This window comes from Leptosomus discolor, chromosome Z (genome assembly GCF_034619465.1).
Source record: "Leptosomus discolor isolate bLepDis1 chromosome Z, bLepDis1.hap2, whole genome shotgun sequence".
Taxonomy (NCBI): domain Eukaryota; kingdom Metazoa; phylum Chordata; class Aves; order Leptosomiformes; family Leptosomidae; genus Leptosomus; species Leptosomus discolor.
Window position 1 is genome coordinate 31,366,476 of NC_141419.1, and position 288,358 is coordinate 31,654,833.

At 40.5% G+C, this 288,358-nt stretch overlaps 2 protein-coding genes across 2 annotated transcripts; both read right to left on the minus strand.

The window, feature by feature from the left end:
- Positions 1 to 4,233: 4,233 nt before the first annotated feature.
- Positions 4,234 to 181,430, minus strand: CAMK4 (calcium/calmodulin dependent protein kinase IV). The gene is made up of 11 exons (XM_086479497.1): positions 181,261 to 181,430; positions 104,334 to 104,412; positions 83,396 to 83,458; positions 82,678 to 82,760; positions 61,743 to 61,815; positions 24,181 to 24,271; positions 22,183 to 22,257; positions 16,833 to 16,908; positions 12,274 to 12,400; positions 7,226 to 7,378; positions 4,234 to 4,398 (listed from the first exon to the last, which is right to left on the minus strand). Exons 1-11 carry the CDS (start codon positions 181,428 to 181,430, stop codon positions 4,234 to 4,236), a joined length of 1,155 nt encoding a protein of 384 aa, XP_086335623.1.
- A 32,067-nt stretch (positions 181,431 to 213,497) lies between these two features.
- WDR36 (WD repeat domain 36) lies at positions 213,498 to 247,883 on the minus strand. Its single transcript, XM_086479124.1, has 23 exons — positions 247,737 to 247,883; positions 246,519 to 246,546; positions 243,728 to 243,828; positions 243,108 to 243,225; positions 242,096 to 242,228; positions 240,374 to 240,428; positions 239,417 to 239,549; positions 237,614 to 237,789; positions 236,900 to 237,020; positions 234,301 to 234,366; positions 233,227 to 233,310; positions 231,581 to 231,735; positions 230,334 to 230,448; positions 228,901 to 229,066; positions 228,512 to 228,620; positions 227,680 to 227,759; positions 223,764 to 223,871; positions 222,507 to 222,604; positions 220,876 to 221,018; positions 219,095 to 219,211; positions 218,762 to 218,843; positions 216,257 to 216,444; positions 213,498 to 214,494 (listed from the first exon to the last, which is right to left on the minus strand). The coding sequence occupies exons 1-23, from the start codon at positions 247,881 to 247,883 to the stop codon at positions 214,345 to 214,347; spliced, it is 2,673 nt and encodes an 890-aa protein (XP_086335250.1). The 3' UTR covers positions 213,498 to 214,344.
- Positions 247,884 to 288,358: the final 40,475 nt, after the last annotated feature.

Genomic DNA, 288,358 nt, shown 5'->3' on the forward strand with positions numbered 1-288,358 from the left:
GTATTTTTCTCCTCTTCATTCCTTATCATTGTATTTTCTTCTTATTTTGCAATGCAGCTGATGGTTTTTGTTCAATGCAACATGGTATTGCGTAGGGGCTTACGAGGGAAGCAAAATTTTTTTATACAACAGCAGAACTAATTCTCACTAGTGTGGTTGTATGTTCTGACTGAAGTTATTCTGAAAGGGAGGAAAGGACATTTTTTGAGTTACTATTGTTTTATATCTGAGCTATCTCCTTGTTTACCTTTGGTATTTTCAGGACTTGCTTGTATCCCTGCCATTGTGCTGCAGGTCTAACTGCGCATCTTGCTTGCTTAGCCTCATTCCTACTTTTCTCCTGTGTAAGAAGATGTTGCCATTCCTAGCTAAGCTATACACTCATAACCCAAGCAGCAACAAGGTAGACTCAGCTGCATAAAACTGAGTTCTTCACAAGACGAAATACACAGCCTCTTCACAAGCTGTCACAAGCCAGGGGTCAAGTAAGCACACAATATGCAGGACACTGTGCAAGGATCTGCTAGGAGTCCTCCACCTTACAATTTCGTATGCCACTCTTAAAAAAAAAACCCTAAAGAGCTGCACTGCAGGGCTCTACATAACAGCATGTGGGAGCTGAGGGACAGTTGCCAATTGTTGTTTGGAAATGGGTGTTTATTCTCCAGGGTCCTCCTGCATTTGCTTCTTAGCAGATACTGCTATCCATCTGCTAAGTTGGACATTGACAACTCCTAGCATCTTCTTCTTCCCTGCTGCTGGGCTACAGAAAATACAGTGTCCTCACTTCCCCCAGAGCTGCCAGCTGCATCTGTGTTTCACTTACAGTGCAAGTTGTAGGAGAAGGATCTTTATTTGGTAAGAGCCAAAGCCCAGCCATCAGTGAGCCACAGTCTTGTCCAGCCTGGGACTTCATGCTGATCTAAGTCCCTTTCAAAAACTATTTGATTGCCACTTTTATCCTGGGCTAGTACCACATGGCTTTTCAGAGTACTCTGCTTTATTTGACAAGGCATGGGGTTCTTGCAAAAGGGATGCTGGGCAGTTTTTGTCACTCCTCTCCATGTGCCCAACAGCCTGCTCTCTTGCAGGGTTAGAGTCCTTAGTATCATTCTTCTGAAGCACACGCTGTATCACAAATTTTTGCCTTGATGCTTCTGCATTCAAAAGTTTGATTATGATGTGTCTGCATCTTTTCGGCATGCTTGCACAACACAAAGTACAAACTTCAGCTAACAAAGCAGCACCAGGCTCATGAAGTGCAATCTACTGTATCATCCACAAAAATGCAAGCAAAAGTGCTTGAAATGACAGGAAATCTGTTCTATTTTGGAGTGAATCTTTCTGATCTTGTAAAAACCCCTGTTGTTGTGCAAAGGCAGGACATCGTTAGCCATTTAACAGCCATCAGATCCTCAGCCTAGTTCTCAAATATTGGACTTTAACTAGCTAATACTACAGTCTGCCTCTAAAGGAAAAGTTTTGCTAAGTTCAAATACTTCAAAAAGATGACAATGTTCCCGCTTTTGTACTTGAAGGACTTTGCTAATACATTGAACATTTTTAAAACTTAAAGCTTAGGATTTCAAAACAAAAGAGCATCAGTAATTTTCTACTTAGTTTATAACCCCAGATGTGAAACTGGTCCACATCCAGTAGTTTTTGAGCGTGTTCATATTTTTCAGCCACAGTAAGTCACTGGTGTCGCACTCCCAAGTCTAAATTATGGCAGATGCCACTAGGATGTGATTTTTCAGACAAAAACAATGCACATAACACTCCTTTCTTTAGTTACATGCATACACCCTAGCGCTGCTGTTCCTTCTATATAGCACTGTGATACATAAGCCAGGCAATGCTTACTTTACTGAGTCACATATTGGTGATTCATTCAGCACAGACATTCTGATTGTTTCATATTGATCATAATAAAAAGAAAACTAAGCAAAACCAACCAAAGCCCCAGAGCCTTTATGCACAAGACTGAGCTTCCCTTGAGATCATGGTGTCACAGAGAGGTCTCCAGTTGCACGGCATCAGTTCATATTTATGATATACTATAGTATAATTTAGGAAAGAATAACTTTAAGAATCAGCTGGGACTAGTTCTCAGCTCAACAAACCATGCCTCAGATGAAGATATTTCTACCTAAGCACTCATAGGCATGCAATGAGTATGCAGCCAGCTCCACTTCTGCAGATTGGAAGCAAATATCCCAAATGAAGGAGGAAATGTTACAGTAATCCAACCTGTCCCATCAAGTCTCCCCACTGACTGAACTCAGATGGCTTCACTACTGTAACTGGGAGAGGAGACCTGTGGCTGAGAAATGCATTTGTCCTGCAGTCACCTTGCAGGAGGTAAGAAAGATAGTAAAAAGTGAGACAGGTGGATGGACATATCACCTTCTCCAAAGTGATTAGTCTTGCTGTACTTGTTTTCAAGGGAAAATCTGCAAAAGCGTCTTGGTCTGTTCACAGCTGCCATGCTCCCACCAGCTGTTTCAGCTAACCTCAAAATCTGTTGCCTGGGAAAAGGATGGATGCATGTACTTTGAATTTCAACTGCACTTGATTAGCAAACCTTTTTGCACAAGTTCAAAGAGTTATAGGAAATGGATCAAAAAAATCTCAAGTACCATACATTCATTAGCATGCATTCTGACCCAGTAATGACAGCATCTTTAATCTTCCTCTTTATATTAATCTAGATTACATTTTATTTCTCAAACCTACCACATGAATGACATTGTATTACCCTTTAATTTGATCAGAAAATGTAGCTACTGAATGTTTTATTAATTACTTGGTTTTTTTCAGTAGCTGAAATATTTTTTCAAGGCAAGCTGTGCAAGGCCTATCTTAACAGGAAACAATTAAAGAGGAATGTTGAGTGTATTAGGATGTTAGGTAACTATCAGTATTAAAAAGTTCAGTAACATGAATTACATCATTGTAAATCAGGTTCTTCTGCCATTTCTGTAATATACCAATAACATTATGAAATTCGTGTGCTATCAAAGTGATAATAAACAAATGCAAACTGTCATACATACTGATGATAGTTTTTCAACTCCTATCAATTATGTTCAACAAAAAAATCAAGATAGCTGAAAAGCCTAACCCTAATTTTGCAAGCTGATCCATGCGCACAGCTTTACAGCTTTTAACTTTTTAACAGACACAGGAGCTCTGGGTGGATGCAAGATCTGTGCTGGTGGATCACTTTACAGGAGGAGTCCTTTGTTAGGAAAATCTGGACTAATTATGCTTACAAGCTGAAACCAGTTACTCATAAGGTTACACTGTCTGGAAAGCAACCAGATTATACTGCTTCCTCACAGACCTTGTTTAAGTGTTTCCCCAGAGCAAAATCATTAAGCTGTGGAATATCTTCCTTCAAGCATTTACAACTTGTATAATTGCCGATTATTCCCTTAGATCCTATAAAAACATCTTCTAGCTGCACAGTTTAGAAATTAATGAGTAAATATAATGGTATTTTAAAAATTTTCATCTACTCTAATCCTCTTTTAGTCTATAATTTTGCTTTGCTAGCACTTTACTAGAGAATGAAATGGCAGAAATCTGAGTAGTTTTGGTTGTCATTAAAATACTGTATATAAACAGGAAAAGTCAGAATAAGGCATTCTCAACACAAGCTTGAGGAACGTACATTTTCATGCCCAGTGGAATTAATATTTCAATTTCTTCCCAGAAGTAGTGGAATGTTTTTGCATATATATCCCCAAATACTTTTAGAATTTTACAGATAAAAAGCATTATTTCATACATGAGTTTTAAAAGCATTGGCTTAGTATTTCCTTCCATTTTGTCTGCTGCAGGACTATGAATCTGGAAGGAAGCAATTCAAAGAAACTCACGACATATAGAAGACATCTACTTCCATAAAAACAAATTAAATAGTATTTTGTTTCAAATGACATCTAGAAACACTGGATAGATGTATGCATTATGGTAGGTAGTTATTCATCCCCATGTTTTCACCTGTTTGTATTACTGCAAGTAAGACTGTTTCCATGACATGCCTTATGGAACAGTTTACTATTTTCATAAGCAGTCACATGCATTGAAGGTAGGATCACCAGCCAGTGCATTTGGCACCCCAAAGCAGAACCAGAGAGGCCAAGCTTACGAATCTCTCTTGCTGAATGACAAGTTAGCTGGTGTATGAAATGACAGATCTCAGCTGAAACAAGGAAGCACATTGACCTAAGACATTTCTTGTGGAGCCGCTTCTGCTTCCTGAGTGGGTTTCTCTTCGGGTTTGCTGTCATGGATGGGAGATGGGTTACGGCTGGGCTTGTTGCTGTCATGTGTGCTGTGACTGCTGGCGCTGCCAAGGCGAGTTGATGCCACCACAGCTTTTACTGCAGCCTGAGAAAGAGAGCATCAAGCAAACATTCCTTAAAGGACGTGGTCTGTCAGCACTGCAGCCTTAGCATTGTCCCATTAGGGAATGTAACCACATTTAGTCTTCATGGTAATGTCACATTCGGATACCTCCCTAGGCCCAGACAGACTTAGAAGGCCACCTGAAACACTGGATTGAGGCTTAAAATTGCTGCTTTGACAAGGTTACAAGTTGGCTAGTATGAACTGAATTTTTTTTTCAGCTGCACATGATGCATTTTTTTTTAGAAACTACTTCAGATCTCCCATTTTAAGTTAGATGACAAAAAGAAAATTATCTTTTGTCGTAATAGTAACAGTGATAATACTGATTATTCCACAAAATGTTCACAAAGGGAAACAATATTTATCACTATTCCACTATTGCATATGCCAAGCACAATGGTACAGAGCATATGGGCAACTTCCTATGTGTGTGTATATATATATATATATAAAAAAATACACATTGCGGGCAGGCTCTCATATCCATAAATTATCACAAAATGAAGACATGCATTAAGAAGACAGAGGTGAGGAAAAAAAAATACTAATCTCTGGCTATGACTACTCTAGCTACTTTCGACTTGGCTAGCTTTTTGCTTAGGCATCACAGAAGAAGCAGGTCTGCATAAAGGGATGAGGAGTATAGTAAGTTTGGATGGTTTGAAGAGGTAACCATGCGGAAAAAAAAAAAAAAAAGAAAAATTAGATCTTAATGAAAAACCAGACTGTATAGACATTGGCAAGAAAGAAGAATCAGCTAATATAGAATATGAAGTCAAAGTACAGGACTTGAGCCAATAAAACTGGCAATAATTTTGAAAGCAAGAGTCTAGACCTCTTAACAGAAAAATCAGACATCCACATTAGTGGTGAGAGGACTACAGACAAGAGATTACGAACAGAACAGGCCATGCAATGATATTATAATGTATAAAGACACTTTTAATGTAATTTACACTCACTAGCCATGGGGATGTTTGTGAAACAAATTCAACACAATCTATGAAAAACCAAATCATGACTGAGAGCTTTAAAGATATTCTATGAAAATAGGCCTTTAGTAAAGAAAGTCTGCTGTTGGACTTTTATGTTGGGAAAGTGACGGAAATTTTATATTATTCTTACTAACAAAACAGCAACTGTAGTAGGTACTCATTAGCTGGTTTTCTGCTTTGTTCTTATTTTTTGGACAGGAATTAATTCAAAATCTATGGTTCATTTTATGCATATATATGTATAAAACTATTAACTCTACAATAACTGCTAACTCCAGTTAATTTTCTTAATAATCAAAGATTTGGTCATTTAATCTTTAATTAAAAAAGCAATGAAGAAAAAAACTTATAAAAAACAACAGCTTTTAAGCACAGAAGTATAAATTTACTATGGTTGACTATAGGGATCTAAATAACTAGGCTTCAAAAAAATCTCGTTGGTGATCAAAGGTGTCAAAACACAGAAAGAATCAAAATCAAAACATGCAAAAAGGGCATACATTTCTTTGTGACCTCCTGGGCACAGAATGTAACAGCTCACTTAGAAATAACGAAATTTATGACTCTGTTCATGCTCTGAAATAACTTTGATATAACAATCATGCATGGCCTCTTCAGTGAATACACAGCAATCCTGCTATAAGGCTGAAGAAATCTTTCTGAAGAGAAAAATGTTAATAGACACATTTAGTCAGTTCTGCATGGGTGTCATTGTGAATTATATCTACAATGTCTGAGACCTCTGTAAATGACAAAACTTTTTTCCTTGCCCTGTAGACATTCTCTGTCACAGTTCCCTAATACTAATGAAAAAAAATGAGCAAAAGCAAAGCTAAGGGTCATTGTGAATTTGGTTCTGCATGGGGGTTGTAAAGCTCTCAGACAAGATACTTTTTACTCATTCCCCAGGGCTACAAGCTCAGCTTCACTGTAGCTGTTGGTAATAATTTCTGGGCTGAAGTATCACTGGGAGTCTGTCTTAAGCAGACACAAATCCTTAACAACTGAAGAAGAGATTAGGGGAGAAGAAAGTTTCCCAATATTATGTCAGCTAGATGCCTAGCTGCCTGACATTTGCATCTAAAAATGTTTCCCTGCTTCTTCCAATGATAGATTTGTAGACTAGAACGTAAAGGATCACACTGGCGACTCAAAACCTAATGCTACTTTCAGCACAGATCCCACCTACATTCCTGCCTTGAAGTGCTTAATTTCCAGATAAAGAAAGCTATTGCACTTTGCTCTCAGAGGTCCTTGGAAATGCACATTTTGGGCCTGTTAATCTTGACCCACACATTTTACAGACCTACACATCTGAAATGCTAACTCTAGATCATACAGAAGTATGGCTTAAGCTCCTGCTTGTGTTGATAGGTGTAGAAACTGATGGTGGCTTACAGATCAAAATATGCTATAGTAGGTTAAATATCTTCCAGATTTATGGATGCTCATTTCTGGTCAGAATTCTAAGGATGCACAAGCAGAACATGACAGACAGATGGACAGAAGCAAGGAAGAAAGAAGGGAAGAAAGGAAGAATTAAGGTAAGGAATTTGCCAAAGCTGTGTACACCCTCAGCAGTTCTGTCTGTGTAGATAGAGATTTCAATCAACCTCGCACATTTTTATTTGTTTGGCTGCAAACATTGACTAAATCAGCTTCAACTTTTTCATCTTCATCAGTCACCTTAAATAAAAAGCTTCCATACCACTATGGAATGTTGTCCTGAAAAGCATGTAAGGTTTCTGTAAGGCGACTAATTTAATTGCACGCTTTCATAGCCAAAATGGAGATTATGTCCAGAGACTTGCCTTAAGTTTACGCCGGGCATTGAATTCTTGAAGTTTCTTTTGTGCATTGTCCATATGTGCAAAGTTAGCTGCCTTCCCTGTGACCCACGGGTGCTGCAAAGCCTGTAGAGTGGTGAGGCGTTTCTTGGGGTCTAAAACAATCAACTTTTTAACCTGCATCACAAGTAAGAAATACAGAAGACTGTTAACCTTATTCTTCATTTACATTTACTGAGCTTTGCATTTTGGGGCTTTTGTCTTGGTTTGGGAAGCATCTTAGTGAAACACATTCTAAGAAACAAACAAGAATTTGCATTCATCTGGCTTTTCTTGATCCCTCATAAATAACATCTGAAGAAGGGACCCACTAAGGGGGAAGAGAGGAGAAAAAGAATCAACCAGTTACCAAGATTTGTAAGAGTATGTACCAACACAGCTGGTCTGTATCTGCCACAGAATCATAGAATCATAGAATAGTTTGGGTTGGAAGGGACCTTTAAAGGCCATCTAGTCCAACCTTCCAATACAACACAGAGAATATAGCTGGAAAAAGCAAGAGTCTTATTATGGGTGACTGAATAGCATCCTCACAGAACAGCAGGAATGAGCTGCATGGCCTGCAGCAGCCAAACAGCTGGAAAATCACCTTTCACAAACACCAGGCAGTAAGTCTAGAGCATGCCAGCAGACAAAGCACTGAATTATTCCATGCCACTTCACCTGAAGAACTTCAGAAAGACTACCTGCTTGTAACCATTATTAATAGAATCATAGCATCATTAGATTGGAATAGACCTCTGAGATCATCAAGTCCATCCGTCTACCCAATACCGCCATGCCCACTAAACCATGTCTACAAGTGTCACATCTACATGTTTTTTGAACTCCTCCAGGGATGGTGACTTCTCCACTTCCCTGGGCAGCCTGTTCCAAGGTTTGACCACGCTTTCAGTAAAGAAACTTTTCCTTACGTCCAATCTAAATCTCCCCTGGTGCAATTTGAGGCCATTTCCTCTTGTCCTAACACTTGTAACCTGGGAGAAGAGACCAACCCCCACCCCACTACAACCTCCTCTCAGGTAGTTGTAGAGAGCAGTAAGGTCTCCCCTCAGCCCCCTCTTCTCCAGAGTAAACAACCTCAGTTCCCTTAGCTGCTCCTCGTTGTCCAGGCCCTTCACCAGCTTCGTTGTCCTTCTCTGGACATGCTCCAGCATTTCACTGTCTGCCTTGTAGTGAGGGGCCCACAAGTGCACAGAGCATTCAGGATGCGGCCTCACCAATGCCCAGTACAGGGGCACAATCACTTCCCTACTCCTTCTGGCCACACTCTTTCTGATACAGGCCAGGATGCTGTTGGCCTTCTTGGCCACCTGGGCAGACCGCTGGCTCATGTTCAGCTGGCTGTCAACCAGCCCCCCCAGGTCCTTTTCTGCCAGGCAGCTTTCCAGCCACTCACCCCCAAGCCTGTAGCGCTGCATGGGGTTGTTGTGACCCAAGTGCAGGACCCGGCACTTGGCCTCGTTAACCCTCATAAATTGGCCTCAGCCCATCAATCCAGCCTGTCCAGACCCCTCTTCAGAGCCTTCCTACCCTTGACCAGATCAATACTCCCACCCAATTTAGCGTCATCTGCAAACTTACTGAGGGAGCACTCAATCCCCTCATCCAGATCATCAATAAAGACGTTAAACAAGACCAGTCCCAATACTGAGCCCTGGGGGACACCACTTGTGACCAGACACCAACTGGATTTAACTCCATTTACCACAACTCTCTGTGCTCAGCCTTCCAGCCAGTTTTTAACCCAGCTTAGAGTGCTCCTGTCTAGGCCATGAGCCACCAGCTTTCTTAGGAGAATGCTGTGGGAGTCAGTGTCAAAGGCTTTACTAAAGTCCAGGTAGATGACATCCACAGCCTTCCCTTCATCAACTAGGCAGGTCACCTGGTCATAAAAGGAGATCAGGTGGTTAAGCAGGACCTGCCTTTCATGAACTCATGTTGGCTGGGCCTGAGTCCCTGGTTGTCCTGCACATGCCATGGGAGTGCTCTCAAGATGAACCGCTCCATAATCTTTCCTGGTGCCAAGGTCAGGCTGCCTGGCATGTAGTTCCCCAGATCCTCCTTCCGGCCCTTCTTGTAGATGGGCGTCACATTGCAAGCCTCCAGTCATCTGGGACCTTCCCTGTTGACCGAGACTTCTGATAAATGATGGAGAGTGTTTTGGCCAGCTCCTCCACCACCTCCCTCAGTACTCTCGGGTGGACTCCATACAGCCCCATAGACTTGTGAATGTCTAGGTGGCAAAGCAGGTCATTAACTGCTTCCTTCTGAATTATGGGGGGTTTATTCTGCTCTCCATCCCTATCTTCCAGCTCAAGGGGCTGATTACCTTGAGGATAGCTTGTCTGCCTATTAAAGACTGAAGCAAAGAAGGCATTAAGTACCTCAGCTTTTTTCTCATCCTTGGTGACGATGCTCCCCTCCACATCTAATAGAGGATGGAGATTGTCCTTGGCTGTTTTTTTGATGTTAATGTATTTGTAAAAACATTTTTTGTTGTCTCTCACAACAGTGGGCAGCCTGAGTTCTAGTTGGGCTTTTGCCTCCCTAATTTTCCCTCTGCATGACCTAACAAGATCCCTGTACTCTTCTTGAGCTGCCTGTCCTTTCTTCCAAGAGTGGTAAACCCTCCTTTTTCCCTGAGTTCTAGCAAAAGCTCCCTGTTCAGCCAGGTCGGTTGCCTTCCCAGTAAGTTCATCTTCTGGCACACAGGTGCTTGATCCTGCACCTTTAAGACTTCCTTCTTGAAGAATGTCCAACCTTCCTTGACCCCCTTGCCCTTCAGGACTGCCTCCCAAGGGACTCTCTCGACCAGTGTCCTGAACAGCCCAAAGTCAGCCTTCCAGAAGTGCATGGTTGTGGTTTGGCTGACTCTCCTCCTAACTTCACTAAGAATAGAGAATTCTATCATTTCATGGTTGCTAAGCCCAAGATGGCCTCTGACCACCACATTTCCCACCAGTACTTCTCTGTTTGTAGACAGTAGGTCAAGCGAGGCACCTCCCCTGGTAGGCTCCCTTACCAGCTGTGTCAGAAAGTTATCTTCCACACACTCCAGGAACCTCCTAAACTGTTTTCTCTGCTGTGTTGTATTTCCAGCAGACATCTGGTAAGCTGAAGTCCCCCACGAGGACAAGCGCTAACAATTGCGAGACTTCTGCCAGCTGCTTGTAGAATACTCCATCTGCCTCTTCCTCCTGGCTGGGCGGTCTATAACAGACTCCCAGCAGGATATCTGCCTCGTTGGCCTTCCCCCTCATCCTCACCTGTTAGCACTCGGCCTTGTTCTCACAATCGTTAAGCTCTACACAATCAAAACGCTCCCTAACATACAAAGCCACCCCACTGCCTCTCCTTCCTTGCCTATCCCTTCTGAAGAGCTTATAGTCATCCATTGCAGCACTCTGGTCATGAGAGTCATCCCACCATGTTTCTGTGATGGCAACCCAGTCATAGCTATTCTGCTGCGCAATGGCTTCCAGCTGCGCCTGTTTGTTGCCCATGCTGCGTGCATTGGTGTAGATTCACTTGAGCTGTTGTATGTCTGAATTGTCAAATTAACTCTAAGAGATTCCTAAAATACCCCCAGCCAGGCGGTTCTCTTAGCAGTATAACAACTTTTGGATTTGGACAAGGTTTACACTGGATTAGAAAATTTACATTCCAGTGCATGCAACTTATGCAGACTTGTAGCATGCAGTCACTGTCAAGTACATCACAAATGAAATGTTTCTTTCAGTCACCATAAAACCTCATGTACACATGAACGAAAAAGTACTGTACAAGTATTTCTCTCTTAGCCCACTCTGAAACTAATGCAGTTTACGCCATTCTTTCTGATATTGAAACCAGGGAAGCTTCACCTCTCCAAACCCAACAGTAGGACATTTTTAAGAACAAGGCACTGCAGACACACCCCTGGAAGTGGAGGTGGTACAAACTGCTGGGTAGAAAGAACTGCCCACAGCACGGGTTTTAAGAGCCATGGGCTTTATTCTTATCTACAATGTACTATACAGTGTTCAAACCTGAAACTCTGAGCTTTACTGTAGCAAAATGGTAGGGACCAGATTGGACAAAAGTGCTCTGTATACAATAAAAGAGCAGCTTTGCTGCAGACTGCTGTTTATTTGGGTTTTGATGGCATAAGGCAGCAAATGATACTTTTTTTGACCTTAAAGAAACTTCACATCTAATACAACAAAAAAAGTACTTTGAACTTCTACAGTCCTTCCATTTGACTCATTCTGAAGTACTTTATAAACACAAATTATGTAGTATTTTATGGCACAGTTTGCACAAGTAATGTGGAGCTGAGCATTTGTGTCTTCAGTGCTCATGAAATAACAGAATTGTGCAAGTTATTGTTGACTAAAAATCAAAATCAAGCATACCTATCTTTGCAGATCAGTATGTCATGGGTCCTATTTACGTTATCCAGTAATAAAAGAATACAGTGCAGACAGCAGGCCAGCCCCTGCATTTTGCTGATGGACCATATTTAGCAGTAATAAGTCTTTCCTCATCTACTGAAAAAAAAGCTTAAATGGACACAAAAAGACTGTCAGCAAAAGCAGGAGTGTGGGGTGGGCTTCATTCCTTTTTATATTCTTTCTCCAAAGTTCAGACTTGAAAACTGCACAAAATATAGGGCTTGTTTCTATGTTCCCCTGAACGTGGTTGCCCTGCAAAGAGGAATGATGAAACACCTCAGAGCTAGCATGAAAGGCAGGCATACATGAACACTGTGACAGCTGACAACAATCTGTGGCTTAGTTCACAGAAGGACCTGAACATTCCTGGTTTTGAGTGCAAAACTGCAGCACTGGACTAACAGATTATTTACAGCACCACAATATACCAGAGAGAAGAAGAAAAGCAAGGAGTCATATGAACAATTAATTAACCAGTTATTCTGCCCCACCCCAAAATGGACTTTCTTTCTCAAAGTGATACTAGCCAAATATGTATCAGCAAAGATACTCCAGTCTCATTTTTGCTTTACTTACTAAATCCTTGGCATTCAGAGACACATCATCCCACCAGGGGGACACAAAGTCATATTCACAGTTCAGGATTCTCTTAAACATGTACTGATCTCCCCTTTCATCATAAAATGGTTCAAAGCCACAAAGTCTGCAAGGACAAAAAAGAAAGAAATTTATCAAAGATTCATTAGTCTTGGGTTGTTAGTTCCTGGTATTACCTTTCCCTACGTCTTCTCCGGTAGACCACTTTGGGAAACCAGACCTGGATGTAATTATGAACTCCTGATTCTACAGAGTAAAGCAAAATGCGGTCATAAGTATTCATAATCCATGGGAAAGGCTGATCAAACTATAAATGTTCCATTTTCATACATCTGTAATTGGAACTATTAATACAGTGACTTACCGTAAGAGTAGCCACGCAACAGTTGGTATCTGTTTACCTTCTACACACCAATAATATTTTCTAGCAGCTCTTTGCTCTGCTGGTCTCAGGCTGATGTCCCTTGGACTATTTAGTCATTCCTCTATCTGAAACCTTTGGTCATCCCTGCTCTATTCTGTGAACTTCTCCAGTTGTACCCTCCTCTTTGAGGTGGGTACAAACACCATTCAGCATGGGCACACTACAGAGTTGCAAATTAGCTATTTTAATTTCCATTTCTTTGCTAGCAATTCCTGACCTTGGATCTGCTTTTTTGGATTGTTTACAAGCACAGAGTGAACATGTTCATAAAGCAATGAATAAAAAGAATCCCTCTAACTCTTTCTGGAGGGACAGGAATTAGCTCAGGAACCACAGATTACCTGTGAAGTTAGAAGTTTTTATATGTCCAGTTAGGACTGTTGTTTGAATATGTTCATCACTGTACATTCCTTCATCCTATCATCCACAAAAAGTAAAAACCTTCTGCAGGTTTTGATAATCAGGCTTCATCTTTACTTAGGTAACCTACATATTATCAAGAAATTTTGTAATATCTCACTGATTAATGCATTTATGAATATATTCAATAATACAGATGCCAACACAGATCTACGCTGCTGGCCCTGGGGAAAGCAAATTCATAGAAGTGGTTTCCATTTATATAATGTCCTTTTTTGTCTCTTTGTTGCACTTTAATCATGCCTGTACACACAATCAGATGTTTTAAAGTAAATTTCCTATTCAACCAGTAAGTGTTCTGAGCTAAAGAGAAAGCCTATCTGCTGCTTTGCCTCCAGAAAATGCAGTAAGCAACAAGATGATGACAGGAAAACAACAGCAGACCATAAAGAACAAGACAGCAACAAATCTAGAAAATTTAACCTTACATTTTAACTTGGTTTTGTGTTTTTAAACCCAATCAGTGTGCTTACTGTCCTGCAAAAGGAGACAGACGTTCAAGGAAGAAATGTGGTTTTGGGAGTGGTGTGTAGCTGTGGGTGGAACAGCTGCATCACTTTGCATAGGTTTTCTCCTCCACTGTAAGCACGTTCTGGGTGTGTTATTAATTTCCAAGTCTGGCAGAGATGGATCAAAACATAAGGATCCATCCTCCGAACACCGTGTGCTTCAGTAGGTGGGAGCCAGTCACAGTCCCTCTGCTGCTCCCCTCCCATTTTCCTGACTCTCCCACCACCATTTCTGAGCTTGCTTCAGGTTGGCTCCTATCACCATCATAAAGTAATTTCGCTGAGCAGGGCTGTTGGGCCACTAAGTGGTTCAGCCAAAACTGGCTTCTGGATACCAGGTAGCTGACAACATACAGTGAGATCATGCTTAAGGCTTGCTGCACCTGTGTTGGAAGTCTTCTAAGTGATTCTTTATTTACTCCTGAAAATATTTTCAGCATAGCTCACTACTATCACCTACTGTTGTCTCATTAACAATTTCTACGGATATGCTTCTACCTAAACTTTTTTTTCCATTTCAGCAGACAGATTTTTCGCTACATGCCAAATGAGATGAATAAAACTAGAGGTATGATTTCAAATTAGATAAATTAAACCAGGGTAAGACCCCGCGTGGCTGCTCTTGATTTCATCTTATTATGAAATTTCATTTTATTATTGTGGTTCATTTTAAATCAATTATGTACCAAATAAAGAAAAATCAATATAAGCAGTTTCAAAATCAAACAGAAATGAACAGACAGTGTTTTGTGCCCTTTTAAGTAAGTTAGCAAAAAAATACCTTTAATTAAATCCATGCAATTTTGACTCCAGGCAAAGCCTCTGTATTTGTTGACCAGTATTTGCATCTCAAACGTGCACTAGCATTTCTAAGCTGCTGTAGGAATACAAAAGGTCAGGTCCTCTTTCCTGTTAAAACTATAAGTGTGGCTTCCCTGGAATGATGACAGTTAGCATCAACAGGTCTTAACATAATTGCCTCAGGAATAATTGTTCTGTCAAAATATGTGTCAAAGATTTTCTTACTGACATAGTAAGTGCACTTTGTATTGGTGAGAAGATACAGTTTTATGCGTGTCTTCCATAGCATTGTTGCTAACTCTTACATCCACTCTATTTTGGAGGCACATACAGCAATATATCTTTTTGACTGTACATCCGCTAAACTATGAGACTGAGACATGCAACATTGTCCTTTAGGCTGCAAGATCAATGAATTAGTTACTGTACATGTACCTTTCTGGTCTTAGCTGCTAATCCATCAGAAATGTTGATCTACAAGGCTTTACACTCAATAGAAGAGTTTTAAATGTGGAATATTGTTAAAGCTAAACTGAAGAGATGGCCAAGTGGATTTGACTAGCACCCTTTTTGCCTGGCTTGTTCCTGCAGGTCAAATTGGATTTTGAGAGGGGAGAAGGAGAGGAACACAAGGAGGAAGTAGTGGAGTATCTGTAGGTGGTGTCCCTCTCAGAGCAGGAGCTCACACACTTGTTTTTACACCAGTGTAGAGGTTTAATGTGGCTTGGGAACATCTCCTGAATAGCTGGAAGGTTTTGAAAGGCCACAATAGCAAGTGCTGCTCCATATATTCAAACAGGAATTTGCCGTACATTCTCACTTGGAGCTTGCCTTCACTTGAAAGCAAGTTCTGCTTAAGGAAGGCTCTCAGTTTCAAGCACAATGGCTACTTCTTAATTGTTGAATAACTAGGCAAACCCAAGGCTTAACCTAGATATCTTTTCAAAAGGACAACAAAAGGCACCTCTTCGATCTCAGAGACAGCCCTGCTGGAAAATTTCACATCTCTCTGCCGTGCATGGGCCACTAAAACTGATCAGAAATCATCACCTGGCAGCCAATATCTGAGATATGATCTTCTACAGACTCGAAACAGGCCTTGAGGCAGAGATTCACATTTTAAAAGGAGCAGACAACAAAATCACAAATAGGAATATTGTAGCCTATTATTTACAGGCGCCCAAAAGGAGACCTATGACTTAACTGAAGCTTATACACAAAACAAAAGATGTTTTCTGATATTTCCTTGACAGTGTTTATATGTCCTTACAAGTACTGTCAAATAAACCCTAGAAAACATAATCCTTTCTTTGCAAAAGACATAAAGAAAATAATCGTATTATTACACATTGTACTTGCTGGACACAGTTAACGACTCTTAGAAGGGGAAAGAAAATGACCTGGATGTATAAAATCCTCCGTATCTTTAATGTATATGTGTAAAATCCCATTTCCTTCCCATAAAAGGCATCCTGCAGAAATCATATACAACTACACAAACCAGTTTAGGATTAGTGTTGCCAAGGGAATAAATGAAGTTAGATATTCTCCCATAAAGAGAAGTGTCGATACATCAGATACAACTTTCCCTTCTCAATAATCTTCCTTTGAAAGATTCCATTGATAAAATAAAATAATTACAATGCTTACCAATTGAATTAGGACTAACCATACTAAGATGCAGACACAAGTGCCTACCTTTAGACACAAGTGTCTGAAAATTTTGGTCTGTATTTGCAACTTCAACTGTTTAAAACATGTATGGCCAGCATCACTCACAGCCCTCTGTCAACAGTGTCTCTAATTATCTGGAAGACTTCAACATTAATTGTTTAACCTATCATCGGGCTGATTTACAGAGAGAGAATCCAGGGCTGTTCCCTGCCTCCCGGCTGAGATGCTGTGAGACAGCAACACTGATGCTGCAGCTTCACAGCTGACACAGACAGGGCAGCTGCATTTGGGAATATTCACAGGCTCTGTGAAACTACTGCAACGACCTTAACTTCTCTTTGCCCCACCTGCAGTTGAGAAGCTACTTAGGATCATAGTATATCTCACAGCTTGTGTGAATGAGGAAAAAAAAATGCTTTCTGACACTTGTAGGCATGTATTTTTCATTTCAGCAGCTTTGCTGCTATTCATTCACATTAATAGCACGATTCTGTGCTGACCTTGTTGCTGTTTAAGAACTATTATATTTATCAAATGTATAACCTAAGTGTTTTGCCATGCTCCTCTACGATTTGACTTACTTAAATAAGATTAGGAATATCACAATTAAAGTTCAGGATCTCATGTTTTCCAATGGCACAGCTCATAATATCATTAAAAACCTGCAGGTGCTCACAAATGAACCACTCCGTGTCGCTGTCTGCACTTACAGGATGTAGGTGATAATCCCCAGAGACCACATGTCCACCTCAGGGCCATAGGCACATCCCCGTAGTATCTCTGGTGCTGCAGATGATAAAAGACTTGTCAATAAGATGAAAGTTGAATGCAGAAATAACACTCACAAAGTCAATTTAAACTCTCTGCACACTCGTGTCTTTTAAAAAGTTAGGGTCTGCTCCTTTAAGCCCTTAATTAGGCAAATGATTCCCTTCACTGTGTACAAAGCAACAGAAGTCATGCCTAAGCACAGCCAGAATAAAATGCAAAGCAGACTTTGGTTTCAAATTGCTTTTTAGGTTTGTGAAAAGAACCACAGAAAGCTACAGTAGTACTGGAGCTGCAGTGTGACAATGGATATGGTACTTTCACTTCAGTATTTTACTTATTTACTTGGTACTTTATTTGGGCTTTATTTTTGGTATTCTATTTTAACAAGACCATTTCAGGCAATTGCTTTGCTGCGGTGCAGAGTGGGTAGAAAGGTCAGGCAGTCTCGGGGGACTCCGGCTCTGCAACAGTAAAGAGGACCCAATCTCTGCCCAAGCAGCTTGATGGACACACCTTGAGGAAAGCTGAGCAGACTGTTGTATCCCTCAGACAGTATCTGCTCCTGTGTATGACTAAAACTGCGCATGGTTGCACACTCAGACTGTGACGTGCCTACCTCAAGCGTCCCTGTGCCCTGTGCCCGCAGGGCTTGTAGCTCCACGCACAGTTGAGGTTTGCCTCCCGCTTGGCAAATCTCCCTGGGCAAAGCTCCTGAGGTGGCAGGATGAAAACGCCACATCTCCAGAGGAGGAAATGGAATTGCTTGATACTGGGGGAGGCAAGGCCCTCCCTTCCCTCACCTTTTGGCCACAGACAAAAATACCTAACTAATTTGGAAAAAAAAACAATTAAAAAACACTGCTGAGCCACACTTCCACCTATCAGTAGCAACCATTGCATCTGTACTTACAACTTTCAGATGTATGGAATGGCAGTACAGACCCTGAGCCCACAGGCTCTATGATACACATGGGATGGCTGCTGCATTTCTGGGGCACAGTGGACTGGCTACATCCATGCATATCAGTGCTGCAGCATGCACACAACACTTCACCTTCTGCATTACACTTTCACAGCCATGAGCAGCAGAGCCAAGAGGGGCTGGGACTTCCCAAAATGTATGACAGCTCCCTGCTCAGCCTGAAGCTTTGGTTGTCCTTCTTGACTGTCCCAGGCTTCTGGCATGGTCCTGCTTTGCTCCCAGCCTGTGGGAGGTCTACGTTGGGGCACCTAGCTCTCTGGAGGAACGTGCTGCAATACCCCAGGGGAGCAAAACTTCCCCAAGCATGATTTTAATTGGAGTATACACAACTCACTAACAGCCTCCAGGCAGCTGGCTCAGACTTCTTCAACTTACCTGAAGGATTTACCATGCAGGGAACACATCAAGCATTTTTACAAACCATTAATATAGAAGGTAAAGAACACTAATTACTGAGTTTGCTACACTCATACAGCTGGCAGCTGGGCAAATGCTTGCTGGTCTAAGCACAGACTTTCCCAGACTCCTTATTCATTTGCTAGGTAAACTGATGAACAGAGAGGGCCTGATTTTGAGAAGAGACACTAGATCCCAACCGATTTTAACTTAGGTCAACCTGTAGCTAATAGGAGAGCTTACAGGCAAAGCAGACAATGACCTCCGAGAAAGAGATGGAGACAGACCAAGAAGAGATGTTAACCACCATTCTCCCTGACATGTTTATTAACGTCACATGGGAGATTCTGAAGTAAATAGGACAGTTTTCCTGTTTAATGGCCACTATGCTTCCTCTTCTGGAGTATGCAATGTTTCTTGGGAAGTGATCTTGCTTAGGATAAGTAGAAGTCACTACCTGCCCTTCTTTCACTTTTCTCCTCCTTCCACCTCAGTATTGTAAAATGGCCACAAAAGACACCAAAGACTCGCACATACAGGTCTGCCTTGCTATCTGGACTGTGATTACACAGTTATACATCTTGCAAATTTGATCTTCTAATATTTCCAGAAGTTTGCTTTTGGTGAATGGATCTGACAGACACATCGCTGTTAGTTTAGATGTTGGCTGTAACAGAATGATCATGAATCACTGCTCTGCACTGGCTTATTTTTAGATGCTACTCTCAGAAATCACTTATGCCCTTCTTGTTAAGTTCACCAAAAGCACAATGGCTCAGTAAGTTAAGTTCTTTGTGACCATCTTCTTGCTTTCAGTCCTCTACATCACTTTGCACATCCCAGGTACTGTAGATTGGTAAGCCTTGATGCCGAAGTATCCAGACTCCAGTGTGTGTTTTTTGTTGCTGTGTCCTTTCTGGAGAAGCTGGTGATAGCTGGGTGGGCAGAATGTGGGAGTTGGCAGCCTGTGACTGTCAATTATTTATAGCTTAATTTGGCATTTCAACGGTATTCCTCACGGGTTTCCTCCACTTCTGGAAAGTAATGCTTGAATATTTTCCAGGTACCAGGAATTCTGCATGGTCAGTTAACTCAGGTCGTAAATCAAGGACTGCAGGTCCATATCTGTAGGCATTGCAGGTCTGTACCTTAGGCACAAAGCTCCTTTCTTCTCAGCACAGACATTCAGCCTCAAACTTCCCCATCAAGCTGTCCCTACTCTGAGGGGTCTTCTATGTGAACAAGCCTTATCATGTTTTTATAGTATACAAAGACAGGCATAAAAAGAGCTAAATACTAATTACAGTTTTATGGCATTTGTAGTATAACTGTCATGAGAGAAGAAAACCAGAACATTAATAGTTAATACGTGAAGTACAGTTTTACAAAACTAAGCAGACTGGATTCAGTGCTACTCTAAAGCATACTTGGCACCTGTGTGTGCTTGGCAGAGAATGTCATGCCAGGTAATAGACATCCCACCTGTATGGCACTGTCACCTGTGCTATGAGGTATCAGAGTAATCTTATGGTCTTCTCCAGTGCCCTCTTTCCTTTGCTTCTACAGTTATAAAAGCAAATGCCAAGTCTCTGGTTTCCACATGGCTTGGCTCAGATCTGTCCAAAACTACCTGAGATTCTTACTACCCAGCAGCACACTGCTAGCAACTCGCAGCCTCTTGTAGGACCCCATTCAGGATCCAGAGTTCAGCAAGAATGGCAGCAATAGGTTTCTCCACAAGATTACATGAGTTGCTGGAGGTAAGCATCCATCATGGGAAGCCCAGCAGTCTTGCCCTGGTGTAAACAAGATCACCACCCTCTCTGGCCATTAGCTGGTGTGCTGACATGGAAGTGCCCTGCAATGAAGGGCGAGCAGACTGAAGAGGCAGTTGCAACCCTCTTTTGCTGGAGGGACTCCTGCATTTGCACATTCTGGCACTGGAGGATCCATTTGTGACTTATTATCTGGTTCTGGGAGTCCAGACAAGCTTCTGCACATGTTCAGGAGCTAGCTGTCCCTGCTGGGACAGCAAAGCTGTGCACAAGGGTGCTGTACTGGGAGCCCAACAGCATGCACACCATGCCTTGCTGAAAGCTGCCAGGCAGCCTGTGAGGCTCCAACCAGCTGCTGGCTGCTCAGCCTTGCATGGCTCTGCACCACCACAGGGAACTGAACCCACCAGGGGTATGCCCTGCTCTGCAGACCACCCGCCCGCAGACAGGCCGGAGGGTGTCCACAGGTACGGAGCATCCTACAGGCCCGTGCACTTCCCCCCGACCCGAAGATGCTGCTGCTGCTGCTGAAGAAACGTCTGCTGAGGGCAGGGGTGGCCAGGCTGCATACATCCCTGTCTGGAGCAAGACGAGCTCCCACTGCTGCTCCACAGGCAGGGTGAAACGCTCTGGTCCCATAAAGGAAGGGCCGCTAGGGCTCCAAATCACCTTTTAAATTATTTTTTTCAAGATCAGTTGTATACCTGCTTTCTCCCTACTGCGGCAGGTTATAGGCTTGAACTCTGGTTTTAGATTTTAGATTTTTTGGGGGTTGCTTTTAGTGATATCCTCTTTAGATTACTGATACTTGACATATAGCACAGCTATGGCAATTGTAGCATTCACTCTCTGTCCCACTTATTTTCTCCCCAGAGCAACGGATAAAACCCCCACCTTCCTAATTTTTCACAGACTGTTACCAGTGCTATGTTTTTTCACTTGCTAAGGCTGTGAGGGAACATACTTTTACCTAAATGTGATTCTATGGAAATTTGTTTTAATTTGAAGTATCGGTGGTGGTTTTCTTGCATGCAAATTAGATGCTTTACATTATTAAAACTACAAGACCAAGAAGCATGAACTAGCTGTGACTTTGGAAAACCAAGAAACATGTAAGAAAAGGACAACTGAGAAAAAACAGTTTCTAAACTTCGTGCACATCTTTCACAGTTAAACAAGTAGAAATTGTCCTTAAAGGCCACCAACCGAAAAATATAAACCCAACATCATTAAGTATATAAGTTCCTAATTTCTAAACTACTAAAGGAATCAAAATTACCATCCTTGTGTAATATGGTGCTAAGATTATGAGTTAGATGTTTGCTCTGAAGTTATCCATAAACTTGTGCTTGTTGAAGTATTGTGAATGCACAGACAAATTAGTCATTTTGGTAAGCAGTGGTTCATGCTGACTCTCACTGTCCTAGTAAAACTGAAGCAAACCTATGATTTTGTTCTTACTTTGGTTAGGAGAAAAAAGGGTTAAAAGTGCCAAAGCCTCTTTACTGCTGAAAGAGATGACTAGATCTACGCCAGTTGACAAGATCTGTCACAAGATGCTCCTCGATATTGCACTCATAATTCTGTTACACAGGTCCGACTCCAGCATTGACCAGAATGGTCTGAGTCCAGCCTGCATTTTAAAACCATGTATTTACTGAAATGTTTTGGGTTTAGGGGATCAATTTACGACACTGTTCTAAGGAATAATCTGATTTCCTCTATGTTAAAAAAAAATTTAAGATAAATTCACTGTAAGCAATATTCAAGCATTCATAATTGTTATGAACTATAAATTTTTAGTGTCTTCCATTATACCTTTCATAGTCCAAATTTCTGCTGATGCCTCTCCAGTATTATTTTAGTAATTTCAGCATTTTTACAACAGTCAAACTTACTTCCATGCAAGTAATGAATTTGTGTCATAATATATGCTTTGACTATTAAGCTTCAGTGCTAAAGAATATGAGTTTAGAAAAATTTAACTCAGTGCTGGTTCTGAATTTTAGCTTTTTATTTCTGCTTTTTAGGGGCTTTTTGAATTCTGACCTTAGGAAGAAGCATTTCACCTTGGAAAGAGAAAATGTAACATCCTCACATTAAGTGTAGCAGACTGTAAATAATAGAATAACATACCACAGTACCCTGGAGTTCCACAAACTGTCTTCATGGTCACCTGATCTTCCACAATCTTGGAAAGTCCAAAGTCAGCTGTGAAGATTGTTTAGGAATATTAATGTTCTTACTTCCTTGTAAAATCTCTTTTTTTAACATTGTATTGTAAATAAACATTTATGCATTAAATGAACAGTACTGTCATTTCCAGAGATGAGGATCAATTTAAAGGAGCTACCCAGAATGCAATCCAGAAGCAAAATTTGTATGAGTATTCCTCACTCTTGCTTGACAGAAATGTAGCTTATATTTTATCCTGAAGACTGCACAAAGCCAAAACAATGGGGTACCTAAGGGTGTACAAGCAGTGATCCAGAAAAGCATTTTAGGTATATATTCAGCTTCTGCTCTGTGAGTAATACAATAAAATTAACAGAACAATTTTGGGTTAAAATATTGTGCGTCAGTGATTTCTTGGATAAGGGTCAGAGTATGCAGCCCCTGCAAGACAAAATCCCAGCAGGATTTTCATAGAAGGGCATGCTTCTAGGGGCGTGGAGGTTGTGCCAGGAGAAGTACTGATCACCCTTTTTGCAGTGTTTCCACCCTGAATTACTATTCAGACCACAAGAGCCTTCATGATATTACACATCGTACTTGCATGACTCATTTTATAAAAGACATAGAATCTGAAGTCTTTACAGCTCTTTTAATTTTCACTGAGAATAAACTGAGCCTCTTCAAATTTCAATTTAGATGATGACAATCCAGCCTTAAAATAGGAAAAATAAAAGTACTTTTGTTTTGTTACAGTGAATATAAATGAGAATGTTTTGACTCAAAATCAGGATAAAAATAGTTCATATTTTATTCTAGAAATGCAGAGCTAGGGTTCACTTGTCCCTAAATGGTTATCATTTGTGCATTATTATTTATCTAAATCGAAATATACTTTACTTTTATAAACACTGCCACGCATTATAAATCAGATCTCAATTTAAACAAGACAATAATCTTAACCAGATGGAGAATCACAGCATTTAGGAAAATGCTTCAGAAGCCCCTACGCCACTCTGGCCATCAAACCAAGGCCAGTGGGTGTTGCATTAAACTACCACATTACAGCTGTTTAGAGTCTTTCCAGGAAAGATAAGAACTAGGATAAAATGTAAATTAAGATACCATCATCCTGAGATGCAAGACTTTCCTAGAAATTTATATTAAATTGCTTAAGGCTGGTTTGTGGAAATCTGGCTCCTGAAACCCACAATGAACACTGGTCTGATGAATGTGTCAACATTCACCCCTTGCATACTCCCGTGCTTGCCAGTAAGGGAGCACAAGGTGACATTTCCAAACTGGTTACATACAGCTCAGGAGCGTTGCACAGAGCAAGCTCAAGTAAAAACTGAGTACACCCAGCATGGAGATCATGCCCTTTGCAAGCAGCCACCACCCCCAACAGAACTAGCATAATCATCCCCATTCAGGACAGCCTTGTCTCACTTTGTCCCTCTTCATCCCTACTGTGGTGCTGACCGCGCTTAGATAGGTTCCCTACGCTCACTGCAAAGATCACTTCTTATCACTCAAATCTGCCTTCAAAACAGAAGGCAGCCTTGCTCAGTTTGCTTTCTACCTCTTATCTGCACATTTGTACTTTCATGCCAACGAATCTTTCCTCTTAAAATAACAGTTTAACAAAAAAAAAAGGGTCTCAGAAGTGGTTCACACAGCTGTACGCTGATCTCATGATCTTTCTTCTTCCTTCTGAGCACTTTATTCTTTGCCACATTCTGCACAATTTTGTCTGTAAATTCTCTAGGCAAGCATCTAGTTTTGTACTGCTTTTAAAAACACTATGCACAGCTGTGCTGCTGAAGAAGTAACACACTGTTCATTTGAGCATAAGCACTAGCTTTGAATAAAGTGGTGGTGAAATGTATATACTGGAAACATGAGTTAGCACATATTACTGGTACAAAGGAATTAGGGAAGCATACATTTAATGCTTCTTACCAATTTTTAGTGGTGCATCTGGTGCTGGTGTTGCATAGAGCAGATTTTCTGGCTTCAGGTCACGATGCACAATCCCATTTGCATGTAGGTACTAGAAAAAGAGAAAGTCAAAACATATAAGTGAGAATAAGATGATATGGTCAAGTTGATATCTTCCTAACAATCTATAGCAGCAGACTAATAATCTGCTATGTGTGTGACACACAGTGACCTAACTAATCTTCAGCAGCTTGTTTTCTGCACATCTGTTCAGCATAGGATCCTTGGATGCATATTGTAATCTAAACAGGAAACAATTTTGGGAAGGCAAAGATAGCATCATGTCCATTTGAAAAGAAAAACATCTCAGAAAGTAGTATTGACTTCTTAAATACACTGGTAGCTTCTAGGAAGTAATCTAATAGACGTCGAGATACGAAAGTCTGGCTCAGAAGAAGGTAAGTTCTGCACATTATAACACTCTGAGACAGAAGAAAATAGTCATACAACTATTAAACTATTAAATAGACAACTTTGAGCAGAAAGGATGAAGGATGTGTCCTGGGCCAACTATAAAATCCTTGAGGTCCCTGCAGCAGACTTCTCAAGGGTTTTCAAACCACCCAGCTGCAGAGTTTCAAAAATCCATCTGTCTTCCTCAAGCACATCCAGTACCTGTGAATCCACTCACTACTGAATTCCTTTAAAGATGCTGTTGCTGCCTTGCACTAACGGAAAAAAAGACTTTCTGGAGTATGTGACTGCCTCTTACACTGCTATAGACAGACAGAAAAATATACAATATACTGACAGATAAAAAAGGATAAACTAGTGAAACAATTTCTGTATTTCTTGTTGATAAAACATTCAGCAGAAACCTCTGAAGCCTTGAAAGTAAGATGCTTAAGGGTAGAATCACACTGTCTTATCTGAAAGTCTCCCAGTCTATATTTTAGTAACATCTCTCTCAGCTGTGTTTTCACTATTAAAAAACCCTGTGCGTGTGCAGTGTTTTGCAGCAAATGACAAATGTTTGAATATTTCAATATTCATTTAGAAAGCACAGCTACAGAGTGCACTTGAGTTAGAACCTGAGATGAATTCTTGACTGTCTATCTCATTAGAATTTCTGTTTGTGTAAGGCACCAGTGACTAAATACCAGTAAGTAAGAATAGATTGTTCTTTCATTCGGCATTGTTTTAGTGATGCTGAGTGTGTTTTAAGTGTGTGTTTCTTAAAGTGCAGTAAATTTTTTTTGTTGACTTTCTCTAAAATCCTAAAGTTGCAATATTTGTCATGATGTGGCTTGTGGAGATCAGCCAAAGACTCTCATCTACTTTACTTCAGAGTGAAATCTAAGTGCTTGTCCCAGCTCTATTTCCTACAGTGAGATAGCTAATCAATTATCCAAGGTAAAAACAGGGAACAATATATGGAAACTGATGGATTACACACCGCTACATCATTTAATGTGGTCATATCTACATGGCTGCACACAATCATGACCATCTTGGATAAAATATATCTTTATTTGCCAAAAAGACGTAACTACAGCAAAGATGCTCCCACAACATAGCACTGATGTGTTTGACACGCAGAGTTAATAGCAGCACACAGGGAGTGTACCAAAAGAAATCAAGTTGGAGTGGACAGAAACAGATGTCTGAACTGATCTGCGTTCATGTGCTGCAAATTGGTTTAGCTGTATCTGTAGGAGTGAGAAGGATCAGAAATTTCACGATCACTTGGTGGAAAGCAGACACTTCCGATTCATTCACACAAAAAAATCTTTGACCAAATTTGTGCAGAGAAATGCTCCAGCCAAGTCTCCAGTCTTTAGCACGTCCTTTTTTACACATGCCTGTAATCTTAAAAACATTTTATGCTGTGAGGCTGAACACACTGAAATTTTCTTCTCTGCTCAGAATAGCATTTTTGCAGGAGGGAAATTTGGGGAAAAACTTTGGGAGAAGCTGTTCAACTTTTCCTCCCTTTTAAGTCATAAAATGAGACTGGCTTGCAGGGCTCCTTCTCAGACAGCAAGAACCGACAACATGTGCTAACCATGCTTGCACCTCATGACTAACTGGCTTTTTAACAGATTTGTATTGAATTTGCAGTGTGAACTCTTTTTTAATTACAAACTCATAAGACTCCATTTTTGGAAAACTTCCCTCCTCTACCCAGCCTGCCAATTGTGGAAAGCTCACAGGATGGGGATGCCCAAACATGAATTGCCTCAATAACCTAGCCCATATATTTCAAAGACTGCCACTGCATTAGTCTGAGCTCTGTCTTGTGTCCCCTCCTCACAACGCTTGCAGCTACTTCTACCCTCTCCACCACACCTCCCCTTATCTCCCCAGAATGCTAGCCCAGAATTCCTGCCCACCCGTTGTATGTCCTTTGACCCCTCCCTGCGGTCCACATAGACCTCGTCATGGTTGTTACAATCCCTAATCTCAGTCCCTGCTGCTCTGTCCTCTCTCTTCCACTGTTTCTCATTTGACTTCATATTTGGTCACAAGATGATACCTGCAGTGCTCGGACCAGCCATGCATGTGGCTGGGGCTGCCTCAAGCTGACAGGTCATGAGTTTAGCAGACCTACTGTTGGCATCTCATACCTCTTGAGACTCCTGTCATAGTTTGTTGAGGTTGGCCAATAGGGTCAATAGTTTAGTTGTGAACTAACAGACAAAAGGGGAAGATGGACACCCACCCCCCACTCCCGGTGTTTTCACTGATGCAGAAATCCCATTCTGCAAGCACACAAAAGTACCAGCTAGTCTCATGGATCCCCAGCCCTGTGACCAGAGACACCACTGGCTGTATTTCTGTAAAAGATACCTGCCTCCAAATAGCCTTGTTACTAAAGGTCTCCAGCACACGCAGCGACATCGTCTACTCCAGCCTGAGCCACCTGCCATTCACTGAGTGCATCTCCTGCTCTGCAAACTGCTATGAACAGGACCTTCCAAGACTGTGTCCATTTTCAGCATTGCTCCCTTACTTGGTAAATATCCTGGAACTTGTTTGCAAATTTTCACCAGCCCCAACAGCTCTGCCCCCCATGTAGCATAACAGCTCCTGGTACTGAAGACCACTTGGTAACTACATTGCCTTACATATACATGAACAGTATTCTCAGCTAAACTATCTTGACCTAAATACAGATTTAGTTAAATTAGCATAATCTACTTTGTATAACATTTATTTCAACTTATATACACTCTATTTTGCTTGCTTTTCACTTTATTTCTCACATACTGTTTTTAATAAGCATCATGTTCCTTTGCAGGCAGTGCCTCTGCAGCATAAATTCAAAGAAACTCCCAGTTTGGAGTACAGCTTTGAGCATTGTGTACTCTCATTGTAAAACAAATAGCATTGTAAAATAGATGTAAAACAAATGCTCTACTATTTATATCCTATGTGACTAAATAATGTGATTAAATGAGAAGATCAGGGCCCAGGTATCAAGCCAGAGCAGCATACTGACTCACTTTACAATCCAGGCATTGCTGAATTACATCATTTTCCCCACCTATGAGATACCGAAGAGACTTTTAAAACATTTGAATTCTATGGATGGATGAAGAGTTTTTAAATGCATAGTGCTGTACAACAGTTTAACAGAGCATGCACATAAAATGTGATCGTGATGTGATACTCATAGTAGCTAAAATGTCCTGTTTTCACTTTCTTCTAATTTTCAGTAGACAATGCCAACCATTAAAAGAAAATAAAGGTATGGCAGTTCTCTGCCCCTTTGCTAATTTGTGTTAGCAAAATAAGGTGGATACAGAAAAATTATATTTACATTAAAATTCTGTATTTCCATGGCAACATTACATGGACATATTTAGCTCCAGTTATGTTCTGTACACCTATGTGCTAAAATGTAAGATCTACTTGCAGAATAAGAGCACTTTGTCTGGCCTGATGAGATGTAGACAGAAGAGAAGACTCCAGAGGGTCTCACAGCAAGGCCTACAGAAGACGACCTCGTGGAAAAAGTCTCCTCTATGCAAGGCAGTTTCATCTGAGCAGCTGGCCAATGGCACAGGGAAGAGAAATTATGCTTTCTCACGTACCTTCTTCTCTGATATTTTTTTTTAACATCAAGGCAGGTGCTATAAATAGGGATGTTACTGATTTTAAGGAACATATGGCTATACAATTTAGTGAAAGAGAATGAACAAGAAAGAGTAAAATGGCAACACTGGAGACCCTGAGCAGTCTGTATTAAAGTAGTGAATTTAAATGTAAAGGAAATAAAATACATAGTGAAAAATGTATTTGCGCATCCTATGATCACACACTGCTTTTTCAATTACTTTGGCCAATGAGATATAAGTAGGCCAGGCAGGTGAATCGGCTGTGCTTCAGGCACACAGTAGGGTACTGCGTTATTAGTGTAGAGCATCTCAGATAATCTGGGAGTAACATATTCTAGCAAAATTGAGTATGATAGCCTTATTACTCTTTAATAAATGTTGATGACAGACTCAGCGTGACACTAGATGGGAATAATATACAGGCCCTTTTCGGAAAGACTTACTCGTTAAAATAAAGGCAGTCTTCATCTTGGGCCTTTATTCCTGTAGTACACAACAGCAACGCATGACTGAACAATTGCCATGACTCTAATTGTGACTGCAGCAGAAAGATTTTTTTTCTTCTTTTTTTTTTTTAAGCTTCTTTCTAATTGCTGCATGAGAGTTCCTTTTGCTCTTTGTTTCATCCTTTAATAATCCAGGTTCCTATCTAACAGGAATAGGATTATTTTATGACAAAAAGACAAAGGAAGACTGCTTAAAACTCTGGCCTTTTCCCTTCATTTTATTTATGGTACCTATTACACAGAACTGAAGAAAAGTAAGCCTGAAATAAACCTGAATCATCTACTCCTCTCTATGCTCCCTGGCAGCATCAATTACATCTACAACAGTTGTTTGTTTAATTTATGCTTAAAGACCTCTGATACTACAGAATCCACAGTTTCGCCAAGCAATTTATTACAGTGCTGTACTATCTTGACTGTTAGAAAGTACTTCCCTGTGACTTATCCGGATCTTGACAGGGGTAAATGAAGCCCATTACTTTGTTTCTTATACACCGTAGGCAGAAAGCAGATTAATCCCCCTTTTGCAACAGCCTTTTGAGTACTTGTTACCATGTACACAATCATTCTTCTCTCTAAGACTAAAGGACTTTTGTTTGCTCAGTCTTTTCTTACAGACCGTCTTTTCTAGACCTGTGATCATTCTTGTTGCTCTCCTCCAGGCTGTATTGACTTGCACCAACGTGTTGAAAATGCAAAAATGTATTCTAGTTGCAGTCTGATGAATTTTACAGGTTGTATTCACAAATCCATTTGCCTTTTTTGCAACATATCCCACTCTGTTTGCCTTTTGATCTAGTGCAACCTTCAGGTCCTTTCTGTTTTTTTCCCACTCCCATGTTTTTACTGTTGAATAATGACGTTCATGTACAATTTTGTTCCTTACATTACAGAAAGGACACTGAATTTTACCAAAGTTATTCTATTTCTAATCCTACTTTCCAACACACTTGCAGTTTTTCCAAATATTATGTTGTCCAAAATATTCATAAGTATACCCTCTATTCCATCATCCGAGACTGTCAACAAAAATGCTAAAAAAGCAGACCAGAGAAGATTTTGGTCTTTAGACTCTTGTCTTTAGATACACCGACAGACATTCTGTCAGTACAACCAGTCTCCATCCAGGTTAAAATCACATCAGTATGATGATATTTCCCTAATTTATTGTGAGACTGTCAGGTGAGACAAGTGTCAAAAACCTTACCCATGTCAAGTATGTATGATACCTTCTGTTCTTCCCCTACCAACAATGTCTCTGTGCTAGTTTTGGCTGGGATAGAGTTAATTTTGTTCATAGTAGCTAGTCTGGAGCTATATTTTGGATTTGTGCTTGAAACAGTGTTGATAATACAGGGGTGTTTTCCATTATTAAATGAATTATTAAATCACTTCACTATTTGAATTTCTATCCAGGATGCCTATAATATGACTGCCACATTCATGAATACTAGATTCACTCATGTTTTCAAAAGGAAAATTTCTACCAGTTTTATTACTCTGCAGAATATATTTAGGACTTGCATGTTTAATTTATTACAGAATCAAGCCTGTAGGGTCCTGAAGGGAGAACCAAAGCCATACATACCAATTCAGTAATGGACACCTTCAGCTATAAATGCAGTCACTACATCCTTAAGAAAATGAAAAGAGTGTGGTTTTTTCTCCCTTTTCAGGAATGTCTAGACTTGTAATTAAGCTCTTTCTGTAGCCCTTACAAAAGTGTGTCATTACATAACGAAAGCTACTGCACAGTAATTTAGTTTGATTACAGCTGTATATTGTTTGATAGAGATGTGGTTAACTGATAAAGCTTCTGAAGGAGTGAAGAGAAAGTTTAAATAAACTACAGGACAAAGAAAAAAACCACACCTTCCTGTTTTCTATTCCTAGGAAGGTGAGTGAGCTTACCTTATAGGTGCAGAATGGCAAAGCCAGTCACCATATAATTTATGTCTAAAATAATTATTCAGTATAGATCTACAGAGTACAGAGAAAAAAACATGCATCATTCAAAATGTACATTTAGCCATACACTCCACATTGGTGTAGACTTCGGAAAACAAGACACATGCGGCTTGGTGGAACAGTCTTTTCTTTAAAGCTCTTTAAGCAAGAATTCTCAGATACATTTCTACAACACTTGTCAAAACAATCACAAGAGAAATGTAACATTTCATACCGAGCACCTATGCCCTGTTATAATCATAGAATAGTTTGGGTTGGAAGGGACCTTTAACGGTCACCTAGTCCAACCCCTCTGTGATAACCAGGGACATCTTTAGCTGGATCAGGTTGCTCAGAGCCGCACCCAGCCTGACCTTGAATGTTTCCAGGTATGGGGCTCCTACCACCTCTCTGGGCAATCTGTTCCAGTGTTTCATCACATGTCCAATAATTGCACAAAAATTACAGAGTGATACAAGGATATAACATGTGACCTGGAGCTACTGTAGTCTTATGCTAGAGCAAATGATGCAGTTCCTCTGCACCTCAGGTTCTCATCTTTAAAAATGTTGTGACATGTAAGCTGCATTTTAGAAGTTGGAGTGACAAGTGCAAAAGGGGAATGGGGATGCATAAGAATCTTGCTGAAACTGTGCTGTCCCCACTCAAGTCCATGTAAAATTCCACTACTTCAGTTGATTCAGGCTTTATTTAAAAGCACAGTAATGTGGATACTACAAGTGGCCTATTTCTGTGCTTCCATTTATCTCTCAGGCAGCACATAACTTGGAATGCAGAACAGGGCCTGAAATCCTGCATGCTTCAGCTTTGGGAGTTGGATAGTTTGATTTCTGCTCATTATGGAAAAATGCATTTATCTGAGTTGGCTGCTTACAGTATAAACAATTTATTTAGGGCTAAAATTATTTTTCTTTACACAATTGAAAACAATAATTAAAACTATTTTGGAAATGCAGTGATTGTTTTGACAAGTGTTGTAGAAATGTATCTGAGAATTCTTGCTTAAAGAGCTTTAAAGAAAAGACACTGTCAATGATAGTGTCAGAACCCAGCTTCACAGGAATCAACTAAGTTCCAGTTGTAAGTGTGAAATCAAGTCACATACACAGTATAATCTTCCCTCTGCCACCATTCCCTTACTACAGTCACACTAGCTTTGGGACCGAATGAACAGAAGACAATTTTATCATTGCAGAAGGCAAAACCAACATGGATTTCTTTTCTGGATATATTTCAGCAAGTTTTGTATTTCTGTATCTGGATAACAACAACATGGAGTCTTAGAAAGGCACCAAATAATGAAAGCTTCTCCAAATATCTTGCAGAAAGCTTATTCTTTGTACTTGTCTTGCTTTTATTGGTTGCTCTGGGAAATTGGAGTATGTCGTTATGCCTGCTACTTGACATACTTACTTCCAAACATTTTCATAAAACTTCAATTAGTTTAGTTAAACTCATTTTGTTTTAGTGGAACAAAGAATATCTGCCTTTGGACTTTGCATTAACACAACTAATTTGATTCATTATTTCAGATAATAAATCTGTGTATTATAAAAATGTATGAAAAAATGGTTCAGTATAGGTGCATAAATCCAAATCTCTTTATTTTCTTTGCTGGTCTACTATATTCAAAGTTATGAGATAGCTCAGAAGGGAAGTTCTAAATTAAGCAGTTAGGTTATAGAAAGTTTTAACTGCAGTCTCCACAACTACTTCCTTTTACCTTTGGAAACAGCTTTATCTTTTGAATGTTCCTCCTTTTAGAATAGTGAAGTAGCCTTAAGGATGATGACACTACACCAGGTGTGATCACAGCAAATCATGTACAGTCATTTCTGTACAATCTGACATACGTAGGAGAGTACATCGCACACACCTTCCCACACAAATCCCAAACGAGCAGGCTTTGTGCAGAGAGCTAGCTGTTTGCAGTGGCATGAAATTCTCCGCTTAAACTGTAAGTAGGCCACAGCATCAAAGTAGGTAGAAGAGCTCTGCTATAGTGGCTTCTTCTTAAATCCATCCATAAGAGCCGCCCACTTGCAGACTATCTGAATTCAGCGAAGAATTAACATACATTAACAATGTTCCTCACACAGACACTCTGCTTAAACTTTCGTTTTCTGCATGTCTGGGCTGCAGAAGACAAAGGTGTTGTTTCTCTTCTTGCAATTGTCCAGACCCCTTATGCAGGGCAATCTTCCCGTTGCAGTCTCTATACCTACTGTGTGCCAGCCCTCTGTCCAGTGGCTCAACCAAAAAGTGAAGTGTAAACATTCTTTTGGGAAAGCTCAGTCATTTGTGACAAAATTAAAAAGAACCATGACATTACATTCTCGGTAATTGCAGCAGGCAGAACTTACTTAACAGTTGTGACTTGATATGTCAGAGTTGCCAAGGTGCAGTCCAATTTTTTTGCCCTCCTCAAGGAGGAGTTAAAAAAAAAATAACAGCAGGCCTAAAAAACTCCACAAACAGCCCCCTCCCTAAAATAAAAGCCAAAACCTACCAGTGCTGCCCTTGGTACTAGCACCAATTTCCTCTGCAGCTCTGCACAACTCACAGTACCTCTCTGCTCGACTTAGTTCACTCAGAGTAGCTCTTATAATCCTCCCAAGTGTGCTCAGGTTTTATTGTTTGTACAGTGGTCTGAAGACAAAAAACACTACAGGCACTTACATTGCTACTACTTTGTTGAACTCGCTCCCTGTCTTCCACATTTTTTACCTTATTGACTGAAGATAGAAAAAAATTCCCTAATAAGAGTTTTTAATTAACTTCAAAATATGAAAAATATTTTACAAGTACTAGAGATGCAATTATTTTAAGACGAAGCTAAAAAAAATTTCAAAAGCTTCATCAATCCACTGTATGTGCCTTTGTAAATTAATGCCACTATAGCAAATTTAAAACGAAGCAGGGAGGAATTCTGCAAAATCAAGCTTCTTCCATTAAACCAACAGCATAAATCTGCAGAAGGTACTTTATCAATCTGCCATCCCTGCATAGAACACAAACTTCAGCAACATCAGTGTAACTCTGGCAAATCTAAAAACCATGGATTCTGTATTCTGAACCTGTGGAAGGATATTGACGAAATAAGGGACATGTGAACAATCCAGCCTTTCCAGAGAACCTGAGCTGGGATGTACCGGAACTGCTGAAAGCATAAACAACTTCCGGTGCAGGGGGCATGAACATCTTACAGATGTAGGAGAAGAGACAGCCGCCATTAATGACACAGTTTGATTTTCTTGAAGAAGATGGGTGTGAACACTTGTGAACATGACTTGAACATGACTCGCAATGTGGCCAATCATGTTGGACTATGGGCTGTTATTTGCGATGAAGCCAATCAGTATTTATTGGGTGTGGTCGAGGGTTATAAATTGCACTGGAAACACGGAAATAAAGGTTCACTTGTTAGATCATATTGATCGTGTCAGTGTCCTCACGCAGCTCCCGCATGAACCAGTTATTGAAAAGCAAGTAATGTTTTTGCAAGCCAGTAACGTCTTTGGTTTTGCCATTACAAAATTAAAAAGATGCAAATGAAAAACACAATCTAGAATAGATCTAAAGCTGCTGCGGATGATATCTGATGCTAACTCAGGCTCAAATAACCTCTAGCATCAGAAAGCCATTTAGCTGATGGAAAACTATTCCTGGCAATGTCAGGTTTCACTAACCACTGAGATTTGCTAACCATAGCTCTAGTATACCTGTAACAGGGCCATAATATAATGCCCTAATTAGCCACAGATTCACATCTGTTCATCCTACACCAACATATTTTAGTTTTCTTGCAATAATTTAATTTTTTGTATTCTAGTCAAAGCACTGCATTTCATGGCTTTTGATTAATTTCTCTCCCTTTTCAAGAGGGATATTTCATAAAATAATGTAACAGTTAAATAGGTAGGTTAAAGTCTCTACTACTTGCTTTTGACGAATAAGGTGATTTTGTTCTGCCTGTACAGTACAGTTACACTAGTAAATGAACCCATGCCAAGGAGTGCTCCTGGGTGCTAAAACTCAATTGTCTGCACTGTTCAAATATTTAGAACTGTCCTGGGTAAATTAGCAACTCCCTGTTAGTCAAGCCAAAGATTATTCCCACCGGGCAATTTGAAACTGGACACTTTCTTTTGAAGACTGTCACAATTCAATGGTATTGGCTGTTGCAAGCCAGTTGGCACGGCTGACAGAGTGTGACACCAGCTAATTTACTGGCAACCACAGAGATCTCATAATGAAAGTAGTGAGGTGCTAGTAGAGACCAGACTGCTAGAATTTTGCATTAAGGATGCATGTGACCCTATCAGGGCACAGAAAGCCTCACATGTGCGTTTTGGTAGGGTCAGGCTTACAATTATTTCAGAAGTGAGGTTTCAGGGTAATAAACCAATGAAGAAGGATGACACTTCACTTGCCCATCTGTGAAACTCTCTTCCTGAACTATGCAGACAAAAAGTCTATGATTTTTAACACATCATTATCTAAGGAATACTTATATTTCTGCATTTGGATTCTTATTTATGTATAAGTAACACACAAATGTTGTTTTGGATTAATTATACTGCTTTCCTTAAATCGTGAGGCATAAGACTAGTATTAATCTCACATTTAAGCAACGACTGCCTAGACCATATATTAAAAAAAAAAAAAAGAAAAAAAAAAGGATTTATTTTTTTACTTTTGTTACAGACTTTTTACAAAACATAGGTCTAAACAGCATGGCCCTCAAGGTCTGCATGCACAGAAGTGTTTCAATTCACTTATCTGCTAGAGGTGAGCCCTAACCCCGTGTGATACAAAGGCCTACCTCAATCTTCCAGATGCATGTACACTAAACCATAGCAGTGGTGTAGCAAACTTGGACTGATCCCAGCCTCGCAGCACTGTGACACATGCACTCTCCTATTCTGAAGTGAGGAAATACATTGCTTCTGGCAGCAATACCATACTTCAGGAACCTCCTTGCTCAATGTACATCTTGCAGGCTAGATCTGCCAACTATCCTGCCCTTTCATGCTTTTGCAACACAAAATTCACACTCAAAACTAGAAGTCTACTGTAGCTCTACCATGGTCACTCAGTGCCCTATTCATCTGAAAAGTAAAATGAAATCAAAATCTTCATGGACAGTTATTTAGGATCCCCAAAATAGCTAGAATTGGTAAGATCCATTTCCACTTTAGGTTTCCAAGCCTGGATTTGTCTCCAGGTGATGATATTAAGAACAAACACTTGTTGTACATGACAAGGTACCACCAATATTTGTGAAGAAATCATATATGTAAAAATATCAAAACCATAAAAATGAGCTATGTGTGCAAGAACGTAACTGGAAGGAGTTAAAAAATTCTCATCTACTAGAAATAGGAGGACGTCAGAACAATTAGGCTGTGGATATCTCTATTATGTAGGTGACTGCTTCCTTTGAAAAGCTATCTCAGATTGCATACTAATATAATTATGAGTTTTCTGGAAAGGAATATTACATCGTTTGTGCAGGCTCTTGAATGCAAAAGAAGAATTCACATTCTGCTGGGAAAAGTGAGAATCTTATCACGGCACCCAGTGTTCATTTTTTAATGACTGGAATTCTGAAATACCACATGCTGCCTGGAGAAATGCCAAATCCTAAATCTGAATTTGTTATCAGCTTCCCTGTTTTCAGAAGGATCAGCAACAGATCAAAATAAGATGTTTAATTTCTGTCTAACAAATCTCCTTGTGGATTTGGTGCTCTCGTCCAGAACTTTAAGCAACACTGCTGATTTTTAAAACTTGCCATATTTATTGATGTCTAACATACAGAAGGCTACAAATATTCTCCTTTATGAGATCTACTAATACTGGAAGACACAGTCAGAGATTCCTAAAATTCTATTTTTATCAGTGAAAAATTTTCAGAATCCTGTTTCGACACATATTTTTCCTAGTTTCTACATGGAACTATCTTAACTTAATTCCACATTTTACTATTATAATGGACATCTCCACAGACACCTACAAAACCTAAATTTCTGTTTCTCAGTTACTGTGCCACAGCCTTCTTAGGGTTCAGAAAAACCCTGTGAAAATATTTGACCAGAACAAAACTATTTTGCTAGGTAATACACGCTACCAAAACTCACAACTATGGAACTGAGAAGAAAACCTTAGTATTTTGACTTTACTTTGTGGACAGATTGTATTCTCAATCCAAATAATCCAACCCTTTCCCAACTGCAACCCTCAGGACTATTTCTGTAGGACAGCAGCAATAATTTGCCACCAACTCATATAATATGAACACTTTCCACAGTGAACAGTAATAAAATACAGCTACGAACATGCTGCCACCTCCGGTGTCTGTCTCAGGTTCTGTAGTCAGAAAAGCTACTGACAGCAGAGGTGCCTGGGGTGCAAAACCAGCTCAGATGTATGTTTTACGGGCCACTGGTAAACAGTAATTTGCAATTAGGATTTACAGATAGAAAAATCATCAGCCACACATGACAAACTGCAATGAATCCTATGAAATCAGTGGAAATGTTTCTGTTATCTTCAAAGAAAACGAAGTGTGCATGCTAGTTTTGGTTTTTGTACCACACTACCATCATAATTCAAGTATCTCTGTAGCCCTGATCAGCCTACAGTCAATGCCATTCTGTTTTAAAGTTGTGGAATTAAATGCAACAACCATCACTCAGTCACATGTTATCACTGAGCTCTGAGGGATGGAGATAGGGTGGCAATATAATTTTCTTTTTGCATTTTAATTTAGAATTGTGCTTTTTATATCATGTACAAGAGACTTAAAGATTAAGGACAGGGTTAAATTTATTCCCATATAAAAGATAGCCACACGATAACTAAGAATCTGTTTGGCCCACAGTTTGATCTTTATTGATTAGTCTGGCAATCATTATGAGATATAAAATGTATTCACTGTTACAGTGTAACTTCCAAAGTGAGGGGATGATATATTAAAATTTAGTTTATAAAAGTTCTTTTACTCAAAATCTCAGTAAATAAAATTAAAGCATGTAATGAGAAACAAGAATGTCAACTAGGATGAAAAGCTTTATCTCACATTTCCGAATTTAAAATTAAATCAGTGTTAACAGGAACAAGCTACCTTGGCCTCGTTCAAGTAAACAGCTAAATTCCTGTTGATCAGAATGAGAAAATAATCTGGCTGAAGAACTATGAAGAGTCTGATCAAAATTATGTCCTGTCTTAATACCCTAGTTTTTACCACCTCACTTTTTATAATGTCAACATTTATGGGTATTTCTAATCATAGAGGCTTCTGGCTTCCTATGACCTGAGTTACGAATGTGAAATATGATGATGAAACATACAATTAAAAATTCAAAGCCTTTCACTGTTTTGTATGGTATCATGAAGCAAAAGAATTCCAAGTCCCCTTTAGTCTTTGCAGATTATGACTGAACAGCTGTGCTAGACTAAAAAGTGCTAATGGAATATAAATTAATGTTAATTTCAACATATTTCAGAACCTGGGGTGCTGATCCTACCTCAGATGAACCTCTTATCATCAAACCACAACTGCACTGTGCTCAACAGTAGAGGTCAACATAAACACTGGTGCTGAAGGAGAAAGCAACATGCTGCCTAAGGATATTTACAGAGCAAAAAATCCTCCTCGTCAAACGTTTTGATCACCTCAACTTCACACAACAATCACACACATGAATATGTCTAGATTTCAGTAAGGTATCTGATATTACTCCAGCTCAGTTACTGGTTTAGCTGATCATTGCACTGAAGGAAACAGAGATTTGTAGAAATGCAAAATGGGCAGGAAATGAAACCCAAGGGCAAAGCAGGTAAAGTACTTTCAGGAGGTAGAGGAAAGCACTTGGTGCAGGGAAGCCTCTTCTAGAGAACCAAGGATCAACGGAGGAGTGGAGAGGCTGCTGTGTGTTGAGACGATGCCAGACTTGCGTTTTTCAGCAATGCAAAATAAAGGTTTGAAGGAGGATTTTACAGCTGTCCATAACTACCATGTCATGGTAGACACCAGGCAGCGTGGAAGGCAGGGGTTTAAGCTAAGGGATTCTTGTCACAAAAAACCTCAAACAGAAACTAGCTATGAATATCTTTAGGCTATAAATGAAAGAAAGGCTCCTCACTGTGAAAGCTGCAAGTGTTCAGGGCAACCTTCCAAGAAGTGCAGGGAGGTCAAATCAGGAACTGTGTCTAAGGTGATGCTTAGTTCAGTTACAAAGAAGACTACACAGTAAGGCTTCTGTGAGGGCAGCAACTGCAGCAGAGAGCTAAGGGGATACATACTGTCTGGGTTTGTGACACTGCAGAGAGAAAATCCTTCATCTTCTTTCAGGGGAGTTTGTGTGAATTGTCAAACCCAGCCAGATCCTCTCTCTCAAAGCGGTCACCAGGGAAAGCCACCCAACTTTCCCATTCAGTCTCAGGGGGTCAGTGCTGGGCAGGTGCCTTCGCTCCCTGCCAGCACTGGAGTGACATAGACAGCCAGGTGGGCATACCCCTTCTTGAGGGGCTCAGGTGGCGTGACCTGCTTGAGCCCAGCTGCTTAACCTCCTTCTCTTCCTCCTCCCTGTGGTGCCTCTGGTCCCCTGCCCACCACAGCCTGGCCATCTGCCTGCTTTGTACCCCATTGCTCCCACTGCCCTGGGCACCACTTGGGCACCTAGGCTGCAAATGGACAAGACGGGGAAGGGATGGGGGCACCAGGGAGTGGGAAACAGTACATAAAGACAGGAAGCAGAGTATTGTGCTCTGGACATTGAGATGTTGCTGCAGCTCTGTTACCTACAATGTGAAATTTGCTTTCAAGGTAGAGGTTAGTTTGCAGAAGTTTTTCTCTGAAAATCATTATTTTCCATTTTTCCACTTCAAAGACTTCTTTTAGAGTGTGTTGGGTATTTTTCTTGCTCCCCCTTTTATACTATACCTTTTGAAATGTTTTTAGTTGCAGTTCTAGCGATTTCTGTGGGTTGTGTTGCTTAGTAGAAATAGGATTTGATGCACGGGGAATTTCATCCCATGCATCAAGTCCTGTTTCTCAGCTAAGAGCAGCCTGCAAGCACTTGTGTGTTGGGACTGGAGGAAGGCCCTCAGGCTGGAAGGCCAGAAGAGAAACGGTAAGCTAGGAGGACTTTGTTCCACTGATGAACTGGAAATGACAACTGCATCCTTATTTAAGTATTGATCTCAATTCACTGCTTGCCAGGGTGAACATCCTACTGAGAGACGATGTCTGCTCAGCCAAGGCAGCAGTACACAAAATGTACACAAAAAGTGGAAATGACTCTCCTGTCAAAATTTCATCTGAGGAATGTCTTTTGTCAGGCAAGAACAGCTTGGGCTGCAATGCTGTTAACAACATGTCAAAGGGGAATGATTTTAGGGGCTGCTAGCTCCAGTTCAAGGAGGAATGTGGAGCAGAGATATCTCGAAGCTCTGAGGAAGTGATAAAAGGAAAGTTACTGCTGAAAATGACATCTTTCAATCTGTGAGGCAAAGAGAAACCTGGCAAACATATGTTTCACTCAGACTTCTGGCAAACACCAAAGATAACACTGGAGACCTTGAGGCTGAGCTTCTGCATGTTCTCATTTATGACAAGGTCTTAAGTTTACGTACATTCTTTTGCTTATGTTTTTAGGTTTGGATAATTAATATTCTTCAATTTAGCCCTCATAATTCTGCTAATAGATTGCCTATAATCCATTTTTGCTTTTATTGCTGCTTTTTTAAAAAAAAACCTGTTTTCCAAAGACCTTTTTTCCTTCTCTCTCCTGTTCTTTATCCCAAGGGCTAAATAGTCAAGCCATTTGTATTTTCTTGCTCATTTAGAGGCCTGCCCCTCTTCTCTACTACCACACCCTTTGTTTTAGCCTGTCCACCTCTTTCTTCTCAGGTCTCTCACACCCCCTTGCACTGCTTCTGTTATCCAGATACTCTCACCAAATCTATATTAAGCACCAGCTCCCATCCACCTTCACGTATCTTTCAGCATCCTGACAGCACATCCTGTAATACACACAGCTCTGCTATTCTATTCACACAGCAAAGATAAACAGTTTCATCTGACTGCTAGAGAGGAACACATTCAGTATCGGCAGGTCAGCTGAGGTCTGTAAAATACCAACTTCTCTCAAGGGTAGTAATCAATCCTGTTATGGACACCTGTATAATGTTGCCAAGTACACAGATGGGGAGTTCTCAGCTGGAAATGCAAGAGGAGGAGAGAGACTGAGTTGTATTTATACACCACAAGATGTACTACTAGTACATCCTAAATGTACAAGATGATCTCCTAGTGTGATGCCATTTTTCCAACAGACAAATGCAGTCCTTGGATATATCAGGGGAGGTACTCTCACAGAGAGAGGCGCTGCTACACAAGGCTCTTGTTAGACCAGATGCCAAAACAGGCTGATGGCTGTGCTGCCATATGCTGTAACACTGAACTTAATACATTGAGACTTTTCTGGACTGAAGAACAAGCAGGGATTTTTGAATAACGCGAAAATTCTCACTTTGTCAAAGAAAAAAACAAGTGGGCTATGAGATATATTGATTGGGGATATCAAAATAAGTTGATAAGGGGATACATATAAGGTTCAGCTGAGTGATTAGGAGAATTGTTCCATTTTGAATTCTTTTACCTTGAACATGGGTGCCTGCAATAGTATCTGGGATTGGAGTTCTCCCAGAGTAGCTGAAATCAGGTTCAGCTGTCCCAGTAAGAAATCTATTAACCCTGAAGAACCCATGTACTTACAAGAAGATTTAGCAGGAATAGCTCAAAAATATAACACTGATGAAAATGCTGATATTTTCCACCATTAAAATGGCATTTACTGCAGTTAACTCTTTGCTGAACTCAGTTATCTTAACGGCCACTGTCTTTAAGCTATCTTATCCCAGGTTTTGGAAGCTTTTATCACAGAATATATCACAGTGTGCATATAGACTGTGGGCAAAAGCTGATTATTTTCCACACAAAAAATACTGTAGAGCCTACTGAAGCAGTCAATGTAAAGTTACAATCACATTATATGGATGACTGTATGCATATAAACTTACACCAGCACACAGTACGCAAACTGAGTTAAACCAGATACATTTTTCTTAGAAGAAAGCACATGGATTTAACCTGTCATATACTACTGTAAAATTAAGAATAATTAAGAATAATTAAGAATATGCATCACACTGACATAATTTCCATGTGCAGCTGTGTATTTGTACCTGTGCATCAGACTCTACTACAGCTGAGAGACAAGATCCTCCACCAGCATTTTAAGACCCTGTTTGGTAAGCTGTGACCATCTTGGAAAGGGACACTAGCTGGCTGCCTACCACATAGCTAGTCTATGCAGAGTTACAAAAGCAAAGGGAAAGGTCATACAATGTTGGATACTGTGGCCACCAGGAAAGTACTAAGTTTCAGCTGCTCTTCACTGGCATGACTGTTTTAAAAAAATCTGAAAAAGGATGTACAAAGATATTTCAGCTAAGGTTTTATTTGCTTTCAGTGTCTGGTGAGAGGTCATACAGGTTTGTATTTCCCTGTTCAGAGCCATCTTCCTTCCGTTTGCATAACCCTTCATGAAATTGAGAGGGATTGATTCTGGAGGTACAGTTACCCTTTGTAAACCAAGTATGTCACAACGAGTTAATGAAATACCTAGGAAAAGGTGTAGTTTTAGGAAAATGCTTGCTAAAACCAAAGTATTCTAAAATTCAGGACAGGACCTGAAATCTGTAGTCTAGAGGGCTTCAGTCTTTGAGACAGCTCTACTTGCTTCAGCCAGAGCCTATCAGCATACAACACTTGAGGCTATAAATATTACATCTTGAAGACTGAATATACTTCTTTGTGTACTGCACATTAGAATATGTAAATCTGCGATGTCTCAGTCCTTTCCTCAAGACAAGCTACTGCTTTTCAGGAGAAATGCCAAAAGCAAAACACTAAAAAACCAAATACTAAAAAGAGGCTTTAATTTTAGCAGCCAAGAACTACTCTTTTAGTACACGGCTGCAGGCCTTTTGTATGTTTTTTTTTTTCCAGCCATATCTGAAGGCACCATTTTCTCTGCTTTAAGAACATCGTCCTCTCAAGGCAAATCCTGGGTAAAAAATTGCCATTGCATGGTCGAGGGCAGAAATACATAAGAAGAACTCAAACTAACATTCACTCTTACTCTGCTGCTCTCTGTTGCATCACCTTTGAAAATATTCCATCTTCTGAACTTCACTACATGTAGAGGAGACAGAAGCTCACACAGCCTCTATCAGTCCAAGTTAAAACAAGAGTTATATCCACTAACAACATGGAGAGCATTGAAGAGGTTTTTTTACATATATTTTAAATCCAGGAAAATGAAAATTTGAAGATTTCTTTTCATCTTTTCTACCAACCGTCAGGGCACAACACAACACTCTGGTCGCTGTACCTTGGTAAATCACTATTTAGTGAAACAACACAATGAAAATCAGCCAGTCATTCTGACTATAAAGTTCCATTTGTCTGTGTCATTACAGAAACAGCAGTCACTGAAACTAATTATCATTAAATATTAAGTACAATTGCCTGTATTGCCAAACATCACAGAAAGAAGAATAACTTAACAGCTTCTCAAAAGCACAAATCTTGCTTGAATATTTCACTCTTGTATACTTCTTTGTTACTTTCAAATAAGTTTTACACATTTAGTTACAAAATTAAGAGGAAATCAAAATGGTTAGCAGCTGAAGAAAACTACAGTATGTAAGGTGCTACAGATTATTCTCAAATCCCATGCAGCTACTTCCACTGCAAATCTATAGCTTTAAGGGCCTACACCTGCAGTGGAAGGGAAGGACAACAAACATAAAGCTAGATTCAATTTCCTTTCAGTAGAAAACATTGCATCCAGAGAGGGGTTCAGAGCTGGGTCTTTGCTCTCCCAACATTTTAGGTGCATGCTTCTTTGCAGTTCTCTTCTGGCATGCTGGACTGTGTGAAGAAGGGTCCAGACTTTTAGAAACTGGAGAGCATTTATGGCCTCCCAATCTGCATTTTTTTGCATTCATTGATCAACTCTAAAGCATGAATGCAGCTGTCTCCACCTCAGGATTACAGGAGGAATGGTAAAGAAGGTCCCCACGGCCTCTGAAACCACGAAGTACACCAGTGAAGGATTATATCACCCTGTCCCAGAAAATAACCTCCTTCCCCATGTACAATTGAGAGCTCAGAATATTGATAAAATGCAAACTGCGTCTAATCAGAAAAAACTGTGCAGTCCCCTTGAGTGCTGCAACGTTAACAGAACAGCATTAAGTTACAGCAGGAGAACATGAAACAAAGTCAAGAAGACCAATGACAAACATGTCTGCGGTCCCTGCTGGCAAGGGACACTTTTGTGTACATAGTGCTTTTCACACCACTTTTCATGAGTAGGCTTTTGTGGGCACTGGAGGGTCTTAAGGGTCTCATGTCTGAAGGGCTGCCAGGCTCTTTTCATCACCTCTGGCTGCAGACGAGACTTTGGAAGGGTCTGTGTTAGGGATGATTTTAGCTGATCTTTGGGGAAGGGCTATGAAGAAGGCTTTTGTTCTTATGATTGCTGATGGGACGGCCAGCTGGAAAGCATGAAAAGCTACATTATTTGGCTGGAGTAACTAATATTTCTATTTCCAAAGCTGCTTAAAAGGATTTCAGCCAAAGACCCTTGCCAAGCATGCAACATACTGGACACAGCTCTGAAACAAACCCCAACTCTCTGAGGAAGATTGTTAGTATTTGACAACAGACTAGTGAATTACTTCTCTTTTGCTCAGCTATGCCCTACTATATTAAAGAATTCAATTTTCCTTGCCTAGATCAAACACATCAACTCTATGACTTTAAACCTATCAATCAAACTGAAAACTGACACAGAAAGCTATGAACCAGTCCATGATTTATCACTATTTAGATACATTAGTCTGTATTTCATGTGGAAAAAACAATTCTAAGAAACAATAAAAAGAAAAGGTCACAATAGAAAAAAAAGTCCAGAAAGAACAGTAAGTAAAAGGCAACATAGTTAGAGACGAATAATTTACTTTTAAAAAGCCACATGCCCATTCTGTGTAACAGTTTAACTACATCATATTGAGTACATCAAACCTAAAGGGTGGTAGCATTTCATGAATCTTTGCTTTCATAGATTAAAGGCTTTCTAGGAAAGACAGAGTTATCTGAGTTACAGATCTAAACCTATTTAAATCCAGCGGGCTCTGGCATTTGTTTTGTGGTGAAGCTGGCAGCAAGCTGGATCGTGGGGAGCCGCATAGCCCAGGGGGTATGTCTTGCATATGTGTGTGGTGGTGGGGACACTAAGAGCAGAGGCCAGCCTGCTAAAGCCATGCTGCTGCCCACAACCTCCAAAGCCTGATGTGTGATACGAGCCACAGAGCATGCTTAGAGCACTGCCCTGCATGACAGGGGCACCAGAAAACAGCCCCAACATCTGGTCCTTAACTTAGATTACTTGGTTACCTGCATCAGATCTCAAAAAAAAAAACAAAACAAAACAACAAAAGAGACATGCTTTGCTGCTATTTCAATAGCTATTTCTTAACAAATGCTCTCAATATATCACTCTTCTGCTTACCTCACCTGTTAGTTTGGAAAGTGCCTTTATTATGTTGTTTAAACATTTCTTCATGTCACTAAAACACAATTGTAAGTATCTTCCATGTGTTCCTGAAACAGACATTCAAGGATCTGCTCAGATACATACCTGCTTCTGTCTGCTGCTTCCTCCAGAGCACTGGCAGAGATGGAGAAAAGGCAGTAAGTCAGAAAAGGAAGAAGGTCTGTATCCTGGCTAAACAGAGAATCCTTTGCAGACCTCTACTTTGAAATTTAGCTTAGGAAAATGGCAGCTTGAACACCTCCACTGATAACACTTGTGATGCCCCAGTACAGGACAGCAGCAGTCTCACATGGAAAAAAGTGCAAAAACATGTATGGCTGGAAATTATGATGTTATACTCAAAAGTGGCATACCGGAGCTGATCCTTGCTGCATGTTTCAGTGACCACACAGGCATTTAAAGGCAAAATATATAACATTTTGTCTTTGAGTTGGCTTCTCTGTACATTACCAGATTTTTCTTCACACTAATTGATTTAGAGAATTTAGAGCTTGCTAGAGACTAGACCTTTTAATTTTATTTGCATATTTACTAATTTCTTTTGATTGGTTGGTACTTCTAGACAGCCCCCCCCCCCCAATTATTGCAGGGAGTCATGCTTGCACAGAAAATCAGATAAATCCTTCAAAATATTGAAATCACCTCTTACTTGTTAACAGTATTTTGTCTAAAACTATGCTGTTCTTATCAACAAAACTTGGCTTATGTTCACTCGTTCGATTTACCAACAGATAACTGAAAATAGAATCCATAATTTACAAAATAAATATCACCAAGACTTCAGTTTCTGAATGGACACTGAATCACTGCCCACCCTTTCAAATGTATTTCAACCCTCCTGGAGAAGACAGACCTCTCTCTTATATTTCTCCCTCATCAGTTTTGCCGCTGAATCCTAATATTCAAGCAAGGGAGCAAGCAACAGTAAATCAATCCCTTGCGACCGACATGTCCTGACGCAGATGGATTAAAAGCAGCATGAAGAGTTACGCTGTGTTCTTAGACAGAACTGCAGCCCTTTTTCTTTCTCTTATGTGAATGAAGCTGCCATGGTTTGCTGCATTTGAACAGCACACCTGTGCCATTCATTACAGATGCACGGAAAGCAGTCTGCTGTGCTGCAAGACCCAAGACGGTTCATCGTGACAGAGATCATTTTAACTGCCGGAGTATGAGCTAACACTCACATGAGCTACAGCAGCCTGTCCTGCCTGTTCCTCTGCTCTCTGGAAAAACCCCAAACTGGCTATAGAGTACGTGACATCACTGTGCTGCGTCATTTGGAGAACAGGATTTGGGGAAAGCATCTGATGTGGAGGGGAAACCACTCTTCCAGGAATCCCTGCAGAGAAGGCAAAGATGCTGGTAGACCCCAGCTGTGCACATCTGCACTAGCATCCACATTGGCAGGGAAAGGACAGGAACCTCCTGCTGCTGCTGCACGGTGGTGGCAGGACCCCTGCAAACCTGTAGCAGAAACAGTGGCTGAGTGGTGGAAGAACCTCTCTGAGGTGATGTCAATGGCTTGCCACCAAGCGACTGCCACTCTGTATCAGGCAGGGAGCTGTGGTATTTTGTCTGCCTGCAGCAGTGAACCAGCATTTGTCTGCTTCTTGATGCTCCCAACATTAGATTTCCAATGAGAAATAAAGTCAGTGTGAAGATCTCAGAAGCAAAACAAAGGATTTAAATAAAGACAGCAGGGGAGGGAAACCCCATTTCCACAGATATGCTCTTCAGGACACGAGCAGCATCATATTTGTGTCTTCTAGCCTTTCTTTTTTGAGGAAGGAGACATAAGGAGTCTGTCTGCTCCCTCCCACTAATAATTGTTCAGCCTATTGACTAATTTCAACCTCATTTTACAGGAAACTAACACCTTTGAGACTTTACCAATCATCAGTCTCACTAGGTTGAAAAAATTAAGCATCCAGGAAGAGAAAGATCTTTTTAGTCCTGTCACCAAGGGAAAGACTACAAAACAAGATGCAGTTTCAGTATACGTTTGAATGCTCATGTGGTGCTCAAACTAAAGACACTTCAAAGAAGTACAGCTGCAGGAAGAAAGAACTCTTATTTATGAAAGAGGTGGAGCTGCTAAGTTTCTAGTTTGTGTGTTCATTCAATTATTCACCCTACCAGACAGTCACATGTGCAAACTCACTTCAGGGTGTTGTAACTGCACAGAAAACCATGTTGAATTTTTGTTAGCAATAATGTTCCATAATACATCTTATCACATCATAATGAGGTTTCAGATTAAACCTTGATTTTTAAATGAAGGACATAATTTTAAGGCTTTAAAACTGCGAGATTTTTTTATTGCATCCCTTTCAAAGTTCTTTATAGCAACATAAACACGTGCATCATAAGCCACATAGAATGATAGAAGAACATCAGTGAAGCAGACATGGTCAAATGTAAAAAAAAAAAAAGGACCAACTTGCAGCCCTGATAGTTTATGGTACCTAGCTCCACAGCTGCTAAATTTTGCACACTAAAATAAAATCCAGAATTACCACATTTTATGACTATCAAGTATGACAATAATTACCTAGTATGATAATACTTTATAGATGAGAAACCACAATGGTACAACAAAGTAATTTTAAAACACAAGCAATAAAAGACATGTGTGTTTACTTCCTAACTGACAGCATACTGATTTTCTGCTACTGCTGCTTATCAGATGGACTCAGCTGGGCAGGGTTTTTGGAAAAGCACATTCCAATAACGGAACACACTGTTTGTTTACACTCCAGCTGCTGCCCACCATTGCTACTGTACAAGAATTTGTGTCAGAAAATCCACCAAAACCCCCACATCCAGCACTGTTCAACAAACAATCAAATTTCTCAATGTCCAGAAATCGAACTACCATTGGCAGTGCTCTACATTCAGAAACCATGTAATAAACCTGGAAGGCCTATACTCCTGAAAAATCCCCTGATCACCCCATTACCTGAACTAAGAAGACACCCTGACTCTTACATATATCCTCTCCATTATTTCTAGCTCATGAAGTAACATGTGCCATCATGCGCTCAAATCTACTGGAGTGATAAACATGAAGTGGCATTGACTCCTGAAAACTTCAGCTTTATTATTCACCTTTGCTACAGTTTGGATCTTCAGACGCAGAAGTCTATGAAAAAGTCAACTGAAAAGATTGTGGGTGTGTAATTTAAAGCCAAGGCCTGGTTTTCTTGATAGTTATTGAGAAATATTAAAACCGGAGGTAAAATAGTTCAGAAAGCAACCTGCACATACCAGCAAACTAGTATGAGAACATCATGTAAATCTGGTCACACTGAGACATGAAAAGTATTGGGAAAGAGTAAATGAAAAAGTATAAAACCAGATTCATTACAAGTTCAAAAATATCCACAGCTGCTGGCATTTCAGGGGATCAGTAAAGAATCTCAAGGGAATAAGTGAGGAATCTTGTTTCACTCATGCTGTCAGGGCCACAGAAATGGAGCCACTTATCTGAAACAACGACTGATAAATTATTATGCAGCCTGTGTAAGAGTGACCAATGTCAACCAATCTTAGCTCATGCCACCCCCTTGGCACGTCACGAATCTCCCCTGAAGACGGCAGAAATTTGCTTAACATTTCTTCAGACCACAGGCACAGAAATTTGGGTAAGTTTCCATATTACCTAATCAAAAAATGTAATTTTGCAAATAGCCATTTTGCTGAGAGCCTGCTATCTAGTCAATCCAGCAGTATGAAACTGGAGACTAAAATTGTGCAAGGCTATAATAGTATTATTGAGCAAATTTTTGCACGTCTTTATTTCACAGGTTCACTTGCAATTTACTTCTGAACAACCAATGCATTTTTATCCTTACCATGATTACTGAGGCAGGAACAGCAAGACACAGGGACACAAGCCTGTCCTTGCTTAGGTCTGCAGGCATGGCAGGCTTGGGAGACAGAAAAACACAGCCCTGTGGGTGGGAAGAGCTGAAGAAAGGGGCCTTGTTAGGCTTCAGAAAATCTTTTTGGGGATAAAGCAGTGACTTCTGCAAAGGTGCTGCTACTTCCTGCCAGTTCCTGGGGGAAGCAATTTTCTGCCTGGTAGCATACTGTAGGGATCAGGGCTGCTCCTGTCCTCTGGCTGGTGTCTGCGCCGGGGACAGAGAAGAGGCTTCTGGTACACAGATGTATTCAAGCCCTTCTCACTACACTGACAAGGGCCTGAAAGTCATTAAACCTCTGCATGTTTCCTCAAACCTTAGAAAAGTTTTAGAGAATTTAATGTAATATTTAACTAGATGCCTTTAGGCCTTAGAGAAATAATGTCCACACAGCTATCACGTTATCAAGGTTGCATGGTTTGCATGAAGAGCAGTAGTTACTGGCAGCACTCCTGCAGTGCCAGTTAGTGCTACTCCTCTATCTATTCATGCACAGCCGGGTGGTGTTCTACTTTGATATTTCCCCTAGGGCAATTTCTGATGCAAGACCTCCTCAGTCTCAACTGGGATCTGCCATAAATCCTTCTTGACCCTTTCTTAGCATCCAATCGCTAGTTTTTTACTGTTTCTACACAGTATTTGAGGCTCTTGGGATGCTTTAGGAGCTTAACCAGCTCAGAAGCCTTCAGAGCCCTGGCAGGCTTTCATAGTGACATGTACCTATTGTAGGTACAAACTGTATGCTATTTACATCCCATAGGGACAGGTATTTGGATGCCATGTTCCTGCATAACAGTTTGCACTACACATGCAATAAAAACTATAATAAAAAAGGAGTATTAGCAGGCTGAAGTCTGAGATAAGGGCAGTCTTTTTCCTTTACTTGTGCTTTATTAATTACTAACAGCGTGTTCCATAACATACAGAAGAGAAATGGGTGGCTGTCTAAAGCTAAGAGTCAGACTCAGGCCCAGCGTCGCACAGAGCTTATTTCCTGTCTCAGGCAGTTCGTTGCCCCTCTAAAGAGGATGGCCAGGCTGTCACCAAACAAAGCCTCAAAGATCAGTTAATGAGGCAGATAGACCTAACCTTTTGGACGGGGCCAGCACTCTCCTCACACTAGATTTTCAACAACCCGTCTCTTCAATGAAAGTACATGCAAGTTGCCCATCTGCCTGTCTGAGATGAATTGGGAAGAAGTTTAATCCCTGAGTCCTTAGAGAACAACTTCCCTGTAAATGTCAGTCTCTTGCAATAAGAATCAACTGCAGGCACTGGCTCAAAACCAGCAGCATTTGGCACTGTATTTGTGGTGTCTTGTGAGTTAAAACAAGAGCTAATCACTATTTCCAAATTTTTTTGAAATTAATACTGTAATAACTTGTTTCCAAAATGAGAGGACAACTTACTTAGATGAAAGCATAATATAAGATGGTTACAACCTAGCAAATATGACTCTGACTTCTTGCTGCACTCACTGGACATTAACTGTAATACAGTAGATTCGCAGCATGATCATTAGTGCTTTTTCCACTTCCTCTATTAGCAATAATAGCAAATACAATACCCTCATTTCCTTATTGCTGATGGCATTATCGCCAGACGCTTTTGACTGTAAATCTTCTCTCTGTGTGCTGCAAAAAGAGCTTTGCACTCTGCTTAAAACAGGTCTCCAAAAATGTTTTTGACAAAATAATAGTGAATCAAGGTACTGATAAATCAGGCTGGTGTGATAATAAAACCCACTCTATTTCCCTTCCAACAATTTAAATACATCATTAATAAGAAGAAACAGGTTTAAATCTGTTTACAACAAACAAGAAAAGCAAATGAAAGTAAGCTAGCAAAATGATGAAGCTAGTCATTCAAAATGCCCTCACCCTCTAAACAGATTAGCCTACGTATGAAACCATTACTTAACATTGCTTCAGAAAGAGCACATTTAGGACACAAATGCATTCCTCTCCCAGGCAGTGGCAGCACTTCAATAGGTTTATTACATAACTTGACAGTTTACCTACTTGCTTATTTGTTCTTGACAGGAATGTGCTAGAAAGGTCTCCCCAGGACACTCACGAAGCCCTTGTTAAAACGTTGTCACCAAATGGAAGAAAAGGCCGAGACGATTTCCCGGCTTCCATGGAGTCATCTCTGTACGTGATGTGTTAAATCACCCCTCTCCGAGAGGATTCACCTTCAAGCCTCACAAAAAAATTTTGAAGAAATAAACACTTTGTGCCTGGAATACATCAAATGGCAGTTAATTTTTTAATTAAAAAAACCCAACAACAATGCCTTAGGATGGATACTGTTACTTCTCCCTACAAGTCATTAAGTTGTACGCCATGTCCATGGCAATACTCACAGGTCAGATTCAAGGGAAGAATATATATAATTGCCCTGCAAAACACACCTTGGTATCAGTCCAACTGTTGGTCCCGCCTGTCTTCACTGACTGATTTTAAGAAGGTATATGCAAGCAATCGAAAAGACTCTCCCCTTATTTCATTCCTCCTCTCTGTCTGACACTCTGCCTTGATATATAGGGTTTATTACGCATATGAGGCATGTTTTTTTATGGAAGTCCTTTTTATAACTATTGTTAGAACCTCTTTATTCTGCAGTCTACTACAATCACTATTAAAATGGATGTTTATGCTATTTCAAGAGGCTACAAGCAAGATGACACCAGACAATAAATGCTTCTCATTATGGAGACTAATCTCCATATTTTTTCTCATGCTGTACTTAGCGACACACATATAATTATAATTTTATAAGTATAAATGGTTATAAATAGTAAAATTACAATTCTCATTATTATAATTATACATTCTCTTCCCTTACTGGGACTTCAAGCGCCCTGTAAAACACTCTGCAGTAAGCTATCCCTGCAATAGGACCCCATTTAGTCACTCTCTTGTACCATCCTTCAGGACAAGACTTCACAAGGAATTCAGAACTTTGTTAAATCAGTTAGTACAACCAGTATATCTGCTGTGACATTCCTTGTATTAATTTGCATAACAAAGAAATGTTGCTTTGAGACTTTCTGAAAGGTACTTCACTTACATATGCTTCTTCAGGCCAGGTATTTCTTTATAACTCATGAAGTACAATTGTTGAACACATAGTAATCATTACGACTACTGTCATGTTGAGTATAATATAATAAGTATATATAATTTTGTCACATCCACAAAATTAGCTTAATAGAAGTAGATAAAACTGCCATTATAGAGGCTTGCATATTAGAATGTATTCTTCAGGACATCTGTTCAATTTACAGTCAATCATACACAAGTTAAAAGTCACTTGTATACTAGGTAAGCTGCTTTGAAGCTATAAAAGATACAATACAAAAGAAAGTAATTCTGTTGTGTTGCTTTTTTAACTGAGTGAGACAGTTGGAAACACGTCATATGTTGATATGTGTGGTTGTAGGGGAAAGTGGAAATTTTGCATGTCGCATATGACAGAGAAATAGGCAGGCAGCCCATTGGAGAAACCAGTTCTGGGCATAGCTTGATGGGAATCACAAACAGATGTATGGGCTGCAAGACTGGACCACAGGGCTGATGTGGAACCTGTCTACTCTCCTTCCCCTCTGCCTCCAACAGTCTTTAGAATAATAAGTACTTCACAAAATAACATATATGACATCAATTTTCATGTACTTTGCCTAGAGAATATAACTATGCAACAATATAGATACGTCTTTGAGTATAAGGAAACCACTTGGACGAAGTGAAGGTCATTGTAATTTCTTAGATCAGAGAGATGTATGAAGTTTTAAGCTCTATATTAATTTTTATTTTCAGAAAACAAACTTTCAATTAAGCAAAAGAATATATCAAAGAATAGTAATAATTTCAATGCTTTAACAGATGACAGAGCCCAATTCGTAACTAGTGCTTTACATCTACTTTAGTAAAAAAAGCAGATATTCTCAGTATAGTTTTCAAATTGCTCTTAAATTTATGTATGGCATACTTGCATATCATGTACATATGCAAATCTCTTATACATGTAAATGTAATTCCAGCTAAGCATTTAACTGGAAATGGATAGAAGGATATATCTGATTTCTGCACAACTCTGCAGAGCTTCATATGCACCGTTTGTGCAAGGCCTACTGTCACAAGCCATGTTGATGTCTTTAACATAAAATTTTTGACATTAGCAATTAGTTAGCAAAGACAATATTTTACAAAACCCCAGTTCTTTAAGTATGCTGCTAACAGTGATCACAGCTGAAGATACTAGATACAGAAAGTAATGAAACGTAAAGAAGGAGTGTACAAACATTGCTGCGGTTAATGTTCAGGTGGTAGAACTTCAACTCTTGATCTAAACAGTTTCAAAATATTTGGAATCTAACCTAATTATTATGATTAAAAATTCAGTACTCTCCTGTGTCAGTGATTGAATATTAAGAAAGGGACTCTTTTTTTTTTTTTTTTTTTTTTCCCTGTAAATAAAGTGTGAGGTACCAGTAAAAGATGTCAATAACAGGAGGGGACTTGGAAAATTTTGTATGCCTTGTTACTTCAGGCCACATTTATGAAATGACCAGAACTTTAAAATTGCTAAATTTATTTATAGCGATGGTTCCACTATCCTCAGTTCCTATTGGCCAGTTTGGTACTGCAGGAATATTCCAGAATTTGTTTTTGTAATTCTCTGGTCAATGTCACTTTCACTCTTGAGTAAAACAATTTACATCTACCTAACAGCAACTAACTCTGCGAATGTCCAGTCATGTCAACGTCTCATCATTCATTACTGTTTTCTAAAAATGGAACTGTCTCAACATTAATAAAAAGTTAGCTTTTTAAAAAAAGTTTCTGAGAAACACAGTAGAACTTGAATACAAAGTATTTTGAATTTTATGCTAGTTTGCTACAGTTATCTTTAATATAAACTCATTTGCCCCTAAAAACCTGAAATAGAACAAATGCCGGAAGACTCCATGCATGTATGGGAATTTTTAAATTTAGGGTTCCATTAAACCCACTGACCCACTGGGTCATGTGCAGTTGCTCACAAGAAGGACCAAATACTAATAAAAATACAGAAAGTTACACAGAAAGCTCTTCACATGTCCCTGTGCAGATATCCAAAACAAGAGCATAGAAGGCCAATGGATTACTCCTCAGAAGACACTTCTGAAAAAACATGACAGGGCCTATTATGGATTGCTGGAGCCATTTGCTCCTTTTTCTTCACAAGTTACATCCCTGCCACAAAATGGAAAATATCTCATGTCCAAATGCACATGATTGTTCACACAGCACTTGTGAATTCACAAGATTAAGAGCCATCATGTTCTTCGCTACATCACTACTGGACACTGTAAAGCAAGCACAAGTTCTGTTCTTTGAATGCTATTTTAAAAAGCCTTTCCCCTGGTGTTTATTCTGTTTACAGGACAGAACAGGAGCCAACAGTGTTATGAAATTACTATTGCTTCTTGAATGAAGAGCACTCGGCAATGTCAACACTACAGCTACCACAAGCCATCCCTGCAAGCCAGACTGAATACATGGTTGGTCACACAGAAAGGTCAGACTTGATGACCTTGAAGGTCTCTTCCAACTGAAACTGTTCTCTGATTCTATGATTGTTTCTCTTTATCCTTCTCAACAAGCCAAGAGAAAATACTGCCCACCTGCAAAGGGTAGAAAGGGTGTTTTATCTTCATTTGGTTTTGTCTTACTCTTCCAGGTGACAGCACACTAAAGGAGGGCAGCTCCACTTGGAACGGGTTCTTCATCTTTTCATGTGGTCCAGGGAAGTTAAAAGAATTTTGTCTCCCAGTTCTCTTCCCGAGAACAGGAGGATTATCTGAAACACCAACAGCTAACACTAACAGCTGCTATGAAAAAGCCCAGAAACATGTAGAGTTTTGTACCTATTCTGGTCCTCCTTCATGGACCACAGTTTTAGGAGACTAGACAGAGAACTAGGAAGCATACTGAACAAGGTTTGGTGACAGAAGGACATTGGAGAGGAAAGACTTCTGCTGAGTACAGTTACATTAGTAGGAGTTTTCCAGTCACAGTTGCTGTGAGCAACTAGAATTGAGAGCAAACTACTTGGCAAAGATGAAGACCATGTCACAAAAAACTGGTCAGGAGACAGGGTGTCCATTACAGCACCAGTCAAGATGTCACATGACAATAAGGTACTCCATAATCACATCTTGTGTGTCCTCCACATGCAGCCCATTTGATGTTACTGAAGTTCAGAACTGCCCAGCACATTACACAAAGTGTAAAACAAACAGAAACCAACAAAAAATATATAGGGAGAATTCTGGCAAGTAAAATAGTATATTCACACAGTCAGTTTTCCAAGATATTATAAATGATAATCTTATAAGGAAAAGTTATACTAAGGACTTTGTGTTGGGTTTCATCCTCTAAAAAAGGGCATCAAACACCTCAAGGTCTGCTTCGCTACAAAAATCAAAATGAACAGGACAGCTCTTGAATGTTTGGGCCACCTGCACTAACTGCTTTGAACTACTTCCACGGGTATTGACATCACATCTCCCTGAAGGCTCAGATTCAGTTTCTGTGAGCAATCCTTACCTCCCAGGCAAGCTTAAGGCCAGCAGTGCTCCATGCCACCACAGTGACAGGAGATAGCTGAAGAATTAGCATAAAGAAAGAAAACTGATTCAGCGTCTAGGTTTCTATGTTGTGTTTTTCCCTGCATGAATCAACATAAAAGTAATTCAGAATTTCTCCTGCAAATTGACCACCTTTTTTCTTCTAAAAAAGAGAACAAATAGAAGCATCCTAATCATACATTTCCCTAATCACATTGCAAATGGTGCTTTTAACTGCAGAGAGCTGCTGTGCCTCTTTTGAACTCAGCATTCATCTGCCTCTTCTTCCAAAATATTGCCATGCAAATTTCCCAAAAACGAAAAGTGTGCCAGAGTGCAAGTGTTAAATCTGAAAATCAACAATCTCTGCTTTTCTTCCTGTTCCTGTTGGCAGGTTAGAAGAACGGCAAAAGCAGACCATGCTGTCAGGGAAAACAATATGACATCATAATCCTTAGCACAGAACTGCTTATAGTATAGCAAATTCCTTCTTGTCTTACCTTATCAAGCATTGGCCCTTTTACTAACAACCACATACTCAACAAACAGCCCGAATCTGGCCTAAACCTGCAAGTTACTGAAACATCACTTTTGAGGAAACATTCTGAAAATTTGTCAAAATTTTACCTTTCTCCTTCCTCCCCCACTGGAAAAGCAGAGATTGCTGGGTTTTGATAGCTTTAGATCAGAACAACTGCTGTTTCCTAACTGTACCCTGAACAACACTTATGCCAGGAACGGACTCAGAAAACTACTCCCTACTGTCAGAGAAAGAATGGAGAACACTCAGGATTCATCAGGGAATGAGGAGAGATCTGAAAGTGCAAATGCCTCCTCTATTAAAATGGAAATCTTGCAAAATCTTCTAAAGAAACGAAATCATTGTTCTTCAATATCTATAATCATGTATAAGACTTCTCCTCTTACATACAGTATTCCTAAATTTTGTAACTATTTTACACAGGTCTTTATCCCATGTTGTAATACCTAGTATCCCTGCCATTCATGAATTTCACTTCATTTGCTACAGAATTGAGCCCCAGGTTTTCTTCCCTATTTGTCTCAATACACTTACCCTTCTTAACAGTGTGCCTTTTTAGGCCTGGCTAAGCATATACTGATAAATCAACACATTTGCCTTGTTCAAAACTTCCAAATTCTGTGACATTTATACCTTGTCTAAGTCCACCTGGTAGCTGGTAGCTAAGACTAAAATCCATCGGTCACCTCTATCTCCAGCAAGCGCTAACTCAATGATTGTGTGGAAAAAGTGAAACCTTCTCTTAATTTTTATCTAATTTCCACTTTTCTTTGAATGCCAAAACACCCAAATATTTTAATCAATTCTCTTGGGTCTGTCTTCAGAAGTCCAATTACCTCATTTGGTCTAAGCTCTAACTGTTAGACACACCAGTGCCTCAGAGTCTGTAAAATACACTTGCAAGCTGCACATTCGCAGTAGGTTCTTACCTACTATCATACAGCTCATTATTGGACAGATCAAAATTCACTGAAATGAATAGAAATCTTTAATCTAGCTTTTCCCTCTTAAACTTGCAAGTGGCTAAATGACCTCAGTCTTTGCGATCACAGCTTAGAATTCAGCATGCTCCCTATGGATTAAAGCTGACAAGGAAATGTATAGAAGTGCAGGCATACAATGAAGATTGAAATGGTAGAAAAATGAATAAAAAGTAGAAATGAAAACTGAGGGGGACCCACATACAGCTTCAGGAAAATGTTCCTATCTAGACAAGACAATGGCCAGTCATAAGAAAACAACCTATTATAAAATGTGATGGGAAATTAGAGACTGCTGGATGAGTTCAAAAGTACATACAGAAGGTATGCTAGTAACTACCCTAATTACAAAAAGTAAACTGTTAAAAATAATTTCAAATTTAAATATACTGAAAAGAGAAATCTAACCCTCAAGCAGAAACCTATCACTTTGACACTAATGCAGAGTAAGCAAGAAGGAACATGGTTTATTTTTAGTGATGAATAAAAGATTTTGAAAGTACACATCAAAAAAAAATTAGTGTCATTTTCTTAGGTTTGACCAGCTAAAAGTAGATGTCTCTTACAGAAAAAGTGTGTGTCTTTTTCTGACCAACATTTCAAGGATTATTTGAATTCTGTAACATCATTCAGCAAGTCAGGCAGTGAAGATCTGACCTCAGGACATCTCTGTGTAGAAATTCATTAATTACACAAAATAGAAAAACTGCTACCAGAATAAGCATGCAAGAAAACCACACTATATACAACTGATTGTCTGAGAAGAAGAGAAAGGACAATGATGTGCCCAGAGAGACTGCCCTCAAATGCATCCCCTCAGGAATGAAATTCACCCTGTTCTGAGATGCCAGGTAGCAACAAAACGTTCCCTACTGTTCTGAACAGTGCAGAAAGAGCTAAAAAGATGAACGCTGGTTTGCCCTAGTTTTGTACAAGCCATTTATCTTATGAATGAAGCTATCTCCCAGCTTGAAGAACAATGGAAGAATAGTGGAAAAGATGAAGGTGCGCAAGAAAGAAAAAAAGGTAATTTCTTCCCACTAAGGGCAAACACAGTCATTGACTGGGAACACTGGATCAGATGTAAGCAGCAGGAAGAAAAGTCATGGAAAAGGGCAAAATGGTTGTGGTGGTCCTCAAAACAATACTTGTTTTGTTATTTTCTCTGTTCTTGGGAGGACAGATGTCTGATATATTTATGCTGGTTTGTGACCTGGAAGATTAAGATTAATTTTCTGTGTACTACTCTGACCTCTTGCTTAATTCTTCGTAAGCTAGTCAGAGCTAGGCTTACTGGTACTCACATATTACAGGAAAGAGAGAGACCTAGAAGTTTTACGGGATTCTTTTTGTTTGTTGGTTTGTTTGTTTTTTGTTAAGAGTATTTAGTTTAACAATTTCAAAAGTTATTGAACAAAAATGCTTGGGTGCTTTTGAAATCCTACTTTACACTTTTCATTAAATCCTTTAGAAGCGTCTCAAAAAAACCTTTGCTAAATGAAGGCATACCTCCTCATGTCAATGATCCACTGTGAGGATGTCACTATAGTGACAGCGCTTAAAAGGGATTCATAAACCAAGTAGACAGACTAGCTCAAGAGAGTTTGGCAAAGGGAAGGCTGAATGCTTCTCTGGCGAAGAGCAACTTTTAAATATTGCAAAGCTCAAAATGCCCACCTGGTGCCAGAAGGGTATTTGTTGGCCTGGTCTATTGAGGGGATTGTACAGCTATTTGGTTTTAAGAATGATCTACGGATATACTTCCTTTTATTCTAGAAAGATTACTCTGCTGCAGCAGTATTTTCCAGTTTCTAACAATAACTCCTGTTCTGTTCACAAATGCTATTCTGTTCAAGTTTACAGCCCCTATCTACCACAGTATTTCAGTCAGGCTGCAAAGATCCCAAGTTGGGAACTGCCACTTCCACAGTTTTCCCAGCTTTGGTTTAGATGTTCAGTGTCAGCTGTATGAGTAACAGTCAATACAGTCCATCCTAGCTAGGGATCTAGTACAAGGACCTATAAAAACTTGAATTATTCCATGCTCATATAAAGGTTAGCTTTTAGCTTTCGTACAACACTGCTCCACCGATTTCAACCAAGCTATTACAATTCATAGAGGCTGAAGATCTTAATCTGGTTCCTGGCTTTTAATATAATGAGCTGAAACACCTTCTGAAACTTCTTTCAGCAAAACTTAATCATCATTTTTGCAAAAGAATGATAAATAATATAGAACCATCTTAACCGGGGCAATTTGAGTGGAAGAAAAAATTGGTCATAAAATAATAATTGACCCAATTTTAGGAAGTTTATATAAATGCATTATGCTGTGCACTAAAATTAAATACATAATTTAGATTACTTTGGATGAAAGTGACTCAGTAAGCATCAGATCATTTGGAAAGTAGCACGAAATGAACATGATGGTCTTGCAGTACGTCTGGTTACTGCAGAAAACACCAGTTCTCACACCTTATTTAGTGCGAACAGGCTTACAAATAACACTAAACCATGATTTATAGGAGGTTTTCACAATGGGGTATTTCATTACCATCCCAGGTGAATTTGCCCAAGTTGTCTTGTTCCTTCTCAATAACTGCATTATTGCTGTAACCACATTAACTTTTCTTCAGCTCTAGATACCTTCCACATAGATCAATCATCACCACCAGTCCTTTTCTGAGGATAGCTCTTTTGACACTGCATCTCTGTGCATGATCTGTACAGGTTCTGCCTCACCACTACCATCCTTCAAGAGAGCTGTCGTCTCTTTTTCCCACGTGATCAACAGTTGTTTTTTGTTTGAAAAGTCTGACAGTATGGAAATATACCCAAAGTCAGTCACGCCCCATCTGCACTATTTGTACACCTCTGAGCTACTCTGAGATCTTCGCAGTTTTTCTGCTACCTGACTGCTTTACCCCAAACATCTGCTGCAGACAACCACACAGTGCCACTGGATAAAATCCGAAATATCTCCTGCTTACTCTGAAGTCAGAACTGCCAGGTGCGGCAAAAGGCAAAATCTTTAGCATCTATCTCTCCTTAGGTCTTACTAACATCTTACTTTCACAAAGTAAAATCACCTCTATATCACTATAGCATCTGAAACTCTCCATGTGTCCCAACTGGACTGTTTTTTCTTATCCACTCTGTTCTGCACTGGAAATGATCAGTGCTAGCATATAGACTAGACAGTTGACAAATTAATTTCTTGAGTACTTTCCCAGAATCTGATTGCTGGTTTGGTGAATAGCTGGTGTGAAATCAGGTGAAAGAGCTACAAGTGCCTGAGAAGTGCAGATAACGTACAGAAACACTGTATATAGCCACTGTAAACCTTCATCTTCTTGTCTCAAAAATCTTTATAACTTTCTCTAAATGACAGAACATGAAACAGTTGTACAACAATTCAAATATTTGAAAACCACACAAAATACAGAGGAAGAAGATAGATTAGGAACTGCAGAAACTACTGGCACAAAACTTTATTCTGATCTCTCTTAATACTACTGTAATTCTGTGTATGTACATGCAATTTCAACAGCAGTGAGAACTGATTTTTGGTTAGATACATTGTAACCTACAGTATCTACCTTCCCAATAGTCCACACTTCCTTGCAGTGAGCCTTGTTCGTTTAAATGCTCCTGCATAGTGGCAAAAACCGCGACTGGTCATCCTCAGGGAATAACTGCAAAAGTAGTGTAACTATTTTCAGCAATATTCTGCAGAAGTCTCTGACACAAATTTTTGTAACTTTTTACACCAGCTAACGTGTTCAGCCAATGTATTATTCTTTAAAATTGAGAGGAAAAGTAATGCACTTTATTTTGTTTAAGGTTTTGTTTAATTACTGTGACATACTCTGCAAAAAGTGAACAAGAGACTACACAAGTGCCAGTGATTTCAAATTGCTTTTGGGGCTAAAAGGATCAGTGCTGAACTCCACAGGTTTCTGAGATTGGACAGAGCACACACTCCAGTGTAACAGATGACTTAGAGCACTAAATGTTTTGCTGACTGCTATCCTAAGTCACTTCTTCCCCTTCAAAGTGCCACTACCCTAAAAAAAAAAACCAAAACAAACCAAAAAACTAATTATAGGAGGGAACTTGTGTGGACTGTCTCCAGTGAACTCTCTTTCTTTCACACATTAAGTATTTATTGAGCCATTATAGGTGAAAAATTAGGTGCGGAGCATATGATGCTAGGTAATACTCACAGCAACCGCCTCCAGGATTTGTTTAACAGCATCAGCAGCATCTCGTTCACTGTAGTAGCCCTTTTCCACAATCCTACAGAAAAAGGAACATAAGAAATTTTGTTCAGGATTATGCATTAAGGGAAATAAACCACGCAGACAAAAGCTTCTTCTAAAAAATGAGCTACAAATTTAAATACGACCAGGACTCTGGATTGCCCCCTAGAATAGAAAACAACCCTTTTGCAATTTAGGTTACCTTTGATTCCCAGTTAAACGAAAAACTGGAGATAAAATATCAACTAGGTAAGAAGCTCATAATATATACACTATTTTCTAAAATTCAGGGAACCGGAATTACTCTCAGATAAACCTAGATATCCTTCAGGAACTGCTTTTTTGCTTTTATATCTAAGTTAAGCCCCCCCCCCCCCCCCCTTATCTAGTCAGTTGGTTATTAAACAAAAGCTTTGTGCTATGCAAACACAGATCTGAATTATTCAAGAGAAAGGAGTGGTGTACAAATTTACTAGCTTCAACCTATCCCTCAGGTATACGGGGCTGAAGAATGGTCCTTTTTCCCCTATCAGTAGAAAACTGTGAGCTCTGTTGTCAAAGAAACGTGGCTTCATTAAAACTAAAACTACCTTTTTTTTTTTCCTTCTTAACCACTATGCTATGTTTATTCGTACAGATGACACATAATAGCTTGATTTTTTAAATATGCTGACCATGTGCAGCTTATGGTGAGTTCAGCAATATTTATGAGTTCTGAAGAGTCTGCAAATCCAGTTTTCTTTCTCGCTTTGCTTTTACATTAGTTCAATCTTGTAAAAATAAACAAAACCTCAACTTTCTTCTTTAATAATGTAATTTCCCTGGAACCTTACCATGATAAAAACATTAAGGAAGAAAATACTTTTCTGTATTAAGGTAATGTTCTGAAGTGGTATATTTCAACGTGTTGTACGCTAAGCTGCACAGAAAGGGCAGCAAGGGTTAATGCAGATTTCTGGGTTGGCCTCCCAAAGCCCTGCTGTTCTACTGCAACTCTTTTAGGGGAACACCAGCAGTGGCACAGGGTCTGCAGGCTGACTCAGGATTTGCATTGCATGTTCCCCAAGAACTGCCATTACAGAATGAAACATTACATAAATGCACAGTTCATTGCATTTATGTACAGATTTGCACAATGACAAGTTAATAAAAGGATCTATCATTAACATGTAGTTATGCTCCATTTAAGACACCCAGCAGTCTTTTTACTATGCTATTTAACTACACATGGTATTTGTGAACTACAATAATTCTCCTTCAGAGAGTTACGTTAAAGGTCAGATCTTTGACCTGAAGTTTTGACTTTTTACCATATCCGTATTTCAAAGCCCACAAAAAGAAAGAGATGTTATCTAGAAACAGAACCTGTGGTGTCTATGAGACATTTTATTAAATGATCTCCTACAAGCACACAAGCTAGTTTTACAAAACAATGCCCTAAAACACCCATGCAGTAGGAGATCAAGAAGGCTATAACATCTTAAGTCAAAAGTCGCTGGAAAAGTCTGCCTCAGGGTCCAGAAACAGACTCTGCTGGTGGCAAAAAGGGTATACTTCTTTCTCCCTGCTTCCCCTGTTTTGCAATATCTTTTTATCACTTCTCTTCTCTGAAACAGCAGACGCATATTAAGCTACCTTCAATGCAACTCCTTACAGCTTTACAAAAGCTGACAGGAAAGGTGTTGACTAATGTACATAGGAAAACCATTACTACACACTCATGAGATTAAGTGCAATAAGAAACAATGTAAAGATAATAATCCACCAGAAACAGATTTAACTGGCACTGCAAAAATAGTCTATACAGGGATATTCCTAACCAGCTGCAATTACTTTACCATAACACTCGTGTTCAGAGATAACTAAGTCTATTCATGTAGCATTGGTAACAGCAAGCAATCCCTCTCAAGCAGAAGTCATAATTCACCATGACTTCGTGGCTGCATAATTATTTGGCCTTACTACTAGAAGGCTGTTTTTTTTCTGGCAGCCTTTCCACCACCATCCCATAGGCACTGCTTTACCTCCTTTGCATTTTTCGTACCTCCGTCCCTTCTCCTGCTTTAGTCATCTGTTTAAAACATCAGGGAGAGCTTTACTACAACTTACCACCATGGGGGTAAAACAAAGCAAAGCTTACTCAATAAGACATTATGTTAGGCTTTTAGCCTCAAGTTTAAGAAAGAGGTTATGAAAAAACATAAATTACACAATAAAATGCTACATTATGCTTGTAAGCAAGATGGATTCCTCCTTAGCCATTTCAGGCTGAACTATTCCCCTCTGGTAGATTACACAGTGAGACTTGAGCCCCAGTGACCCTCTTGCTTAGGTGTCTGTTCCCCCAAATATACTGGTTTGGCTTCCTCCTCCTTTTTAATTCAAATAAAATATTTAGTGTCAGCCGGCAGGTTTCTGTCTGTAGCATCCATAAGCAATTCTGAGAATACAGACCTCACCCTCATACAGACCTCACCCTCATCCCACCTTCCCCCTTCCCTGCTGGTATTTTGGGCGCTAACTTGCTCCTCTCACCATGGCACAAGAAGAATGTTAAAACACTGTCCTTGTTTTAGTGGATTCCAGGTATTACAGATATTCACATAATCATTCTGCTAAGCTTACCATCTTCAGTAGGCCCCAGAAGATCATAACAAAATTACAAATTTTGTCACAAGGTAGTAAAACCAAAAAGTCTGCTAGTTTGACCTTCTGCTTTCAAACTGCCATAGATTTTGAAATATATTCCACAATGCACCACAGGAAAAAGACACATATCGTGGGGCTGCTGCTGGGGAAGTGCTGCATGTAGGCTGAGCTGCCAGGAGCACACCGGGTTTAATTCCACCATCGTGCAGGCATACAGTCCCTGGGAATGGGCCACCCTGCCCATGCCTTGAGTCCAACAGCTGCAGAATGTCCTCAGAAACACGTGAGGAAGAAGGTTTTTAAGGTTTCAACAGGATTTGAAGTTCTCTGATTTTCCAACATATGTGACTAAGATCAGAGAAATAGGCAGCAATACAGTTACAATTCAATTTACACTTCCCCTTCATCCAACAAATTTCTAATTTTACAGTATGGTAAGCCAGTGTTTGTTCTAGCCTTTCTTTTTCAAAGAGGTAAACCTGGGGAAAAAAGAAAGACACCTCTTAAATGCAGCCAACTACTTTGTATTTTTGTCCACTCGATAAAATCAAACAAAAGATGAGGTTCTTAGATTCCTGACAATGCCCAGCCAATGCAGGAAAGAAAAGCACCAATTACCTGACTTCAGAAACAAGAGGGATGAAAGAGATGCTCAAGACTGTCCTCTTGATCACAGCATGTAGAAGACCAGCCCACCCTGACTTAGACAACTATGTGTTGGTAAGGATAAGATACCACTCTCATTATTTACATTAAATACGTTACAGAAGAGGTGCACAGAGACTGAAGATGAAGCCGTTGTGAATTTACACATATTTCAGGAAAACAATAAAAAACAATGGTAGAATTATCATGCAATGCACATGACTCATCCACTGATTGTACATGTGAATAACATGCACTGGCAAGCCAATTACAGCTTATGTCACATGCTGTTAACTTTCTAGTTTTTCAGAGAAGTCTACAGTCCAGACTTATTGAGAATACAAACCTAATTCTTAATTAATAATAATCTAGAAAGTAGAAAACCTAATCTTCTGTAACAGCAATAAATGAAAAAATACATACTTCTTGCTGAAGATGAAAATTTATTTCTAAGGGTGCTCTGCTTTAAAACTAATACCTGTCTATTAGGCAGTAGGGAAGAGTACTGAAAGATCATTCTGTAGTTTAGGTCCTCTAATAATGCTGGGGGATTATTTGCATATCTATTTTTTGCATCCTCCCTGTGGTAGTTTACATAAGACAAATGGTAGGTGTGCCAGTTTGCTTTATTAGAACACTCCTACTTGAGACCAATGAAGCTTCTATACAAAGATTTTTCACTTTCAGCCTGCAGATTAACAATGACTCATTGCCCTTTTTTCCATAATGGGAAGGAAACCTGCAGGAATGTTTTATTTTGTTATTATGGAAGCAAAACTAATTATTTATACCTAGTTTCTTTAAGAAAAGCATGGATGAAGAAAGACTAAACCGTCCTTGAGAGGACAGAAAGACAGGAAGAACAATAAGGAACTAATTAAATACTCTCTTTGATATGCAAATGAAAGAGCCAGGTAAGCCAAAAGAGTGCTGGAGAGAAAAACCTTGAGGAAGACAGCAGGGAATTCAGAAGAAGGGATACAGAAATGCCTAAAGTCAAAGAAGAAAAAAGCTTGGAAAAACACTGAATTTGATGTCACAAGCATCCAGGAAATTCAAGACAGTGCCTCAAATCAAAGATGACATTCTAGAGCAAGCAAAAAATGCAATGTTGATGAAATAAACAATTCATATTCTGGTCACATTTGTGTAGAATCACTTTTTTGTGCTTTTGTGTACACATTTATTAAAATATGCTGATTAAGTTGTTTACACTTGTACAGGGCAAGACACTCATCTAACACAATATGTACTGATGGACACCAAGCTACAGGTCTCCTAAAACACCACCTGATTCAATTTGTCTTTCCAAGGACATGTGAACATATTTGAGACAAATTCACCTCTTTCTGTAAAGAGCAGCAGAGAAGTATTTCCCAAAGGCCCCTCCTCACTCCTCCTTCCCACTACCACGAGAGATGGAGATGGCCCCTGGTAACAGCCCTGATCCCAGGAGATGGAGATACCCCTTGGAAACATCTCCACTCCCTGTGGTGCCGAGATGCACCCCTGACTGCCTGCGGGGTCCAGGGACCCAGCAGAGCCCACCCCACTGTGCGTCCCCGACCCAGAGCCCACAGCCGCCCCACCAAAGCAATGATAATGCCCTCTCAGCTGCTGCTGAAGCTCAGAGATGGAAAATCCTTGGGCTGTCAGGTAACAGAGCCATAAAAAATTTAGTACCAAGCAAAACCACCCTTAGCGCCACACCACTCAGCAAACCTGTGGAAAAGGTATCATGTATTTCTTGCATGCTCTCTCATACATAGCAGGTAGCTGAAATTTGGCAGCTTCCATGTGATCATCAAACACAGGTACATACTGAAGTGTTTAATAACTTGTAGTAATGCCTGCCAATTTCCATTCAGCCTTTCTAGCACTTCTGTTCCCTTTGAGTACTGCAAGTTTTCTGTCAATACAAATCCTTTAGTTTTGCAGATGGTTTTCAGCGTAGCCTCTCTCTACCACAGAAGTGCAATGCTTGCTGTGTTGCTTACAATGTTTCCATTGTGCACACCTTCGTCAGAGTCTACCCCAGCAGATGCATAAATTCTTACCAGCGTTCACCATACTTCTGCAGCCTGCACTATAGTTTGGGAAGACCATGCACTGGATTTTACTCTTTTGGGACATTCTTCTTAGGACTTGATACTATGCTTTAATTCTCCACATCTGTAGGAAGCCAGTGAAAGCAGCAGAATATCACAGTAAAGAGAGGCAGGTAGTGGCCACACTTGCTCTGCAGAAACTTTACTACCGGTAGTAAAAAAATAAAAAGAAAAGTGCAGTCCTGCTAAACTAAACACATTTGATCTGAAAATCAATGAGAGAAGAGATGGGGAATCCCAATGTGTCATTTTAGAATCAATTTTCAGAGCAGTTTTAAAATTATATTGATATACAATTTTACAGTTGACTGGAATACATGTATCTGAGGATAAATGAAAAGCATGTTAGGCAACAGACAGAAACAATCTCCTACAAAAACAAACAAGTGAACATTTCATCACAGAAGGAAAAGAGTAGAATTTGTGTTTGATTTTTCAATAAGTAACAAAACAGAGAGCTAGATCTTTCCAAATCCAGTAAAAGCAACAGTGCTTGCACAGTTGTAGTGGTAAAAAGAGAATTAAAAACATCCAGCAACTTGTTTTGAACAAGCTGACTACTCAACTAATGTCAGAGGATACTAGACTTGGATAGTCACTGATGGCACACACTTCTTCAGGCAAGACTGCCAATACCTTAAATTTTCTGTCAGCAGTGGCTGCTGCCACAACAGTGAGCCCTCTCAGCTAAGACTCAGGAAGGGCTGTACATCTGTGGTGGTTTGGTGTCTGGCTGGGTTTTGGTGCGGTTTTGATAGCATGGGAGGGGGCTACAGAGGTGGCTCCTGTAAGGGGCTTCGAGAAGCTCCCCCGGCTCCAATTTCGGACCCGCCTCTGGCCAAGGCCAGGCCAATGGCGCCTCTGCGAATGACTATTTCAGAGTGAAAGAAGCCGTTGATCGGGTCTCTTTGTTCCGTTCGTGTTGGTGAGCGAAGGGGGATGGGAGAGAGAGAGCCCTGCGGACCCCCGGTCAGTGAGGCAGGAGAGGGGCAGCTGTGCCGGAGCAGAGGTTCCCCTGCGGCCCGCGGTGGGGTGGCGGCTGAGCCCCTGCAGCCCCTGGAGCCCAGCGGTGGCCCAGAGGTCGCCCTGCAGCCCGCGGAGGGCCCCGGGCCGGAGGAGCAGGGACCGGGCCCGGAGCAGAGCGCGGCTGCGGCCGCGCTGGAGCCGCCCGTCGGTGGGAGGGCGGCAGCCCCGGGAGGGCCCCGCGCTGGGGGGTTCTGGGGAGCTGCGGCCCCGCGGGAAGGACTCGCGTTGGGGCAGTTCCTGGAGGGCTGTCTGCCGGGAGAGGGACCCCGCGGTGGGGCAGGGGAGGGCTGCGAGGGCCCCTCTCCCTGAGGGGGAAGGAGCAGCGGGGAAACCTTGTGCCGGCCGGACTGTGACCGCCATTCCCTGCCCCCTGCGCTGCTGGGGGGGAAGAGGGAGCAGAGCTGAGCCCGGGGAGACTGGAGGGGTTGAGCGGGGAAGGTGTGTTGTATTTGAGATATGGTTGTATCTCCCATTGTCCTTGATGGTGGTGGTTGTTTGTATGAAATGTGTGTTGTTATCCCCAAGTTGAGTCTGTCTGTTGCCTGTGACCATAACTGGTGAGTGAGCCCTCCCTGCCCTTTGTCTCGACCCTCAAGCCTTTTTGGTTGTGTTTTCTCCTTCCCATCCATCAGGTAACAGGTAGGGGTAAGCGAGCAGCTACGTGGGGCTTTGCTGTCGGCTGGGTGGGCTTAAACCATGACAGCTACACCTACTATGCCCTATTCTCTGAAATAAGAAGACTACACACAAATTAGCTTTTTGGTTGTATTTTCTCCTTCCCATCCCTCAAGGGATGGGGTAGGGGTGAGCAAGCTGCTGCATGGTCCTTTTGTTGCCGGCTGGGTAGGCTCAAACCATGACAATGTCCTTCCCCAGGCAGCGCAGTCCACAAAGCCACTCCATGCCTTTCACTGTAATAACTCGCAAAATCACAGAATCACAGAATGGTAGGGGTTGGAAGAGACCTCTGGAGATCATCTGGTCCAACTCCCCTGCCAGAGCAGGTTCACTTAGAGCAGGTCACACAGGAACACATCCAGGCAGGTTTTGAATATCTCCAGAGAAGGAGACTCCACAACCTCTCTGGGCAGCCTGTTCCAGTGCTCTGTCACCCTGAGTAAAGAAGTTTTTCCTCATGTTCAGGCGGAACTTCGTCTGCTCCAGTTTGTGCCTGTTGCCTTTTGTCCCGTTGCTGGGCACCACTGAAAAGAACCTGGCCCCATCCTTTTGACACCCACCCTTGAGATATTTATAAGCGATGATAATATTCCTTCTCACTCTTCTCATCTCCAGGCTAAAGAGCCCCAGGTCTCTCAGCCTTTCCTCATAAGAGTGATGTTCCGGTCCCCTAATCATCTTCATAGCCCTCTGCTCAACTCTGTCCAATAGTTCCCTGTCTCTCTTGATCTGGGGGGCCCAGAACTGGACACCGTACTCCAGATGTGGCCTCATCAGGGTAGAGTAGATGAGGAGAACCTCCCTTGACCTGCTGGCCACAGTTGTAGAATCATAGAATCATTCAGGTTGGAAAAGACCTTTGAGATCATCAAGTCCAACCATCAGACCTACTCTACCAAGTATACCCCTAAACCATTATTTCTAAGCACCACATTCAAACACATTAAGGGATGGTGACTCAACCATTTCTCTGGGCAGCCTATTCCAAAGTTTGAAAACCCTTTCAGTAAAAAATTTTTCCTAATGTCAAGCCTAAACCTACCCTGGTGCAGCTTGAGTCCATTGTCCGTTCCCTCTTTTTCTATCATTAATTAACTGTGAGAAGAGACCAGCACCTACCTCTCTACAATGTCCTCTCAGGTAGTTGTAGAGAGCAATCAGGTCTCCCCTCAGCCTCCTTTTCTTAAGACTAAATAGCCCCAGTTCCCTCAGCCGGTCTTCGTAAGACTTGTTCTCTAGGCCTTTCACCATCTTTGTTGCCCTTCTGTGCACTCTCTCCAGCACCTCAGTTTCTTTCTTGTATTGAGGTGCCCAAAACTGAACACAGTACTCAAGGTGTGGCCTCATCAATGCTGAGTACAGGGGGATCACCCCTACTCCTGCTGGCCAGACTATTCTTAATACAGGCCAGGATGCTACTGGCTTTCTTGGCCACCTGGGCACACTGCTGACTCATATTCAGCTGCTTGTCAATCAGTACCTCCAGGTCCTTTTCTGCCAGGCAGCTTTCCAGCCACTCTTCCCCAAGCCTGTAGCATTGCATGGGGTTGTTGTGGTCCAGTTGCAGGACCCAGCACTTCGTCTTGTTGAAGCTCATACAGTTGGCCTCCGCCCATTGATCCAGCCTGTCCAAGTTTCTCTGTAGAGCCTCCCTACCCTCAAGCAGACCAACACTCCCACCTAACTTGGTGGTGTCTGCAAACTTACTAAGGGTGCATTCTATCCCTTCGTTTAGATCTTTGATAAATACGTTAAACAGAAGTGGCCCCAGTACTGACCCCTGGGGAACACCACTTGTGACCGGCCGCCAGCTGGATTTAACTCCATTGATCACCACTCTCTGGGCCCGTCGGTCCAGCCAGTGTTTTACCCAGCAGAGCGTGTGTTCATCCAAGCCATGAGCAGCCAGTTTCTTCACCAGAATTCCCTGGGAAACAGTGTCAAAGGCTTTACAGAGGCTGAGGTAAACAATATCCACAGCCTTTCCCTCACCCATCAGGTGGGTCATCTTGTCATAGAAGGAGATCAGGTTCATTAAGCAGGACCTGCCTTTCATAAACCTGTGCTGACTGGGCCTGATCACCTGGTTGTTCTGTAAATGACTCATGATGGCACTCAAGATGATCTGCTCCATGACCTTCCCTGGCACTGAGGTCAGACCAACAGGTCTGTTGTTTCCTGGATGCTCCTTTTGGCCTTTCTTGTAGATGGATGTCATATTTGCTATTCTCCAGTCCCCTAGGACCTCCCCAGTTAGCCAGGACTTCTGGTAGATGATGGAAAGAGGCTTGGTGAGCACATCCACCAACTCTTTCAGTACTTTTGGATGTAGCCCATCCAGCCCCATAGTCTCATGTGTACCTAAGTGGTGTAGCAGGTCACTGACCACTTCCTCTTTAATTGTGAAGGTCACATTCTGACCGCCCTCGCTGTCTTCCAGCTCAAGGGGCTGGGTGTCTGGCGAACAACTACTACTACTAAAGACCGAGGCAAAGAAGGCACCTCAGCCTTTCCCTCATCCTTTGTCACTGTGTATCCCCCTCTATCTAGCAAAGAAGGAAGATTCTCCCTAGCCCTCCTTTTACTGTTCATGTATTTATAGAAACATTTTTTATTGTCCTTAACAGTTGTAGCTAGTTTAAGTTCTAATTGGGCTTTCACTCTCCTAATTTCCTCCCTGCATAGCCTTACTACTTCTTTATAGTCCTCATGAGAGACCTGCCCTCTCTCCCAAAGGACATAAATTCTCCTTTTTTTCCTAAGGTCCTGCCAAAGGTCCCTATTCAGCCAGGCCAGTCTTCATCCCCGCCAACACATTTTTTGGCACACGGGGAAAATGATCTTCTTAATGCACCCCAGGATACCATTTGCCTTCTTGGCCACAAGGCCACGTGGCTGGCTCATGGGTAACGTTGTCCACCAGGACTCCCAGGTCCTTCTCCCCAGAGCTGCTTTCCAGCAAGTCAACCCTTAACCTGTACTGGGTGCATGGGGTTATTTCTCCCCAAGTGCAAGACCTTACATTTGCCCTTATTGAAACTCATCAGGTTCCTCTCCACCCAACTCTCCAGCCTGTCCAGGTCTGGCTGAATGGCAGCACAGCCTTCTGGTGTGTCAGCCACTCCTCCCAGTTTTGTGTCATCAGCAAACTTGCTGAGGGTGCACTCTGTCCTTCCATCTAGGTCACTGATGAGTATGTTGAATAGGACCTGACCCAGTACTGACCCCTGGGGAACACTGCTAGCTACAGGCCTCCAACTAGACTCAGCACCACTTGATCACAGCCCTCTGAGCCCTATCCTTCAGCCAGTTCTCAACCCACCTCACTGTCCACTCATCTATCCCATATTTCCTAAGCTTACCTATGAGAATGTGATGGGAGACAGTGTCAAAAGCTTTGCTAAACTCAAGGCAGACAACATCCACTGCTTTCCCTTCATCCACACAGCCAGTCATGCCATCATAGAAAGCTATCATGTTGGTCAGGCATGATTTCCCCTTGGTAAATCTATGCTGACTACTCCTGATAACCTTCTTTTCCTCCACCTGTTTAGAGATAACAGACAGAATGAGCTCTTCCATCACCTTTCCATGAATGGAGGTGAGGCTGATTGGTCTGTAGTTTCCCAGATCCTCCTTCTTGCCCTTTTTGAAGACTGGAGGTACACTGGCTTTCCTCCAGTCCTCAGGCACCTCTCCAGTCCTTCATGACCAGTCAAAGATGATGGAGAGCAGCTTAGCAATAACATCTGGCAGCTCCCTCAACAGTCTCGGGTGCATCCCATCGGGACCCATGGATTTGTGAGTGTCCGATATGCCTAAGATACCCCTAACCCAATCCTCCTCAACCAAGGGGCAGTCTTCCTTCCTCCAGAGTTCTTCTCCTACTTCCAGGGTCTGGGATTCCTGAGGACCAGCCTTAGCCATAAAGACTGAGGCGAAGACGGCATTCAGTAACTCTGCCTTCTCCCTCTGCCATCTCCTCTGTCATCAGGGCACCTGCCTCATTCAGCAGGGGGCCCACATTTTCCCTGGTCTTTCTTTTGCTGCTGATGTATTTGAAGAAGCCCTTATTGTCTTTGATGTTCCTAGCCAGACTTAATTCCAAGCAGACCTTAGCCTTCTTCATTGCATCTCTGCGTACTCTGACAATATTCCTATATTCCTCCCAAGTGGTCAGTCCCTTTTTCCACATGTTGTAAACTTCTTCCTTTCCTTTGAGTGTTTCCAGAAGCTCCTTGCTCATCCAAGCAGGCCTTCTGCCTCTTTTGCGTGATTTCTTCCTCGTAGGGATGCATCGGTTTTGGGCTTGGAGGAAGTGGTGCTTGAATAGCAACCAGGTCTCTTGGGCCCCCCTACCTTCTACAACCCTACCCCACGGGATTCCTCCAAGTAGGTCTTTGAAGTCACTAAAGTTAGGTCTCTTGAAGTCCAGGGTTGCAGTCCTACTGATTGCCCTGCTTCTTCCACGCAGGATCTTGAACTCCACCCTCTCGTGGTCACTACAGCCAAGGCTGCCCCCAGCCTTCATATCACTGACCAGTGCTTCTTTGTTTGTTAGTACAAACTCGTGAAACTTGTAATCAAGTGTGCCAGAGGGTGGAAGAAGCAACGTGGAAGAGGAACCAAATAGTACAAGAAATGGTTACTTGACCAGCTTCCTGACCCTGAAACTGAAGTCTCTTTCTCCTTTGTTTTTCTTGGATATGGGAATCCAGTGCAATGACTATTGCTGCAATTTTAAACACAAGCTGTTTTTGCGACTCCTTGTGATCAAGGAAATTTGAAATCTTACCCACTTTAACAAACTTACTTTTTCCTCCCCCACAGTATGAACTAATTCTCCTATTCTTAGCTTTACTTCCCTGCTTCCCTCCTATCCTTTTGCTAGGATAGGGTTAATTTTCACCAGAAGCTGGGAGAGGGCACAGCCGAGACAGCCAAACCAAAGTAGGCAAGGGGTATTAGATACCATGCTCGGTATGCAAGTGGGAGCGCTGGAAGGCACATGCTCAAAGGTGCAGTGGCTGGTCTGAGCAATGAGCCATTGGGTTGCTGTATCTGTTATTTCATTAGTGGTGGTATTGTTACCATTGTTTCTTCTCTCTTCCATTAAACTGTTCTTATCTCAACCTGAGAGGCCTGACCCTTTTCTCTAGATTCTCCTCCCCACCCTGCCATGGAGGGTGGGGTGAGCAAGTGGCCACGTGGTGCACTGCTCCTGGCTGGGCCTAAACCACAACACCCTCCCACATGGGCCACCCTACCCATCCTCCAGCCTTGCCTGAAATCTGAGCAGGTAAAGTCTGTTTCTTGCTTCCCTCACATCAGATTGGTAAGTGCAGTTAGTTTTATGCTAATCAATCTAAACAGTTATTCTAAAATTTGCAATATTTAGCCATAATTTAATATTGCTACTATAAAGACTACTTCTCCACACTGTGGAGCTGGTTCCATTTCAGTATTACGTGAATCTAGAAATCTATCATGTAGGCAGAAGGCCTGCCAAATCCATTTAGCCATACAAAAAAGTAAAAATTTTTATTACTTTATCAGCTCCCAACATTGTTCTCTTTCTTTCTTCACACCGCCTGTATTTGCTTTTTAGATTTTTCTTTACAAATATTGCAATATCAAAAAAAGCCATCACTGGTTTTAGGGTCATTTCATTCTGCCTCTAGCTGGCTTTTCTCCATAACTCTTGTATCATATCTTACCTGTGGGTTGCATCCTGTTACATCCTGTGCAGGCAAGACACTGGCCTACATAAATACAAGATCTGTTCCAATGCCAGTATGTGCTAACAATTTAAAAAAATGTTTGGTTCTACATAGTAAATGCTAATTTATCTAAAATTCACTGGTTGTCATGGAGATTTTTTCTGTACACCTTGCCCTGGAGCTCACTCTGGCACATTGCTAACTTCCCAATAAGAGTGAAACAAACAGCCATCAAATTCTGAAACTGGGCACTGCTTGCATAACATACATTATGCTTATATCCCTCTAAGTCACAATTCACAAGCGTATTCTCATTACCATTATTCAGTTCAGGATTATTTCAGGTTCACCTTGGCACCTCTTACAGTGCATGGATGTGTGATATATTCCTTACTCTAGAAGTTAAATTTCAACATTGAACTGAGAAGTACACTATCTGAAAAGGATGTGCTTTTCAGGCTTTCATAAAAAATCAACTTCATTATCATTTAGGACAAGCATTTTGGTGCTCTGAATATTTAGGATAACTGTACTCCTTCCTAAAACATTTTGGCTTCCCTTTATACTCTTGTCGTAATGCACATAGAAAAAGCAACGAGAAACAAAATGCACAAAGCACTCACATCCTAAGTGATTTTATAATTTCAGGAAAGGTGTTGAATCAAGGTATAGAAGACACATCATTAGCTCTTGGGTCAGTCAGAGACTTCCTGTATACATCTATGTAGGCTACAGCTATATAGGCTGTAGGTACATATGCCTCAACATGTCATCTGCACAGAGCTGTTAAAAAACCTCTGCATCTCTAACAAATATGAAAGCTAAATTTGATAATAATTGAGGAAATCACCTAAGGCTTGATCAGATTCGTCTTTAATTTAACAGGTGTATCTCTTCTAGTTTTTCTGGCATCCAGACCATGTATGTCTATATTACAACAGTAAGGCTGTGGCAGAAAATCTAGAATATGTATGTCAGAGATGCTCTAATCACAAGAAGTCTTGGTATTAACAATACCTAACAAACTAGAGAGTTTCACAGGCACTGATGTGTCCTACCTCTAAAAGGCTTGCCCAGTTGCCAGAGTGGGCTAGCAACACACAGGCTTGTCTCAACTAGGACATATCCACACTAACAATTCCTGCAAAGTTATCTTGAGCAGTAACAACAAAAGGCAAGAGGGCATTTTAAATGAAATTTTTTTAAATGAGAAGCCTTCCACAGTGAAGTTAAGAACAAGGAAAGCTTTAATGTAAAATCATAGAATCATAGGATCATTCAGGTTGGAAAAGACCTTTGAGATCATAAAGTCCAACCATCAATGCTACTCGACCAAGTACACCCCTAAACTATATCTTCAAGCACCACACCTAAACAACGTTTATCAGTTCACATTTAGAGAGTGGCAGGAAGCCAGACAGTATTATAATTGCACCATCATAATTGCTTGAGTTGCTTAGTCATTTATAAAGTTCCAAGTGTGTTCCCTCTAGCATTCTACTAATTCTAAATGCATACATTGACCACAGTGTAAGTAGTATCCTATGCACAAACATTTACAAAAAATCTTTTGCACCTCTCATCTTGAAGAGAATATTGTAGTCGGTAGATATGGACTTACTTGTAATTCTGTTCGGTTATAGAAAACAAGGCACTGACTACAAAAAAAAGTGTAGAGGCATTATTACAACTCAGTACAAGAAGGAAATACAAAATTACATTGGAAAGGCTGCAATGCTACAAATGAGCATTAACGCACACTTCTTTATTCTTAAATTACCAGGTTTTATCATTACTGCAGCTGAAATCAGGAGACACTAAATGAGCTATTATGACATCAAGGAGCACTTTTACCAGAGCTAATTTGTGTGTAGTCTTCTTATTTCAGAGAATAGGGCATAGTAGGTGTAGCTGTCATGGTTTAAGCCCACCCAGCCGACAGCAAAGCCCCACGTAGCTGCTCGCTTACCCCTACCTGTTACCTGATGGATGGGAAGGAGAAAACACAACCAAAAAGGCTTGAGGGTCGAGACAAAGGGCAGGGAGGGCTCACTCACCAGTTATGGTCACAGGCAAAAGACAGACTCAACTTGGGGATAACAACACACATTTCATACAAACAACCACCACCATCAAGGACAATGGGAGATACAACCAGGTCTTCAATACAACACACTTCCCCCCCCCTCCCCCCCGCGACCCCTCCAGTCTCCCCGGGCTCAGCTCTGCTCCCTCTTCCCCCCCAGCAGCGCAGGGGGCAGGAAATGGTGGTCACAGTCCGGCTGGCACAAGGTTTCCCCGCTGCTCCTTCCCCCTCAGGGAGAGGGGCCCTCGCAGCCCTCCCCTGCCCCACCGCGGGGTCCCTCTCCCAGCAGACAGCCCTCCAGGAACTGCCCCAACGCGAGTCCTTCCCGCGGGGCCGCAGCTCCCCAGAACCCCCCAGCGCGGGGCCCTCCCGGGGCTGCCGCCCTCCCACCGACGGGCGGCTCCAGCGCGGCCGCAGCCGCGCTCTGCTCCGGGCCCGGTCCCTGCTCCTCCGGCCCGGGGCCCTCCGCGGGCTGCAGGGCGACCTCTGGGCCACCGCTGGGCTCCAGGGGCTGCAGGGGCTCAGCCGCCACCCCACCGCGGGCCGCAGGGGAACCTCTGCTCCGGCACAGCTGCCCCTCTCCTGCCTCACTGACCGGGGGTCCGCAGGGCTCTCTCTCTCCCATCCCCCTCCTCTCCTCCACTCACCAACAAGCAACATGCCCAATAGGTTTTTCCTCTCTCAAATACAGATAGTCACAAAGGCGCCATTGGTCTGGCCTTGGCCAGAGGAGAGTCTGAATTGGAGCCAAGGGAGCTTCTCGAAGCCTCTTACAGGAGCCACCTCTGTATCCCCCTCCCCTGCTACCAAAACTCTGCCAGACACCAAACTCAACACAGTAGTCAAGTCCGATCTCTGTTTTTGTTTTAGGTTGGTTTTTTTTTTGCCAGTCCTAAATGAGGGGACTGTTAGTTGCTCATGTGGCATAGAGTCCAAAGGGCTGCTCTGACCCCTGTTCAGAAAACAGACTGCCACCACGCAACAAGATCAGAGCTCTGAAACAAATAAAAGATGCTACTCCACCACTAGTATACAAAAGACCCCCTCATTAGTGACTGATTAGTTCCTTGACCCTTTTTGATGTTCCTCAGCAATTCTAATATCCATAAGCAGAAACAAGGTGTGCCTGAAGCCTGGGAAGGCTTAATGAAATTTTGTCCATAAGAGGTAATCATTCCCACACCCCTTAAAAAAGTAAGTTCTTTAGAACAAGTAATTAATATTTTTGTTAATGTATGCTCTATAAAAGAAGATAGTATTAGCTTGAATCTGTATTTCAGAGAAAACTACGCAAAATGGAAGCAAGTCAAGCGATTGACTGTCAGCCGTAAACAGTATTTTTAGGCATCAATAATAAGATGAAAGAAGAAACAGAAGAGTTTGTGGTCAAGATGCCAAAGTACAGACAAGGAGAATGTATGGATTGACACTATCATTTGAAGCTGAAAAAAGAAAGTCTAACAAAAACTGGTTTTATCAATCTGTAGAGTTGATTGTTTTGCTGAAATAAATATTTGGAAAAGTGATATATTGGTGATTCATCTTAAACAGATATGAATAAAATTTGAATAAAAAAGACTAACTTCAAAAAGTGACCACATAAAAGACAGGTATCAAGACTTCACTGGGCTGCAAGACCTATAACTGCCTGTAACAATAAAGAGGTTAATTGTTAGAAGCAAAGCCAGATCAACAAAGTGGCCAAGACTCTGATGAAATGCACCATGCGATAGAAAAGGAAGTCACAGTGAGCAGTACCAAGAAATTACATTTAAGCAAAGAACGATGAACAGACAGAGAGCAAAAGGAAGAGGCAAGAGGAAAATATAACTGAAACAAGCTTAAGAAGAATCATCAGTATTCTAAAAGGGAAGAAACATAAAGAAATGGAAGAGGTAAAAATCAAAGGGGTTAACACAAAAAAGTGAGGCCACTGGCTACTTATCTGATCAAATCTTTGAACAGTCTAAGGTTTACTGATTATTAATAAAAATGTGCTACAAAAGCAATTAGTTTGACAAATAATTTGCCTATATAAATGAGATAAGTCTATTGTTTTTCCAGGAAAACCACATCAAATTTGGTAGTGTCAATTCATTCTACATTTCCTTATGGTCACTGCATTTAAACTCTTTTTTTTTTCTACTGTGATCTTCAATTCATATTAAAATGTTTGGTTCCATTTATCTGAGCTCAAATTCAGTCCTATCTATCTGAAATAATGTAGAGAGTTAATTCTATCAACTCTGCCTCTAGCTTTCTTCTGTTCAATGGAGGAAAGCTGAAATGGAAAGCTTTCTGATTATAAATCTGCCTTTTAAAAGTATCCACATAAGGTTTATTTATTCTGTATGCACAATAAGATGTCATTCAAAAACCTAATAAAACCAAATTTCATTATGCCTTTCCATCACTCAAAGTTCTCCTGCAAAAGATGTGCCTACAGTCTGAACCATGGCTCTGCAACGCTCTTCATAAGAAAACAAGGTGAGAAGGAAGATGCGAGAGAGGGATGAAAACAGACCTTTGCCTGCCGCTTTGCTCCCAGTCCTGAAATTTCCTATGCACAAGCGTAGTGGAAACATCGTCCTTTAAAGACTGTGTAAAGGTTAGAGTGATTATTCTGCTGCACATTTGAACAGCTGTTCTGATTTTGGGTTTTTGTTTTTCAGCTAGCTCCTGCCCCAGTAAGGACCAGTGTGACAACAGCCTGCCCTCAGTATCATGGCAGCATGAGAAACACGGCCACGTACTGTTGGGCATGCTGCTGCTGGGACACTCAGAACCATACCAGAGGCTCGTCCCTTGGGAATCTATCAAAACACTGCTGGTTTAAATGCACTTAAGCCACGCATGTCAGTTTTAAACATGCAGGAATGAAACAGCAGGGCCAAGCAAATGTCAAAGTCTTATGTTCCAGCACTGGGCTAGAGACACAGCATCTGGAAAGAACTAGCATATCAGTTAATTTAGACCTACCAGTTTTCTCTCTGTTATGGTCAGCTTGTCTATTGGTCTAACTTCAAAAGCTCTTCGTTACTGCTCACTTACTGGGTTGGCAAAAGCCATCATGAAAACTGGCAATAAATATTCTAACTTACACAAACTTCTCCAATTTAGTGTAGAGTCCTATTTGTTATGTTCGGGATGATGGAATATTATATGTCAGGGTATGATTTCTTTTCAGAAATACAACCAAACCTAACCTGATTTCAGCTGTATTAACTCAGATGCATAACTGTATGAATTAATCTCCTTTTAGGTAACACAACTGAACAATTGTCATAATGAAAGCTCATTTTAGCAATAACATGGATGATTTGCCAGAAATATTAAATAGGGTGGAGGAAGTGAATAATTTTACTACCCAGAACTTTTATGTTAAAGTGGCATGAAACCAGCAGCACATCAACAATGCTAATAGGATTCTAGAAAACTAATTGGATCTTGGGTATTTATAAAATCATCTTCATGATAAAGGGAATGTGTACGTGAAAGAACTTAACTCATCTGCAACTCAAATTCTATTCAAAAGAAAAATGAACATCTGGGATGGCAGAAAACTAGAGCAATAAAACAGTTGATATAAAAAGTACCGGCATATTACCAGAATTAGCAGTAACAGTAACAGCAACGAAGATGTTTGCAGTAAGGACAGCAGATGTTTGTGTATCAGATCCAGTCATATCATTTGCTGACAGCTAATTTGAAAGAGTGATTCCTCCAGAGTACAAAAGTTGCTTTGCTGCTTGTCTATGGACAGTGGTTTACAAAGTCACGTAGCTATGCACCAAGCATATAAGGTCCTCCAAACCCTTGAGAAGGTCCCTAGCCACGTTGGGGTCCTGCTTGCCCACATGCTCCCTGTACAGGGTCCTGTCTCTAGGAGAACCATGGGATGAATCTCGAGACAGGGTCACAGCTCTCCCTCTGCATCTGACACAGCCCCACTGCCCAGCGGGAGATTTTCCAGGGTTGTTTTGCTTTCTCCTGGGACAGGAGTCATGCAAGCACAGAGGAAAGAATGCACAAGGCCTCTCTGTAAGTCAGGACATTTGCTTCATGCATGATAAAAAAGATGTATGGATTGAAAAGATTAAGCATGAGAGAGGAAGTCTGCCCTAAGGCAGAAAGCTAAATTTACCCTCCCTAAAACTCAGAGAGCAGCCATTGTATAGCACAATGCAAGCGTTAATCCTTCAGCCCAGCTAAGAGAGTAAAGGAACACCTAATGCTTAATTGGAGTGACTACTGCAAAACACCTTGGCTGCATATTTCTAATACATTATTTTTGGTTTAAGGTTGAAAAGTGAAGTAATACTCCTATTGCTAGCTTAGCAGCTGAAAATAGCTTTTTATGGGTTTTGTTTCATTGATTGTCTTTTTTCCAAATCACAGATCAGAGCAGACTGTGTTGGCAAAGTTTCCAGTTCTGTTGTATATGGAGAAAAGGAGGATGCTGAATTCAGACCTCCATAGTATTAATGCTCACTTGTAGCATCACAAGGGGGCACCGCAATTCTAGTAAGCAACTAAACGTCTTTGCTTCTCTTCAGGCAAAGCCAGGCAGCTCATCCTAGCCAAACTACTGAATGAAGCACACCGTTTTGGGGAAAGATCAATCTGAGAGCTCAAATCCAATAATCACTGCTGGGTATAGATTACAGAGCATTGACAATGTTGTAATATTAAATCCTACTTCCATCAGGTAATGCAATTCCGCATTCTGGATCCCATGGAGTCTCTTCAGTTCTTCTACTACACAGATGGTTGCTGCTCAGGAACCAACCATTTCAGTGGCATATTTGTGTTTTCCCTTTGCAAACTCTTCTCATCAAAGACTCCTGTAGAGTCTCCAGCCTTCCTGAAAACCACTCGGTCTGAAACTACATGGATACATAAAGGGCTATGTGAAAGGTAAGGAATCTTGTGCAGAGTCCTCTCTCACTCAGGACTGGGTGCTCCCTGGTTGTTTAAATCGCAGCACGTTTCTCCTGATTGCTTTGGCTGAGTATTGAGAGAGTATGCACCTTTCTTCTGCCAAACAAACACGTGACAGAAGGAGGTGCTTTTGTTGTTATTGTTCAGAAGTAGTTCATCTCAAGGTAGCTATGACCATGGTACAAAAAAAAAAAAAAAAAAAGAGTATCCTTTTGTTTTCTCAAGTCAAAGGTCCTTTCACACTGAGTCTTTGATGTGTATTTGTATGACAGTCCTCTGAAACAGTAAACTTTAATTGCAGAAGAAGGAAGATCAAATAACTTGTCCTTACACGAACTGGAAAGCACAAATGCCCATGATTTAATTGATTTAATTGATTTACTCAAGCCAGTATCAAATGCTTCTCATACCCTCTCTTCCTTTAAAAAACCAAATCCCTACCAGTAAAACATCACCCCAATACTTTTGAAGAATCATTTCACTTTATGCATATGCACCTACACCACAAATGTGCAGCTTTATCAGCAATACCTTCAGAACTCAATAGCTGTCTTGCAGAACCATTGCAACAAAACCAGAGGTTTTATAAATACAATGAATACTAAAGAAAATTTCCTTCTTGTTACTCTGCTTACCAAATTTTTATCTGACATAACACTATCGTCCTGGCAGGCTGATTGCCACCTGCCATATTTTATGACAAACTGTCAATGCAATTTTGCCAGTTTTTCCTGCCTGTTGTCTGCTCTAGCACACTCTGACACTATGCACCTGCTGAATACCATCTTTCAGTAGTGTGTGCTCTTAAAAATTTACTGACAATTTCCTCCATTTTCAACTCTTGTATCCTTTCCAAAACCACCTGATAATCACATTTCTAGACACATTTTTAAGCCAGTTCCTGCAGATATTTACTCATGTGAACAAACCATATGCTGACAAAATAATTCCAGTAATTATTAACACAGGGATTATGTGCAGAGAAGAAATCTGGACTGTAACATCCTTGGGGAAGGTACCGAGCGAGGTGCATACAGGTAACTTACCTGTCAAATAGCTCTCCACCTGTGACCAACTCCAAAACAAGACTGATTTCTGTGGGCGTCTCAAATATCTCCTTCAGTTTTATCTGGTAAAAGATAACAAAAAGGATCCATTGTGCTTATTTGCCTTCTTGCTGAGCGTATCACAGGGCCAACAGCAGGAAACAGACCATAGTCAACAAAGCAGAGGATGGTACCAATTAAAGTTGGTGCATCATTCACGTTGCAGTTGAACAGGTTATTGTGTATGTTCTCTCCCCGCTCCTTTTTTTTTTTTTTTTGCTAGATCTATCCCCTTTGTATTTCCTTTTTGTTTATTCTTTTCATACTCTTCGTGTCTCAGCAACTTCTGTGTAAAATAGGAGTTTAAGAAGCTGCTTTCATTAGTGCTTCTCAACACCTGCCTGCCAATCTTTAAGAGTAACTGAAACTAAGATGTTCCCCACCCTCCAAGGACTGACAAGACCAACCTTCTCTTTCATTTACAGAATCTCTTTTGCACAGTTTATCACTCAACTCTGTCAGAACATTGAAAATTTATTTTAAAGTGTAAGTTTAATTCAACAGTTTTCCATAACGAGCTGCTAATGCGCTCATGAGGAGAACCCAAAGCTTTAATCTAGGACTCTCCCATGTCTGTATAGGTGAACCACAACAGTCATCTCTCAGGAACAGAAAGAATTTAAAAAAACATGGAGTGAAAGAACCAGGATAAACTTACAATGTTAGGATGTGAAAGGCGAAGAAGAACTCCAATTTCTGTGCGGACAATTTTCTTGTCTACCTGGTTAAAAGTGGGGAGGGAAAAAGTGAAAAATTTACTTCTACGATCACCATAGAAACTTCTAGCTGTATCAGAGGAAATATGAACGGCATATCTAGATCTCTTAGGAGAGTAAGTTGATGCGAGACACACAAGTCAAATATAGCGTAAGGAGTAATTTTGCTTTAACGTGATACAGATACTATAACAGCAAAAACATCTTCATCTAGCAAAATGATTACAAATGTACATATAAGTCACGCAAGAAATAGAATATGGGGAAGACATCTGAAAAAGATGCTAAAATTCCTGTTTTTACTCAAGTTATGCCCTTGTCTATAGCTACTTGTGTTGGTTCAGTCTATGCCAGCATAGCTTCCCTTTGAAACACTGTTAAGCAGCTGTACTGGAAAAAGGTTTCTGCATGTAGGATGTGCACATCAAAGCAGTGTAACATACTGATTAGAGTAAAAGAGTGATGCAAAATTGAAACACTCCCAGCCACAGACAGGGTAAAATGTTTAACTTCAACTTGCTTCAGATCTATCTAATAGAATGGTCTATTAATGCAAAAGACTACCTGTTGGGTTACACCTCTGAGAGGATTATCCCTTCCCTTTCCTTCTCTTCTCAGATTGCAGTCTTTAATAATCCAGGCACAACCTCTGTCCTGTTGGGGGACATTGGTTATTTCTCACAAGAAAGCTAGACCTAGGGAGCATTTTACTCAGGAAGGACAACCGCAGCTCTCCTGGAACTTGAATGCTTATGCAAGCAAGAAAGTAAAATACTCATAAGCAAATTATGCATGCTTTTATGTTACTAAGGTAATTAATAAATTTATGAAGAAACTATCTGGTTTGCAAATATACTCACAAATCCTAGAGAAATCCTACACTGATGACGATTATAAACATTTTTCTTCTACAGCACTCTTCATCTCAGGGGGTACGAAATGAAAGACAAGTCAGCAAGTTAAGTCACTACCTGTTTCCAAAGTGATGACACAGATAAAGTCAAGCAGAACATTTTGAGGGGAGCTGTGTGGGGTTTTTTTAAGTGGAGTCTTTTCAGCAAACACACGTTTTGGATTTGGTTTTGGTTTTTCACATAATACAGGAAATGGACAGTCATAATACATAAGCCTTTAAAAGGGACATAAAACTACCTTCAAATTCTTAGTGAGGAACACATATGCTTAAAAAATGACTGCTTTTTTTAATCACCTGAAAGAAGAGATGTACTTCTCATTATTTCATTTTTTCCAGCAATAAAAAAATCCAACTATCAGTCACACTCAGAACTACAGGATAGGCAGAATTTGATTCTCCTGTTGTGTCAGTCAGGAATGATTCCAGGTTAGTAATGCCACAGTGCTGTGATGTAAATGAGTGAAGAACTAGAGCCCTTAGGGATTTCTTGAAACTCATTGACATTTAACCTCTTTTAGTTGTTCTGCTAGAAAGCAAAATGAAACCAAGAAAAACCAGCTTTGGACAGATTCAGTGAATGTGAGCAGCAGCAGCAAGCAAAAATCAAAGAGGAATGAAAAATTCCGTTATTCCATTACCTGAACACCTAACTGGAAGCAAGAACATGGTCAATAACTAAATCTTCACAGGTAAACGCCTGCTCTGGGATCAAACACGAGAAGCTTTAAGCTCTGCGACCATCACAGGCTTTATAAACTTTATTGCTTTTTACTCTGAATGCAAGCGTTTCTTTGCTTTTGCCTGCTACATAAATAATGAGAAGCAGGTTTGAAGAATGGTCTCCTGTGCAGGTTTGAAGAATGCTGTGAGCACCAGCCTGTGGACTTTCTGGGTTTCAACATACCCTTGGCATCACTGCCATTATTCAACTCTGGGTTACTTTTGTGAGTGGAAACACACAGCCAGGTGTTCCAAAGCTCACTGCTAGGTAGCAAGGGGCTCTTGATGATTCAGAGAGTAATACATGCCTGGACTGTTTTCATACACTTTGCACCTCAGACAGGATCAGAAAAAAATAATTTTGTACGTACAAACAATATTGTACAGACAGTCACTTCCCCAGGAGAGCATCACTACAAACTGAACAACCTACAGTTTGTTTTCTGCAGTTTTGAAAACATTTGCGCATCAAACATGCCTGGCAACAAGCATGGGAGAGGCTGTCCAAATTATAAAGATACTTCCTTTTGGCACTAAGTATTTACAACTGAGAAACGATAGAGGCCTCCTCCCATCTTGCAGGTGATTATTGTGAAATTAATTGAAAAAGTGAACTAAGGCTCAGTTTCAGGTCCTTGCTTTCCTGGGCTTTTACTCTACAAATGTAGGTGAGTCCCTCTGTGATCCAGTTCCTGACCTGACACAAAAGAGTAGACGTTCGTAATACTTCTTCAGGTGGTGGTATGAGGAAAAGGTACATAAACATTCAAAACGCTAAGATGCAATGGCAAACAGGCCACAGAGAAACCCTTAGGAGGGTTATATATTTATAAGCATCCTGGAAAATGGCTACTGGGATAGATTTTACAACAGAAGAATACATGTAAAAGTGATATGAATCGTTCTAGAGTAAAAACTGCAGCATATGTAGTCACCAAACTTTATTACAGACACACTGTTTTATCACTTCTATTTTCTTACTTTCTCCTACACTAGTATAGAGCTATAACAACACTTACCATGTTTTGGGGCCACACTTGGCCTATTTTTAGTTTGGGCAGACATATCAACAATTCAACTACTTACATTCCTGTCAGAAATTATTTGACAGGATGACAGTCAGGCATTTCACTCTATAGTGTATGTTGCTAGAGTAATAAATTTTAAAACTTGGATAATTTAACCAAAATATCCTATTACCACAAACGTTTGGGCAAATTAAGTATGTTTGGCTAGATCAAATACAACGGTCTGATTTGTGTAGATGTAATAACTGAACAAAATAAGGCTGCAAACCCTGCTTATTTTTGTCTCCTCTCTGGATGCAATTTAAATACGCAGTACCATATGTAACAATTTACCTGAGCTTTCCTTAAATTAATACTACACAGGCACATCAGTGAGACCTTTGTGAGTACATCACAGTCAAGAATAATAAGGTCAGCAGAACTGGTCTGTTAACAATCAAGTGTTAACTTGCAGATGTTTCCTGGTTCCACTAGTTCAGCAATTATCCTTCTACAAGCTTCCTTTATTCTCTGCTTTTAATCTATGCTAAATGGACTAGAGTATGCTTTTGGTCAAACATTTCATTAGCATACTTCGATTTCTACTTAAAAGATTATTTTTCTCTGTGTGAAAAACTTATGCTAATTCTGTACCAGGTTGTGTGAATGTCTAGTTAGGTGATTTTAACATTGGCGAGATTTTACTGAGTTGTATTTTCTGTCTGCAAACTTTAAATTGCAAGCAATCAAGAGGCATTTGCTGTGATAGGCCTACAAAGCAGCATTCTGCTGTGGTACATCCGTGCCAATTTGAGAAGTCATTTGCCAAGTAATCATCAAATTATTTATCAGTTCTTCACCACTGACCCTAGGCATGAAGATTTCACTTCCCATAGACCAAAAAAATCAGAGTTGCTAGACGGCCTGTAATTATTAAATCCCACATGTATATGCCTCCATGGCCTACCTGTTGAGACATCCACGTAAAGCATTAAAATGCAGCAAATCTGCAGGAACTGCTTGTAGGTGTGATACAGTCCTGCCTTGTGCTGTGGCTTGCAGTGCTCCACAGTGCACTTCAGCAAGCAAACCAGGAGCTGTGACTGTAGCACAGGTAAGCGTCTGCATGCTGCCTTTAATTTAACTAGATAAAGTACCTGCAGCAGCAAAGATGCAGTAACCTCAACTAGTGCAAGAGGCAGACCAAGAACCCAAGAACTGAAACGCCTATCTGTATGGCAGCTGGACACATGGCTTTGTGGTGTTATCTGAGATCACTTGATAAATGGTACCATGCTGTGTGCACTCAAAACTGCAATCCTATGTCCTGTTTACAGTCAGACAGACATAGGAATAACGGCATTAATTGAGTATTTCACACACCGAAGGCCCAGGAAACTAGGACAGCATTTGCAAGTGTGGGTGAACAAAATTATCTGCCCCCTTAATTTATATCAAAGCATTTACATAAAAAAGACAATTATTCTTGGATTATTCCTTGTATTTTGTCTCTCCAGTTATTTCACGTCTCTAGAATTAGGCATTTATCCATCTTATAGATATGTGTCTACAAACACTGTGTCTTTGAAATTTGATAGCGGTCATGTATGAAGCAGTGCTAGGTCTATAATCAGTCTATTTCTGATTTATAAATTTCAGACTATTTTGACAAGAGAAAGGGCTGGAAAAATCCTTAATGAAAGCTGAGATTCTTCCATGGTTCTATATGCTGAGATGGTGAGGTGGAGTGATGCAACAAACCTCTGAGATGTAAAAGTGTTGCTTCTATCTGAACTAAATGAAACAAGATAAATGAACTGTCACTGTAAACAGATTAATTGAGTTGCTGCCTTGCAATATGGTATGCCATCCTGTTCAGGTGGCCAACAGATTTACAGATCCCTCAAATTTAGTAGAGAGCAAGAAGCAGAGCACATTCCTCATCCTGCAAGTCCAGGCTCTGTTGCCCTCCTTCCCCAGGGCACCATGGACATGGAGGGGCATATCTACCCAAGTGTGAACACCACGCAGGCTGGCTGACAACACTGTGCCCAGGCAAGTGATGTGGAGAGACAGTGCAAATGGCTCTCAAGGAGCTTCACAGCACTGCTCACCTCAGGGAGACTGTTCACCCCAGCTCTGCACAGCTCCTTATTTAATATCCCACTTACTGACTCACGTGAACACCTCTAATTTGGACAATGAATGCTTTATCAAACCAGCAGGTCAGCCTCTGAGCATGTATTTCTCTGAACTTACAGGGAGCATGCCGCAAATCATTATTGGCTTGCCACCACACTCTATTAAAAGTGCTTCCAAGAAACAATTTTTTATGTTCATCTCAGCTAAAGTAACTGCTCTGCAGCCTAAATCTTTCTCTATTTTATGGAGTCAATTGCTAATTACCATTTGTAATTTTGCCATTATTTCGTCTTCTCACAGTTAAGCTGAAATATTAAAACCTATACATGCATAGACTACCCACGAGCAGAGCTGCCGATTCCCTGGTAGTCTAAAAGGTCTGTTCCCAATTGTCACAACTATACACAGGGCTGCTGAGTTATCCAGGTTCTCTTGAAAGGTTTCAAGGAAAAAATAAATGAGCTTGAATTTAAATAAATCTTCACAAGAAGATTCAAAGTACGTATTTTCTATACAGTTTTAGGTTTCGCTTTTTAATTTCAGAATATCCTGGATAAACAGGAATTCCAGTTTATGCTCAGCTCATACACAGAGTATCTTCTCAGAAAGTCTTCCGGTCAAGACTTCAAGATTAAAATACTCTAAAGAAGGCTTCTGAATGTGCTTTTTTATCTGTCTAAAGCTGGGTAGTACCACTGAAATCATGCATCTGAGATGGTTTATGTATCAACGCAAGATACGGATGTCAGTCTTCACCATAAATGATAAAGAATCTTGGGGGATACAAAAAGTGGTATGACAGAAAAATCCCAGAACAAATTAAAATAGATGCTTTATATGTGACCCAGTCTATCTCCCTGAGTTACCCTGGTGTAATTCAGTAATCAGCATGGCAGTGGACAGTGGGCAAAAGCAGAATTTAAAAAAACTGACACTTCTGAACGAAAGCCTACTTCTTTGTTCCAACTAGGGCATTCATTTAACACCTGCTTCACGGGATTTGATTCTTTTCATAACCTTTTTTCTTGAATGAAAATAGGAGTTTCTCAAGTAAAGAATTCCTCCTGTGTTTCAGGGGCTGTTCTTGCTGGGACGTTGCTTGACCTTCTCAGCAAGGTTCAGCTCTCTCTTTGTATGGGAGCAACCTTTGTACTCCTAATGGACTAATATTATCTTTAAAAAAACATAAGGAGTTTCAAAATAATCTTTTTCATATTTTAAGCTTGGCAGACTATTCTGGCTCTATCTCCATTCAAGCTGAACATGAGGTCCCTGAAGAACACATCAAACAGTACAATAAAGCACAGCAGTAATTGCACAGCCCTGCAGTATCTTCCATAAACTCAGCAGGGAGTTTTCACTCTATAGGTTACTAAGAATTTTTATTTTGAGCCTCCATAAGTAAACTTGTATTATTAATGCAAAGAAAATAGACTATTCATTATTAGACCAGCTATTTTCTGTGCACATGTCCACATGTCCAGTTTGCAGCTATAATCCTTCAACTGATGCATATTCTTCACACTGAACACACTTGCATGGAACTACTGCAGGTTACATCAATATGTTTGCAATTGTCCTATTAGGTGCCTAAAAGTCTTCTTGCACATGCAAACCTCCTGGCTACAAATACAGGTTAGCTGGGCCTGTACAAGCATATGCTTTTAAAAATTACAGGGAAATGCACTATCTGCATATGATAGTTAATCTGTTAAATGTAAATCGGTCCATCAAACAAGCCACACTTCTGTTTCTCAAAAAACACGATACATTTGCAGGGAAATCATCAGATGGATAGAGATGATTTGTGGGATTGTATAGATTGTAAATCACATGCTGACACAGCTGATTAACAGGCCCTGCATATGATTTCAGTGGTAAAGCTGACCAGATGCAGGTAATATTCCCCAAAGATACACAAGCCTTTGTGAATGTGTTTAACTTGGTGGCATCACCAAAAGGGTGAAGGATGGGCCCAGAGGCACTTAAGCTTGCACAACACTGGTCATTTGCAATAATACAATTTATATCTGAGTTCAAAACAAGTTATACATTCATTAGAATAGGCCTTATTATATGGTGTGGTCTAACTGTGACTAATTTGGTTGTTATTTCTGTTCCTGACTCATTTACACACAGAATTCTGCAAATATGTTTGATAACTGTTGAACGGTTTATGCAAACATATTTCAGGCTATTGGGTATTCATGAACTGCTCATTTCAGCTACTCAAGTCTTTATAGTGTGTTACTGCCATTGCTACTGTTCCCAAAGCTGGGTGGAGGAGGACACTTTTAAGCCACAAGAACAACATGTAAATCAAAAGGTAAGTACTTTTTTTTTTTTTTAGTTCAAAATAGTTGCTTTTTTAAGACTATTTAGAAAATTGTATTTGCAATTTTCTTGCCCATTCCTGGTTTTCACCTTACAGTTACAAATCAAAAATCTCCTCTCTTCTTAGTGAAAAGTTATTATTTTATTCTAACTGAAGTAACCAGTTTTAGACATCTGGTATTCTGTAAAAGGCTTCACATTCACACCATCCCTCTGAGTAAATAAATTGCCATGTAACAGTAGTCTCTTAGAAACTGAGAGCTATTAGGTGACAGGACATTTCTTGTCATCCTGTACAACATTTTATTTTATAGCTATTCAATTTCTTGGGAGTCCTCAGCTGCATGATAAAGATCTGGAATATGTCACATCTGCTTGTATTAACAGCCAAGTGCAATGCTTGCTGCGACTTAAGAAATAGCACATAAATAGTAAGCTAATGTACTCAATCTTCTCTGAATAAACTCACTTACAGATCCGTGTGAATCTTCACTGCTACCCAATGAAGGTTTGAGGCATCAGGGCCACCATTAATATTGTAATCTCCATCACAGATACTAAATTATTCCATGTGATCACTGTACCAGTTTTGGCTGGGATAAAGTTAACTTTCTTCATGGGAACTTGTATGGGCTTATGTTTTGAATTTCTGATGAAAACGTTGATAACACAGGGATGTTTTAGCTATATGGCTAGGCAGTGCTTATGCAGCATCAGGGCCTTTTCTGCTTCTCACTCTGTCCCAGGCTGGGGTGCACAAGAAGTTGGGAGGGGACACAGCTGGGACAGATGACCCCAACTGACCACAGCAATATCCCATACCATAGTGCTCAATAATAAAAGCTGGAGGGAGAAGAAGGCAGGGGGATGCTCGGAGTTATGGTGTTTTGTCTTCCCAAGTAGCGCGCGATGGAGCCCTGCTTTCCTGGAGATGGCTGAACACCTGCCTGCCGATGGGAAGGAGTGAATGCGTTCCTTGTTTTGCTTCACTTTCACATTTACCTATTAACCTGTCTTTATCTCACTCCACGAGTTTTCTCACTGTTATTACCCTTCCAATTCTCTCCACACATCACACTGGGGGCAGTGTGGGAGTGAGCTGCTGGCCCGGGTTAAACCACAACAATCAACTATATGCTGTACCACTCCATTTTGCAAGCAATGACATAGATGATGAAGGGGGAAGGACTAGTTGTGAGTCTGATGATGAAATGAGACTACTTTGTTCAAAATATTTCAGATGGAATGAAATCATGACAACATCAAGTGCATATTAGTCTTGCATGTTTTCTCTGTAAACCACCCTGAATCTCTGGATCTGCTATTTAAATTATACCTGCACTAGGAGACTTGTAATCTCCTGATGCTACACAATTCTTCTGGTAGGTCAACCCCAAACAGATAATGAGGGGTCCTGAAGTCACTTCAGTGTTGCTTGATAGTATATAGAACCTGTAACTCTACGCTTACAGGAACTATATAAATGACCCTGTGCCGCAAGACTGCTTAAAATTTACAGGTTATATACTTTATAATCTGAATAACACAGAAAACCAGTAGAACCTCAAAGGAAAGCAGGGAAGGAATCCCTTGCAGAAACTTTTGAGAGACTGAAAAGTAACTGAGATAGTTGGAAGAGGATACAGAGAAGCATGTAGAGATATTGAGATGGTTAAAAGAGGTAGGCAAGCATGTGAAAGCAAGGCCTTATAACTAATTTAGAGAGCTCACTTCATAGATTAGAAACTCGTGAGCTGTTTCTTGTTATCACTATGTGTCAACAAATAACATTAGAATTTACAGGACTGGTTTTATCCCTACATCTCTCCAGTCCCTATAGAGGATGTCTCAACTACATTAATGACAGCACATTAACTTGCCTTCTTTGCCAGGATCTATGAGCTGTCCTGGAAAAAAGGACAAGTGACTGAGTAGGCTGAGAGCAGCAGGAACATACAGTGACTTCCCTCTCCAACAGATCACCCCAACCTGTAACTTCTGTGCACAAGAGCCACAGGGTGCCTTCCATGTTTGATCCTGTGTTCCCTGATGCTTCATACAATTTAGGAGTAATCGAGAAGACGCTGAAAGGAGGCAATTGTAAACTATGTGAACTTGAACCAGAATAGGTGAACTTTGACTTTCAAAAGACTCACCTATCTCTCCTTTTATGGCCACAGAACACACATGCAGATTCAGGAAATCACACAGAATCAGACCTAAAAACCACCTCTGATGCACAAAGTTTGATTTGGAGTGCAATTTTTGCACTTAAAAAAAAGGTAGTCCCTGAAGACCCCGTAGGTTCTTATATTACTGCAGGTAAAATCTGTGGCTACTTCAGCTTTTGGTGAGGTCTAGCTACTCAATGACAAGAAACTATCTGGGACCTCAAACTTAAGTTTTTGAGGTCCTTAATATAACTGCAATACTGACTATACTCTCACAAACTTTGGGACGAACAAGCTCTGTATGAAGCTCAGTGGTAATAAAGCAGTCTCCCTTTTAATACATTTCACATATCCATTACATGGGAGGAAGAAGACCTGGCTTATAACATACAAGTTAAAAGGTGACATTATAGTGTGCGTCTGCTATAAGCCACCTGACCAGGAAGAAAAAGTGGATGAGGCCCTCTACATACAGATGGGAGCAGCCTCACATTTGCAGACCCTGGTCTTCATGCGGAATCTCAACACTGATATCTGCTGGAAGGACAACACAGCAGGTCACAAGCAATCCAGGAGGTACCTAGAGTGCATTAATAACTTCCTCCTTCAAGTGACAGAGAAGCCAGTAAGGAGAGATGTTCTGCTGGACCTCACACTCAACAACAAGGAGGATTCATTGCGGATGTGAAGATCAAAGGCAGCCTTGGCTGCAGTGACCATGAGATGGTGGAGTTCAGGATCCTGAGGGCATGAAGGAGAGTGAAAAGCAAGATCACAACCCTGGACTTCAGGAGAGCAGACGTCAGCCTCTTCAAATATCTCCTCAGAAAAATCCCATGGGCTAAGGTCCTAGAAAGAAGGGGCGGGTAGGGGGTTGGTGGTGGTGGTCCAAGAAAGTTGGTTTAATATTCAAGGATTATGTCCTCTAATCTCAAAAGCAGACCATCCCAGTGAGTAGGAAGTCAGGCATAAATGCCAGGATGCCTGTGTGGATAAATAAGGAGCTCCTGGACAAATTCAAATACAAAAAGAAAGCACACAGAAGGTAGAATCAAGGACAGGTAATGTGGAAGGAGGACAGAAACACTGTCCAAGCATCCAGGGATGAAGTTAGGAAAGCTGAAGCCCAAACGGAATTTAATCTGGCAAGGAATGTCAAAATCAAAAAGAAGGGCTTCTGTAAGTACACAGGTGGCAAAAGGAAGAATAGGGCCCACTGCTGAGTGAGGCAGGAGACCTGTTGACACAGGACACGGAACAGGCTGAGGTACTGAATGTCTCCTTCATCTCAGTCTTCAATAGCAAGAACTGCCTTCAGGAATGCCAGGCCGCAGAGACCAGTGGGAAAGGCTGGAGCAAGGAAGACATAACCTTGGTGGAAAAGGATCAGGTCAGGCCAGACTTAAGCAAATTGAATATACATAAGTCCATAAGCCCTGATGGGATGCACCCACGAGGGAGCTGGCAGATGTCATTGTGTAGCCACTGTCAATAGTCTTCGATAAATCACAATGATTGAGAGAAGTGTCTGAAGACTGAAGGAAGGCAAATGTCACTCGTGTTCAAGAAGGGCAAGAAGGAGCACCCAAGGAACTAAAGGCCTGTCATACTCACCTCAATCCCTGGGAAGGTGATGGACCAGCTAGTCCTAGAAACCATCTCCAGGCACACGAAGGCCAAGTCAATTATCAGGAGTATTCACCAAGGGCAAGTCATGCTTGACCAACTAGAGAAACTTCTATGATGAAATGACTGGCCTGGTAGATGAGGGAAGAGTAGTGGACATTGTCAAGCTGGACTTCAATAAGGCCTTTGACACTGTCTCCTGTAAGATCCATCTAAGCTGTTGAAGCATGATCTGGATAAGGAGACAGTTAAGGTGACTGAATGGCCAGGCCCAGAGGGTTGTGATCAGTGACCTGAATTCTAGTTGGAGGTCAGTAACCAGTGGTGTACAACAGGGGTCAATACTGGGTCCAATCTTGTTTAACATCTTCATTAATGATCTGGATGATGGGACAGAGTGCACCCTCAGCAAGCTTGCTGATGACATCAAACTGGGAGGAGGGACTGATACTTCAGAGGGGCATGCTGCCATCCAGAGGGTCCTGGACAGGCTGGAGAAACAGGCCAACAAGAACCGCACACAGCTCAACAAGGGGAAGTGCAAAGTCCTGCAGCTGGGGAGGAACAACCCCCAGCCCCAGCACGTGCTGGGGGCTGCCCAGCTGGCAAGCAGCTGTGCAGAAAAGGACCTGGGCATCCTGGTGGACACCAAGTTGAACATGAGCCGGCAATGTGACCTTGTGGCTAAGAAGGTCAATAGTATTCCAGGTTGCATTAGGAGAAGTGTTGTCAGCAGGTCAGGGAAGTTGATCCTGCCCCTCTGCTCAGCACTGGTGAGGCCACACCTGGTCTACTGCATGCAGTTCTGGGCCCCGCATTTCAAGAGAGACAAGGACATACTGGAGAGAGTCTAATGCAGGGCGATTAATATCATAAAGGGACTGGAGTGTCCCTCCTATAATGAAAGATTGAGAGACCTGGGTCTGTTCAGCCTGGAGAAGGCAGATTTTACCTGTGAAGTAAAGCATGTAGGAGGTAGTTATTGATGCATTATGAACTGTGGTACTAACTGCTTGCATTCAAATACTTTACAGATCTAGCTCCTAGCCTCAGTACCTTATGCGCTCCCCATCCATAAAACATGGAAATGCTAATGTGTTTTCTCACTGTGCTGTTGCAGTTGTAACACAGTAATGGCCCAAAAAGAATAACTTAAATTAGTTATAACGGTGAAATGAAAATTTTTCCTGGAGTTCTCATTAACAGTTTTTTGGCTTCTCATTTGTAGAAATTAGGGCTCTTATCTGCAGGAATTTGGACTTTTCCCACAAATTCTTGAATGCCATGTCACAGAGTCCTTTCAACTTAAATGTTTTCTCATATTTTTACATTCAAATCCTATACTTACCATGCTTGCCACTCAATCTAGAAACTTACAACTATTATGATGCTAGTCTTCTTTTATCAGTATATAAAGAACTAAAATCTATATGAGAGTTATGTGTTTTGCAGACAAAATCTAAATTTCTGCAGGCTCATATTCCTGACAGTACTGCTTAGAGGTGCTCAGAAGTTAGTATATCACCTAATCTTTGTAATTCTAAAACAAATTTGAAATTAGAATTCTCTGAAATAAACTCTAAATGAAAGTGACTTGAATACCATAGGACTGAAATATAAACCAAATCATCTTATTTATGCTATTTCTTATCACTTATGGAAATGCTTCCAGCTGGTTTCAACTGCACCTACTGAAAACATGGCCAGTTGGAGTTTCAAATGTCTGCTCATTCAATACTCAATATTCAGAGTATAATGGAACAGCTTGTTGGCAACAAACAGTAGTATTTGAAGGCTGCTTAAAATGAAGGGAGGGAATAACAAAGAAAGTGGGACACATTTTTTTACGTTTGTATGAAAACATGTTATTAGTTTTTTTTTTAATTTATTTATTCATGAGTGTTTTCCGTTTTTTTTTTTTGTTTGTTTGTTTTTTTCCTTAAGGAAGCCCTTCTTAAGTGATTTGAGCAGAGAGCAAGTTTAGTTTGGTGAAAATCTGGGATGATCCCCACCCATACACACTAGTCCTGCAGCCATCAACCATCACAATATGCAGCTTAGAAAGCTATACTGAACCTTAGTTCCAGTCTTAAGAGAAGCTCTGACCAGGTGACGTATCTCATGCAGATCAGACAGTGATGTTGGCTTCAAGATTTCTCAAAGAAGCTTCTGTAATTAGAACCCACAGGTTGTGCCGTTTACACAGTTGCTGTGTGAATTTCCACCTTCGCTTTTCAATTCCTCCTTACATGTGGTTGGTCTTTCTCTTAAAGGACATCAGACAATAGGAGATCACCTCAGCCAAAGGGGATATATTTTATCTTGAAATACAGCAGTGTAAACAGTTTGTCAAGTGAGTACATGCTGATTATGGAGTTCTTGGTCTCTTATAGACCTCAGTTAGATTTGTGTCTCTGAGGGGCTATAGCAAACTCAGCTTCAGGCCAGAGGAATAAATTCAGGATGCTACATTTTAAGGCGTACGCTGTTCGTGTGTTATTCCAACAGCTGAACTGCCAGCATTGGAGAAAACACTGCGGGTTTTTATATTTTGGCCTCTTAATCTTTTTGTGCATGCAGTCAGTTTTCCCTTAATTCTTTGCTTGCCAGCATAGAATAAGCTCAATTTCTCTTCCCTAAAATGAGTAACTGCCACAACTGTGGTGATAGGACCACAGCATACACTTCTTGAAAACAACAACTTCCTAAACTGCACAGGGAGAAGACTTTCAGAGATGCCCAGTACAAGCCTCACAGATCATCCATCTATGCAGAAGCCCTGCTTTCCCCGCAGTAAATCTTCATCAAATGCACATCTCCAGATTCCTTTAACAGACTGTAAATAATGAAGGGTTTCTAAAAAGGAGGATTATGATCTCAGGATAGCCCAACATTTACCTCTGCACCTCCGCTCAGCCCTTTTGCAGGGTTGCGTCTTTGCTCCAGGCATTAAATATATCCTCACACAGCAATACATTTCATTCCTGTTCCCTGTTCTGTCTCTCTACATTTATGTGCACCGTAGATACACAAAGCTCCTCTAGGCTTCCTTAAAGCCATGGAGAAGACATATCACTGCAGACAGGAAGGGAGCAAAATGTGCATGGACAGGCTGGTGGAAAAAAGCGTGCAGCTCAGATAATTTCACAAAAGTTCCTGTTAAGTTATTCAAAGCTAAATTTATTGTGTGTCATTTCTTTCTTTTTACTGCATTAATCATCTAAGGGATATTATTTAGTTTCTCAGAACTACTTGTTCAACAACGCAAATGTATACAGTAGGTCGAGCTTCTTTGAACTGCATAATAATGAGCTGAGCTTTATATTTTCCTCTTTTTTTTTAACCAATCTTTGTGAAAAATAAGCTGTAAACACCAGAAATAGGTGTTAGCTAATTACCTACAAATTAAATGGAGTAAGGAAAAAAGAGATATAATACATACTCTCTGTTCTTAAAATGTTAACACAAGGTATGACTTAGGAAGAACAGAGTAATTCAATCTAAAAGGCGACATGTAAAAAATGTTGTTCTATGTCGAGTGATTTTTACACATCACCTGCACTACAATGGGATATCATACAATACATTGTAATGCAGATTACATGTTAAATAACTTTATGTATGCAGGACAGGCTTTTTTCAATTACAGAATGGGATTTTTTCCTTTTCTGAAGGATGTCCTGTCAATACAGACAAAAAACACTTTTTTGCTTTTCAAGGACTAAACCAGCATATTACAAAGCTATTTTTCAGTAAAGTTTCCACTTTGACTAACTAGTGCCTGGTTTCATAGATCCTAATACGAAAATCTATTGGTATCTCAGTGCAGAAAAAAAATGTATTTCAGTCGTCTCTTCCTTTGTAGGGCATTTATGTAAAAAGAACTTTCTTCTTCTTCTTCTTTAGACACTATGCATTTGATGGACTTAACTTTTAAATAAAAGCCATTTCTTTTGCAAAGTAGTGAGTCAGACTGTGAAAGCCCGTTCCCCCTTGTATATGAGAGAAAACTGGATATAAGCAGTGGAAAACTCAAAGCTTTACTGCCTTATTTCTTTATTGAAAATAAAATTGACCAAAATATTTTTTTTCATCTTTCAGAGGAAACATAACAGTGTGAACTGCACATGAATGAGATGATAACATGGATGACAAAAAATGAGGTAACCAGGAAAAATAATCTATACATATAATAGCTAGTACTGCCAATGGAGTGATAAAGAAGTCATCATTTCCCAATAATTACTAAGCAATGGCATGTGTAGTATGTGTGTGTATAAATGAATAACAGAAGAGAATGTGTGAGCTAGCTGACGTAAGTACATCTTTTTAATGGCGAGTATTGATGTGCAGTTGACTGTTTTCATGTAGAATTATATATGACACTATTCTTTTTCCTTTTTGAAAAATCTGAAAAAATTTGGAACATTACATCTTAATACAACGTGTTAATATAAGCTTTTTGAATCAAAAATTGACCTTAAATATACATACATATGTAAATATATTCCAAACATTTATAATCTGGAGAAAAAAGAATATTGTCATAGCATTTCAAATTGGAGCACTATGTCAGGCTCTCGCTTTCTCTGTGGAACAGGTATGTCTGCTAAACTTCATCACTCTCAGTCCAATAGAGTACTGACAATTACTGCAACACAGTATATATGTGTGTGTATATATATATATACACACAGTCTCATTATAAAGTCTATAGAGAAACAGGCATATGGAGGCAGGCAGAACTCAAATTGTAAAACCCGTAAGGCCACAAGGCAGCAAATGGAAATTTTCATTTTATAGCTACAAACATGCATATTTTTCTCCAAAAGTCAACAAAAGACTGATTTACTAATTCTGACTATCTCCAAGTGTGATATACAGTCCCCACCCGTCCTGTGGCACTGGCCCTCTCAATCGGGAAAGCTCAGCCAAAAGCAGCACTCCTTCAAGAAAACAGACCAAACATTTGCATGAGCCTTTTGATTAACACTTAATACCACCATCTCACTGCAACACAAAATGAAAAGCTCAGTCACTTGTATTCCCTGTATAGTTGGGAAAATATATAGTTTATAATATATAGATGTATATGTTATAGGGGTTGTGTATATATATTTGTATATATGTGTATACAATGTATGTGTGTGTATATATACACATACATATACATACATATATATATATATATATGCGCAAACATGAACTCAGCTGAGACTCTTTTAGATGCCTTTGTAGACCATTATAGTCTCCTTCAGACCCTAGCTCTAGGTATTCAACCCGACTTATCCAGGAGGGAAGCCTGTTACTTGTACATTTGCCCCACTCCTTTCTGCTCCACCAACATAAACTATTTGTTGTTCTCAAATTGTCTAACTGATTAGTACAATTAGCACAACTAATTCCAGCATATGTGTTGCTTGAAAACTGTTGCTGCATTTCCGATCCGAGAAAAAGTTCATGTGCCTGAACTTCTGTCTTATTTTGATCATCAACCAGTCTGCAAGAAAAATGCTGCTTCATAAACACTGATCTTAATTAAAGTACTGAGGAAGTATTAGTTAAGCATCACAAATCCTGTGAAGGAAGACGCCCACATACAAAAAAAAAGGAAACAGAAATGAGAATTCTCCAAAATAGTCTCTGTACATGATTCTCAAGTACAGCATGCCTCATTGACTGAGACACAGAGGGCCTAGTATTTCATAATACTTAATCGCCCTTAGGGGACAGTAACTATCAATTAAAGCCTATGAATATTAACCAGACGATCCTTCACAACATCACTGAGAAGCAAATCCAGCAAGTATTACCTCAGTTTTTATGGATGAGAAAGTTGAAACCAAAAGAAATACCTCAGCCAAAGGCACAGGCTGAATTGGGAATACACCAGGACCCAGGCTCCAGACAACCCAGCTCAGCATCCCATTCTCCTTTCTGCAGATCATGTTGCTTTATTGCAATGGCAGCTCCCAAATACTTCAGTTACAGTTGTTAGCACTTGGTAGACCTGTAACACAGGCAGGCACCTGGTGTCTTAATTTAGAAACCATGGAACAGAGGCCATCTGTTCTCTTCAATATTTTTAAAGCAAGTTGTCCAGACTTAGGCAGGAAATTCAAGGTAGAGGTGGATCTAGTTTCTTGGAAGGCATTCACCTGCCCAGACTATGAGACAATCTCCAGGCTCGTCTTGGTTCATATGCTGCCTAGCTTTCTCAAAACACAGCAAAAGGAGGCAGAGGTCTGCAGATGAGAGGTTTCATTTCATAAATAGCACATAAATATGTTTGCTCCATTGAAGAATCCCGTGTTCTTCCAAGATGATGCACATGCTACATAATGTTTGCAACACAATTGTTCCAGAATGACTGTAAATCTCACATAATTTTTAAGTCTTCACTTAAGCGTAGTAACAGTGTAACCTAAAGATACGTTGTTTTTCTTAAGCACTGAGTTATCAAGCACAGGTAAATTGCACAGTGAAAAGCAAACCAACCTCATATTTGCAATTGCAAGTGTAAAAGTTTATCACTGTACTTTGCTCCTTTGATGAATTTTTCTGAAGTGCTCTATGATATGCTTTTGCTTTTCTCTTGCTTCACAAAATGGATTTCCCCACAAAGAAATTACATGATTCAAACCTTTATATATATTACCTGCATGGAATTTAAGAGATCTGCTAAACACAGCAAAAATCAAATAATGAGTATATAATACAATCCTACATTTCAATTATGCTCAGGAACTGAGCATGAAGGTTGGAAGAGCAAATTAAAGGTAATAATTCAGCATAACATAATCCCCTATGCTGTCCCAGAAATGTTGTTTTATAAACATATTTCTTTTTGTATGCTAAGAACAATTCCAAATTTAATTTCTTATACATTATCTGAGAGGTTTTTTTCCTACTAATGCATACATCAGTTTTTCTTTAGACCTCTTTAGCCCTTCAAACAGTCATCTTTTGGCTCTGGAAGTTACGGTCCTAATTTGCCTGTCAGTTTCATAACTTTGACAATCAGACACTTCAGAAGTAAGACACAGAAGTGTTCTTTCAATTAACTTTTATTCACCAAAAGTGTAACTTAAAGGATTCAAAACAACTCCTAAACTTGGGTTGAATCTGACAAAACCAAAACAGAACAAGGAACTGAAGCATTCTGTTTCGGTAGTTTTGAACCAGCAAAAAAGCATTTTTCTTCTCCTTTTGTAACTGTATAAAATATTAATTAATGGATAAGAACAATTAAACCTGTAAATTAAAATAAAATATTCTCAGAATATTATTTTATTTTATTGAAGGTTTGTATAAACGTGTTTTCTCCCATTTCTCTTTGTTGGCTTTACTAGCAATCAGAAACAAATAGAACTGAGCAAATAATCTAATACTACTTTTTTAAGCCAGATGGTGAAGAAATATTTATTACAGAATCCCCTAAGAACTCACATCTCCCCATAGGTATGTATTCTCAGAATTAGCTGATATGTCTTGCCCAAAATTTTACTTGCTCTTAAATGAGAATGCATCAGCCAGGCAAAATGAAAAATTAACCTTTTTTATTTAACGAAAAGCACACTGACAGACATTTTATGTTTCTTGCAGTCTGTTCTAGCACACTACTTCAATCCAAAAGGATCATCTGTTTCTTATCTGACCTGTTCCCATAGGACAAAAGTAATAATTTCTAATGCTTTACTTCAAATTACAGTACTGTAGCGATCAGCATTCAAAAATCTGGAGGTACTAGTCAGCCACCAGACTTCTTAATCACACATCACTTGTTACCACTTCCAGAAAAAGCCAGACCACCCTCTCCCTGACCCTCACCCTGTTTTTACAGACACTTTTTCTCAGCAAGTTAGTCTTGCTCGATGCAGTGTTTAAAGGCCGTCAGTTTGAATGTAAAAACCTGAGCATTTGCTCGTTTGCCATCTTCCTTTGTCTTCTTCTAATTTCCTGTGCTCTTCAGAGCTCCCTTATGTGCATTTAAGAAAGGGAATTGAAGAAATGGGACTCTGCATCAAAAGCAAACACAGGCTCTTCCTCTTCTTCTCCCATCACTTCTCCTCCACTATTGAACTGCCATCTGTTTTTTTTAACTGTTTAAAAAAAGCCAACAGGAAACTTAAGACGATCAGCATTTTGGTATATGATTTGACCCACACTTGGTTATTTTTACACTGAGCTACTCTGAGCAAAGCTCAGGCCTCCTGCTGTGGGAGCATTGTAACACATAGTTCTGTCTCTGTGATAGTAATTATGTCTCCAAATTGGAACAGAGCAACAGTAGCTCATGGCACAGACACAAGCAGTGGCATATCCTCACAGTATCGCCTCCCATGTTCTCAATTATACAAATAAGCTCAGTTGTGTAATAAAATCACTGGTCCTCATAACAAAATATCCCAAAACGTATCAATTACACTGGGAACAACTCAGTTGCACGAACTGCTTAACCGCACTGCTAATATAAGGAAGGCTGCATTAAGCCAAGCTCTTGCTACTGTGCAAACAACTTGCATAACCATATTCTTATATTCTTCTTGCTTGCTATTTTTCCTACACTTTAAAAGAAGGCTGTGCTACAATAAGTCTGCCAAAAGTCTAAATTCAATAGTTTCAGACACAAATAGATGGATCTTTTATTAATGTCAACATGAATTAATCTCCACAAAGGTCAAAAAAAAAAAAAAGGTAAAGAAATATTTTTAAGTAGTATCATTCTTCTTAGTGCATTTCAGAATGACAATTATAAGACAGCATACTTCTAAAACATTATGGGATATATAATAAATATCATTTATTTATTATATAAATAATAAATAATAATAAATAATATTTATTTAGCATAATAAAGCATATATAAGCATATAAAGCATAATAAAGTTCTCCGCATTTCCATAGGAAAGACAGAGCATAGGCTGCAGCAATGCAAGCTCCTTACATGCTCTGCTTCCCCCAATGCACCAGATGCAAATTCAAAAGCAGTACACACAACTGAATTTCTGTGCCAGTTTAAACTTTGGCTTACTTTCAAAGATGACAAATTAATGCCAACATTTTACTCATGTGGAACCCACTCATTATGTCTTGCATAGAGACCACCAGTTAATTCAGCATTTAGACGTGTTTACGCCTACCCACCCATTATGTTGCTACATGTGAACAATCCTGAACTTTATGGAATAATGGATGATTTAACACTAGAATAAACTGAATCAAAACCACTCATGAATAAAAATCATGCCCATGCCTCACAGCTTGCCTGCTTCTTCTCATATTTCTCTTCCCCTCTTAGGAACATGAACTGTTCTACCCTATGCTCTCTTCCTGCTTGAAGTCTCTCAGTCCAGTACTTGCCTTTCCTCTGTAGTCTCTCCTCATGCTTTCCACCATCTATTTTGTAGCACCCTCAAAAATAGCTGTGGTATAAGCGTATAGAGTCTAAAAATAAGTGATGTCTCAACTGATTCTCTTACAATTTTTCTAGAGGGGAAAAACCCTCCACGAAATATTTAATTTTATTTAAATTTGAATTGGTGTTTCAATCAGTTTCTGATAAAGATAAATCACGTAATACTATTTTTTGAGCAACACAATATATTAAAGCAAAATGAAATTACAGAACGTTTAATTGACTCAGAACCTGTTTCTTTTTCATAGTAAAAGAAAAAGACATTTTTGTCTAAAAAGTTTTGCCCAAATCTAAGTCTATACAGACAACACCAGACGAAAGTACAAGCAAGATTTATGGAGATAAGGCATTCCCAACAGAGCACTATTACCTCTAAAAGCTGTTTTAAAGATGAAGAGCAGAAGAAGCTCTGTCACATAAAATATAATCTGAGTGGGGTCCTTCATCTAGCCTGCTTACCACACACAAAGAAACTGCACCGAAAAAAACCCACAGAAAATCCCAAACATATCCCAAACCAAAGTAAAACAAAACAAAACAACTTACTGTCTTCTTCAACATTTTGATGGCGTAAGGTTTCTGGGTCCCTTTCTGCCTGCATCTGTAGACAATGGATGTAGCCCCACTAAATTTAAAAAAAAAAAAAAAAAAAAAAAAAAATAGTTGTACATAGGCCTCTTCGAATACGTCAATAAACAGAGTTGCCCAGCTCAAACTACATTTTCTACTCCTCCCAGCTTGGGCAAAAATACCTCATTTTTCCACACAGATGTAACCAAAAAACAGTGTAAAAACTGCTCTCCAATGAACCAGTGAACTTCAGCCGTTATTCAGCCAACAGAACTTGCAAGAGTTTAAGATGCCTCTTGGTCACGCCTTTTCTGGTTCCTGACACATCCTGGAGGTTTTCTCAGGGTAGCAAGGAACATAATCTGGCCCCAAAGGTGTGATATGTGTCTTGTCTTTGTTACAGCAACCCGTTCAGAACATTCAGTTGCAATAGATTTTTTTACTAACTGTTGATGGCAACAATGGGAAGTGAGACAGAAGAGAAGAGACAATTATTGTGCTGCTCCCTGCCCAGTTGCCCAGACAAATTTGGCACCAGATGAAGCAAGCAGCATTTTTGATTAATTCAGTGGAAACCAGTGGGGCTTGTTCATAGCAAAACTGAACTGGACTTATATCTTCTAGTTGCATTCAAGGTGTACTCAAATGTGCTAAATCTGAGTACTCAGAACATAAAACTATGGTTCTGCTGGCTGGAAGGCACTTCCCTGAGTGGGAGGCTGGGCTAGACAGTCTCCAGAGGCAGGGTCAGCTGCCAAGGTTAGTTGCTGTGCTCTATTTGTTACTGTCAAGGAAGGGACCTGTAGTCTACGAATCAGCTAAAGAGAGGAAAACCTCTGGCAAAACCATAATGGTTACCAATTCAGATACATTTATATTTTACCATATTTACTTTTCAATGCTGCTGAGCAAGCCAGTGTCAGTCACCACCAAAATGGATGCACTGAACTGCTGTGTCAGCACTGACTTTAAGGCATTTTTGGAAGCCTCCTGTCCTCAGAAGATTTGTCACCCACTCTAAGACTCAGCACTTCTGAATAGCTGCAGATTTTTAAGCTAGAGTGTACTGCTGTTATCATACACAACTTCCCGAATAACATACACTGCAGAACTGCACACAGCCACTCTACAGTGAAAGGATTTCATATATACAACACAACAAATTGCACTGCAGATCTTTCTGAACCAGAAGAAAACTATCTCAGTATGTCTATAGGAGATGACCATGAGCTGCTGAATGATACAAGCAGCTTTCTTTTAAACAGTGGATTGGCATAGCCCTGTTTGACTATACAAATAAAGCTGTGATACAAGGTTTACTATTCTGGGTTCACTGCTGTATAAAACCGCCATGCATGCTCTGCACTTCTCCCTCATCAGCAAGGACACAGGTGCAAGATAATGCTCTGAGTAGGTACGTCCACGTTTTTATGAGTACACGAGTGAGCACAAGAACTGGCATTTGATTGAGAAGATTTATTTCAGAAAGACCTCTTCATAAGGAAAGGTCACCTACAGCAAGGGTTACGCACTCAATCATCTGAGGGGTTTTGTGTGCATGAAGCACACATAAAGTAATCCTCACTTAATCTCAAATGCTAAAATTATTTGTCTCTCAACAGTGTGTTGATAAATGTATGGGAGCCTCAATGACTCCCAGAATCATTACATGAATTTAATTAGAGATCCCCTCCTTGGCCAAGTCTCAAAAGCCTCTATTTAGCAAGAATAAGAAAAAAAAAAACCAAACAACCCACATTAAAAAACCCTCATATCTTTTAAGTACAAGAAAAAATGTTAAAAGATAAGATTCTAAGGATGTGCTGTGATAAGGTTTGCATCTCCAGTATTTCACTACAGCACTGTAATGGGGAAGTCATTGCATAAACTGTAAACCAATTCTTGTACCCAACTTTACATATTCAGAACGTAATATAAACATTAAACTTATTTGTCTACATATGCTCTTACTAAGTAGGCAGCAAAGCTTCTAGAAATTACTTTATTTGGTTGAGGGCACAATTAGATAAGCTGTGCAGCTGATGATCCAGATAAATAGATCACCAATCCTGTGCACATCTCCAGGTGTTTGCTGCTGCTGCGGCTGTGGAGGGCAGTCCTCCTCGGTAATGCTATTGTCAGTGTTTGCTTTACCAGTTTGTAACCCGGCTCTGCAAAGTCTTCCATGTGAATAAAAATATAGCCATCAGAACACCTCTGATGACTTAACAGAACTGGTTTAGTGATGACATGGACAGCTACACCAGCAGGGTTAGCATGGCACCACCTTTAACAATTTATTTGACTGTACCCACACCTGGAAAAGAGGTAGTATAATCCTCAAAAGAGGCATATGACAGCCTGGAGAGACAGGAATTTATGAAGGCATGTCCAGACGAGCAGTTTGCCATCAGGCCCATTAGTCACCATTCAAAACACACAGAGGGGCTGGTTTAGAAATTATTCCCTACTGTAAGGACTTGTGAGAGCACACCCCTGGCATCCTAATTTGGGAAAAAAAAATCATGACAAGATGTCACAAGTCTGGGGAATGCCTTCCGGGAGTTCTCTTTTGGTTTATGTGCCTATACCCAGCTCTGACATATGTGTTCCCACCAGCTGGGAAAGAGATCACCGAGCTAACAGCTACCACTGCCTTCCTCTTCCATGCTAGAAACCAGCACCAGGACTCAGGAACAAGATGGCAACCCGCTTACACCGGGACAAGATGGCAACCTGCTTACACCATGCCTCATGCAAAGCTTAGCAGACAACCATTACCAGTGCAACCTGACTCCTTGTCTTTTTAGTGATAACAGCATGTCTTTGCTTCCTCCCATTTAAAAAAAAAAAAAAAACAACAAATGGGGTGAGGGGGAAGCAGCCTATGGCCTTAAGGTAAATGTGCAAACAGAACTGTCTTGGCAAATAAGGGCCTTTTGCTGTGCTTATTTTGGCTTCCCGATGGAGCTCAGTGAGCTTTCTGCTGAATCAGCATGTACAGCTTCCCTGGGGCTGTATGACTTGAAAGGTCATCAATATAATTGGAGCGATCCAAACTTTCATGACGAAAGAGCAGTGGGAAGCTCCAGCTGGTAAAATCTCATGTGCAACTGAAACGCTCAGAGAGCTACTTCCAATCTCTTGCCCTTGTCTTAACTTTTTCAACATCAAATCTTGACTGCCATCAACTGGGCTCTCAAAACCTAGTCCGGAATTTGTATCAACCAAACATTTCATTGATACATTTGGTCAGAACACACAAATAAGCAGTAACCAAAAATTCTTGTGACAACATGCCACTTTCTACAGGCATGAAAGTTACGGCCAGATACGACAATCCACGAGTCTCTCAATGTCCCACTCTCTGCAGATAGTGCTCCAGTTCATCTGAATGATAAATACTAACAATGCTATGGAAAGAGATCACCTATACTCAACAGTCAAGGCACTTGCTTGATAAGCAGTAGGTACCAACGCTAGGGTGTATTTAATTCTACAGCATGAACAGTTTCAACAGAAGAAACTGAAGACCCTAAGCCCAAGCAGAAGAATTATCACTTGCAGTGTATGATTGTACAGGCAAGTGTATGTATTGACAGGCAACCCATTCCCAATTCAGACTAGGAAAACCAGAGATTAAGTCTCCCATATTCCAGATGAGTCCAACCACAAGATTACTCACTATACTGTGTTAGTATATTTAGACTTGATCCTGCCAGCTCTTCCCTCTTTGTAGTTGGTGAATCCAGACATACATAAATATCTAGCTATCTTCACATATATTCATACACTTATATGAAATATTTTATTATATATATTTATGTATGTAAGTGTGCACTTACTTCTGAAGAAAATTAGGCTTAAAGGAGCATCCAGTTGTTGCTTTTTGCATCTCTGCCTAGAACATGCTGCCTGAACTCAAAACATATTGTTTGAATTCGCCTGGAACAATACAAAAAAATGGCATATTCTTGGAATATATATTTCTCCAAGTTAGAGAATAGTAAAAATCAGAATTCCTACACTGTTGAAAACATTGTCATTTTATTTTACTGAGATACATGTTTATGTCTGGAAAGCTGCTTAGTGATTCTGTTAAAGATTTACTTTTAAAAGCCCACATATAACTGTGAACATGCTAAAGAACAAAAAAAATCCAAACGACTTTACTATGTATGCCACATGCTTTGCTACACAAATACATTTCTATATCTAGTTTTGAACTTACAAAAACCCTAAAAATAATGTATACATCTTAATTACTTGGTCATAATGGACAATAAAAACACTCACTTCCATGTAATGCTGCCTACAACAGGGACAATGACAACTCATGAGAAACCTCATGACAGCTGCTCATAATGCGCAACTCAGTATTAACACAGAACTAGATTTCCTACAGTATAAATACTTCAGCGATGTGATAAACTCACTCGGCCATTAGTCCAATGATTGCATGAAAAATGTAAAGTCTTAAAAGTACCACTTAATATGTGAAATTAGGCTAAAATTCAATGACTGATCTATGCATGTGTTGCTTTCTACACAAATTTGAAAAACATTTTTAAAATATTAAAAATGTATGTGTAAGACTTTTTGTCCCCCTAATATACAGTTTGTTGAGTGGATTATTTTCCTTATTATTATCCTCAGGTGTTATTGAATTCACAACTATTTTAGAAGGACACTATTTTAGAGATTGGGCAACAGCACCATAGTGCTCTGCCTGTGCTAAGGAGCCCAGACTGCAATGCTGAGAGATAAGGCATGGTCACACTTCAAGCACACGCAGTCAAAAATAGTGATGTCAGCACAGATGGAAGGGAGGCAGGGACACTCAGGAAGGGTGTTAAGGAAGTGGAAGTGATCAGCAGAATTTGCACATAAAGGAGTAAATGGAACTTGCAGGATCAGGCTGGACCCGTGGTGGAGACTGGCAAAGAGAGAAAAGCCAAGGCAAGAAAAGACACAGAATTTGATCCAGGTTGGAAAAAGCCTTTCCTCTCCAACACCCACAAAAAGCTTCTGCCTCTGAAATAGGAACAGGAACCCAAATGAAATGCAGCCAGACATTTATTTGATCACAGGTAGGTACGAAAGGCAAATTCCTAGAGCTGCACTTTTTATAATAAAATAAACAAACCATCACTGACAGTATTTTCACTGGAAGTAGGAAAATTGGTCCTTTCAAAAGTAGGTCAGCCTCTCCATACCATGCCCACTCATCCCAGGTTTTATACTGCATTTTGAATCAACTCAGTACAAATACAGTCCTCAATGTAATCTCCTGTAAATTTCATTTGGATTAAATTCCTTAAGTTCTGAACTGATTTTTGAAAAATAAATTAGTTTGTGCTTCATGCAGTCAAAGAATGATTACACAATCTAGTCTGTCCAAACTAATCAGGTGAAAGAATGAACAGCCACAAGAAAACTGTACCTAATACAGAGCCATGGAAATCTGTGCTGCCAAAATTGCAGTAACAGATTAAAGCCCGCTATTGATTTCTATAAAGAACACTGATTTTTTTGTACAGTTTACAGAGGTATAAAGTTAAAATACATTAATTGACACTTTCTTATATATACAGTAGGTCAAATGGATTTATAGGAATGAAATTACTGTTCCCAGGCTCCAAAATTAAAAGCCCTGTCTGTTTGAAGTTACAGACTGGATAAAACCAAAAAAATCATTTACAAAGCTACTGACATACATACAAATGAAAGTTACACTTTAAAAATGTATATTCCATGGCACTAATACTATTGCCTTCATTTTAAAAAGCACATACATGTAAACTTGGAAATTCTCACAGCTTGCATTTCATATGAAAGTGTATCAAATTCTACAGTGAACTCACCAGCAAGTCTTAAATAACTCAGATCTGATCTAAAAGCTTCTTCTAAACATCAGTATCTACGCATATAGGACTTGCAGGCAGTTGTGCGTAACTACAGCCATTCCTTCCCCCTCATTATTTCACAACTTCTAAACAGAATGGAAAATTTCACAAAATGAACATAATGTAGGGAGGAAAAATCCCTTGATCTCCCACGTTGTATAAGGAATAAAACTAAGCTTTAAAGAAGGCAAGGCTGGTGGAAAAAACATAGATGGTTCTGGAAAAGAAAGCCAATTCCACCGCATTCCAGATTTCTGTCTGGTTTGATTTTGACAAGAAAATACATCCATACCTTTTCAGATTTTGACTCTATGACTTTTAGCTGCTGTGTTGATTTTCTAACATTTGACGCAAAAGGACATTTTAGCAATTGATTCCTGTTCAGGCTGGCCTGCAAAGGCAATGCAAAAGACCAAGATATTTTCGGTAATTCAGTCTCCACTGCACTCAGCAGACAAACAAAAGGAGCCTTACATAAACACATTCACAACAAAAGACATACGCTGTTTTTAAATAAACGGTAAAAAAACTAGTGCTTGCCAATATTCTTGAACCTGTAACTTCCAGAGATAACAATTTGTAGAACTGTAATCCCTTAGATGTGGGCTAGGCTGGCTGGTGCAACACTAATTAAACTGCAGCAATCCAAGTCACCCCTGTTGTGGTGGCTGGACCAGTAGCAGCTAATTCCTGCTGAGACTGCAGCAGCGTATTTCTTACTGGCTTCCAGTGGGGCTTCTCCCTCAAGTATTGCAGGACATTTACAGAAAAAGAACTCTATCCCACAAGGAGTCTAACCACTTCGTTAAACCTGGCATTATTGCCTTTTAAAACTGTGGGCATTCATCCTCAATATCCATGTTAACTTCAGATTATTTCTCCCACCTCAAATACTATTTCTTAAGTCTGTGTTTAGCAGGTTGGTAAACATCAAGGACCAGAAACAGACCACCAACATTGCATATCTTAAAGCATTTTGGTTAATCTGGCTCCCCTGCCTTTCATTGAGCAGAAGAATACAAATGATCTAGACTTACTAAAAGAGCAAGAATCATTATCTCAGACCTTAATTTGAAAACATGGAAGCAAAATTCAAACTACATTGAATTTCAGAGGTTACTGCTTTACTGTGTGTACACTGCTGTCCTTGGTATAACTGAACTTTCAGAAAGTTGGCTCCTGAACAAAGCTTCAAGTATGACTGCTGAAATTCAGCTATGAGGTGAAGATCAGAGCACTTCATCCAGCACTATGGAAGAAAAGTGTATAAAAAATACATTCACTCTTTCTTCTTTTTCCTTTAGCCCTTTAAAAGATTGCGTTAGACCACACATAAGAACAACTGTATTTCTAGAACAGCAGCAGAGTTCTCAATAGGAAAACCAATTTCCTCCCTACCAAGTCTGAAAAAATCTTGCAGCTAAAAGTTGGCTGAAAGTGAACTTGTAACAGTGTCAGGTTTGATTTTTCAACATGAAGCTCCTGCATACTTTTGAGTATTTTACTTAGAACAGAATTTCCTTTGAAATTGCTTTTTTCAGGGACAGGAGAGTACTTACCTACTCACATTTAGGCAGTGCAATGAAATGGGGAGAGCAAAGAAAAGGAGGTAGAAGCATAGCCTGAGTGAACTCCTACTTCTTCCAGCAGGATGCAGATTTTTGTCCTTGGTACTGAACTTTGGAAACACTGAGGCAAATTTTCAAAAGCAAGTGCTTAGACTACCTGTGCAAGATGCAGATCCAAATCCTTGGACTGACAGTCTCAGACACATTCTCCTGGTCCCAGATGCCGTGTATGCACTTGCTGTCCATGTGACATGCTGTGCAGCTACCATCTCTCCCTAAGCAGCACACAGAGCCTGATCACTGAAACAGTTCAGTGAACATAGCTCCCCTGGAAATACACATGCCTTATTTTAAGCACCATTTAAACCCTTATCTCATAAGCAGCACTTCTCCCCCCCCCCCCCCCCCCCCTTAAGAGATCCTAATGAAGAATAAACATTGTTTATTTAATCTTAATGAAGAGTGCTGAGCAGTAAAAACTTTTAAAAACCTTCAGAAGTGTGTTCTGAGACGTTCCTTTCTGGGCCATGACAGAATTGCCTGCCTGTTTTTGTCATGTGACACGTTCCTTCAGCAGGGATTTTAAACAGTCTGTACTTTGAGTAGGTCTCAGCATCATTCATTATTGCTCTTCATGACAATCTCCAGGTGCAGAAGGCAAACCAGCCTTTACAGTAGGTAACCACACGTGGCAGTATGAACAGCTTCACACATCCCGTAATAACTCTTGGTTTTCCTGGTCAATGGAAGCAGAAGGGAGGTTATGAAGTTCAACTACTAGCAGCTTGCTCTGTATAGGAAAAAACTAACCTTTTTAAATCAGACAGGGAAAATTCAATGGCTATTCCATGTCTGCATATCTAAAACAAGCTTTGAATGAAATTCTTTACCAGCTAATTTAGATCAAGTCATTTCTGGGATTCTGCAAGCTCTTGTGCCCACGCTTATCCTGAACAGCCCCCATTTCGGTAAGCTACGCAGCTTTCTCCTTGGAGGTTCCTGTTATGCTGAATCATCAACTCCTATGCAATAGCTTCTCTGAAATAAGTTGCTTTTGCCAAGAAGTTTATGTGCAGTGCCAACCCAGGATTCTCTTAACACAAGACAACAAGAATCAAAAATTTACTATAGAGCAGATTTAAAAGTTCTTTTAAAGGCTTTTTTCTAGATATTCTGTGTATCTTCTTTAAACCAGGTGGGACAGCCATTTCTAACCATAAGAGATAAGACTGAAAGTCAGGCAATGCAAAAAAGTTTGGAGGAGTGTATTATATTCTGCCAACGCTCGCTAAGTGAGCATTTTTTTATAAAATTTTGCAAATTCTTACTTATGTATATTAGCTATTAAAGATACTGTACTTTTAAAGTAAAAAGATGAACTGAAATAACTGTTTTTCCATAATAGGGAGCACTTTTATTCTGTCATTGCTAACATCTTTGTAACAGAAAACCTTATTTGCCATCATCATAACAACACTCTGCAGATTTACACTTGGTTGCAATTTTATTGCAATAAAAAAGCTACAGTAGAAAGAGGAAGCTGCAGCAGCACACAGAGCACGCTGATACTATGCACGAAACAGAAAAAGAGATTTCCTGAAAAAATGAAGATAACATCAAGGCAATATACTCTGCTGCAGGTTGTGTCAGCAGGTGGTTATTTCCATCAGAGTGCTGTTTTGCAGTCCTGGTAAGTCTGAGGACCAAACACCAACTTCTGGCAGGAGCAGAGGAGGCATCAAGTCAGGCCTGATCTTCCAAAACTATAAAGCCTGAACTTTCTAGCTGAACAGACTTTGGTTCTGGTGGTTGGTAAAGACCTGTGTAGGTCTAGCCCCTCCCTAAATGTTGGATTTCCTCCACACACAACCAGGAACAGTGCTCTGTCAGTCCTGAGCTACCCCTGCCACAAGGAGGCAGCTGCTCTGGAGGACTCTCTACCACCCACCCTGGTGCCACCCCCCACCCTCCCCAACGGACAAAGTGGGCAGGAGGCTAGGGTCACCACATCTTCCTTCTCAGAATTACAAGAATGCCATGCATCACCTCCGCTGGCTGCCAGGTACCCACCAAGCTGCTCTATCACTTCTCCTCCATCAACAGAAAGAAAAATATGATGGAAAATCTCATGGGTCAAGACAACAACAGGGAGATCTCTTACGAATTACCATCACGGGCAAAACTGACTCAGATTGGGGAAATTAATTTTAATTATCGCCAATTAATAACTTCGTCTCTGATGCTCCCTCATCCTGACACTCTTCCCCTGGAAGGGGAACCTGTAGGGTTCCTCCCACAAATACAGGTCTTCACAAACTGTTCCAGTGTAGGTCCTTTCCACAGGGTACAGTCATTCAGGAACGGACTGCTCCAGCATGGGCTCCTCTCCATGGGGCCGCAGCTCCTGCTGGGATCCTGTGCCAGCCTGGATGCTCAATGGGGTCACAACTTCCTTCAGGGCATGTCCACCTACTCTGGATGAGATACTCCATGAGCTACAGGCATACACTGGCTCCACTGTAGACCTCCGTGGGCTGCAGGGGGACAACCTGCCTCACCATGGTCTTCATCATGGGCTGCAGGGGAATCTCTGCTCTGGTGCCCAGAGAACCTCCTCCCCCTCCTTCTTCACTGACTTTGGTGTCTGCAGGGCTGTTTCTCTCACATTGTTCTCACTTCTTTCTCATACTGCTGCTGTGCAGTGTTTTTTACCCTTTCTTAAATATGTTATCACAGAGGTACCACCACTGTCACTCAGCCAGCGGTGGTCCATTTCGAGGCCAGCTGCAACAGATTATGTCTGACATGCAGAGAGCTTCTGGTGCCTTCTCACAGGAGCCACCCCTGTTACCAAAATCTTGCCACGTACAACCCAGTACAACAGCCCTGCAGGAATCTCACCAGAAGTCAATGTACACCATATTTACCGTGTCAACCTTACTCCCTAGGCCACGGACACTCTGAAAAACAAAACAAAAAAAAAAGTACTCACTGAGTCACACAGACTCAAGCCATGCCAGTTATCGCCTGCCTTTCTCTTATCATTCTCTAAGCTCTTACAAATGGATCATTTAATAACTTATTTCGCTGTTTTTCCAGGTACTGATGTGAGCCTTACTGAACTACAATCTATGGACTCAATCACCCTCCACCCTTTTTTCACTCATCTGTATTCTGCTTTTTTCTAGACTTTTAGGAGCTCACCTGCCTGTAGTCACTTCTCAGTGACACCGACTGAAGACTCAGGTTTTGCTCCCCAGAGCTGCCTTCTCCAGTGTTCCGGGGTGAACATCACCAGTTCACCATTGACATCAGCACTCTGACTTACCTGTTCTCACATCTGCTCTAATTGGGCCTTTAACATTCTATTAAGCTTTTACAAAGACCCCAGCTTTCTCTACGCAATGTTTTATTTGCTTGTCTTCCCTATTAAGTAAAGGTCTTAATTTTTTCTTCTTTTTCCTCTTCCCCTAGCACATTTCTCAAATCTCTCCCTTAGTAAATTTAATCCACAATGCACCTTCAGCTTTCTCCACTCCCAGAGCTACTGCTGTGTCCTCTGTTGCTTTTTTTGCTTTTTGTGAAATTCCATTTTTTATATTTCTAACATTTGACAGGTCCTGATGCAGATATTTATACCTACAGGAACCTCAACAGGATGTTCAGAACGTCAGAAACCATTCTCAGTGACAGTGATCAAAGACCATCCTGGTAACTAATGACACACATAAGGACGCAAGTGCATGTACAGTGAATTACGTTTTCAAGAAAGTGTACCGCTACTCAATGCCTGAGACGAGGGAGCTCTTTTTCTGTAGTTATGAGAGTGAAATTACCGTTTTCCAGGAGAAGATTCCAGACCTTCTAGTCAATGAACATCTTTTATCTGTTCTTGAAGCTCCCTATCCCCATCACTGACCAAGCCACTACTTAGTCAGCTACGTTAGAAAAAGACTGCAGTTTCCAATGACTGCAATTTTCATTTTTAAAGGACTGAGGCTTTTTAGCTTTCAGAGCTGCTCTGTAATCCAGGATGATTCTAATCTAATCTATGTCGGTCTGAACTCCTGATCACAGAAATTTGTGGAGGGTGGTGTTCTATCTTGACAATAAAGCCAAGTGGCTATCACTGACAAAATACTAATGATGGTGGCTAAACGCAGCCCTCACCCTTTAGTGCGAGCAGTCTATATTACATTTTCTATAAATGCCCAAGGATCCAAAAAGTGTTGTGCACAATGCAGACTGCAGTCTCAAGGACACTGGACACTCTGTCCCACTCTCTGTCCCTCTCCCCTGCAGTCTTCCACTTCTTCCATTTACCTGCTGGAGGTATCAGAAGTTCTTTAATTTACTGCCCATGATTCATATTGCTCTTCTCTAAGCATCTCCATATTTTGGGAAGACAGTGCACCATTTATCTCCGCAGCTATCCCAAACCTGTTTGGGCTAAGTTAGCAAATTAGGTAGGCAGAACGTGAACTAAAATGCCTCACAGCAAAAATGAGTTTGGGTTTACACCCTTGGATTACACCTAAACGTTTATCCTTTCCCCAGTTATATCAATAATGAGGTTCAGACTGATGGAAACTAGCATATATCTACAAATTAATTCAGGCATTTCAAAACGTTTAGCCATAGCAGGAAAAAGCGATGAACACAACCTCAATATGACTTGAGGGACGTTGAGGTACTACGCACACAGCCATGTGGCCATGATTTTATCAAAGGACACTGGAACTGCATAATATATATCCTGTGGTGCTAATGAGGGTTTAAACCCACTTCACCCATCTTTCTTCCCCTTGTAAACCCATATTGGAAGAAGACAACTGATTCAGAGCTAGCTTGAGTAACACCATACCCCACTGAAACCAGTAACACTGACAAAACCCCTAGATTTTTGTTTTCCTGGGGAAACATGTTATGCAAATAAAAGCATCAAACGGAACCATCAGAAGGACCACCAAGATGTTTTTCTAGTGATTACAGGAAATCAGAAGTTTTCAACACAAGCACTACTCTTAGAAACCATTTTCCCAGTAAAAGAGAAATTTAGCACTCTTTAGAGTTGACAGACAGCCTCAAATGCATTCTGCTGCTGCTAAGGAAGGTGAGAAACCCTCTATATCTCCTTTCAATAACAGCAGAAAGCTGAGCTAGAGTGAAGAGTGGCTAACTTCTGCAATAGCCTTTGAACTGTGGACACCTAATATAGGCCTGGAAAATAATTTAGGTCAGAACTGGGACATGATGATGTCATGCAGCTGTACATGTAGACAATGACAGCACAATGTGGAAAAATATCTCGGTTAGATAAAGAACAAAACACACTGAAAGGAACCTAATGTTAAAGAACGATAACTGGTATTCCAGGATACAGAAAAAATGTGTCGTGGTTTGAGCCCACCCAGCTGGTTCCAAAAGCCCCCTGCAGCCGCTTGATCACCCCTACCCCATGCCCTGAGGAATGGGGAGAAGAAAATACAACCAAAAGGGTTGAGGGCCGAGACAAAGGGCAGAGAGAGCTCACTCATCAGTTATGGTCATGGGCAAAAGACAGACTCAACTTGGGGATAACAACACACATTTCATCCAAAACAACCACCACCATCAAGGAGAATGAAAGATACAACCAGGTCTTCAATACAACACACCTTCCCCCCACCCCGACCCCTCCGGTCTCCCCGGGCTCAGCTCTGCTCCCCCTTCCCCCCCAGCAGCGCAGGGGGCAGGGAATGGCGGTCACAGTCCGGCCGGCACAAGGTGTCCCCGCTGCTCCTTCCCCCTCAGGGAGAGGGGCCCTCGCAGCCCTCCCCTGCCCCACCGCGGGGTCCCTCTCCCGGCAGACAGCCCTCCAGGAACTGCCCCAACGCGAGTCCTTCCCGCGGGGCCGCAGCTCCCCAGAACCCCCCAGCGCGGGGCCCTCCCGGGGCTGCCGCCCTCCCACCGACGGGCGGCTCCAGCGCGGCCGCAGCCGCGCTCTGCTCCGGGCCCGGTCCCTGCTCCTCCGGCCCGGGGCCCTCCGCGGGCTGCAGGGCGACCTCTGGGCCACCGCTGGGCTGCAGGGGCTGCAGGGGCTCAGCCGCCACCCCACCGCGGGCCGCAGGGGAACCTCTGCTCCGGCACAGCTGCCCCTCTCCTGCCTCACTGACCGGGGGTCCGCAGGGCTCTCTCTCTCCCATCCCCCTTCGCTCACCAACACGAACGGAACAAAGAGACCCGATCAACGGCTTCTTTCACTCTGAAATGGTCATTCGCAGAGGCGCCATTGATCTGGCCTTGGCCAGAGGCGGGTCCGAAATTGGAGCCGGGGGAGCTTCTCGAAGCCTCTTACAGGAGCCACCTCTGTAGCCCCCTCCCCCGCTACCAAAACCGCGCCAAAACCCCGACAGACACCAAACCACCACACTAAGTAACACCTGCCTAGCTCTATCTATTAATCTTTCAGACGCATAAACAATAAATTCACTCCAGATGTTACTGAGAAATGTTTCTATCTCTTACACACTCGTCCTCACACGAAGCTAGTTACAGGCTACTGCAAGCCACTTCGGGGTTTCAGGTAATGTATTTCAAATTAACTGCTTCATTTCTCGGTATTCTTATTTCTGAATATGACTCTTCAAAACCATTGTGTCAGTCCCCCTTAGGCAAAAATCCTGGTACCTGAACAACACGCTGCTATCCTACATTTACTCCGACATCTGTGGATTTCCCTCTATGGCTGCATTTAGCCAATTACAGTACTTTGGAAGGCCCTTGTCTTTTGTAAGCCTTTCTTTAGCAGCATAAATGCAAAATTTATCTACAGGGCAAATTTGCCATCAGCCATGGAGTAGGACCTAATTGCACGGTGTTGCAGCGTAAAATCTATGAAGATGAGTAATTAAAGTATTAAATTTATGTCTTCATTACTTCAAAAGTAAAAAGCAAAGGACACCTTGCTCTAGTATCACTCTTGTAACATGGGATTACTACCTTGGGAAAAAAAAAAAAAAAGGAAGAGGGAAATGAAAAAGAAATGAGACGGGTAGTTCAGATACCTCTTAACTTCTATTAAAAGGAAAAAAATCCTCCTCATCATAGATGTCACAAATAGCTTCAGTAAGACCTAAGCTTACTGTGGGGGTTGTTTTGCAGTGTCAAGCTACAGTAGAAAATTAAGTAAATTTCCTGAATTATTGCCCTAAGGGAAAAATTCCTTCTTGTTAAAATACAATTTTTGTGCCAGTGTGTGTCAGGGACATGATTATCTGAGAAACTGACTTCTAAGTGCTGCATTATTCTTTCATTTGAGTTCTTCAGGGAGTCAAGTTAGACTGACTTCTTAAGAAGTGGTATATTGGCCTTTTTGAAAGGTAAACCCAAGGTGTTTAAATATACAAGTGCTTCACCTCCAGTGAAAACTGCCAGCTTCTGACACAGTCCATCTGCTAATATTTCAGCAGGGTGGGCCTGGCTACAGGCAGAGAAATCAAATGCTGCTGCTGCGGCTGCAGAGATGCTGAGATAGCCTGGCCATATGGTGAAACTCTGTAGGGAGAAAGAGAGAAAGAAATCCTAAAAAGGTCACCCTGACTCAGAAGCCCCACATTTCTCTGGCTGATTCATGTGAGTTGTGAAACAGCTCCTAGTTTTGGTCACGGGATTGCTCTCAAGGGGTAAGTGTGCAGGGCAAATATTATGAAGTTACACTCAGCAAATAATTCAGTATGTCGCAATTCCAAACAACATTCTTGTTACTTATTTCAAATCCTCCCTCTCCTCTCAAAATAAAGGAAAGAAACAGTTCAACAGCTGTTGAACTGGTCTAAGACCACATTGCCCCTGCTTGGGAATCCACCATTGACTCACGGAGCTTCCACTCAATGGTTTGCTACCCATGAATTCAAATCAATCCTCTCAACTTCACACAGGTACAGTCAAGAGCAGCGAACACAACAGTGAACTCCAAACACTGCAAGAAGCCAAATCCATTCTTCACTGCAGCATGGAAATTAAAGCCTCTCACCAACACACAGCACTTTAAAATCTAGGTGCACAATTTTTACCCCGAGATTCTTTCACTGTACATTTAACAGAAAGCAATGCATGTTACATTGCATCACCTGACTACAAGGGTGGGCCACAAAAGGTTGAGAGAACAGGAGAGTACTATTTACGGAAGTAGAAATAAGTGCAACATACCCAGTGAAAGTGCATTTTTTTTACTTATTTCATTTGCACTTTCAAATACTGAATTATCCTCCCCAAAGGTTATCTAAAGAAAACTTTCCTTTGCTTTGTTTAGTGGTAGTGCTTTGCCATTGTCATAATTTCTAGAAATCTGCTTGGTGTTCTGGGCATTGGCATTTACCATAGCCTACTGTCTCCTAGTAAATATAGATTAATTTCTGATGGAGAACGTCCCTTTTCACAGAAGATAACATCTTACAGTCTCACAACACCTCATGGATAATTCCTCAACCTCTGGTAATTTCCTTATGCCACATTAAAGTATTAAAGTGTTGTAAAAGAATACATGTTATGCATCAAAGAGTTTGCTCTGAATCCAGTTTATAATCAGCTGTATTACTTCTCAGGCAGGTAAAACAGAATTATCAGCCATATCATATTACCACCTTTCACTCGTATTTGCCCAGTATTTGAAACTCAAAGGAGAAACAGGTTGCCAAACCTACGCTACCCTTAGGACCAAACAACAAATCATGCTACCAGAGGGCATGGCACAGCCACATGGCTGATGTGTCCTCTGGCGAACAGAGGATCTCTGAGGCTCAAACACCCACCCACAGTCAGGCACCATGCTGTTCTGTGGAAAAAGCACACCATGCACACACGGGCTCTTGAGATTACTTGTTCAGAGTTGACTCAACCTAGCCAGTAAGTTTTTGACCACAAAGAAAACTGGGCAAACAGGAAGACATCTTCAAAAAAAAACTTAGGAGGCATTCTGACAATACTCAGCCAGTACCAAGCTACCAAATGTTTTAATAAGCCATGGATGGCAAGAGGGAAAAGTGCACAGCATGCTTATTACTATTTACAAGGTAACAGAGATAGCTACTGCGTCTAGGTTTAGGAAAAATGAAAATCTAACAGGAAATCCCAACCATTCAAATCTGAAAAAAAGTTGTATCTGCTGCTTGCTCAAAGGCACCATCACGAAGATAAATGATTAATCAAACTTTTATAATACTGTTAACATTATTCAGGACCTTAATGAGCTCGAAGCTTGTACTTCAGATTATGATTTCACCACACAGATGACCTACTTTATACGCAATTACTTGATAACAATAACTACATAAATTATCCTAGTACACTATGGCTTAATATATGTTACTCAAATGTATACATTCACTGCAGTCATCCTACAATAACACAGGCAGCAAAAGTAATTCCCAGTTATGGGGAACTTCTAGACTCACTTGTTGATTTCTGTGAAATAGAATTGATTTTGTCAGAGAGGACAGAGAAGACTTCATCATTCTAATTTTATTTTTTTAAGCAAACTCTGGTTGGAAAAGACTCTGTTTTCAAATGTCTCAACAAATGGTCTTAGCTTCCTGCTGAAACTAACAACTATTGCTACTACTCAACAGAATTTTGTAAATATTAAGAAAAAAATAAAATAAAATTGGCAAACTTCCCATTTAGTATGTCACACAACTAACCTCAGTTCCATCTTCATTCCCCTTCTCCCACCAAGGGCCTATGCAATTTTGTAAGAGCATCACATTTTGTTCCTAAAGGAGGAACACAGAATTCAGCACATTATCTACTGTGATCAGAAAGGTCTAGTGACAGTATCATTAAAAAAATCAAAAGTTAGCTTGTTTCTCCCAGTTTGCTCTATTAATCTCCCTGACTAGAATTTAAAGATGTGAAATTACTCCCCTAAGTTTCAAATCTACTCCTATCAACTGTAATGGCAGAAAGTCAGAGCTTCATAGTTTGTCCATCAGAGTGAATTTAATTGGCACAGGGTTAACAGTAATTACCCATAAACAAAGATTTATGGGTAATTAGTTTGGGTGCTTAGTTTACAGCAGTGTAGTTTGTACAGTAATGAAAAACACTGTCTGTGATAAATGAAAGCCCCTTGCCTCTACTAAAGTAAAAGAAAGGAGATTACTAAAAGAAAAGAAGTCTGGTTTTGTAATTTCATTACTTCACAATTAGAAAGATGCATCCATTAGTCTGAGACAGGAGCACTGCCCTAAGAGACGGCATCTGAAGAAAAGGGCAAGCTCACATAAGAAGCACGCTCTGTCAACTCCCAGTGCAGAGGAGAGAAGATTGTGCAGCGCACCAGTGGCCAGTCCCAGGGAGGGGGAAGGTATGGGACCACGGTGGGCAGCCTCCCGCCAATGGAAGGACTGGAACTGCACATACTGCTGCCATCAGCGACGACAAGGAGCAGCCTTCGCATCCTGCAGCTACTGCTGAATTAACAAACCCCAAAAGGGACCTTCTTAGTCTTACTGGAAGCTGACGATTACATGAACCATTTATAAGCACAATCACCTCAGTTACAGGAACTGCAGAAAATAGTGTTATTTACACCATGGTTGCCTATAGCAGGCTCATAGTCTTTTAGTTTGAGTAATTTTTTTTTCCTTTCTTTTTGCTTTTGAAGTTTTGTCTCAGAGGTTTGTTGGCGGTTTTTTTTCAATTTATCCTCAAAAACTTGATTTTGTAAGGGCTATTACAAATGAACACCCAAGTTATTTTTGTACTCCACAGCACTAGAAATGGGTAGTACACAGCAGTAATTTGAAATAATTTCCATTTACTCAAATACTCCCGCAGCGCTACACAGCACTATAATGAAAATTGCTGTTCTGGTTCCATTTCAGAAATTTATGCATGAGTCAAAAAAAAAAAAAAAAAAAGGACTCCATATTATTTCAAGTAATGTTAATATAATAAAGTGAACATCATATTCCATACAGTAATTGTAAGAGTAATAATATTATTTTAGCCATAACAGTCTAAAACAGCAGGCTTTGCAGGAAAGGTAATATCTTATTAAATATACTGACATTGTTGAAAAAAAATAATAGACAATCTTTCAGTTCTTTCTTCAGATACTACATCAGTTAACAGGACCTGAGCATACATTGAAAATGCCTAGGGTTTCCTTGTAAAGACCATTTCATTGAGCACTAGAACAAGTTTAGCATATGACAACACTTTCAAAATTGGCCGTCCTACTGATTTTTTAAACCCTTACTTCTCTAGCACACCTTAGTTTTAGAACAAATTCACACTTCACCTTCTCATTGAGTTAAAGGGATTGAAGAGGTTATACAATCAGGAAGAATTTGGCCAAAGCACCTAAGATGTCAGCCATCAGCACAATGTAGTCTGACAGACCAGTTAAAACCTTCACACACACATCAACAGAATACCCTCAAAGTTAGCTGGCCTCTTTTCAGAAAAAAATTATTCCCAGCCTAACCTGAAGGAGGATTCTGAGGTGTATACAAGGAATTAGCTCTCTTCAGAGGGGAAAAAAAGAGTGAAAAGGGAATTTAGAAAGTTGTGCTATTGCACAGTATGATGGTGAGCTGAATACCTTCTCTGAACCATCAAATTACTTGTCTGACTCAATACAATTTTATTCTTTCCATCTGAGTCTGTACAAAAACACTGAGCAAAACTCATCTGGTCAAATGTTGGTGTTTACTACCCCAATCATCATCTAAATTCTCTTTGCAGCTAACAGAGAGAAACGGGCAATTCTGGAACATGATTCATTCTTTTCTAAGGATGTTTGGAACAGGTCAAGTGAAACATGCCCCAAAAGTGTTTTATTTTAACTCTGATCATCAAGGAAGCTTTATATAGGCAATTATAATAGTAACTGTCTGTGGTTAGAAGAAATTACTCCCACCCTTTCGAAGTATTGCAGAACATACAGCAATGTCTTGGTGAATGAAGATCACGGCAGTCTCTTCTTAAGACTCTCAACAGCAGCAGAAACGTCACCATGAATGCCCTTCCCTCATCAACCAGATGCTTTCCACATCTCTATCAGGGAACAGTATTTGATACTCTCTTCATACAGCCAATACCAAAAAAAAAAGATCAAGGACCTCTCTATCCTCTGCCTCCCCATGTCTTGTCCCAACCAGCACAAACCAACATGTCTGATGAAACCATGCTGAGAAAGCAGATACCTCGTGTGGCAGGACATGTACCAGAGAAGTTCCCCATGGCACACCACCACTCAAAGCAGAAGAAAGAACATAGGGATGACAGAACTTTGAAAAAAAATAAGCCATCCCAGATAGGGAAACGGAGAAAGACATGTATATGTGTATCTATATGTATCTATGTATCTGGAGATGAGATAGGCAGAAATGGCGAGACACTGACAGAAGCCAAGAAGGGGAGCATGCTGAAGCAAGAAGACAGGCAAACGAAGAAAGGTAGTGAGAGGAGTAGCGGTGGGAGCGTGCAGAGCAGGCAATGTGCCAAGTGAAGAATCAGAGAATCACAGAATGGTAGGAGTTGGAAGGGACCTCTGGAGATCATCTGGTCCAACTCCCCCACCAAAGCAGGTTAGCCTAGAGCAGGTCATACAGGAATGCGTCCAGGCGGGTTTTGAATATCTCCAGAGGAGAAGACTCCACAAACTCTCTGGGCAGCCTGTTCCAGGGCTCTGCCACCCTCAGAATAAAGAAGTTCCTAATTATGTTCAGGCAGAACTTCCTGTGCTCCAGTTGGTGCCCATTGCCCCTTGTCCTGTCACTGGGCACCACTGAGAAGAGTCTGGCCCCACCTTCTTGACACAGACCCTTTAGATATTTCTAAGTGTTGGTAAGGTCCCCTCTCACTCTTCTCTTCTCCAGGCTAAAGAGCCCTAGGTCTCTTGGCCTTTTTTCATACTAGAGATGCTTCAGCTCCCTAATCATCTTAGTAGCCCTCCGCTGGACTCTGTCCAGTAGTTCCCTGTCTCTCTTCAATCGGGGGGCCCAGAACTGGACACAGCACTCCAGATGCGGCCTTACCAGGGCAGAGTAGAGGCCACACTGGCTGGCCACACTCTTCTTAATGCAACCAGGGATGCTGTTAGCTTTCTTGGCCACAAGGGCACATTGCTGGCTCATCACCATCCTGTTATCCACCAAAAATCCAAGGTCCCTCAAATGTGTACTAGTGCATGGGGTTATTCCTCCCCAGGTGCAGGACCCTACACTTGCCCCTGTTAAACTTAATTTGGTTCCTCTCAGCCCAGCTCTCCAGCCTGTCCAGGTCTGGCTGTTATCTGCCACTCCTCCCAGCTTCGTATTGCCAGTAAATTTGCTGAGGATGCACTCTGTCCCTTCATCTAGGTCACTGATGAATACATTGAATAAGACTGGACCCAGTACTGACCCCTGGGGAACACTGCTAGTTACAGGCCTCCAACTAGACTTGGCACCACTGATCACAACTCTCTGAGCTCTGTCCTTCAGCCAGTTCTCAACCCACCTCACTGTCCACTCATCTATCCCACACTTCCTAAGCTTACCTATGAGGATGTAGTGAGAGACAGTGTCAAAGACCTTACTAAGGTCAAGGTAGACAACATCCATTGCCCTCCCCTCATCTACCCAGCCAGTCATTTTATCATAGAAGGCTATCAGATTGGTCAAGCACAATTTCTCCTTAGCGAGTCCATGCTTACTACTCCTGATAATCTTCTTTACCACCATGTGTTTGGAGATAACAGCCAGAATGAGCTGTTACACCACCTTCCCAGGAATGGGGGTGAGACTGACTGGCCGGTGGTTTCCAGGGTCCTTCTTCACGCCCTTCTTGAAGACTGGAGTTACATTGGCTGTCCTCCAGTCCTCAGGCACCTCTCCTGTCCTCCACGGACTTTCAAAGATGATGGAGAGTGGCTTTGCAATGGCATCTGCCAGCTCCCTCAACACTCGTTGACAGCTGGATAATAAGAAAGGAAGTGAGAAAACGGACTTCAGAACAGAAGGAGCAGCAAAGAGAAAATACGTAGATAGGCTTATGGTTTCAGAGTTTGGGGAAACAGAACATGCAATGACCAAACAGTGCAGCAGAGAACCAGAGCTGGAGAGGAACCTGCAAGCAAAGTTTGAGGGGAATAATTGTACTGCTTTTCAAGCTTAGAAAGTTAAGAATAGCACCGTGTCATAGTTTGAGCCTACCCAGCTGGCTCCAAAAAACCGACGCAGCCGCTCGATCACCCCTACCCCATCCCCTGAGGAATGGGGATGAGAAAATACAACCAAAAGGGTTGAGGGCCGAGACAAAGGGCAGAGAGAGCTCACTCACCAGTTATGGTCATGGGCAAAAGACAGACTCAACTTGGGGATAACAACACACATTTCATACAAAACAACCACCACCATCAAGGAGAATGAGAGATACAACCAGGTCTTCAATACAACACACCTTCCCCCCACCCCGACCCCTCCAGTCTCCCCGGGCTCAGCTCTGCTCCCTCTTCCCCCCCAGCAGCGCAGGGGGCAGGGAATGGGGGTCACAGTCCGGCCGGCACAAGGTGTCCCCGCTGCTCCTTCCCCCTCAGGGAGAGGGGCCCTCGCAGCCCTCCCCTGCCCCACCGCGGGGTCCCTCTCCCGGCAGACAGCCCTCCAGGAACTGCCCCAACGCGAGTCCTTCCCGCGGGGCCGCAGCTCCCCAGAACCCCCCAGCGCGGGGCCCTCCCGGGGCTGCCGCCCTCCCACCGACGGGCGGCTCCAGCGCGGCCGCAGCCGCGCTCTGCTCCGGGCCCGGTCCCTGCTCCTCCGGCCCGGGGCCCTCCGCGGGCTGCAGGGCGACCTCTGGGCCACCGCTGGGCTGCAGGGGCTGCAGGGGCTCAGCCGCCACCCCACCGCGGGCCGCAGGGGAACCTCTGCTCCGGCACAGCTGCCCCTCTCCTGCCTCACTGACCGGGGGTCCGCAGGGCTCTCTCTCTCCCATCCCCCTTCGCTCACCAACACGAACGGAACAAAGAGACCCGATCAACGGCTTCTTTCACTCTGAAATGGTCATTCGCAGAGGCGCCATTGGTCTGGCCTTGGCCGAAATTGGAGCCGGGGGAGCTTCTCGAAGCCTCTTACAGGAGCCACGTCTGTAGCACCCTCCCCCACTGCCAAAACCGGGCCAAAACCCCGACAGTCACCAAACCACCACACACAGGAAAGAATAAAATGAAGAATAGGTAATACCTTAAGTCTTTCTTTTTTCTTTCCTTTTTTTTTTCTAGCTTAGCTTAATCATTATTATCTTAGAGAAGATGCAAAACTTGCAACCGTGCTGCCAATTTTTTAAAGCTCAATGAAGCATCAAAAATGGTGTGAAAAAAACAGTGCTACAGAATTGTTACACGCAATGCCATTTCAAACATTACACATTCAGCAACTGAGGAAGAAAAATACACACAAAATATGTCATCTGTGGCACCAGCATCAAGTTAAAGTATCAAACTCCATGCTTGCATGTAAGCATAACTCATGATATCTTCACTAAAATATGGTCTAAATGGGACTGTGCTAATTGTACGCACCTATATTGTGCAACCTAGCAGTCTGTGGTCTGACAGATGTTACTGCAGCTAACTTAAACTGGACAAATTTCTTTAAATCAGATATGCCTGAACCAACCTGAAAATTCACCATCCCTAAAGAAAGTCTGCCTGTTCTTCTCATAAAAGTAAACACATTCTAAGGTGAAAACCCACAGTTTTTAAAGAAGAATGAAAAAAAGTAACAACATCAGTCTACCTTTAACAGGCTGTCTATAATCTTCCCCCTCAAGCCCATCCTCTTGTACAAATACAGAAACTCCCTTGTCCTCACACATATAAATGTAAGTAAAAAATAAACCATTTTAACTTGATCTTCTACTACTAACAATAGATTTAGTAAAGCAAAGGGAAATTTTGCCCTCTTGCACAATTTTTACCTACCTACTGGCACTCTGTAAATGCCAACTTTTTATGCCAAATACTTAACTTAGTTTCAAGCCCACATGCAGTGTATCACTTCACATTTACATAAAAAGGGAGCTGCTTTTACTATTGCTTTTGCTGTTATTGATCAACTAGAGCATTCCGGCCACGGTAATGAAAGAATAAATCTTACAGTAGCTATTAGTCACTCATGGCATGATGAGAAGACTAATGGTCCTAGACAAATCTTGGCTGCACACGACAGGGGTTCTACAGGCAATGGCTGTAATAAAGCTATGTACTCTTCAAATCTTGTTACTTTAATGAAAGAAGAACACAACTGAGTTCATTTTTACAGAAGACTCACTATTGATGGCCATAAATTTTGAAAAATGGCACTGACATTACACAACAACTAGGTAACGCATGATAGCTCTCAGTTTTAATGGAGTGAAGCACTGGGTGTTTTTATTCTAATTAAATTCCACCAGTTTATTAATAAAATGTCCATTCATCACTGAATTCGGTAGGTACTTTTGGAAGTATTTTCATGCTTTCCTAGCAGGCCAGCTGTAGGTGTCACGGCTGAAACACAGTAAGCAGCAAGCCTAGTGAGGGTTGTGCCATTTGTCACGGTAAAATGTACACGGCACATACTAATAAGTTTTATTGAACAGTGCTAAGAATGGCTTACCCAGAACTCAGTGACTGATAAAGGACACTGTATCTTTTTCTACCACTGGATTTGAAAAAAGAGACCTGCACGAAATTGCTCACTGACTTTACTCTGTGGGCTATAAAAAACATTCTAACAAATGTACTTTTTTTTAAAAAAAAAAAAAGGCTGCTGGTTCGAGAAGCTTGTTACAGAAGGGAACAGTGGCTACAGCAAGAGTGTCATAGCTGATTTCTAAATAGCTAGCATCTGCACCAAATGGGTAGAATGACCTAACAGTGACATGAAATCAATGGGGGAGGGGAGAGGGAGAGGGCGAGGGTGAGGTGAGGAAAGGAAAGGAAAGAAAATCCAAAAAAGCAAGGCAAAAAATACTTCAAAAAAGCCCCAAGTAAATAGGAAGTGATTTTGAAATAGTAGATTTGAAATACCTATACAGCCATACACATCATCAGTATTATCTGAATAGACAACTGCAAAGTGACAAAACACCATTATTTTCTCTTTCTACTTGCTTTATTAATGCAGCATGATGGCAACTGATGTTTACAGCAAAATTACGTCTATTTGTATTGTTTTCCCCATCCTTGTGTTTTCAAAAACAAAGATATAATAACCTTGCTTAAAAGCATGATATATCCACTATCTCCAATTATTTAAAAAAAAAAAAAAAAATCACAAATCCATAACCATAGATTTAGCTTTAAGCACAAAATTACAAAAAGACACTTTGGTCTTCCATATGAGTTTGCAGTAACTGCTTAGATGCTAGCCTATCTTCTAAAACATTTGTGATTACAGCTAAGTGGGAACACTTCAATTGCCAAAATTAACTGGACAAATCAAGCCCTATCAGCAAGCCATTTGAATAGATACCTGAAGTCTTTGTTCATTATAGGTTAACACCACACTCTAATAAGCTAATAAAGAGCACAGATATCCACTTTTGAAAGCAGGACAGAAAATTGTTGTTTATTAAACATCATGAACTAGACCTAGATAAGCTTAACCTAGTTTTAGAAGAATAGATTTGCATGTATAAAATTAGTCTGTTAAGATACTAACAGAGATTGCAACCAGTTTCACAGAAACGTTCATAATTGCTCCATCTCTTCCTCAACCATGTATTACAATTTACAACAGACTGAAAATAGGAATTTTAATATACAATCTAATTCATGGTGTATGTTCTTGTTATACTACCTAAATTCCATGTAACCACTTTCTGGGAAAAGGGGATGACCTGTGTTTTTTTCTGAAAATCTACTTTAGTTTCTTAATGGTAGTTATCCCACAAGTGCTTCAAGAAGCAGCTTTCTACTTGAGCAACATACCCTTTTCCCCAAGCTAAATAAGGAGAAAAAATACCAGAATTCTTTAAAATGCTTTCCATGCACACACCATTTCACCAGATATGTATGAATCAACTAATAAATACTACCAGTAGTATTTGGGTTTTTATACTCTGCTTGTGGCTAAGGTTTTGTATCTGAATAGACACAGGATTATTTTGCCAGCCACTTAATTCTTTTCTGTAACTGAACTCAGAGACTTGAGTCAACTCCTCAGTTCTCTCCACATACCACCTGAAGGGAAACAGCATTTATTTTTACCAATCTGCTCTTTTCCAAACCAAGAACAAATACTCTCTTAACAAGTTTTGTTATTAAACTGATATGTCAAAAAGGCTACAGAAAATAGTTTGGTAGAGTGCACACTTGTGCAGCTTACCAAATTCCTCATGATAATCATGACAATAAGATGTAAAAGGATGGCAAGACATCAGCCTTTTAAGAAATTAATGGGCTAGGGAAATTTTTATGTGAAGATCTGTATGTGCTTTCCATATAGGAAAGCAGCCTTGTTATATTCCTTTCTTACACGTGTAACAGGAATCCTCTAAACATTTCCTGTCTTTCAAATTTCACACCTAGACAAATAAATGCATGTTTCTGCTGTCAGCAAATCATCAGGATTGAAGAGGTTAGCTATCAGACTTTCCCTGTCTTTTCTGGGTCCATTTTAAAAAGAAAATGTGTTCTACACAGTACAATCAATTGTATCCGATTGTCTTGCTCATATTTTTCTCACTACAACAACAAAAGTTTTTTAATTACAGTAGCTACCATTTCAGAGGGTTTCTCTAACAACTGTTCTCTTATACTTGAGAGCAGAAGTGAACTAGATCATCATAACACCAAGTTCTATGGTGAGGTCAACACACTGGAGGGAAGGGAGGCCATCCAGAGGGACCTTGACAGGCTGAAGAGGTGGGCCCAGGCCAAACTCATGAAGTTTAACAAGGCCCAGTGTAAGGTCCTGTACCCAGGTTGAGGCAATCTCAAGCACAGATACAGGCTGGGCAATGAGTGGATTGAGAGCAGTCCTGGGGAGAAGGACTTGAGGGTGCTGGTGGATGACAGCATGAACATGAGCCAACAGTGTGCGCTTGCAGCCCAGAAAGCCAACTGTATCCTGGGCTGCATCAAGAAAAGTGTAGCCAGCAGTTCAAGGGGGGTGATTCTGCCCCTCTACACTGCTCTTGTGAGACCCCACCTGGACTACCGCGTCCAGCTCTGGAGCCCCCAAGACAAGAAAGATATGGAGCTGTTGGAGCAAGTCCAGAGGAGGGCTACCAAGATGGTCAGAGTGTTTTAGGTGAAAATTCCAGCTGGGGCGTAGACTTACGTGGGTGGCAGAACACCACAAAAATTTGGATGGATGAACTTCCCAACCTCACACCATGTCTCTGCTTCAGATTCCAAAACAATTGGAAAATGTATCTGAAATGGTGAGCAACAAAATCATGAATTTAGGAGATGTGGCATACATTTTCCATTTTTCTCTGCACTGTGCAGATTGAAAGATGAAAAAAAAAATGAGAATCCAGCACTTGGCTCTGCATTTTAAATTAAATGCACGTATGTGTTTCTGATCATTCCTCAGTCACAAGGATCCTGAGACTCCAAAATAAATACTTATTTTTTAAATTATGCTAAGAGGGAAACCATTCCTATGCATCATTTACATTCCTGTTCAAAACATAACTTTTTTTTTCCAAAACATATTTGAAGTTCTCTCATCTTTCACTGAACTGTATTCATTACAACGATTTCTTGTTGATGCCATCAGGCAGCCAAGAAATAAAGGGAGAGTTAATCTTTTAATTCAGTAACTTATATGAATCATTAAGTCTGCTTCAAACACAATAAATTCATAAAAAGTAGACTGAATGCTTACTTAGATTGCTTGCATTTCTTGTGACTGGGAGAAGATTCTAATTGTGCAGCAACTCATTAAGTGAGGCCCAAGTTCTGTGTTTTTAGGCAAAGGTCAAATGTTTCTTTTCTTTTCCATGTACCCTGCAATTCTGGAAGCTTTTTTCTAGGTTAATAACAAAGAAAATTAAATTTCTTCACATTTGTAGAAAGCTGCCATTTATTTTCAGGCCCTTTTCCTTTAAATACTGCTACCTAACAAAGAAGAAATAGATCTCTACTATTGCCTAAGGTCTGTGCCTTGCAATAACTCTTGTTCACTGGAAATACAAGCATACCTTCAATTACATTAGGCTCAGTCATTTCAGTAATAGATTTTTTGCACTGATTTTTGCAATATTTCTGCAGTGACTATTAACCCTCAGAACCTAAAATTTTGACTCAAATTGTGTCAAATACTGTGTTAATTGTATATATGTCATCAAAAGGCATTTATCATCCATCATTCATAATACAAAGTTTCAAGACATTTTATTGATGTGCTAAACACATCTCATTCTCTATAGTTTTGTATTGTTGAAGTTCTAAACATTTCTGCATGCACTTTGTGTTTTTCGAGTAACCAAACAGAAGTGACTGAGACACAATCACAATCTTGTTTGTTTGTTTGTTTTTGTTTTGCTAAAGGCATTATTTTTTTTTTAACTTTGTCTCACAAGAAGAAACACCTGCCCAGAAACTATTCCAATCAGCAAGACAGGTTCCTCAAAAAAAGAGAATCAAAGCTCAGGGTCATGTGAAGGAGGGGGAAGAGGTGCCCCAGGCACCAGAGCAGAGTTTCCTCTGCAGCACGTGGTGAAAACCCTGGTGACACGGATTGTCTCTCTGCAGTCCATGGAGAACGACAGTGGAGCAGATATCTGCCTGCAGCCCCTGGAGGACCCCATGCTGGAGCAGGTGGATGAGCCAAAAGGAGGCTGTGACCCCATGGAATAGGGGTGTGAGACACTGGAATAGACTTCTGCTAGGAATTGCAGCCCATGGAGAGGAGCCCACGCAGGAGCAGATTTTCTGGCAGGACTTGTGACCCCATGGGGGACCCATGCTGGAGCAGTCCATTCCTGAAGGCCTGCACCCTGTGGTAAAAACCCACACTGGAGCAGTTCTTGAAGAACTGCAGCCTGTGGGAAGGACCCATGTTGGAGAAGGTTGGGAAGGACAGCCAGCTGAACATGAGCCGGCAGTGTGCCCAGGTGGCCAAGAAGGCCAACAGCATCCTGGCCTGTATCCGAAAGAGTGTGGCCAGCAAGAGTAGGGAAGTGATTGTGCCTCGTACTGGGCACTGGTGCATGCAGTTTCAGGCCCCTCGCAACAAGAAAGACATTGAGGTGCTGGAGTGTGTCCAGAGAAGGGCAGCGGAGGTGGTGAAGGGTCTGGAGAACAGGTCTTACGAGGAGTGGCTGAGGGAATTGGGACTGTTTAGCCTGGAGAAGAGAAGGCTGAGGGTAGACCTCATCACTCTCTACAACTACCTGAGAGAAGTTTGTAGTGAGGGGGGGTGTGAGTCTCTTCTCCCAAGTAACTAGTGATAGGACAAGAGGCAATGGCCTCAAGTTGCACCAGGGGAGGTTTAGATTGGACATTAGGAAAAATTTCTTTACCGAAAAGGTTGTCAAGCATTGGAAGAGGCTGAAGAGGCTGCCCAGGGAAGTGGTAGAGTCACCATCCCTGGAGGCGTTCAGAAAACGTGTTGATGTAGTGCTTTGGGGCATGGTTTAGTGGGCATGGTGGTATTAGGTCGACAGTTGGACTGGATGATCTTAAAAGGTCCATTCCAACCTAATGATTCTATGACTGTCTCCCATGGGAGGGATCCCATGCCAGAGCAGGGGAGAGCACGAGGAGGAAGAAGTAGCAAGGATAATGTGTGATGAACTGACGGCAACCCTTTGAATTGAGCCTTGCAAGATGGGAGGGGTGGTGGGAAGGTGTTTTTTAGATTTGTTCTTATTTCTCTGTCATTAATTGGCACTATATAATGTTAATTTCCCCAAGTCGAGTTTGTTTTGCCCATGACATTAACTGGTGATGTCCCTGTCCTCAGCTCAACCCACAAGTTTTTAATTTTATTTTTCTTCCCCGCATCCTGTTGAAGAGGGAGAGTGATAGAGCAGCTTGGTGGGGATGTGGCACTTAGCCCCATCTTCAAAGACTGGTTTTCAGTTCTTACACCATGGATAAGAAAGAACCACCCGAGATAAATCTGGGGTCTAGCTCAAAATCCAAGGTGTGTAAAATGACTCCAATTACATATAGGTCAGAAATTAGGCATATTTAACCATCAGAAGAATCAGGTTTTGAACAAGCTTCTAACAGAAACAAATGGCACAAAAAGTTGAACTCATTTTAAAATGTAACATGACTGACATATGAAAAGGTTTATTAAATGAAACTGAAAAAAATGGTATTCGACTGAGACACAAGAAGTCTTTTCCAGAAAAAGAATGTTTTAGCACTTCTTTTATGATAGTTTACTGCTCCAGATGACATGCACAAAAGATTGACCTTCAGGTTTGGAAATTAGTCTTTGAAGTTAGAAAGGACTGGGAGCTTCATTTCAGTTGTAGAAGTCAAAACTTCTATCTTGAGGTTAGAGGAAGATCTGGAGAAGATAAGACAATCCTAAATCTCCAATTACAAAAATGCTTTTCAGGAGAGAATGTGGAAAAGTCCACCAAAACTGTAAGCATGGACTTATTAATCTTAATAGCTCTAGAAATAAGAGTCCCTTGTGACATTTACTTTTTTAAAGATGGAACATAAGAATGGCTTGCAAGACACTGTCCTTTAACTTAGAATTGAAGCTGCTGAATAACATCAGAGGTCCCTTGCAAGTGAATTTTAACATTAAGTCCTTGGCCAACTGAGCCATCATATTAGATGACAAATGTGGCTTGGAGTCTATCACCTTTGCTCCTTCATCCATCTTCTCCTCCTGAAATTCTAAGGCCAGAGGAGCTCAGTGAAGTTAAATGCTCATAATATACCACTATGACTGAGGAAAAACAAAGCTGTGAAAGTAAAAACTGAGCACAGGCAATGGCTTTATGATAAAATGCATTTTATACCATTGTTCCTGTTTCGTCTTTCTTCTAATATTTATTTGTTTCACAAAATGCTTCCCAATGCCTACTACCTCAGTACCTACAGCCTTTGCTGTGCCTGCTGCCTTCCGTGTCACAGAAGCACCAGAACATATTTTGAAATTCCCTGGTCTATGGCAGTCAAGTAATAAACCACCAAAAATAAAAAGCCCAGCAACACAATAGTAAAACATACGAGCAGGACTATCGCTGACCAGTAGAAATGCAGAACTTCTGAAACTGAACACAGAAGCCGCAACTGTATTTTTTTTCCTCCTATAATGCATTAGGGAGATCCCATATGACTTGTTGTATTCAGAGCTCACGGCCTCAAACCACCCACACTCTGCTTGCTTGATCTATGTCCCTGTGGGTTCTGCCTTTCCAGTGGATAGGGAGTTTCCCTGGGGCAGAGGCTGTCTGTCTTGTTATACATCATTTTGTACAGCATTAATGTTCTTGGATTTGTGCTATACACATCAATGTAAAGTAAAAGCCACATAAACAATTACATCCATGAAAGGCACAATAAGATATTCCCATCCAAGCATGAAGCTAATTTGACTAAAACCTATCTTGATGTAAGATTTTTCATCCCAGTTCAAAGAAATCCCTCTCATGTTCCATTCCACCTCCCTTGTAGAATATTTTATTTCCACCTTTCTAAGAGATACTCCATAGTTCCATCACGTTATTGCATTAAACAAAAGAAAACCTTGATGAAACTCCATGACCTATCCTACACAGGTGGTTAGATTCAAATAGTATATTGATGCTTTCTGACCTTAAAAAATCAGGGAGTCATCGTAAAAGCAATTGTAGCATGTATTTCTCACATATACCTAAGCTCTATATAATCATCGTGGATGCTAACACAGCTTGAAAACAAAATACAATAAGACATGCTCAGATATAAATTCTGACTATATGTTTATGTAAAAATATAACTCTGTTCAGATAGGATGAGTCCCACATGCACATATCATCATCTGAACTCTCTGGCTATATTTCATATGCAATACTACAATTGGAAACCACGAACACCCTACAGAATTCTGTTCAGCTCCTCCAACTTGTGTAGCCAAGAGAAAAAATTTGGATTTTTTGTGTGAAAAATTGCCATTGGCTGAGAACAGCATTAAAGTCACTGTTAAGATGCACTCTGAAAGAGTAGTGGCATGTCACATCCCTATTTTGAAAGCAAGAAACATCCGTGACTCGCAATGTTCCTATATTCTCAGTGAGAACACCAAGCAATGAAAGACAGAAACCTTTAATACCTACTTGTTATTGTTTCGCTAATGGATAGGGTAGTTTCTCCATTCCTCCATGTGGTCTCTCACTGTAGAAAGCATTCCTACTTTATTTCAGATGAGTTTTTCTGTCTGTAACAGATCATGTGCACTTGCTACACTAGGTAAAAGCTGTGGCTACACCAGACAACTTTTGTTTGGGCAAAACATCTCCTTGAGTTTAGATATGTGTGGCACAACCAACTGAAACAAAATAAACAGTAACAGTCACATTCTCTTGCCAAAATGTAACCCTCAAATGATTTATTACTTATTCCTTGAATCAGTAGCAACTAACAACTAGTATTCTATGACCTCACTTTTCTGTAACAGAGATATGGACTGTTTTAATTTGCTGGTATAATGTTTTTGCCTTTTTCCCATCTTACAAGCTGAATTGGCAAAATGTTAAAATTCTCTTAAAAAGCATATTTCTACACATTTGAATTGCTCAGATATGACAATCTCTCATCCTTGGACAATGTACCTTCTCCAAGAAAACTACCAACCATAACACAGAATTAGGTAAAGAATTCTATTCAGTCAGGTGTTCAGTAGATCAGTTTAACTGCAGTGGAACTCATTCAAATATGAGTGAGAAATAAGCAAAAAAAAAAAAAAAAAAAACAACGCAAACCAATAATAATACTGCCAAGGAAGATGCAAAGCCTAACAAGGCTTTGGAGATGAGGGTCATTGGCATGGGGTGGTGGCCAGGCATCCTGGTCTGCATTAGGAATAGCATTACTAGCAAGTTAAGGGAGATGTTACATCCTTTCTTTTCAGCTCTGGTGAGACACATCTGAAATGCTGGATCCAGTTCTGGGGTCCCATCAGAAGACATGAACTTACTGGCTTGAGTCCAGCAAAGATGATGATTAGTCCAGCCCTGAAGATGATTTAGGGGTTGTACCATCTAACATACAAAGAGAGGCTGAAGAGAGCTGGGACTGTTCAGCACGGAGAAGGGAAGGCTCAAGGGGGATCTCATCAATATATGGAATACACAATTGTGGTGTAATGGAAACGGAGCCAGAGTCTTGTCAGTGTTTCCCAGTAACAGGACAAAAAGCAATTGATATAACATGAAATCCAGGAAATACTATTTAAGTGTAAGAAAAAAAACACACCTCACTATGAAGTTGCTCAAACACTAGCAAAGGTTGCCTAGAGAGGCTGATGGAGCTTCCATCCTTGGAGATACTCAAAAGCCATCTGGACATGGTCTTGGGCAACCTGCTGTAGCTACATCTGCTTTGAGCACAGGGATACGACTAGATGATCTTCAGAGGTCCCTGCCAGCTTCAGCCACTCTGCAATTGTGCAATCCACAGTTGTTAGCATACCCTTAACCTTCATGAAACTCATCTGTTGTATTAGTCTCAGTAGAACCCCTCTAAACTCTGGTCCAAAGCTGTCAGTACTTTCTGGATGCAAATGGAGTTATGTTATAAAAATCTTTCCTTCACTTCTTCAATATTTTCTTATCATTTTCTAGCTTGGAGACCTGCTAAGAAAGGCTCTTGACTGGTAATGACTTTTAAAGAGAAACTCTCTATACATCTTCTGTGAGATAGCATCAGAGCTCCTGATTTGGAGGGATTAACGGAGGAATCTACTTTTTGGAGGCTGTTTGAACGGAGGAATCTACTTTTTAAACACATCTTCTTTCAAATTCATAGCCTCTCTCCTATTTACGCTTAGTTCCTAAGGAAGTCAAGTCTAGCTCACTATCATTATCAGGAATCAATTTCAGTCAGGTTTCTTATGGAAACTATCCAACACACTTAAGCAGGTAGCCTCTGGCAGTGAGATAGGATGCATCCTTCTCCAATTAATTTCCTAAAATTTAGGGTAGGCAGTAACTTAGAATTTGTTAAATTTTCGGTTGACGTGCATTGTCATGAGAAACAAATGTGAAAAAAAAGGAATAGTTAGATTGTGTAAGGCTTTTAAATTAATTTTTAGTAAGAGTTATTTTTTTCATAGGGATCCACAAGTAAGGACATAGCATTCTGAAGCCAGAGGCTCAGCTATCACTTCATTGAAGTCCATGAAGTTAAGTAACTTCACCTAAGCTAAAGTTTTGATTCATCAAACCTAATTTATAATATATTTAATGTTTTCTGTTGAAGTTAAGCTCTCATGGAGGACAACGGACTGAAAAAGCAGAAGAATATGCAACCAAAACCACCACTGATTAGCACTTTCAAACACTCCCAGAGCTCATCAGGATTTAATTAAGAAGTTAAAGACTGCTCTCACATTGCCAGTTCTCTAAGGCAACTACTTTCCCCCCACTTTGTAAAGTTTTGAAGCACTGTAAATTTGTTTTACAAAGAAGATGTATTATACATCAGTGACTAATGACAGTATGTAGAGAAAATATGATTGATTTTTCGAGATGCTAAATGATTCTGTGTGTTTTGCACACCAATCTTCCACAAGTTCACAACATCCATGGCCTTTTAAAAGTTCAAAATGTTCTATTTCTTCTTTCTCAAAAATCTGTCTATACATTTTAATCATGAGTAGATCTGACAATACATTTTGGCCAGTATCTTCTACCATGATGACATGAAACAAACATATAATAGTTAGTTAATACATATTTTGGCAGTCAGACAGATTCTGCTTAGCAACCACTCAAGGCACAGAAAACATGGCCGTGGCCAGGATTAAGATTCTATGAACTCATTGTACATTTAAGTCTACCAAGCGTCAACCTACACTGCATCAGATCATGTAACTGCAATGCAGTATTTAGAAAAAGAAGAGATGCATACATAGGAAAACTTGATAGTTTTTTTGCATCAGAAAGCCAGAGAATACAGGGAGGCATGGGGTTAATTATCATGTTCTGCAGTTTCAAAAGCTGTGAACAGTGATATTTTGCAAGGATCCAAACTGCCATGGCAGCCTGCATGAAAAAAAAAAAAAAAAGAAAAAAAAATCAACAAAGGCCAACAGTGTGCAAAATCATCATAGAAAAAAAAAATCTAAGAAATCAACTTCATTTTTCATAAAACGCAACTTTTATGGAAATAATGTCATCAGATAGTCACAAAAATGAGAATGACAAGGGTATGATACTTCCCACCAACAGGATGTGGTTTAACTTAACTTTCCCTCAAGACTATTTTTATCCAGTGAGGTTGTCTGAGAAGGAAGATAGCTGACATTTTACTGTTTTATTTCTGATTCATCTATTATAGTTGTGCACGCACAGAAATAGTAATAAACAGAGACAATTAAAAACACTGAGGAAGTAAACAAATCAGATATACTTTGGATGGTAACAAACCAGTAACACTCCTTAGATTTTGTTTCAGGCTTACGCAAATTCAAATGTGAGAAATAGTTGTGTCAACCTAACAGTTGACACGTCTCAGAAGAGAGATTAGAAGAAACAATATATATCCTAAAATAGAAAGAATTAAAATTATTTGAATGCATACATAGGTGTTAATAATCAAGAGTAGAGCAACTGACACTGCAAGTTGTCAGCGTGAAAGAATAAAATAAACATACAGGAGAGAAGCAAATACAAGATCTCCCAGACACAAAATACACTTGAAAAAGAACAGAACTCACCTCAATTTCAGAGCCATACATTAAGTCCCCTAGAGGCATGCATATGTTTTCCCCAAAATTCTTTTCCTCTCTTGACAACTGCCTTGGTTTGCCAATAAAAGCTTTCTATCAGATCCGAATACACAGATATTCAGATCACAAAGATTCTGCCACAAAGGTGCTGTAAATAACTGGTTTAGAATGCCATAAACAACTCTGAAGATTAAATTTCCCTGTCAATAATTTGAGATTTCCTCTCTGCATCATCTGCACATGCAAAAGCAAGAAGCATTTAGTGTTTATGCTATGGGTACTTGAAGGATTTCACACATCTAGGATGATTTTCCCATTTTTACTGCTAGGAAGAGGCAAAATGGGACTTAGTTTGATGTGTAAAAATATATTTTGGAAGACAAGGTGCTTTTAATCCTGCAGTGCCCAGTATATTGGATCTGGAAACAGTGACTGACTTTTGTGCTGCCACACAAAACTGAACATTTGGACATTAGCAATGTTTGCAATCAGATAAGCATTAGAGAAAGAAAGCAGATATTATTCCAGTGAATACTCTGAAAATATTCACTCTCAGTGAAAATGGAGAGAGGGAAGGAGCTCCGGTAGAACAAAGAAGAGCTCCAAAGCCATCTCACATTGCTACCATTTGTGTAAGAATGACTTGCTATATTTTGCTTAACAGTTATGAAGAACATGTGAAAAATTTGTCTCTAACCTCAAGCCCACTCAATTCGACCTTAGATTTAAGATGCAAGATGTTGTGTGAAGTTAGAAGGAAGAACTGCACAGCTGAGAAACCAATCTGGAACGCACCTTCTCAGTTGGCATCCCCTCTTTCCGACTTCTTTCCCCAACTACACTAAAAGATGCAATTTTGCAATGAACTTCATGGATGGTTGATTTTGTCCTCCCTTTATCATCACTTCCTGTCCTGAGGGTCTTCTCAAAGGTTGTGACACAGGTAAATTGTTTTCAGACATTCTAACCCTAAAAACAACATGAGTGTAGCCTTTTATGAAGACATAACCAGGTGGACAGATGATGGTAGTGCAGTGGATGTGGTTTATCTTGATTTCAGTAAAGCATTTGACACTGTCTCCCACAGCATCCTCACTGCTAAACTGAGCAAGTGTGGTCTGGATGATTGGGTAGTGAGGTGGATTGTGAATTAGTTGAAGGAAAGAAGTCAAAGAGTTGTGGTCAATGGGACAGAGTCTAGTTGGAGGCCTGTATCTAGTGGAGTCCCTCAGCAGTTGGTACTGGGACCAGTACTATTCAATACATTCATCAATGACCTGGACAAGGGAACAGAGTGCACTGTCAGCAAGTTTGCTGATGACACAGAACTGGGAGGAGTGGCTGACACACCAGAAGGCTGTGCTGCCATTCAGTGAGACCTGGACAGGCTGGAGAGCTGGGTGGGGAGAAACTTACTGAAATACAACAAGGGCCAGTGTAGTCTTGCATCTAACTGGGAAAGAACAACCCCATGTACCAGTATAGGCTGGGGACTGAACTGTTGGAGAGCAGCATAGGGGAAAGGGACCTGGGGGTCATGGTGGGCAGCAGGACAACCATGAGCCAGCAATGTGCCCTCGTGGCCAAGAAGGTCAATGGCATCCTGGGGTGTATCAGAAGGGGTGTGGTCAGTAGGTCGAGAGAGGTTCTCCTGCCCCTCTCCTCTGCCCTGGTGAGACAGCATCTGGAATAGTTTGTCCAGTTCTGGGCCCCTCAGTTCAAGAAGGACAGGGAACTGCTGGAAAGAGTCCAGCGCGGAGCCCCAAAGGGGGTGGAATATGTCCCTTCTGATGAAAGGCTGAGGGAGCTGGGTCTCTTTAGCTTGGAGGAGACTGAGGGGTGACATCATTAAAGTTTATAAAGACGCAAAGGGCAAGTGTCAGGAGCCAGTGTCTTCTCGGTGATGGCCAATGACAGGACAAGGGGCAACGGGTGCAAGCTGGAGCACAGGAGGTTCCACATTAACATAAGGAAAAATTTTTTCACTGTGAGGGTGACAGAGCACTGGAACAGGCTGCCCAGAGAGGTTGTGGAGTCTCCTTCTCTGGAGACATTCAAAACCCACCTGGACGCGTTCCTGTGTGACCTAATGTAGGTGGTCCTGTTCTGGCAGGGGGGTTGGACTAGATGATCTTTCAAGGTCCCTTCCAACCCCTAACATTCTGTGATGCTGTGATTCTGTGATTTGTATTGCTACATATATAGTGCCTTACACTGCCATGGTTAAAAGCTTTTGAACACATACTGCATACACACAGTTTGACAGTCCCTACTCCACAGGGTGTGAAGTCATCCAGCCAATGTATGGCGGGCCACTGCAGAAGAAACTGTAATGAGGACAAAGTCATTTCAAGCAGAATCTAGGCAGAGTTTAACCATAAGCCTTGGTTGTGGAGACCCATGTGTTAGCATGAGTGACTGCTATAACCTCAGCACATACCCTGGCATTAGTATGCACTGACTTTAACAACATGCTTGTAGGTACTCTTTGTAAGAGCATGTTCCTATGGAAACATGTAAAACCATAATGATCTCTGCAAACCTTGGCGTACCACCCAGCACGTTTAGTATTGTACCAGTAAAAACACTCACAGTTTTGCTTACTTGGTATGCTGTAAAGATGTGATGAACAGTGAAGCTGTTGAACCTCATCACAGACAGGATCAGCACATCACTGTCAACATGAAGTTGCTTGCCTGATGCCACCTACACCAGGTTACCCAATATCAGAAGGGACATAATATAGCGAACACTTTTTCTATCATTTCTATTCTTCATCAGCTTTGAGTGTCTCTGCCTTTCATACTGACATCCCAGAAGAACTGACCCTTCCTCAGTGCAAAACACCATGAGATACAAGAAGGTGAATAAGACCTCATAAAGCACTGAGGAGGTCATGAGGAAGGATGATAAAATGACTGGAGGCTAGTCTCGGAGCAATAGCAATTTGGCCACACAAGAAAGGAACTGAGAGAGATGTTAGAAATTTTTTTCCTATCATTTCATTTTAGACAGAAAACCACCGGGGTAACTGATTAGATGCCAAACAAGCAGGCAAAGAAGTCTGGCATCACGTGGCAATCGCAAGCATAAGCTGACACCCTGCTAGCTAAGATCAAGTAAAATAGGTTCTTGAAAGTGAAAACAAACCAACAAAAGAAGACAAAAAAGAAGGATAACATGATCACCTTTTTGATCTTTTGCTTTAACCATTACAATAGCATTTTGTGTAGAAAAAGAAAGGCAGAAGTGCATTGTCAAGTTCAAAAGAATAATGCCAAAATAACTAAGATAAAAGTGATAGCTGTATAACTAGATAGAAAATCTTACATTAAAAAAAAAAACAAAACAACAAAACCAAAACACACCACCCTCAGAAGAGTTAAAAAGTTCTATAGAACATGGGTCTGAGAGATGGGGAGGATATGAACTAATCAGGAAAGGAGTAATGGATAAAAACTGGAAAAAAGACCAACAGGTCCTGGCATCATAAGGAAATGTCAGCTATAGAGGCAGGAGGTGACGCAGAGTAAGGAGTCAGATCTTTGAATTTTGAACACCGAAATGATGACTCAGTTTTCATCAGTAGATGAGATTATTCAAAAATAAACTTTAGAGAAAGGTAAAAGATAAAAGACCATTCTTAGGGAAGCCCTGTATAAAAATGGAGAGTGGGTTTGAAGGATCATGTGGTGGACCGGGGGTGATTAGACAGGTCTTAGCTATTCTATTCCTCTTAAAAAAAAAAATGAATTACTTTCATCACCTTCTGGTTGTACTTTTTGGGGTGAAATGTGACCCCAGTAAATGAATGGATTAACACTTATGTATAGAACAGGGTACACCTGTTCTTCCACAAAGCAGTAATGTTGATTTTTTTTTTTAAATAAAAATTCTATATGACAATTATTCCCAACCAAGATTATGGTTTTGCTTTCCTGTTTAATAAAACAGCTGTTGGATCCAAAGGAGAAGGGGTCTAGAGCTTCAGAGGTTACCTGTTGTCAGCTTTCTCAAAACCCTCCCACCAGCCACCTAAAACAGTGGGAACTATGAACAACAGTCACCTGTTCTGTTCTTTTGATGTGGCAGGACATATGAAAAGAGTAAAAGTTGTTAAGCTAATTAATTACTAGGATGCATCATTTCCCAATATTCTTCTGTGTTTGCACATTCCAAAAATCTCATCTTTGTTCCACAAAAATCCCTTAAAATAGCATTTCCTTCTCTGAACTTCCAAATGTTTCTTCTTATTCAGGCTCTGACTTTTCATCTTTCCACCATTATGTCAATAGTCCTGTACCTCCTGCAACACTTAGGTGTTTCTCAGCTAGCTTCTCTCTCCAGCTTCAGTACTGCTACAGGCAGAGAAACAAAACAACATAGAAAACCAAAACAAAACTCCACAAAACAAAACACAGAAAAACAAAACAACACATAAATTCTTCTCCCTGCCTTCTTTGCTCATTGTGTATCTTTTTCAGTAAAATAAAAAGCAAATAAACAATTTCTGGCTCAGTGACAACCTCCCCACCTATTCCTCCAAGGGAAGCTCATAGCTTTGCAAACATTGCTGCTCTGAAAGCTCATCCAAACTGCCCTGGTTCACCACAACAAAAGAAAGCTCCAACCTCCAAGCTTTGAGTCTAACCTTTGTTTTCCAAATTGAGACTCAAACTTCAGACTAAACAACATTTCACAAGCTGAAACTTTATTTCAAGCATCAAAGCCAGAGAAAATCATATGGCTACTTTTCCACATTTGATGAACAAATTATTTAAGTCACACTATTCCATTGCAGTCCATCTGCTTGTATATGAAAACCTCATCATTTCACTTGCAAGCTGATCATTCCAGGAATTTTATTTACAGATTCGCACAGTTGTGTGTCCAAGTTGTTTTGTTGGGTTTTTTTTCCTGTGAGGACTGTTCTATGTGTGATTTATATACAAATCAGTACTTATATTTTTCAACTGCACACAGAACACAAGAAAAACTGGCATCAATTATATCACAAGCATCTTTTGCAGGTAGTTACAAACTCTTTGTTAATTATTTCCATGAAAAGCAAAACTACTCAATTCGTACATTTGCATGATCTATTGCAAATGCAAATGTTAAATCATTTCTTCATGAAGTACATGGGATTTTGCAAATCTTTCCAGTAGACTATTAAATTGAATCCTCATCAAAATAGTATATCGAAGTAACAAGTATGCATCTAAACCAGTAACCTACGTTTTAATTAAACAATAGTTCCTTATGCTGCATTTGCAGCCCTGCCCTGCCCTGCATTTATTTAATCTCAGCAAGGACTCAGCAACATCACTTAGTGACAGCCAAGAGGACAGAATCTGATCTTACTACCTGTGATTCCCACATTTCAAACACTGGTGAAACTGATGAACTGATGAAACGTGGTAACTAGAACACTGGCAAGTCAGCATCAATTGTGTTTTTCTAGTTCATTTAAGGGAGTATGAGAATACCCCTGACACAAAATAAGGTCTGACTTCAATCAAAGGCTCAAAATCTGGGTATCTCTGTGACATATAATGGTCTGGATTAGGTGGGAGGTAACAGCAGATAACCTACATATCCTTTCTGGCTTCAGACTATACTAATTCTATCAATATCAAAATTAAAATCAGCTAGTGTAAAAAGGTTAATAAAACAATCAGCTTTCTGCAACTCATTTTGCTTTTGACAACATCATGAAGATTTTCCTGCTTCTCAAAACTTTAACCAAAGAAAATGAGCAAAATAAATTGTGTTGTTATTTCACAAAGGATATACTTGTTAATACCTACATTACCAACAGTAAAACAAGATTAGCAGAATGCCTTGACCATGCACATCATCTAGTATAAACAAAAAAGCAACTTGCAGCAGCTTAGAAAGGGGAGAATTTCAACCACACATGGCTGGCTGCAAAGGTGGATATCAAAAAATGACTACTAATTGTTGACGACTGATTTGTTCATGCAGGAGAAATTAAGTTCAGGCTTGGCAAATGCAGACACATTGCTAGAGGATGTTCTTCCAAAATATTCAAACTTGTCTTTTCCATCTAGCACATTCAGATGCAATGGGACTTCTCCAAATGCTGCACAGCATACAGAAACTTAAGTTTTAAAACCAGTTCATCAGGCTGGAAGGGAGAAGACACTGGTAGAAAGGACTTCTCTTCTGTTGAAGGGAAAAAGGATTGTTTATCCTTGACATATTTGCCACTCATCAATGTTCAGAAAAAGATATCTTTATCTCATTATCACACTGCCTGTAATTTACAAACAGAGCAGGTCAGCATATAAGACTTCAAATGTTCTAGGGTGACAGAGAAGAAAAGTGCACAGGTGTGCCATTTCACTATTTAACTTGAGCAAACTGTAGAAAAATTGTTCTCTCACTTAAAAGCAAGCACAAGACTAGACCTGTTTCAGAAGTGGATTAGCTGTAACTCTTTGCTCTTCCTCTTTTCTCCAACTACTTATAATGTCCAAGTCCCACCAGCTCCTGCCATAACTAGTCATGCAGCTCACAGCTGAAATTATTGTAACAGCAATTCTGTAATAAGCCTGATCGAGAATGTTTCAATTCAATTAAAGTTATTTACCCAAAAAGTTTAACAAGTTTTCACAGTTTTCTAATTCTGAGTTCCCCTGCATAGCACTACTGTCCTTATTTATAGGGAAAAGGTTGGACCAGACAATCCCTGAGGTCCCTTCCAACCCGGTATTCTGCCATTCCATGAAAACAAACGAATGAAACCATGTGGCAATCTTTCTTTTCTCAGTTTCTCCATTGGAAGCACCTGCCCTTTTCCTCCTTTTCCTCTAGCAACAGCTGTAACTTTTCGTCTGCTCCAGCACAAGGGTCCCACGTCCTCCGCGCCCCACGCCCGTCGGTCCCGCTGGCAGCGGCACGGGGCTGCCGCCGCTCATCAAGCTCAGCACCAGGGGCAGCGCCGCCCACGCCGCCGTGGGCAATGACGGGAGGGCGTCTGCCCTAACGAAACTGTGATGTCAGACGGAAATTATTTATCTCTGTCCTCACTACTCTTTGCTGGTAGATCAGACACGTTAGCAATAACATATGGGTGCCCTGATGCTGTGCTGTTTCAAAGCAGCTGTTGTTACTCAATGACACTGCACTACATGGTAAGAAAAAATTTTCCAGGGTAGGTGTTGTTTGCAGCCAGGAACTCACTATAATTTTTACAATTTTTGTTGTAATTGTGGTGAAAGGACAAAGACTGGAGTGTGTGGAAATGGTCTACCTTTGTCGGTGTTGTGATGATGTTATTTTGACTTTGGATGGGAAATTCTTCTTGTTGCTGTAAGTGCAGTTTGTGAAGATTGTGTGATGTATGTATGTTTTAATGACAATTCTAGTTTATTCTGATAATGATAACAACCAGTGTATAAAATGATGCTGCAGACAAGCAACTACTGACCTAGGTTTTACAGAATTGTAATTATTCACTATCTCTGTTTCTCCAGTTTATGCTCAAATTTCAGTATGCTTAAAACAATGCGCTTGGGAAAAGCATCTGGAGAGTCCAGAACACATCTGTTCCAGATCTGCTACATAAACATAGATACACTGTTACATAAATGCACAATGCTATAGAAATTACTAAGACTAATCTCACACTTTGGTTCAAATACAATTTGCTGACATGGCTTTTTATGGAGGGGAGCCTTACTTCTAAAAATGCTAAAACTGATTTTGCATAACTTCAGTTAGGAAAGACTTATGAACACATCTTACTCTCCTTTTAATAAAAGCAAAACGTAGGCAACCTCACCAGTTTATTTTGATCCCATATCCAAATTTGGTAGACTTACAAGGTTTCTGAATGACAGGTATATAAATGCTGCTCTGTTTCAGATCACACACTTTCTGGACCTCTACTGCTACTCAGCCTTCACCCCTCCTCCATGCAGCTTTCTAAAATAACTGCTGTTCAGTCAGTTACTGACAGAAGACACATCTGCAGTTACTCTGACTTTTTAATTTTCCTACCTATTTAAAGATCTTGGATTTGAATTTATAAATCATTTAAATTATCTTTCTTCTCAGGAAAAAAAATAATGCATAGAAGCAAACAGTTAAATTTCAAGTCAACAGAATCGTAAGTTGTGGTGAAGAGCTCCAGATGACACATATTTGAAAGATATACCTACAAAGCTATTTAGAAATTAAAAATAACTCCTGAAATAAAGTGTGCTTTAGGCTACATGAAATACCTTTTGCCAAAGCAGAGGCCTGGAATCTATTAACTTTGCTGTCTGATTGGATGATTTCATTCGCAGTTGCTTCAGTGGCACGGCAATCTGTAGGAGTCGTGCACAAGCCCCATGAACTGCACCTGTATTCAGTAAAATGCAAGTACCTATGCTGTATTATACTGTTACAAAAGACAGACTTAAATCACATCATATTACTAATCATTGCAGTGCCTTACAGACTAAAATTGAATGTGCAGCAGGCAACTGTGGTGACTTAGCTTTCAAAGAATCATTTTTCTCAACATATTGAGGTGCTGATTTTGGAAATTATGCTTGTTTTACAGATTCAGATTTTTACATGTTTCCTCTGTAATGCAACAGCAAACAGAAGGGAGAGTGAACTCATACTATTTTATCTGAACATCCTCAGTTGCACTGTGTTACATGGCCCTGACCTACTACGGCTTTTAAATCTATGCTTAATTTTAATCATAACAGTAATACCATTGACTCCAGTTCTCAAGTGCCTCCACAAGTTAACGCTTCAGTTCAGGCTGAAGAATCTTTATTATTGGTCAAGCACTATTAGAAGGAGTAGGAAAAAAAAAATCTTTTATAAAAATCAGGAGATTTAATCCAGGACTGAACAAGATTTAAAAAAGAATTTTTATCTGTCTGTACAAACTCTACAATGATATTCACAGTATTGCTTTTCAGAGCAGAACTGTATCTTTTTGTTCTCTATTCCTGCAGGTTTCTATTTCTATACTACCCTCCTATCCCCAAAGATTTTCACTCTAAAAAATAAGATTATTTTGTCATTTAAATCCCCCAAATCTCCATAATTTCCTCAAGGAAATAGTATTGGTTCACAGCAAACAGTATTTTTCACAACTATGATCAATCTGTGAGCTTTTCCTTTTGTTACAAATTTAGAGTAGCTAAGTAAACTTATAGAAATTTCTAATTAATTAAATGGGTTTTAAAGGAAGGCAGAAAAGAGATCCATTTTGAAGAAAAAGATTTTTGAGTCTGCTCCAAAGCTTAATTTAGGAAAAGTTCCATGAGAGCCATACAACTAATCAGAAAAAAAAGGAAGGGATGCATTTTCTACAATGTTTTCTTGGTATCACTGGAAGATCCAGAGCCTCAAAAAGTCCTGTAACTTGTCTGTGATCCGTCCCTTCTCAGGTTAAGTTCAAAACTTCTTTGAAAGTAAATTTGGATAACTTTGACAGCATGACTATGAATGGCCTTAGGCTCTAAGCATATTCCTAATTAATCCTTTGCCATCTGGGGGTTACTCTGCTCCATGCAATTTTAGGACCTCAGTCAGCATTTCAAGACATTATGAGGAAAGTCAAATCTGAGGACACTTAAAATCTTACTAAAAATATATTCATTGTAACAGGCCAAAGAAAGAAATTTGTTCCAAGAGCAGACATTTGGCATTTACTAACTCACTTACCTATTTGCTCTCTGTGCTATCTCAAGTGTTTGTATTTGCTGTGCTTAATATATATGTTAAAAAAATTTCTGTGCTTAAACTATTAAAGGACTATACATCTCCCTCTCACAGTTAAAACCAGACCCTCATTGAGTGGACTGTTGTAATTGAAGAAAATTTTGTAGCTTCAAGTGACAGATTTATTTCAAAAACTGTTCAATAGAAATATTTATATATTTAAGAATATTGCTCCTGCTAATTTTTTTTAAGGTAATGTCCTGGTTTAAGCTAAATGAGAACTAATTCTGTTCAGTGATTTTACTTTTCAGTTCAGTCTCCTCTAACTAACTGCACTTTCTGAAATCAACAACATGTTTTTCCAGACAGTGACTGCTTCTAGCAGCAATAACGCTTGAAGTTTATAGTTAATGCCAAGGAATGGTGTGTGGAAAGGCCCTTGCTTATACTTGTTCTTATAGCGACCAAGGTCACTGCTAAATCTTGTACTCCGTGTTGGGGTGCTGGGAGTGAAAGGGTGGCAAGCACATAAAAAGGTCACACCTGCAAGGAGGAGTGAACCGGACAGGTGACCCAAACCTGACCAACAGAGTATTCCATTCCATATACGTCATATTCAGTATAAAGCTGAGAGAGCACAAGGGTCTCGCTCTCTTCTTCCATGGCTGACATCTGAGGAGGACTCTGTCCATTCTTCTGTCTTCAATCCTGATCTGTGCATTCCTGAGTCCAGTGCCTGAGTCCAGCTCCTGCACCCAGTTGCCATCTGCTGCCGAGTCCAGCCTGGGACTTGCCGGTGCCAGCCCTGCAGCATCAGTGGTGATGTATCATCATCGGGGAAGTTGGGTTCGGTATCGGTTTTGTGTATGTTTGTATATATTTTATCATTTTCTTATTAGTATTATTGTCTTTTCTTTTATTGTTACTGTTCCATTAAAGCTGTTTCAGTTTTCTTTTCCAGCCCATCAGTTTCTCTCCCTTGTTCTCTCTCCCTTCCCTCCTGCGGGGGCAAGGGGTTCACAGAGAGCAGCTGTTAGTCCATAGTGGCCAGCCCAGTCCCAACCCCTACCCCTGACAGGTAATCTTGATGTGCAACTCTCTGCTCTTCGTGTTGACAAAACTGGACAGCCACTCTGTGACTAGTCCCAAGTTTTATTTATAATTTGAATGAATGAGCTCTTTCCCTTTGCTATCTACTTTATGAGCTCTTTCCCTTTGCTATCTACTTTGTGTTTTAAATGTGCATCTCACGTCTTGATGCTATACTTTCATAAAACCATATGAAAAACCCAATGTATAGTTATCAACATTCCTAAATGTTTTTCACTGCATATCATACCTTCCTCTCATCTCAGGTGACACTGTTGTTGGACTAATAGCCTCTGCTTGTATATAGGCCAGCAGGAGACTCCACAACAGATGCTAGCTTTACACTGAATTTATTCCATGCATGCTTGAGAGCCACAGCAACAGCCACTACAGACCAGGTAATGGAGGAGAAAACAACTTTCACACCTTGTCATAGCTGCCATTATTTACTTACTTGCATTCCTAATTAAAGAAGTTACTTGAGTAAAAGGGAACCAACACACATAGGTTGAGTGAAGTTACCTCACAATACACCATATTACCTTATGAAATTATAACTGAAACTAAACAGTAAGGTTAGTCTATATGAGGTCACTGTTTGAAAACAGGTTTAGACAGACAGTTACTCAGATTTCCACAATACAACTAAAAATGAAGTCTACTATTAAGAATCACTTAGGGTTTATTTTATATCACCTATAGCCAGATATTTCTGAAGGTAAAAGTTGATAAAATTGAAGGGTTCAGCAACGCCTTGCAGAAAGAAAAGTTACTTCAGGATGTGCATGGATATTTCAGTCACATGCCATTATCCACAAGAAAAGAGAATGAGCTCTTAAAAGTGAGTATAAGCAGAAGCCTATTTTTGATTAATTTTTGGTGGAACATGAATGCCTGAAGCATGCCAACCAATAAATGTACATTGAACACATCCACATGCTCTCTATACTACTTTTGTGTAGCATTTTCTGTAAAAAAAAAAAAAAAAAAAAAATAGTACTGTAAAGCAGTGATATAAATTGGAAAATTTTGTCCTTAATGTTCAGATGTTAATGACATAACGGTATTTTAGTACTAGCACCCACTGCATTAACAACTTCAGAATGTGGAAGTAAACTTTATAGATATCACAGCAATGGCACTGCTGCGGCACCACTTTAAGACCACCTGTACACATATTTCACAGTGTTCCTCCAGAACTGTCTCTTCTTTTAAAACCTGAAGGTACTATAACCCTCCTTTTCTGGTTTCTTTGTTAACAATTTTTCCTCTCATCTAGATTTCTTATAAAAATACTATTTTTTTTCTTTCTTAATATTTAGAGCAGAAAAAGATCAATAAAGGCTAACTTTCTTTGAATTACAGACAGTAAAGTTTGTTTCTATATTCATGGAAGTAAAATGACTCAGGAAGAGGTGTATAAAAGTTCAAGAAACTTAAATTTTGTATTCAGAGTGTAGGGCAGAAACACCACCCTAAACCAAATTAAAAGCTTCTAACATAACCCTCATAAAAGGATTAAATCATACATTGAACAATACTGCTTTTTAGGAGAGCAAGCCTTTTTGCCATCTTGAATTTTCCCCACCTCTAGAAATGCAAACAAGACACCAACTATTGCCAAATAGAATAATATTTTTGTCAATTTCTGATTTTTTAAAACCTCTTTTTATTGTTTACCTCCCTCAAATCTCTAGAAAAATAAAAGATAGCAATCCATAAATTAAGGCCTTAAAAAAGACCTTGAAGGTCTTTTCCAACCTAAACATTTCTATGGTTCTATAACCAAGTTTTTAATCAAAACTACTGAAGAATATCCCGAAAGACATGGGAAATTTGCATTCGAACACATAAAACAACAATGGTATAGTTGTGTCTCATCTAAAGAGTGAACTTGACTTTTATAATGAGATCTACAGAATTGAATAGAAGTGCTTACTTAAAAAAGATTCTCAAACCTTGAAATGGACAGATTTTGAGCTACCTAAATGAGCAGAAGTTAAATCATTTTTCAGAAAGATCAGAAGTACACACACAAGCACTGTCAGTTTTATAAGGATCCAAAAATCTAGTATTCAGAAGCATGTGGTAAAGTGAAAAAATCTTATGTTACTAATGTTAGGAGTACTCAGACTTTAGAGATTTTTGGGTTTTCTTCCAAAGAAGAAGTGGTTGCTCTCAGATGTGGACACTATCACCATTTCACTCTTGGGTTTCAGCCTGTCACAGACGAAACATGAAACACAAATGGTTATGTGAATTATTAAGAGTTTGTGACATCTCACAGGTCCTGAAATTCCTCTCTGGGAAATGAAAATTAATAGTCTATACTGCTTAATTAATTACTTTCTTAACAGGCCCAAAGAAATATATTACCTCTGTGCATCTCCCCATTCAGACAAGGAGTACAATTGCACGCAATATCTTATGGAATAGAAACTTAAGGCTGTTAAGAGCGAACAAAACTGACAGCACACTCTATGCAGAAGATACTAACCATGTGTTTTACTTTTTTACGTTTATATGTAGTTGCTATATAATCTAAGTTTCTTTTTATGGAAAACTAGTTCCCTGAATCTAACTGGAAAACTCATCTGAATGAGTGTAGGTATGCAAGATATCTACCATAATTACTAACAGTCTGCTCAGGAATGGAGGAAAATCTCAACATTTGTGAATTGTATATTCTGCCATTTGTGACCAAATATGTCTCCATTTGTTCAGTCTAAAAAAAATCATGGTAACTCTTCACTAGATATTACAATCAAAAATAATGATTCCCACTGACTAAATTAATCCAAGTAACTAATATTTACTGTATTTGCAGTTGACAGTTCTACTGTATGGAGGGCCAAATTTATAAAGCAACCAGTGTCTTTCCAGCTTCAAAGAGAAGGTACTGATTGGTACATCACTAAATTAAAGACTTTTCAATGTCACATTTCCAGCAATAGCCACAGATTCACAACACATCTCAGCTGTGTGAGGAACCTTTGCGTTATGAGTAAACTACAATGAATAACAAAAATGGCATTTTAGTAAAAGAAGTCAAATCTCCATAGCCTAACTTTGTGCATGTTTGTCCAATGTGGCAAACTGGACTCTTCTTCAACCACAAGGAAGAAAAAGAAGAGCAGAGAAAAAAAAAATCAAAACAACACACACACGAAATAAAATAGGCCGTATTACTAAAGATGATTGCAAAAGAAAACAATGGCTTGTACAGGCAATCTCTGACAAACAAGGGCAAAAAGTAAAACTTGTATCAAAGGCAAGGAGGAGTTATAAGAAAGACAGAAAGCAGTGTTGGTCAGCTACTTGGTCCAGAGGGAAAAAAAATAATCATAAAATCTCTACAAGGCACAAGTTTAATGCCTTTCTTCCACTAAAGGGTCAGCTTTGTTCAGGTGAGCAGAAGAATCATAACAGCTTTGTAACAGCTTAAGACTGGGGAGAGAATATGTCAAAAAACCTAAATAAATTACATGTTATTGAATTTGCTGGCCTTCATGAGTTTTATCTCAGAATACGAAAAGAATGATCTGAAGAAATTTCAAGGCCACAAGTGTTAATATCTGATAACTCAGGGGAAATAAGTAAGGAAGTGGAAGACTAGAAAAAAGCCAAACTGTCACTGTCTCTAAAAGAAAAAGGAATGTGAAAGGGAGAGTCCAGACAGCTTCACACCTTGGAGAAATACCAGAGGGGGGGGGGGGGGGGAACGACAACGACCAAAACAGGAAAACTATTTGTCAGCACCAGAGAATGAGGAGGAGATGACTGGCAACCAACTTTCATTTTTCAAGAGCAAATCATTATCAAACTGAAAATTTTCTCCTATGGTGTAATAGGCCTCATTACTGGTAGCGGCAGCAGGTATCACGCATTTTCACTTCCATGCAGATTACAACATTGTCTCAACAACCTTCTCAGAAATAATACAGGGAGACAGCCTAGCAGAAAATGCTATATGGGCAGTGAAACACTAGGTAAACACACTGAAATAATAGTTATAAATTGTTTGAGTGTTAAAAATGGTTATAATTTGTTCAAAGGGACAGATGTGTCATCAGTCCTGTGTCTGCTCCTGTGTCTGATGCTGTTCATGTTTTCATGAAGTACCTAAATATGGGGAGGACACGTTTGCTGGTAGAGCTCCTACTAGCTTTCTGGGGAAACAAGCTCTTTCCGTTCTGAAAAAACACAGGGTTTAGAGCCTGGATTCTCATCAAGCCACTTTCCAAGGTTCAGTTTCAACATCAGAGATTTGGCCTTCAGCATTCTATCCCAAGCTGCTGCTTTTTTTGGCAGTGTGAGAATAACTACACTAGGACTTTCACTGCCTTTAAGTCCCCTGATTTACTGAAGGGCCTTAAGAAAGTCCTAGCCTTGGCTGATCAATGTAATTATTTGTTGTCAAAACTAAATAAATGCTATACACAACAAGTTGATACATGTATCTTAATGCATGTATGCATATGAAGCACTTGGGAGTCTGCAGCCGCTGGACACGCAGAATGGTGCTGACAGATGCAGTGATAGTATCTCTCTTTGCCAACCTATGCAAAACATCACTAGACCACAGAAACTCTCCACTGACTATCTCTATAAAAGGCACCTTATGAAGCTTGTTAAACAGCAGAGGATCTTTTCATCCTTGACATTACTGAAATTTTAGTTACACAAAACAGATTGCAAAAGGTTTATCCATGCACCTGTGCAGCTACTGTAGCCTCAACGAAAAGTAGAATTACTGAACCTCACAAGTGCTTTCCAGAGTCAAAAAAACCCCAAACAAACAAAAAAATGGTCTCCAGATTTGCAATGGTATATATACACCATTTCTCATGCTATATTCTCATTACTTGTTTCAGCTCCCTGAAACAGACATCAAGCCAAATCATTCCCTAGAGGTGAGGTACACCACCATCCTGAAGAAGGTTCAAAGCAGAAGACAAACCAATCAGCTCTCTTTAGGTTATGAGTGCTGGCTGCACGCCAGGGCCAGCACCACTGCAGGGTCACAGAAAGTAGATCTGAAAAGGGGCAGAAGCACCATCTGCCTCGGCCCCTGATTCCTCAGTTCCCCAGGGTTCCTGAGCCCCCTCTTAAAGGGAAGAGGCAGAGGAGAGCAGCAATAAAGGCAAGCAGGAGCTTGCATGGGAAGGTATCCAAGTATTAGAGAACTGACCAAGGAGACAAAGGCTGAGGGGTGTGGGGGCAGTGGAGAGAAAGAAGAGGAGATGATGAGCAATGGAGAGGCCCATTAGTATAGGTCACTCAACAGAGTTATGCCAACTGCATTCCTGGACCACCTCATTAAATCTATCCTGCACTTTGCCAATAGCTCATCTAAATCATCCTTACTGCAAGTTAAGCCTACTCATTGCTCCTGGTTGTTTTGTATATTCACCTCTTTAGAGAGTGTACAGAGCTATTATAAGGCGTTATCTCTGAAAGGATGTGTACGAATGATAACAAAATAACCTGTAGATTCTACTATCTGATCACAAGTAAAATGAATACATTTCACAAAAGGGATTTAAAATGTTTTCTGACAATTCACTAAAAATTCACTGATCTTTTTGAAAGTTAATGGAAAAACAACAAAAAAAGGTAGGTGTGTGTGTTTGTGTCATTCCATATGTGTCTATATTCCTGAAGGTCTATTGCTTTCTACAAGTTCCTTCCCTAAGGTATTTGAAATTATGGAATGAAATTGCTGTTAGTGATATATGGAAAGATACTTTCAAGATAATACATTTTCATCTGTAGAAATGAGCATGAAGACTGATAAACTACTTGATCCTTAACAAATCAAGCTACTTGGAATAAACAAAGCTGTGACATATTCCACATACACTCTTAAATTCAAGTCTGTAAAAAAGACAGTTTTGCAAATCTGAAGCTAGCCAAATTTCCAAGGTTTTTTTATGTTTCAGGTGCTGTTTGGATGTATATACATTTAACTGCAGATCTGCCATAAGAAAACAGTGGATAAAAACTCTTTATTGTAAAATCAATCTATCTAATGCATCAGTATTTTTATATTTTTCTAATTTGGGTTTCAGAAGCTGTTCCTAAGAAACTCTGTCAGAAGTGTAATCACCTGCAACTCTTAGACGTTCAGCTTCACCCACACTTAACTGCTTCATTGAAGCAGCTCTCACACTTCTTTCCTTACTCCATACAATTTTTGATCTATTTAAAAAATAAACAACAAAACTTGTATTTAATTAAAAATAATTACAGAGGATATCAGTTTATTAAAAACTGATCCAATGAAAGACTCTTCTAGCAGATTTAAATGATACAACACCCTTCTATAAACAGAATCCCATCTGTCTGGTGGCAAGACAGTCCACACTATGAATGCTCTGTTATTCAATAATTTGATGCCAGTGCTTAATTTTCAACTCTAATAGCTAATTTAAGTCTTTTATCCTATTACGTATAATATTACTCAAGTTGCAATGACAATCCAGGTGAGTTCACCTGACTTGTTTTATTGATATTCTTCGATGCATAAAACCGCAGGCAGACAGAACTAATCCAGCAGGAAACAGTTCACAGCACAGCTCTTGCAAACGTGCTCTACAATTTCTTTAGACATGAATCTCAATGTTAGCTGTGCAAAAGTATCTTGTTTAATCCTGCTGTCAAAGCATACTCTACAGTTAACGGAGGCACTTTCAGAAGGTGATCCATCTATTTGTAAAACAGGTGTGCAACACAGGCAGGATGAATTAGTATTTGCTTCTTTCTAGTGGTAACAGCAGGGGTCTACATAGCTGGAGAAGCTAAGCATGTTCTCAAGGCAGTAGATAATTAGCTAGATAAAATTTTGGATCTCCTAACTTTGACCCAACTCTCAGAGCTTACAGCCAGACTGGCATATTTTAAAAAAAGAAAATACTTATACTTTCTTTGCTTTCTTCAAGGTCTTCACTAACCATCAATTTTCCTTTGACTTATTGCACATTCCAACCTTCAATGAATGGTCAGTACTAAAACTGAAGATCTGATGTCTGTTAGGGCCATAAAAATGACATCATATATTTGTTTATGTCAAAACCACCACTGTCACCACAAACAAAACCAACAGACATACAAATCATATTTCATACAAAAAAAAAAAAAAACCAAAAAAACCAACACCACAAAACCCAAATTCTCATGTGGCCTCATACATGCAACTTTATATCTCTAAGGTGTGACTACGGTATGTACAGGCACATCCATGACAGCTTTAATTTAGCTTGAGAAGGTAGCTATTGTAGTGGTAAACTAACTGGAAGAACTTCAGTGAATGGTTAGTATCCGTGCAGCTGCTCAGAGGCTCCAGGAGTATGGTACCTCTGTGCCTTCCCTTTGCCAAAGTCAAAACGATGGGAGCTCCACAGCAGTTTATATTTTGCCTTTCCTAAAATTATCACTGGTAGCCTTGCCGTGAATCTTCACTTGTAACTATCTTTGCACTTCTAAATGCTGAGGGTACATGCCAGGTCTCCAAATAGTTTTTAGAATCATCATTACTTGGGCTTCCTAAACAACTTGTGTAAAGTTGTGTAGCAGAAACAACCACCACTCCCCTACAATAAATCTGCTAAGCAGGAGGAAGAGAATGATAGAACCAATGCACAGAAAGAATCATCATCATTTAAACATGCAGATGGTGCAATAAAGTTCTTAGTTGCTGAGGTGGTGAGCAACAAATTTACTGTAGAGTAGCAGGCAGACAAGAAAAGTTTGTTTTCCTGATTCCACTTAAGTATATGCTTTTAACAAAAACAACTGTGCCTACCCAAGCAATCATTTGAATGAAGACACCTTTCAAGCTAACATTTTACTTCACTGACTCATGGTGAGAAAGGAAAAGAACAGGCTGAAGTAAGTTTTTAAAGCTGAACTTTAGGAAAGTTTATGTTAAGTGAAACTATATTTTATGTTATTTTTGCTGTGTACCAAACTTCACACATGCTATTAAAATACAAACAAAAAAGGTGTCTTACAATAAAAGGTTGATTTTTGTAATTTAAAATAAATCTCTTTTTGTTAAATGTATTTTTAATGTAAAACAAATCAGCTTTGTTTCATAATGATTGTAATGACAGTCTGACCTGAAGAGCACTCTCTATGTTGGTGAAAGAGAACTCCCATATCCACAGCTTTTCAGACTAACAGTTATAACGGTTATTTTCAGAATAATGATTCCAGTGGTAGATTCCACTCACACCTGGGGGGGGAGGAATAAAATCAATGAACAGCAATCATACTAGTCATCTCAATCCTGTCAAGAGATCAGTCTTATGAAACCCAAAGGCAAAAGTATGTATGGCCAACTAATAAATTCACACTTCATGTTAATGTCTTTCAAGACTAGTTTAAACAGCTTCAGTAGAAAGTCTGGCACACGTGAATCACATGAAAGAAAGGTACACTTAAAACACATGTTTTGCACTGGCGTTTGAATTGAAATCATTGCCAGGATGGCATACTACTATCTCACTAACTACACGGCAGGGAAAATCCTGACACGACTCCCAGTTCAAGGCAGAGCCCTCCATGAAGTCCAACACTATACTATAAACAAACAGTTTCTGACTTACATAATGCTTGTTTCATTTTCCAGGCTCCTCTTTTTGAGGTCAGTTCACTTTACATGAATAAGTGTTCTTTGGGAGGGAATGAAAATGTTCATTTCTGAATGACAGAAGGATCAGATTAAAATGTATTGCTTCCCAGCAGTAGAGAGTTCTAACAAAATTCAAGGTTTTGGAAAAAGGCAAGATCAGAGATAACAGACATGCACTTTCCCTAAAAAACTTAAAAGTGAGGAAGAATATTCTCCCAGTAGCTTTCCTCTCTGCATTGTTCACAGAAGCGCAATGTGGCAGCTGGAGAAGAATGAGGATTTTTCTTCTCTGAGATGTTAGAAGGGTTATTCGATGGTCTGGGAAAAGATGTGGAGTCAGCAAAACACAGGCATGAAAGAAGGAGTGGATTCAATCGTAAGCATCTGTTTTGAGCACCTCTGTACTAGCTGTGAATGGAGGGCAACACCAGTAGGGGTGCTGACAGTGCTTCAGAAATTTCTGATGCCTGGAGCATCTCAGATATTAGGAAGCACACACAGTCCCTGAGAAACTGCTGTGCCCATGTGTTGGAGCTCAATATACCTTCATCTGATCATGCATAGAAGAAAGCTGTGCATCCCCTGTGCCCACAGGCTACTGTCAAGAGTACTTGCATCACATGAGTCATCTCAGGGTCCCCAGCCCACTGAGCTGGAAGACAGAGGCAGGGAGCAGAATGAAACACCCATGATTCAAGGCAAAATGGTCAGCAACCTGCTACACCACTCAGACACCGACAAGTCTATGGGACCAGATAGGATTCACCCAAGGGTACTGAGGGAGCTGGCGGATACGCCTACCAAGCTACTTTCAACCATTTATAAGCAGTCCTGGCTAATCAGGGAGGTCCCAGTTGACTGGGAGTTAGCAAATGTGACACCCATCTACAGGAAGGCCTGGAAGGAGGATCTGGGGAACTACAGGCCTGTCAGTCTGACATGGGTGCCAGGGAAGGTTATGGAGCAGATCATCTTGAGTACCATCACACACCACATACAGGACATCTGGTCCAGTCAGCATAGGCTTATGAAAGGCAGGTCCTGCTTGACTAGCCTGATCTGGACCTATGACAAGGTGACCCACTTAGTGGATGAGGGAAAGGCCATGGATGTTGTTTACCGGGACTTTATCAAAGCCTTTGACATTATTTCCCACAGCATTCTCCTGGAGAAACTGGCTGTTCGTGGCTTGGATGGGCATACTCTTCACTGGGGAGAAAACTGTCTGGGTGGTCCGGCCCAAAGACTTGCAGGGAATGGAGTTAAATCCAGTTGACAGCCAGTCACAAGCAGTGTTCCCCAGTGTTGGGGTCAATTCTGTTCCATATCTTTATCAGCGATCTGGATGAGGGGATCAAGTGCACCCTCAGTAAGTTTGGAGATGACAACAAGTTGAGTGGGAGTGTTGATCTGCTCGAGGGTAGGAAGGCTCTGCAGAGGGATCTGGACAGGCTGGATCGATGGGCTGAGGCCAATGCTATGAGGTTCAACAAGGCCAAGTGCCGGGTCTTGCACTTGGGTCACAAAAACCCCCCGCAGCGCTACAGGCTTGGGGATGAGTGGCTGGAAAGCTGTCTGGCAGAAAAGGACCTGGGGATGGTGGTTGACAACAGGCTGAACGTGAGCCAGCAGTGTGCCCAGGTGGTCAAGAAGACCAACAGCATCCTGGCCTGTATCAGAAATGGTGTGGCCAGCAGAAGTAGGGAAGTGATTGTGCCCCTGTACCCAGCACTGGTGAGGCCACCTCTCGAATACTGTGTGAAGTTTTGGGCCCCTCACTACAAGAAAGACATTGAGGTGTGGAGCACATCCAAAGAAGAACAACGAAGCTGATGAAGCTTGTTCTAGAGAGCAAGTCTTATGAGGAGCAGCTGAGGGAACGGGGGTTGTTTAGCTGGGAGAAAAGGACACCAAGCGGAGACCTTACCACTTTCTACAACTACCTGAGAGGAGCTTGTAGCAAGGTGGGTGTTGGTCTCTTCTCCCAATAACAAGTGATAGGACAAGAGGAAATGGCCCCAAGTTGTGCCAGGGGTGGTGCAGATAGGACATTAGGAAAAATGTCTTCACCGAAAATGTTGTCAAGCATTGCAACAGGCTGCCCAGGGAAGTGGTGGAGTCACCATCCCTGGAGGCATTTAAAAGATGTGTAGGTGTGGCAGTTCAGGACATGGTTTAGCATTGGACTTGGCAGTGTTAGGTTCACAGTTGGGACTCAATGTTCTTAAAGGTCTTTCCCAACCTAAATGATTCTATGATTCTACCCAGGCAAAACTTAAAATGCTCCATTTACCATCTCTAATGGGTCTCAAGAACTGCTACGACCTACAGCTTCCAACACTCTTTGGAAAGACATTTTACCTTTTTCAGAATTCAGAATGCTATGTTGTCCATCACTGATACAAGCTGGAACAAACATTTCCAAAGAAAAATAATTTTTACATTAGGCTTCTAAATATGTGTCATTCATTTAATTTTCAGCAGTGCACAATCTCTGATCAATCCCATTCATCTGACAGCACAAGGAACCATAAAAGTCATTACATGTGAAAACTTGGAAGTTACCTTCTCATTCATCTGAGGTGTGCCTGTGTGCACCTGCATGTGCATGCGCACACATGCATTTAAGGTATCTACATGAATTATAGAGTTCACAACAGCAACTCTTACTGTTTTAAGGACAACACTAAGCACAATTAGTTTCAGTCAATATTGTCACTTATCTGTTTTACTTCCAAGCAATTAAACAATATTTGGGTTTTTCTACAACAAAACTGATATTGTAATGTCGGGTCAGAGATGAACACAATGAAAGCTGACAGAAAGGACTAACAAGCCAAGAGCTAGCATTCAAATTATTGATTAGTAGCTACTGTAACACCTCTTATATATCTTAGTCTAAATTGAGGTAATTTAGGCACAAATTTCATAGTCCAATAATAACAATATTTTTTCCAGCCATTCAGTCACATGCACTTCTCTTACAAGCTATACAAACAAACTATCTGAATCATTTCCAGCAGCACTGGAAAACAGTAGATTTGATCCGAGACTTGAAATCTTCATTCACCATTTTTATACCAAAGACTATGCCTATAACAGCAAATAAATTTTCTCAATCTGCCTATTAGCTAGCTATTCAACTTCTATCCCAGAACTTCCCAAACTGTTTGTCCCTTGCACAGTTCACCAAAAAGACAAATTAACTGATTAGTCACAGCATCAGGATGTAGAATAATTTCACAAAATTTTTGCCTATCTTTAGTCACACAGTTTTCTCCTTGGCTAGACTTAAAAGTAGCTAACACCATGTGGACAGACATAAAAACCAGTAGAAATATGTGAAGACATTCACCTTGCCCAAACCATGCTAAAGTACAGTAAAAGGAAGATGTAGGATGAAACATCACAAAGCGAACAGCAGTCATCTGCTTCTGCTTCACTCTTCCCTCAGATCTATTATTTACAGGCATTTGCCTCAAGAGGCAGGAGAGCAACCTATTACCTGTTTTCCATTGAACGAAAAATATTCTGCATTGAAGGCAATCTCTACAGCATTCTGCAGCACAGAATAGCCATAATACAGTGAAGAGCAGCTGCACTGTGATTATAAAATTTTAATTCTGTGAAGAGTTTGTGTCTTCTAAACAGCCTGTGATAAATCTGATGTTGAACAAACTGATTTTTTTCCAATGCTAGAACCTTTCTTTACTCGGAAGATAAATGGAAACAAGTCTTCAAACCTCTCAAAATTAAGAGATAGAGAAGAGGCAGAAGAGATTATCGAACAAAGAGACAAAATGACCAATATAACATCATGAGCACTGGTTGAGACTCACTTAACAGGTTAACTTGAACTCATGAATGAAACCGCTCAAATTAAAGTGATACGTTACCTCTTGTACACCACTTAGCCTTTTTAAACTGGAAAGAAACAAATGTGACAACAATTTTTAAAAAGTTATGAGACACATCTGGAGGATTGTATTCTTGTCCTACATTGCCGAAGTAATTCAAAGCTCTAAGAATAGGACCTGTGGATATATGGATACATATGATAGCCTGGGAAAGAGTAAATGTGGTTTCTATAAAGGGAAGCCATGTCTTAAAACCACAGAACAATTTTGAAAGATTCAGCAAGCATTTGAATAAAGGAGATTTGATTGATTAGTCTACTTTGATTTCCAGAAGTTATTCGCCAAGGTTCCTCACCAAAGGTTCTTAAGGAAGCCACAGAAGGCAGAATTATTAGTTGGTTAAGAGATACAAAACATGGAAGAAATAAGTGCTCAGTTTTCACAGTGCACAGAGGTCATCAGTAAGTCTGACAGACTATAGCTGGTATCTGCTACTCAACGATAGTACAGGAGCTGAGATGAGAAATGAGGTGATACTAATTGGTGGGGGGGGTTTAATAATCAAAGTTCTTCACAATAGTAAGTTTCTGCCCAAATGAAGAGCTGCAAGAGAAATCTACCGAGATTCAGTGACAGGGTATTAAATGGCAGATGAAATTCCATGTAAATAAATACAAAATTATGAATATTGAACACAATCCTCAGTCCAATAGTCAGTCTCACCTGTGTGCCTGGCAAGATCATGGAGCAGATCCTCCTGGAAACTATGCTAGGGCACATGGAAAATAAGGAGGTGATTGGTGACAGCCAGCGTGGCTCCACTAAGGGCAAATCATGCCTGACAAATTTGGTGGCCTTCTACGATGGGGTTACAGTGACGGTGGTTAAGGGAAGAGCAACTGACATCCTCTACCTGGACTTGTGTAAGGCGTTTGACAGAGTCCCACACAATATCCTTGTCCCTAAACTGGAGCGACACAGATTTGATGGATGGATCACTCACTGGATCAGGAACTGGCTGGATGGTTGCACTCAAAAGAGTCACGGTCAACAGCTCGATGTTCAATTGGAGACCAGTGATGACTGGGATTCCTCAAGTATCAGTATTGAGACAGGTACTGTTTAACATCTGTCGGTGACATGGACAGTGGGATTGAGTGCACCCTCAGCAAGTTTGCTGATGACACCAAGCTGTGTGGTGTGACCAACACGCTAGAGGGAAGGGAGCCCACCCAAAGGGACCTTGACAGGCTGGAGAGGTGGGCCCATGCAAACCTCATGAAGTTCAACAAGGCCAAGTGCAAGGTCCTGCATATGGGCCAGGGCAAACCCAAGCACAAATACAGGCTGAGTGGTGAGTGGATTGAGAGCAGCCCGGGGGAGAAGGACTTGGGGGTGCTGGTGGATGAAAAACTGAATATGAGCCAGCAGTGTGTGTCACAGCCCAGAAAGCCAATTGCATCCTGGGCTGCATCAAAAGAAGCGCGGCCATCAGTTCAGGGGGGGTGATTCTGCCCCTCTGCTCTGCTCTGGTGAGACCCCGCCTGCAGTGCTGCATCCAGCTCTGGGGCCCCCAGCATAAGAAAGAAATGGACCTGCTTGAGTGGGTCCAGAGGAGGGCCATGAAGATGCTCAGGGGGCTGGAACACCTCCCCTATAAGGACAGGCTGACAGAGTTGGCGTTGTTCAGCTTGGAGAAGAGAAGGCTGCGGGACGATCTTATAGCAGCCTTCCAGTACTTCAAGGGGGCCTACAGGAAAGGTGGGGAGGGACTCTTGATCAGGGTGTAGTGATAAGATGAGGGTTAATGGTTTCAAACGGAAAGAGGACAGATTTAGATTAGATATTAGGAAGAAGTTCTTTCCTGTGAGGGTGGTGAGACACTGGAAGAGGTTGCCCATAGAAGCTATGGCTGCCCCCTCCCTGGCAGTGTTCAAGGCCAGGTTGGATGGGGCTGTGAGCAACGTGGTCTAGTGGAAGGTGTCCCTGCTCATGGAAGGGGGGTTGGAACTAGATAATCTTTAAGGACCCTTCCAATATAAACCATTCTATGATTCTATGAGTCTGTTTAATATATGAAATTAGGGTAAGTGGCATATTATCACAAGCAAAGAAATCTTGAAATCAAGCAAAAGTTCCATAAATCATCAAGTTCATGCCCAACTGTAGTAAAAAAAAAAAAAAAACCAACCAAAAAACCACAATCCAAAACCAGACAACTGTTTAAGAAGTATTAAGCATTACCTCCTGTATAAATTCAGTGTGTGAATATCTCCATCTGTGGAAATACTGAAAACTCCACTGGACACAGTCCTGGGAAATGTTCTCTAGCTGATCCTGCTTAAGCAAGGAGGTTAGACTAGATGATCATGAGAGGTCCCTGCCAGCTTCTTCCATTCTTTGATTACATCTTGAGCACCACATGCAAATCTCCATTACTATTCCGATATGAGGAACAGAGCTGAAGTTTCAGATTTGGCTTCAGATTTCTGAAGGTTGAGGGATTGCTCTGGGCAATTATCCTTAGATGCTTGCCCTGTTCTTACACTCCTTTCTAGGTATGTGCTTCTCACTACAGATGGAGACAGGATATTGGCCTAAACAGACCTTTGATCTGACCCAGCACAGCCATTCTTACACAACGAAGACTCAAATAATTTAGGGTGATCAGTTCATTTTAAATTTATATTGCAAACATACTTGCATACATTAGTCTGTATAGTGAAAACAGGATTTTCAGATTGTTTTTTGGGTTTTTTTTTTTTAGATTTTGAAATGGCTGAAAGTTCTGAAAACAAGATGTCTCCAGAAGTGGAATGGAAAACATATCCACGCTATCATTAGAGTTGATACTTACTGAACGGCAAATCTAACTTTCCTTTATACAGAATAATGCACATATCCAGTGTGCTACATGCTTATCTCTGAAAGCAACAGCTCCAGTTTAGATATATTTTCCAATAACTAGGCATTAAAGCTGTAGGAGACCATAACATTGGCTCCCAAAAAGATTTTGATTTCAATTTGAGATAGGAATGCGACTAGGAGAATTTGTCTGATCCGTTGGTGATGTCAACAGATCATATTGAACTTACTGCTCCAACACGAAGACACTGGAAATCAATGCAGTTATTCTGAAGATAGGCGGGAAGAACTCTCCTGAGTCATCAAGACAGCTCCTGGTAACATGGGCAACCATGTTGTACAGTCTCTTTCACAAAATGATCACATACCAATTTTAGGCACATTTGTCTTCCCTGCTCATATTGAAAAGCCTGTTACAGAACTACAGATGGTTATATACTTTTTTCTAAATTACAATTTTTATTGTAATCATGGTCAAGTTACTTCTCTCTTCCTTTGCATGCAGGAGTTCTTAAATTTAAAAGTGAATTATTCTACTTCACAGGTGTGGTTCTCTGTCTGAGAACTATCATCACCTTTCCCCAGCAGCATCTGTTGGACTAAAGAAACCCAATTTCTACACAGTATATTTTCAGATGAAAAATTTACAAATAACTTCAAACAGGATTTTTCATAATACATATGAAGGCAAGCATTTTATGCCACTGTTGTGCTCACTTTTCACAATTGCAATTATCATGCTGGCTGGATAAAAACTGAAGACAAATCAGGTCCTATAGCTCACAGACCCACATAATTTTCAAGTGTCATTTAAAAATATACTATTTCTCATTTTTGTTCAACAGAGTTACTGGAGCTGAGTCCTTCTACATTCAGGGATCATTAAATTTATCAACACTTAATCCACATTCCAAAAATGAGAGGAGGAAGATGGGATGGTGGTAGAAACCTATCTGCATAATGAAATCTAATCCCTCACTTTCCCTGGAACACCAAGATTTCTGTCAGCTTTCTGACTAGCATACCAATTATACCCTGTTTGTCACTCATTGCAAGAAGACAGGCGTAGAATGACCAATTTCTCAGCTTCTGAAGTTGCGCCTATTAAATACAGTGGAGAATGTTTCTTCTGCTTTGCATAAAGATGATTGAGAGCCCTTTCTAAAGAAAGTGCTAGGAGCTGGGAGGAAGGAAGGTGAGAACAGCCCTAGATGTCCTTAGCTAAAGGAGCGAGGAGTCACCAAAAGAACGTAAAGGAACAGATTCCTCGTTGGTATGGGCAATGCTGCAAGAATTCTGCTTTTTTCGATTTCAGTTTGAGTGGGATAATGATGTACAGAGGAACAACTTTATAAACCATTTGCTTTCAGGATTTTTTTTCACCTTCTCAAGAAAATTTGCCTACGCAATTTAACCGTCACCAAAAGCCTGACAGGAATACACTGCTCTTTACTTCAGTGTTTCCATTTTTTTCTGACATGCATGTTTAAGCAATATTCCTTTGGTTGTTATACATCTTATTTAATATTTTAATTATTGTCTTTGGCATAAACTTAGGAGTATGCTGATTCAGTTTGCTGATGATAAAGGTGGGGAGGCATTGGCAGTACAGGAGAGGGCTGTAATATCAGAAAGGAAAAACTGTACTTACTACCTGGGGAGCAGGAGCAAGAGAAAGGGGATAAAATTTAGCTGTATTAACTGCAAGGTCATGCATTACAGACAAATAACAAGAAAATTATTATAAAATATAAGTCTCATCAGTTGCAGACAGACAAAGAAAATGGAAGATATACAGTTTGGCTGACAAACAACTGAGCAACTACAAACTACCAAGATAGCGGCTGAGAGAAAGGCAAATGTGATCCTGTTTCACTCAATAATGTTTATGTTCTTATCAGAAAAATCTGAGAATTTTATAACTGGAGTCAACAGATAAACACAGCTTCTGCCACCTCACTACATTCCACAAGTGAAATATATCGTATAAAAGCTGCATCACTGTCAGTGTAACATGTAACACACAGTCCAAGCATGCACCAAAGACAGAAGGTGAAAACAGTTAGAGGGATCTGCATCAAAATTCTCGTAAGGCACCATGGTACAAAAGATAAATGTAGTTTGTTCTTGCAATCTGGCTTTAAGTCAATAATGTCTTTAATTAACACAAAATGTAAAATGGGAAAGTGTTTGTAAATTTTAATTTGAAATTGTTGAAAAATTCCATGCTTTGAAACTGTCTCTTATCCACACCATGCCAATAGTTCAATTGCTCATCCTAACTCAAAACAAAAACAAATGCCAAAATACTGAAATTTATCATGGGATGAAAATTCTGGAGTTTCCCAAATCTATCAATTCACCACTGTAACAATATGAATATGTAGATAAAACAAACTTTAAAAGGCATGACTTTCAAGCATGAAATACCATCTTCCAACAGCCACATGACATCGTGGATGACTAATATACCTTACTAATCATTATTATTCTGTTTCATCTGTGACTAGGGAAAAACACAATAAAACGGTCTTAGTAGGTATTCAATACTGTTTAAACACATGGTTCATAAGGAACACCACGGCAAACTACTTAAACAGGCTATCTGGTAAATATTTATTGTACTCATTCACAAATAACAAGCAAAACCAGTTCACAAAATAGGGACCGACAGGAGAAATAAAGTAAGATTTGTTTGGCTATTTATTTAAAGAATAAATTTCACCAGCTCTAATTTAGATGGTCATCTGCAAGGGAAATACATCCAATATGATTGTTTCCATGACAAACACATTCCACCTTTTCTAAAGTTATACAGAAAAAGAACATGAAGAGGTTAAAATATTTTGGTGGGGGGTTTTTAATATATACATGTTTCAAGAACAATAAAAATAGACTATATAGCTCAAACTAGCTGAAATCACTTTACAGTAACATGAGCTATTGTCTATTAACTAGATAAGCTGAAGATTCAAATAGTTAAAAAGATACTGCTGTGCCAAGGAGGAAAAGAAGGTGGAGGAGGAGATGACCAAGGTTATTTTGTCATTTGAATTGAATGATTCTCTGGAAATACAAGAATATTTTCTTTATGCTACTGCCAATCAAATCAACTCTGTGAGCAAGTTTTTATAGAAATTAATAAAACTGCCTTCGTCACTCAGTTTTATTCCTGTTCCGCCTACTTTTGAACACGTATGATATGAATTATGCATAGAGATGGGATTTGAATTTAAGTTCAAAAAAATCATTTACCTGCATATTTATTATGGAGGTATTATGGAGATAGAGAAGGGTTTCACCTTGATAAGATTCAGAGCAGAAAACATGCCAGTAAATTTTAGGGTATCTTTCATTACACTTTCACCCAAACTGGCAATCGATTACTGATCTTACTTAGTATTAATTGATTATTAATTTTAACTGCCAATGCAAATTATGTTCTTGATTGCAGTTAAGATATTCTCAAATTAAATTGCTGCAAAGGGAGAATCAGATGCAATAAATATACTGGCCTTCCTCTCCCCTGCAGCAAACCAAATGAATTCATTATTGCCTTTTTAGTATCAGAAGTGTTGCTCCAATATTACCAGCTACTTGTGGTTCTAACAGTGTTTTGTTAAGATTAGACTTGGCTTCCTCTTTCAACTCCAGTTAATCTCCTGCCAGTTGGCTAACAGACCAGTGAATAGTAAACACCATGCTCCATAAGCATTTGCAGCTTCCACCAGGCTGCAAAGAATCCCAGGAAAAAAAAAAAAAATAAAAAAAAAGCATGGAGGGGGATGGGGTGGGCAGGGGCGGAACATCCACCTTTACTATGCTTCTTCATCACCTGACATGTAAAGTCACTAAACAAAATTAGTAATTTCCTAAGTGATCAGAACTATCTACAGCATAAAGTGTCACATCCCATTACAAAATCAATTTTGCAGCCCTTCTCTTTTTAATTTTACTAAGCTAACCAGCCAGAAAATCATGAGGGTTAGAAGAGAATGTAGAGATGGATCACTCACTGCCCATACAGCACAACGTGGGGCAGCAGGCATCTGATGAAGCTAGCAGGTAAAAACACTCACGCACACATATTTAACAGGTCTCTTAAATTATGATAATGATGGCAAAGTTCTTAACATGTTTTGTGCTCAGTTTTGGCAAATTTTTATTGCACAATACGGAAAGCTGACAAGCAAATGTTCTCCATCAGGAAAACAAACTGTATACCAGATCAGAATTGTGGTTCATTAATCTAGAAAACATGTCAACAGGCTAAAAAAAAAAAAGAAATCAGTACTCATCCATGGCAGACTTTATCTTGAGGCCTTATAAGCCTTACCAAGATATCCATTTTCTCTGCAAAAGTATAAACTTATGTAATACCACCACATTAAAAAAAAAAAAAAAAAAAAAAAAAATCAATGTATGCCAAAGGAATTGAAATAAATTCTGGCCCAAAGCATGTTCTTAAAACACTCTCATTTGTCCACAATGTTAGACTGGTGCGGTATACCTAATAAATCAGAAACAGCAAACACTATCTTGCATGTATAGAGAATCTGAAAGAGGTACTTTCTCAAGTTTGAATAAAATTCAAACAACTCATCTCCAAAGAATATCAGCAGCTAGAAGGTCTCACTATCAGCTGAAAGCTGGTCAGCCTTATTTATGGCCAGCTCACAATTTACAGTCAGCCTTACAGAGAAGGGGTATGAAAGTTCACTCCTTTCAACACAGTATTAAATTCTTTTGCAGCTAAACACAAAATAAAATCACATAGCACATTCTTTGATGCTGGCAGTGTGCCTCCTTTAACATGGATTATTTAAAGAAAAATCAATACGAATATTATTTCAGAAGTACTTTAAAGATGATACCAGACTTCTTATTCCATGGATATTCATTAAGTCTTGCACACTTCTTTATTTCCATTCATTCATGAGTGCAACATTGTTCATTGAAAGTAATTTATTTAGATTAGATTGGAATACCTGCATTTCATTTGTGAGCTAATCCCAACTTCTTTACATAAATTCATTATCTACTAATGTCAGCATTTGAGTTTTTTAATAAATTAACAAATGTCAATGAACAATTCACAATTTGTGGTGACTGATCTTGTTGACCAAACCCCCTCAGTCACACGATGCTATGCTGCCTTGTTTGAAAATATAAAATCAAGACATTTGTAGAACATTTTTGTTTATGCAGTATTCAGTTCTGCTGAAGTCTGTGAAGCAATCAGGGTCATCTTCATGAATAAAACCACAATCAATTAAGTATTTTAAGATGCAGTATCAGTTTCCAAAGGCAGTGAACCTGGCAGACATGGATATGCTTTAAAGATTAACAACTGAAAATAAGTAACAATATTGGTGTGTTTATGATGATCTGAATTTAGAACAACTATGAATACTTGCAAGAAGGAAAAATTATTGTGAGGGGTGGAGGGAAACCCCATTTTAGGATGATGCCTCTTCCTTAAACACAAGAACTGCTTTTTTTCATGATGCCTGGAGAAAGGCCAGAGGAAGATGCATCACATGTTTCTAGTGAGGAGAGTTTGGGGAAAAGGACTGTGGAGATTACATCAGTTCTGAGGTAAAGTCGCAGTCCTGGCATCTTATCTGTGGCATATGGATGCTCACAGCAAGGTATGCATTGGAGCACAAACTATACATTTGTTGAAGGGCTTAAATTTTAACATTGTTGTTTTTGAGGCTATGCATTATAAATCTGGGACTTGCTTTTACCACTGCTTTATCCCCCCTGAAAAGCCATGATAAATAGATAGTAACTGTCAAAGGGCAGCATGGTTTATAATATTTTTCCTCAAAGAGGTTCCCATTTTCCTTATCTTTTATTCGACATTTTGTGGTTCTTGAGTTCTAGCACAGATAACTGCATATGTGAAAGGAGGACAACTTATAAGCTACAGCATTATGTTTTTCAGGTGATTACTTCACTTGTGTCAGAATTAGCATACAGTTCCCACCATGTAATTTGGTGGTTCACACCAAGAAATTTCTCTCCTGTTATCCCCTGCAGATGAAACTTCAAAGAGACAAAAGCTTTGGTTGCCACAGATTGAATGGTCCCTTTCAAAGTCTATTACTGTAGGGTCTCCTAACTTAGAATTACTTTACAAGGAAAGCAGCAACATCTCAGCAATTGATTCTCAGGGCAACAGATGCAAATATTGTCCCTGTGTTCTGATAGTAAACTATGACAGTAATGACACCATTTTTGCATTCATTTTATGACCAAAAGATACATTTCAATGTGTATTGGTATAGTGTTATATCACCACTACTCCATCCTTCTGTTTTAAACATTATATAGTCTAAGAAATTGAGTACATACAATGTATATGTTAATCAAAAACCCCACACTTGAAGTCTTGGGTAGCTCATTCTCAATGATCTTTCCCACTGCATCATGCTAACAGATCTTAAAAAAAACATAGCTAACCAGGAAAAAGAAGTAGGGTTCCATGTGCATGACCACAACCTTCCTACACACTCCAGTAAACTCAATAGAAATGTAAATCTGTTCTTAAGACATAAAATCCTCAGCAGTTACAGTACATTTGGGCTGCTCCAAAGCATGCTGCTAGCTAAGATACCATTCTGAGCAGAACCTTCCCAACTAACCCCCCATCACAACAAATCATGCATTTACCTTCCAAAACAGATCTTATTTCCTAGGTCAGAAAGAGCTGGGAAAATGTCACAGGCAACAAATTGCAGTCTTGGAACAGAGCAAGGAAGAAGTACTCTTTTCTTGCCTTGTTCGCCTAAGTTTCTAGAGGTTTAAAAGCTACCACAGATAGACTCTGGAAAACACGTCCTATGCACTTTTGCCAAAAGAGGGGTCACTCTGAAAGACCTTTCTTAATGTTGAGATACAAAAGTAAGGCAAAGGCGGTAAGATGAAAACAAGCTTCCACAACACAAAAATTCCTAAACTAATGATTCCCCAGCTCAGATTTCACAGTGTGCTAGCTCAGACTCCAAAGAACAAGGAAGGGGGAAAAAAATCCTCATAAATTAGAGATTAGCTTAGTTTTAAAAGCAGTAACCAGCAAGTCAAAATGCATTTTCTGGTGATTACTGACTGGCTGAGAATACCGACAATGCAAGGCCAAATGAAGGATCACTAACAACAAACGTAGGAGTATTTCCAAGGTATCAATGACTGGTTGCAAAAGCTGTCATTTTTACCCATTTTTTTAAATGGAGGAGATACGGAAACTATAAATATTGAAAAAGACATTAGAGAAATCAAGAACCAAAAGCAGCATCACCACTTGGAAATACACAGAACTTTTGGTTACCTTTTCTCAGAAAGAGCATCACTGTACTGTAAAATGGATATTTGTTGTGAAATCAGTGATTGTTCAAATAATAAAGGTCTGCTTATTGTGAAGAGAGGAAGCATAGTAAGAATGCCTAAATGAAGAAGTCAACAGCAAATACTCAAGTTTATATGTTGAAATTCTTCTTTGTTGTGAAAGCACAAGGGAGTCCATGTTCTTTCTGTTACGCATTCTTAAATCCTGCTAATGGTTCATATGTATTGTACACACCTAGATGAAAATAGTATTTGAATCTACACACTTTTTTCCACACAGCGTGCAGGGTCAGAAGATCACTTTTCCAAAGCCTGGCCAACCTTCTGGCTAGCAGAAAACCACAGAAGAATCTTTCAGGTTTATGGCAATAAAGTCAGGTCAATTTGTTGAACTATAAACAAAATTAGGGCTGGAGATGACTTTTTTTATTTCCTGATTGACCTTTCAGACCATATTCAGGAAGGTAAAACTTCTTTGATCTGAGTGACTGAAGAGCTAGACCTTCTAGCAAGTACTTGGACTTCCACAGATGGGGCGCATGCTACAGCAAACAGTGAATATTTTTTCACAGACCACCATTCATAACTGATGGTCTTTTCAAATGTGGCTATTCACTATGTGAGCAAGTATTTAAACATCTGTTACTGGGAGAATTCTGCCTATGAAACTGTGTCCATTACAATACTATGCACATTTGGACACACATCTCAAGACACAGCGGAATGAATATGCATTTGCTTCTCACACCACAAGGCCTCAGTAAATTTACCCACCCTCCATCCAGAATCATACAGGCTTATTACACAATCACACTCAGGGAAATACTTTCAACTGAAGTTGAAAATACTTACTCAATTTCAGATGTACTGTCTCTGTAACAAGCTAAAATAATGACTTTGTTATATCTGACCACTGCAATGTTTTTCAAGTATGACAATTCTTGTATTAACACAAATGATACCATTACTTTCAACTCCTAAAAGCTCCATGTGCAAAAAATTTTTTCAGTATTCTTAAGAGTACTTACTTCAAGAGCTATTCATTTTCTCCATTAGAAATACATTTTTTTTTCATTAAAAAAGATAATCAAAACAAATCACAAAAACACATAGTGGCTGACAGAAGAAATAACTTGAAAATAAAGAAATAGTAATAAAAATTGTATTAGAGAATTGTTAATAGCTCTTTTTAAGTATAAGCAAGCTGTGATAATTACATGGAATTATCATCTATTCATTCCAGCTACTCAAAACTGTTCCAGCCCTCCTTTTATAGAAAAAATGGTAATGGCTCAATTTATTGACAGAACAATGCACTGAGTACATAGATAATGCAATCCTCTGCAACAACTAACTACTCCTTCACTGCCCACTCTAAGTACCAAATTTTGATTTATATAATATATATTCCCTTTAGCTTCCAAGTTAATTAAAATTGAGCAGACAGACACTGACCTGTGCATGATGTGGAATGCATGATATCACAAGCATCCTATTAATCAACTTGCAGATCAACTACAGTTAGATTCAAACACAGTATACTAGGACATATAATCTAGGTATGCACTAGCAAGCAGTGCAGTGCAGTAGGAGCACACAAGTGTTACAGACGCTGGCAATGTGCAGGTTTTACATCAGATAAGCCTGATCTGGTCCTGTGAACTGATTGTTAGAGTGGACTAAGTGCTCCTGAACTGAATCTTCTGGTTCAGCTACATTCAGTCTGCTCTGTGTACTCCAAGAACATCCCTTGATGCAAATGGCAAAGCACAGCGAGAAGGGATAATTAGGACATTTGTTTCATAAATAGTCACTTCCGATCCAAATTAAATTGTGTAGTGTAGACACAGTGTAGACACACCCATAAATTGCCTTTTAAAAATAGGAATGGTGCAATACAATGTTACAAATAAAATCTTAGTGCTTCTTTAACTGGAAATACGTAAATACATGCCATTATCAGTAGTCTTCTTAGGTTCATATTCAGAAGAAGAAAAGTTTGTTTCAAGTTATTTTTTATATAATACACTCATGACTTAGGTATTACTGACTGTACTAAAAACCAAATAATCTGTTTATGTACAGAGGAAGCAGGGCAGTTTCTTCCATAGAAAAAAAGCATTAACATATTCCTGAAAGAAGACAGCTACAATAGTGTTAGCTTCTCTTATGTGACTGTTCACAAGCATTGACAGCTAAACACTTTGGCCATAGCTGATTGAACCAAACCTATTTTCCATTATGGCATGATGGAAACAATGCCTCACTCACAGTATTAATGGGAATCAGATGTACACACAAGCCAGTGAAAAATGCATATTTTATCACCTGTTTTCTGAAACCTAGTGAAATAGGTATTGAGTTTGAAGTTCAACGCAAAACTCCTGGCTGCAGCAGAACAGTGGTTTTGCCACAAATCCCAACTGTAAAGGGATTTGAACAACTGTCCATAAAACTTAAAACTCATTTTCTAACAAGAATGGAATGTCAACTGTGCCAACAAATACTCAAAAAAGCTTTCTTCTTTTCTACTAAGAAACATGCAGAGAGAGATAATGTTTAAACAAGTAACTCAGTGCCTAAGATCGGCGTTTGGACAACAGAGTCAATAACAATCTCCCATGGCAAGGTTCAAAATATGTACCCTAAGAGCCCATTTGTCTCCATGATGAGAGTGCCTCAAGTGAAATGGTATGTCTACTCTCAATTGTTTTTTTTTATTTACAGAATGGTTGAGGAAATTTTCTTTTCTTCCTTTTTCAACAACGAGGTTTTTAGTTCTGAATTAACCAGCTGTCGAACTGAACCAGACAAAACTGAAGAAAATACTCTCCCTGCACTAAGTGAAGAATTTTAGTTGTCAAAGCCGGGGCTATACATTGCAAGGTCCGGTTCCTCGTACTCAAGCAAGGAATTTCATCCAGGACATTGGCTTAAAAAGGTACAGACATTTGGTCCTTCATATTAATTTTTACTTAGAACTCTCTGTAGATCAACATGTTCTTTCTGGCCAATTTAGCATTGAATTGTCTCCTCCACAACAGCACTGCTTCAGTAGAAGAAGAAAAGGTTGTGCTCACCGTAGAATAGACTGCAGCCAAATACTTAGGACATTTTTCAAGGGGAAAGATGAGGTGGACAGAATCCCTTCAAGATGAAAAGGAAATGCAAATCTTCAACTAGGGCTATGCCAGCTGGTGCAATGCACAAAGACAACCATTCTCCACATTCATCTGCCACCTTGGCCAGCACCAAAACAACAGTATGCTCTCTGTATCTCCTATCTTCCTACCTCAAAGCAATGTACCTACTACAACAGTCCCAAATTAAGACTCAGACCTACCTCTTCAACTACCTCCGCTATCAGCAGGAACTGCCTGCATGAAAATGCTTGCTGCTTGCCTGAAGGTTCGAGAGTAACAAGCAAGTTGCAGTTTGCAGCACAATGCGACCCAGAGAACAGTTAAACCTACACAGGCAGTTTCTGCTCAAAGATAATTCTCATCCTGGATCAGCGAAGCACTCCACGCTCACATTCAGACAGCTAGCACCATGTGCATTCAGCAGCATGCCTGCATCTCTCTGGAAAATCTTCAGGTCCAGTACAAGTCACAAACAAGTAATCAAAAGTGTTACTGAAGGTGGGACCGACCTACTTTAAATGCACGCCAAAGCAAAATGAGCAAGTGATTTTCAAAACAAACATGGCAAACAGTCTGTATAACAAATTACTCTTGAGATGAACAGAAAAAAGGCCCTTTTTTTTTTTTTAATGAAGGAATGGAATGGAAAATAATTTATATACTTTCAAAGCAAAAACTGCTTGAACTTCAAAGCATCAAGTGCAAAACCAATCCATTTCTATAAAGCGACGCTTATACAAAGGAGTTACTTGATTTCATCTACTACTGCCATTACAAAAGTAGAGGCTACTATGACAGCCTTATAAATAGGATTGACAGAGCAAGACGTGATTCTGCACACTGAAATCTTGAATTCAAACCACACATTGGATTTAAACTCTTTCTGTGCTAAGAACTCGAGGACAGAAACCACCTATGATTCAGCTCATGCTGTCAATTCAAGGTAAATTGCAAGTACTGAGCGCCTTTCAGTTTCAGGTGCTCAGCAAGGATCACACAACTGAAAGACTGCCCACGAAGGAAAAAGTAACCTTGGCACATCCTGATTTGTCATTCGTACATAAATAAAAATGCCTGTAACGTTTTTGCTTGTTTTTTCTACTACTATTATTATTTTATTTAACCTTTGAAACTGAAAGAAAGCCCTAAGGATTTGGTTGGAAATACTTCCAGATGCTCTTGACCATTTAACTGATATGTAATACACCTACAATAATAACATTAGACAGTTTCAACTCAAATAGTTAAATAGTTTAACAGAGTTAGGCAAAAGAGTGTATGCTAAGTAAAACACCGTAACTAAAGTTCCAAGAAAGAGAAATTCCTTTTACACAATACTATAGAGTATCAAAAAAATTGTTCCTGAATTTCCTCATCACTCAAATACCATTTTTAGACTAATCCTGAATTCAAAAACTCTGTACCAAATAGCATAGGCTATATAAGACTAACAAAAGTGTTTAGTCTTTAAGGAACACACCAGTTTAGAACCTAAAATTATTAAAACCTTTTTCCAAGGGAGTGTGGGAAAAAAGCTTTTAAATGAAACACACTCAGAACAAAATTCCAATGTCCACAGTTGACCAGTGTTGCAACCTTCAAAGCAGGAATAGATATTCCTTGTAAAACAAAGACCAAAATTTCATCTTTACATCATTTTGAACTACAGTTACACAGTACACAGAAAACTCCCTTGTCAGAAATGGACTAAAGGGAAGTCTCTAACAGTGGCCGAACACTGATGCTTCAGGAAAAACATAATAGAGCAAACCTGTATCAATACTATCAAAGAATATTCTCATAATATTCAACAACTTCCAGTTCAATAGTTAGTATCTTCATGTTTAATCAGTCTTAATGGATTTCCTGAATGTAAACTTGCCTAGTTGTCCATTAAACCCATGCAAGCTTTTAGCGTCCACAGAATCCAGTGGCCAGGAGTTCCTCCACTTTACATGCTGAGCTGAAATAGCCTTACCTCCTGTGGTTCATTTTTGACTTGCCAGTTTCGTCAGATGCCCTGTAGAGCTCGCATCAAAGAAAACAGCAAACAAGCACCTCTAACCAGGTATTCCATCCACACCACACGTGTCTCCAGGGATCTCTGTCTTAACCTCACCACAGGATTTACTAGGGAAAGAAAACAACTAAATGGTTTCTCCACCACATTCATTTATCTAAACTGAATTTCATCCACCATTTAAATAGCCTGTCAGTCCACTAAGGTCTTTCTGCAATTCTTCATAGGCAATACTGTCTTTATAAATCTCAATAATTTAGAAAGACCAGCAAATATCACCCTCCAGCCCCTTTATTTATGAGCATGTTGAGCAGCAGAAATGACTGAACAGATCCCTAGAACTCCACTGTTGAAAGATGACTGTTTACTCCTGCCCAAGTCTTTTAGGCATTTACTTTCTCGCTAGCAGGACCTTCCCCTTTTTCTCCCATGACTTCTTAGTCAGTCATACAAGCAAGAATTACTGACTATGATGGCTTAGGGATTTGCCAGACATACTTTGCAGAAAGGGCACTCCTTCCAAAGGGGAACTCCCATATGGCAACACCTGTCCAAATGCAGGTCTTTGCAGTCTGACAAAAGACACTTTCCAATCCCTTTATTTTAAAGTAGTGTCTCCTGTTGGTTATTTTGGTATATTATTTTGATTTACTGCATCTAAAGGGATCACATACTCACATTTTGCTGTCTCACCTGATATAGTTTCACCACCACTAACCTAAGCAATAAATCTTTTGTAGATGTACTCAAAATCATCTCCAAAACTAAACAGTTGGAGGTAAAATTGGAGTTGGAGAAAGTTGGAGAAAACAATACAGTTTTATATTACACTTAGGAACCAAGAGGGATTGTTGGATCTCACTTACAGATTTGCTAAGATATAACTGGGCTATCAGAGGGGGTCTGAGATAAGCATCAGCTCTCTGGATGCTGGCTCTGAAAGGATCTTAAAGGTAGCCTTGGGCAACAAAGCTGGTGAAGGGTCTAGAGAAGAAGTCTTATGAGGAGCAGCTGAGGGAACTGAGGTTGTTTAGTCTGGAGAAGATGAGGCTGAAGGGAGACCTTACTGCTCTCTACAACTACCTGAAAGAAGGCTGTAGTGAGGTGGCTGTTGGTCTCTTCTCCCAAGTAACAAGTGATAAGACAAGAGGAAATGACCCCAAGTGGTGGCACAAGATCTCACTGCCATATCCATTAGTGCAACCTTCCCTCGGAGCACGTATTTCTCCCTTCCCTACCTCACTGTCTTTGATTAAGATGGTTCTTATCTCCCATTTTCTTTCTGCTTTTGTTTTAAATTTTACTTTCTAGTTCTATCCAACTGCAAAGCAAACTCAGTGGCTTGCATCTCCACACTAGCTGGGTGTGGTTATCTTCCTCTTCAAACCTTTTGTTAGGGTTTCAGCATCTACTGTTTCACCTTGCAAAGCAGAAAACGAAAGCTGAGGTGCAGTGGGTTTAACTCTTCCTTCCTCAGACAGCAGAATTCACATTTTAAAACCGCTTCCCAAGCTACACAATAAACACATGAAGTATCACCAATACAGACTACTGTTAAACAAAGCCCACAGTCACTAGCACCCATGCTGAAAGGATTCTAGACAGACCACACATAACAGTATTAATCCAGGTGACAGAGTCGATATGAACTGCTGTTATTCAGCAGTACACACTTTTTTTCCCATCAGTTCTGGTCACAAAACTGACACGATATTTCCTGCTTTATGTTTCTGCATAGGTGTACAGTGAAGTCAAGTACAAACGCGCTAAGTGTACATAAACCTATGCCTATCTAAACCTGGCTAAAACGAGTAGCAAAAATGGCAAAAATGTAGCAGCAGATGCTTAGGACCTAGCCAGCAAGCCAAGAATTATATACTATATTGTATTTCTACAGCCTTTCCTGACCCTATCAGTTACTGTACAGGAAGCACAGGTAGGTATGCTTTGTACTAGTAACTTTCATTGCATGCCCTTTCTGCAAAAATACTGTACCAAGGTAACTATGTTACTACCTGCACATTTCCCACAATCATCCAGGAGTTTAATACACTATCACTGGCAAAATTAACAATTGCTATTTGCTACCTGCTGACTTACAGATTCAAGTCATCTACCAGAAACCTTTAAAAAAGATGTCATTTTCCACTTTTTTTTTCCATGTAATTTTTTACCCACAAATTCAGCACGAACCAACAACTGTATGTAAAGAGTAAAAATTGCACATCAGATATAGTCAACAGCATTTTACACTGGACTTCAGTTTTAGAAAACCCGAACACTTGGGGCCTTTAAGCTGCCAGGCAGAAGCATCAGGGCAGTAGTGCAGAATTCATGAATGAACACGTACCGGCTCACTCATCTGCACTACACTCCAATGAAAAGACTGCTTAGAGGCCTATTCACAGACTCCTGTCTCCAGAGGGAGTTTTGTCAGAGCAAGGTCTCAAGGTGCTGACAACGGCGATAATGATAAAACATCTCCTATGAAGCGAGGCTACGAATAAGCTGGCATTTTGGTGCTCTTGAAGTGAACCCCACCATTCAGCTGATAAAGTGTTAGGTCTAGAGTGTGCAAATACACAGATACCCTGACTAACGTAAAGCAGCTCATGCAGACCAGCGTTTACCGAGACTGACTGACGCCTTCTCCTGAAAATCACTCGCTTCTTTCGGCATTTGCACAGCTTGGCTCCCGGGAGGGACGTTTCTCCTTCCAAAGCCTACACGCCGCGAAAGCCAGCACGCTCGCCGGGTGCCGTTCACACAAACCAAAGTTTTGCCCTCTCTCCACAACGACGCAGCGCCGGCGGGGAGGGCCGACCCAGCCCCGGCAGCCCCGGCCGGGGGGCCACCCCCGCCCCGCGCCCCCGCAGCCCCGCATCGGCCCGGCCCGGCGCCGCCTCACCGTCCCAGCTCGGACTCCAGCTCGAAGTAGTGGGCCAGGGTGTCCTTGTTGGAGCCGTCGATCCAGTAGTCGGGCGCGGCGGACCCTGCGAGGCCGGTGGCCGAGGAGCCGGAGGAGGATGAAGATGAGGAGGACGAAGATGAGGAGGAAGGCATGGTGACTTTCAGCATGCCGGGACGCCTGCCGGGGGCTGCCCCCTCCTCCGCACCGGCTGCAGAAAGCAGAGCGACAAGGTGGCTGGCGGCGGCGGTACCTCACCTCCCTCCCTCCCTCCCTCTTCCCTCTCCCTCCCTCTCCCCCTCTCTCCCGCGCTCTCTCTCTCTCTCTCTCTCCCCCCCACCTCCTCCACCACCACCACCACCACCACCACCACCACCACCACCACCACCACCTCCTCCTCCTCCTCCTCCTCCTCCTCCTCCTCCTCCTCCTCCTCCTCCTCCTCCTCCTCCTCCTCCTCCTCCTCCTCCTCCTCCTCCTCCTCCACCACCACCACCACCACCACCTCCTCCTCCTCCTCCTCCTCCTCCTCCACCACTCTTCCCCCTCCCCCTGCCCCTGCCCCCTCTCTGCCGTGCCGGACCGGGCCGGGCTGGAGCAGCAGCAGCACGAGCGACAACAGCGGCGGCGACAGCGGCTCCCCCCAGCCCGGAGGAGCGGCGGGGGCGCCTCTGGCTGGGCGTGTCCGCAGCTGCTGGCGGGGCGGAGCGCGGCGGGGCGGGGCGGAGCTGGGGGGCGGACGCGGCGACGACCGTCGCGGTGCAGGGAGCCGCCCTGGGCGGGGGTCGCGCCGCCCCGGCCCCCGCCCAGCCCCGCCGAGCCGGCTGCGGTGGGCAGGCTCTTGCCCCGGGCCGGCAGGGAACGAGCACCGGGGCTGGCCTGAGGCGGCGGGCGCTCTGCGACCTCGCTAAAAACATCCTGGCACAAGCGGGAGCGCAGCCGCCCGCAGCCCCCTGAACGGCGGGACCGAGCTCCACGCGGGGCGGGGGACAACTTCACGAAGCGAGGAATGGCATCCCGAACTGGAGAGACTGCTGCAATTTGGGCCGGGGTCAAGCGGCCCGAGACGGACCGGCCGGCGATGCGGCCGGGAAGGACGGCAGCCCGCAGCGAGGTGGCCGCCACGCCGTTGGGCTGCACCATTTTGCCAGCTCCAGAGCTGGGATCGGTTATCAGGGTGCAAGACGGGAGTTCAGGGTTTCTCTCTCGGCGTTTGCTATGAATTTGGGGAGGAGGGTGTGGAGGCAGAGACTGAACAGGACAAATAGCAGTGGGAAAGAGACTGACAAATGCTCGAGCATGACTGCAAAAATAAAATAAAATAAATATATAGCCTGCCTTCCCACTACAGAACTAAAAGAAGCCATAAAGAAATAAAACTGCCATAGAAGCATAGAACAGTTTCGGTTGGAAGAGACCTTCAAGATGATCGAGTCCAACCTTTGTCCCAGCTCTACCAACACCACTAAACCATGTCCCTAAGTACAACATCTACCTGCCTCTTAAACACCTCTAGGGATGGTGACTCCACCATCTCCCCGGGCAGGCTGTTCCAATGCCTGGCAACCCTTTCAGCAAAGAAATTCTTCCTAATATCCAGCCTGAACCACCCCTGGTCATGCTGCAATGCCACTCTTAACAGGTTATGAAATCTGCAGGTTATGAAATGCATGGAATTATAATAAAGTATAGTCTATCTCTGACTGTAAAAACCTTCGCCAGAAGTGTCTATATAAGGGCAGTTTCTGTTGGTGTAGTGGTGAAATAAAACAGCAGCAGTTGTGTGTGCCTCGCATGCATAGTATGCCAGATCAATCCTACTCACATCCTCTCCCTGCTATTACACCCACTCACACTGTCATGCAAGCGCAGGCAGGAGGTAAAATGGACCATGTGCAAGCCTGTGCAGCAGAAGCAACAGAAGTATTGTCCTCTAATTTTCAACCACAATCCACTAGCCTGTTTTTACACATTGTATTCTTTGTGCAGATAAAGCACAGTACCCTGTTCAGTGTTACGTTAATCCAGGCATATTAATGTTTTCCAAGGTGTTTTGTTTCCCTCATAAACAAGTCTGTCTCTAACTGTTCCCTAGCTTCCTTACAGTACCCGGAGGGATCAAGTAATCTTAACTCTGAATCTCCTAATTTCTCAAAGACCTAAAAAGAGAAATGTTCCTCTCTGCTTAACCAGATAATAGAAGAAATATCTGCTAATCTGGTCTTTGTTAATGGTAGAAAAGGATAAAAGACATAAATGAGATAGATAAAAGAGAGATGATGCCCTTTCCTTTCAAGTTTACTTTTTGCCATTATAAAATTAAAATGTAGATCCCCATCATTATCTGAGATTTTATCATTTTCAAATCTATATTTGAAAGCTAGGAAAAAGGTCCTATTTTGCAAACCAAGTTCTATGCAAGCCAGTTTGACAGGAACTCCAAACTTCCTTTGAGACAAACTTTGTGCCCAGAGCACCTACCATAACAGGGCTGAGATCAGCACCAGAGCAGCAGACAAGCAACCTTTTCACTGTTGCTCATGTCTCCTTCTAACTCCCCATTTTGCTCTGTCTCTGCCGGTCAGCGTGAACTTTTCTTTGTAAAGCTTTGGTTGCTAGGTGACATTTTTTCCTCTTTTCTTATGACATATTCCGACAGCATCTCCTGGGAGAAGACATGGTCACTGATGATGAAAATCACAGACACACACACACAAAATGGCCAATCAGCACACTTAGAAGACAGAGGTATTCCACATCATATTTTTGTTTAGTCAAATACCTGACATATTATGTAACCCAAAGGGCACATATATTTCTGTTGTGGTGGGGGTTTTGCAAGGTTTTGGTTAAGATTGATTTTATCCAGGTACCAGCAATCAGATTTACATCTCAGATGATCTAGAGATGCTTACTATGAGCCTTCGTGTGCTCCCTGCTAAATGACATAGCACCAGGGGACCTTTAGTTTTATTAAGATACCTATGTGAAAGGCATTTGACTTTCCTTAAAACTCTGTCTCAAAGTAAGCTGGATTGCACCATGCTGGCAACCTAGTACTTGAAAACTGATTTGACCTTATTCTCCAGGAGCTCCACTTCCTTAAAAAATTAAAATAGTAATATCTAAATATGTCCATACGGAATTAAAGAAAGTCTTCATGTTGCACACTGCATGTAAACAGCACATGAATGCCTCTCAGTCTTCAGGAAACCAAAGGCAGCATTTCAAATGTGCGGTGCTCGACTCATGTCTATGTTAACAATGTGAACATTTGCACTGTCATTATTGGACATGAAACTAAATCACTGATAAAACTTAATTTATGTATTTGTGACATACTATGTACGAAATTATTTTATGGAGCCACAAATATCAGATTACAAACTCAGAAGAAAAACACAGGTTGAGGAAGCATGCATCTTTTGCAGAGGAAGCAGTTTTTATGAACAAAAAAATACATGCAAGCAATGCCCACCCTCCTGCCCCTCTCCTGCCACCCGCAAATTTAAACCCAAAGCAGGAAGTCAATCTAGTGTGTTGGCAGAGGTGGGATCAGTAATCCTTCTGCCCTCCTAGGTGCTGCAGTTATGTTTTGTGAATGCTCTCGTCCTTTTGTATACACATCATTCCATCAGGTATAAGCAGTCTACACTTTACAGGTTGACTTCAAAAATAAGTACAGGATAAGAACCTTTTAAACTTGACTTACAGAATTTTCATACAATTCTAGCAACTAGACCTTGGTAGAAACTTTAGAACAAGCAAATTCTGTCTGGAGTTTTGAATAAGTATTTCCCAGTTTGTGGGCATTATTTGAAAGAGTAGCATTGGCAGCTTAGTCTAATATTTCTTCCCGGACAAACTGCAGCGTACATCCTCCAGATACTTAAACAAAAACTGTTTGTTTGTCTTGTACTGCTATCTCTTTTTTAAAAAAAATGATGCAGCTTCTTATTGAAGGTGCAAGATATCCACAGCTATAGAAGAAAAGGTAGTGTCACCTATGAGAAGCAAACAGTCAGATACTGTCTTCATTAAGGAACATTTCTCCCAAAATAGTTTGCGGACACTAGAGCTTCCCTCTTTGCATAGATGATACAGTATGGCTTCCACGTTTGCACCCATGCAAGACTGGATGCTTATCTGCTATATGTGTAATGAGAATTAGGTCTTCTGAAATAGAAGTTATTCAAGACATATCATGTATAAGTCAAAGAAGTTCAGATCAGGGCAAATCCCAAAAGCTTTCGCTTCCTTTGCCTGTCACTGATTTTCCTTGTAGAATAAAGCCTTGCATTACATTTTATTTTCTGCAACATCTTTGATCTTGCACTCAACTTCCAGTATCTCTAGATGACTATCCAAGCTTCCATTGAATGCCTGTCAGTTAGCAACGACAAAACCTTCTGCTAATTTCTTTATTTTTATGTATTTAAAGGAGGCCTTATGACTTGTATTGAACAAATTCGACACAGTCTCTTAGCTTATCATCTTTCATGCTGTTTTATATGTAAATCTAAGCCTACTTAATGATTTATAGAGCTGCTGGATAAAGATGGACTCTTTAATCAGCTGTGTATGTGAAGAGATTAAATCAGGTAAGAACGAACACATTGCAGGGAGAGGCCGGGAGAGGCCAGGGAAGGAGTGGTGGTGGCAAGGAGATGTTTTTATGCAAAAAAACAAAGAGGAACAAAGACATCCTTTGTAGACAGGCAATAGGGGAGAAGGACAGTATCAACATGCCCTTTTGCCTCAACCCCCACTCATACATTTTGAAGTCAAGACCGCTTTTTTTCCAGTGTCCGGGAAAAGCAAACATGTAAGTGAGGACAAAAAAATTGATTGCCTGAAGATGAACTGTTAGAAAACAATGTGATTCAGCTGTCCCTGAACCACATTATGTGGGCCCGAAATATCAATAGGGTCATTTTATAGTCATTGCAGGAGGGCACATAGAACAGTTATCTTTGCAACATAGTCACAGTACTGATATTTCCCATCCCTCTTTAGGTAATTCAATCAATCCTTTGATTTCTAGAATGTAGGAGGATAGTTGAAGCATTCCCTTTCATTTTGCAGGATCAAACAGCATACTTTGGTTCCCTAAAGAAAATAAAGCTGATCCACAAGCCTACATGAGTCACTAAATCCAAATAAACCAATCCCTTGAGGGCAGGCTTCACAAACCAAAAGTTGCCTAGGAAGACCCACAGAAGTTACACCCAACCCTTCCTGAGTGAAGCCCACCTAGCTGCTTCTGTCTCTTTAATCCTTGCTCAAATAAAATCCAGCTGCAGGTCCTCTGCCATTATTGGCAGCTCAAGAAATTTCTTTAATATAAAATGCTTCCTTGTTTCAGATGCAGAACTTTTTTTTCTCCGCCCCTCCCCGCCCCGAATGCTACTATGCGGTTTAAACTCAGTCCATCACAGGGTGGTGGAACCCCATCCTTACCCTACCCCTTCAAAACAAAACAACTCATGAAATGAAGTCTAAAATGTGCTCATAAGAATACAAACTTTCTGCCAAGGTTAAGATGGTGCCAGCCACACAGAAAGTTGAAAAGACAGAAAATATTACGAAAACAGACGCGAAGAGTCCTAGTTGGCACGAAGCATCCTTAAAATAAATATTGTTTAATATTGTTTCTTTCCCTTTCAAGAAGGAAAAGGCAATTTCATCATTGTTTTAGTATTTGGAAAAAGACATCTACATACAGGAAATCATATAAAAACTCTAAAGGAAGGCAAAATTAGCTATTTCTGAGAAATAGTCATTTGTATGAAGCAAACTCACTTTCACAGGGTAGGCTGCAGTCCAGCCTCAATTCAGTAGTAAATCGGTCATTTTGGAGGAAGGTTAGAAGAAGGTTTAAGCATGAGAGCATTAGCAGCTTGGGTGGATAAGCAATGAATTGAAGAACCATACTTCAAATAACTTAATTTGTTTTAATTCCAGGAATTTATATATTTTGTCCAGCAGCAAGGCAAATATTAAGGAATCATATGAAAGGAAATGGTTGCCACTCCTCTCATTTTAACAGTTACTCAGTGGCTGTGCACCTCCTTTTGCTTATTTGTGAACAAAAGCCAGCTACAAATTCAGCAGATCCCTCTGTGTTACATTGCCCAGCAGAGAGAAGCAGTTTAACATATTTGCTTGATTTTCCTATATAACTATATCCAAATTCAGCAGTGCAAGATTTCTTGCTATGGATGTAAAGCAAACTCTTCACTGTCGGCACCTCAGCACCTTAACTAGCAGTAAATAGGGTTCAGTAGCTGATCCATTAACATAGAAGTTAATAGCCATGGCTATAGTCATAGAGCTAGAATTCAAGGTTCATCCCTACTGCCATTCCATAAAGGCAGATAGTTTACAAGCTAGGCTAGCTAGTATTTCTTGACTTTCCAGTTGTATTATTTTGCAACCTTCCCTCACCCCAAACAAAACAAATAAAACCCCACTGTGTTGGGAAAAGCAATTATGACCATCGGTTCTGCCTGTTACTGTACAGTATGGAACTGATCTCCATTTGACTCATTTGCTTCATAATTAAGTGGCTGCAAGTTGAACGGGCTCTAGCTGTAGCGTAGTCGTGACTGGGTTTCTTGTGAATTGAGTGCCAGTGAAAACAGTGGGAAACACAAACTGCTTTTACCCAGGACATGGTACAGAAGAGGAAAAATAGCTATCGTCATTTACTTCAGTGATTTCTGTTTGGATTGCTGCCAGTTCTGTGAATTCTGGAAAACTGCAGCTTTTATGAGCAAGGAAATGGCTGTGGTTTATTGATACTGTTTTGTACATCTTTCTGATTAAACATCCAGATATGGCCTTGCTCAACTGCCATCTAATCTCTTTGAGTGCCCTGCCTGATACTGATAACAGACTTGCTGTGTTAACAAAAAGGTTTCTAGAAAAGATCAAACTTTGCAGAAAAAAACCCAGATATTACAGTATCATCCAATTTAAAAGTAAGGGTTAACTGTTTAGCTACGCATTTTGGTCTAGGACCAGACTACACCTTTGGTCTTCATGAGGACAATCATTTCAAGTGGCAGACCTGATGCTTCTGAGGATGGACCTCACAATGAGATAGCAATCATGGGGAAAAGTTTATGCAGAAAATCCAAAGGAGTCAAAACACTTGCACTTGAGTATTTCAGAGAATAATTCCTTCATTTTATCCCCTCTAGACTAAACAGCTGTGTCCTTTGTTTTGTTTAGAAGTCCCTTCACTCTTTGGATCCACATGGCCGCAGCCATCACTACTGATATCTGACACAGCTTGATCAGAGAGACAGAGCAGAGTAACATCCTTTTCCAAGAAAGTAACGCTTATAAGCTTATCTTCAGACAAATGCAGAGGAAAATATTAGGAAAACACAATCTTAAACTCACATTATCTCACCTAAACCTGGTGCTGATTTCAGAGCTGCTTGAGGTTGGCTCCATTTTGTCTCCTCAGACACGTAATTCTTACCTAACTGCTCAGCTCCTCAGCAGTTCTTGTATAAAAGCCCTGGGGCTCTAGGACAAAACATTCCTCACTGTGATCATCTTTCTCCATCTCATCCCCGGATTTGTCCACAACCATTCATTTTTAATTCTTCAACATTTACTGCAACTGATTTAACTCTCAGCGACAAGAACAGGTTCCTCTTAGGTAAAAGGAGGATTTACAGCACCTCATCTGCTCTCTGATAAGCATCCACATAAAGACTTTTACCCTGTATTTATTACAATTCAGGAGTAATTACTGTAATTCAAGAGCATACACAGGGATAGCTTACACTAAGCTGCTGATGAACTGCAAGGTCTTAGCATTAATCAGCAACTCAGTAACACGAACACCACTGATAGAGGTGCAGGGCTATATACATACAGCATAGATACTTCTGCAGTTTTCATAAAAAAAAACCCAACTTTATTGGAAATACCTAACAAATTCAGTCATGACTCAAAATCATATGAGATTATACTTTCATAGAAGATATGCTAGATCTTGTAAAACAAAAAAATCCGAATCCCTTCAAGGCAAAACAAAGCTTAGTATTTCCAAGTCACAGCACTGTAATTTCTTCTCTAAATGGTATACACATATATTCAAACAAGTTGCGCCAATAAAATTGTACATATCCAAGCACAAGAGATGAGTTTTATTTGCACTTTGTGAAAATCAGTTCATTTTGTATAAATACTCATTTAGCTAAATTTTTAATTCTTTTCCCCTCGTTTAATTACAGTAGTGGGAATTAACAATGTTGATCACATTTGTAAACTGAACAAACATATTATTCTATTATTATACTTGCCCCTTCAACTAGTGTTTTCTCAATAAAATTGAACAAGGATTAAATGCAGAATTATAAAGCAATCTCTTAGTATTTACAGTAGAGCTAGGTGGATATCATGTATAGAGACTGTATTTCAGAATACCCACATTCATGTCCCAGTATGACCTCCATAAGTGTGGTGGTTTGACCCTGGCTGGTTGCCAGGTGCCCACCAAAGCCTCTCTATCACTCCCCTCCTCAGCTGGACAAGGGAGACAAAATATAAAAACAGGCTCGTGGGTCCAGATAAGGACAGGGAGATCACTCAGCAATTATCATCATGGGCAAAACAGACCTGACTTGGGGAAAATTAATTTAATTTATTACCAATCAAATCAGAGTAGGTTAACTAGAAATAAAAACTGAATCTTAAAACACCTTGCCCCCATCTCTCCCTTCTTCCCAGGCTTAACTACTCCCAGTTTTTCTGCCTCCTCCCCACCAGTGGTGCACATGGATGGGGAACGGGGTTTGCAGTCAGTTCATTTCACGTTGTCTCTGCTGCTCCATCCTTCTCAGGGGGAGGACTTCCCACACTCATCCTTTGCTCCAGCATGGGGTCCCTTCCACGAGCTGCAGTCCTTCGGGAACAGACTGCTCCAGTGTGGGTCCCCCATGGGGTGACAAATCCTGCCGGCAAACCTGCCCCAGCATGGGCTCCTCTCTCCTCAAGGTCACAGGTCCTGCCAGGAGCCTGCTCCAATGTAGGCTCTCCATAGGGTCACAGCCTTCTTTGGGCATCCACTTGCTCCAGTGTGTGGTCCTCCATGGAGTGCAGGCAGATATCTGTTCCAGCATTAACCTCCATGGGCTGCAGGGGGACAGCCTGCCTCATCATGGTCTTCACCACAGGCTGCAGGGGAATCGCTGCTCTGGCACCTGGAGCATCTCCTTCTCCTCCTTCTTCACTGATCTTGGCGTCTGCAGAAAAGTTTCTCTCACATATTCTCTCTTCTCTTTCCAGCTGCAGGTGTTTTTTTCCCCCTGCTTAAATACATTACCACAGAGGCACTACCACCGTTGCTGATGGGCTCGGCCTCGGCCAGCTGCGGATCCATCTTGGAGCTTGCTGGCATTGGCTGTATTGGACATGGGGGAAGCTCCTAGCAGCTTCTCGCAGAAGCCACTCTCCCGCTAGCAAAACCATGCCACCCAAACCAAATACAGTAAGTCAAAAGCAAAGCCAAAAGAAGAACGTTTTCATTGCTTATGTAAACAGTTTTTCTTGTTTATTTCTCACTGAGTAGTTTGCTAATATATATACCCTTACCATGGTTTAGACTTTTGATTTATGTAATGTATCTAAAAGCTTTGGTAACATTTGGCTTGTACAAATCACTTTGCAAGAACTTAGAAATTAATTTTGTTGCCATTAAAAATTTTAGACACATGATAGAGGCATTCTGGTTTCCTCAAGTAGTATTTCTTACTTCTTTTTTTTTTTTTTTTTTTTAATATCTGAACTGAAGTGCAATCAGTGAAATATGGAACATTGAATTCAGTGGACAACTCTCCACTAAATCAAAATGCTATGATTGCAAATTGGTGTATTGTTCAAATGAATCTGCCCAATTTTACTTAAATATTCATTGATGTTCAAAATATAAAAAAATAAAGCTGCATTGGACCAGTTTTCATGGTAAAGCTGAGTTCACCCAATGGATGTAAATGATCTTTCAGCCTTTCCAAAAGTAAATGACAAGATGCATGTATGTAAAAAATCATGCATAATTTGAATGTTGATCTGCAACTGATTACTGTAGGTATACAGAAAGCTTTTATACTTAGAAAACAATTCCTCCTGCTTCCATAGAGCTCCTTTTCAGGAAGGCAATATTAAAATCACTAACTAGTGTATGGAAACAAACAAATCAAAATATTAAGCACTCTCCAAGCTACTCTTGCTGCATGTTTCTCAATGCTTCTTGCCTTCTGTCTCCTAGACAGAGGCTTTTGATACTATTTTTTTTTGTCTTGTTGAGGGTTCAACAATTCTTTGTATGATTTAGTAATAGATCAGAAATTAATGTCCGTTTTGTGTATACTCATGCAATGCCAATGAATTCAAAGCGTACTAGCAAATGTAAGTGAAAGAAATATTTGGCCAGCCATCTTGCAGGGAGTTTAAGATTGTCACCAGTTCCCTTCCAGTGCCAGCAGTTGTACAATTGATTTAGAAAAGGACGGGTTTTTTGCAACACCAGATGAGAATGGCACTGATACTGCTATACCTATCAGCTAACTAGCTAATCCAGCATTTTTGTACACAAAGTTTCAAGAAGCTGGTTCCATTTTACTTGCCACTTCCACATTTCTCTAGGAATTGTAGAAGACACTGTTACAAAATGTCAGCAGTTATGTAGATAAGCATCGTAACTCATATGGGAAAGGAAATGTGAGCTATCTAAAGTGACCTGAGGAATGGCAGAGCTCATTATATTTTGCTGACTGCATTTGGACATAAGTGCATTCGATCAGAAACAAAACAAAACAACAAAGAAGAGTCTCTTTGCTCTTCACCGAAGTGAAGACAGTGTGTGTGTTTGCTCTTAGTCTGAGACTCACTTTGCAAGAGACTTGTTGGTTCGTTGGTCAGCCAAATCCCACACAAACTTATTCAAGGCAACTTGAATTCAGTATTTGGGGGTCTTGCGGTAAAATGCAAAAGACTTATTTCAAGTAATCAAAATACTTAATTTGACTCAGTTCTGGTTATCTTTTTCAATAGGACTTTTATAACAACAAAAGTTAGTGTTGAAGTAAAATGTTTAACTTGAGAAGTACCTACACAAAATATTTGATTGTTTCCAGCATTTTTTTTTATACAGAATTATTTGCTGAGTTTATCTCAAAGAGTATACTGGTTCCCACCAAGGCTTTTTTTCTGTGGAGGTGTCAGTTAAAAAGACCCCAGTCCTATGACAGACAAGGAGAAGCACTACAGACAACAAAAAGAAAATATGTTCCCAGCAATGTAGAGCTTAAAAGACAGGAAAGTGAAGAACCATCAGTTTGGTACATTTATCTTGGCTATGGCTTTTTACATCTTTCAAGGTCATACAGCTTAACACGGAAAAAACAACACACTTTTGGGTAGCACTCACAGCCCTTTTTTTGGGTAATTCTTCCCCATTGGGATCTCAGTGGGAAAACTATTTAGCAGGTCATGAGAAGAGAGACCAAGAAAGCCTGCATCAGCCACTGCAACTTTCACACAAGTGGAAATAAGAAACACGAGTGTAAGTGCTATGAAGGTTTTCCAGGAGCAATGATGTTTAGAGTTTAAGGGCAGCACAGCTAGGTCAGCACCTTGCCATGAGAAGGACTGAGTAAAGTGAATGTTGTAGCATCACCATAAATACTACATCCCCGAATACTATTTTTCTCAATAGACCTACAGTTATTAAGGAGGAGACTGATTTAACACATTGGCAACTACACGGGCCATCTATATCTGGATCTGTTACTTAACTTTCCTTTGCCCCTAAAATTGTACAATATTTCTGAGCCAAAATCTTGAAGTTTTTGCCAGCAGATCCAAGATTCGCTGACATCAATGAGAGTCTTTCTCTCAGAAGTCAACACTGAAAGTGTGTATTTCTCCTGGTACCAGGAGACCATTCACTAGAAGAAATTTTTTTTGGAACAAGAACAATCAGCCATTGGAATAATCACCCCAGAGAAGTGGTGTATTCCCCAGCATTGGGTGCTTTTAAGATTCAGCTGGACAGGGTGCCAGGTCATCTTGTCTGAACCATGCTTTTGCCAAGAAAAGTTGCACCAGATAATTCTCGATGACCCTTCCAATCTGGTATTCTATGATTCTGTGATTACAGCCTCACCTGGAACCTGATGCTCCACCAGAGGAAAAACATTTTCCTAGTTACAAAGGTGCTAATGGCAAATAAAAGCAAGATATAAGTGCAAGATTTGGCCAAGTCATACCTATGATTTTCAGGCACAGTAAAGAAGAGAGTGTAACTGCCAGTATAGCTATTCCTATTCTGAAAGTGCTTTTCCTCTAGAATACCACTCACCACAACATACATATTTTCAAGGATACAGGTTATACCACTGATACTAGACTAGTGATAGATTTTCAGAGAGAAAACCTTTTCTTTTTCTTGAACCGAACACAAGAATCACTCCCTCTGCAAAACTACAAATTTTCTACTATATTGGTGCATCCAGAAAAAGACAGTACCAAAGGCTGCAAGTGAGAAAAACCAAATGAAGTTGTGACAGACAGGCTAGCAATACAGAACAGAACAGTGACAAAGAGCACTTCTTAAAGACGTTATATTCAACATATGCCTGTGACAGAGACAGGCAAGTGGGAGACTGAATGCCTGGTTCCACTCATGTCAGCGGAATTTGTTCCCATGGACTAACACCAGAATCACATGTGTAGGGTCTGTCCACACAGACCATGCACAGTTTCATAAATGCAGGTGCACGTGACCAGCTCTTGTAAACAAGCTTATCTGCTTTCAATTCAGTGAGGGCAGCACAGAAGGCTGTACTAATCTGCTGAAATTACATGAATTGGTTTCAGTTGAATTTGGATCATGACCCAACCTATATAACTCTGAGAGTGCACCTGTGCCATCAGATCCCCTCCCTTGTAATCACAGGTAATTTTGACATGATCAGTTCTTTCCCAGAAATGCTTCTTTAAAGTTTTGAATGCAGGAACAGGCAATCAGACACTTCAATTCCTTCTGACTGATTATAGGTGTCTAATTAGCGTGTACCACACCAAAAATAGGGCAGTTCCCCTCTTTTCAGCTCCAGTTTACCTCCACTGCATACTCATCCTGGAAAACAGGCTCTCATTCCAGATCTAGTGTATTTATTTAACAAGGCATAAAAAATGGGCTTCAATTCATGTTGTTGTTTTTATTGGAACTTAAGCATGTGTACAAATCTTGCTGAACAAAGCCAAAGGCTAAGTGGATTGGTGAATACAAACTTAGGTCCTGACCCCCCAGTAGCAAAATTTTCAAATTTGAAACTTAGTTCCATGCCACTGGATCACCCAGCCTCCCCCATCAAATTCCTAAAAAATTCAGATTGTTTAAAACAGCAGCTACATGAACTACAATGTTTTTTATAGACTACAGAAAGTGTCAACCACAGCCAGCAGACTCTACCATGTTTTCTTAGATTAAAAAATGTGGGCCAAGGATGAGACATGCGTATACCTAAAACCAACCAACGAACCAATCAAGCAGAAGCCAAGAAAACAAAAAGGCCCTCTGCCTAAGTCATCTATACATACTACAATTTTGTGCCACAATTGTGTTTACATACTGAATTCTTAAAAATGCTGATTTTAAAATGGAAGCCCTGTCAAAACAGGACAGCAGCAGAAGCTCATATAAATTTCAATGAAGAAAGACTTCAGGCAGTGGCTCTGCAACTTATTGTACATTTGCTAGGTGGATGTTCTCCATGACAAGATTTAATTACTTAATAGTAGTCTAATTCATTAAAATACATCTATGAACAATCAGCCATAGTTCACATACCTGAAGTACAAGCATGTTTGATTTTTCCGTGAAAAGAATAACCAACTCACAAATAAAAAGGGGCTTCTTGAGCTGAGTCATTTATATTTATTATTGAAAATAAGGAGTCCTGTGCAACGATGCCAAATTTAGTACGGTGTATTCAGTACACCAATGCAAGACAACTGTTTTCTCTGCAGTCGGGCATAGGCATGATGTGATATATTGTGTGGGCCATGCTGGCGACATTTTAGTTTAGAAGGCTACTGGCCTGCAGACTGAATAAGTACAAATTGGAAACTGGCCAAGGAGGCAGGAGGAACAGACCATTGCAAGTGACAGAAAACCACTTCCAGACCCTGCTCGTGCTGCTGATGTCCTCTGGCTGCCGCACCAGAAGGAGCATCTGCAGCTCGGAAAGACAAGTGCAACGTTGCCAGCCCCACCACCATGCACCCTCACAGAGCCACAGCTGCTCTCAGGAAAGAAAAGAGGAAAGAGGCCACCTCAGAGGGCAGCTGATCCTGGCAGTGGGAAGGAGAGGTTTTTCAGTGCATGGACACAGGCACTGAGACTGCTGTGATGCTCCATGGGGTAGGGGAGAAATGTTCATCAGGGACCTCATTTGGGAATCAAAACAGACACTACAACAGATCAAATCTAAACTTCTCGGGCCTTGGTGACTTCAGGCAACTTGCAGTGGCTGCATATGTTCCCCATGTCAGTCTCCCCTAATTGCTCTTAAACTGCTTAAAATATATCCAGGTGTTTTATAACCAGAATGCAAACTAGCAGATGAAAGCAGAAGGATACTAACAAATACATGTGAGTTACAAAATTATCTTCAAGTGGTTCTTGTGTTCTCATTAAAAGGTAGGTCAAAAATATCTGTTGCCTCCTGGCAATGTGAGGAAAGTATGACCAGTTACATGCTATCAACATGTTCTTTGCTTTCCCCCTTCCTCATCCAGAGTTTCCTGATCAATTTGTCACATGTGGTTTATCATTAAAATCTGTCAGTCTTCAGTGAATTTACATTTTTGCATCTGAAGCCTGCTTAACTCCCTGAAAAACTGCTACACTCGCACTTAGTGCTCACATCATTACTATTATCAATATAGTACATGCTCCTTTTGTAGGTGCATTACTTAGCATGGAATTTTATTCCCAGTGGGGGTCAAATAATTTACCAAGTGAAATTACCAAAAAATTATTTAAGACCATGAGATAGCAGAGTTGCTGAAAATGTTTTCTAGACTAAAAAAAGATAAAGGTAGAAAATAGCATGGGTTAACATGTCTGCAATTCTTTGATGCCTGGCAGCTGGTAAGGTTCCCTTCATTTGAAGAGCCAAAGATTTTAAATGGGTGATGCTCTCCTCTAGTTTAAAAACAAATCTTGGACAGATTTTAATCTGTGAACATGTGAGTAGAATTAAGTAGAATTAGCTAACACATTGCAAACAGCGTACAGAACGTTATTAAAAACTGACTAGGTACATAAACTTGTCATTACCAGCACAACTGACTCTTGTGATATTTTGTCTTTTCCCTACAGCCCCAGAAGCTTCCACCGGACTGTATTTAAATTAAACTTTCAGTTTCAAAAAGTAAAAAAAATAAAAAAGGAAATTTTTATGGTTGTGAGTGACATTTATGGGAGGAAAAATTGAAAAGTTAGCATCTTGAATGCAAGAATGAAGAAAAAATTCAACAGTTGTTTTATAACTCTCAAGTGTTTTATAAACCCCAACAGCCTTCACTGGAGATGTGTGCCCACCTCTCTTCCCTCTGCTACCTGCTACTGAAATGAATGGCAGTCTCCTATTGACTGATGGGTCTTGGATTAGGCATCTAAGCATGAAGTGGGCTGCTAAAGAGACCACGTTTTGTGTTCAAGAACTACAGACTTCCTTTTGCTATTATTATTATTAAGTCACTTTTCAACAGCAGCTTCATGAAGGTTTTTTGCACTCAGTATCACAGATAATGCCTGACCTCCAGTTCCACGATATCATACGTCAGATTTTCCTTCTCTTTCTCGGACAGTATCTCAGCAATGGTGAAGTCATTTGCTTTTGCAAGGTAATCCAATTCCTTCACAGAGCTATAAAGTATAAGAAAAATATCATTCTTAAAGCATGATGATGCTTACAATGGTGTAAGAATATCTGGACATTTTTAAGACCAAGAAATTGGTCCTGAACAGACTGAGCACATCTCCATCAAAGTGGGTGACTTTTGCCCCTGAGGCTCTCCTGAACTTGATGTACTAAAAGTGAGGAAACTGCACAGTGATTCAGTACTGTGGGCAAATGTATAACAAGAACTTATCTTCATCATTAGAAGTTCCAGATTTAAAGGAGAAATGGGTAGCATTACAGCAAGCTATTACTGTAAGGCCTAGGACCTCCAGAGCAGGTGGGGAAGTAGGAGAGCTACCCATCACCTTGTGTATCAAGAAGAAGGAGTGGAGCTTATGGAAAGGCTTAGGAACTGGATTCTATTCTTAAGACCTGATTGCTACTGATCAAAGCACTTTGAGACCAGTCTTACTTGTGGATACCTTCTTTCACAACACCACATCTACTATCTGCTACCTGCTACTAGATGGCTACCACATTTGCCTGCCGTCTGGGTCTCATCTATGACCCTGATCTCCCTGGCCACAAAACAGACCATGGCTAAGTCTTGCAGATTCTTCCCAGACAATATTTTAAAATATTTTTTCCTACCTATCCATGTGACTCTGTGCTGGTTTGGCCCTGGCCAGATGCCAGGTGCCCACCAAAGCCACTCTATCACTCTCACCCCCTCAGCAGGACAGGGGAGAGAAAATATAACGACAGGCATGTGGGTCAGATAAAGACAGTTTAATGAAGCAAAAGCCACGCGCAGAAGCAAAAACAAAACAAAAGATCTTATTCTGTACTTCCCATCAGCAGGCGATGTCCAGCCACTCTCTGGGAAGTAGGGCTCCGGTACGCGTAGCGGTCGCTCCAGATGACAAATGCGAAACCAATTTCCCCCCCTGCTTCCTGTTTTCCCCAGCTTATATTGCTGAGCAGACGTCATGTGGTGTGGAATATCCCTTTGGTCAGTTTGGGTCATCTGTCCTGGCTATATCTCCTCCCAAGTTTTTACTCACCCCCAGCCTTCTGGGGAAATGTTGGGGAAACAGCCTTGATGCTGTGTGAGCCTTGCTCAGCAGTACTCAAAGCACTGGTGTGTTATCTAGCTACCACTGCACAGCACAGTGAGGGCTGCATCTCAGACAGACCCATTACACTCAGACTATTCATATCTCAATTAATTCAAGTTCTGTCCCTGGGCTCCAACAAATGCAATGTAGCCCTACTCAGAATGGAGCTGAGAGAAAGCATTTCCCTCCCAGACTGGTGGTGTGTTTATATACTCCTCTAGTTCAAGTCATCAAACATAAAAATTACTTGTTAGTGCCTCTGAGTCCCTTCAGAGTCTATGACCATGCTCCTCACACCTCTCACTCACCATGAGGATGACAATGCTCCATTCACTAGTTGGGGCTGGCCACCAACATTCCCTTATTATGTTTGTGTAGAATTTCAATATTCTTTCCTGTTCCGCCCACATGCATGACAGTCTTTTAACCACCTGCCATCAGAAGATTGTTTCACTGTCCATAATGCAAAAGGCCAAACAGTAGAATTGTTCGGGGATCTTAATAGGCCTAAATTTGACATTTATGGTCAAGACCTCCCAATATTAACTTAGAGCAAACCATATGCTTGTCCGGTTTGAGTTAGGTCCAGCGATGTTTCCATCAGTTCCAGTAACAGAAATTCCTGTCAAATGTTTTTCTCCACAACACACTTAATCTGAAACAAGCTAGGTTATGGGGAAAAGAAAGAGCCTTGGAAGGCATCCAAATTATTCAATCATTCTGTCAGTTATGGGAGGCCAACTGCTGCAAAGATTTTGTGAGAGCTAAATGAAACTGTTCTAACAAGACATGTATAAGCACAATAAAACACTCCAGCACAGAGCAGGCCAGAACCTTTAGGGGCCACAGTATTACTTGCATGTTGAGCAGAATGTTTCCTTCTAGTCTGACACTTTGTTTTGCTCATTTTTTAAAAATTCCATTGAATTCCTGCTAACTGTAATACACTAAGCATTGCTTCATTGGTGAAGGAACTCAAGAATACATTACTGATTTATTTATAGGAACTGAGAGATGGTGACAGATCTGAGAACAGAACTTACAACTCTCTGTTCCAGTCTTGCATGCAACACAAGAAAATTCTGCTTTTCCACAACCCCATTCTTAACTGCAAGTTTTTACCTTCTTTCAACTTTGCTTCTTCTTGTGATGCCTGCCTAACGTATTTGTCCTTACAGGAGTGGAACAGATCATGGGAATTAGAAAGACTTTAGGCAGCTCAAACTGCTAAACAGACAAAAAGATCAGACAAGAGCAGGCTGAAGTGCTGCTGAGAACAAGTACCCTTAATGGGAACAAACACAGGCCATACACTGTAATTTCCATTAGCCCTGGGTCAGCACAGAATCTGGTATAATAAATGTCACATACAATCTATCAATACCCAGCATTCACTTTACAGCACTTGAACGTTAACATTGAATATGCTTTTTAAAGTTTGTAGAGAGTCCCAGAGCAGTTACTGGGTTCTCAAATGCTGTAAAAGTTCCCATTAAATAATAAAAACATTTGAATGTGTATGCAAAAGAAAGAATATAATAAACTATTTATGTTCTCAGTGATTTTTCTGCCTGTTTAAGTGTTAAACACCAGGTTACAGTTTGCAACATGGATGCTTCGACACAACAGTCCATGGCTAAACATGTTACCCCAGCTGCCAGTTAACTCCAGTGGAGGAAAGAAAGAGTGCTTTGATCATGACATCCCAAATGGTCCTGTCCACCATGGTTCCATACACTGCAAAAAACCTGCAAAAGCACAGTCTTCATCTTTTAGAGGGTCTGCACAACTTGAAAACCTGCCCACTTGTGCCAGGATCTCATCCAAAACATCGTTTACTATAAAACTTCCAGGTAAACCCAATGTTGTTGTGACATGGTCTTCCCTGAAATAAAATGAAATGGAGACTTTGGAGTTTGACAAGCTAGGGCATATTACTGGCAAAATGCTGATATATTCTTAATGAGCATTTTTTTTTAATTCCAGAAGCAGTACCTGTTACTTCATGAAATATCTGAAAACAATTTAAGTTTCTTACCTGCAGTTTGTCTCCCATTTGCTGCTTAGTGAATGCTTTTTTAAGATGCACTTAAAAATGAGGATAGGGATTCTAAAAGGTTTTCCGGTGTTTTCTTTCCCAATTAATACGCTGCTAGCTAACTAAGAGGATGATGCAGCCAGTGACTTACTCTCTCATGTTTACAGTTATCCCAAGCTCAAGAAATAATCAGCCTTCATGGTTGTTTATCAAACCATTCCAAACTTGTAGTCATACAAAAATTATTTTTCATTTTCTAAATAATGTGCCTATATAAATGCTCAGCATTTATACATACCTATATCTACAATACTTAAGTTAAAATATTTTCTTTCCTGTTACAGGGTTATCTTTGCAACTGTTTCCTTTTTCATTTTACCCAAACTAAAGACCCAGAAAATGAAGGTGGGGGCAGGGGACAGGGGAGATGGATGGACAACGACGATGCCCCAGGATGGATAAGGATTAGTTTTTTCAGTGAAAGAACCAAGGGGAATAAGACAGAGTTACCAAGCAGCCAGCCTCAAAATAAGCAATAGGAGGTAGCTGTGAGCAGAGAAGCTGCGGAACTCCTTGCCATGGGATACTGCAGATGCCAAAAAAGTAGATGGATTCAAAGGAGGCCAGATAGACTAATGAAAGACAAATCCGCTGTTCAATATCCCAAAACAGTTAAAAACCACCTTTGCCCCAGATAGCCCATTAATTCCAAATTGGTAAAGACTGAGAAAGTATTTCAGAAGAATCAGGTATGCCGGATACATTTCACTTTTCCTTGGCAAATGCTTTTGGCCACTTCGGTCAGATCTAACAGAGCCATTATTATTGTTACACAAAAGTTTCACATTTGTTATCTCAGCATAAAGCAAAACTTAGACAGCGGGTCAGATAAAAATATGGTCTTACTGAAGTGATTTTTCCTGTAGGTCATTTTCCTAAATAACTTTTTCGTTGATCACAACACAGAAAAAGTTTGGCCAAGAAAATTTCCTGCTGTGTGGGCACTTCTGAAGACTGATGGGTTTGGCTCACAGTAAGGCATTTGCACAGCTCATTAGTTAGTTACTAATTGTTTGTGTATATATCCTGAAGCCTGCCAAGTTTGGAACTCCATATGGTGCCTCACTATGGCGTAAGAGTTGCAAAGAAGTCTGACATGGTGTTTCTGATGCCATGCAGTACATGTATGATTGAAGTTGTGTGCAACTAAAACCAGAAACTTAGGGGGAATGTTAGGCCACCTTAATAATGCATCACAGTACTAGATCCACAGATAATGAAAATCCTGAAAAACAAGCATGCTAAAAAGTCAGGCATATGACAAAAGCATATCTTCTTGCTTTTTTATTGCTCCTTCACATACATTTACAACTCTTCACTCTATGAGCTTCAGGGATGTGATCTGTGGACTCTAAAGCAAATAGTCAGGGCCTCACAGCACAGGAAGGGAAGTAAATGCATGGCTACACTTCATCTTCAGCTCTTTGTCCCTGTCATGTAAATGTAAACCTCCTCTCATCATGTGTAGAAGAAGTTAAACGGCTGAGTGACAGCAACACATTCTTTACTATCACTTTGGCTACCTAGATAGTTTCCACAGGGGAAAAGGAGAAAGAGAGAGGACAGCTTTCAACAAATTATGACTAGATTTGTCAGCATTCACATGCATTCATGATACAATGACTCACATGACTGAAGTGATTTGAATTCACAGAATGATTCCTCATTCATTGCATTTCTGGGTAGAAGCAAACCCAGAGGTTGCTGTGTATCTGTCTGTGAATATGAACACCTGTCTTACTAGAAGCCAGACTTGACCGTTTAGTATTCTTTTATTCTTGCTAGAAAGAAGTTGGCTTGAGTTGGAGTAAGGCTGTAAGTATTTGACTGGATGGGTAACTTAGCTTGCATAATGCTGATAGATCACTCTGTTTTCCCTATAAACCTAAAAGTGCTGTTTAGAGTTAATACAGTTGAGCACTGAAGGCTTTTACCAGAAATGGAGAAGATAGGCTGAGTTACCACAAACTCCTAGGTAAAACGCTTGAGCAACAATCTTCACAAAAACACACTTGGTCAGATCTCAAAACCATAGGTCACAACATGGGAACTAAAAGACAGAGTTTACTCTTCTCCAGCTTACTATGAATGCAGAAATCTTGATTTTCATCAGTCCTCTTCCTCCACCCCCAACTTTCTCGAGACAGGACTAGTACCGAGGTAGTACAAGGAGCCAAGAGTTGGAATCCCTCTGTACTGTTTCTGGTCATTCTGCTGACTTGCTAGGGGACATTCAGCAACAACGGATGTATCATGACTGCATGATGAAAAAAGCAAGAGATAGCAAGCTAGCACCAAACCTATTTAGGCCTGGAAGGCACAATTGGGAACTCAACCTCTAGCTAACACTCCTACATGACAACCCACAGTTTGGTTGTTGGCTACATCTACATGGCACTGTGCTACATGGTCCTTTTCCCTACATGTCACACAGTTCTGATAACACTTACCTATATTCAGGGTTGCTGTCAAACTAAATTTATCCAAGTTAAGCACTTTAAGTCTTTGGATGAAAGGACCTCCCACTGAGCAAGTGGAAATTATTACCAACATTATAAAATGAGTGGAAATTTTAGATTAGAAAATTAGACTGAGAATTAGCTCTTCAGAACATGGCTGTTAACGAAATAGCAATAGGAAAAGAAGCAAATGCCTTTGAAGTTAGTCTCTAACAAGAATAGAAGCAGACTATAACAAAGGATAATCATTACAATTTGAATCCTAAAGTGGAAATTAAAGAGATTCATGGAACAAATAAGACTTTTCCTCTATCTTAGCACAATCTGAGGAACAATCCTGTCTTTTTAGTAAGACACCCTCCCATTTAGTAAAAGAAGAACTAAGGAATGTAAAGAGGCAATCTTGTTTAGAGGTATGGAACATAGGTAAGAAAATGCTGAATTGACCACAGTGTTTTATATAGCTCTTAAAATTTCTGTAGGTGATAGATGGAAGTCATGGGGTGAATATTGCAATAACAATTTCACAGAAACTGAGAGAGGAACGGCAGAAATAACTTAAAAGGTCATCAATTAATGCTAGTAAACTGTTGCTTTTCTGGTTTGGGGAGGATGATATAGCTAAGAAGACAACCTTGAGATTGTCTTTTGGGAAAAAAAAAAAAAAAAAAGCTGATTGGAAAAGGAGGAAAATTATACCATTCTCTTAAGCACAGAATTTTGTATTTTATTAGATTTAAAATCTAGTTTCATTTGTCTGTTGCTGTCTATACATATTTCCAATACCTAGTTAGGTTAATATTTGTGAGAGGCAAAAAGTCTCTCTGCAACAGAACAACAGAGACTGGAACATCATTCAAAACTGTCAGTTGTCCTTTTCTATTTTAAAGGCAATGGATTATTACATTTAATATTCTCCAATGCACATAAAATACTTAGCTTTTCTGATTGTAGTTCTCAACCCTGATTAATTAAGATTCAAGGACTTTATTTTGCAATCTTGTCTTCATAAGCTTTGCAAAAGTCTCTCTTATTTAAAGCTTTTACCCCAAACCCTTTTCAAAATAACGTACTATTTTATCGTGGCAAGACAGTAGAAAATTCATTTTTCGTCTTATTATTAGTTGGGGGTTTTTTTCCCTGTTACTACAGTAGACTGTTTTGTAGCGTAGAAGCCTGTTTCTTGACAGTGGCTAGAGATTCACTGTAGATATCTCTCATCAGCTGGAATCTGTCATTTTAATTGACTGTTCACTTTGGGCTGTCATTTATTAAAAGCACAGAGCTAACATAGCTTAATAGTTAACCTAGACCATAGCATCTCTTTTAGGATACTTAAAAAGAGTATTTAAATCAGAAGAACAACAAATGTGCACAAGCATATAAAGCTGTACTTCAGAGGGGCTGTTGTAACCACCCTCTTGTTGATGGAACACACTGAGATAGTAAGAATATTCTACTCCACAGTTTGGGTTTGGCTCCTCCACCACCAATGTTCAGTTTAACATCGACACTCCACTCCTAGGCACCAGCTCACAGCTCTCACTAGATTTATTCAAATGAAGTTAGATTAATCTTATTTCAATCATTTTCATCCAATGTCACAGTCAGTGCATTATCTTTAGGCTGTCCAGGCATATCAAGGAGCTCATGGACCATGTTTAAGTTGCATGTCAACCTACAGGGCCAACTTCTGTTAACCCCAGAGCTCCATCTGTGTTTCTTAGTCCAGAGACTTAAGTGGAGTTGGGGTGATAAGGGTTGGTTACCTTAAGATTACTGGTAGCATCTGTAACGATCTGGGACTCCAGGATGTCCTCCTCCAACATATCAAGATGATAAATAAACTGAGGAATGAGTATCTGAGCTGCGCTATGTTTCTGCTTGAAAAAAATTATGAGATTTTTCAAATCATCTCCTTTCAGCACGAAAAGAAATTGCATGTGCCAGAAGAACTGCACCTTCTCAGTCACATAGAAATAGTTTGTTTACAGATGTATGTTATAATTAAGACTTATTCTTTAAGTGCCAGGCACTGGGCTCAGTTAAGAAACATTCTTATACTTACGGAGCAGAGAATAAACATGATCAAAGTTTTCATTAGCACATGCTGTTTTCAGTATCATCATCCCTTAGGATTAAAGTTTACATTATTTTACCTGTAATATATCATTGTTTTTTCTTCTTTCCTTTTGACAACGACAGAATTTTTTTTCTTTAAAAAGTAGAGTAATCAAACACTTACAAAGTAGGTTAACAAATTTTCCAAGCTCACAGAAACAGATATTTTCATGAAAAAATAAATCTTACCTTAACCTTCTGTTTGTAAAGACAAATCTGTCTAGTCTTTACAACTCTTAGAAATATTTAGTACATCTCATTAATACGTTTCTGTTGGGGAAAAATTGGTACATTTTCCACATAAATTTATCAGGTAAATGCTTTGACAATATCTTTGTATTTGCCCACTATATCATTTTTTTTCTGTTGCCCTTTAAGATCTTGACATTGACAATCACAATACACAGATATGAATCCCAATTTATACAGAAAACTAGCTACAGTTCTCTGAGAGTCTGAATTCCAGCTTTGGCTTCTCTCTTTATGAGAAAACCATTCCTGTTTGATCCCCTAAGGAGGGCCAGGAGACATCTTACAGCTGCATGTTATCATGCATGTGATATCCTCCATGTTTAACATTAGCCAGCTGGGGACACTTTTGGACTCTGTGACTCTGTCTAAGCAGAATTGCCCATAGGATCTATGTAAGGCATAAAGGCAAGATCTTGCAGTCACCTTGCTGTAAAGGAAAAGAAGCCTTCTACGGCATGGCCACAATGCTCCCACTGCTAGGCAGGGAAGAGGAGGAACATGTAGATGCTCATCTCTACCCACTGTGGGCTTTCAGTGATCAGATCCTTGCTTCCCTGAAGGATCACTGCTATTTGCTTCACTGTGTCCCATTCCTCCTGTGTAAAAAGAGGCTCTGAGTTCCTCTCTTCCAAGCAGTTTTTCTGTCATAACTCTTGTTCTGGTATTCAGGTATCTGCTCTGATATTTTCATCAATTATTGTGGGAGACGCTGCAAAGGGGACAGCATGACTAGAAAGGACATCCTCTCCTGGGCCAAGTACCACTGTACTTGGGTTCATCCTCTCCCTGAGGACTGACAATCTTTCTTAATTTTGACTGCATTGTAAATCTCTCAAATTCCAGTAGCATTATTCAACATTGCTTCCTCTAATTTACTGAGCTTCTTTGCTATGGGATATTTAACAAAGTAATAATGCATTAGGCATAATTAGAACATGACTAAACTAGTTTCTGTAATGCCGATTATACTGGATTACTGCAAAAGTAATTCACAGCTCTGTGCTGTAGGCCCAATATCACCTGTAAGCCAGCTCACAGCATAAAAGGTATAAAAATGGCACACAGAATGCAATGAACAAGCAGCCAAATTTGCAAAATCTTAACTGACAGCATGCCTGTTGACTTTAACAATAGCAATTTGCAATGTTTAGTAACAGACTATTAAGTAATTACATACTGTTATACTTGCACTGAATGTTATCATTAGATTCATGGCTCTTCCTCTGTCCACTTAACCAGTTGTTTCACCACAGAAGGCAACCAGCTTGATTAAGCATGATTTGCATTCATGACTCTCTGCTGGTTGTTCTTCTTCCTCTTGTCCTTTTGTGTACTGGAAATGGATTCCAAAAGCACATGCAGCACATGCTCGATGACTGTTTTGGAGACTGAGATAACTTTGATCAACCAATAGTTCCCTGGATCTCCACTTCACCTTTTTTAAAAATGGGCACAACAGCCTCAATCCGGTTGTTGAGGACTTCCTCGACCACAATGCTTTTTTATAGCTGATAGGCAGTGCTATTATGTATTGGACAGCATTTGTGTGTAAGATCTGTGCAGTCCCATGATTACAAGCTGACTGCAGAGCACTGCACTCTGAAGTCTTTCTAACCCATTGCTCCCCCACTGTTGGGAGCCCCTCTCCTTCAGGAAGGATGCTGGTACACACAGAAAATGGAAACAGGCTTTCCCTGTGAAGACTGAAGCAAAAAAAAGGCATCAAGTATTTCCACCCTTTCCATAACCACCAATAGGATGTCATCCTCAGCCACCAACATGAAGGGAGCTGCAGGGATTTCTGTACAGATGACGCTGTTTTGTTCTAGTACCATGAATAAGCCATCTCAGTTAAGCACTGTTATAAGCACTGCTGAAATAGATTACATTTATTTTGACTTTGTTGTAATGGAATTCTTCAAACAAAATTGGGCAGTCATCCCTCACTCTTTCATCAACCCAAAGCAATGGGCAAATATAAAGGTTAATCTCAAATGTGGACAATCACCAGCTGCATAATCCTGTGATCAAACCTTAGTTCAACAGAAAATGTAACCTGACACACCCTGAGAACACATTTACCTGGGCTTTAAACTTGACCCACATGACATGAAGGGACATGTTGCATTACAACAGGCTGATATCATGGAATAGAAAGGAGAGAGTGGGGAGAGAGCGAGCGAGTGTAGAGTTGTTAGTTTTACTTCAGTTACTTAAGTCACTTGTCACAGGATCCTGGTTCAGGATTCTGCTTGCTGTGGAATGAGTGGAATGCACTTCACGCAGAATAGGAAAGTAATAATATGTTTTATTAAGGTATAATGATTATTTGGTAAAGTTTACCAAGGTTTATCAATATTAACAAAAGTGATTTTAATATGGATTTCATAGAGTATGACAATAAAGTTCAATGGCAAGGTTCATTGTTATTACTTAATATGTAGGGAAATATATACATAGTTGAATCAATTTGGAGTTGGAATAAAATTATTATAAGGGAAATGTGTTGGGGAAAGTCAACTTGGGAGTTAGGCTGGAATGATTTTACATAGGGATTGGGAGCAGAAGGGGTAAAGGAAGCCCTCTTGTTGAGCCACGAGGTTCAGACTGGGCCTCATTGCTCTCTAAATGCCTTCTCAGAGGGGAGCCTACATCCACCCTTAGTCCCAGACAACGGTTTACAACTAAAGGTACAGAGAACAGACACCCTTCCGTTGAGTCACGAGGTTCAGAATGGAACTCTTACTCTCTAAACTTCTTCAGAGAGTATGGCTACATCCACCTCTAGTCCCAGACTTGGTCAACAGTTTGTGACTAATAGGATGTGGGTATGCAGATTCAGTGTAGTGCTTTTAACATAACTTTGTGAGTCCTATCTATGTTAAAGATAGCAGCAGTATAAGAATCCTTAACACAATTACACTAATAATAATTAATAATTAATGATTGATTATACTTAATGCAATAATTTAGATAAGGACTGAACCAAGTTTCTAAATAAATTACACAAACACACACATATATATATATTTATAAAGGTTAACCTATGATCGAGATTCTTCCTTTCTGCAGATTAGAATAAATGTTAAGTACTGAATGATTTTAAGACTTCATGAAATTTAACATAGTGAATTACTCACATCTCCGTTCATCAGGTCTTGCAAGTGCATGGTACTTCTCTTCATTGGTCTTTTGTAGATGGATGATTTTTCTTCCTCGTGTCTTTATATAGACAGATGGTTTTTCCCTTCGTCAGTCTTTGCAGATGGTTGGTTTTTCTTCTTCATTGGCTTTACCAGCAGATGGTCAGAATCCGGCCTGAGAGGCATCCCAACTCAGGGCAAGATGCTGAGACACAGCCCGCTGTGATAGTGGCAAGCTCCAAGAGGCCTCACTTAAGATCAGTATTTATAGGGTCACAAGATGATTGACTTTGGTCAGTATTATTTCATTGTAGCCATTATTCTTGTCAAGCAATCTGGCATTCTTCAAAGTGGGCGATGATTCAGGCAGGAGTTTGGGGTACATCTCCCAGGCAAGAGGAGTTCCTGGTACAGTTAGGGAGTGCCCAACCACCCCATCTCACTGTACTCACACCCAGGATGGGAAGGTACCAGGATGTTCCAATTCCCTGCTCCCCAGACAAGGTCTGAAAGTACCAAGCTGCCCCAGCCCACTGCATTTTTTTTTTTTTTTATCAGACAACAGCATAATGGCTGATGCTGACATTGCAATACAGCCCAAAGGAGGGGGAGGGTCTGCACCACCACAACTGATCACTTTTCAGTCCCACCGAACGGCAACGAAGCTAGTGAGGGGTCTGGAGAACACGTCTTATGAGGAGTTCCCTGAGGGAACTGGGGTTGTTTAGTCTGGAGGAGGCTGAGGGGAGACCTTATCACTCTCTACAACTACCTAAAAGGAACTTGTAGTGAGGATGGTGTTGATCTCTTCTCCCAAGTAACTAACGACAAGACAAGAGGAAATGGCCTCAAGCTGCGCTAGGGGAGGTGTAGATTGGATATTAGGAAAAATTTCTTTACTGAAAGAGGGGTTAGACATTGGAACAGGCTGCCCAGGGAGGTGGTGGAGTCACCATCCCTGGAGGAGTTCAAAAGACATAGAGGTGTGGTGCTTAGGGACATGGTTTAGTGGTGGGCTTGGTGGTGTTAGGATAATGGTTGGACCTGATATCTTAAAGGTCTTTTCCAACCAAAGTGATTCTATGATTCTATGAAAAAGACACTAACATTTCCAAAGCAGTGGGAAACATCACTGGTTGTAAGAGCAGAATGTCATAACCACCATTTTGTGAGCCAAGTTTACAAAATCCTTTTGAGACACATGAATCTAAATAACCCTCAAGGAGAGTTTGAGGTGCTAATAGATGGGATGAGTTGCTAAATTCATGTTTTATTCTGCGACCAGCATTGGGCAACTCAAGAGACTGTAAGTCCTAGATCTTCAGCTACATAGCTGTAAGGCAACTAACAACTTGGCTACTGGCTAAAATAGGATGAAGGAATCCTCTGGACCTAATTTAAGTAGGTAAGTTTCTTTTTATTTCCATAGTCTTTACAAACATAGAACTGAGTGAAGATTCCACAAAAACATCACTTTATTCTACCTTATTCTGATTTATTCTACGGGTGATTTCAGGTAACTGCCGATCACTAAGGTGTTCTGATCCTTCAGGGGGATGACCCTAAACACTGGCATACTCTTAACACTCACAGAACCAGCATATCACTTTTTAACACTGGAGTCAGGGCAATAGTATATACGTCCACTTAGCCACACAGGACTGTTTTGTGAACTAGCAGTACACACATCAGTGCAGAAAAGGTATCTTCCAGAGATTGCCGCTAACCGGTAAAGCTCCGTGATGTGCAACAGAGCATCAGAGAGCTTATTCAGTTGTTCTAGGAAATGTCTAACAGCCAGGGTAGCAGGACTTTAGTTTTCTCCTTTATTTTCCTTTCCTCAATTTACCACTGCTTCACAAAAGGGAAAGCACAGGTGCTAAGGACATCTAACAACAGCATTTTATTCTCCTCTAACACATAATGCAAACCCATGAAAAAAGTAAAGCAGACTCCTTGCACTGACATCAAGTAAGGCACTGACTGGATTCCTCATTTCTAAAAATGTAAATTATTTTTTTTAAAAGGATAACTTTACATCAAACAATTCTTAAGAAGCACAGATTTTACAACTGGTGATGTGTTGAAAAGACTGATACGCTAACATACTATGCTCAGGAAACAGCTCCTGATGTCACCTGTCAAACAGAGAAACTGCTTATATATTGGTGATCTTTAATCCTAAACTCCTTCAAAACAGGTCATCAGCAGAGTTCAAATATGCCAACAAATACTTCGGCTTTTCTACTTCACAGAATGCAAACCAGCATCTTCCAGTTTCCTTACTGTGGCAATGACGCCTGGATTACACCAATTTGCACAGCCTCAAGATTTCCTAACATTTCTTTTGAAGAAGCAAGAGTTAAATTTGAAACATATGAAGTGTTCAAGTGCTTCAAGTGAGTGGCCTATGCCGGCTGCTGAACAGTGTGTAAATATTCGCATCCCTTTACTCTCACTCCGTATTTGCATGTTTTTCCTTATAATACTTCTATTTTTACTTGAAAGAAAAACGAAAGTAAAGATTGCTGTGAAGGCTTATTACAGCTCAGAGAGGAGCATCCTTCACTGTTTAGAGTTTGAATCCAGCCAGCAACAAATTCAGGGAACAGGGTCCAACTAACCAGTTTGGTGTCAAAACGACTGCGAGTACCAAATCAGTTTGGAAAGCTCAACAGCCAAAAGAAAACAATGGAAATACTGAGACCTAACTTGACAGGACTGCTGTGTACAGGAGTTGCTAAGAGGAGCAGGTATGCCCAGAAGCCAGAAGAGCAGAGAAAATCACAGTGAAAACTGAGCACAGGAACACACACAGGCACAGGCGAGTAACAGACTTGAGAAGAGATGCAGCTGGGAGGACCTCTGTGACACACAGTAACACACAGAATTGTAGCAGCAAGCTGATAGTCAGGGCTAGCCTAAAACAGGCTCAGCATTGTTTAAGATGGTAAAATCTTCAGAGGTTGTCCTGCTCAGAAGAAAACTTTGGGTTATCTATACTATATCTAACAACTATAACCCTTAATCCAGCTAATAATTTTTCTCACACCCTATTGCATATGTCATTATAACACTGATAGGCTACAGTGAGTTCTTACTGGTAACTTGAAGCCCAGTCTATAAAATTCAATTGTAACATGCCTTACCACTTGCAATCAACAACTTTTGACTAGTAACACAAGATACTATCCTTGGTATCTTGGGTGAAGGCATAATACAGGAAGTAGCAGGTGAAATATCCACTTGCATTCACCAGCAAGTAGAAATTATCTTTTATTTCTGAAGTTATTAATAGTAAAAAGTTGCTCACCATTTTGATGCAGGGAAAAAAAAAGGACAAAAATAAAAGGCTAAGAACAAGAAGAAATCAGAGCTATTTGTGTAAGACTGGAACCAGCTTTAAGAATAGTCAAACACTCCTGAAATAGCAGCGATGACTAGGAATGTTGAGGAAAAGACAAAAGAATAGAAGAGGCAGGATATCGCTAACATCTAAAGACTATTTTCTGAAGGAAACGACTGATGTGTTCCAGGTAGACTTAAAACACATCTGTGTATGATATAAGAAACTGCGTTAACACACTTAATGAGATCAATCTTTTTTCTCTTGGTTACATCAAGTAGACGTAAAAAAAGACAGAAAGCAAAAAATCCTCTACAAATCTTACAAGTTTTGTAGACAAATCTTGTACATACAGATTTCAACATCTGTGCCCAAAAGAGATTCCTGTATGTCAGTGAAAACACACGTGCACAATTAGTAAAATAAAGCACCTCCTTCACAATTAGAAACCATTTCACAACTGCTCTGTGGCCGAGAGGCAGCGGAGCATGAAGAGTAGAGCACAATTATTATTTCTCACATTCAAGAAGTAGGTCATACAACGTTAGAAGATAGCAGGTCTGGAGGATACAAACACATTATTTCCCTTCGTATTCAATTAAATCGTAGCTCCCATTACTACATGACGTTGTGAAGGATAAATGGGTTCTGAAAAAGATTAGATGAACTCATGGACAAGAAACAGGTCTGTCACAGAATATTAAACACAGCTATTAGAATACAGCTGGGTCATGAAGAACCTAAATAGCTGTCTGCTGAAAACTGGTGTGATGTGCTTGAGAAAGGATTGCTTTATACTTGACCTGTTTGCCAGACCCTTTGAATCTATTTCTTGCTCCAGATGGGCACAGGACACTAGGCTTGACAGACCTTTGCTCTGATCCAAGAGGAAGGGTCTTTATCCACTGTTACTTCTTCCACTCAGGCAGGTCTGCAACTACTGACTGACTTATCTTTTAATATTCTAATGTCTTGGTTCAAAAAAAATTTCTTTAAGATCTTCTAAATTAGTTACAGTAACACCTCTAAGCTTACATTGAAGTTTGAGGGATTTAGGACTGCTTCAGATCCACTCAAGAAATTAGAAGTGATGGGTTCTTGACAACCGTACCACCAGAAGCTTACCATTCTATGGTACAAAGGATTTTCTTAAATCTCAGTAGTAAACTTCACAAAAAAACCAACCTCAAGTGTACATTATTCCCATGGACTCCACATTCTCAGTCCTAACTGGCTAGAATGCCACAGTCTGTAAACTTTCACAATACTTCTATGTTCTCTTCAAGCTTTAACATGAGTCAAAGTTATCGATAAAGAACAGCCAGAACAGAGAAGCTGTAGAAGCTGACTTCCCATCACCTCCGCAATTCTTTGACAACCATGATGACTTTTCTTGTAAATTCGAGCTGATCTCACTATATATGTGGAAGTGTTGCCCGTGTCAGGCAGTATTCCGTACTCTACACTGCATGTACCTGTCTGCAGATAATTTGTTCCAGGATATATGACTAAAAAGAGTTCCATAATGAGATGGCATTTAAAAAAAAAAAATAAAAAAAATCACATATATAGAACAAAACCATACTCGTTTCAGTCTTATGTCAAATGCAATGAATCCATCTTTCAAATTTTCTCATCAAACCTGCATAATTTTTATTAGTTATTCTGTTAGTCTGTGTCTGTAGCTGCAGCATGTGAAATACAGCAAAAGTCTCATTCAAGAGATTCTTCTGCTGTGAGACAGTACTCTCAAACAGCAAAGTTTAACTTTTAAGATAATCCACATACTTGAAACCTAAATATCAATTCATAAAAATAACATCTGATTCAATTAAAAACTCCCCACAACTCAAAGCTTTCATTCCAGTAATCTTTATCTCCTTACAAAAAGAATACTGATTTTCTTAAGAAATTGAGCCTTCAAAATTAGAGCAAGAAACCTGGTCACTAAAAATGGGTGGATTTTTTTGGTTTAGTTTTTTCCAGGTTCCATCATTTGTAGTGTAGCTAGAATTCTCCGCTTTCAGAAACAGGTGCCTAAGACAAAATAGTGAACACAACTTGCCAAAGTGAGTAGAAAACTAATTTTTACAAAATTTATAGGAAAAGCACTCTGATTACAGAGGAATGCAATTTTTACAGTCTTCTGCTTAAACCAACGACAATAAATTGTTAATACTACAGACCTTTTGTTTTATTTTTGCATCAGCAATAGTTGCTTATTAAGCACATCACAGGCTTTGGTCTTCTGCAAAGAAATTACATTCCCGCTTTTTTTTTTTTTTTTTTTTTGCAAGCAATTTCTTCATTCTGATTTATATTTTTGGTCGTGAAAGCACAAGGTAACTCGCTGCATTACCTATAGCCACTCAACTGTTTGTTCATTGACAGCACAAACTAATACAACATGAATAATAAAGTTGCACATATTAATTTTTGCTCCAACTGAAGTGAATAAAAGTACTCAGTTATGCACATTGCAAAATACTTCGCCATACACAGATATATAAAATACAGCATGAGAAGTCCCAGTACAATTCTTGGAATCCAGTACTTGGTAATAAATTGTACTATCATTCCAAGGAAACCAGACAAAACCCTTCAGCATTTTACAGCAAAGCACTTTTCGTATATGTTAACACACACAGACTCTGATTGAAGAGAGTCTGCAAATGAATCCAAGTTTCCTCAAGTTGCGTTGACAATCTGGATACTTCTTCCAACAGGTTTGGCTCTGATGATAGAACCTTAAGATGTAACTGGAAAAGAAATCAAGCAGTTAGTGAAACAAATACAGATAATGAAGAAACTAAAAGATCTGTTTCCTCATTCAGTTCCAACACTTTGCTTTCAGGAATGTCCCAAGTAAGGGAAGGACTATTCCTTCAATTAATTCTCTCCATTTAATGCTGACTCTCTTTTACTAGTCTTTTACAAGCCATTTTACTCCCATATATGTATTAGACAGGATAAGGCAGCAAAATGTCTTAAAAGTTATTGCTTTACTAGATCTTCTGCTGCTGCTGCTGAATCTATTCAAATCACACACTTCTCCAGAAGGTAACTTTCTCTTTCCAACCTGCATCACAAATTCCTCTTTAGGCTGGAAAGGCTAAACAAAAGCCCTGAGCTCAATCAGGCTTATTATTTTAATTATCAGTGTTGCACAAAGCAAGAAAAATTATGCCAGCACACTCCGACCCAGGGAGATGATGTCGCTCTATGTAATAAACAGTAACCTTGGTAAAGCATAAAGAAAAGAAACCTCTCAATCTTGTAGAGAGGCAATATATTATTACCATTTAATGGATAGAATAGTTATTTTCCTGGCTACAATTTAAATCTAGGAGCATAAGCTCAATAGCTGTCTTACTTGGAACCTACAATAAAAAGTATTGCTGTTCAAGTGCCACAGGGTGAGTTTACATTATTCTACTGTAGTTCAGATCAGGAGAACATTTCTGAGGCAAATTACCTAGCTGTCCCTAACCTACCCTGCAAGAGCTAAAATTCTTTTGTATGAAACTGAACAGAAAGATGAAATCTAACATCTAATATTGCATCTATTAATCATATTCAGTCCATGGGACCAGACCAATAAAAAACAGATTAATAATAAATAGACACAATAAAAAACCATACCAACACCTCAACCCTAAGCATTTCACTCTACAGACCTACTACTATCCATCTGCACTACTTGTTCTTGTGGAAGCTGCCCCACACATTCTATTTAACCCAACAAAAGCAAAACAGCAAGTCATATTTGTCCAGCATTACACTCTATCTTTGAAACCAATCCTTGCAATACTGCTATTAAGAAATATTCATTTAAACAGACAGTATTACATGTGTCTGAATGTTTATTACAACTTTTTTCTAGTAAGCTGTAATTAATTGCTTTCCCACAGTTTCATGAATCAGAGTATCTTGACAAGCTAAGCATTTGTACATCAGAAGGGTTTCAATCTTCTGCAGAACCACTTTCTCTTAACAGTAGCTGCTACTGTATCACAATAACTTTCTAACTTCCATGCATCTGGGAATAATTTCATTAGCTCTGTGATGCTTAATAAGTAACAGAAGAAAGGCAGCCCACTGACATGGAAAGTAAAAGTCAGGCTTGCAATGTCCAGTGTAAGTCCAACAAAACGCCTATTTTACCTCCCCAAACATTGTACATTGAATTATTTTTCTTACTTAAGACATACCATATCTTAGCTTAGCAATTAACAACCATTGAGTTAGGATTGTTACAAAATATAAAAACAATTCTAAGTAAGAAATACTAGAATAAAACCTGTCTGGCATGGTCCTCTTCACAATGTCTGTTTTTTCAAGTTTTTCTTGACTGCAACCAGATGAGTCATCAAGTTATCCAATACATTGTTAGCCATTTCAAAACCATCCCCAACAAAAATCACTTAAGGTAATTCTTTTGAGCAGACAATTTACATCCTTTTACTGGACAACCACCATTTTAAACAGGACTAACATAAAATTTTATAAGAAAATTGTTACCTTTAAAAATAACGCAAGGTATGCCTGAGCAAGTTCAAAGTTGTACTTCTTGTTCAGCATCATTGCAATCATTTTCAAAAAGCTTAGCATCACCTCCATTGAACCACCACCTTCAGGGGCCAAACCCCTCAGTTCTATTTCAATATTAGATGGTCCCAAGCTTTTCAGTAAGTTAAGTGGAGCTGTATCTGTGTTAAAAACATTGCGGGTTACATTATCAGTAACATTTGCAGAAATGAATCTTATGCATGCTTCATGCGGACAGGTTTATTCCAAAATTCTTAAGCAGTGACTGTATGTTTCAAGTCTCTACTGTTTCCTTACTTTTTTTGTTTTCCACAAAATGCCATCGTGCCTTTAATTTATTGTCCCATCACATATTACAGAGAAGTATATCTCTAATAACAAAGCTGCATTTTATTTGTAAGTTCACCTTGAAAAATACAAGTAACATCTTTTTAACACATTTTTTTCCCACTTCTGTCTTTTAAGCTGAACAAAATTTCTTATTAACCACATAACATTGTCATTTTACATCTCTTGGCAAAAAGAACACATACACTTGGGACTTCAAGCTGTTACTGCCAATATACTCTAGAAAAGACAGGGTACTACTTTTATTAGGAATCTTTATAGTGTTTACTTTTATCAACATTAAGCTAAATCAACAATCACCTGGTGCATCTAAGGTAATTATCACTTTTGTTAAGTGAATTCCTCACACTTTTCCTGGGACCTGGGAGGGGGTGGGGTGGGGGAAATCTTTTCCCTGGCAGAAATACACGTAATTTAGAAACTCTTTCCTCCTCTTCATAAATGTTCTTCTCCTCAAGATTTCTACAATCCTACCTGATCTTCGAGAATTCCATCCACTTGCTTTAAAAATTCAGAAATAAAAATACGTATGGTTGCAAACACAGATGCTTGTAAAAACATTTAAAAAAATGTCTTCTAATTAACATTTCTTTTGCTAAGAAGTTACTAAGAACACAACTCTTTATACTCTTTTTATTATAGCAACTAACTGTATCAGGCATTGACTAATACTCCTTAGGTGGTACAAATCCGTTTCCAACTGTATTTGTCTCTTACGAAAATCATTAGCTAGTTTTAAATGTAACTGTGATATCAACAGTACTAAACAGATGCATTAACTCATTTTCGTGCTGTGACATTAAAAAACCAAGAATGGAACATGCTATGAAGCTGGTACACATACAATATGGAAACGATGCTCAGCTGAATCTATGTTCCACAGCCCTGGTCTGAGGTACAAAACCCTACCTCCATCCCAGTGGTAAGCCAGTATGGCTTCTAGTATAATACTATTTATTTGCATAGCCCAGTCACCTTTAGAAGGCATAATTGTAAACGAGCAAGCACAGAGCCGGGTTACACACCAGCAGCCTCCTGAGTCAGGATCAATAGGCTCTCTGAATTGGGATTACAGCATAGACCCTGAAGCCCACCTGCCTTACGAGCAGAGAGATGGCCTGAGGGAGGCCCACGGACCACTACTGCAACCCATCAGGGAGTGCGCTTGTTCCCTAACACAGCCAATCCCTAGGTGCTTGGTAAGGTTTGTAAATATTCACCTGATGTTTCACTCTTCTCTGAGCAGCTCTGAAGCAGCTTAATAGAATACTATCAACCGAAATACTAAAAACACAGCATAAAAACACTTCTTTTCTGTGACATCTAGATAATAAAAGTTCTGCACAAAATGTTTTAAGTGCAGTTGAGTAAGCTGGTCATCTCAAAAGAGTTTAAGAAGGGGTAGGAAAATTCCCAGGAGAACTGCCTTGTGAACAGCCCATTTACATTTCCAATCCAGCTATATTAGCAATCCTTTCCAAAACCTAAATTTCAATGACTCTGTAGCAGCAGAAGTTAAACAGGGAAAACAGCAGGTACACTCCACAGGCAATTCAAGTGAATGAATTTCAAAATTAATTGAATGTCAAAAGAACTCCAATAGCTTATTTTTATATCAATTATTTCTTCTTAAGCTTTAAATCATAAAGCAATCAACTAAAGCTCTAAGCTTGCTGTGTGTTTAGTATGGTAGCCTTTGAAAACAGAACTTGCTAGGCAAATTATGGTTTTTCAGGTTTCAGTGAATCACTAGGCTATTCATTACTAGATCATTCCCTTCCTTTCTTCCCTACAAATAATACATAGCACCTTTTCTGGCCGAGATCATCACAATCTCCAAAAAAGTCTTAACAATCTTAGGAATGTTACCTTCTTCCGCTGCATGGGTTTTAGCCAGAACTGGGCTTCATGATGCCAGAAAGCTGCAGTACCCACAGATCTTTGATTTAGATTGGCTCTCTATGTACTAGACAGCTTTATACATAACAGGTCATTCTCTTTGCCTTTGCTAGTGCACTATGCATAATTTTTTTTTTCCTCACACATGTTACAATTCCAGCCTTAGAAATCAAAAGTGTATCAAAATACTATTACCATCTACAGTTTTAGTGAAATGTCTTGTTAACTTACATTCATTAGTGCTCAGGGCTTCTTCAAGATGAATGCAGAAATCAGACTTCTGTGCCAGTACTCCAAGGTTTACTACCTTTGACTAGAACAGGAAAGTATAAGAGCATGTACATGAATATGCAAACATATTTTTACACCTCAGATTTTTTCTAGACTTTATACTTTTTATTTATTCTATTTATATTTTTATTAAGAAAGAAAGTATTAATGTAAATGCGTTAAAACAGGTACTTTAAAGTCTTCAGCATGATTTCATTCAACACTAAAAAACATTTAAGAATTTTTTTTTAAAATATACTAGATAAACACTATTATAATTATTCTTATTTTTACCTGCATATCATTTTCTTCCTCTGGAGCAATGTATCGGGGTATGAGACCAGGAACTGTTGGGATGAAGAAAGGAGCTGACTTGGGAACTTTTGGCGGTTCTCTTGGTTTATTTTTTTTCTGTTAATCAGATATTTGAATTAAAATCATCATCATAGTAAGAACATCTGGGAATTTTCTTTGTCAAGAGTTTTATTTTTAAAATACTATGAAAACTGTAAGGACTAACTGAAAATATATATATAAAGAGTCACAGTCAATGGCTTGATGTCCCGAGCGGAGACCACTGACAAGTGGTGCTCCTCAAGGGCTGGTATCAGGACCAGTGCTGTTTAACATCTTTGTTGGCGACACAGACAGTGGGATTGAGTGCACCCTCGGCAAGTTTGCTGATGATACCAAGCTGTGTGGTGTGACCAACACAAGTGGGAAGGGAGGCCACCCAGAGGGACCTTGACAGGCTGGAGAGGTGGGCCCATGCAAACCTCATGAAGTTCAACAAGGCCAAATACAAGGTCCTGCACATGGGTCAAGGCAATCCCAAGCACAGATACAGGCTGGGCAACGAGTGGATCGAGAGCAGCCCTGGGGAGAAGGACTTGGGGGTGCTGGTGGATGAAAAACTGAATATGAGCCAACAGTGTGTGCTCGCAGCCCAGAAAGCCAATCGCCCCCTGGGCTGCATCAAAAGAAGTGTGGCCAGCAGGTCGAGGGAGGTGATTCTGCCCCTCTGCTCTGCTCTGGTGAGACCCCACCTGCAGTGCTGTGTCCAGCTCTGGGGCCCCCAGCACAAGACAGACATGGACCTGTTCAAGTGGGTCCAGAGAAGGGCCACAAAGATGCTCAGGGGGCTGGAGCACCTCCGCTACAAGGACAGGCTGAGAGAGTTGGGGTTGTTCAGCCTGCAGAAGAGAGGGCTGCGGGGAGACCCCAGAGTGGCCTTCCAGTACTTCAAGGGGGCCTACAGGAAAGGTGGGGAGGGACTCTTTGCCAGGGAGTGTAGCGACAGGATGAGGATTAACGGTTTCAAACTGAAAGAGGGCAGATTTAGATTAGATATTAGAAGAAATTCTTTCCTTTGAGGGTGGTGAGACACTGGAAGAGGTTGCCCAGAGAAGCTGTGGCTGCCCCCTTCCTGGCAGTGTCCAAGGCCAGGTTGGATGGGGCTTTGAGCAACCTGGTCTAGTGGGAGGTGTCCCTGGCCATGGCGGGGGGTTTGAAACTAGACAATCTTTAGGGTCCCTTCCAATCCAAACCTTTCTATGATTCTACATAGGTAAAATATGAATCTACTCTTTAGAAGAAAAACAGCCCCTCTCCCAAATCCCAGAAACTGTGAAAAGCATTGTATAGTCTTCTACTGCAAAATCTTGAAAAATACCTGAAAAGTGGGATCAAATTTTGTGATTAGGTAAACGCAGCTCATAGAACAAGGTAAAAATGTATCTGGCCGTATACTATTTTTTGAGTATTTCCTTTTTCTGGTTACAGGAATGCCTGACAATGATTTGGAGCCATGATCTAGAACAGCTTTACAGTCACTTATTAGCTGCATTGACATGGAAATATCTGCCTTCAGACAGCTACTTTGCACATTGCAATATAGTAACGGCAAGAATTATGAAACAGTTCCTTCTTCTCAAGATTTCTTGAGCATTTAAGAAAATGGTTAAGAAACTGTCTGGTTTACATTACAGGAGAAATAGCCCTTATTTCACCCCTTTCTTGAAAAAGCCAATCCAAATACTACAGTAGACGACCACTGGTGTGCTGAATATCATTACCTTGATAACATCAAGATTGAAGAGATTTTTCCACCTTGATTCCGGTAATGAGGAAAGGGTCACCAGCTGCTCTCCCAATTGCTCAGGTGAGACATATTCTATCATTTCATCGCATGTTTCTTCATCTCCTGCCACATCGACATCTTTCAAGAAGAGATATCTTTGATGAACATACATACTTCATTTTTTTATTTTTAATCAAAACATTATGATTATTTCTTCTGCAATGTTTGAAAAACATATGCTTAACAGCTATATATACAGGTGTTAGTGTAGCATGTAACTGAAAAGCTATAGTAAAAATCTTTATTAACCCTACGAAATATTAAATTGCAAACAATTACAGCTAAAATGCAGAATTGGATAAACAAAATTTTAAAGACTAACAAGATAGATCTGCTTTGGCTGTAATGATATAAAAGCAGTTTATAGAAGTCCTAAAGGAAGAACAATAGATCACTTTTAAAGTTTTGTTAATGGTTTTAGAATATATACACAGCAATTTTACTTCTGAGTTACAAATCTGTAAAATCTTTTCATTTAAATACACAGAATATTCATAATCTGTTCATAGGTATGACTGAAGCAGCACATAAAAATGAAGAAGATCAACATTAAAGCACAGCATCACAAGACCAAAAGATACGCAGTCTGTCATTAGGTTTTCTCTAGACTTCCTATACGGTCTTGACCAAACACCTCTACCTTCCCTTCCTTTTTGCAAAACATTACACGGCTGAAATCATGAATGAGGTAGAAAAGCCTAAAACAACAAAGAAATGTAAACCATTAAAAGCTCTGAGCATCTAAACAGGAGCTTTACATTTGCTGAAGACAGAAAGTGAATTAAAGTGTTCAGCCAGAATCAGTATATAGGATTAAAACATTCAACATTTTGGGACGAAATCCTGTCTCCCTCATTTAAGTATCTAAAATAAGCATGCACTTAATAAAGTGGCCATCATCATGTTCCTTGCTCTTTTCCACAGTCAATTAGCTAGGTGTGTTTCTCCCCCAGACAGAGACCTAAATGCAGGCACTGCTGAACTTTAGTGGACAAGATCTCCATCTAGGGGCCTTCAGAAGCACAACCATTTCTATTAAATGTAATAAAAATGCAATTTAGGCCTTCCTTTCACTGGGAATCTAGTAGAGGTACATGGCAGGTCTGAACCCAATTCTCTTGCCAACAGCAAGTTAAACTACCACGGCATACAGGCAGACAAAAAAGTTGGAGGGAAGTGGAACAAAGAACAATCCCCTTCCCACTGCCAAACAGTTAACATTAATTTCAAACTGGCCTCACAGATACCAAAATGGAAGGTATTTACACAAGCCTGTGATTAAAGAAAGTCAGCAAATACACAGATGTTTTTATTACCTACAAAATCTCCTTGAAGATGTGGAGATCATCACAACGTAATTCTGTATGTCTGAACATAGAAACATGACTAGATTTTAACAAGTATTATTAGCATATGAGCAAGCATGCCAAAAATGACAGCTGCAATAGGAACAGTTCAGAGAAAGAATGCTAAGACACAATGAGTTTTCACTAAGGAAGCAAACCATCTTTTATTTGAAATATATTACCAAACTGAAAATAAAATACACTTTCATCTGAAGATTACCTTGCACAGGGCAGGTGCTAGGGCGTGTCACCATAGAAGGTTCATAATCTGCCGGAAGGGGCCGTAAAGAAACAAGTGAAAAAAGAGAACGGTTTGACCTGGGAAATAAGACAGGTATTTTAAAAACAATTTTCAGGTGAATGGGAACAAGTATTTTGGACAAAATTTTTACTGCAGTCTAATACTACTGCACTACGGCAATTCACCAGGTTCGATGAAGACTAATTTTCCTCATGTACCAGATAAACAAGAAGTGAAACGTAGCAATATACATCATCTGAAAGTCTGAAACATAGAAGTTATGCCGAAGTACTGTTGCCAAGAACATTTAATATGTATGGCATTATGAAGAATGATTACTTCAATCATTGCCAGTTACTGTATTGAAACTGCAAAATTGCCTATCTAAAAAAGTTTGCTTTGTACTCACTATGTACAATATGTTATGCAAATATAAATGATTCATCCTGATTTCACAGAATTTCAGAGTAGTACTCTTAGCACATTTTCTTGAGGTTTGGAACATGCACACAAGTCATTCCGGCAAATTATTTTTTCTGTCAATATAAACCAGGGCTAGGTAAAAACATTTGTCATTATTCACAATGCAGCACTTTTGCTCAAGCATAGAAAGGTCTAACAGTTGAACACTTTTCAGGCAAAACTACAGGCAACAAATGTAACCTGAAAGATCTGTCTATCAAAAGGAAAAAAAAAGAACAAATCACTGAAAATGTGTCTTACTTCAGTACTTGACCTAACCAGTTATTTGCTTTAAAGCTGTATCAGGAGAAAATTGAACTAAACCAGATTTTACATCTGTGCTGATTTATCATTAATAAACAGAAATAATCACAACTTTCAAATTCTACTCAGAAGTCTCAGACAACATTGTATACCAGAAGAAGACAAAAAGCCCTTCAGAAAGGAGCGCTATACAAGCACTGACATTTCAAAAAGGATAAAAAAAAAAAATAGTAGAGTCAAATAAAAGCTTTGGGAATGGCATAACAGGAATTCTTCAAAGAAAGAAATGTTTAGAAAAAAAGAGGCCACTTAATTACCAGAATAAATATCTTAACTGCAAGACACTTCAAGATTTATGAATCACAACAATACATAATACCTGTCATAAACAAGCCAAGGAAGACAAAACACTGGAGGTTTTTGCAAAAGAATTCTCTATTTGTGATAGAATTGATGAAAAGAATGCTTCCCGTCTGAAATTCTGTGTAGAAAGATGTATTACATACTCACCACAAATAAATTCCAAGATCATCCACATGTGCTGAAGCTAGAAAATCTCCTGTAGGAGACATAGCAAGGCTCACAGCTGCGGAGTCTACCAAAAAACAATCTATGAGGCTAAGGAGAGAAAACACAACAGAGAAATTTTCAGCAAGATGAATTTGTTTATGCATATCTGAACTACAGCACAAATACCACTGAATGCAAGCAGGACACTGGAAGTCTGTATACAAACTAGTGTATTAGGAATATTCAAATACAACATATAAACTTGGCAAATGAACAGCACTGTGCAACAAACCACTCACTTCCATAAAATTCTCTAAAATCAGCTAAAGCTGGTACATTTATGCTACCTCCTTAGACATCTACATTCTGTGGAAAATACGATGGGTGCCCACATTCAACTCCTTATGCCTAACACTAACCTGTCTAGTGGCCACAAAATCTTGTACTTCCAATCAGCCCCATACTGCTCTGACCTCATCTTTTAATGCTCTGACATTAATTGTCAATTCCCTCTCTCAAGATACGTCATACGCACTTGGTTAACACTAGGACCCAATATTCCTACAGTAAAAAAAGAATTGTACGCTGCAAAATTTTATTATCTGCAACAGTTTATTCTGACATTACCGTATCTTCAGCCTGATATACCATTACTTGATCATTCCTTCCACTATTGCAGAAAACTGAAAAAATATCACACAAAAAGAAAGTTAAAATATTCACTGTTATGTGACTACTTTAACAATAAGCCAATTTTGAGTTCTGGATGGTGCCACAAGTCTTGGATGACGCACACCATAGAGAACTTCCACTCAAGCTTGGGTTCATAGCACTGCTTGACACTTGTTGAGGTACAAACTTCAGTTACTTCAAATTGTAAGAAGCAGTTGAGTTTGACAATTAGTTCACTTAGAGAAACAAAAAGAATAAATTGAGAGCTTGAATACTTTGTCCTTGTTTACAGAGCAAAATCAAAAGCACAGTGAGAAATTATGAGGGCAGCTAGTTCTACAATCCTTTCCTGTTCACTAACCATAGAAAAAATACTGATGTATCAAAGAAGTTTAAAATGTAAAATCTTGTGGGCAGGTACTGAGCACTCCTGTGATGGTTTGACAAACCATGTTAAAAATAAAAGCTTTTTTTTTTCCTTGAATGGAATGTTTTATTCTTTCCACATGCAGTTACGACACACGTTACAAGTAAAAAGTCATTAGGTAAGAGCCACATCGATCATCACTTCCAACATAAAATATACAAACACTAAACCCATAAATGCCAGAACATGTTATCAGTTGCACCGATATATTTTGCAGACAGTGCACAATGGCTACAAAATTTACTATAAATACTGTTTTTAGTTTCAAACCCATCCTTTTACCACAATCATTATGAGTAACTGAGAAACACTGTACAATAAAGCAACTGTAAGGAACAACTGCAAAACAAAGTTAACATTAAATTAAATTTTTCTACTTACTGAATTTAAATCATGATTAAAATTACAGACTTGGGCAGGGGAGGGGGGAAGTGAATCAATCCACTATAAGACAATGACAGACATGCTTGTAACATTTACACAAAATGTACAGTAATTGCTAAGTGAATCCTGCTTGGGGCTGACAGCCTTCAGCTTTACACTTCCTGCCTAACTGCAAAAGTGAGACAATGGAAAGTACAAAATTGCTGAGCTCACAATATCAACACATTTCTTACACCATTCTGTCTCAAATACTCCATCCAAACTATAGTCAGCTTGTACCCCTAATTTGTCTATGCAAGCTGCACCGAAGAAAGGAAAATATGCACAATGCAAGGTTCCTGCTCGTAACTTTCTCTAGGCAAAAATTCCCAATTCTCAAAAATCCCTAAGTAAAAAGCATGCGCTAGAAATACTTACATTATGTAAAAACAGTTAAGCAGCATTCCCAAGCAAAACCAGATGTTCAGTAAGTAAACGGTATGACATCTATTAAAGTCAGTTGGTATTTTTCATAATGTAGGACTTAGTCATCTATAAACACAGTTTCCATCCTTTTATAAGGACAATATCAAAGCTGAGTCTTTAGAATGCAGTTCATAATTTGGTTCTTCTATTTATATATACTATATATTAATAAAATCAATATATAAATATATTAATATAAAATATATTACTTATTTGTATATAAAATAAATTTAAATAATATAATATATATATTAAATATACCACAGTAGAAGTAAATCAAGCATCTGGATTTTTATTAAAAGCTGTTGTTCCTTTTCAATACACTCCTTTGCCTGTAGTTTTGGGAAAAACTTTCCTTGAAATTCTGGAAGAATAATTTAGCCTATTTACTTTCAAAAACAGGGTTTGTCATGTACCTGCCTAGCTTTCAGCTTGACCAGAATTTCTTGCAGCTACTCAGAGAGAAGAGACAAAATATTTACTTATGTGTTACATGCAAACAAGAAGTACTGTTAGACTACTTTTAAAAACAATATGAACAGAGTCTTACTGCAAAGTGTTATGTTATTAAAGTAGTGAAAGATACAAGTAACATTTCTGAAGTTTTATAACTAATGCTGCAATTTTTTCAGGCCTATCATTGTGGAAGGGAAACAAGGTTAGAAAATGGAAGTCCAAATAGAGTAATTTCCCTCCCATTTATACCGGAAAGAAGACAGTTACTGTCCATCCTGTCCCATTTTAGACAAGTAATTCATCATGTAAGAATAGGTCAACTGTGGGTTGAATCTCAACAAACTTTTCAGAGTAAAATGAAAACTTTTACAGTACACAAAATCATTTCTGAAACCACATCAACAAAAGTAATCAATCCAAATGAAACTATTCAGTCCCAGGTATGATCAGGGTCACACACTGCATAGCACTACTTTAAATTACTAAAAATCTATCTGACATGCTGCTAAAAGAATGCACTGGCATAACTCAAAGTTACTTTTCAGCCTGTTTTTTTCTGGGCTCCTGAACTTGTGTGTACTTGTGTACTTCTTGGCCAAATTTCATTCCAGGAGAAGACTACTCACAGTCGATCATAAAAGAGTATTTTTGGTAGTTGCAAGTATGCACAAATCAAAAGTGTAACTGAGCTAAAGCCTTATGGTGTTGCTAAAAGTAATGTAAATGAGAACAGTCTTCTATTGAAAAAAACAACTGCAGCACTGCATCCAACTCTGGAGCCTCTAGCTGAAACACATTTCCTATGAAGAAAGGCTTGTCCACCCTGGAGAACAGAAGGCCAGAGCCAAGGAGAACACCTTGTGGCCTTTCAATACTTAAAGGGAGCTTACAACAAAGACAGAGACTTTTTAACAGGACCTGCCGTGACAGAGCAAGGGGCAATGGTTTTGAACAGAAAGGGGGTAGGTTTAAATTGGATATAAGGAAGAAAATGTTTACAATGAGGGTGCTAGACACTGGAACAGGTTGGCAAGAGATGCTGTGGATGGCCCATCCCTGGAAGCGTTCAAGGCCAAGTCGGACAGGGCTTTGAGCAACCTGATCTAGTGGAAGATGTCCCTGACCATGGCAGGGGGGTTGGACTAGATCTTTGAAGGTCGCTTCTAACTCAAACCATTCTATGAATACTTCAGCATATCACAAAACAACTCACCGTAAGCAATCTCTTGCCATTTAGATTATAGTGCTGCTTCCAGACAAATTCACACTCATTCACACTACATGAAAACTCCAGGTTTCATCATTAGGTATTTAGAACATTGTTACTCTGTATACCCAGAAAAAGTCACATATTGGTAGCATCACATACAATTAAATACTGGGTACTGAGTGGTTACACCATTTACAACTTCATCTGTCATTGTGTGATATTCAATCAAGCCAGAAAGCTTTCTGTCACTTAAGAAAGGGGATTATAATAAATTTTTGCTATATGTTTTTAAACTGACTCACCATCCAGAAGGAAGGTCCCAAGTCTTAATGGTACAGTCCATTGCTGAAGTTATTAGCCAACGACCATCAGGACTGAAAGTCTAAAATAAAATAGTCCATTTAACAGCACAACTTATAAGTCAGTCCCTACAGGAGGTCCTATTTTACGCAGTTCAAGATTAGACTGCTCCCTAACACCAGGATGAAATTGTCTGGCCACAAACCAAAACTGCCATCACCTTATTGAAGAAGAGCAAAAATGGAAGCTACTTCAGAACGGGTTTAAATATGTAACACAAGACACATCTGGCTGTTAGTAAAAGCACTTCAGTCCTTGCTTTTATGTTAAAGATGAAAACCACTGAGCATAAAACTGAAGAAATCAAACACACACTTACTAGCACTTAGTTTTTAGCTTCTGACTTAATTCTATTTCAATGAATACTACAAAGCACTGTTACACAAGATGTAAAATAACAAATTAGCACACTGCATAATCTCAGATCTTTACCCGGCTCATCTTTCTTTATATACAGTTAAGACTGTTGCACAATTTTGCTCCTCAACATGGTTTTCATTATTCCTAATGCTTTATTCTGTTAAACACAAAATTAGCTTGTGGCAAAGTTATAGTAAAATCCCAAAGCACACTAAAAACACATGGCCATTCAAACATGCATTGTCACCTGAAAACTAACGTGGCCGAAACTGCTGTAGAGCTCAACTACAACTTTACTATTCACAGCTGAACATAATACTTAGTGACTTAATATACACATAGAAATCCACCATCTTTAAAACTGATTTGGTCTTTATATATGTCACCTGTTACAGAAAATGCATTAACAGTTACCATGTCATTAATCCGTCCATGGTGTCCTGAGAACATCCTGACAATCTTCCTGGTTTCTGTATCCAAAACACTAATACTGAAGTCATCAAAGGCAATTCCCAGAATACCACTGCCAAGAATCATTAGCACAAATGACAGTGAATCCTCAGAGATAAAAAATAAAAACATCCTAACATTGCTTCAAAAATCTTTTATCCCGAGATAATCTCAGATAAACAACATTATATTGCTTCAGTCTAATACAGTATCTTTTAGTCATTTTGTTTCATCAACTAGTAGTCAGCTGTTTTTCAAAGCATCAGAAATTGAAATAGAGTATTTGATTGCCATCCCAGACTTATGTACTCATAGCAAAACAGCATGCACATGAAATATTTTTACTTTCTTACCTGTCTCTGTGAAGGAGAATTCCACTTGGAGAAGTCGACAGCTCAGTGGAATAAACTAGATCTTTAGTTTTGAATTTCCAAAATTTAATTAATCCTTCACTTCCAGCTGTGATTATCAGCTGGTTTAATCCATCCACTGCTACCCCCCTAATGGCTCCCTCATGTGCTGCAAATCAAAGGAAAAGAAAGTTGTATTTCAGAATTTAAACACAGCAAAGCAACCAGCAGAATGCTAAACACTATTCTGTATGTCTTCACCTAACTACACCAAATGAGCAGTAAAGCACATGACAAACAATTCTAAAGACACCTGACAAGTCTGCTCGAATATTGTAAGTTTCTTTATCAGTACAGAAACTAAACTGCTTTCAAGTAAGCACCTAGACTACAATACAGAAGTTGTGAGCAATTGAACCCAAATATTACCTTTTATTTCTGCTTTCAGTCTGGCAGGCTTTTTCTGAGTGTGAGATTTGAGGGACTTTTTGAACCATTTATGGAATGCTTTCAGGGGGCCTGACCCCTCCAGACAAAACTTACGGCTTCAGTTCTGGCATGAAGTCCGAGAGCTTTCCTAGGCTACTTTATACTGCAGTGTAAAGATAAGGCATAGCTCCTCTAGTTTTGGATCAATTTTATTTCTTAATCTATACCCAGGCTACTGTCCAGTTACAAAACTTGTAAAATCCATCCCACTATCAAGCAATGATGTTATTACAAGACCACTTCATGTTTGCTATGCTAGATGGCTTTTAGAAAAACAGTAAGGTTTAAAGTTTCATCAGGACTCCTTTGTTGTTTATACAACAAAAAAAATCAGATCATGATGGCCCTATTACAAATTGCAGACTTAGAAAGCAACAGCAGACATACATGAGTATACATGACACTAAACACATATGTACGCAATCATTAAAAGGAAAAGCCTGAACACTTTCACTTACATTAAGGCCTAAGTTTGCAGATGGGTAATTGAAAATAACAGTGTACACAAAGAACTGGACTAACTTAGGATTTCAATTTCCCATGCATATAAACCTATCTTTCATTTTTAAGTAGGGAGCACAAAACAGATGGGAAAATTTATCTCAGAGACAGAACCCTGTAACAAGAAGCCAAGTACTGGAAATGTGATTATCTCAAAAAGAGCTGAGGCCATAGGATCACATTTTAGTGCTAAGCATCTTGGTAACTAACAACTTTGTGTTAATTAAAACCAAACATATTCTAACATCAGAGCTGTTAAAACTAGCAGGGATCCTGTCCTTCAGAGTAGGTTTCAATTCACTTCTTGTTACATTGCAAGATAGGACAGTGCAGGATAATTAGAGAAAGTTCAACTCAGAAGCTATGTTAAATTTCACAGATGACAGAACACCAGGTTGTTGGTGTTCTGTTAAGAGTCAGTATTTTAAAAATGTAGCAATTCTTACCTCTTTCTTTGCCGTAACGTCCTCTGTGAATGCCAGACTGCATGTTATAGACATCTACATGTCCAGTCGACAGCCCGATTACAGCAAAGTTCCCACATGAGGTAATGTCAACTGCCTTTGAAGAGAGAAAAAAAACACACCACCTATGAAAACAATTCTTCAAGTGCATATCTAATTAGCAAAGTTGTTAGAAGATATATATCAGGAATACAAAATACTATGTTTTTATTAGACTCCAAGGAAAACTGCACAGAACAAACAGATTACACCTCAAAAAAGTAGACAGAGGAGCTCTTAAAATAAGCAGTCACCAAGTTATAAACATGGCAGTGCATGCTTATGAAGGGTAATGAAATGAAATACTAACTTAGTGACATCCATCAGAAGTCATATCTAATAATATGCACATCATAACCTAAATTACTAACCTATATAATCAAGACATCCACAAATCCAATCCCCAAGATAAAAGTCCAAGCATGCTGACTGCATGCCTCTTTCAATGCTCATATTGCAAATGGCACCCCAAAACAGGTTAAGTTCATGCAGAGTTTAAATAGTAAGAAACAATGGTCTAGATGTCTTTGGAAAGATACTGTCCAAAGAATCTAATAGTTAAAAGAAAACCAGGTATTTATAAATGAACTGATCTTGTCTACTAGTTAACTATTAAGCATAAGGTCAGAACAACAATTTACCAAAGATACAGTAGCAGTATGAACTCCTAGCACACGAAGTATGCCACAGCAACTACTTGTCTTGCAAGCTCGTAAGCCTCAGTAAACTTTTATATCTTTTTCATAGTGTATGACTTTCACTGTGTCCGGTTAAGTTGTAAAGCATTTCAGAGGGAATCCTGCTTGCAATTTGGAAATATGCTTTTCTGTATTGCCAAAGTAAAGTGTCTTCAGCATTTTGCATTCACAGAGCAAGTTTATCATCACAGGCATATAGTCAACTCTACAGCACTATGACAGATTAAAGGTAAACACCAACCACCTATCTGAATCAGAAAATCTGTACTTAACCTGGATGTTTAAGGAAAACATATACGCAGCTTTTTTCTTAAAACCATATGAATTACAAAACAGCTACTAGGACACACTGAGTTGGCAGAATGCACTTTGCAAAGCAACTAAAACATGTCTAGATAGTGCTTTTTGATTCTAAATACTGCTTCTGTGCAAAATCAAATCAAAATAGCATATACTGTAACACTGAAGGAACATTACCCTAAATAAACTTACTGTTGCATGTATATCAATAGGTTTGTGTTTGCTAAATTCTTCTGGCCTCAATTTATGAGCTCCCATGGAAGTTTTCTGATAGTTCCAGGTTGTACAGGTTATATATCCTTGATGGCAGGCAACAATACTATCCCAGTCACTCTGATGTGCCACTTCTGCAATGTAACACATACTCCTTTTAGAAACAATCATTCCAAAGTCAAGTAAGCTTTTCTGATATCATAAGAAAAACTACTTTGAAATAACTTTATGCAGAACAGTTCATATTTAATCTTCTCGTTGGACAGTCAAAAGCTACCATTCAAAAAACCACCTGGCAAACCATTGTGCATATGCTAGTGTAACTAAAATGCTAACAAAACCACGAGTATCTTTTTTTTAATGTTAAGTTTCACGGTTTTGCATATTTGAGTCTATGTGGTTTAAAAAACACATATAACCTTCAGTGGTTTAATCTGCTCAATCTGTACACATTTCCAGCTGAATCTCCTAACTGTTTCTTCAGCTGCTGAAGCAGCAGAAGACACTAGATTAACAATTTTTAGCAGGGTTTAAGAGCTAAGTCTCCTTCACATAACAGAGACCTTTCTGCATTTGCAGGAAAAATCATTCCTCAACAGCTCAGTATCCAAAGTCTGTAGTCAAATATGATATGTGGTGATCTAAATGATGAGCAAGTTTGCTTTTTTCCCCTGGAATTCATACATTAAAAAAAAAAAAAAGAAAAAAAGAAAAAGAGTGCTAGTTTGAAATTGGGTGTGTCTAGAACTTCAAAGAATAAACAACCAGATACAAACCAGTTCACTTCACCAAAGACAATGTAGCAAAAAAAGAAACCATTCCTTTAATTAAAATGTACTTAAATAAATGTTCTCTTACGTCTCCAAACACATTTAAGGTAGTTCTATTACCTTAAATCAATCAGGCAGGTCTAATATTAATCTAAAAAGTGCATACATATATATATATATACACATACTCTCATATTTGCAGCAAGTACATACAGATAGTCTGTATCACTGAAGTCTGCAAATATAAATACCATATGCAGTCAAAGGGCCACACAAAATCCAAACCTTTCAACATATGAAACAATCAACCATCCTTGGAAGACAAAAGAACAGTGAACTTCGTCTGAAGAGGGGGTCATTAATTTAAAGAAACACATTTTGATGAAGTAAAGATAACTGCAATTCTGCCTCAAAAAGTTAGGTTCACTATTTGCCTACTGAACTACAAATTAACAGAGTAAATTTGACTTTTAAAAGTGACTCAAATGAAGGAACTGGGGAACTAAAATCAACCACTATAAATAAGGGTTCCTCAGCTGACAAAGGTCTTCCCTAATCGCTGGTTCTTCAGCCTGGGGTAATATGTCCACCAGAAGATTCTGGCTTCCACGCTGGAGATTTTCAAGCCAAGAGCCAGTTAAACAAAGATGCTTGAAATAAAATGCTCTTTTTGAAATAATAGAAAAGTTTACCAAGTAGAATTTTAAACTGTCGCTCAACAGTTCATGAAGTGCCACAGAATCTCAATAATCTCACCTTAATACAGCATGGGCTTTCAAAACAGTAGTGTCTTGAGGGTTAAAATATAAAATGAAGTCATGATGAGCTCTGCAACGTATCTCAAAGACAGCTTACCTGAAGCAAAGACTGTAATTGGTGGAAGTGCCATTGTATCAAGCTTAAGACCTTTCTTTTTTGATTTCTTTTTGTTAATTGAACCTTAAAAAAAGAAGTTAAGTGTCTCAATCGCATGGTTAGATCTGACAATAATGGTTTAAAAAGGATCGTTTACTAAATGTGAACTTCCTATTAAACTTAGAAAAATCTGGTTTACAGTAACACATCATTGCTGCTACCTAGGGTTTGAAGAGCTAAGAACACTAATAGAGCTCCCGTAAAAATTCATGTGATGCTGAGCAAAGCACTAGCCTATTACACTCACAGATGTACTATTCAACCCTTTTGTTCTAGGATCTTGTGCTGACATCCCGATGCAGAGGTCACCCCATCACAGCTAAAACCATGGTCTTACAAAAGACATGATTATATAAAGCAATATATAATAGGCAGCCCTTTCAACAACCAAAGACTCAGGAATTTCAAATTTATGCCCAAAGGATAATTTATGCCCAAATATATAAATCAATTAATCCACACTTGTATATTCAAACCTATCTAAACGCATATATATCAATATATAGTCATGGATATTTAAAAATAAGAATTATTTCAGTCTTTCTGAGCCTCGTTCTCTGAACTTTTCTAAAAAGTGTCCCTTAACCATAGTGTGGAAAACGTGTTCTTTGGATTAAACACTACATTACATCACAGGAACTAAAGTCAAGAAATATGAATGAACTAATAACTTAAGTCAACTAAATGGAAGGGGAACGAGGTAAAAACTCATTTTTAACTATGCATGCTGATGCCAGCTACTGCTTTACACATTTGTAATATAAAAATCATTCCCAACATTTCCCGCAGTGAAATAACATACCCTGCCAGGCTACAGAAATTACTTTTCTTAAGTACAAACAAATCTTAAATACGTCATCAAGGACTGAGTTTGCAGAACAACTGAGGTGAACAGTTTTCATACAGCAGTTAAAAGTGAAAATTAGGCCTACCTCATGTTTTAGTTCCTGTTTACAGAAATACTTTCCAGGGCTTTTTTTTCACCAATATTTATACTTTCACTGAAATACTTACCACGTCCTAAACTTTTATTGAACTTTTCATGCACTGTTGAAAAGGACTGCAGTGTTCCATCTTGACCTGACAAAACATTAGCAGAGAGCAATGAAGGCCAAAAATAAAATTTCTGTTTACTCATAAGCTATCTAAATAAGAAAAGCAGAAGATAAGCACTAAGAAACCTCTAACACCATAACAAAGTATTTACTAAAAATTCTGGTCCAAGAAAAAAATACAGATACACAGTAAGCAGCAGAACTAATGAAGCCTAATGTTCTATGGCCTATAATCCATTCCTACTACTTCGCCCCAAACATAATCAGAATGTCACCTCTTTTGCGGGCATCTCCATGTTCAATTCCTCTGTCCCGTGCTCCTTTCTAGTTGTTCACAGCTTTCTATGATTAAAGGTTTTAATCAACTATTTTATCCTTCAAATACCTCCATAACACTTCCAAAGTTTTCCCATGACCCTATATACTCCCACACCAACTACAATACTCCTTTCTTTATCCTTTGTCTAACCAACACATGCTGTGGCTGGTTAAGAACTACATCTAAGTTAGCCAGTAAGCTAACCCAAACAAAAATGGTAAAAGCTGAATTGTCCACCTTTCCTGTACACCAGGACACTAGTGGGACTACCCTCCTCTACCCAGTGACAACATTCACAGAACTGATGGATATTTAATTTAATAGAGATACAGAAGGCTCAAATTTCAAAGTAGCAAAGAGGTTCACTTTGTGGGGAAGACATGGACAAGGCAGAACCAGAAACTAACAGAAAACTAAATTGGACAACACATGTAAAATTAAAGGCACTGAGATGATTTTTAAAAATCAGAAGAATCACAAAACATTTTTACTATGCCAAACAGGTAAGGAAACAGAAAATTAGTCAAAGTGAACTTAAAGAATCTGAAAGACAATGGAACAATTACAGTATTCAAGCAACCTTTCCTTGCTGCTACGACACACAAGTAAAGCAGGATGTATATACTGGGAACTGGGAGAAATGTCAAGCAGGATGAAAGCCAGTGACACTGGTGAAATTTTACAAAGTTAATTTGTGGAGATGCCTGTTCCAAAGAAACCAGTAGCACTTGAAAGGCACTCCACAGCACTGCTACATCATTTCTGCTGCACGAAGTTTTACACCTGCCTCAGAAAGGAATGTAGAGAGTCAGTCTCCTTACACTGCAGATATATCAGATCTGAAAGCTTGAGACCCTTTTCACTTTAGTGGCTGCCTTTGTGCCCTCTCTGTATGTTTCAGTACAATTAACAAAGCAGTAAACTACAAAAGCAAATGTGAGGATTTGTTAAGCAACTCTTGATTGTTACTGTGGTTCATCTGGTGTGAGCTGAATTACTGTCAAATAACTAGTTAATTAACTCTAAGTTACTAGTTGGATGACCGACAAGAGATTTTAGCACAGGTCGTTTTAGTACAGTGTATTGCTGTGCTGTGTTACACGGAACATTCATCAAAATGTAGTGTAATGTTTTCAAATGTTGCCCATGTAGACAATTTCATTACTTCAGATTAATTCAAGATTAGGTGAAGAATCATAGAATCATTTAGGCTGGAAAAAGACCTTTAAGATCATCAAGTCCAACTAGTAACCCAGCACTGCCAAGTCCAGCACTAAACCATGTCCCTAACCACCACACCTACGTGTCTTTTAAATACCTCCAGTGACTCCACCACTTCCCTGGGCAGCCTGTTCCGATGCTTGACAACCCTTTTGGCGAAAAAAATTTCCCTAAGGTCCAATCTAAACCTCCCCTGGTACAACTTGAGGCCATTTCCTCTTGTCCTATAGCTCGTTACTTGGGAGAAGAGACCAACCCCCACCACACTACAACCTAGTTTCAGGTACCTGTAGAGAGCAATAAGGTCTCACCTGCACCTCCTTTTCTCCAGGCTGAACAACTCCAGTCTCTATTATTCCATTACTGAAGTGTTCTGGGCCACAAAACAGTCTGATCTAGTACTTCGTTTCCTAGGGGGTCTATCTATAGATTTTTAAATATGCTACTTTCTAAGGAAGGGTATTCACATACGCAGTTTCACACTTTTAGAATAATATTTTGGTAACAAGCAACCTTTGGAATATATATTACAGACACAATTGAGCTGTAACAAATTAGAAAGACATTGCAACCCACAAACCTTGCTCAAACTAGTGCGAAACATGGAGTGGCTCCTCTAAGTTACTAAATGCATTATGCTCCTTACTTTTTCCCTATCACAACAGAATTTCCCTAGTTGTTACAGGTCTTCATTTTGACCAGCTGAGAGTTCCTTAGGAGATAATGAAAAACATTTTATTCATCAAACATATAAATACAGGTGACAAAGGAGCTCTTAAATTCTTCCACTTGTAACTACTTTCCAGCGTACCCACCATCTTCTTCTAGGGAAACCGTGTAAGGCTTTGATACAGTAATAAATGATACTATCTACACTAATCACTATCTTTCATAAATACAGACACATAACACATGAAATATAATCTATTGTATTAATTAAACAAAGACACTCAGCTCTTCACGTTTTCTTTTATCACAGCAGGAAATCAGACTGAAAAGTAAGAATGAGAATTCATACCTGCACTAAGAATTTGCTCTCCATTTTGCCCATGGTATCTGATTTTTGTTGGTGGTGCACTATGCCCCATTCGGCTTCTCAATACACGTCCTGTACCACCAGGTCCATCAAAAATCCACACCTGTGCCCAAAAAAAAAGGTAGAAAAATGAAGCTGATAAACATTGCTCTGGCAGTAATTTCACTGCTAATTCCTCTTGACAGTGGAACAGGCTTAGCTGGGAGCTGGTGCAGCAAACTTCACGCATTGACTTTCATCCTCAATCCTAAAACTCTGGAAGTTTCCACCATGGCAGCTGATTGTTTCATGCTGTTCATTCTGCCCCTCCACCAAAGGCTACTGGCACCAGAGGACATACAGCACAAGGGATTTTTATCAACAACAACTGCTCATGACCCAGAACATTATAAAAATAGTTCAAGATTCAAGACAGTGCACCACGATATAAAGTGTGGTTCTCTAAAAGTGGATCCAAAGCTTTGTTCTTTAAGGATATCATGAAGCAATAAAGGAAGCAAGGACATCATGGTAGCAAATCCTTAAACTGCCCCACTACAGATCAACTGAAAGCCAGCAACTTCAGTAACTTGGGAGTTTTATTTTATTTGTTTCACTTGAGAACTGCTGCTTCAATCTAAGCTAAACATTTACACTTTGGAGGACTACAAGAGAAAAAAAACATAATGGCAGATAGCAGCAGCTATTGTAACTTACCCGTATAGCATTATCAGCACCATTAGTAATAAGAAGTGGCTCTCCAGGCACAAACGACATACCAGCTATTGCTGTGGAATGGGCATCTTGCATCTGACATATTAGTTTCTTCTCTTCTAGATCCCACAAAGCAATGTGTCCAATTGGGCTACCAGCTGCCATTACTGGGTGTCCATCTGCTCAAGAAACCCACAAAAGTTCAAAAAGTTTGCTTACTGACGTGTAACTTACCCTTACTGATTTCTCACATCTTAAACCTCATGCAAGAAAACGCTATAATCGCAAGAAAAAAAAAATTCTCAAGCCGATTCTAAAAGTAAGATATGTTTTAACCGAAATATTCCAATATTTCAAACAGAAAAGAAACAAAGTTCACTGATAATAAAACCAGGATTTTTTTCATATCACACAACAAAAAATACATCTAAATCCAGCAGCTGATGCTAGAGGTTTTGCTTGAAAGCACAAGAGATATTGTACCTGAATCATTTTCAAAAGTTACCCTATACCCTAGATTCTTCCCCAAACTTACTAGCCTTCACACTTCAGGATGTGAGAGCTACTGTATCACCATTCCAGAAGTTATCAGTCCTTTTTTAGATCCTCTAAAGTTTTTGGTGCAACAGCTTGCAAAAATGAAATCCAGAAGTTGATTACATGTTTATTCAACCATTCCAAGCAACAATTAAAACTCCAACTCATAGAATTTCTAGTTTGTTCTATCTGCTCTATCCTATCAATATTAATGAGGTAAATACAACATACTAACTTCTAAAAACATAATACAAATATTCAAGGGAGTTTTAAAATTTATCATATCAAGATAAAACTCCATCAAATATCCTGTATAATTGGTAACTAATCTTCCCACTCCAACAGAAGTAAAGCCAGTTTCCAATTTCCAATTACATACATCATAGATAACTAAACCAGACAGGCCTAGGGTTTGGGGTTGTTGGTTTTGGGTTTTTTTATAAAACTTCACAGATAAGGAAATTTGCCAAGTTCATTTTAATTTAAATGAAGAGCATTTAGTCAAAGAGTAAAATGAGTACATGAGTTCAAAACAACCAGGTTATATTTACACTGAATCTTGCAACTATAAAGACAGAAAAAGAGAGATTAGAGAATGTCTGAAAGCCACACATTCAAGCAGGCAATGGAAGTCATTTAACTTTATTTGCCTTTCCACAAGTCTCTCCAGTAGCATCCTTCCTCAACAGGGTCTGATTTGAAAGATTGTCTATTCAAGTAAGAGACTAAATTCAACATCAACAGCTCTGTTGGCAGGATCAACACTAAAGTAACTACTGGCTTCAGTACATGCTTGTTAGACAAAAAAAAGCTGTGAATATAAACAGTGTTACGCAGTACCACCCATTCAGTAGTCACCCAACTATTAACATTCTAACTTTGTTTTGCAGGGGGAAGACACTACTGAGAACCTGGTTTGGACACTAACTTACAGTGTATTGATTACTCTGCACTATCTCTGATAACTGTGTACTGTGTTAGCTCTTGGCACACTGTAAACGAACTGTCTTCTTTGAAAAAGGAGAACTGTGTGTCACACTTACTGTGCACTGAGTCAGTACACAAGAAAATGCTATAAAAGTCAGTTTGATGAACATGTATGATCTCCCTTAGTTATTCATAGGTTTTCTAGATTATCTGCAGCCTTTGAAAGCAAAAACTCTCAGCCCAACTTCTCGTTCTGAAATGCTTTATCAAAATGTATTTTCCTACCTTACACTTAGTTTTAGTTATTTTATACATATTTTCACTAAAAATGCTAAGACTTACCTGTACGAAAAGATATTGCTGTGATGGGACCCCAGTCTTGTTGAAATTTCATCAGAGTTTCATCAAACTTAATATTATGTACGATGATATGACCAGATACAAGACCAACTGCAACAACATCCACTGCTGGAGCCTGAAAGAAAAATTGAACAGCAAGTGAAATGAAAAAGCAAAAAGCTTGTTGCTACACTACTAATACAAATACATAGAAGACAATGTATTTAAGTCCAGGACAAAGAATAAAGAAACAAATAAGGCATCTCGCATGAGATCTTCTACCTATATTATTATAATGCATGACTGAATATCCAATAAATCCAAACAAAAAATGAGGGACGCAAGATTTTGCACTTAAGTCTTCACTGGATGAAACAATTCTGCTTCCAGAAGCTGGAACTCCTTTGAAAAACAGCTCACTTCAAGTTTACCGTAGTTCTGGCAGACCATTATACATCCGGCCATGCCCCCCCCCCCCAATTTACAAGTTTTATCCAGGACAACCGCAGATCATTTTCAATGCTGTCACCAGCAAGTTTTAATTAATTTCTGTATCTACAAAAACATAGCAAATCCAATCACAAAATTTTTTCTTCAATCAGCAAAATCCACATTTTTATTAACCTCCAAAGCAAAATAAATTCAGCAAAAAGCTACCAGTGTTATGGAAGTTACATCACACACACACATCTTGCAAACAAACTGTTTCTGTGAATTCATTACATCATCCAGTGAATAAAGACTACAGACATAATGAACACAAAACAGCTAAAACACTAAATGAAACAGAACTGGAACTAGAGCAAGGGCAGATAATACGCCTTTACCTCTCTTCAAGGTCTAAAATGTTCAAGACAGGGTTATTACGTGAGAAATATTATTATATTATTATATTATTATATTATTTTGTGTTCTATTCTTGACCAGTTATGTAAGAAAATAAGGTACCAAAATACTAACTTGTTCAAGGGTTGTGACTGCAAAGCGCCATCCTGGAAATGAGTATAAGAGTTTGCTGGAAAACAAACAAACAAAAAACATAAAACAATTAACCCCTGGGGATTTTCCACAACAAAATGGATGCTTTATACACACCCACGAGAAAAGCACATCAGCTTTCTGTCCTTATAAATCAGTTAGAGCAAAAAAACCCAAAACACTGGGATACTAACGAAGAAGAAAACTTAGCGTTAATTTTTATTGAAAAAGTTAGTGTCACGCATTAATACCTCAAAGGTAACATAATTACAACACATGAATAGAGAGGAAGACCCCTTCTATGCCAGTTGCACCCCATGCATTTCCACTCTGAACACACTTCTTCAGAATTCTTAACATCAACATAAAATCCTGGTCTTGGTCCAACTTCTAATAAAAACAAATCCTTCATTTGCAGAGTAACTTCCCTAAATGAAGACACTCACGCATATCACAAGCACATCCCATCTCATTTTTTTTCAGAAATGTTAACAGCCAAAACGTGAAGCAGGCCTATATACCAACAAGACAATACCCTCATTAAGGGTGAAATTATGAAGACAGTATTTAAGAACAGAGAGGATTAAAAAACTATTCCATCACCACATATACAGGTTATCATTCTTAAAAGACTGCTAGCAGCCATCTGTTACCACCTCTCACTTTCCTTTCTTGCCAGAGACCATCAAACTTCCCCTCAGCTCTTACAATTTATTTTTTTGTCTAATTGTGTCCATATCTATCTACAAAATAATCTATGTAGGGAAGTCAAAAATAGAAATTGCTTAACCCAGCAACATTGCTAAAGGAGCAGTAACAGTAACAGCATAACTTTTTACATGATTAAAAGCAAAAGTAAGCCATCTAAGAAAGACTTTTTGTCATCTAGGATGTATTGCACCTCGGATGCTGCAACGGGCATTGAAAAGACACAAGAGTACTACGAGTAGAGACATTTACTTTTCTGTATTTTTAGGTTCTTCCTGCTTCCTGCTTTATATACCATACATGGCATCTCCAAAATATTAGGATATGAAACAAAAAAATTAGCTGTGATATCACTTAAAGTATACAGTAGTCATGAGAATAAAACACTGAACTATGCAAGCTGAGTTAACATCTATTTGCACTATGTACGTTCACATGCAGGGAAGTTCACTTTGGTTGTAGCTTCCACAAGTTACAAAAGCAGCTGATCATGGTAGGTGTGAAATACTGCCATTGTGGATGGTGCACTACTGGGACACACCCAGAGACAACTACATGCCTACACATCTGTTATTTGAGTATAAGGATCAAATGCTAGTAATTACCTCCACACTACCTGCCAGCACTCCTCAGACCCACAACAACCAAAAAATTCAGCTTGGAAGAAGGCCTGAACACGTGTTTACTATTATTTTAATTATTTTCACGGGAAAGCTATGTGATTCCAAGAAATAAAAAACAACCCACAGATAAAAAAAAAATCCTGCACAATCCCTGACATTTTGCAGGGAGAGTAAACAACACGTATCTTGAAAGGCATCAGCATTCAGGAAGCAGCAGCATTCTTTGTTGCTGGAGACAGACCAACTGAAAACTTGTGCCAAAGGACTCAGTAAAAGATTCCATATTCAAAACTTACTGTACTTAAAAATATTATTTGTTGCATATGACACTACTTGAAACATGGAAGTACATCCAAGTTACTAAGAACCTTACTTGGATCTTATATTCCATAGCTGCAAGCTCCCTTGTTCACTCCCAAGGAGGATTTTATTTAAATAGGTGCTGGGATGTAGAACCGCAGAAACTGCAAAAGTGGTCTTATCAAAATCCACTTGAAGATGCTCCTCTGCAAAAAAAAAAAGTAAGAAATAACATTAGTGTGGCTATCCCTACAAATCTGCATGTTTGTCATCCCTTGGCAAATACAGCGGCAGAACTGATGTATACTCTGTACAAAACCCGTAACTGGTGTTTTCTGCACCAAAGGATTAGCTAATACATAACAGGACAGACTAAACTTGTTTACGTTGTAACGTCTGTTGGCTTGAAGGTATATTTTTTCCCTATAAGCCTACCTACACAACATTGCTGGCAAAACTGTAGTGATTTATACCTTTTTGAAGACTTCCTGCTCCTACCTGAGCAAAACACCTCACCCAATTAGCATGCCTTTTGTTTGTTATAGCAACTTCAAATCACTAAAGCCTGTCTCTGACCACTTTTGAGACCCAGCATCCAGGGAATGACATCAGTTGCACCAATGGGAATGCCTTCTAAAGAAAAAAATTCAGGTCACTGAGACAGGATTTCATAAAGCACTTTTCAATGTCATGAGAAGATGCTGACAAGATTATTCTTAAGAATTTAGTCTTACCCAGACTGATAAATATCAAGAACTACAGGATTTCACAGATGGTGCCAAAGCTGCTGTACCACAGCCTTTACCAGAAAATGCAACACCAAAATGCAATTTCCGTTTAAGCATATCTCTTTACACCTACATGGAACCTTACTGGGTCTCTGCATGTGGTGCAGAACCCATTAATGAAAAATTACTGAAGGATTAGGACTTCAGATTACTATTTAAGCAGCAGTACCATTTAAGGATTTTTTTTTTCTTTAAGAATAAACTACTTCTGAACATGCACATTTAAAAAAACCCCTTTTTTTAAATTACTGAGTTTAACAATGCTATCCTATAAAGTAGTGACAAAGTGTCACTCACCTTCTGACTGTATATTCCAAACAATAAGAACATTATCAACATCCACAGAGATGACATGATCACCAAAAGGCTGCAGAAGGTGTATCCTTGCCTTGTGACCTTCATAGGTATGAACGACCTATAATTTCAAACCAGAAATGTCATCAATATAAGCTGTTCAGGTAGCATATCATGTTAACATAATACTTGAGGACAGCTAGCACACACCAGCAACAAGTTCAAATAAAATACATGGAAAGGCCACGCAACTATAAGTGGAACATATATCGTTTTCTCTGACATTTAAATATGGTGGCAAAAGTATTTTAACTAAATATTTTTAATTATTTAGTTTAATTCTCAGAAATCAAATCAGTTAAAATTATCAATTTATTTTTTATCATTAAGTAACTGCCTAATTATTATACTTAATACATAGAACACAGCTCAGTCATTACAAAATTCGCTCTTATTCCCGTATTATAGGCTTTTTAGTCCTCCTTCTAAATTTTAGGGGAACAATAACTATAAAGTACTAAGTATCTACGAAAATAGACATTTGTAGAAAATTAGCGGTCTTGAAAACACAAACACTACACAACCATTTAGTACTACTAAGCAATAAGTAAACTAATAAAAACCTCTTTGTTCCTCGCAAAAGCATGGAGAATATTGTCATATGAAGCAAATATCAACATGCGGTCTGCTGCCAAACATGTAATGTCTTGTGGCAAAGCATTACCTGTTAATCAAACAGAAGAAAAGTTCAACAATTTTCCAGTTCATAACAAAAGAAAAAGCCTGACAGTGTATTTATTTAGCATGGTGACGCACCAAGAAAGCTCTCAACGATCTGTTGAATTTCTTACAGAAACGCACACATTTCAGATGAATGCAAGTATTACCATAAATAACATCACACCAGTAACAACAACATAACTAACATCACATTGACAGATCACAAGGTGGTTCTTTTGAAAAAACACGTAATAATAAACTACTGAATTATCACTGTAAAGGCACGCATTAGCTTTGTGAAGGCTAATAAAGAAGTTATCTGAACATAGTACTTCTGTGAACTGTCAGAGCCCCACAACCCACTGAACTAGAAACACAGATGATAAACAGAAGTCTCAGCATTAGCAAGGCATATGAGGTTAAGCCATTCTGCAGACCAGGAAGCTAGTTACCCACTCCTGCACCCATTTCCTAATTATGGCTAGAGACACCAGCTATTTATTGCTCTAAGAATACAACTCACTCCCCACCTTGTGACTGTTTCAGAGAGAGTATGTACTATTGCAATCTGCTGTTTTACCACCACAAATGGCAAGAGTCAAAGCTCCAGACCACATTGAGAAGCTGCTGGTGTGGTGCCAAATGGTAGAAAACTGGAAAAAAAAATACTCTAGGGAAAAATACATTCAATCTAGAGAAATATAAAAATGCAAATCACAGCGCTTAACAATTGAACAGAGAAAAACCAGATCAAAAATCAGTCACTGTGGGAGTGCACCTATAATACAAACCTACATGCCCACATAGCACCCTTCCCCAGAATCCATTTTTTTTCCACACACCCCACACTCCAATTAAAAACTTCAGAGCACTTTTAACATAAATTAAATATAAATTTTAAATTAATATGAAATAAATTAATAAACAAAAACACTGCACAGAGATGCACATTATTTTTTCAATCACAATTTTGTATGTAATTTCTCAAAAAGCTTAAATGATTATGTCTGTAAGAAGATGTAGCCCACTGAAAAGGATTTCACATCATTTTCATGATTTTGTAAGCTGAAAGTTACGCTATTGTGTTTACAGCTGCAACTATTCACTGCTGATCTTCTAAATCTAGTCCCAGTTGTGTGACTGGTATTTATTCTCAGGTTTATAGGTGCTCTGTTAATGAAAAGTATTTTGTTTTATGAGGTCTGTGTAAAAACTTTGTGCATACGGAAGTAAAAAACCTACTTTTCAAGACACCACACATCTCACTGAATCATCTGAATGTCAGTTGGAAGAAACCTCCAGAAATCATATAGTTCAAACTCCCACCCAGCTCCTCCCAAAGCTGGATTGTCACTAGAACTAGATCGGGTTAACTGCAGCTATGTCCAGATGAGTCTTGAAGGAGGTTGCTCAAGTTCTACACCATACTACAGCTCTCTCTCAGCCAGGGCCATTTTTTCCTAACCTCCCTTGTGACCCTCTCAACCTGCAACCTGTGGCTGTTGCCCCTTGTTACTCTGTCTACTATTACCAGCACAAATTCAGCTCTGCCATCTTTGTAACTGCCCTTCAGGTAACAGCTGCCTCTAGGTCACCCCAAATTCTTCCCTTTGCAACACTAAACAAAACCAGTTACTTCAATATCTCTTCTCATACTGTGTGCTGAAGGCCCTTGACACTTCCCAGTTCCTCAGCATCCCTCCTGAAAGAGAAAGGTGAGCAGTAGGAGGGGGAGAAGCACACTGCACACTAACTGGGTATCACAGTCCAGGTACGGCCTCACCAGCATGAAGTACAGGAGAATAACAGCACTCCCTCATCTGCTGGCTGCTTTCCTAACGTACATCAGCACATGGCTCGTCTTACTCACAGTTACTGCATTGTTGGTCCACATTCAGCCTGGTAACAGCACAGCCCCAGCTCCTTTTCAGCAGGATGCCACACAGCAGTCAGTTCCTGTCTTGTTCTGTCCCAGGTGCACGATTCTGCACTTGCCCTCAACGAACCTGGCAAGGCTTCTGCTGGCCCACGCCTAGCATTTTGCAACACCTCCCTGGACTGGAGCTCTGCCATTCTGGGTGTCAGCTGCTCCTCTGAACATAGTACCATCTGCAAATTTCTACTAAGAGTGCATGCCACCTCATCACCCAGGCTGTTAGTGAAGGCACTGAACAACATGGACCCTGCTGTTGCTACCTAGGGCGCTATGCTTTGTTACCAACTGCCAATTGGATGTCAAGCCATTGGTTCATATCCTCTGTATGCAGCAGTCCAGACAATTTTTAACACTCCCTGGAGACTTTTAGTCCCATTCACATCTGTTCTGTTCCTGTAATTATTTTCCTCCTATAATATAGCCTTCTAGCAACCATAAAAACAACAAACGGGATCTGGAATTAACAGATTCATATAATTTATTCACTGCTTACCCTTTAAGGCCTAAGGGTGTTCTCGGAAGAACAAGATGACAAGACTAGTGGGTTCACAAGGTATATTCCCAAGAGAATTAAGTTACAGTTGCAACAGCAGGTCTTATTTCCAAATTGATATCTGATATTTCTGAGACTCCTTTCAACATATTTCAGTGCAAATATTAGTACATACAATTAATTTTCCATTTTTTATTTGAGAATCGAGTGCAGATGTCAGATGTGTTAAAAACAAAACAGAAATGAACAATCTGTGTATACTTACTCACAGCAACAATACCAAGCTTCTTCACCTGCAATGAAAATGTTAAAAAGGCATTTTTAGTGATTGGTTGCAATGAATTTGCTATAAATGGAAATCAAAATATCTAGGAACCAACCTAGATAATGAATTTGCATGCCTCACGAGACAGAAACATTACCCATCTTCATTTACAACAGTATCTACAGAAAAACCCACAAATAGCAGGTCAAAAGGAATGCAACAATATATTTGCCAAAAGACAATTATTCAGCAACAGTTCATACACTTTACCCTAATGCACAGGAAATTAAGCATATGTTTAGACACCTTGCAGAGCTTGGGCAAATTTGTTTTCACATCATTTGTGTTTCTACTTTATTTCCACTACAACCACACTACGTTATTCTCTTACCCCTTTACACATAGAACTTGCTTCAGTTACAGCCATCTTTGCCCAGTGAGCATCATTATTATTTTAGTTCAAAGTCTGTGGAGAAGACTGATAGGCGTGAACACCAGGAGACTTCCATAAAGGCATAGGAAGATCTATGTTCACTGCAATCACTCGATTCCGTTCTGTTTTATTACGGTTTCTAGACACAGAAAATGCTTTTACAGTACAGCACGAAATGAGTCAACACCATAGGCTTTCATGTTGCAGAACTGAATTATGTCTATCTGTTTCTATACAGAGTAAGTTTTAATACGACCTAACGCATTGCCCCCCTAAACTGTAGTCCTCGAACGCTAAGCCGCAGCTACCCGAACTGCAGGTGAGCTTTGGCTTCTCTAGCAACGAAGGAAAAGCTTCAGCATCTGGGCGCTCCTCTGCCCGACGGATGTGCTGTTCCGCACCCGCCAGGGCACACAGAAGCCCGCCAGGGATGCCCACGCACCTCAGCAAGCCCGTTCTGGCCTGTTTAACCAGCAGCCTCCCTTTCCCGCAGCCGCCCGCCGGCGAGCAGCCCCCCTTGCCGCCAATGCCTGCTGCCGGGGCGCCGCGGCCCACCTCACACGCTGCCGCCTCACGACCACGAGGCCCCGCGGCGGGGGACGGTGGGTGGGCGGCGGGGGAAGGCAAGAGGCAGCGGCCCGGCCCTGCCCTGCGTCCGGATGGGTCGACCCCGCTCGGCCCCGGCCTCCCCGAGGCCCGAGGCCAGCCAGCGGCGAGGCGACCCGGCCGCCCGTCGGCGGAAGGAGGCCGGGGAAAGGAGAGGGGGGGCCGGGGTCCGTACTCACGTTGTAGGTGTGGACGCTGCGCCCGACGGCGGCGGCCACGTAGAACTCGCGGTGTCGGCCGTGGTAGCGCAGGACGTGCGGCACGTGGCCGCTGAAACGGCCGAGCACGCGGAAGCCGGCGAACAGCCCTCCGTCCGCACGCGCCATCTCTTCCCCCACGCGCAGGCCGTCCGCCCGCAGGAAGCGTCCGCCCTCCCGCTTCCGCCCGCCGGTCCGGCACTCCGCCCCCCCCGCGGCCGGCGTGCGCCGCCCAAAGCGGTCCCCGCGGCGGGCCCAGCTGCGCTGCAGGGGCGGCGCTGCCGGGCGGTACCGCGCTCCGCCGGCGGGAAGGCTGCGTGTCAGCGCCGCCAAGCGGCGGGCGCGGTGCCAAGCACCCTACCCCTGGGGTCCCCGCGGCGGCCGTCAGGGCACGCAGGGGACCGTCACCCACGAACGTCTCTACAAACACTCCCCACAGCCGCGACTGCTTGGTTTTTGCTTTTATTATTCTCCCGCCCCCGCCCTTTGCCCTCTCGAGGCCGCAGGCCCGGCTCAGGCTCTGGGTGCGGGGCAGACCCGCCGCAGAGGCACGCAGCGCGGCCGCGCGGCGCTCGGGGAGCGGCCTCCAACGGCGCATCCCGGCGGCGGCGGGGTCGCGGGTCGGGGCGGCCGCACGCGCGAGCAGCCGCTGTGCTTCCGAAGGCTTTTGTGGGTTTGGGGCGGGTCTTTTTTTTTAAATAAATTAGGTGTTAAAAAAAAAAAAAAAAAACAAAAACACCAACCCGCAGGATTATTTTGCTGCGATGACTGCACGGCGGACAATAAATAGCAGCAAAGTCCGGTGGAGGGGGAAAAAATAAAAAGCCACACCCCAAAAGCCACCTATCCCAGATTCATGTAGCTCCTCCACACCGCCATCAGCTCCCGGGCCTTGCTGTCGTCGCACGGGTCTCGGCTCGCCTTCCCGGCGGCGGCGCCCTGCCACCGCACACGCGGGAGGGCCTCGCCGCCGGCCGCGGCGGACCTCCCGGAGCTGCCCCCGGGCCTCCCCTGCGGCGGCCGGTAGCCCGGGCAGTGCCGCTGCACGACGGACAGGGTGCTGCGCCACAGCGGCGGCCGCCCGCCGCAGCCCCACGCCCTCTCCAGGACGCACTCCAGCAGCCGGCCCGCCCGCTCCGCCCGCCGGGAGCCCTGCAGGCAGACGGCCGGTCACGCCCCCGGGCCGCGATCCCGGCACCGCCGGAGCCGTCGGCCCTCAGCCCCGTTTCCCTTCAGCGCCTCCCCACGCATCCTCAAAAAAAGGTTGCCCACCCCTTGTGCCCCCATCGCTCCCCGTCCCCGCCCCCTGCTCCCCGCTTCCCCCCTTTTTCTCTCTTCCCCCCATTTTATCCCTTCACTCCCTTTTCCTCCCTTCTCCCCCCTTTTCCCGTCTCTTTCCACTCTTTTCCCCTTTCTTTCCCCCTCCCTCCCACCCCCTCTTTTTCTTTTCTTTTCTTTTTTTTTTTTTTTTCACGGAAAGCGAATTCCACCTAGCCGCCGGGGGATGCGTGCACCCGGGCGAACCTCGGACTGCTGCAGACCCGCCGGCGGGGAGGGCGCGTCCTCGCAGGTGTGAAAATCGAGTTGTAGCTCCTGGAGGGAAACAGTAACAGGGGATGCTCGTTAAAAGCCACAGGCTCCGGCGTCGCCGGCTGCCAGCCCGCCTCGGACACCCCGTTATAGACATCCCTACCGCCCCCGCGTGCCGTCGCCCGCCCTCCTCCCCCCCCCCCCCCGCCCTCCGGGGCCGCTGGGGGCTGCGGCGGCGATGCGGGGCTGCTCTGCCCGCGGCCGCGGCAGGGCCGCCCGCACGGTGCGCCTGCCGAAAGCCGCCGCCTGATCTTTCCGCTAAGCGCCGGCTGCGCGTGTGAACCATCCGCGTAGCTTCTAAACCGCTTATCACCTTTGCAACCGTGACACCATCTTCAGCGTCGGTGAAGCATTACACAAGCGACTGTCTGTCCTACGGGTCTGCAAGGCGCCGGGAAAAGTCGGGTAGCGCTCTGGCAGCAGCCGCCCGGGCTCCTGCTCTCCGTCCCTGCCAGTCCCAGCTTCAGCGAAGCACATTTTAGGAAGGTCGCCGGAGGAGAGTAGGAGATAACTTCCCCGTCCTGGTTCACAGGCACCGGTTTACTAAACTAGCCAACTCCCGGCTTGCTAATTGAGATTTTCAGAAAGTAGCTGCCGGCGGTCAAGGGTAAAATCGTGGAGGCAGTGCCGTCCCGACAGTTTCCCTCCGATGCCACCAGAGAAACCACCAACCTCTTTTTTAAGGATCATGTTTAGATCCAAAACGTTTAGGAGATCCTCTTGTATCTCGTCGTGGTTACAGAGGCTGAAATTGTAGGTGGATCCCCGCGCTAAATCGGTGATCTGAAGAAAGATGATCAAGCCACAAAAGACTGTGTAAGAAAAAGCCAAAGGTTAATTCTCCTGCACCGCTACGTGACCCGACAAGGCACGGAGGACATATCTGAAGAGAGGGATGCCGGTGCTTCGGAAGCACTAGAAAAACTGGTTGGTTACCCTTGTGACTATCCATGGTGTCTTTACACGTTGTTTTTCTCCTGCTGGGCTTCAGATCGTTGCTGGCTTCATATATGTACCTGTACGCCTACGGAAATGCAGGTTTCCAATTCCATAACCGGGGTTCGTTTGGACGCCTCTTGCACTTCTTTCCAGAACTGTAAATGATAATTATTCAGACTTGAAGTTGTGTCACTGATTCGAAAAGAAAACCAGGGTAATGAATACTAATCAAACGCAGCATCCAACACCCCCCCCCCCCCCCAAAAAAAAAAAAAAACAAAAAAAACCAAACGAAACAAAAGAAAAAACTCCGCAACAGCCAATCTTGAATGACACAAGTGTGAACAGCCCTCCGCATAACTGCGGGCGGTCCACCTTCAGTGTGGATTATTACAGTAACACGCGATGTTCTCTCAAGGGCCAGACAAAACTCTTCAGGGCCCCTGTAGATGGACTGTCCGGGGGTAGACGCTCATACCCTCCACACTGAGGTCGCAGGGGCGTCTCTAGCGCATCATTTTAACACGCTAGCGCGGGAGCGGGTGGAGGGTAGTGGACATTTCCCTGTGCCGCCTACAGGTTTGGTTTTTGTTTTATTTTCTCTCGAAGGTGAACGTTTCGCTTTACAAAGCACTTTCCCCGGGGAGCCCCTTCGTTTGCGCAGACTGCGGGGAGTGCAGCCGAGTGGCACTTGCTCTGCCGTGGGGATAGCCTAGCTGACAGGACAGCCGGCTGCCCCGGACACCGGCGACAGGGATGCCCGGGTTGCCGGGGGAGCCTGGCGAGAGGAGGCATGGCCCCTCTGCCTCCCTCGCCCCGAGAAGCCGCAGGAGCCCTTTCTCCGGGTGCGGCCGGCACCGATGCCTCTGCCGCGGCGCCCACCAGGTATTCCCTTGTACCGTGAAAGTGTTTCACGGAAAACTCCCGGGAGTCGCTGGGAAGCCCCGGTGCGCGGCGAGGCTGGGGCGCGGGGCTCGCACCACAGAGCCTCCCCGAGCCCAGCCGTGCCTCTCTCCCGTCCCGCCGCGGGCACGGCTGCTGAGGCTTTAAGCCTAGCCGCAGCTTAGTTTCAGAGAAAGTTCGCGTTCGTTCTCGGGGAATGCTTCTCCGGCGTGAGTCATTAGGGAAACCCAGAAGGACTGCCACTGCCGCGGGATAAAGTCCTTCTTTGGCCGGCTGATTGGGTACGAGCCAAAGTAGATTTAACAATATGGCCCGCCTGTGCGCTGGAGCGGGTCCGCCGCCCCCCCTCCGCCCCCCTCCCGGACCTCTCCCTTCTCTCCGTCTTTCTTTCTTCCCGTCCTCCACCCGCCGCCCTGCCCGCGGCTCGGAGCAGAGCGGGGCGCGGCGCTTCCCAGGCTTCGCCGCTGAGAGCCCCCCGTCGCTGGCTCAAAGCGTGGCATCAGTCCTGTGACTCTGTGTATGCAGGGGATAGAAATATAATTCTAGTAAAAACCGACGTTTGGAAATCGATGCCTCAATTAGCTATTGCACTAATTGAGATGCACTTGCAAAGAAGGTGCACTAAGCTTTAGCTGAGCACTTGAGAGAGTCTTATCGGGGTGCTTCCCTTCATCACCCTCGCAATGTTGCCAAACAAAGCAACAAAACCCCTGTTTCCTAAAGGACGTCTTGTTCTCATATCCAAGAAGCTGTTAGGGTTCTCTTAACTTGCAAAGGCGCATGCACTTCATCTTTCTTTGGGGCTTGTTGTCTGAAGTCGTTAATAGGCTTCATAAAAGTTACTAAGTTGATAAAACCACAATTCTTCTAAATAGCTTTGTGTTTCTCATTTTACAGCTGCATAAACAATGGTACACCCTAGCATAAAGAAAGTCACTTTAGGTGGGTTTTATTGTGCTCCTGAAAACCAGCAGCACAACTGATGAAAAGCCTGTTCCTGCCATGAATTCGGTGTAATACTGATCTAAGGAAGGAATTCAGGACCAGGAATGTGTTATTTTTTACTTTCCATTGTTCATTTGTCTTTTCTGAACGGAACACAACAACTCTGTGAATAGTTAAATAAAGGTCTTTATCTGTCCTTATTAAACAGGACATAGTAATTCTGTGTATAAGTAAAGGGTACAACTTGTTTTAATGCAACTAACACTGGGTTGAAATTCTTTTCTATCATTGCTAATATGCACATGCTTTTCTGTTGCTGAAGTCAGCAGTAGAACAAAGTTGTAGCAGACACTGGTAATATAATCAGATCAGCAAATGAAAAAATCCTTTTTTAAAGGAAGCAGAAATGTATATGGCAATAAAAGACAAATTGACATTCAAAACATGCTTGTAAATTCAAATTAAAGATTATTAAGAAAAAAATGAATTCTCTTACTTTTTCTTTAATTATTTTTTTATATGTGAAAAGTTCTGTGAGTAAACAGGATCTGTCAGCAACTTCACTAGTCTATAATTTCCACTCAGCAGTAAAGGCAGAAATGGCAAATTATGATGAATATGTTTTAAAGTTTGTTTTCTATTTTAACTTCCTCAGAGATACAGGTGCAATTACTGACACATGTATTAGAGAGCCAGGGACAGAGAGGAATTTAGAAAAATCTGTCCATTTTTATAACTTCAGCAATTCAAAACTTTAAACTTTTGTTTGTTCCAGCCATAAGAATGCTGAAGGCTTCACTTCCAAAAGCAGCTTTTGACCCGAGCAGTTGGACAAATTTGAAGGACTTGGAAGTGGTTTCCATTAAGAGAAATAACTTGTGACAAGAAGCATTTTTCTGATGGCGCTTTATACCTACAGCACATCTACTTTCTTCCCTAATCCTTGCTGCCTGGTTGCCTTGAAGACCTCACATTTGTGGCTGTTTTTGAGCAGCAGAAAGATGGGATTGAGAAATAGCTGTTGCTATTTTGCTGCAAGTTGGGATGGTATTTGTGTGGGTAGTACTGCTGCCAGCCCGCACTGTGAGAGGAACATTTCAAAGCCAACAAGAAGTCACTGACTTTGGTAGAGATTTCTGATAAATATTGTTATATTACTGGCATTATCATTTGTCAGCTTGACTTGTATTTACCAAGCCAATTTTCAATTGTTACATCTTGGTACATGTAGCTGAAAGGCAAATCTTAACGCTTTTTTTTGTACACAGGAGCAATATATTCCTTCCTGAAATAGGTTACTGCTATGGAAATGCTGTCATATCCAGGATGTTTAACATAATTATACTTTGGATATGTAGGACATGGGAATTTCTTATATTATGAAATTATGTACTTGGAAAGGAAAGGTGGGGGGAGACCGTGATTACCTGAGGGAAGCTGGGGAGGTGGGAAGGAAGTGGGTCAGTGGATGAGCACATGCACGGTGTATGTCACAGTGCCAGTGCCCAGCACAGGCTATCCTGGGGCGAGGCAGATGCACAGAGCCTGTCTGTGATCAGCCCACCCTTCCCAGCAGCCACGTGCACAGGAGTTTCTCTATCTGCCTGGGCAAACACTGCTCAGGTTTCTGTTTTCACGGATCAGGCTGTGGCTAAAGAATTCCCTCCTGGCACCTCCACAAGTGAAGAAGGCACTGCACACTTCTCTGGTGCCCAGCACCATCTAATCACTGCTGACAGCACCCAGACAGCTAACCAAAAATGCCATCCCTGTAGCAGCTTGGGTATGTGCATGTCACCATCAAGAAACCTATACTCAAGCAAAGATGAAGGTGATATTAGAGATAACCTTTCTGCACAGAGTATGGGGGTAAAAGCTCAGTGGCCTCACATTTTTTTCTTCTGTTTTTGGTTTTGTTAATACTTTCATTCAGAAAATTATGTAAAATATTTTTTTTTCCCAACATAATGGAAATTTGGAGTGTTCGTCACATTTTTTTCCACATTCCCATCTGATGCCTGGACCCTGCTCTTCCTGACCCCAGACATACAAGCCTAGCTGGTTGTCCCTATGCGTGTTTAGGAGCTTACCTTCTTGAACACAAGCAGCAGCTGAATGATGGTGTTGGCTTCCACAAGCCACTTGGACGAGGCGTGTGCACTCCTGTCATGAGAACCAGAGGTTGGCTGGTGGCTGGCGATGACCAAAACAGCTCTGAGAGAGTGTAGCAACTGTTGCCTTTGGCACTCTTCATCTTCCCCCAGAGATCAAAAGACTTGTCAGCAAAACACAGGAGTATGTCCACACTATTGGAAAAAAAATCTAACCCTTTTGATGATGGTATTTATGCAGGCAGCTGCCGCCTAGACCATCAGCACGTTAGCAGGACTCAGGCATGTGGGTCCTGAGGTGGATACAGAATACCCTTCTCCCAAACTTCCCAATATTGATGGCTTCTACATGGCACATGCAAAATTCCAAGTTTGACTAGCAAGTCATGTATGTCCCACAACATCAACAGCTGGCACATCCTTTCCTTTAAGAACTTCATACAGAATTTAACATTATTCTCAGGACTATTTGTTTCTAAAACTAACTTCCTGGTTCTTTAGGAAAGTGAACACCCATCAGGAAGAGAAGTTTCAGCACCAGAAGGCAGACTGATGGCCACCTTGCTTCGGCAGGATCCAGACTCTCAGCTGAGGTCGTTTCCATCCAGGCTGACTAGCAGTGGTTATTTGTTATTCTCTGTGCAGGTCTGTTGCTAGGAGGAAGAAAATATACATTCCCAGGAGGAGTCACATTGATTTATTGCCAGAAGACCGCAAAGACTCAGCATATTTGCAGTTAATATCAAGGCCTTTAAGGGATTGCTGTTGTGGGTTGAACACATTTGTCCCTAGTGTTCTACGCACTGCCGTTCCCTGTCCTCTTGCCATCTCCGTTTCATCTCTTCAAGCATCTTCTGCCACCACATCTCCAACATCAGACTCTAAACCTTCCACCCTTCTATCCTTATCCAGTCCCAACCATTTTCCAAGTCCAGCCTTAAATGCTTATTTTTAAGCTTTTACCTTCCCTAGGTAGAGAAGAGGCTACCTGCTGTCAGACTCCTCCCTTGCTTTCTCCTATTCTTCATCTTTGGCGATCCCGTGAGAAGTTATAAACACCTTAAAACATCAGTTGCATCTACGTTGATTCACAAATGCTAAAATACCAGAATTGTAACCATGTAATGATTTGGGGGATTCTCATGTCATCTGAATTAAGACTGTTCAGATCCTTTAATCTTGCAGGTTCAGATCCTTTAATCTTGCATGTTCATATCTTATAAACGTTTCATTTTCTTTGAAGTGTAGCTTGCATTTCCTGGGTTAACGGATGGTCATTACAACAGTGCTGCCATCTTTTTTACCCTTTTCTTTCAGTAGTACTCCAGTTTAACTCCACTATTCTTCTCTCTTAAATTTAATATACTTACACTATCCTGTTATAACCGTATGTTACTGTCCCTATGCTTTCAAATGTAGTGTTTATGAAGAAATTGAGAAGAAGCGTACGGAATTACTTTGATCAAGCCCAGTGTTCATGCAAAATCTGAACAAATGGAACACATGACTTCAAACAGACAACAAAATAACTCTCAGCATGCCACTGAAGTGTGGTCAACCAGCTTGGCATCAGAATTGGATATCCACTGGCTGTCATTACAATGGGACATGCCTGACCATATGAGAAACAGTTTTTAAATCACCGAAGCAGGGTTAGGAAACTCAGCTGACCTTTTACTCCTCAATCATTTTTCTTTCAAACTCTGGCTTCGAAGCCACCACATTTAGCTAGGTTGTTCAAAGATTTTCCAGCTAGCAAAGATCAGAAAATATCAGTTTCCTATATTTGAAATATTTCACCAAATATCTGGGGTTTGTCTTCTCCAATAATTATTTCAGGAGAAAGACAGTTGGATTATTGACGTGGTTTGTTAAGCGAGAAACCCCGTGGACCTTATTCAGCAAGGTGAATTAAAAACTCTGAATTATTGAGAAAGTCAGTCTTACAGCTGTTGAAAGCAGTGAAAGTGAAAGGACATCCTTGTCCTTGATCAGTCACCAGATCCACAACTTCTGGAGAAACTGAATGATAGATATCCAACTGTAAACATTGATTGCTAAACAGCATTTCATTTTTTTGATACACAAGAGGTAATCTTTAAAATAAACCAGTAGCCTGTTCCTTCTCCTGTATTTGCTTTTCCATGCACTTTGTTGCTTACTTTATGCAATGACAGTTTCATAAAATGTTTCTGAATATTTCTATTGCACACTGTTTAACAAGAATGTAGTCAGACAGACACTGCTATGATTTTAACAGACGTTGCTATGATTTTAACATTATCAGTGTAATTAAAGGAGAGTATAAAGAAAAAGATAAATTTGTAAGATTTGTTTCTTACAGGTGTTAGTAAAGTGTGTAAATTATGAATGAGAAGGTAAGCTCTAAACTAAGCAGTAAAAATACTGAGATATCACGTTCACTATGGGGAGCAGCCTAACCTTCATAATGCAAAGAGTTTGCTACAAAAGTTTCTTATCTTGGCATTCTTGACTGAAGCACAGTGTTGACAAGCTTGTGCATTTGTGCTGATTTGGCAAAAATTTGGAGCAGGTCTAGCCAGTACTGTAAAGTTCAGATCAAAATGGGATTAAGCTGTTGTATTTCTAGGGCTGAAAAAACGATCAGAATTAAGCTTCTTCGTAATCACCTGATCAGTTTTGTACTCATCTACAGTATGCTTTACTTTTTATTAAAGGAACCTGGCATTTAGCTGAATTTTCTCTCCCCCTACTCTCAAAAAGCAATGTGACAGAAATCTGCTCTATGTAAACAATGCTGAATTATATTTTGCCAGGAAAGATTGCCAAGTAGAGTAATAGATAGATGCAGTACAGCCTCAGGGAAAGCAAAAGGAAATTCCTGCTAACTAGAACTAAAGGATGTCTAACTCTCACTTCACTCCTGGTTTAAAGTACCTTCACTCAGAGCTGCAATCCTCAATGCTTCTGTGCAGCTGTTGCATGTCCCAGGAATACTCACTCCCTGTAGGAAGCCCTTTACCCAGAAGTCTTCCTTAATAGCATCCCAAATAATGTCAAGAACTCCTTGCATCTCATGGTCTTGGATTTGCATCTGGTGCTGCAAAACACACATGGTCTCAAGACAGCCCAGGGAAGATAGAGCACATGGCAGCACCTTACAGGACACTGTTTTGGATTGCCCTACTTGGCAGCCTGAGAGAGCTGGGGGAATATCTGCAGTGAAAGCACAATAGTTCATTTATTTGTTCCTGCCTTCATGGCTCCCGCTCTCCCTTGCCAGCCCAAGAGCAGAGAGAGGCAGGCTGCTGGTCCCACATCTGGGGAGGGCAGTGGCATTTCCCACCCATCTTGGAGCCCAGAGCAGCAATGATTGGAGCTGCTGCCTTGCCTCCAGAGCTGGTGGCTTCTTTGGCATCACTCCTGGGGCAAGTGGAGCCTGGAAATGGAGTTTTTGCCTCCTGCCAGGACCCCCAGCTCCTGCTGGTACTTCCTTCAGTAGGTGGCCTGGTAGTGTTCTTCAAGATTTGTCTATCCTAAAAGCCACTGAAGTATTACATTGGATAAGATAACCTGTAGCTTCTGTCAGGCTAAAAAAAACGGAGTCCAGGTAAAATGTACATATCCATTTCACATTATTTCCGTATTACCTTCTGCTCAAAGCTTCACATTCCTGCTGATCCCTGGGCACAGAGCATGTCCCTGTGCAGCCCTTGCCTGCCAGCTCTGAGGTACTCCCCATGCCCCAGCCTGTCCGCAGACAGCCACGCACTCTCTCAGCCCTGCTGCCACCCCTGCTTTCTCTGTCTGAAAGTCTGCTTTCAGACAACCCAAATGTCTCCCATCTGTCTCTAACTTTCCTCTAACTTTTCTCCTCATGACATGTTAGCACAAGCCAGGCTGGGTGAAGGGCAGTGGGTAGATGACATTGGCTTTCGTACCCGTTCCCAAGCAGGAAGCACCAGTTCAGACCTGCTGCTGGTGTGGGTCGGTTGCAGACACGGCTTGACTGGAGCAAAACAGTTCCCACATGAGTTCTGTGTGATTAAGAAGCATAGTGTGTGGTAGAGGCATTGAAACAGAGCTTGAACACAAGACAAGTTTAGTTAAGGCAGAGGGTGTGAACCCTGAATGCAGGCAAAGAAGAGCTCGGTTCTGTGCATTGTCTTGACAGCTGCAAGGCAGAGGTGCCAGACATTCAAAGCAGAGTGTGATGGGCAGGAAAATGAGACTTTGGATTTAGATCTGTTCTTAAGTGGTGCTAGGGAGAAGGTTCTTCCCTGAAGAGAGACAGAAACCTCATCCCTGGGGAGCCATGGGAAGCATGATGGGAGCCACGCAGCAGCACGGTGGCAACTGACTGCATGCAGCCTGATGGGTGTCCACATAACAAAAACACCTGTGTGATGTACTGCTAAGTAAACCTGCATCCTCTGCTGTCACTGCAAGGAGGCTGTTTCGCTCAAAATGAAGTGGGAAAGAGTGAGGTCATAAGTAGAGGAAAGCGAAATCATGAGAATTTTTTCCGTCTCCTTCCCCATGGCACAGAAGATGTGGAATGCCTTAATGGGAATTGCCTTTGGATGGTAGGGCTCTGAACCACAGGGAATTAAAAGCCAAATATTTGTTTGACTGTAGCTGCTCTGTGCCAGCTCATAGGCAGTGGGGACTAAGAGGAAACTGGGAGCCAGTCTCTGCTGAAGGTGGGAGTGGGGTCTGGTAGGTTAAACTAAACTGGGGGACATTGTTTTCACAGCCTAGATGAGCAGATTCAGAAAGGTTGCTACTGGGAAATGCCTGCTTAATCATGCAAGTGTATCTCTGTTTAACGTCTCTTGATGAAAATCATGAGCAGCTGGAGCCAACTCATTTTGGTATTTTAAAGTTATAACTATCTGTAAGTTGGCAATCAATATCTTAATCACACTTTTAAGGGTTGTTCTAAAAAGAGCACACAGGCCTCTGGTATTAATGTGTGTGTAAACACAGCCATTTTGGTGGCTCATGAATTGAAAGATTGAGCCAACCTTCTTCCTGGTCTTGTGGGTCTTGATTCAATGTGTGTTACGCAGTGTGAAATAAATCAAAGCTGCTACTTCCAACTTTAGCGACGTTTTGAGAACTGCACTCTGATTTCCCAGTTGTGGAAAGAAGATGGAGAAGCAGCAAAGCCATGGTTTGTGGAACTGGAAGGGATGCTGCTGTCTGAGACTCCAAGCCAAGGAAGTATTTCACATACTGAGTACCAGCCTGCAGTGTGTGCCTACACAAGCATTCACACAAGAACAGCTCAGTCAGAGGTTGATGGATAACAGCTCTTTTGCTATTTCAGTTCAAAATACTCTTTTCCTATTAGAGAAAAAAGGTGAATAAAAATAAAAAAAGAAAAAAAAAATAATAGAAACTGAAATTGACCCTGATCCTGTTATGTCTTATATGCACACATGGTCTTAAAATAGAGAGCTACTGAAAAAGAGGCAGATGTATTTGTGACAATAGTCTTTGGAAAGATTAATGTGAAGTTTAGGATCATGTTCTATAGGCCAAAAGAGCACAAAGAAAACATTAATAAATAGAAGTACAGCATATAATTTTAATAATTTAACCTCAAAGCAAGAGATACTAGAAATGTTAACAAATGTTGTCCAGAAAGTAACGTATTTTACTGGGAAAAATACACTGCAGAGTATAAAGTTAAGTACAATATTTTCAGTAAAATACAGTGATACATATAACTTCAAGAATAAAAAACTAGGAGGCATTAGGGGATTTAGATGTTGTAATCTTGTGGGATAAACACTTTTTTTAAGAAGTTAATTTTTTTGAAGGATGAGCCATTATTATTCAAGAGCATTTTCTAATTTCTCAGTTTTCAAGTTATTATCTTTGTACTGGAGCTGAAGAGTATATAACGCTGATTTAGATGAAAATACTTAGACGTTAATTGCCAAGAAATCTTTAAAACAGGTATTTTGCATATTGAAATGCAGTATTTCTCATTTATATAAAAACAGCTTCCTGAATGGTAAGATTTATTTCTCTTAGGAGAAGAAACATAGGTGGCATGAGTGAATTGCTCCTTTTATGCAGTTCTATTTAGTTCCAAGGAATGTGTGCATGATACAGTTTTCCCAGAGGGTGCGGAAAGAAGCTATGGAAAGAAGGAAAGAAGTACTTGTGCCACTGCTCTTATCTCATGATAGAGGTCAGAGCAGGATCCTGAACCTGCTAGGATTCCAGCTGTCTCAGAAATTCCTTTTTTTCTCTTGAACCTCAGGGAAAGATTCTCAAGCAGGTCTTCCTCTGCAGGTTAGGGCTGGTTTTGCACTAAGAACGAGCAATATGGCAGAAATGACTATATGGTCATTTTAATATCATACCTTATTCCAACTCTATCCATGTTTTGTTCTGTCCAACTATAAAATTGACGTTCGTAGTGGTTTGCAGATCTGAAAATTTTGGAAATTTAACTATACACAGATTTAGGTTTCATGTGCTGGTAGGCTATTTCTACCAACTTGAAACTTTGAAACTAATTTCATCCTGCTCAATTTCCTTTAGAAATGCAAGTATTAAGCTAAGAGTAATTGCCAAGGCTATTTTCAGTTTTTGAAATGGCAAAATCAAAAATAGTTTGAGGCAGTAAATCAGCTATTGAGACGCTGTGCAAAGGTTTTGCAGTGGAAGCAGATATGAATGGGCCCCTATAAACACCCTGTTTCAGGAGTGCCTAGAAAGTTGGAAAGTCATGCACAGCTTCAATCTTATTTTTATTAATAGACATACATTCTCTCCTTGGTACTTGCCCAGCAAATCTTATTTTGGAACCATTCCTATAGATATTGAGATCTGTTGTTAGTCCTTCTTTCTGTTATAATCCTCCCTTACAGAATATTTTATGAACTACTTTTCTCCTCAATATTTTCCAATTGTCAGAAACACTCAGTAAGTTAGACAGTTTGGTTCAGGTACACAAGAATGTCAATAGCTAAAGCTCCCCAAAACAGAAATTGTAAAGTGGGTTTTAAATAATTCACCCTTCTCCCTTGCTGAGAGCTGCTGATGTCATATGTTGTCTTCGGCACTAGAGCAATTTTCTCAGTGTGAACCTGCTGCTTCCAAACCATTTAATTCACTTACGGTTGCAGATAAAATAGCTATAGACTTCATTTATAAAACAACTTTTCTCATATTTAACACGTTATTCTTTAACTACATTTAAGTCTGGACAGTTATTAGCTCAAGTAGCGTAAACTCTGGCAATTTGTACAAATTTCAGAGAGTCAAGTTTTGCACACAGCTTTCCCATAATAAGCAGGTACAAATGCCCAGTCATGGAGAACGTCTGCATAAGAGGTATTAAGAGGTCAGTTTCAAAAACCCTGATTTTCAAACCATTTTGTCATATTGGACCTAATTGTGTGTACCTGATAGTCTTGTGAATGTTACAAATTTTTGTGAATTTTACAGACCTAACTACTCTTTCAGTAGTTGGCATCTGCTTAACTAATGAAGTCTAATGGAAATAAAAAGGGCAAACTGTTTTACTCTCAAATTTTGATGATTTGGTTTGCTGTTTCTGGTTTTGAGTGCTTTGTTCTGGCTTCTTCTCAAGTTTGTTCACCTTTTCTTGTGGTCTTTTCTGTCCAGCATAGCATTAATCAAAAATAGTCTTCCTTTGTCTGCATTGTTCTCAGGCTCCCAAACCACATTCAATGTTTCTAAAGCTCCAATCCCCCTTTCCAGCCCATGTTTTGAACACAAACCTGGGTTCTCAGGGTTCAGAGCAGTCATTTTCCATGACAGGCACTGGAAAGTAATTCTTTCTTTTCCTGGCTGATGGGAGGAAAAGCTTTATGTTCCTTCTATGCTTAGAACAAATGTTGCCAGCAGGTCAGGGAAGGTGATCCTTTCCCTCTTCTTAGTACCGGTGAGTGCTGCGTCCAGTGTGGACTTCCCCAGCACAAGACAGATGTGAATGTACTGGGGAGAGTTCAGTGCAGGGCCACAAAAGTGATGAACGGACTGGAGCATCTGTCCTAGGAGAAAAGGCTGGTTGAGCTGGGACTGTTCAGTCTGTGGAAGAGAAAGCTCAGGGGGATCTCATCAGTTATACAAATGCCTGAAGGAAGGGTACAAAGAGGATGAAGCCAGGCTTTTTCCATTGGTGCCCAGTGACAGAACCAAAGGCAACGGGCACACACTGAAACACTGGAGGTGCCCTCTGGACATTGGAAAACACTTTTCCACTGTGAGAGTGTCTGAACACTAGCACAGGTTGTCCAGAGAGGTAGTGGAGTCTCACACTTAGAATCATAAAATCATTTAGGTTGGAAAAGACCTTTAAGATCATCGAGTCTAACCATGAACACTGCCAAGTTCACCTCTAAACCGTGTCACTAAGTGCCGCATCTACACACCTTTTAAATACCTCCAGGGATGGTGACTCCACCACTGCTTCCCTGGGCAGTCTGTTGCAATGTTTGACAACCCTTTTGGTGAAGAAATTCTTCCTAATATCCAACCTAAACATCCTCTGGCACAACCTGGGGCTGTTTCTTCTCATCCTGTCGTTTGCTACTTGGGAGAAGAGACCAACACCCACCTTGCTACAAGCTCCTCTCAGGTAGTTGTAGAAAGTGGTAAGGTCTCCACTTGGTGTCCTTTTCTCCCAGCTAAACAACCCCCATTCCCTCAGCCACTCCTCATAAGACTTGCTCTCTAGAACAAGCTTCATCAGCTTCATTGTTCTTCTTTGGATGTGCTCCAGACCTCAATGTCTTTCTTGTAGTGAGGGACCCAAAACTTCACACAGTATTTGAGAGGCGGCCTCACCAGTGCTGAGTACAGGGGCACAATCTCTTCCCTACTCCTGCTGGCCACACCATTTCTGATACAGGCCAGGATGCTGTTGGCCTTCTTGGCCACCTGGGCACACTGCCGGCTCATGTTCACCTGGCTGTCAACCAGCACCCCCAGGTCCTTTTCTGCCAGACAGCTTTTCAGCCAGTCATCCCCAAGCCTGTAGCGCTGCGTGGGGTTGTTGTGACCCAAGTGCAGGACCCGGCACTTGGCCTTGTTTAACCTCATAGCATTGGCCTTGGCTCATCGATCCAGCCTGTCCAGATCCCTCTGCAGAGCCTTCCTACCCTCGAGCAGATCAACACTCCCACCCAACTTGGTGTTGTCTGCAAACTCACTGAGGGAGCACTCAATCCCCTCATCCAGATCGTTGATAAAGATATCAAACAGAACTGGCCTCAACACCGAGCCCTGGGGAACACTGCTTGTGACTGGCTGGCAACTGGATTTAACTCCATTCCCCACAACTCTTTGGGCCTGACCACCCAGACGTTTTTTTCCCCAGCAAAGAGTATGCCCATCCAAGATATTTTCTCCAGGAGAATGCTGTGGGAAATAATGTCAAAGGCTTTACTAATGTCCAGCTAAAAATGACCACAGCCTTTCCCTCATTCACTATGTGGCGCATCTCATCATAGAAGACCAGGCTAGTCAAGAAGGACCTGCCTTTCTTAAACCCTTATTGGCTGATCATCTGAATGTCGTATATGTGCTGTCTGATGGCACTCAAGTTGATCTGCTCCATAACCTCCCCTGGCACTGAGGTCAGGCTGACAGGTCTGTAGTTCCCCAGATCTTCCTTCCAGGCCTTCCTGTAGATGGGTGTCACGTTTGCTAACTCCCAGTCAACTGGGACCTCCCTGGTTAGTCAGGACTGCTGGGAAATGGTTGAAAGTGGCTTGGCAGGCATGTCCACCAGCTCTCTCAGGACCCTTGGGTGAATCCCATAGACTTGTGGGTGTCTAAGTGGTGTAGCAGGTTGCTGACCATTTCCCCTTGGATTAGGGGTGCTTCATTCTGCTCCCTGCCTCTGTCTTCCTGTGCAGTGGGCTGGGTACCTTGAGAATAATTGGTCTTACTATTAAAGACTGAAGAAAACAAATGAATGCTGGCCTGACTAGCAAGCTGTGTTTTGAGTAAGCCTAGTAAATCAGGCCACAAGAATAGTGGAGAATTTTGATTCCTCTTTCCAGTTTTGGAGTGGTGGCAGGTTCTGACCCCAGCTTCCCCAGCATCATGATTCTAAGAACATCTCCAAGTCAGTGTTAAACATCTAAGGGAATCTGAGCTTCAAAACAGGGAGCTTGATTTCCTGAACTGGCCTTAGGTAATAATTAATACCAGGCAGTTGAGTTATTCTCTCAGGGGTGGGCATGTAGCACTGCTACCTGAATTGGCCACCTGATAACACTGAAAGCACACATATTAAACTTTTAGACATTCTCCCATTCCTGCACTGGGACAGACATCCAAGTGTATTGTGCCAAATATTGGAAATAAATAAGACATTTTAAAAGTCTACATATTGCTTTCCATCTTTTTCCAGACATGGTTGCCTTTATCAGAAATAAGGTTATGAGCACACAACCCTTGGATCTGGACAAGAGGTTTGAAATTAATTGCAACTGACAAGGATTACAACAGGAAAAGGGAGCTATTTCTACAAATCTAGTGAATGAGGGAAGGAAGCATGTACCTAGTACTTAAGAAGGGAATATAAGCAATGTCGACACTTCATTGTTCATAAAAATACACAGAGCTAGGACAGCTGTCAGGAGATAATCTCTTAAACCCTTCTTTAAGGCACAATCAACTATATCCACACCATTTCTGATAGATAGCCTGTACTTGATTACGCCAAGCTGTGAAAATAACGTGACTGTTCAAGACAAGCTTCTGTAGTGATACTGTTCAAATGATGTTCTCTAATGTTTGTGCTATGCCACCCATAGCATAGCTTAAGGCCATTAATCATTATCTTCCCTACCTGAGAGAAAGAGAACACACCATTTCTTTGCTCTTTGCAGATATTTTCTGTGCTCTTGAGGGACAGGTTTTCCCCTGAGGGTTCTTGTATTTGGACCGAACAACCAAAATTTTTTCAAACTCCTTTTAAAGGTCAGTTAGACTTCTGATCATTTGTGGTCAACATTTTCCTTCAACAGAAACTAGGCTCAAATTTGCAGCTGAGAGATTACCAGTTTCATTTGCCTTTGAAAATGACATTTGAGTTTACACATCACATTATGCTGTTTGCTTTTTCTTTTTCCCGCAGTTTCGCATTGGTGAATCATGCTCAGTTTTAATAGCATCTTTTGCTTCAGTCCTAAAAATAAAAAGTTAAACTGTGGCTAGATGTTTAATTTAATTGAAATAAAGTGAAGATAGCATCAGAGGCCAAAATAAGAGAGGTAATTTCCAGGGTTCTTTAAAAATGAGTATTATGTTTATCACTTTCCTTCCCTCCAATGCCAAGGATGTTAGAGGAAAGATGTTTCATCTCCTTAGAAAAAAAGAAATATATTTTGGGGATTTCACAAATTTCATAAACATTTCTCTCTTCGCTTTAGAAATAATCCACATTTTCCCTGTCTGAATCTTGTTTTTTTTCCTCTTATTTTCTTGTTTTCAAATTTGGTGTTTGATTTGGCGTTTTCTCTTCAAATGAATTCCATCGTTAAAATGGAAGTGTAAGAAACTTTGATATTGGAGGAAAATGACTCCAGAATCATAAAGCACAAGAAACACAAATTCATAAATGTTCTTGAATAGTCTGAGCAGAAAGATGATGTTTCGTAAAGCAAGACCCAAAGAGTAAGGAGTGTGGGAAGCAGAATTGTCAAGAGAATTTATGTGTGAAGATAACGCTCTCTGATGCTGTCACTCCTCTTGTGAGTCATGATTATACGCTTTTAAATTATGCTATATAATTTTCTTAGGGAATGGACTGAGTTCATATAGACGTATTTGAATTTTGAGCTTACTCCCGTGATTCTGGAAGACTGACTGTACTGAGGGCTGCTTTACTTCTTACTTGGATCAACCCTTTTTTGCATCCTTGTGCCTGCTGCTGCTCTGAGAGCTCATTTTGTGTAGCAGGGCAAGTTCCCATTTCAGAAAGGTGCTCCATGGGTTGTACACCCTTCTGAGCACAGTGTTAGCCAGATTTTATGCTTCCTTGTAGAAAAATCCTAGGATTCCTGAATGTTTGGAAAGAGTGGATGGCCCGGTCCTGTCTTAGCAGAGCCATGCACATGCCAAGATGGAGAAGCTGGGGAGGGGAAATTCGTGTGATGGGTAGAGCTCCAGAGAAGTTGTGAGGTGGAAGGACAGTGATGAGACCCCCCCGAAATCATCCCTCTACATTCATCATGAGGTAAACTATGGTCTTGCCAAGAGACTTTCTAGCAACCTCCAACATCTGATGAGTGGCAGCAAGGGTCCCCAGACCAAGTCTAATCTCTGAGGGTGCTTTTGGCCAGCATGGGCCTGAAACAAACCCAGGAGAACAGAAAATCAAGATCAAGGTGCATAATGCTACAATTATTCTATTATACTGTCTCAAGTAATTGATACTTTGGAAAAAAGTACTAGAAAAAGGTCATGGAGAAAATAGACGCTGTCTAGGCTTACTAACCCAGTTTCTGACAGTCAGTGATTCAAGAACTTCCTCGGCTGCAGGCTTCTTTCAGGCAGTGACATTCAATACCCCTCAGTGGACCTACCCTTCATGAATTACTCTAAGCCCTTTCTGATGTCATTCCTATGTTTGGTTTCCATGGCTCCTAAGGTGACCTGAGTTTTGTAAAAAAAAACACTTCCATGTCTGTTTTAAATCTGATGACAGAGAGTTTCACATCCCTTTTGTTGTAAGAAACAATGCATATTCATTCCCTAGTCACTGCTTTTTCCGTCACTTGGGAATTTTATGAATCACCCTCTGCGGTTACCTCTTACTGGTGGAAGAGCTCTTAAGTCTTCTGTCACAGTGACTCCATCATCTGCTCTATTTTTATCTGTCTTTTTTTCAGATGAGGGAACCAGCACTGGACTTGGTATTCGCAACACTGTGAATCTATACAATTTCAGAATCATATTTTTATTTTGTTTTCAGTTCTTTTCAAACTCATGTTACTGTAGCAATAATATTGCAGCCAACAACACTGAGGGAAAGCTATACATTAAAACCAGGTGACCTATTGAAAGACATATCTTTATCCGTAAACCTTGCCTTCTTAATGGGTCCCAGTATTTTATTTGCCTTTTTGAATGCTTCTGCATATTGAGCTAATGGCTCTAACATCTATGATCTGAACAGTTATACCTAACCTAGAAAACACAGGTAGGGCAGTTTCTTCACATGTACATTATGTTTCATTTATCACTATTGAACATTACTTGCTTTTTTTAGCACTTTATTGCTCCATGCTGTGCAAACCTTAGTCAAGCATAAGACTAGTGGCCAGAAGTTGCTCTGAAAGATGCCAATTATTATTATTACACAATTTCCAAAAGTTGTCATCTCACCATTCAACCCTTTCTTCCAGGTCATATATGAGAAGGTCAGCATGAGTTCCTGAGAAATCTTACTGAAAATGTCTTTTCATTGTGAAACCTCACAGTTTATTCCTGGCACTTATTTCTCAACATTTAGCTGGTTGTTAACCAACATTACTCTCCCACAACAACTTGTTTTCTTTAAGAGACTTTCACAGGAGACCTTGTCAAAAGGTTTTTGTGAATCTAACTACGCTGACGCACTTTACATACATGCTTGCTTCAGAGCAAACTAGTACGCTGGTGAAGCGTGATCCCTCTTAAAAAAGCCATGCTCTTTCTTCCCGAGTATAACCATTTATCTCTGCAGTCCACAGGTTCTCTTCTTTATTACTGTAGTTACAAATTCACCTTGACTGCAAACAGACTTACTGGTATTTAGATTTCTGGTCTACTCCTGGAGCCAGGAGAATTTGAGAATCTGGTGCCATGCTTGCCACCTGCCTGTCCTTCTGTGCCAAGGCTTATTTGACCAGAAGTTGCACACTGCTGCTGCTGCTATCTCAGCTATTTCACATCTTGGTCCTTTCAAGCTGTTGTGCGAATACCAGCTGGACCTGACAGTTTGTTGCTGTTCAGTTTCTCAATCAAAGCAGTTTTTTGAGAAAATGGAGATTTTATTTTGAGCCACCTCTTTAGACTTTTCCTCTGCCAAAAATGACTCTGTCATAGGAACCTGATTAGACAACACCACAGTACTTAACTTCTATGGATTTTTTATTAGAGCATTCCTTCACATCTCATCTTGTCTGTTAACTCCATGCTTCCTTGGCATGCTTTCAGTTTCTAGAATAAATTAAAATACATCCATTATTTTGTTTTTATGTCTTTAGGTAGTTGTTCTGCTCTTTGTCTGTCTTGTAGTGTTTTTGTCTTTAATTTCTCAGGAGTTCACTGATAACTCTGCCTGTAATTTCGGTTTGATTCCTGTGTTAAAAAATTCCTTGTCTTACAACTGATACTCATCCTTTGGCTATTGAACCCAGTTGCTTTTTTGTGTGTGCATGTGTTGTCTTTACAGTCCTTCTTGGTCTGCCATACACATTTACTTGGTTTAGTAAATAACATTTATTCATGATGCTTTCAAGTGCTTTATATTTTGACCTGTTATTTTTGCTTTCCCTCTAAAAAGTTTCATTATTTTTATGTTGATCAATGCACTCACATCCAGTTCATTTAAATAAAATATTATGCAGCAGATTTTTTCCCCCTCCTGTAAGAATACTGGACTTGAGCATCTTGTGGTAAGTTCTACAGAGGTCTAAGACTTACATATTGAGTCAAGTTGCTTGGATTTTTTATAGCAAATCCAACTGTGTTTCTCCTTGTGAGTTCTCTGACATGTTGATTCAAGAGGTAACAATTTACAGTGTCTAAAATTTCAGTCCCTGCATCATAATCCAATGTGGTATTTCCATTGTTCACACAGTGGCATAGGAACAATGGAAGTATCCTATTGCTAGAGTATTTTCTCAATAATAGGAAACTTCATGAGAAGTAAATAATTCAGTATCTGGCTTATTATAACTTGTTCAGACTTTCTGCTTTATCTACTACCTTATCTGTTCTCTTAGTGAATCATCTTCTTCCGAACATCCTACCTGAAGATCGATGCTCCTGATCATTTGCTAATAGTTCTTAGAAGAGGATATAGACAAAACCAGGATCTCAGAAACTCAGGATCTCCTCCTGAGTGAAGAGTGGAGTCATCGTGAAATGACAAATGTAGGTCCCAGGATGCCCAGAACTAGCAGATTGTGTCATACTCTTGGAGGAGCTGCTTTCCATTATGTTAAGAAATGCACGAGAGTTGTATGTCAGATTGGTAATAACGAATTCCAGTGGATTGAAATCCCGTGCCTGAACAGGAAGTGAATAACATTATGATTTCAGTAGTGCCTGCCCAACTGGGACAGAGTGACTAACTGCAACATGTTAAGAAAGAGCAGATAGACTGCTGATGAAACAAGATGAAATAACACATGTAAAGTAAAGAAAGGTAGGCAAACAAATTTTTATGCTGGTTAAACCATGAGAAAACATTCTTAACTAACATTCTTGAGCTGCAATAATACTCTTTGCTTAAATCTCTAAATCTATTGAAGAACTACATCTCACTTTAAAAAGTTTTTTAAAAATTCCAATTATTTCAACATTTTGCAGCTGCTGGCATTAAAATTAAATGCGAAGGAAATGAGTACTTTTGAAAATTCTTTTTTCATGGCTGGCTCATGGGTAACTTGCTGTCCACTTGGACTCCCAGGTCCTTCTCCATAGAGCTGCTTTCCAGCAGGTCAACCCCTAGCCTGCACTGGTACATGGAGTAGTTCCTCCCCAGGGGCAGGACCCTACACCTGCCCTTGTTCCTCTCCACCCAACTCTCCAGCCTGTCCAGGTCTTGCTGAAAGGCAGCACAACCCTCTGGTGTATCAGCCGCTCCTCCCAGTTTTGTGTCATCAGCAAACTTTCTGAGGGTGCATTCTGTCCCTTCATCTAGGTCACTGACAAACGTTTTGAACAAGATTGGACCCAGAGCTGACCCCTGGGGAACACTGTTACCTACAGGCCTCCAACTAGACTCTACGCTGCTGACCACAATCCTCTGAGCTCTGTCCTTCAGCCAGGTCTCAATCCATCTCAATGTCCATTCATCTAACCCACACTTCCTAAGCTTACTTGTGGGACACAGTGTCAAAAGTCTTGCTGAAGTCAAGGTAGACAACATCCACTGCTTTCCCCTCATCTACCCAGCCAGTCATGCCATCACAGAAGGCTATTGGGTTGTCCAAGCATGATTTCCCCTTGGTGAATCCATGTTGAGTACTCCTGACAACCTTGTTTTCCTCCATATGCTTAGAGATGACATCCAGAATGAGCTGCTCCATCACCTTTCCAGGGCTTGAGGTGAGGCTGACTGGCCTGTAGTTTCCTGGGTCCTTGTTCTTGCCTTTTTTGAAGACTGGCTTTCCTCCAGTCCTCAGGCACCTCTTCTGTTCTTCATGACCTTTCAGTGATGATGGTGTGCTGGTTTGGCCCTGGCCAGATGCCAGGTGCCCACCAAAGCCACTCTATCACTCTCACCCCCTCAGCTGGACAGAGGAGAGAAAATACAACAACAGGCACGTGGGTCAGATAAAGACAGTTTAATGAAGCAAAAGCCACGCGCAGAAGCAAAAGCAAAACAAAAGATCTTATTCTGTACTTCCCATCAGCAGGTGATGTCCAGCCGCTTTCTGGGAAGTAGGGCTCTAGTACGCATAGCGGTTGCTCTGGACGACAAACGTGAAACGAATGTCCCCCTCTTCTTCCTGTTTTCCCCAGCTTATATTGCTGAGCAGATGTCATGTGGTATGGCATATCCCTTTGGTCAGTTTGGGTCAGCTGTCCTGGCTATATCCCCTCTCAAGTTTTACCCACCCCCAGCCTACTGGGGAAATGTTGGGGAAACAGCCTTGATGCTGTGTGAGCCCCACTCAGCAGTAGTCAAAACTCTGGTGTGTAATCTAGCTACCACTGCACAGCACGATGAGGTCTGCACCTCAGGCAGACCCATTACAGACGGAGAGTGGCTCAGCAATAAGATCTTCCAGCTCCCTCAACACTTGTGGGTACACCCCGTCAGGGCCCATGGATTTGTGGGTGTTCAGTTTGCCTAAATGATCTCTAACCCAATTCTCCTTGACCAAGAGAAAGTCTTCCTCTCTCCTGACTCTCTTTCTTACCTCCAGGGTCTGGTATTCCTGAGGACCAGCCTTAGCAGTAAAGCCTGAAGCACAAAGGCATTCAGTAACTTTGCCTTCTCTGTATCCTCCATCACCAGGGCACCAACCTCATTCAGCAGCAGGCCAACATTTTCCCTAGTCTTCCTTCTGCTACTGATGTAGTTGAAGAAGCCCTTCTTACTGTCCTCGACATCCCTTAATTGCAAGTGGACCTTAGTCTTCCTCATTGCAACCCTGCATACTCTGACTATGTTCCTGTATTCCTCCCAAGTGGCCAGTCCCTTTTTCCACATTCTGTAAACTTCCTTCTTCCAGTTGAGATTTTCCTTGCTCATTCATGCTGGTCTCCTACCTCCTTTGCTTAATTTCTTACTCATAGGGATGCACTGATCTCAAGCTTGTGGGAAGTGGTGCTTCAATATTAACCAGGTCTCTTGGACCTCCCTACCTTCCAGAGTCCTAACTGGTGGGATTCCTCCAAGTCGGTCTTCGAAGTGGCCAAAGCTATCTTTCCTGAAGTCCTGGTTTGTAGTCCTATCCATTGCCATGCTTCTTACACGCAGGATCCTGAACTCCACCATTTCACGGTTGCTGCAGCCAAGACTATCCCCAACCTTCACATCCCCAATGAGTCCTTCTTTGTTAGTTATTACAAGGTCCAGCAGTACACTTCTCCTCATTGACTCCTCCACCACTTCTGTCAAAAAGTTATCACCAATGTTCTGCAGGAACCTCCTGGACTGCGTGTGCCTATCTTTGTTGCCTTTCCAGCAAATATCAAGGTAATTGAAGTCCCGTGTGCAAACCAGGGCCTGTGAACATGAGGCTACTTTCAGCTGTGTGTAGAAGGGCTTATTAACTTCCTCATCCTGATCGGGTGGCCTGTAGTAAACACCCATAACAGTGTCACCCATATTAGCCTGCCCCTTAATTCTTAACCATAAGCTCTCAACCTGTTTTTCATCTACCCCTAGGCAGAGCTCTATGCATTCCAGGTGCTCTCTCACTTAGAGAGCAACTCCACCACCTCGCCTTGTTGTCTTGTCTTTCCTAAAAAGTATGTAGCCATCCACAGCAGCATTCCAGTCACGTGAGCTATCCTACATGTCTCTCTAATTGCAGTGGGGTTATGGCCCTCCAACCACACGCAGGATCTCTAGTCCTTCCTGCTTATTCCCTATGCTGCGTGTGCTTGTGTACAGGCATTTCAGAGAGGCAAGCGAGCATGCACGTTTCCCTGGAGGGGTGCAAGAGGATTCACCATAGCCACACACACCCTTGAGGTGTTTGGCTTTCTGGTTCTCATGTTGGGCGGCAGCTAAGGAACATTTGTTGCTGCTCTGGTTGGCCTGGATTATTCCCCAGTTGGATGTGATGGCATGGGCATCCTTCAGTTTAAAGCTCACCTCACAAAATTGGCCAGCCTGCTGACAAAGATTCTTTTGCCTCTTCTAGACATCTGGATCCCTAACAGGTTGTAGTCATCAAAGAAAGAGATGTCCCATTGTCATAAAAGCCAAAATCCTTACAATGGCACCAGGCACATAGCCAGAAGTTGATAGGCGTTATACATCTGTTTCTGGCTGTCCCCTTTCCTCTAACTAGTAAAGTGGAGGAAAAGATAACTTGGGCACCAGTATTTTTCACTTGCATCCCGAGGGCTTTATAGTCTTCGTTGATTCTGACTAGATTCTGGCTTGTGGTGTCATTCATATCTATATTGAAGAGTAATAGTCGATAGCAGTCTGTGCTCTTCACAAGTTGTGGCACGTTCTTGGCCATGTCTCGGATCTTAGCTCCTGGAAGGCAGCATAGCTCTCATGACTCCCTGTCAGGTCAGCAGATGGGTGCCTCAGTGCCCTTTAACACAGAGTCAGCCACTACAAGCACTTGTATATATTTTGTGTATGAACGCAAGGAGAGGGAAGACTGTGAACGGGTCAGGTTTTACGACAGCACGAGCAGCTAATGAAGCTCCTGTTAGGACATTAAGATGGCATGAATTTAGACTCAAGGCCTATAACTTATTACCCTGCAGCACTGAGAAAGAGAGAAAAAATCAGACGTTGAAAATAGAGAGAATATGAGGTACAGAGGAGACTGATTTTTGAGAGTTATGTGTTTCTTGGAGGGTCTGAGGTTACTTGAAGGTGCAGGAATTCGCTTTTCTGATAAAGGCAAAAGTCTCTGTAACTGACTGTTCTCCTGCCTCTCTGCCTTTTGGTGTGAAAGGACAGAGACATGAAGAGATGGACATTATTCCACAAGTGCAAGAGAGACTAGAGAGGTCCAACAGCTTCGTGTTATCCTGTTGTGAAAGAAGGGTGAAATGCCACTCTGTTCCCTATCTCTGTTTCCCCATCAGGAAGCCTGTCAAATTATGAAGGGAGGAAGGACCCATAGAGCTGTTTTCCCACAACTGCTGCCAGCAGGGCTAGAGGGATGAGAACTTAACAAGCAGGCTTGGGAGGTGGGAGATGAGAAAACTTGTGCTGGTCATCAGGAAAGCAACAGGCTGAGGAGGGAGTGAGAGATATGGGGGCAGAGCAGGGAGAAGTCATATACGCTTGGGAAGGCAGCCACGGCATAGCGAGATGACCTCATTGCTGGGCAAACAGCAATTGCCAGATGGTGGCCTGGAAGGCATATAATTACCTTTGAATTTTAGTTTGGGAAAAAGCTGCAAGTTCCTCTGCAGTAGGCTACCTGCAACTCTGTGCAATTTTTTCTGAGCTGTGCTTTCCAGCAGGAGCTCCTGACTGGTGGCCATCATCTTTGTCTTGCAGTTTGGATGTGCTGCTCAACACTGAGTTATCGCAAGTGACACATACACATTGTGAGTGCATAACAGGCACCCAGGAATCAGGCAAGATTTAGTCTTTCTTTTAGGTCTCACAGTTTTTTGTGATTAGTAATACAGGGTAAAACTATGAAAAAGCAAATATTTGACTTGAACCAAAGAAAGAAACTCCAATCCAAAATTCCAGGTCAAAGAAATATAGCAGGAGTGCCAGCGTATTCTAAGTTTGATTCAGAAGAAACCGTAGACACATATTCTGCTCAAAATTTGTCTGAATATAAGAAAATATTTCAATATGTTGAGAAAACTTTTGCCATTTGTCCCACTGATGAGTCAGAAAATACTGTAAAGTCTAATTGTGAAAACATAGCTGTGTGATGCATATTCCTTTCTCCTAGATCGTGAGTCAGTCAGAGAGAGAGATAGACCATACAGTCACATCAGCAGAGAAGAATTAAACAAACACAAGAAGCAAACACATCTGTGCCTCTCTGAAATGAAAATGCCAGCAAATGTCACCAGTGTGCACTAAACTTCTACCAGGAAACCCCCAGACATGGAGGGCTAAAGGAACATTTCAATGTTCCAGAGAACTGCTGCACTTCACAGTGGCACTCTGTTTAGCTGTGGTCAAGCAGGAAACCTGGTGAAACTGGAGGTTTTTTTGCGGGACAGTGCTCGGGCAGCGGTGCCCTCACATCTCTCCAGAGCAGATCCCAAAATCTAGTTGTTAGGACAAATTAGGTTTCATTTTTCACCTCTTGTTAGGGCTTCCTGGAGATGCTTTTTAAATAGTGGTGTTGTGGTTTTCTGGACTTGAAGGTTTTTTTTTTTAAAGTTAGATTTTTATACAATCAATTCTTGGCAAATGCCTACAGCTATTGTGTCCTTTCAAAATGCATCAAACTATTTGTGAAGCACAACCTGCCTCGAAAGTCACTCCTTTTGATGTTTTAGGAGAACTATTCCTCTTAAGGAAAGCAGTGAGAAGAAATGTGGTTTTAGCATTCTTTTCTCAATGTGGTAAAGGTAACCTTTCCATGATTTCATGCACAATATGGTCCTGTAACACCAACCTTGTATCTACAGTGACATTTTCTGGCTTTTGCATCATAAGCAAAGATTTAATTTGATTTGTGAACTGGTGCCCCAGGACACTTAAGCTTTATTTGTAACACAACAAAGCTCTTTTTTTCCCCACAGAGCAGGCCTTCTCCTTTCTTGATTGCCTTTTCTTAGAATGTTAATACACAAAGAAGATTTAACAATTTTTGCCTCTCTTGAATGAGCTGCTATAACAAATTCTGTCCAGCATTACACCTTTAAGTCTCTCTGAGATGCAATTACATAAGTCTGTAAAACAATTCTTTACACATGTTGCTTAGAAGATAAGGCTTAGAGGACTAAATGTGTGAACTTATTTCAGGCATCTGTAGGATTGTGGGACAGATGAAGAAAGCTTTGTCTAATTAAATTTGTCAGCAAGAAAATAAAGCATAAGCATGTTAGCATTTGCATAAACATTTCTGTAATGGAAAATAACTTCATTGATATGAAGTTGATAGTCATTAGGTAAATGCTAAGACTTTAAGGCATTGTTCATGTGCTAATCAACAGTACTAATGACTATTAGGGACAATAATACATATCTGAAACCGTGTGAACACGAGCAATGCAATGTAAGATTTTGCAGACCTTTCTAGACCATCAGATTTCACTCATAACTAGACTGTGCATTATATGGTTCCATAGGGCACTGAATACAGCCTAACCATGGCAGCGTGTCAGTCTTCTGTGGACCGGTTTCTATGAACAAGCAGCAGCTCATGCAAGACTTCTGGTAGTCTGCCCCCAATACAACCAGAAATTGTAACCAGTTCAGGCAGCTCCATATGGCACCATGCCACATGGATCAAGCTGAAGGTTGCTTCTTAACAGTATTAAGAAAGATTCTGCAGACTTTAAACGCAGTACAGATAGAAGGCCCTACAGAGAGGTCATGGGCAGAAAGAACCACATAGTCTCAAGTGTCGGATAAAACATTGCTCATGTCTCAGCTGTGAGAAAGGAAGCATTGAGGAGGTCTTCAGTAGACAGTCTGAGTGGGTTTTTTAGCCATGTTAATTTATGGTGGTGGCTGGTTATCCCTAGGGAGCCATCAGAGAAACAGGACAAGAATTTAGCTAGGACCAAAAGACACTGGGAGCAGAAAGTACATCTGTGAGCTGTTAGTGCACAGATGTGAGATGAATTTATAGGTAAAAGTGAGATCCAGTTCAAAGGAAGAAAACGAGAACATCAGTTGAACTTCTGCAGAGAGGAAGGATATAATCTTCCAAGGAAAATTGCATGTCACTACAGGCAAGTTAGTACTCTCTGATAATACACAGCATTAAGTAAGGTAACTTTGTGTATGTGCTTTTTCTATGGAGGCATTGCCTGGAAAAAAGAACAGAAGTTAAAACATAGACGTATTTGTGTTGTTTACAGCAAAAAGGGTCCTTGAAATTTCCTATGTGCGTCATTTCTGCATAGTAAATTTTAAATGCCCTGACTCATATTTGGCTAGTATATAGTATTCTCTAATGTTCAGGAAACTTGTCTCTTTTCTGTGGTGGTGGTTCTTAAGGGAATATTTTTCTCAATTATCTAGTTAGTCTGATTTGATATTTTCTTGCAGATTAAGTATCTTGGATGCAGTTTGTACTGACAGTTCTCTCCTGTCAGAATGATGAATGTTAAGAAATACCATTTTTTTTCTTGGATTGCTTGACCTTGATTTCTCCCCAGCTTAACTATTGTTCATGTATTTTAGATGTTTACAGGGGCTCAGACTCTTCTCAATAGTACCTCTTGACAGGAAAGAGGCAATGGGCAAAAATTAAAATGTATCATATTCCATCTGAACACACAAACCTCACTTTTTTACTGTAAGGGTGGTCAAACACTAGCACAGGTTACCCAGAGAGATTGTGGAGTCTCCAGTCACAGAGATGTTAAAAACCCTACTGGCCATGATCATGGGCAACCTGCTCTAGGTGACCCTGCTTGAGCAGGGGAATCAGACTATGTGAATTCAAGAAGCCCCTTCCAGTTTAAACCATCCTGTGAATCTGAGAGATTTAATCTGACACGTTGTTACCATGCTGTAACATACTGACATTTATGCTTACACCCATATCTTTAGTATCTTAGGAAGGGTAAGCAGCTTCTAGAGACATATGTCAATATAATGTTGGAAAAGCCATGTCTGTATGGCTTATGTTTTGGGAGATTTGGAAGACATACTGTCAGATAGTTTAAGTCCCACTGGCATCTAAGCTGCTTGGTCATCATTACCATCATATGTGGTAATCTTCCCTCTTAGGGGCTAGATCAGTAAGTAGCCATGTACTACACTGAATCAGTTGTCATTTCACTGGTTTTGTTCAATTTTAGGTTTAGTCCCATTCTTTCTGCTAGCAGATGGCAGAAGGTTTAGGTTGTTATCTGCCAGAGGTTTTGCTTTTGGAGTAACTCAAGTGTTGGTTTCACTTGGGCATACTTGCCTCTTTAGAACAAGATGCAAATTCTACATTGTACTTTTAGTTAATGTCTCAAAAGTTTTTATTACTATTCATTTATCAACTCAGAGAGCTTTTGTATTTGTTCTTTTCAGTGAAGGGCATATCCTCTTGCAGCTTAGGAATGTGAAAATGGATATGTTCCCTCCCCTGCTCTTATTTTCTTTAACATTTTTAGCTTGTGCATTTACCACCTCCCAGGAGCTGACTCATTGCTGGGCATCTTTCGGTGCATGAGAGTTCACAGAGAGTACATACTTCAGGCTGTGTGCCTACACTCAAATTTCCTTTATCTCAAGCACTTTTTGAAAGTCAATTTCTTGCCATTCAAATGTGTTACTTTAGATGTAACCATGCAGTTTTGCATCCTCTGCTTGGAAATCATGTATTGGTTAGGTAGTCCTGGCTGAAGGACCATGACCATCTCAAAAACTATAGAGCGTAGAAAAGACTGGGAATAACGGAGACCCTCATACAAAGTGCTGAACTGCACAACCAAGTCTGAAAATGTCTGCAAGTGCAGGGATTAGGAAACTGTTTTGCCGTGTTGTGAGTTTTGAGGCAGAAAGATGACAATGAGAATATAGGCAGAATGTCTTAGAGAATGTGCTGCCACAGCACACCAAGGATTGCTGAGTAAGCAAATGCCCACTCTGTGTTCCTACCACCTTCTGGGAAAGTTTGGCTTGCGTATATTATATACAAAAAATGTAAGACTATGCAGAGGAGACTATGGCTTACATCACTGATTTTCTTTTCTAGTGCAAATCACCCTGCAAGGTCTCCAGAAAAAGGGTAAACTTTTTAGGGTTACAATCTGGGTCTGCAGAAATTTTTGTAGCTTGTAGCATCTAGTGTTTTATGCTACCATACTGCTCTATCAGCCTTTCTAAGTAATGTCTCAGGTCTTTTAAATAAGTATTCAGACAGAGAGCGTAAGAGGTAAGTTAGCACATTACCTTGGCACTGTCCTCACTTCAAAGCTTCTGAGGCCAGATTCAACCCTATTGAGACACCAGACCAAAGTGCTTGAGCACAGTGCCCTGTCCCTACAAAATCCCTCCAGATAAGCAGGGAAAAGCATTCCTGGAGTGACTGGTACCTCTAGTGACCCTCTACCCTAGGATGTTCTATGTCTTGACCAGTAGCAAGGTAAAAGCATGAGCTTATTGCTAAATGTTCTTCTATCTATTTTATGCAGTACAGTTTCATACCTTTTTAAAAAAAGATACTCAGTGAAACTTGAATTGGAATTTTCTCTGATTTACCTTGGACTTTCTCACGTGTGGAGTTACAGCAGTCAGACTGGCGTGATCCCAGCTGGGTTGAGCCAGGTGGTAGGTGATATGATCCGAGCTGGTTTGATCCGGCTCACAGACAGATCGATCCTAGCTGGTTTGATAGGCGGATTCACCGCAGCTGGTTCGAGAGTAGCAGCTGGGGCAGTACTGCTGAAGGCAACATATTTGAAAGGCCTTAGACAAGCATATTTGAAAGGCCTTAGGCAAGCATATATGGCATTAGGCAAATATAGCTAGATGGTTTTAGGCAAGTATATGTGGATACCTCAACTCTGATTCTCTGTGACCTGGAGTGTTTTGGCAGTTGGCAGAAGAAGAACAAGGAGACGAAAGACACAGGAAAAAGGAGACAAAAAATAGGACTGAACTAGTGGACGGCTTGACAGGTGAACAGCAGCACGCTACCAACCAAAGAGCAGCACTCACCGCATGGATACAAGGCTTTATTCTATCAGCACGGCGCTGATAGTGCATGGACAGCTTTTTTAGATATAAAAATAACACTGTGACTACAATAAAGGTCTTTGGTTCAACATCATACCAGAGTCCTTGTTCCTTTTAACTCTACACTCACGCTTTGGAAATTGACTGCTAGTCATCCGGAAGGTCCTGAATACACGGTTAGTATTACAGCATGCAGGAACATGTTAAAAGAGGACGTGTGGATCTATTAACATGCATGACAGTGCTCAACACCTACTGTGCCTCTTTCTTCAGAAGATGAAGAATAAACAGGAGATGTAGGGTGAAGGGAACCAAAGTTTTGAACTTGCAGGGCTCTCAGCGGTTGCACAGCACGATTTACTACATCACCCTGGCTGATCACATGGACTGAGAGTCTTCATGAAGTTGGACTGCATTGCCAACACAAATCATTCAAATCTGAAATCATGGTACAGGACCGAACATAATACACTGAAATGCTTCTAGAAATGTCTTGAAATGATCCTGTGGCACAGTGCCTGTGAGAATTGAAGATGACATCTGCTGATGCCTTCTACTCCTGTGCCTCCATGTTTTCTAAACATTATGCAGAAGTTTGTTTACCTTTCTGTGCATGGGGGTTTTGTGGGGTTTTTGTGTGTGGTTTTGGGGTCATTTTTTTGATGGGCGAGTTGTGTGGTTGTTTTTTGGTTTTAGTTGGGTTTTTTTGTTTGGGTTTTCTTTTATTTAAGTAATGGTAAATGGGTGGTATAATTTTTTAGTCATTCCATTTACTGTTCCATTTACACTAAGATGTATTTTTTTTTTGCTGTACATCATGAATACAATGCAAGCTTTTCAGTATGAGGCTGGCTGAAGTCTGGGGCAGGTGAGGCAGACAGTGCAAAACCTCCATCCCTATGAATTTTCAAAACTCACCCAGGCTAAGTCCTGAGCAACCTGGTCTGACTTGCAAGCTAGTTAGATTGACTGAATGGCCTTCAGAGGTCCCTTTTACATGAATCTTTCTGTGAGTCTGTGCTCTCAAGCTGTTCTCTGTAGTCATGAGCACTGCTCCAACAGTGAAAATTGAGTTTCACAATTCCAGGACCTGGTTCTTTAATTAAAAAAAAAATAAAGCAAATATTATGGATATTTTTTAAAAAAAATAAAAAATTCCAGGTATTGTCTATAGTGTTTGTTCTTTTAAACAGAAATTACAGTTCTGCATGTAAACTTGTTTTATCAGATAACATCAAGATAATAAACACTGTCCTTAAATACCTGTATTTTTCTGTATTTGACTTGTCCAGCAAATACCAGAATATATAATAAAACTATTATTAGTTTTGATTCAGTAGTCCATTCTAGTAGAAAAATAATCATAATATATCAAGTAGTATATGAGTCACTCCTTGTTTAGATTCTGATTTTTTCTGGTCTTCTTTTGTGAGTTTCAGAAGTTTCCCAGAGGTTGTCCTTGGCTAAGGTTTTCATGTTTTGATCTCCCTAAATAAGCACGAACAGTTTTAAAAATTAAGCCTGCAAAAGATTTGTCTTACAGTTAGAAACAAACACAAACTGTGTGTAGGACATGGAATTATAAAGCTTAGGATTAATTTGTAAGATTTGCAAACTTTAAACAGTGTTTACATGTTGATAATTCTAGCACAAATATTGTAACAAACATTTGTGTAAAGGTGTTTCTGGAAGTTTGGACTGTTTGAAGAAATGGTTAAAGACAGAACTCAATTTCTCTTCATTGGAGGGTAAAACTGGATGGACGCTGAAACACAAGCTGTGATCCAGCACAGCCTGAGACATAAAATGGCAGACAGGAAGAATATAAATGCTTAGTGTCAAGACTGTGACATCGAAAACACCTGCCACTTTAGCCTTGAGGTACTTCAGCTCTGTTAGATGCTCACCTTTACCGAAGACCCTCTGCAAGCACTGGGAGTGGTGCCTCTGTGAAGACCTTCCCATTCTTCCAGGTTTAGCTGCACTTTGCATCTGTGGGCTGAACTCATGCCTAACCCTCATCTCAATCTAGAGAAAAGATGTTCTCTTAGCCAAATCCCCCAAGACTTGTAGACAGATTAGGGTATTATGTATACCACATTAACACACACTGAGAGTCTCCACACTTAACACACACCGAGAGTCTCAGCTCCTCACAGCTTATAGTTGGGGTGGCAACTTTTCAAAACCAAAAGAACGACCATGGGAAATTTTGTCTTCTCACTGTTTTCATATAGCCTGTCTACTTATTGCTAAGTAAGCTGGATCTGCTGAACAAGTACACCCCATTTGTCCTCTCCAAAATGAAACTGACGTAAATCAGAGCTATCACCCTTCATTGCTGTCTTTGCGGAGTCTGATGAATCTTTTCTTCTTTGCATAGATGTATGCCTTCACCGGGAGGCACAGGAAGCAACATCTATGAAGTTCTCAAGTGGTCAAACGAATATTTTTCTGGGGAAAAGTTTTGCCTTCCCTTGGAAGAGGGGAAAGTAAACCCACATTTATGACTCCCCCAGCTACTGCTCCAAAAACTGAACTGCTGTGTTAAACAACATAAGTACAGGGAGAGTGGGGTCAGGTGGTGCATTTGCTGGGCTTTTAAGAAGTGCCTCCTGCTCAGCTCAGACCTGCCTTGCAGGTAGCGAGCATCCACCTGAGACGAGGCACTCCCTTCATTCAAAGGTATGTTCCAAGCATCAGGGGTGTAAGAGTGAGGATAAAGGTACCTTTACACGAGATTGACGTTATCAAGGTAGTAGCTTACAAATGAAGATAATAAAAAGTTTTCAGGCAAATGTTCCTTGGCATTAAGGAACACCAAAATCTGCATGTAAAGAAAAGCATAATTTAGAGTGAATTTTACCTGAGCAATACAGATCACCACATGAAGAAATAACAGCATACAAACAAAAATAAGTTGGAGGCAGGACTGTGACAGATTTTGCTGCTGATAAGATGCAAATTATTTATCCCATCAGTTAGTGTGTAAAAATTATATAGAATGAGGAAAAATAAACAAATTGAGTGCAGAGAAATTCAGACAACTATGGTTAGGATGAAATAATCTCACCAGGTGAAATGAAGTGTGGCTGTAATCATCCAGTTATTCACACCAATAACTACCAAAGTTACGCCAACAGCCTCCAAGGTTTGCCATTCGGGTTGAAAATAAAGCAGATGGCTTGCTAGGAAGTTAATGACTGCTTTATGCTGTCCTGTTCGTCCCTAATGCCCACTGTCACCATAAATTCTGCTGTGCTTGGTGGCTCTTCAACAGTTCAGCATCTCTTGCAACATGAGCATTGCCTGTGCTGCAGACCTGTATTGTTATACTGTTTCCACCTGTGTTTCTGAATTAGTTTCTTGGGGTTTTTTTCTGTCTTTTTTTCTTATAATACAGCTGTAAACTCTTGGGGAAGACAAGCTTTTTACTCTATGTTTGTAGAGCAGCCAGTCCAGAAGAGCCCTCTGCTTGACCAGGGGTGTGGAATACTCCCAAAATATACATTAACAGTAACAAAACCATGAAATTTGACTGACCTGAAGCAGACACACTTTAACACACCTTAACACACAGTTGGATGCAGCTCTCTTTTGAACATGCCGAAATCAGATGGGACTTTTTTTTTGCTTTAATTGGCTTCCACTTTACAATTTCAGAAATTAATTTTGTAGCACTTGTGAACTCTTTTCCAAGTGCTGAAAATACTTGATTGGTTGCTGCATTTTTCTTTGCTATTGCCAACATGGGATTAGGCATTTAGATACCATGAATCTAAAATTATTGTGGATATGTTGGGATACGGAACGTCAATAAGAAGAATTTACAAGCAAGTACTCTGAGACATTGTAATGTCATCATTAATTTCCTGGTAAAATGCAAAATGCACTAAGACCAAACTGAGTCATCTTACTCCTTTCCTGCGGTCTTTACTTGGCTCATATAAACATAAAGGGCCTATTTAGTACTGTACACAATTTTTATTAGGTTATGATTACACTTCCAGACCTCCTATCAACATCACTGCCTCATTAGGCTAAACAATAAAGAAATAAACTGTTATAAAAGAAAGTCCACATCTTGAAGAGCTCAGACTTGAATTGGTTTGTCTGAAGACAAAAGTGAATTCTGGTGTTCTGAACCATTTTCTTGTTGTTCATGAGGTCACATATTTCCATTGAAGTCGTTTGTTCAACAAATGGCCTACAAACTATTTTTTATGAAATTTTAAATGACAGTTTGTAGGAACAGGACTTGGGCTGCATGGTTATACAATAAATAATGTGGTGATTTGTACCTACTCTGTCAAGAAGAGAGCTGTCCCTGCGAGATGCAACCCGTGAGATTCTTACAATGTATTTTACAAACAAATGCATTTTCTAGAAAGCTTAGTGCAATCACATATAATCCACATTTTTGTAAACCAGCTGAAGCACAGCCTAGTATTTTGATGTGAAGATTGTTGAATGTATGAAACGTTTTTTACTCCACTCATCAAAAGTTTGATCTACAGACCTGTTTTCTAAAGACCCAACCGAAAACAAGAGAAAGAGAGCAGCTTGAAAAAACATTACCACTTTCTGACACCATCTGGCCCCATTGGTAACTAACTTGGAAAAGTAATGAGAGGCCTGAATCTAGCGGAGTCCCTCAGGGTCAGTCCTGGGACCAGTACCATTCAATATGTTCATCAATAACCCGGACGAGGGAACAGAGTGCACTGTCAGCGAGTTTGCTGATGACACAGAACTGGGAGGAGTGGCTGACACACCAGAAGGCTGTGCTGCCATTCAGAGAGACACGGAGAGGCTGGAGAGCTGGGTGGGGAGAAATTTAATGAAATACAACAAGGGCCAGTGTAGAGTCTTGCATCTAACTGGGAAAGAACAACCCCATGTAACAGTCTAGGTTGGGGACTGAACTGTTGGAGAGTAGCGTAGGGGAAAGGGACCTGGGGGTCCTGGTGGACAGCAGGATGACCACGAGCCAGCAATGCGCCCTCGTGGCCAAGAAGACCAATGGCATCCTGGGGTGTATTAGAAGGGGTGTGGTCAGTAGGTCGAGAGAGGTTCTCCTGCCCCTCTACTCTGCCCTGGTGAGACCGCATCTGGAATAATGTGTCCAATTCTGGGCCCCTCAGTTCAAGGAGGACAGGGAACTGCTTGAAAGGGTCCAGTGCAGAGCCACAAAGGTGATTAAGGGGTGGAACATCTCCCTTCTGATGAAAGGCTGAGGGAGCTGGGTCTCTTTAGCTTGGAGGAGACTGAGGGGTGACCACATTGATGTTTATAAATACGCAAAGGGCGAGTGTCAGGAGGATGGAGCCGGGCTCTTCTTGGTGATGGCCAATGATAGGGCAGTGGGTGCAAGCTGGAGCACAGGAGGTTCCACATTAACATAAGGAAAAACTTTTTCACTGTGAGGGTGACAGAGCCCTGGAACAGGCTGCCCAGAGCGGCTGTGGAGTCTCCTTCTCTGGAGACATTCAAAACCCTCCTGGACACATTCCTACGTGATCTACTGTAGGTAGTCCTGCTCTGGCAGGGGCTTTGGACTACATGACCTTTTGAGGTCCCTTCCAACCCCTAGCATTATGTGATTCTGTATTGGTCCTTCGTCTGCAGTTGTTACACAAAATGGTGTCTCATTGCTGTCACAGCATGATACCTAAACTTGGGACAGAGGTTTATGCTTTTTGTGGAAGGGGAGATGACAGAAAACACATCTGTAGTAGCTGATGTACGTCTTCACTTGGTTTTGGTTAAGTCTGTAACCTGACAAAGTGTTAAAGAGTGTTTCCAGTGGACAGAAATGAATGGGAGAAACAGCCAGACTGTAATTTGAATGCAGTACCTTTTATTTTAGCTGGTAAGTACCTTAAGTTCTGAAACTGAACAGTTTAATATATTGTTTAAGATCTAATTTGTGAAAGAGTCAATTTATGCAATGGAAACTCATTCATCAGGACAGGTGTTCGTTAACTTCTGAAGCTTAACCTCAGGCAAAAAAAATTATAGGGTAAGTCCTATGCCCTGAGGACAACGTGCAAACACACTGTTTTTAACACAGTTAATAATATTCACACTGATGTACAAATTAGCTTATAATTAGCTAAGCCTGGTCTTAGATATTGAAATCTAAGATGATATTATCAAAGAACTGAAGTTATTTATTTATTTGTTCTCAGCTGGTTGTAGTCTGAAGTGTAGTTTTTCCATTTTCATTAGAAATATAGTTGGAAATAAACTGCTGCTGCTTGGAAAGTACTAATAGGATTTTTTTTTTTACATTTAATTATTAAGTTAATCTCACTTGAAATTTGCTTATGTGATATATACAAAATAACCTGATCTGACTATAGCGATGTGTAACACAGGCATGTAAGACTGGTCAGACCGGGTCAGACCAAAGATTCATGAATCAGAGATTAATTCTTGAAATCACAGTCTCTCAAGGCCATAAATGGAATCATAAAAACTTGTCAAGCATATAAGAAACTCATTGCCACTATTTCCTGAATGAGAAAGATTCCTATGACTGAGTAATCCCAATGGATTTTTCCTTCACGTACTTGTTCAATCTGCCCTTAAACTCACAAGAATTTTTATTATTCACAGTGTCCTTTGACAAAGAATGGTATGACAGGTAGTAGCCTCCATTGCTTGAAGAACCAGCTCCTTCTATTTGATCTAAACTTGACCCCTAACAACTTCCTTTGATAACTCCTATGTTATCCTGGACAAGACCAGTCAGCAAGGTGATCTTTATTCTTTTTCTCCCTGCAAAGCATGATTCTACAGACTTCTGTCTGTGCTCTTAAATTATCATTTTCAGGATTGAAGTGTGAAAGCCTCCTCCATCACTCCTTTAACAAAATCATTTCCATAGCTTTGATCACCTTGTCACCTTTTATCAGCAACTATTTTTGTTAGAATTGTAACCACAGGTCCTAGATGGTGCTGTCTGCACATTTCAGTTATATATAGATTAAACACTTCTGTCAGATTAAAAATGAAAAGTTTCAAAAAATACGGTAGGTAGGGACAAGATGTATTACATCAATGATTAAGTATAGAGAATCATTGCACACTGATGGAACAGCTTGAGGAATGGAGAAATTCATGTGAGTATGGAAATAAGGAGGGACGAAAACTGTATCAAAGAAGTGTTTTGTTTGGTTTTCATCCCTATTAAGATACATGAGAGGATTAAATCCGTCACGCCTTAACAAAAATTTCTCATTTTGCTGTCAAGATCAGTATTACTCTAGTGTTAAAACCACTGGACAATACAACTTTTTCCTAATTCCTAGAAAATCACATAGTGGCTGAGTCTGGCAGGGACCTCTTGGAGATCACCGAGTCCTACTTCTCTGCTCAAAGTGGGTGCAGCTACAGCAGGTTGCCTAGGGCTGTGTCTAGCTGAGTTTTTAATACCTTCAGGAATGGAGATGCCACAATCTCTCTGGGTAACCTGTTCCAGTGTTTGATCATCATGCAGTAAAGCAAGTTTCCTTTTTGGATCTTATGAATTTTGGAGCGTTCACATTAAAGGAAGACATTTAACACATGAAATAGTCTATTCTGATGCTGATTGTTTTATCTTAGTCATGGAAAAAAAAAAAAAATCTTACCTCAATGTGTTATTATCAAATGCTCAGATCACTTTTTAAGCTTAATTTGAAGAGATAGTTGTATTTTTGGAACAGAACATGGACTTTTGATTCCTGTTACCCGATACTTTTTTTTTTTTTTTTTTCTCTTCTCACACCTTAATTAAAAGTTGTATTTACTAATGTTATGAAGCAGTAGCCAATGTCCAGTTTCCTGGTAAGGAAGAAGGACTAGATTATTTTGAGATGTTGCTTTTAAATCTAGCTGTGTCAAAATGGAAAATATTTTATACTGTAGCTTTCATACATGATACAGTTACACCATACTTTTCATACTTTACTATGTTATACTTTTTGTAGAAAACTCAGAGGTATGCTGGCTACTTCTAGCACTGACTAACAAACTTTATCCAAGATCTTATGTCTGGAAGAAAACCAAGACATTTTGACATAGTTTTCTTTAAACTTGCATTTCTCATAACATCTGCAGTAAGACAAAGCTAAGACTCACTAAACTCCCTAGGAACCTAAAGTCTACACAGATTAAGAACATAGGTCACTGTGTCTGAACCATCTCTTAACTATTTTTTTTAAAACAATCTGAATTGTATTTGTCAATGCCTGTAAAACCAGGTTTGGGCATCAAATCTTCCTGATAAGTGTATTTATGCAAGAAGAACTGAGTTCGTTCTACCTCTTCTAGATAAAGATATCCCTTTCTTCACAGTCATATAACACAAAACCAGAAACACTGTAATAACATCCATTTCTTAATTATAGTGAACCTTGCATAAACCAACTTAATAGGGCTACACATTATTAGAAGAACCCACTCCTAGGTGGGTTTTCTGTATGAGAACAACTGAAAAAACCCTACTCTAAAGCCAAATACATTTGCTTTTTCACACTCACCTCATGTTTCACAGAGCACACTGTTCTCTACATTTCTTCAACTTTTTTGATACTTATGATGAAGGCCAGAATCAGAAGAGTGCAACTAATTAAGAGAAGAGCATCAGCATATGCTTTTGGCATACATTACTAGAAGGAATTTCTGATTTCAGTTGGAGGAAGTTTGCTGTTATTTAGATTTGAATTAACACATATGAACTAAACAAAATCCAAACCCCCAAACATTTGAAGTTTATATCTCTCAGTTAGAGAGATTATCCCTATTGGAATAATATTTTGATCCTGATTTTAAAATCTAAACAGTTACACCCATCATTTCAGGATGCTGGATTCCTAAAAGGATTTTTTCATACAAAA

Bases quoted from the DNA above. Each gene is read 5' to 3' on its own strand.
- CAMK4 (XM_086479497.1), bottom strand. From the start codon at position 181,430: ATGCTGAAAGTCACCATGCCTTCCTCCTCATCTTCGTCCTCCTCATCT. The intron at 16,909-22,182 runs GTATGTTATTCT...TATCATCTGCAG, and splicing joins TGGAACTCCAGGGTACTGTG to CACCAGAGATACTACGGGGA. The intron at 7,379-12,273 runs GTAAGTAAAGCA...CTTGTGATGCAG, and splicing joins CTCTGAATGCCAAGGATTTA to GTTAAAAAGTTGATTGTTTT.
- WDR36 (XM_086479124.1), bottom strand. From the start codon at position 247,883: ATGGCGCGTGCGGACGGAGGGCTGTTCGCCGGCTTCCGCGTGCTCGGC. The intron at 239,550-240,373 runs GTTAGTATTTTG...TTTTTCTTTCAG, and splicing joins CAGTCACAACCCTTGAACAA to GCTCCAGCAGTGGATGTTGT. The intron at 229,067-230,333 runs GTAAGAATTGCT...TTTGATTTGCAG, and splicing joins ACGTTACGGCAAAGAAAGAG to CACATGAGGGAGCCATTAGG.